This window comes from Mesoplodon bidens, assembly GCF_964165515.1.
Source record: "Mesoplodon bidens genome assembly, chromosome: 13".
In the NCBI taxonomy this organism is placed as follows: Eukaryota; Metazoa; Chordata; class Mammalia; order Artiodactyla; family Ziphiidae; genus Mesoplodon; species Mesoplodon bidens.
The window spans coordinates 20,745,973-21,009,379 of record NC_138169.1 but is presented as its reverse complement, the minus strand read 5'-3'; the positions used below and the strand labels follow the sequence as shown (position 1 = coordinate 21,009,379).

General features: G+C 49.7%; 7 protein-coding genes and 1 pseudogene across 16 annotated transcripts; 4 read left to right on the top strand and 4 right to left on the bottom strand.

Annotated features, from left to right (window-relative positions):
* Positions 1 to 13,455: 13,455 nt before the first annotated feature.
* Positions 13,456 to 14,107, bottom strand: LOC308627165 (lactoylglutathione lyase-like; annotated as a pseudogene). The gene has a single exon. The product of its transcript is annotated as a lactoylglutathione lyase-like (transcript).
* A 60,463-nt stretch (positions 14,108 to 74,570) lies between these two features.
* On the bottom strand, positions 74,571 to 87,622 carry CRYBA4 (crystallin beta A4). The gene is made up of 6 exons (XM_081252608.1): positions 87,553 to 87,622; positions 80,764 to 80,814; positions 79,990 to 80,108; positions 78,965 to 79,106; positions 76,755 to 76,897; positions 74,571 to 74,938 (listed from the first exon to the last, which is right to left on the bottom strand). Exons 1-6 carry the CDS (start codon positions 87,604 to 87,606, stop codon positions 74,791 to 74,793), a joined length of 657 nt encoding a protein of 218 aa, XP_081108734.1. The 5' UTR covers positions 87,607 to 87,622; the 3' UTR covers positions 74,571 to 74,790.
* CRYBB1 (crystallin beta B1) lies at positions 87,265 to 98,035 on the top strand (the record flags this gene model as incomplete). The annotated part of the gene is made up of 5 exons (XM_081252607.1): positions 87,265 to 87,414; positions 89,195 to 89,313; positions 93,043 to 93,175; positions 95,726 to 95,868; positions 97,805 to 98,035. 5 exons carry the CDS (start codon positions 87,265 to 87,267, stop codon positions 97,986 to 97,988), a joined length of 729 nt encoding a protein of 242 aa, XP_081108733.1. The 3' UTR covers positions 97,989 to 98,035.
* Positions 98,036 to 104,774: 6,739 nt separating this feature from the next.
* On the top strand, positions 104,775 to 162,582 carry TPST2 (tyrosylprotein sulfotransferase 2). Of its 6 annotated transcripts, none has more exons than XM_081252010.1 (7): positions 104,781 to 104,851; positions 141,571 to 141,642; positions 145,957 to 146,862; positions 150,838 to 151,036; positions 156,521 to 156,571; positions 160,459 to 160,507; positions 162,084 to 162,582. In XM_081252010.1, exons 3-6 carry the CDS (start codon positions 146,021 to 146,023, stop codon positions 160,498 to 160,500), a joined length of 1,134 nt encoding a protein of 377 aa, XP_081108136.1. In that variant the 5' UTR covers positions 104,781 to 104,851; positions 141,571 to 141,642; positions 145,957 to 146,020; the 3' UTR covers positions 160,501 to 160,507; positions 162,084 to 162,582. The 6 variants fall into 6 exon arrangements, with proteins under 6 accessions (XP_081108131.1, XP_081108136.1, XP_081108135.1 ...); XM_081252009.1 differs by lacking the exon at positions 104,781 to 104,851 and adding an exon at positions 111,878 to 111,982; XM_081252008.1 differs by lacking the exon at positions 104,781 to 104,851 and adding an exon at positions 139,699 to 139,727.
* Positions 162,583 to 167,396: 4,814 nt separating this feature from the next.
* On the top strand, positions 167,397 to 193,127 carry TFIP11 (tuftelin interacting protein 11). The gene is made up of 13 exons (XM_081252510.1): positions 167,397 to 167,480; positions 169,166 to 169,386; positions 184,141 to 184,294; positions 184,601 to 184,757; positions 185,903 to 186,030; positions 186,426 to 186,578; positions 188,124 to 188,651; positions 188,764 to 188,870; positions 189,604 to 189,772; positions 190,166 to 190,409; positions 190,679 to 190,821; positions 191,255 to 191,420; positions 192,715 to 193,127. Exons 2-13 carry the CDS (start codon positions 169,175 to 169,177, stop codon positions 193,068 to 193,070), a joined length of 2,517 nt encoding a protein of 838 aa, XP_081108636.1. The 5' UTR covers positions 167,397 to 167,480; positions 169,166 to 169,174; the 3' UTR covers positions 193,071 to 193,127.
* A 60-nt stretch (positions 193,128 to 193,187) lies between these two features.
* On the bottom strand, positions 193,188 to 216,241 carry SRRD (SRR1 domain containing). Its single transcript, XM_081252511.1, is given in 8 exon segments — positions 193,188 to 193,419; positions 193,846 to 193,891; positions 194,387 to 194,541; positions 196,232 to 196,330; positions 196,414 to 196,673; positions 198,234 to 198,274; positions 216,050 to 216,222; positions 216,224 to 216,241. Coding segments are annotated over 8 exon segments (1,011 nt in total). The 5' UTR covers positions 216,239 to 216,241; the 3' UTR covers positions 193,188 to 193,197.
* Positions 216,242 to 216,273: 32 nt separating this feature from the next.
* Positions 216,274 to 244,503, top strand: HPS4 (HPS4 biogenesis of lysosomal organelles complex 3 subunit 2). Of its 4 annotated transcripts, none has more exons than XM_081251802.1 (14): positions 216,274 to 216,319; positions 217,798 to 218,320; positions 220,430 to 220,520; positions 222,347 to 222,490; positions 227,776 to 227,883; positions 228,299 to 228,415; positions 229,909 to 230,003; positions 230,581 to 230,653; positions 232,555 to 232,591; positions 233,263 to 233,359; positions 233,988 to 234,900; positions 239,506 to 239,638; positions 240,093 to 240,201; positions 241,857 to 244,503. In XM_081251802.1, exons 2-14 carry the CDS (start codon positions 218,277 to 218,279, stop codon positions 242,026 to 242,028), a joined length of 2,133 nt encoding a protein of 710 aa, XP_081107928.1. In that variant the 5' UTR covers positions 216,274 to 216,319; positions 217,798 to 218,276; the 3' UTR covers positions 242,029 to 244,503. The 4 variants fall into 4 exon arrangements, with proteins under 4 accessions (XP_081107928.1, XP_081107931.1, XP_081107929.1 ...); XM_081251803.1 differs by lacking the exon at positions 216,274 to 216,319 and adding an exon at positions 217,021 to 217,073; XM_081251804.1 differs by lacking the exon at positions 216,274 to 216,319 and adding an exon at positions 217,288 to 217,305.
* Positions 244,504 to 249,611: 5,108 nt separating this feature from the next.
* Positions 249,612 to 262,315, bottom strand: ASPHD2 (aspartate beta-hydroxylase domain containing 2). The gene is made up of 4 exons (XM_081251806.1): positions 262,217 to 262,315; positions 257,576 to 258,673; positions 252,011 to 252,124; positions 249,612 to 251,422 (listed from the first exon to the last, which is right to left on the bottom strand). Exons 2-4 carry the CDS (start codon positions 258,456 to 258,458, stop codon positions 251,313 to 251,315), a joined length of 1,107 nt encoding a protein of 368 aa, XP_081107932.1. The 5' UTR covers positions 258,459 to 258,673; positions 262,217 to 262,315; the 3' UTR covers positions 249,612 to 251,312.
* Between the last annotated feature and the right edge of the window lie 1,092 nt (positions 262,316 to 263,407).

The window sequence follows — 263,407 nt, the reverse complement described above, 5'->3', positions numbered from 1 at the left end:
GTCGCCAACAGTCAGTTTCTCACGTAGATTAGGGGATCCTGTGCTGAGGGGAGATGGATGGAGTCAGATGGGAGCTCTTTGGGAGAGGACTGAGCAGTCGAGCTCTGGAACCTGGCTGCCTACAGTGGGTCCCACCTGTGCCCCTCCTCACCTGTGTAACCGCAGGCACGGGGCCTCACTTCTCTGAGCCTCAAGCTCCTCATCCGCTCCATGGGGCAGTAACAGACCCCGACTTAGAGGGATGTTGTGAGGACCAGGCGAGAGAATTAGCGTGGAGCCTGAACAGTATGAGAGCTTTATACCTGTTAGCATTATAGGAATGGAGGTGGGAGAGGTCATCACTCAGAGACCAGGCACCTAGGCCTAAGCCCCATGCACACCTGCTCCCCAAACCCTACGTATCCCTCCAACGTCACGCACTGGGGAGAGCAGAGGGACAGTTCTAAGTGGTGCTCCGGCAGTGCAAGGGTCTCCGGACCGAGATGTTTGGGCTCACCTGGGGCATCCCCTCCCTCTCCTCCTCCCTCCCCATCCCACCACCTTTGAGTCTCTTCAGGTAGGTCCCACTGGTACCCACCTTTGGGGTGCGCTATGGAGTCCTGAGCGCTGCAGGGAAATGGAATGAGTGGTGGTCAGAACCGTCCACTTGCCAACTTAACTGGTGCCTGCCATTGCCTTCGTTAGCAATTCTGATTTTCCTTCACAAACGATCCTAAAACCTTGCTGGGACTTCCCTGGTGACACAGTGGTTAAGAACCCACCTGCCAAGGCAGGGGACACGGGTTTGAGCCCTGGTCCGGGAAGATCCCACATGTCGTAGAGCAACTAAGCCCCTGCGCCACAGCTACTGAGCCTGCGCTCTAGAGCCCGCGAGCCACAACTACTGAAGCCCGCACACCTAGAGCCCGTGCTCCGCAACAAGAGAAGCCACTGCATTGAGAAGCCCGCACACCAAAATGAAGAGTAGCTCCTGCTCGCCGCAACTAGAGAAAGCCTGTGCGCAGCAACGAAGACCCAACGCAGCCAAAAATTAATTAATTAATTAATTTTAAAAAATGTTTTAAAAACCAAACAAACAAAACCTTGCTATCAGGTCTCCTCCGAGCATCCGCAGAGACCACCCCTCCCCCAAACGGAAACAACCCCAAAGGAAAACGTTCCCCCAAGAGCCTATATTTTCTTCCTCACTCAGCGTTAAACTTCTCTGGATTTCTGAAATTTCCCAGGCATGAAAGACCCTGCAGTTCATCTTCCCTTGATGCATCCACGACCCAGGTGATGAAACCAGCCAGGGCGGGCCATTCATAGCTGAGAACACTTCCCGAGCAGTCTCACCCTGTGCCATGTGCTGAGCTGGCCACTTAAGAGCATCATCTCATCTGAGCCTCATATGACCTGTGAAGCAGGGCTACTGCTGATCCCATGGTCCTGGACAAAATTTAGGCGCAGAGTGGTGGAGCCACTCCCACCTGTGGGGAAGCCCAGAGTTCCATGGCTGCTAGTGGAAGAGCCGAGATCAAGACCAGGCCTGGCTGGCTTCAAAACAGGTAGTGAGCTCCCTGTTGCTGGAGGTATCCAAGAGTCTTCATAATCACATAGCAAGAAGGTAGTAGAGGGAATTGAGGAAAAGGGAGACTCTCCAAGACCAAAGCCACATGAAGAGGCTCCCTCTACAAAAGAGCTTCTCCACTCCAGGACCACTGACATTTTGGACTGGATAATTCTTTGGGCGGGGCTGTCTTGTGCATTGAAGGAGGTTGAGCAGCATCTCTGGCCTTGACTCCCCAGATGCCAGTAGCAAACCCCTAGTTGTGGCAACCAAAAATGTCTCTAGATAGTGCCACGTGTCCCCCAGGAGAAGGGGACTGGCACAAAATCTCCCTTGTTTGAGAAACTCTGCTCTGCACGAATTTCTGGAAAAGTCAGTAGACAGCCATGAAGACCAACGCTGACAAGGAAGTGCAGTTTTACACCCAGCAGCGCCTTCGTGGGAGACAGCTGTGCACTGCAGCAGCCCTTATATCACGGCAGAAATGCTATATATCTGCTCCCACTATCAGCATCCCAGAGCAGCAGGAGGAATATCTGTTCATGTGTAGAAAATACAGAAAGAGAGAGAGAGATGGAAGGAAGAGAGAGGGAGGGAGGAGAGTGGGGAGGGAGGGAGGGAGGAAGGAAGGAAGGAAGGAGGAAAGGAAGGAAGGAAGGAGGAAGGAAAGAGGAAAAATCCCATGACCCAAAAACCTGACATCTGAATATAGGCATTATTTGACCTAATGTAACAAAATTGCACCATTAGTACCAGACCAGCCCCCTCCAACTCTGAGCTGCTACAATAGGACCTTGGTAAGGCTGGACATATTGAAGAGTCTGTGCATGACAGACCTGGAAGGACCCTTAGAAAGTGGCGATCTGGGAGCTAATCCTGGGTTGTGTTTTGCAGGGTCGGGGGTGTTGGCCGCGGGCATCTTCCTTTTTCACCACCCCCATCCCCTCGCTACCCTTCTCCCCAACTATCTGCCCCAGAGGCTGACACGTGTGGACTGCAATGGACTGTCTTGCCTTCTGCCTTCTGGTTGGGCTCTGCCAATGGGAGGTCCAGAAGGAAATGAGAAGTGGGTGGTGGAAGGGGGGAATGGAGGTCAGGGTACTTATCCCCTCTGTTCCTACATGCCAGGGTCTCTGAGAGGTGGCTGCATCCCTTCACTGAGAGTCTCAGCCCCCGCCTGGAGACCACGTAACCCTTATCCCTCCCTGGTCACATCTTCTGGTCTAGGAATGATGCTGGTACCCTCTGTAACTAGACCCCAGAGATTGTGCTATCTTGTGTGGTTTCCCTATACCCTGCCCACACCTTTGTAAGCAATCCCTTTATTAAACTCTCCTTGAATTATCTCGATTTGTGTGTGCTGTGTGTTTCCTGCTGGGGACTAACTGATGAACCTTGTGATTCTTTGTTCAAACAAAATCATATGCAAAAACCCAGTAAATAAAACAGACCAAGGCAGGGCTCCTCCATCCATGGAACATGAATTTGTCTGGTGTCCATCCTCTGCCAGACGCCGTGTGCTGGGGGCTAAAGAAGCACTGGGGAGGGAGAGAAACAGGGCTCCTGCCAGCTGGAGGGTAGAGTCTTACAGGTGGCAGAGGTGGGGCCAGTGGCCTGAGCTCCTCGGACCCATGTAAACACCTGCCATCTGGTTCCATCTGTCCCACCCCTATTTTTCAGATGCGGAAATTGAGGTCCAGAGAGGGAAAGGGACTTGCCCAATATTTAAGACAGTCCAACCTTCTGGAAGTCGATTCTACAATTGGAATCCTGCCTTCTTTGTCTCTAGGCATAGCTAATATTTAGTGAGCTGTTACTGGGTGCTGACCCTTGGCTACATACATCCCATCACTGAATCCCCTAACAGCTGTGAGGTGGGAACAATTGTTACCCCTACTTGATAAATAAGGCTTGGAGAGACGGAACATCCTGCCCAAAATCACACAGCAAGAGCCAGGGCTGGGACTGGAACCCGGGATGTGTAGCACTGAACCCAGCACCTCTCCTCCTCTCCCCTTCTCCCCCTCTCCCACTGCTTCAGAGAAGAGGGGGCCATGAAAAGTGTCACCCTTCAGAGAAGTGTCTTAGTGCATGGTTCTTCATCATCCTGTGACCATAAGGAAAATCCTCTGTGGCCAGCTCGTCCACCTGAGACAGACAAGGAGAGAAGTGCAGGGGGTGGGCACAAGCCTCTCGGATCTGCCAGCTTTGGGCCCCAATTTCAAAACATTTTTGGCTGGAATGAAAACAATGCAGAAGCCGAGGTCAGTCTAGTTCCTGAGAAGGGCTCAGAATTGACAGGAGAGTCTCTCAAAGGGGCCCCCCCACACACACCCCAGCCTGAAACCCCACCATTAGAATTGTTTTTGTACAAAGAATAACACACTCTCCTCAATGGAACACAGAGAATGGGTGTAAATTACCTGGATGTAGGGACACGTCAAGGGTAAGGAATAAAGGGACCAACATTTCTTGAGCATCTACTACGGGCCTTCAATTAGGAGGACTCAGTAAATATTAGTTTAATATCACATAAATCGTATCACTTATTCCTCACAACAGGGCCGTGAGGTGGGCATCGCTAACTTTATATTTACAAATAAGGGAACCAAGGCTCAGAGAGGGTAAATGACTTGCTCAAGGTCACACAGCCGATGGGTCGCAGGGCCAGGTTGGATCTCTGCCCTAATGCCTAACCTGTCCATTACACCTACTAACACACCTAAGGTTGGGGAACCGACTTTAAGCCTAGGGGGAAATGTCCAAAGAGATAGGGACAGAAAGTGGAGACGTTTGCAGGACAGCCCCAATTCTGAGAGGCTCTCTGACATGAATTAGCTGTGTGATCTTCCCCGAGCTGGGCCTCCGTTTCTTTTCAAGAAGAAAGTTTTGAACTTGACCACCATCCCCCTTAGTTTCCTCCTAGCTCTGACATTCTGCACGCCGCCAATTCACTGATGGAATCCAAGACTAGTTTATCCAAACCCACTTTGGTCGATCGGCAGGTTTCAACCTAACTGAATATTGTTGACAAGGAGCACTTTAAGAAGGAAAGGAGGGTATACGTAATGGGCAGAAAGAGGCGGCACCCTCTGCCCATCTCACCTGTCCTTCATCTGTGCCCCAGAGCAAGGCACTGGGGTTGGGGAGCGGTCTTTTCCCTCAGGATGAAGACATGGGAAAACGAGCAAGACAAATACCCCTCGCAGACTATGATTTGGACCAGCTGTTGCTGGGCTCCATTTCCAGTTACTTATTCCATGGAGGGTGGAAGAGGGGAACGAGCATCATCAGGGCTAAGCTGGGTCCCGGAGAGGGGGCTTGAAGTCCTCCTGTGGTGACCAGCCCCTACCCAAGTTGAGATCTCAGAACTCCCACCCTGCCCCTGCTCCTTGCACACGTGGCCAGCTCGCCCTGAGGCTGTTAGAAGCAGAGGCTTACCTCGCTGAACAGATCAATTCTATTTTTTTTTTTTTTTTTTTTTTTGCAGTACGCGGGCCTCTCACTGTTGTGGTCTCTCCCGTTGCGGAGCACAGGCTCCGGATGCGCAGGCTCAGCGGCCATGGCTCACGGGCCCAGCCGCTCCGCGGCATGTGGGATCCTCCCGGACCGGGGCACGAACCCGCATCCCCTGCATCGGCAGGTGGACTCTCAACCACTGCACCACCAGGGAAGCCCTCAGTTCTAGATAAGACCCCTTTGATGGTCTAATTATCCTTGGCTCACTGTTCTATGTTATGTAAGGAGACGGATTGGTATTTCTGAAGAGTTAACACATTCCTCCGGCCAGGTCTCCATGGTGAGTACAATGTTACCCCTCCTTCTACACTTGTAACCAAAACATCCTCACTATCCAAGCCCAAACGTGATCAGTGTAACTTGGACGTCTCCTATTCTGAGAGTGTCATCAAACAGTGGTTTGTGGGAAATTCCCCACATGCAGGCTGTTTGTGAGAGAATCACAAAAGGACATTTAAAGAAATTAACCTCCAGTATGGTATGAGCCTACAACATCCAGGAAAGGATCATCAGTGGGACAAAGCTATACAAAGAAAAAAGAAATTTGATGTGACCTTTAAACTGGAGGTAGGGTTTGGTAGATAAGCGAAAGAAGGGAGGACGTGCCCAGAGGGGAAACAGAGAGCAAAGGTGTGAAGTTAGGAGTGAGCTGGTGATATGACAGAATACTAAGAAGAGGGACCAGGCCCAGGGAGAACGGAGGTGGCCCCAGGAGTAAAGGGAAACATGTCTTAATGGATGGAATGGGGCTGGTTATTAAAACCCTTGAAAGGCAGGCAGGTGACGTTTCTATTTATTTGACATAGTAGATGGTAAGGAGCCTGAGCAGATGTTTAAGCAGGGGAGTAATACAAAATACCACCAACCCTTATTATTCATGGGTTCTGTATTTGCAAATTCGCCTACTTGCTAAAATGTACGCGTAACCCCCAAATCAATTTCCACAGTCATCTGTGGTCATGTGCAGAGCAGCAAAACATTTAAGTCACCCGTTGTGAACATACCCACCTTGGGCTGAGCAGGGTGGCACTCTGCCTTCCTGTTTCAGCTCTCATGCTGTGAACAGGTGTCCTTTTGTGGTCTAAAGGGTGCCACATTTTTTGCATTGGTATGCTTTTCGTTGGTGATTTTGCTGCTTTTGTTTGTCTCTTTGTTCATTTCATTTTGCTGTTTAGCTATCTAGTGTTCCCAAGCCTATGAAGGCTGTGATGTACCTTATGGAGAAAATACATGTGTCGGAGAACCTTTATTCAGGCAGGAGCTATAGTGCTATTGGCTGTGAGTTCAATGTAACGAATCAACAATATATATTAACTCAGGTGTCTTTAAACAGAAACACACATAAAACAAGTTTACGTATTGATCAGTTGATAAAAATGTCCTGACCAGAGGCTTTCAGGACCCTAACCCTGTATGTCCCCTAGGAGCAATGGTTCGATATTCACCAGTTCAGTGTTTGAGACTACTTTATAAAACTTAACTAGCTTGAATAACAAGAATCAACTGTAGCAGTGTTTGGGAACTGGATGGAGGCCACAAGACCATCAAGAGGAAACACCTCTTGAGAGCATGTGCGCTAGAGCCAGTGCCTGGGTTTGCATCCCTGCTCTGCCACTTGTTAGCTGTGTGGCCTTGGGCAAGTCGCTTAGCCTCTCTGTGCCATGGTTTCTCATCTGTAAAACTTTGTTATGGGGTGGCTAGGAGAATCTCAAGGTGTCAATATTTGTAAAGTATTTAGAACACTACTTGGGACATCATGAACACTCTTTGCAGGTTTCGTGTTTGTTAAAGAAATGAAGAAAGGAACAAAAGAAAGAGAAACCAACTTGTTTCACAGGCGAGGAAACTGAGTCGGGGATAGGAAGAACTTGCCACACCTGGATTATTAGCAGAGCTGCTGGGGTCTTTCCAGTGATGGCGTGGGATGAGGCTGTCACCAGAGAACCCGTTCCCAGTTTGTTGTGATGACACTCTGATGCAGAGACGCAAGGGGGAGGTGGCCGCAGCAGGCACAGGAGCAAACCCACAGTGTGACCCAGGGACCCACCAAGTCCCCATCATGGGAGCCACTCCCCATCAACCCTCTGCCCACAAACCCCCACGTGCCACTTCAAGCCACAGGCCAGATGGATTCTAGAGCGCTCTAAAGGTACACCTCTCCATCTCGCCCTTTAAGAATTACTAGGGATCTCCAGGCTGTGCCGCGGAGGAGCAAGAAATACTACCAAGCTCGGCCAGAAACCTAATGAGAAACCGAACATGGACAGACAGAAGCTTAACAAGAAATACTGGCCCGGGCACCTGAGAAGAACAGCGGGCCTCGGCGGCCGAGCAGGTGGCCTGCCATCTCCCCACCCCTGGCGAATCGATCGTGCGCAAGGCTACCTAGCGCGGGGAAGTAGATAAAGGCAAGATATACGACAGGAGGGGCCCAGGGCTGATGAAAGGGGAAGAGAAGGCAGCTTAAATCAAGGGGCAAGTGCTGCGAGAGAGGGGAGATAACAGGATTTGTGTTTATTGTTAACAAGGAGAATGGGCTGAGGTGCTGGGGCCGTGAGATGGGTGCGCACTCAAGAGAGGAGGGCGGGGAGGGGCCAGAGGGCGAGTGCCTGGTGCTCCCAGTGAATCATGGAAGCTCTGGGGCGCAGGCAGGGGACCTGAGTCAGAAACAAGTGCCTGAAAGGGCAAAATCCCTCCTGGTCCATTTGGTTATGTCCATAACTGCCTTTCACCTTCTGCCCTTTGTTTCCACACTCTCCTGCACATCACAGAGCACTCTAAAAGATACCCACACCTGCCACCTCCTCCCACCATGGGCTCCATCAGGATAGAATTCAAAGCCCACGTTGGAACCATACACACAACGGCAAATGCTTACTGGGAACTTCCTCTGTGCCTGTGGCTGAGCGAAGAGCCTCCTGTGTCATATTCCAGCCAACATTCACTCCAGGACTGAGGCCCTGGGGTTGTTCCCATTGTACAGAGGAGGAAACTGAGGCTCACAGAGGCTAAGGAACTGACCCAACGCCATAGAGTGGCACTGGAATTCCAGCCCAGGCAGTCTGGCTCCAGAGGCCACCTGGATTCTAGACTGACTTGGTTGCCATCCTTATTATCCACATCTAAAGGGAGATTGGGGGGCTGCATCACAACCTCTTGGTGTCTCTGTGGCAGACAGTTCCATGCACACTGGCCGCGTCCCATCTCAAAGACAAGCCAGGGAATGGCTCCACTGTTTTGCCAATGGGTCTTCCCCAAACAGCAGAAACAGCTCAGTTCTCCAGCAGGTGCAGCCAGGAAGTAGGGGGAGTTGCCCCTCCACTGGGGGGTGGAGTGGACGGGAGTTGGGGGATGAATGCTGCCCCAGTCCCTCAGAGGGACATTTCTGAGGCATTCTCAGCACAGCTCCTCAGAGGGTGTCTCACAGGGCGGAGCCCTGTTGCCCAGAGAAACACCAGCTCCCTACAGCCTGCCATGCTGGCTTCTCCTCTTCCCACTTCCCCGCCCCCTCGCTCCTGCTTCCTGCACCTCCTTCCAACTAGACCTCAGCATCCAAACCCTCATCTTGGGCTCTGCTTTGTGGGGGGAACCCAGACTGAGACAGGACTCCATCTACCTTCAATACATGACAATACAACAGCAGGACTGGCTAAGCCAAGACCTAGGTTGAGGAAGTATATAAGGAAGGGTATTCCCTTATTCTCTTATTCTTCCGCAGCCCAGAAGTTAAGAACTTTGGCCAATACCTTTTCCCCACCCAGAGAAGTGCTGGGGGAAATACTTCTGTCTTTCTTTTCACTCTTGACTTTTTGCCCAACCTGCTGGTGACAGCTTGGCTTCCGAGAGCCACAATGTCTAATGGGTGGCACTGCCCATCCTCCAAAGCAAGATACCACTCCCATGGTCAACGGGTCACTCTTGCTCACTTGGGCAACCTGGGCCACAGCTCCGGGGGCTCACCCTGACTTCCTGGTGTCCGTGTAGGAAGCCTCCTAAGGGGCATCTTCATGGGCAGAGGCCTGGCATCCCCAGCTTCTCAGCTGGGACACAGTGATAAATCCTGTGTAGGGGTGAGTGGTGGGAATGAACCCTCAGAAGTGTAAAGAAAGAACTTTGAAACAGGAAAGAGGGTTTTCCTAGCCTGGGAACTCCTGTGGAGTTTCCATCAAGGCCCCAGATGGCTACATCATAGATCCTGTGACTCATGGTGACAACGGTCAGCTCTCATGGTTGGGACAATAGACAGGGGTCTGAGCTGAGGCTGAATCCCCCTCCCCAGAGCCCTTCTGCCCCTTGGTCTCCCTCTGCCCAATGTCAATGCCTCCCTGCTCCCCCCATTCTGCCCAGGAAGGTGACCTCAGTCTGCACTTGGCCACTGTGGTGTCTGCACCAAGCGGGGAAGTACATGGAAGGGCAGGTTCTTGGTCCAATAGGAACACTTGCCCACACACCGCTGCAGGCCCCCTGTGCCCTTGGGCCTCCAACCAATTCATCAGACACTTCAGCTTAGCTTTCACCACTGTGCATCCATCCAGTTATTGCACGCACATGCATGTTCCTACTAAGTCCTCCCAGAAGGAGACGAAAGAAAAGGCTCTTCTCCCCTGCAATGACCAAGGCACAGATCTCTTCCTGCATTAGAAAACAAAGTTCAGAGAGCCAGATTTGAGAAGATGTGAAATTGAGAACCATCTTAGGAACACACGATCTCGTTATTCAGTGCCATGTGGAGGCTTATACAAGTTGTTAACATTTATAACTATTAACAACTTGTCTTGAAAGTACACAGAGAGCAAAAGGGTCTTGAACAATTCTTAAGACTTTAGAAATGGTGGCCACATCCTGTAAAAATAACTTCCCAAGAAAATCATGGCATTTGGATTGATGATCTTACCTGATGGTGGACTGCCCTTGGAATGATGTTGCAATGCACATCTCTATGTTCCCGACAGAAAAACAAACCAAAGGTGGGTCATTGGTGTTTTTCTCTTCTCCCTCCAGATTGTTGGAGGGGAAGGTCTGTGACTCCCATAGATTCTTCTTCTCCAACAAAAAGACGAGGAGTCTAGTTCTGTAAAGAAATGATTTTGATTTGGTGATTAGGGAAAGTAATCTCTTGAAAAGGTGGCAAAAATGCTGAAGAGCTGAGACCCAAGGTTAAGAAGTCCAGCCATTAAGAGCAGGAAGCAGAGCATTCTAGGCAGAGGAGATATCACATGCAAAGGCCCTGGGCAGGAGTTTGGCATATTTGAGACACCCAAGGGAGTCAGTAGAACTGGAACAGAGAGGAAGTAGGTGGAGAGTACTCTCCACCCAAGGGTTTGTGGAGTGTGTATTTTCGTCTTCTGGTGATGGGAGCCAGTAAAACTTTTCAAGCAGGGGAATGAGCTTTCAAAAAGCTGGAAGATCAGGGTTTAAGATCTGTCACTGTTGGTGCTAATATCTCCTTCGGCTGCTCAGTGGATGTGTAACTGCAAAGCTTTGACCCCATCACCAGATTGTAGCTTAGCACAGATGAATTTGCCTTTAAACTTCTCATAAAATCGCCTGTACTCTGTAAATAATCGGATTCCCTTGGTCCAACAGAATCAGAAAGAAAAAAATGTTTAAAGCCCCCCCAAAAATTTTGTTTTACTTGCTCACACCCAAGAGACAAAGTTCAGAACTAGACTTCCTGGTCTGAGCCTGAGAGGCATGCTGTCTGCTTCCAGCACAGTGGGAAAAAGAGAAAAGGTATTCAGAGTTGGCTCTCTACAGGGGGACTTCCCTGTTTGCTGAAATTGTCAAAGAAATCACCCATATTTGGCAACTGTCACGCTGTTTGGGTAATGCCTGACACTCTGGAGGCCTGTGTTCCCCCACTCTCCAAAGTCCAGTTTGCCCTTACATGCCCAGCTAAATGGATAACATGAAAAAGCCCAATGACATCAAGTGTTGGCAGGGATGTGGAGGAACTGGAGTGCTCATTTATTATGGGTGGGAATACAAAATGCTATAGTCACTTTGGAAACCATTTAGCAATTTCTTAAAAAGTTAAATATATACTTGTCATGTGACCAATTAATCCCACTCCAAGAAATTTATCTAAAAGAAATGAAAACATAGATTCTCAAAAAAGTCTTGTGCAAGAACGTTCATAGCAGCTTGTATTCATGATAGGCAAAACCTGGAAATACCTCAGGTACCTGTCCACCCAGGAGAATAAATAAACACACTATGATATATTCATACTCTACTGCAATAGAAAAGAAATGAGCTATTGACATATGCTACAGCATGGATACATCTCAGAAGCATTCTGCTGAGTGAGGGAAACCAAATGCAAAAGGGCACTTACTGTATGACTCCATTTACAAGTGCTAGAATAGAAAAAACTAACCTATAGTGGTAGAAATCAGAGAAGGGGGTGCTTCTGGGGATGGAGGGATTGCCTGAGAAAGGCACAAGGGAATTTTCTGGAGTGGTGGACATGCTCTCTCTCGATGGGTATGTGGGTTACACAAGTGTACACCTCTATCAAATTGATCTAACTATATGCTTAAAGATCAAGATTTCACTAAATGTAAAATACATCTCATTTTTAAAGACATAAAGATAAATAAAATTCACTTGCTTTTGGCAGTCTTCTCTACTCCTCCAGACTAGATTAGGGGCTCTTCTTGGCCTGGAAGCTCCCAGAAGCAGACCCAGAGATGAATATTTGCACGCAGGTGATTTATTTGGTAGGAGAGAAGAGAAGTGAGACGGGGAAGGGATATGTTATCAAGCAGGTTACCACCGCGGGCAACAGGGCTCAATCCTGTCACTCAAATGACACAGGTTGTCACCCAGAGGGGAGGGAGCTAGGGTATCTATACACCAGCTTCTATTAGTCATTGGTTGGGGTGTAATTCACCAGCTCTTTTAGCTGACCAGAGCATGGGTAGCGCAGGTCCAATGGCCAGAGAGAGCCTCTCCCCACCCCATGGAAAGAAATGCAGGGCAAGGGACTATGGGCAGGGCTCCAACAGCGTCTGCTGCATGCCTCGTCTTGTTTGCTCCCATAGCCTCCTGCATGCATATTTATACCACAGTAGTAGAAAGAATGATTAAAAGCTCAGGTGATGGAATGAGGCAGACTTGACCTCAAATTCCAGCTCTGTCACTTTCTACACGACAACTTGAACAAATGGTTGTTCTTCTATCAAATGGGGGTCTTGCATTGTTGAGGGGATTCAGTGAGTTCTTCCCTGTTCCGTGCTCACCACAGCACCAAGCACATCACAGGAACTCCAATAAACACTAACAGCAACGAGCAGTATTGTTACTGTCTCATTCATTCTGTTTGCCCCCAAAAGTCCGAATTAATGTTTTTCCAATTTCTCTCTTCAATTATTTTTAAGATTTAATTGTTGAAAGAGAATACATGTACATAGTTCAAAATCCAAAAGGTATTAAAGAATCAACTGTGAAAAGTCTCCCTCCTTTCACAGTAGCCACCCAAGGGCCCTCCTCACAAGGAACCAAGACGATCAGCATGTTTGGGTATATTTCCCAAAGATATTTTCATACAGCATTCTAACATACACTTTGGGCTTGCTTCTGTTTTTCTATGGCTGAATCCAGTACAGGATGGAGTTTGATTTAGCATAACTAATATATGTATTTTTAGCTTTCTATTTTGAAATAATTTTATTTATTTGTTTACTTATTTACTTACTTATTTATTTATTTTTGAAATATACATGAAGCTTCATTTTTGTTCGGGGTTCTTTACTTCCCATTCTGAAAAGTTACTTCTGAGGAACTGAAACCCCAGAAGGTAACCACAACAAAAACATATTAAGTGGTTTTTTGGGTTTTTTTTCGTGAAAATGATGATTCAAAGGCAGACTTGTAGACTTGTATCTCTTCAGGAGATAGAAGGCAAATGCAGCCCCTGAAGGGAATTGTTCTAATTATCGCCTTAAAAAGTAAAGTTATACAACTACATTCAAGGACATAAGACAAAGCACTACTTTAAAACTAGAATGGCTGAACAGTTAGGTGAAAAACATACCTGAAATAGGAAAGGGAAATGGACTTAAGAATAATTTGAATTGAGACAATAATCCATCAGTCCTAGATGCTTCTGTTAATTGAATATCTTTTTTTTTTTTTTTTTTGCGGTACGCTGGCCTCTCACTGCTGTGGCCTCTCCCTTTTTTTTTTTTGCGGTACGCTGGCCTCTCACTGCTGTGGCCTCTCCTGTTGCGGAGCACAGGCTCCAGACGCGCAGGCTCAGCGGCCATGGCTCACGGGCCCAGCCACTCCGTGACATGTGGGATCTTCCCGGACCAGGGCACGAACCCGCGTCCCCTGCATCGGCAGGCGGGCTCTCAACCACTGCGCCACCAGGGAAGCCCTTAATTGAATATCCTGAATCACATTGTTTCCTTTTTTACCTTCCACAATGTCTTCACTGAAATCTCAAAGCAGCATTCTCACAGAACTAAATAAAATTATCATTTTGTTAGGATTCAAAATTTCAATCCAGTAGCCATCAGGATCTTGATAAATGCCGGGCCTTTCATTTTACCGTCATCAGGTTTCTTCACAAATTTGACTCCCAGTTCTTCACATCTTACACAAGCACTGTGAACATCAGGCACAGCAATTCCAATGTGACCAAATCCCCGAGGGTCTGAATCGCCACTGTGGTAACTCTGCATCTCATCCTCTTCAGTGCCCCAGTTGTGTGTCAGTTCAAGCATAGCTTTTCTGGAGAATGCCCATGCTACTCTTTCATCTTTATCTTTTGGGATATCATTTTTATCCTCATAAGCCAAGAAATAGAGTGAAAATTTCATAGTGGGAAAATCTAATTTTTGGAGTAGTGTCATTCCAAGAATTCTAGGATAAAAATCCAGTGACTACTTAGGATCCTTAATTTGCAGCATGATCTGCTGCAAGAGAAAATCCTTGGTGCTGGGGTCCGGGTAGGAGCAGCAGCCAAGGGCAGCCTCGTCGGTGAGTCTGCTGGACGTGGGCTGCAGCTCTGCCATGGCTGCACTGCTGTATCGTGGACGACGGTTCCCGAGAACGCAGCAGCCACCCACACTCTGCAGGCCGCGAAGCTTCCTTTTCTGAAATCATTTTAGGTTTATAGAAGAGCTGCAAAGATAAAACAGAGCCTTCTGGTATATCCTTCACCCAGCACCCCCCAGTGTTAATATCGTACATGACCATGGTACACTGATCAAAACTAAGAACCTGACATTGGTGCCGTACTATTAATTATACTACAGATTTTATTTGGATTTCACCCATTTTTCCACTAAAGCAGATCCACCCCAAGAAAGCATGTTGCATTTAGTGGTCATGTCTCCTAACTCTCCTCCAGTCTGTGACAGTTTCTCACCTTCCCTTGTTTTCGTGATCTTAACACTTTTGAAGGATCCTATGCAGTTATTTTAAATTTAATGAATCTAGGGAGTTCCTTCGTGGCCTAGTGGTTAGGATTCAGCACTGTCGCTGCCGTAGCCCAGGTTCGACCCCTGGTCGGGGAACTGAGATCCTGCAAGCCACATGACGTGGCCCCCAAAAACAAAATTTAGTGAATCTACGTGTCTTGGTGTCCCTGAAGGTCACCAGGACACCTTGATGCTCCACATTTAGAACTGCTAGTGCAGGGAGAGGGCACTGAGCACTTACTTCATTGCTGTCACGGACACGGGAAGGCTAGAAATTCAGATCTCCACCATCGATGTGTGACACTGGACAAGTAGCACTCCCTCTCTGGGCTTCAGACTCCTCTTCATTACAATAAAGCAGTGAAACCATATTGGCATGTCTGAAATTGTGTAGTCAAAGCAGTCTACAGACTCTAAGACCTCTTAGAGATCCCAATGTATGTTAGCATACTAGAGGCACTGAAAAGTCCTGCAGTAAAGACAGCTGCTTTAACGTAGTTTCACCCAGAATTGGTGAAACTATGTATTTGACTGGAGGAGTAAAATTGTTCCCTTCCACCTATTCACCTGCAGAGAAGACCCTTTGGGACATATGGACTTGGTGATACAAAAGACCTGTGAATGGAGCTTCAGTTTGATGGGGATACAGGAGCAAGCACACTGCCCAGAAAAGGCTGACCATGAAGCCAGAGCTGGGGGAAAGTTTGGAAGGAGGGACACAAAGGGTAAGGCTGAGCAAAGAGGAGGAGGCAGACTTCCCCTTGGCTTCCCCTCCCTTCAGAACCAGCCCAGACCCTGGGCATTGAAGGATCCGCGGAGAGATGTATATGGCGCTTCCTAGGAACAAAACTTGGAAATATCCATCAAAATTGGCAATGCCCTTGGCATTGAACTCAGTGATGACACGTCCCAATCCATCCACACCTGAGAACAGAGGTGTTTGTGCAGGCTAATCTCTGCCTCATTGGTTGAGGCTGAAAAAGAAGGGAAAAGTGTAAGTGTGTATGTATGCATGTGTGTGTGTACACCACGTATTACACAGCCCAACTCAAGAAGGACAGTGTGACCCTGGGAATGGTGTTTGTTTCCAGATGGAGGAAGTGAGTAATCTGGAGACAGAAGTGGGAGAAACTGACTCTTCACTGGCTACCCCTCTGCACCTTGAGTTTTATACCTACGCTGCATCACTTATTTAGTGAATTAAAATAATAGGTTCTAAAAGAATGAACACATTTTGATTTATCCATACTGTGGAATGCTGTGCTATATGCAGTTGTTTAAAAAAAAAAAAGAAAGGAAAGAATGAAGAAACTGTTTATGTACTAAAATGGAAATATCTCTAAAATACACATATATAGTGTATCACTCTTGAGTAAAAAAGAGGGGTAGAGTAAGAATATAAATATACTCTGGATATATATATATATATGGGAAGATATAAAAAACTAAGAATCATAGTTATTCGTGGGGGAGGGATTGCATAGACGTGGGAGGGAGATTTTTCACTGTCTTCCTTGAAATATATTTATATATTTTACACATAAATACATTTAATATGTTTTATTATATATTTTAACAATGGATATATTACTTCCTTAAAATTAAATAAATAAATGTGAACACAGGACGTCTATATGGACTGAGGTATAACAATTTTCCAGATACATTGTTAAATGAAAAAGGAGTGGGAACTCTGCTCAATATTATGTAACAACCTAAATGAGAAAAGAATTTGAAAAAGAATAGATACATGTATATGCATAACGGAATCATTTTGCTGTACACCTGAAACTATCACATTATTAATCAACCATACTCCAATATAAAATAAAAAGTAGAAGAAAAAAAAAGAATTACTTGGCAGGCGGCTTGTTAGAAAGGCAGATTTTGAGCCCACCCCCTGAGATGCTGATTCAGAGGGGCCTGCATTTTTAATGAGCCCACCTAGCCTCAGAGATTGAGAGGCAGTGGGGGAACTTCATTTTAAGACACAATGGACTGGTTGAAAAAAAGATCCACACATGAGGAAACAAAAGTCAGAGCACTGGGTGCCGGGCTGGAAGCTGGTCCAGGGTCCAGCGGGACACGAGGTAAGCAAGAGTCTTCACGAAGCAGGTGACACTGGCACTGAGTAGGAATTTCCAAGGTGAGCCTGAAGAGCAGTTTGCCCCCATAAAGTGTTCCGTTTTCTCCACACCCCCTCCAGCATTTCACATACAAGTTTTAAGAGTGTCATAGCGACAGGGGCTGGTGGTACCCACACCACACTCTGCACTGGTTACCCTAGAATGTGGGATTCAAGTGGGGCAAAAAGAGCCTTCACTTTCTATTATTTGAAACCTCTTTTAAACAACAAGCATGGATTCTGTTATAATTAAGAGATAAAAAACAATAAAAATAGATAAGTTAGTTGGGGGACGAGGGTGGGGGAAGCTCCATATGGACTACAGTGGAAGAGAAAGGAGTTGCATGCACGTGACCGTGCTTTAGAACTCGTGCCCATAAAGCAAGAAGACAGGACCCAAAGCAGCTGCAGCACATCCCACTGCTAAATCTGTCCACCTTCCTCCCTCCTGCAAGACACAGGTGACCAGACTCAGGAATTACATCCAGGATGTTCAAATTTGTGACCACAAACCCCAATCACTCAGGGAACCAGGAAATTCGGCCAGTGCCACTGTTTATCAAGCATCTCAGACAGAGGAGGGTCAGGAAAGGGGCGAGACATGAGGACTGCAGCCCTGGCCTCCAGGGGCCCACCCAGAAGTGGGTTCACTCAGCAGTGTCTGAACCACTGATCTCCATGGAAGGATGTTGGGGGAAGTGGTATTTCTCCAAGTACATTTGCAAAGGACTTTGGTTAACAGAGAGCTTTGAAACCATCCTCCGTGAGATCCTTTCTGCAGCCCCCAATGAAGACCCTCAATAGACAGACCAAGAAATGGGTTCTTGGAAAAGAAGGAAAAGACTTGCCAAGGTCACAGCTGGAAAGTAGAAGAGGCTGCATTCAAATTCCGGTCTGTCCACCCCGAAGCCGTGCCATTGACATCACATAGAAGCAGAGATGGGATCCACCAGACCACAGAGAACCCATTCATTTATTCAGCACAAACGGAACCAGTTATTTTGCACCTGCGATGTGCCAGGCCCTGACTCCAAGAGCACAAAGATACCTTCGCTATTTAACATAATTTACTTAATGCCCAGTCTGCTCCAGGAACTGGGCAAGGCGCTGGGGCTACAAAGGAAGACAAACAGGCATGGTCCCTGCTCTCAGGACCTCTGCAAGGGGAGACAGTTGCTTATCCAATCATGAAAGCAATGACTAGTCTATGAAGGAGGGATCCTCAGAGCTGATAATGAGAATTTGACCTCATCCCTGAAGAAGTGAAGCTTGTGTTGAAATCTGAAGGATGAGTGGGCATGATTAAGGGAGGAGGGAAAGGAAGGGCAACCATTCAAAGAGAATGGCATGTGTCAAGGCCCTGTGGTAGGAAGCATAAAGGACCCGAAGGTGACTCTTGTGGCTGGAGCAGAGGGAAAGGGCCGTGCGAGGTCACACAGAAGAGCAGGACAATGCAAACCCATGCAGGGATCTGAGGTCAGAGTAAGGATTTGGTCTTCAAAGAGTTGGGAAGCGATGGGAAGTCTTCAAAGAGTTCTGAGCAGGAACTGACATGATCAGTTTGTACCCTCAAGGTGGTGGGACATGCCAATGAGAGTAAGAGACATGTAACAGGCAATCACAACCAAATAGAGATATGGATGGTAGGGTAATCCAGATAGCTGGGCAGTCGCCTGAAGTAATCTGAGGGGTCAGAGGCTACTGGAGGAGGTGATACCCTGAATGGGACATTTCTTAAATCTATCACAGAATCCGTTTTGAAAGTTTCAAACCAACTCCTTCTAACAGGGATACAGGCCCATTTCAGAGGTGAGGCCCAAGTACTCCAGGTAAGTTTGGCAAAGCCACAGAGCTCCATGGTGGCAGACCAGAGACCAAAAGCCCTAGGGGGCTCCCAGGCTCTCCTGGCTGGATTAACTTCCTAATTTGTCCGTAAGCCTCGGCAAAAGCCATGATGTCACTGAGACCTGATGCAGGCAGAATTCTGGGCTGACCCCAGGGTCTGAGTCTCTAACCCACAAGGTGGGAGGTGAGACAGGAGCTGTACACCCACACTCCTCCCCAGAGAACCCCTTCCTCTTAGCTGGAGAGTTCCCCACAAAGCTGGCTGAGCAGTGCCCCAGGGAGGCATTTAGGTGAGAGGACCCCAAGGAACCTTCACAGTAAATTTCCACGAAGGCTGAGGCTAATGGGAGAAGGGATTATTGGCTCTGCTCTCTGGAGGGAAGTTGATGGAGATTAGTGAGCGAGTGGGCAGCTCAAGGAAAGGGACATTTCTAGCCCCTTTCCTATTAAGCAGAGGACACTCCTGATGCCTGTGGATCCAGGCAGAGCCCTAGTGGGAGCAGTGATAATAGCTCCATAAAAATAAATCTATATAGGGCTTCCCTGGTGGTGCAGTGGTTGAGAATCCACCTGCCAATGCAGGGGACACGGTTTCGAGCCCTGGTCCGGGAAGATCCCACACGCCGCAGAGCAACTAAGCCTGTGTGCCACAACTACTGAGTCTGTGCTCTAGAGCCCTCGAGCCACAACTACTGAGCCCTCATGCCACAACTACTGAAGCCTGTGTGCCCTAGAGCCCTTGCTCCACTATGAGAAGCCACCGCAATGAGAAGTCCGTGCACTGCAACAAAGAGTAGCCCCTGCTCACCACAACTAGAGAAAGCCTGCATGCAGCAACGAAGACCCAATGCAGCCAAAAAAAAAACAAACAAAAAAAACCAATATAAAGAACTCTTACAATTCAACCACTAAAAGACAAACAACCCAATTTTTTAAAAATGAGCAAAGGAGCTGAACAGAGATTTCTCCAAAGAAGATACACAAATGACCAAAAGCACATGAAAAGATGCTCAGCATCAGTAGTCATCAGGGTAACGCAAATCAAAGGCACAGTAAGATCCCACTTTGCACCCACATGGATGGCTAGAATCAAAAATATGGATAATAATAAGTGTTGACAAGGATGTGGAGAAATTGGAACACTCATACATTGCTGGTGGGGATGTAAAATGGTGTAGCCACCATGGAAAGCAGTCTGGCACAAGTTAAATATACAGTAACCGTATGACCCAACAATTCAACTGCTATTTGTATAGATGTATACCCAAAAGAACTGAAATCAGGTGTTCCGAAAGACACTTGTAAACCAATGTTCATAACAGCATTATTCATTATTCACAAGGGCCAAAATAACCCAAATATTGAAATGACCCAAATATCCATCAATGGATGAATGGCTAAGCAAATGTGGTATGTCCATACAGGGGAATATTATTCAGCCGTAAAAAAAGGAATGAAGTCATGATGCATGCTAAAACGTGGATGAATATTATGCTGAATGAAAAAATCCAGATACATATTACATGATTCCATTTATATGAGATACCCAGAATAGGTAAATTCACAGAGACAGGAAGCTGATCAGTTGGTTGCCAATGGCTGGGAGGAGGAGAGAATGGGGAGTGTTTGCTAATGGGTAATGGGTAGTGGGTACAGGATTTCTTTTGGGGATGGTGAAAATGTTCTGGAACTAGATAATGGTGATGGTTTCACAACACTGAGAATGTACTAAATGCCACTGAATTGCACCCTTTAAAATGGTAAGTTTTATGTAATGTGTATTCTACTGCATTTTTTTAATTTAGGAAAAAATTAAGTTAATAAATCAGATCTTAGTATTCCCCTGACCAAAACTCTCCAGTGACTCCTTGTCACATTCAGAATAAAATCCAAAAGCCTTGCTCTGACCTGCAAGACCCATGTGATTTGACCCCCTCCCCACTACCCTTTCAACCTCTTTTCTCACCCTCCTTTCTTGCTGTTCTTTAAACCCACCAAGCAGGGTCCTGCCTCAGGGCCTTTGCTCTTGCTGTTTCCCTCTGGCAGACCAGATCTCCACTTGGCTGGCTCCATCCACTTCATATAAGCTGTGGCAGACAGATGCTAAGGTGACCCCCAATTATCCCCACCTCCCAGTGCTTACTCCCCCCATATAATCTCCTCCCCTTGCATGTGGTCAGAACTTGTGACTTCCTTCTAACCAATAGAATACAGTAAAGAGGATGGGAAATGTCCCCATCATGTTCATCATGACATTATATAAGACTGTAATGCCCATCTTTATAGCAGAGTCTCCTTGCTGGCTTCCATGAAGCAAGCAGCCATGCTAGGGAGGCCCATGGGACAAGGAATTGATGGTGGCCAACAGCCAACAACCAGCTAAGGCACTGGGGGCACCTTCCATCTGACAACCAGCAAGAAACTGAGGCCCTCTGTCCTACAGCCCACAAGGCACTGTATTCTGCCGACAACCATGTGTGCTTGGAAGTGGATCCTTCAGCTTCCACATTAGCTGACAGGAGTAAAACTTTCTGACTAGATTGTCTTCACTTTCAACTGTGATCATGTATTGCTTTTCCATGTGTACCTGTAAGATTTTTCTGTCATGTCTGAAAAGTAAAGGTTTTAAGGAAGAAAAAAAAAATGAGACCACAGTGAGACCTCAAATGAGACCACAGCCCCAGCGAAGCCCTTGACGGTAGCTTTCAGATGAGATCCTGAAGCAGAACACCCAGCAAAGCTGTGCCTGGACCCCTGACCAGCAGAAAGGGTGCAGTACTAAAGGTATGTTAGTTTAAGTTTGCAGTGATTGGTTACACAGCTTTGATAACTAATACTCAGGCTTCTGTTTAAAGGTCACCTCCTCAGAGAGGCCATCCTTGACTGTCCCTTCTGTGATGGTTAAGTTATGTGTCCACTTGAGTGGGCCACGGGGTTGCTCACTTATTTGATTAAACATTATTTATTTCTCTGTGTGTGTGTGTGTGTGTGTGTGTGTGTGAAGGTGTTTCCAGGTGAAATTAGTATTTGAATCAGTAGACTGAGTAATGCAGAGCCCCCTCCCCAATGCAGGTAGGCATCATCTAATTCATTGAGGGCCTGCGTAGAACAAAAAGGGCACGGGAAGGGAGAATTTTCTCCCACTGTACGACTGTTGAACTGGGACCCCAGTCTTCTCCTGCCCCCAGAAGACTTATACCATCTCCTGTAAGTCCTGGACTTACATCATCATTGCCCCTGGTTCTCAGATCTTCAGACTCAGACTGGAATTTATACCATGGGCTCTCCAGTTCTCAGGCCTTTGGACTTGGACTAGAACTTATAGCACCAGTTCTGGTTCTCAAGCTGGAACTACACCATCAACTTTCCTGGGTCTCCGACTTGCAGATGGCACATCATGGGACTTCCCAGCCTCCATCATCACGTGAGCCAATTCCTTATAATAAACGTATAGATCCTGTTGGTTCTATTTCTCCAGAGAACCCTGACCAATACACCTTCTAGAATAGAACCTGCCCCACCATTAATTTCCAGTCTGTTCCCCTGATTATTTTTCTTCTGTGATTTTATGTTTTTGTTTTGTGGCCACACTGCATGGCTTACAGGATCTAAGCTCCCCGATCAGGGACCAAACTTGGGCCCCAGCAGTGAAAGTGCTGAGTCCTAACCACTGGACCACCAGGGAATTCTCTGATTTTTTTTTTCTTTGTAGCCCTTACCACAACCTGACTCATTATTTGTTTATGAAAATACAATATACTCCATGGGAGCAAGGACCTAGTATGTCCTGGTCACCTCTGCATCCCCAGTGCCTCTCATGGAACTTGGCACATAACAGACATCCAATAAATAAGGAATGAGTGATTATCCATCTTTTTACAGTGTTTACTAAGTGCATTTGCCTTGGTTGCCCTCACAATGACTCAGCAAGCTGGTATCATTCCCATTTTGCAGATGAGGAAACTGAGGCTCAATCATAAAGAATGACATGTCCAAGATCACAGAATTGGTAAGTGGCAGAAATAAGACTTAAATTCAGGCAGCCCGACCCCAAAGCCATGTACTTAAGCACCATGCAAGGAGCCTAAGGGGATCAGTAGCAACCTTCCTCCCATTTTCTTCCTTCTGGAAAAGGGGATGCTCTTATCCATCCTAGAGCACTAAGATGAGGGACTCTCCTAGTCCCTTCCCCTGGCCCTGCTGTTTATGGGCAGGAGCAGGTACAGATCTTCAGAAGCCCTAAGCTCAGAAAAGATTATGGATCCCCATGTGATCCCCTATGTAAATCAAAATTAAAACAATGTAAACCATAAAACACAAAATGTGTGCACATGCGGAGGTTAAATGAACTCCTTTCTAGATTTCCTGGTTCCGTTGGTTGAAGTTATTTTTAATCCCTTTTGTGTCCTGATCTTTCTGACACCCTAAGCCTATGCTTAGGTCTCCATGGACCAGCTGTGTCCCTCAACTAAAGGTCCAGCTTCTGCTAGGTAGCCCTCCCCCACAGCCATCCCTGTCTCCCAGCTCTATAACCACCCCCTTTTCTCATCTATTCATGACTAGGGATGGTCAGCAATTCCCTCCATGACTATCCCCAGGGAACCCACAATGTCTGGTAGTTTCTGATCTCCTGCCTCTTGGTGGCAGAATACAAAGATGTCCCCCATGATTCCTGCTTCGTGGTGAACACACTCTATATAATCCCCTCCCCTTGAGTGGGGGCTGGACTTGTGAATAGGATGAGATTTCACACTGTAACTCAGTTACTAGTCCATTGACTTTGAGTTCATCAAAAGAAAGATTATCCCAGGTGGGCCTGGCCTAATCAGGTGATCCTTTAAAAAAATCAGAGAGGGCCTCCCTGGTGGCACAGTGGTTGAGAGTCCACCTGCCGATGCAGGGGATGTGGGTTCGTGCCCTGGTCTGGGAGGATCCCACATGCCGCAGAGCAGCTGGGCCCGTGAGCCATGGCTGCTGGGTCTGTGCGTCCAGAGCCTGTGCTCCGCAACGGGAGAGGCCACAACAGTGAGAGGCCCGTGTAACATGTACAGCAAAAAAAAAAAAAAAAAAAAAAAATCAAAGAGATTGGAAATGTGAGACAGTGTCTCCTGCTGGCCTCAAAGGAGCAAACATCCACGCCATGAGCTGCCTATGGAGAGAGACACATGACAAGGGTCTGAGAGTTGTCTCTAAGAGCCAAAAGTAGTCCCTTGGCAAGCAGCTAGCAAGAAAACAGGGACTTCAGTCCTACAACCACAAGGAACTGAATTCTGCTGACACCCTGAATGAACTTGAAAGAGAACCCTGAACCTCAGATGAGACCACAGCCCCAGCGACACCTTGATTTCAACTTTGGGAGACGCTGAGCAGAAAATCTAACTACACAATGTCTGAACTAGTGACTTACAGAACTGTGAGCTAACAGACAGATGCTATTTAAAGCCACGAAGTTTGGGGCTATTTTTTAATGCAGCGATAGAAAACGAATACACTACCCTGACCTCTGTAATTGGTACCTTTATTAAACTAGGCTAATTTGAATGTATCATCTGTTTCCTGTGGGACTTTTTTTTGTTTTAGTTTTTTGCGGTACACGGGCCTCTCACTGCTGTGGCCTCTCCCATTGCGGAGCACAGGCCCCGGACGCGCAGGCTCAGCGGCCATGGCTCACGGGCCCAGCCGCTCCGCAGCATGTGGGATCTTCCCGGACCGGGGCACGAACCCGTGTTCCCTGCATCGGCAGACGGACTCTCAACCACTGCGCCACCAGGGAAGCCCTCCTGTGGAGCTTTGAAAGGTGCATTATTTAACTTCTCTGTGCCTTGGTTTCCTCACCTGTAATAGGAGATAACGGTAACAAAGCTATGGCAAGGATGCAATGAAGCGGTGCATGTATGGCTGTTCTCTTGCCCTCTGTACGTCCCCTGCTGGACCAGCCCCTGCTTCACCTGCACCTGCTCACGTGACCGTGCCTGCCCCCCACCCCCCCCCACCCCAGGCCCCAGCTAGTGATTGTCCTAATCCTTAGCCCAGAGCGGCTCCACCTGCTAGTTTATTAAAGGGAAACACCTGGCCTTGTGGTGCTCATCAACCTGAGGGCCGTGAGGGGCGTGCCCAAGCTGCTGGTTTCCCTGGTAACTGATGAGCGCACGTGAAGTCAGTTCCCCGTATAAATGGCATCCTCCCTCCCCGCCACCCGGTGGTAAAGAGTGTCGCCATGTTCTGCTCGCTGTCTGCTGCGCGTGGCGGGGTGTCGCCCCAGGACCCTTTGCTTCGGACGTGTAAGGTCCCCTGTCCAGTGACCGTTGATGTATCAGGCTCAAGGCTGGGCAATTACAAGGCTCACAGACCCGCGGGTGCAGCCCAACAGTTGGCCCGCCAACCAGGAGGCCGAGGAAACTCCCGTGAGCGCCAAGCTGTCGGGAAGTAAGGACCAGGAAGGGAAAGTTGCGGGGGGTGATCCCGAGGTGGCCGTCCACTAGCACGCGGGGCCCTGTGGCGGCGGGCCACCACCAGAGTTCCCTTTCCCTTCCTTACATTGAGGATGCCCTGTTCAACTCACAGTCTCTTTCCAGTTTAGAAGTAGCAGCTCCACCCTCGGGGTTCCTCTGACTGCACAGGGATGGCTGGTGAATACGGAGGAAACACAAGGACCTGGATTATCCGTGAGATACTTGGGTGTTATCTGGACGGGTAAGACAAGCCTACCCCCGAAACAGCACCCCTACGCGATTACAGACACAGGCTTTAGGGATATTAACTCAGGGACAGGCTTGTGAATTGGACGTGGCCAGTTACCCAGAGGGGTTTGGTTTGGGTCTGTGGCAATGGCAAAATAATAAGAGAGCCCTTGGGTTTCTGGTCCCAGCCATGGGAGGGGGCAAAGCAACGATATAGGGGGATGGGACCACAGCTACGTGCCGTCTGCAACGCGTTACCACAGGTGGGAGCTGACCCAGGTCGTCAAGCATCACAACCACCATTCAGGGTCTAGAACAGCTGTGTGTGACCTAAAGGACCCCCGTGGACATGGATAGCCACCAAGGACCGTGAAGTCCAGGGATGGGCTGATACAAATGCCATACACTCGCTTTTCCACCTGCCTTGCTACCCCACCACTGCTGGGCTATGAAAAGACCATGTAAATGATTGAGAGGGGAGCTTGCTCTCAACACGTGGACCAGGAGGCTGACTTGAGCCCTGCGAAATATCACTGAGCATCCCAGGAGCATCGTCCCGACGCCTATGCCGTGTTAACCTAGAGGCAACTAGTCGACACCACCCAAGCTCAACTGTTGACACCCGAGGGACCAAAGGACCGTTGCCAACCACCTGTCAGGACAACAACTCACTTTTGGCCTTGACACAGGATCTACCCCCGGGGAACAGTCGTAAAGTGGCCTGGGACCAGCAGGTAAGTCCCGGTGGTTTGTGTTTGCCGCTTCGTGGAGAACAGCATTAGAGAGGGGCGTACAGGTTTCCCCTGTCTTCTCCCCTGCCCCACCTAAGGCCGTTAAGGTAATTAGCCTGGACCCCTACTGGAGAAAGGCACCATTATATTAACCCTGTGGCCTGTTGTTTAACCACCTCTTCAATATTCAGCGCCGGCTGTGGGGACCGAAGGTGGAGAGGTGGTGTGGTCTGCAGGCAGGACAGAAACCACAGGCAGGGTGGGTTGTCTCAGTGCTGTGACTGTTTGTATTTTGCTTGATGGTCATGATATTCCCTGTCTTGTGCCTGTTGAACAGCTTACGTTTTGACCCTAGTCTGAGTGGAGGGAATCTGTTCTCAGACTGGGGGACAATGGTGGCCTCACTGCGAGATGAGTCTGATTGCTGATTGCCGTTGTGGTCCTCTCCTGGACTTACATGAAAAATTGACCCGACAAGCACCTGGCTTACTTGTGATGCTCCTTAGCTGCTGGTGTCTAGATTGCATTTGTGGTGTTTGGTTGCAGTGCACCCCGGCCTGACCCCAGGGATATCGGGGAAGAGAGGTGGACCAGGATTGCAAGGGTCATGTGGGGTCTGTAGGGGTGGCGTGTATGGTCAGGCCTCTCAAGATGGATGTTCTCTTGCTCTCTGTCCAGCCCCTGCTCGACCAACCCCTGCTTCACTCACGTGACTACCCAGTCGTCTTCATTATAGGGCTTCCTTAAGTCCCTGTTAACTGACCTGACGTCAGTTCCCCCCTATAAATGGCAGCCTCCTTCTCCCCCAAGTAGCTGGAGAAGATGCCATGTCCTGCCTGCCGTTGGCTGCACGTGGTGAGGTGTTGCTCCAGGACCTTTTGTGGAAGATCCCCCGTCCAACAAGTCATTTGACGTCTCTCTCGCTGTCTTGGCTCTTTCTTTGGGTCTCCAGGCTGGGTAACTACAAGCCTCGCAGGCCTGCAGGTGCAACCCAATGGTGCATTTAAAGTGCCTTGCATATGCTAACCATCCCTAGTCAGAGGGAGAGATGGATGGGCTGAGTGGACTTGACGCTGACCAGGCCCCCTTTCCGCAACACCCAGCAGAATCCTCTGGCTCTCCGGTGTCCTGCCCTGTCATTGCACCCCTCAAAAGGCAAAGCCCCAAATGTGGGTGGTTCGGTCTCTCCCTAATTTCCAGATGCCCAAGTGCCTTTGGGATGAATATGCCACCTTTCATGGTCTAATTATTTTGATTGAAGATTAGTGGGATCTTAGTGCTCCTGGGGTGTAAAGTGCCATTGTGAATGGTTTATGCATGCTGAATTTTACCTGATTTCCAACACAAGAGCTCCCTCCACAGAGAAGCCCATTTCAATAGCCTTGGCACCGCTGTCTTCAATCCCCTGGTGGCTTGAAAGCACAGGAGATGGAGCAACGGGAAACTTCTTGTCTTGACCACTTCTCTCAGGAGGGCTCATACCTGGGAACCAGTGTGTTCAGAGGCAAATACCAGAGCAGTGGGAGAACACACCTTGGAGAATGAGGTGGGTGGCCAGCACCCAACACCCACAGCTGCCAGCCAACCAAAAGCAGTTTTATAGGCGTCCCAACTATGACCATCTGTAGGATGCAAATCAGATTCACATCTGGGAAAATCAAGGGGAAATCACCATCCCTACGCTCTAAATCTCTCCCCCAAAGATCAGTGTTGCCATTGGTAGGAAGAGAGGAAGAGGAGAAGGGGGTCATGTCTCTTGTTCAGAGCTGATTTTAAGAGACATTCATTTGCTCAGGCTCTGTTTGGGGGGGATATTTTTACCCGCCAGAGCTGGAACCCAACTCAGGTTCACCTGCTCGTTGCTCAAAAGTCAATGTTTAAGAGACAAGGATTGGTGGGAAAAGATGCATTATTCAGGAAGCCGGTGACCTTGGGAGATGCCAGACTAGCATCCCCCAAAACCAGCTCCCCATTGTCAATCAGGGGACAAGAGCTTTTAAAGGAAAGCTTCAAGGGTGCGCGGGCAGGGCTTACATGCAGAACAGCACACTTGGCTCCGTCGATCATCTTGAAATTGGTCACGTGGTGGTCTGGTCAGCGCCATCTTGATTGTCTTAAGAGCAGTTAATCTTCAGCTCCAGGGTTGGTTTGTTCCCATTTCCTTGAGACCAGTTCTTGGAATTGTGCAAGATGGAGCAGCTTATGTCATGGCTACAGTCTGGTCATCATGCAGTTAGCTTTTTCCCTCAGGAGGTGGTTTTAGTATCTGTAAAACAACTCAGGAGGGGGCTTCAGACACTGTTATCTGTGTCCTTCAGGGAAGAACTAAAGGTTCTGTGACTCTATTTCCCTAATTATTAACTGCCTGATCTTGCTCTTTTGGGACTCAGGTGAGGTCTGGGAGACTACAGCTTTTCTACAAATAAGAGAGGGGACTCAGAAGGGCTTTTGTACCTGGGAGGGCCCTGCAGGGTCCTTCTTGGTTTCATTGTAAGGCAGATACTATCCTTACCCTTAGGGAGAGAACAGCCCAGTGGATTCAGTAAAAGGGGGGGAAAGGGCTTCCTTGGTGGCGCAGTGGTTGAGAGTCCGCCTGTCGATGCAAGGGATGAGGGTTCGTGCCCCGGTCCGGGAGGATCCCACGTGCCGCAGAGCGGCTGGGCCTGTGAGCCATGGCCGCTGAGCCTGCGCGTCCTGAGCCTGTGCTCTGCGGCGGTAGAGGCCGCGACAGTGAGAGGCCTGCGTACAGCAAAAAAAAAAAAAAAAAAAAAGGGTGGGAAAGATATGAAAGAATCACTGGAGTAATGATATGCATGTAGAATTATTAAGGAAAAATGTTGGTAGACTCTGAACAGTGGACCTTGTACAAACAGGTGTTATGTATCCCTTTATATATTTTATTTATTTCACGTTAAGTAACTTTAATCAACCGGTGCAGTGAAATTAACAGGTGTATCTATTGAAGGACTTATCAGTGCCTTTAACGTAAGGATCTGCCCTGGGCTTCTCTAAATCTGGCTGATTGTCAGAGTCCCCTGGGAAGCATCTCAGAAGGACAAATGCACCACAGACCTATGGAATCAGAATCCCCCAGAAGTGAGGCTAAGGAAACCGCAGTGTTACAAGGCTTCCAGTTTGGTTGGTTGGTTGGTTTTTTTAATGGTCAGCCAAAATGATTTGGAGATTAGAATTTGGGACTGTTAGGGACTGGAATGTCTGTGGTCCCTACCCCCACGCCCACCAATTCATGTGTTGAAATCTAGTCCCCACTGGGATGGTACTGGGATATGAGAGTTTGGAGAGGTAATTAAGTCATGATAGTGGAGCCCTCATGAATGGAATTAATGCCTTTATAAGGGGGGTAAAAAAAAAAAAAAGCTAGCTCACTTTCTTCACGTGAAGATATGAGAAGTTGGCAATCTGCAACCCAGAATTTACCAGGATCCCACTATGCTAGCACCCTGATCTCTGACTTCTAGCCTCCAGAACTATGAGAAATTTCCATTTATATACCATCCAGTCTATGGTACCTTGTTATAGCAGTCCAAGTTCAGACAGGGACTACAGGAATTTCCCCATCTTCTCAGACTCCTGAATATATGTGCTGAAACACTTCAGTATACATTAGTCTGGATACCTGATCCTAGTTGTGTTTATTTCCCTATTGCCATCCATTCCCCATTAGGAAATCTGCTGTGGGAATCCCAGTCCAATCCAGATGTGCACATTAAAGACAGCCTGGTTCACACACAACCACAGCCCAGTGTCGGGAGACAAACATCACTGAGAGCATCAGAGCAGATCATACACCTTGGTCCTCTGGATTTCCCCTTTGCAGAGCCTCTTGGGGAAGATCTGGTTTTGCTTTTCCTAACACACAGGTGCAGATGCTGGCATGATCTCAATGGCCACACTGAGACAACAGTGGCCGATGAGACATCCAGAGGCTGGAGGTGGGGCTGCCTGGGTGGTCCCTGACGGGGTCCTGAAGCAATCACAGCAATGAGGGGGTCCTATAGGGGATGGTCTTTAAAGATAGGGGGCCTTGGGCATCCCTGGTGGCGCAGTGGTTGGGAATCCGCCTGCCAGTGCAGGGGACACGGGTTCGAGCCCTGGTCTGGGAAGATCCCACATGCCGCGGAGCAACTAAGCCCGTGAGCCACAGCTACTGAGCCTGCTCTCTAGAGCCTGTGTACCACAACTACTGAGCCTGCACGTCTGGAGCCTGTGCTCCGCAACAAGAGAGGCCGCGACAGTGAGAGGCCTGCGTACCGCGATGAAGAGTGGCCCCCACTCGCTGCAACTGGAGAAAGCCCTCACACAGAAATGAAGACCCAACGCAGCCAAAAATAAATATAAATAAGTACATAAATTTATATTAAAAAAAAAAAGATAGGGGGTCTTGGTCATGTCTGAACTCGTGGCCCCGTCTCTCCTCTGCAGGATTTCAAGGGGCTGACCTTGACTTTTGGCTGATTTCCTCCTGGAGTTCCCATGGGCAAACTGTCTCCCAACAAGCCTCACCCCGGTATTTACAGCAAGGCAGCACAGGGTGCTGGACAGTCACGGAACTTGTGAAAATCATTACCTCCCCAGTTCTTCTCTGGACTAGTTGTTCACTTGCAGATTCCTCACCTGCAAACAGATAGAATAAAATCTACCTCCCAGGATGGGAAAGATTAAGCAGATGTGTACAGAGTAGATCTCCAATCAATGGCAGTTATTCCTTACTCCCTTCTTCCCCCAAAGGGCTCTTCATTAGAGAGTCAGGGGAAAGAGGATGATTCTACCACCAGCCTGTGTGTGACATTGGACATCTCTCGGGCTCTGAATTTTGGGGAATACGTTTGTTGGAAAGGAACTGACATTCAAATTAACTCAAGAGGGGAGGTAGGGAGAAAGAATAATTTTTATTAAATGCAGGGGTGACTCATAGAACCTGAGCTGGAACACAACTAGGTCTCAGAAAAGGGCTGGAAATAGGGGTCAGGATGTGCTAGGAAACCTGTATCCCTTCTCTGTGCCTTCTCTCACCCTTTCTCCTCTCTTGGCATTGCTTTCGTTTATAACTACTTCCCAGCCCACAGGACAGATAATGGCAGTCAGCACTCTCCTGAATACCCATGCTGGGCCAAGGGACCACTTCCCTTAAACCTACTTCCAAATTCCCAAAGGCTTTCATTGGCCCACCTTGGGCTGGGCCTTACCCCTGATCCAATCAACAGCGTCCAGGGGTGGGGCCATGTTGCACAAACATGGCGATTCCTATCGTAACAAGGTGGATATAAAGAGGAAGGGACCATCTCCAGAGCAGGAGAACTGGATATGCCAAACAATAAGTGACTTGTTGGGATGAACGAGGCATGATACCTGGCCTCAGGGAGCTCAGTTTCAAGAGGGAGGCAGACCCAGGGACAAACTCCATTCCTACTTAGAAAAGGCCATCCAATGATAGGATTCAGAGGACCACATAACCAGCCTGTGACGGGAAAAGTTCTCAGAAGCTGCACCGACCACCGTCCCAAAGCCATCATAGGACGTGATGAGCTAATTAATCACAATTATTATTTATGGCAGTGCCAATCCACCTGCTCGTGTCTCAAGACATTAGTTATTGCCAGGAATGATGAATCCCAGGATGTAGAACATGCTAAAAATATTAATCTACAAGTGAAAATGATTTTAATTGGATTTCGCCCTCGGGGTCGTGTCAGGGTCCCGCTTTCAATCAGACTTGTCCAGTCAGCAAAGCGGACCCCAGCCTTTCAAATTGAAACTGTGATTGGCTGGCAGAGGTTAATAGAAATGTTGGGAAATAAATAGGTTATTGATTGATCATAACAATCAACTGGCTCCCAGCTTACCTTGCTGACCTCGCCCACCCAATTTTACGGGCAAACTCGGTTAGCATCTAATTATAGATCACTTTTACAATACTGTGTATTAATGAGCAGATTATACAGTGAGGGAGGTAGGGGAATTCTTACCGGAGAAGTTTCCCCCTGGCAGAAAAATATGATGAGACTGCCTGCTTACTTGGGGACTATGCATGAGAGAAGGGAGGGTCCTAAGAGGGATAGTTGCTCTCCCCACATGTCTGCGAGAACCTCATTCCTTCACTCAACACACATTTAGTGGGATGAGCTTAGTGCAGGGAGCCTGGGGACCGTATTCGATACAGCCCCTCTGCTCAGGACCTCATTCTGGGATGCGTTGCTTCTACACTGCTGTATTTAAAACGGATAACCAACAAGGACCTACTGTATAGCACAGGGAACTCTGTTCAACGTTATGTAACAACCTAAATGGGAAAAGAATTTGGAAAAGAATAGATACATATATATGTATAACTGAATCACTTTGCTGTACACCTGAAACTAACATAACATTGTTAATCAACTATACTCCAATATAAAATAAAAAGCTAAAAAAAAAAAAAGAATTACTTGGCAGGCAGCTTGTTAGAAAGGCAGATTCTTGAGCCCACTCCGAGATGCTGATTCAGAGGGGCCTGCATTTTTAACAAGCCCACCCAGCCTCAGAAATTCAGAGGCAGTGGGGGAACCTCATTTTAAGACACAATGACCTGGTTGGAAAAAAGGTCCACACGAGGAAACAAAAGTCAGAGCACTGGGTGCCGGGCTGGAAGCTGGTCCAGGGTCCAGCGGGACACGAGGCAAGCAAGGTCAGCTGAACCTGGGAGTCTTCACGGAGCAGGTGACACTGGCACTGAGTAGAAATTTCCAAGGTGAGCCTGAAGAGTAGTTTGCCCCCACAAAGTGTCACTTTTCACAGGCACCACCAGTAGTATGGCTGGCTGTCCCCACCAGGGAGACAATCAGCGTCTCTTTGCCCTCCGAGGGGCTAGTAACCTGGTTGGGAAAACAAGCGTATAAAATAACTTTGAATCACCTCCTCTATTCCACATGATTCCCTGCTTGCCCCCTACCCCACCCTCGTGACCTGAGCCCCAGCCTCTTGCACCCCAACCTTGTCACTTTCCCTCCAACACACCAACCCATCCCCACCTCGGGGCCTTTGCCCCTGCTTTTCCCCCTGCCTGACATTCTCTTCCTCCTGATGTCACATGGCTGACTCCTTCCCAGCAGCTCAGTGCCACCACCTGACCTTGTCCACCCCCTGGACACACTTCCCCATCGCTCTCCTCGACTTCTTCCATAGCAGTGAATGGCCAGAAGTACCTCACATGTTAGTTTCCATGTCTGTTTCCCCCACTGACCTCTGAGGGTGCTGTGCACAGACAGGACATGGTGGCCAGAGGGGCCTCCTCCTGGGCCTTGGGGAACAAAGAAGATGGGCCAGGAAAAGACAGATGAAGGTGGTAAGCTGAGACCCAGCACTCCAGGCAGATGAAGTTGTAAGCCTGTGATTTACCCACTCTGCCCATCATTTATATATCAGATTCCTGTTCTGTGTAAGAAAATGGGAGTCAGGAAAGGAAGTTGCCCCGGCTGCCCAAGATGGAAGTGCTGGAGGCGTGGGTGAGGGGAATGGCAGAGGGATGGAGGAAAACGGACAGAATCAAGAGCTATCCGTGACTTCTCCCAGATTTCGTCTTTGGGCAACCAGAGATGAGATGTGGGGCTCTTCACTGAGATGGGAGATGCTGGCAGAGGACCAGGATGAGGGAGGAAACATCCTGAGTTCAGGCAAGAGAGAAGCAAAGACATTTCTTAAAAGGAACTGTATCTATTGTCTGTTTCTGCATAAGGATCCACTCCAAGACCTAGTGGCTTAAAACTAGAATCATTTCTTTTGCTCCTGAACCTGCAACTTTGGAAAGGCTCAGTGGGGACCGTTTGTCTCTGCTCCATGCAGCATCAGCTGGGCCAGCCCAGCTAGAGCTAAAGGATCCGCCTTTGAGATGGCCCAGTTGATGGGTCTGGGGGCTCAGCCAGGGCTGTGGATGGGGAAAGGGGTTGGGGGCTTAGGTCCTCAACATGCCTCTTCACAGCTGCTTGGCTTCCTCACAGCATGGTGGCTAGGCTCCAAGTGAGCAGGACTCGGCCTTGGAAATCACATCCCATCACTTCTGCCATGGTCACAAACCCACTGAGCTTCAAGAGAATGGAAGGAGATGGGAGAGATTGGAAAATACAACGAACCACAGTGACAATAATAACGAACATTTGCTGCACACTTACTCTGCACCAGGACCTGCCTGTGCATGGGGTCCTTTCACCCTCATGATAATCCCAAGAAGGAGGTCCCATTATTAACCCCATCTTACACATGGGGACACACAGGCCTGGACAGGTGAAGTGACTTGTCCCACATGACACAGTATCTGAGTTCAGATTTGAAACTGGATCTTTCCCACCCGCAGCTGGCTCAGAGCAGAGCTCAGTCTGATTTTTCTGTACCCCTCAGTGCCCAGCACAGGACCCGGCCCCAGACCCCAGGGGGCTGGCACTGGATGAGAGGCTGAAGTCAAGACAGTGCAAGGCCAGCAGGAGCTCCGTCACTGCCAGACTGAGAACCTGGGAAAGCTTCGAGGCATTTGAGGCCTGACCCCAATGCCAAAAGGTGATGTCTGGTATGAGCTCCCCGGTGGCCCAGCGGCCCTGAGATAATTCCTGGGAAAGTGCCCCCACGGCCCTGTGCTTCCAAGGCGCTCCTGTCCTGGGGCCCAGGCTGGAGGCTCCAGAACATTCCTTACATTCCAGGGCTTTTCTCTGGGAGGAGGCCTCCTTCCCACAGGAGAGGACTGGGAAGCTTGTTGGGTTTTAGGCTAAACAGCACCAGCTCTCCACGGTGGCCTCTGTCTCCCCACCGACCCCAGCTGTGTGGCTTTGACCACTTGGCATTGGAGATTCTGTTTATCTGCCATGGGACCTGGTGAGAAATGCCCACAGGGAGTTGACCACCAGGACCGCGGCTCCTGGGGTGCCTGCATTCAGGCGGGCTCAGGAGCTGGGAGGACAAGGCGGCCTGAGCCCCAGCTGGGCTGCCTGTCAGTTTGCTCAGTGACTTGGCCCAGTTGCTCCCCCGTCAGATTCTCAGGCTGTTCTACCTTCTACCTGGATTCCGTTCGCAAACCTTACCTACCTGGCGCCAATAGAAACCACAGGTGTGGGAAAAAGGGATTGGGGACCCTTCACGTGCTGATACTTTGCATCTCCTCTTATCAAATCCTCACAACTTCTTAGAGGGACATGGTGTTATCCCCATTTTACAGATGAAGAAACTAAGGCTTAAAAAAGGGGAGATCACTAGCTGGAGGTCATGCAGCCAACGAGGGGTGGATCTGGCTGCTCCTGAGTCAGCTTGGGGCACCGCCCACTTTCAAGTTTCCAATGGCTCCCCATTTCATTCATTCAACAAAATCTTCTGGACCCTCAACTCTGTGCCAAGCACGATGCTGGGTGCAGCACAGGGTATAGCCATGAAGCAGGCAGGCATCATCCGTATCCTTATGGAATTCACAGACCAGAGGAGGCAGCACATGAGCAAAACAAATATGAAATCACAAACTATGTTCAGTTCTCCAAGGACAGGGAACACCTCGCAGGGAGAAGGAGTAACAGGAGAGAGAAGCCGGCGTAGAGACAGTGACTGGGCTCAGTCTTACTGGGAAGATGGACTCAGTATCTGGGGATGATGTACCCCTGTCACCATGGTAACCATCTTGGATTTAGGATTCCCCATCCTCCAGCTGTGCATCTCTGGGCAAGTCTCTTCACCTCTCTGAGCCTCAGTGCCCCCCTCCCATAAAAATGGGGGTAGGGAAGCCCACCTCTCAAATACTGTGAGTGCTCCAGGAGCCAACACGTAGAAACCATTTAGCACAGAGCGTGACACACAGTAAGCACATGGAAAATGGCAACGGCCATCTTATGTCAACCCGGGTGGGCTGAAGCATGGGGTTTGGAGGTGGGATGAGGAGAAATGGTCTTGCCTGCAGGCAGAGCCCACAGCATCAGCTTGGTTCTCGGAATACTCTAGGGAGAGAATATTAGGGGACCCTGAATTGTCAGAAACACTAGTGTCGTCAAAATAAAGTGACCCCTGCTAAGAGAACCATGGTGAAATGGAAGCCAAAATCATAGTTTGCCCATTTTGCAGAGAAGAAAACTGAGGCTTCAAGAGGAGAAGTCACTTGGCTTGGCTTCTATTAAGAACAGAAGCCCTCAGCAGAAATGAGCAAAGCTTTTCCAAAGCTTCTGTCCAAAACTGCATTCTCTCCCGCCTTTTCCCTTCCCCCACCCATACCAGGCCCACCCAATGCCCTGAAACTCTGGAATCCAAAGAGTATCCCCACAGAGCCTCCCCCAAAAACCCCAGAGAGGAACCAGGTTTCCAGTAGAGTGCGGTGGTCTTGGTGCAATGCCGTCACCTGCTGGCCCTGCCTGAGAACTGCAGCTCTGGTTCAGCCACTTTGAGCACCTCCAATGGGCTCTGGGACCCTGCCTTCTAGGAACGTACAATAAACAAGACCAGAGACAGACAGTAAACAAGGAATCAGAGGAGTAAGCAAGGTCATGTCAGATGGGCACAAGTTTTCTGCAAGAAATAAACAGGTTTCTGTGACAAAGCAGCAGTTCTCAAGGTGTAGTCCTGAGGTCTGGGGACCAGAGAGAAATTAATTTGTCCATTTCATCTCCTTCCCTCACAAGTGCACGGTGGAGTTTTGCAGGGGCTACATGGACATATGACATTGCAGCAGATTGAATGCAGAAGCGGATATCAGAATCCAACAGACTCTGTCTTCTATTAAGCCAGACATTAAAGAGATTTACCGAAAAACAATGTCTTCTCACTAACTTTGTTTTGGAAACAGTTGTTTTTCATAAAGTGTTATTTATGTTAGCATGCAGTGTTTATTTTTATTGTCTTTTTTTAGTGAATTAATAAACAAGTCTTCTAAAAGTCTCAGTTTTCATTTCTATTATGGTAATGAATGGATAAACCAGTCTGTCTAAAACATCTCAGTTCTAACTTATAATATGGTAGACTCTCTCTATGCCGATTTCTCTCTCCTCTTTTTCTCCCTGGGAGGTGTTCCCTGTCCTTGAAGAGCTGAGCGCAGCGGCCTCCCCTGGGCTGTGAGTTCCATAAAGGCGGGGGTGATACCTGGGCTGTGAGTTCCACAAAGGCGGGGGTGATACCTGGGCTGTGAGTTCCACAAAGGCGGGGGTGATACCTGTCTGCTTCTGTCTGTACCCTGGGTACCCAAGGTGGTGCTTCACACACAGTAGGGATAAGATCTTTTTAAAATTTTTTATTGGAGTATAGTTGATTGACAATGTTGTGTTAGTTTCTGCTGTACAGCAAAGTGAATCTGTTATACATATGCATATATCCACACTCTTTTTTAGATTCTTTTCCCATATAGGTCACTACAGAGTATTGAGTAGAGTTCCCTGTGCTATACAGTAGGTCCTTATTATCTATTCTATATATAGTGGTGTGTATATGTCAATCCCAACCTCCCAATTTATGTCTCCCCCCTTCCCCCTTGGTAACCATAGTTGGTTTTCTACATCCGGAACTCTATTTTTGTTTTGTAAATAAGTTCATTTGTACCACTTTTTTAGATTCCTCTTATAATATTCCTCATATGATATTTGTCTTTCTCTGTCTGACTTACTTCACTCAGTGAGACAATCTCTAGCTCCATCCATGCTGCTGCAAATGGCATTATTTCATTTTTTTATGGCTGAGTATTATTCCATTGTATATACATGCCACATCTTCTTTATCCATTCCTCTGTCAATAGACATTTAGGTTGCTTCTATGTCTTGGCAATTATAAATAGTGCCGCTATGAACATTGGGGTGCATGTATCTTTCTGAATTACAGTTTTCATTTTTTCCAGATATATGCCCAGGAGTGGGATTGCTGGGTCGTATGGTAGCTTTATTTTTAGTTTTTTAAGGAGCCTCCATACTGGTTTCCATAGTGGCTGCACCAACTATTACATTCCCACCAACAGTGCAAAAGGGTTCCCTTTCCTGCACACCCTCTCCAGCATTTATTGTTTGTAGATTTTGTTTGTTTGTTTGTTTGTTTGTGGTACGCGGGCCTCTCACTGCTGTGGCCTCTCCTGTTGCGGAGCACAGGCTCCGGACACGCAGGCCCAGCGGCCATGGCTCACGGGCCCAGCCGCTCCGCGGCATGTGGGATCTTCCCAGACCGGGGCACGAACCCGTGTCCCCTGCATTGGCAGGTGGACTCTTAACCACTGCGCCACCAGGGAAGCCCTGTTTGTAGATTTTTTGATGATGGCCATTCTGACTGGTGTGAGGTGATACCTCACTGTAGTTTTGATTTGCATTTCTCTAATAATTAGTAATGTTGAGCATCTTTTCATGTGCTTTTCGGCCATTAGAAGGTTTTGTTGAATGAATGAAATGGGAAACCAGTTGAGCCTTGTGAGTCGGCAGAGCCCAAGCGGACTCGGGGGTGACCACTTACTATATGGTAGGATATAAAGGGGTCCTAGGACCAAAATATTTGAGGACAAAAACGATAGATTCACTATGGATGGGGTGGTCAGGGGAGACGTCTATGAGGAGGTGACATTCGGCTGAGACCTCAGGGCCACAAAGAAGTCAGCCATGGGAAAAGGGAACAGCCAGTGCGAAGATCCTGGAGTGAAAAAAAGATAATTGCCTTAAAGAAACAGAAAGGCAGGCAGCCTGGCATCCCAGAGAGTAGGGCAGTGCCCAATATACAGGATGGACTCAGTGAATGGTTTCTAGGTGAATAAAGGGAGAGAAGGAAAGAGAGAGAAGGTGAGAAGAGATATGGATTTTCTCCGAGGCACTGTCCTAGGCACAAAGTAGTGCTATTTAAAAAATAAATTGATAGTGGTGATGGTTGCACAAGTGTTACCATTGTAACTTTGTAACTTTGTAATTCAGTACTACTGAATTGTGTACTTAAAAATGATTAAGGGGCTTCCCTGGTGGCGCAGTGGTTGAGAGTCCGCCTGCCGATGCAGGGGACACAGGTTCATGCCCCGGTCCGGGAAGATCCCACATGCCGTGGAGCAACTAAGCCCGTGCGCCACAACTACTGAGCCTGCGCTCTAGAGCCTGTGCTCCGCAACAAGAGAAGCCACCGCAATGAGAAGCCCGTGCACCACAACGAAGAGTAGCCCCCGCTCGCCGCCAACTAGAGAAAAGCCCGCGCACAGCAACAAAGACCCAACGCAGCCACAAATAAATAAAATTAAATAACCATTTTTAAAATAAATTTATTTAAGATGGTAACTTTTGTGTGTTTTCCCACAAATTACAAATGAAATCTGTACCCTATTTTGTTGACTTTTAAGGCCATGGTCTTGAGAAAAGGCTGGCAGAGCCCACTCCTATTCCTTGAAAATGCCACTGGCTCTCCCCTCCCCACCCACCCCACCTCCAAATTATGCACCCACCTGCCTCTTAAGCCACAGTCATCCTTTGGGTGTGAGGTAGTTTTAATATCAAAATGGTATTTTCAACAAAAGAAACTACATTCGTGGGTTAAAACAAAATGCCATGTTCAAACTCCATTGCTGGATCCACATAAAAATATTGTTTTTAATCAACAGCAGAATTTCTGTCCCCACATTCAGCATCCCCGGAGGCAATGACTTGGAAAATGTCGTCTCTGGTCTATTCAAGTAAAACAGTGGGTCCCTGGGTAGATTCTCAAGAGGTCCTTTGGGGTCTTTTGTAGGGATGGGACCAGCCCCATCCCCTGCAACATATCCCTCCAGCTCAATATGTACATATCAATATCTACACAAGCACAGCCCCCCGGCAGGGACCACAGTCGCCAGTCCCTCCACGCTGCCTATTAAAGGATTAAGCCTCCCCTTCCAGCTGGGAGGCCAGCTCCCGACGTCCTGCTCCTAACGAGCTGGGTGTTCAGTGGAGTCAAGGCCAGGGTGAGCATCAGCACCCCCAGGTCAGGGGGTGGAGGACAGAGCTGCCTTCTTGGGTTCAGCTTCCTCTAGTATTAAGTCGAGGACACACACACTCACACAGAATCCTAGAATCCCACCACCATCATCAGTCTCAAAGGTGGCCTAGTCCCAATACTTCTGCCTCCAGAAGGTTGGTTACCCACCAAGACACGTTTTTCCCTCCCTGGGACCAGCCTCTCGGAAGCTTCCTCCACACATGCCTGCCCCCGCTTTGCAGCCACCCAGGACTAACAGGGTCCCTCTCCAGTGAGATTCTCCCAGCCATTAACCACATGCCCTCGGATCTTCTGGAGTGGCATGACACCAGGGGCTGGGGGTGATGTGCTTTTAAGGCTGTTCTTCTTCCAAGCTGTCATTGCTCCCTCCACCAGGCCCCTGCCTGGCAGGAACACGGCCCACCTTATGTATCTTAAGGTGGATTTGAGGGTCCTCCTCCTTTCAAGAACTTTGAACCAGTTTTCTAAAATTTGGCGAGAACGTATTAGAAGCTCCCCAGAATTCCACCTGGGCTGAAACAGTCACACGGTCAGCCTAGAACTCAAATCTAACCTCTCACCTCCTCAGATCACATCCACAGCGCACCGCCACTGCCCCTGGGATAAACTCTCTGGCAGCACCATCTGGTATTTGTCCACTTCCCACCTGCCTCCTGCTGTGCTCTCCACGACCTTTCCAGAATTTCTTCGATCCTCTCTGATCCCCAGAACTTTGTGTCCGCCATTCCCGCTTCCTGGAACTCATCCCCACTACACTCTGCCCAGCCAGGGCTCGGCTTAGATGTCTTCCTCTTAGAAAATTTACCCTGACTGCCCACACCTCACCCTACCCCACCCCCACTAAATACGCTAGCATTAAAGTTCCTGAAGATTGTGTGATGTTTAATCACCAGTCATCCCCAACGCCTAGCACCGTGCCTGGCACGCAGTAGGTGCATCTCATCCTTGTCTGTCTCCTGGGTGCTTTCACAGCCCCACCATCCCTATCATGGCACCCATCTTACTGCATTACCTGTTTATTTTCTTCATCTCCCCCACTGAGTTAGATGAGCACTGTGGAAAAGCCCATGCATGGGTCGCAGACCCAGAGCAGTGCTGGGCACATAGTAGGTCCTCAGCAGCATCAAGTCTTTGTGGTTGAATAAAAAGGCCCCCAGAATGGGAGATGCTTCGAGTGAAATGGGGCAAGGCAGCCACTAGAGGGCAGCAGGCACGGGCTTTCCCCAGCGCAGGCTCCACCCCAGCCCCGGTTCTGCAGGCTCCTCTGGATGCATTCTCCTCTCCTTCCCTTTGCAGCTCAGGCCTCTGGATCGCCCTTCAGGCCTCACCACCAGCTCTGCTAAATTAGCTCTGAGTCCCTGCCTATCAGAGAAGCTTTCAACCCCAGAGCAGTATTCAGTGACCCAAGCAACTTGCCTGCAAGGCCTCCAGGCAGGCCTCTGACCCTGCCCCTGAGCTGATTCAGTCCTCCAGGCCCTGCCTTGAGCTGTCCTCTCCCACAGACCCCGACTACCAGACTGAGCCAGCAAAACTGCCCCCTCTTCCCATCCCCCCCCGACCTGGTGCCCCCTCTTACTCCCACCCAAGAACCCCTGGACTCATTGCTTCTCCTCTCTGCTCCCAGAGGACCCTCCCCCAGCACTGAAGAGATCCAAACTCCCTTCCAGCCAAACTCTCATCATCTCAGGGCAGCTAAATTGCACAGAAGTTAGAAGAGAAAGCTGAGCTAATTTACACCAAGGTGTAAATGAGTGATAGATTTACAAGCGGTCTGACTATTCCAATCTAAAGTTTTATGTCCTAGAGCTTCCAAAGCTCTAATAGCTCTAAAGTCCCCACATCAAGGACTCTAGGCCCTCACCTGATGACTGATAATTCCATACACAATGGCATATCCTCTGTACACACCAGACAGGCATTTTTAGGGCCACGAACACTGCATCCACTATTGCAACTATCAGGCTATTATTTAAAAGAATCAGAGCCCAAATGCAGGTTATAAGGTGTTGATAGCATATGTCCAGTGGCCAAAATCTTGGGAGGCTGACTTTGTTTCTGACCCCACCTCAGCAGACACCACTCCTCCATCAGGCCTGAGCCACAGCCCAGCCCCTCCTTTAGAGTACTAAGAGCTTTCCTGACTTCAGATGGCTCTTCACCAGAGCAGTGACCACGTCCAACGACTAGCTCCACCTCTCCCTGTGTTAGTCACCCAGTCCCAGCCATGCCGACATCCAAGCTGTTAATAGTAATAGTAACGAGGTGGGTTAGACCTGTTGTTAGTCAGAAAGAAATCCACAAGCCGTTAGTTTCTGCTGAAAGGAACAGATCAGGAGGGTAGGAGTTAGTCAGGTGAAGGAGAGGTTAAGAGCAGGTCAGAGCCAGGCCAGGAGGCTGGAGTCCCCAGATGGGTAGGGTTGGCTGTTAGTGGTCAGCCCTCTGGGGCAGCCAGGGCGAGACAGGGATTAGCTGGGTGAGAGCAAGAGTTAGTGCAAAGGAGCCAGAGATTAGCCCAAAGAGACCAAGGTGCCCACTGGAGGTGAGGCATAAAATCACCCCCAGGTGTGGCCCTGGCTTAGCGGCTGGCGGGCTCTGGGGAGGCAGGCTGGTGTAGGGACATGGGTGTGAACAGGACAGGGAGCCAGGGATGAATTTCTGGCTGGCCCGACGGTCTGCAGGGCTCCGTGGGCGCCTGGGGTTCGTTTGTTGCTTCCCACTTTCTCCTGCAAGCCCCGAACCCAAGATCTGCTTTTTTGCCTGGTTTCTCAAACTTCCCTCCTGTGGACTGCCCTTCTCAATGACTTCAGTAGGAAAAAAGGCCCACATCTACTTCCAGGGTGGGAAACCCGGGTCTCCCAGCTCCAGGGATGGGAAGGGCCCCTCTAGCCAACTTCTCGTTCTAGGAAAGGCCCCTCTTACTGATCTCTTGGCCATTCCTTCTCAGCACCTTGTGATAAGGCCAAAAGTCCCCTCTCACTGACTTCCGGTGTAAAAGATACCCCTCTTCCCATCCTTCAAATGTGGGAAATGCCCCCTCTGGCTGACTTTCCTGTACTAAATGTTCCACTCAGTGATTTTCAATGCGGTTAAGACCCTTTCAGCGACTTCCAATGTGGGGAAATCTTCACTTACTGACTTCCGGTGTGGGACACGCCCCTTTACTAAGTTCCTGTGCGAGACACACCCCTTTGCTGACTTCCTGTGCAGGACACGCCTTTCATTAATTGCACCGCGCCTCTACCGGCCACTTGCCAATAGAGAAGATTCTACCCTCGCTTCCCTCCAGAGAAGGACACACAGGCGCCTTCTCTCTGCTCCCTTGTCTGGCAGGAGCCCAGAGCTCCGCATTCTAGACCCACAGGCCTCCACACTCACACCCCAGAAGTTGCCCTGCTCCCGTCCACTCCCAGTGGCAACCAGCCTTGTGCACAGAGGAGGGATGCTGTGCTCAGAGGTCGGCCTCCCTCCCACACCCACAGGACCACCTCTTCCTCTGGGCCACTGGTATGGTTAGTAGAACCGGTCCAGTGGACTCTGAACTCACAGCCAATCGGGGCAGCAAAGTGGGGCATCTGTCTGCAAGGTCAGCCCCAGGACATCTGCTTGCCAAAAGGAGGGGGACCAGCCCCGAGGGGGGGCCCAGAGCTCGGCAGGGCTGGGGTTAGTAAGAAGAGAAAACAGAGTTAGTAGGGGCTGGGTTAGTAAGTCAGAGCACAGCACCAGCGGACAGGGGCACCTCAGCAGACACACACTGGGAGTCGCTAGGAGAAAAGGAAGAACACACGCAGGTCCATTAGTTTGTTAAGGGGTGGTCGGGGTGCAGTTGAGGCCCCCCGGGGTTAGACGGGTTAGTAATTGAACAAAAGAGCTGTCTACGGAAAGAAAGCTGAAGAGGAGGAAGAGTGTGGGGAAGAGACGGTTAGGGGTTCAAAGCAAGTGTCCAGCCCCAGGCAGAGGGGTCTGTGTGCAGACCACCCAGAGTGACCAGGGTCTGCCAGGGTACATGTTGGGTCGGGTTTTCTGGGTCTCCCACCCCTGCCCTCATATATATGTTTTAAGCATCTGCCATGTGTCAAGAGCTTTATATTCCTGGGAATTCTCACTGCCACCTGTGAGGTGAGGAACAGGCCTCCCATTCTACTGCCGAGGAAACTGGGGTTCAGAGAAGTGAGGTGACTCGCTCAGAGTCACCCAGCAGGAAGCAGCAGAGTTGGCGAGTCCTATTTGCGCGCCCTGTCCTGGAATGTGGGTCTGCACAGAGATCCCAGGCCCTGGGCAGGGGCTTCCGGAGCCTCGTCTGCCCCACATCCTAGCCCCTGGAAAGGCCCACGAGCTGCAGGGTTAGTAGGGTCTGGCTGCAGGGGGTTAGTAGGGCATGCTCGGGCCTGGTTAGTGGGTTAGTCGGTTGGCAGAAGGCCAGGCACCTCGTCACACGCCACAGCGTCCCGGCCGAGCCCTGGGTTAGTAGGTTAATCACACCATGCAACACTGCCCCAGCCCCTCCAGCTGCAGCTCCAGAGGCCTCCCGCCCCCACCAGCCAGGGAGCCGGGTCTGACCAGGGCAGGGGGTCTGCCTCCCAGCTCCTCAGCCCCACCAGAATCAAGGCTAGCCACGTAGACGCTGCCCAGAGGAATTTGGCTTCCCTACTTCTCAGCTCTGGGCCTCAGGGGCCCTCCCCCACACACTTCAGTTCCCCTGAAAATGGACCCTGCTGCTTCTGGCTGGAAACCCCCTGCCTGGTTCTGGTCATCCCCTTCCCAGAAGGCTGGATCCTGTCACACTCAGGCACGCGCACACACACCAGCATCTTCCCACAGAAGGTCTGTTGCCCTAGAGCCACCGGGTCCAGTGGACAGCTTCTCCGTCCCTTATTGCTAGGCCTCTGGCTACTCCAAACAATGGCCTGCCCTCCCCCAAATACTAAAACTGCATAGAGCTCACCTGGCTCCTGGAACCAAGTTCAGACTTCCCAGCCCCAGGGAAAGGGCTGCCTTTCCAGCCACTGCTGAGTGTGCCCTAGTTTTGTCATCTCTTTTCACAGTTGTAATTTTCCCACATAAACCCCCATGTAGACTCTCCACGGTTCTAAGTGATGCTCTGTAAGAAAAGGGTTCTGTTGCCAGTAAAGTTTGGGGGGAAACACTTAATCTTCTGTCTGTCCTTGAGTATTCACAATTCCCATCAGCACTTTCAAAGGCTCTGATAAGCCCCTGCACTACAGAAACCTACTGAATTTGAACTTTTTTTTTTTTTTTAAAGAGCAATGACGTCTCCTAGAACTTACTTTGGGCATCTCTGCTCTAATTTTCCCTTGGAAACTCTCAGCTAAACCACATCTTTCTCATCCTGCAAGGTCCTGATTAGTTCAGCCTCGCTGGGAAGCCTTTTCAGCCTACTCTGGGGTCTTACTCCCACCCACTCAAGCACCAAGAACCTGTGCCTCAGTAGACTGTTTTCTGCCCCATCCCCTAATTCTCTGTGTGAGCTGGTTTTCTCCCACTCGGCATGGCTGTGAAATCCTGCAGGCTTGAATCATGGCCATATCTACACTTATATTCCCCTCAAGCGAGTAGTACAGGGAAGGGCTCACGGTAGGTGCTCAATTCTGATGAGAGGGGTAGATATTAAATCCCCCAGGAAGCCTTTGGAGCTACTATGGAGGCCATGCAATGCAGCCAATTCCTCAATCTGATTAGAGAGGGATATTAAAAATACAAGAGGGGAAGCCCTAGTCAGAAATGCCTCTGGATCAAAGATGAGGAGTTTACAGTCCAGAGTGCCAAAAAGAGAGAAGCCCTAAATCTAAACTCCAAGATGGATGGGAGTGTTTATTGAGCACCTACTAAGAGTCAGGCACTGTGCCAGGTGCATGACCTCACTGACTTCTCCCTGTGCCTGCCCCCCCCCGCCCCACGCCCAGGTGAGCAGATGGCTCCAGTTTCAGAGGGGAAATTGGACTCACAGGGGTGAGGTGAGTTGCCAAGGTTGTACGGCAGACTGCGCACCCTCAGATTCCAAAGCCCAAGCTCTTCCCATAACAGCCCTCTGCTGGGGGCTCCTCCTTGCTGCACTGGGTCCAGTGTCTCCCCTAGGCCTCCAGGGCCACCCTAGCACAGAATCTCCCAATGTTTCTACTTCTCATGCCTCTATTCCTCCTCTTCCTCCCTACTGGAGGTGGGAATTCTAAAGGGGAGTTGTCTCCAGCTGTCCATGTTTGTGGTGACCACCTGCTGTGGACTGAATTGTGTCTCCCCCCAAATTCATAGGTTGAAGCTGTGACCCCCAATGTGACTATATTTGGAGATAGGACTTTTATGTAGGTAATTAAGGTTAAATGAGGTCATTAGGATGAGGCCCTAATCCCATAGGACTGGTGCCCTTATAAGAAGTGGAAGAGACACCAGATACCTATTTCTCTCTCTCTCTCTCTGTCTCTCTCTCTCTCTGTATGCACAGAGAAAAGGCCATGTGAGAACACAGCAATAAGTTTCTATCTGCAAGCCAAGGAGACAGGCCTCACCACAAACCACCCCTGCCACCATGATCTCGGACTTCCAGCCTCCAGAACTATAGGAAAATGCATTTCTGTGGTTTCAGCCATCCCAGTGTGGTACTCTGTTACGGCAGCCCAAGCTGACTAAAACAGGTCCCCTCCCCGCCCTGGGAAAAGGACGTTGGGGCTCTTAAACGTGCCTAAGGAAAGCCGAGGCAGCTCTTGTGCCAGCACTGGGACTGGCCTCGCTGCGGGGGCTGGAGGGAGTGGAGAATGAGGAGGGGGGCGTGCAAGTGAGTCTGCGCCGCGTGATGGGGAAGCTGCATGTGTGAGGAGCCTGCCCTGCCTGCCTTTGCTCCCCAGGGACAGGGGTGTGGCAAGGGGCAGGGTCTGAGATTGGGCTGGGGTGAGGCTGATTCCAGACCATTCCCTTTGGATGTCGGGAGCAAGGCCAGGTGTCTGTCTCTTTCTGGTGAGCGCCACCATGCACACCCCTCCCCACCTCCAGCCTGGGTCTCCTCATCTCTTGGAAACTCTCTCCTTTCAGGATAGCCCCTCCCAGAGCTCCATAACACTAGGGAAATGCCCAAGCTCCCCCCAGGCCCACCTGCCTCCTCCTGGTCACCATCAGGGAGAGAAGCAAGAAGCTTCACAACCCATCCAAGAAGCTCCCACAAAAACGAGAATCACTCACACAGCAAACGGCGCAAGACAGACTCCAGCCCATGGCGCCCCGGGAGCTGCATCCACCCTCCATCCCACTGGGAGCTCCTCCCCGACTCCCGTCCCAGGTTCCTGCCCCTGTCCTGTAGGGTCCTTGGAGACCCAGCCTTGGCGAGGGTGTGGTCAGCGGGGCCTTGGCCCAGGCCCAGCTCTGCCTGGTCGCTGGCAGGGATTCAAGGAGAAATTAAGTCCTCACGGGGTCAGGGAGGGCCTCCAGGCCTGGACTGTAGGGCCCAGCAGGCAGGTCCAGACAGAAGCGGAGGGGACGGTGGGCTGCCAGCCTCCCTCACAGCCCTCGCGCTGTCGTCCAGAGCCAGGTCCTGTACCCGGCTGAGCACCAACCAGGAGGGGCCTTTATCCCCAGGGGGCTCCAGCCCAGGAGTTGGGATGGATGAGGTCTCCAAGGAATTGTCCAGGGTTCCAGAAAACCACCAAAGGCTGCTCCCTGTGTCACCGTGGCCAGAGTCCAGGGTCACCCGGGAGTCCTGGAGAGGCAGCCGGAGCAGGCACAGCAAGTGAGGATGGGGGCCTAGCCTGCACCCTGGCTTCCCACAGCCGCACCTCTGAGGGGCCCCTTCAAAGACCCCCAGTCTCCCTCCTGTGCCACCAAGACTGAGACAGGGCGGCGTGAGGGCTTCGGATGCTCATAACGCATACAGAGGGTGCCCCATCTTGGCAGGGCTCGCATAAGGGGTGTAAAAGCAATAAAGGGGCCCCGGAGCCGGCCCACAGGCTTCACAAGGGTCCAGGTGGGCAGAAAGGGCCTTCAGAGTCCTCGGGAGGCTCGGCTTCCCTTTACAACATCCCCGCTGAGGGGACCTCGGTACGCCTCTCCCCCAACACACACATGTACACACACACGCGCGCGTGCGCGCACACACACACACACACACACACACACACACCCCTCCCAGGACGGGGAGCTCATTCCCTCACAGAGACTGTGATAAATCACGTTCTTACATGAAGACCTGAGAGGGCGGGACCGCATCTCGTGTTGACCTCCGAATCCTCAGCTTCTAGCCGGGAGAAGGCGCTTGGTCCGTGTTTGCGCTGGATGAAGGCATGTGCTGAAATCTCTGCCGTGGACCCACCCGCAGTGCTCTTGATTCAGTCCCATCACCTCCACAAGACCACGCACGACGGCAGAAGTGTTTGGGCCAGACCTGGGTACCTGGGCCTGGATGGGGGGAGAATCAGCCTCCAAGAAACGAAGCGCAGCGGAACCCCTCCCTGACACCTACCCGGGCTTACCTGGCAGCGTGCAACTCCCAGCTCCTACCCTACGCAGACCCTACAGGTCCATCCTGGAAGACAAAAGAGCCAACCACAACACAGGAGAAAACCGCACCCAGGCCCCCTCCCCAGCCCGGGCCGGGCCGCAAGTCTCTGCTAACAAGATGGCCCCGCCCCAGGAGCCAGGGAGGCCGGGCCCAGGCACCGCGACCCCACCTCCCTCCCTCCCAGCCCAGAACACCCCTGGCTCCCTTCAGCCGCCTCCCTGTTCAGAGCCGGGAATCTGGAGGTGTGGTCCCAGCTCTGTCATCCCGTGTAGCCGTGGGAAGTCTGCCCCTCTCTCTGAGTTGCGGAGCCCAGCCCGTCCGGACACTCACCCAAAGCGCACAGTAATAACCCGTAGTTTGAAGCAGTGGATGGGACGTAGGAAGCGCCCTTCTGCTCAGCCTCAGTTATCTTTATGCCCCCGCCCTCATCTCCCATTCTCTCTTCTGATGCCCCAGAAAAAGAAAAGCTTGGGGAGTCAGATGGTGGGCTGAGGGTCTTTGATAACTACCCCAGGTCTCCAGTCTGGAGAGGACCAGAGAATGCCCATGAATCGTGAGCCAGGACCATCTCCCAGGCTTTGCTTTCAGTGACAGCTTAGCTGTCTTCATCCACTAGCAGACCTGCGCCAGGAGAGTCAGGGGCCCTCCTGGCATATTTTCAGAGCTTGCTGTCAGCACCTGGACTTAGGGCATGGGTCCAGAGCTGGAGATGTACTCAGACCCTTACACGGCGAAGCATGTGCCATAGGGTCACAGTGCCAAGGTCCCCGCTTGACTGCCAGGCAAAGGAGTCCTAGCCAAGTTTTATAAACATGATGACAGAGGGTCAGAACTGAGAAGGGAAGGGCCAGCCCAAATCACCAGGAGTCCCCAGTCTCCTTCTGACACCAGATCTACAGGTGCTCAAGATGAAGTCATTAAACTCAGTTCCTCAGAAGTTCCCGATGGTGGAGTTTGTAAAATACTAGCCTTGATGCCAAAAGCGGGGTAGGAAAATTACTTTCTGGGGCCCCATAAAACGGGGACAAGCTCTTTCTTTGTGGCATAGAAGAGAATGAGCCGCAGCACTGATTTCTCCCCCGACTTGGGGATTCGGGGATGCTGTACTTTCAGGTACAGACCAGGAGAGGGCAGGCTGGTAGGCTGTGGGCTGGTAAGTTTGAATACTTATCTGCAAGGCTGCTTCCCAGTGTGGTCCCGAAGAAAATTCCTTTCTTTTTCCTCTATCCCAGGAACCTGCTGCACTCTGTAAATAGACCCTGCATTGCTCAGAGGAACATTGTTTAAACACAATAACCCTTTCCCCCGACCCTGTAGACCCAGAATCCCTGTTATGAATAAGGCAATAGAGGTTTCAAGGGGAACTTTAGCTCCTGCATCAAGCTGACAGCTGTCTAGGAGGGTATAAAGGGCTCTGAGGTCAAACAAAACATGGGTGAGATTATGGCTTCCAAACCCCACGTACCCGATGTATGACTCAAAGTTAATTATTCTCGAAGGCTTAGCCAGTGCCTGGCACACAGTGCATGTTCCAAAAATTATTTTCCCCAGTTAATGATTTAAACTTTGAGTAAATCTTTGTGTAACACTGATGTCCCAGAAATATGGGGCATATTTATCCTTCAGGATTATATGTCTCCAGGGGCAGAGGGTGTATACACCCCACTTAGGAGGCACGGATTAAATTTAAATCCCCTGTCTTGGTGAATGGATAAATAAGCTGTAGTACACTCATATAATGAAATCTACTCACCAATAAAGAGGAACAAACTATTGCTACACACTATGACAAGGATAAACTTTGAAAATATTATACAGGGTGAAGGAAGCCAGGCCCAAGAGACCACATGCTGTATGAGTCCATTTATATGAAATGTCCAGAAAAGGCAAACCTATACAGGCAGAAAGCAGATTACCAGCTGCCAGGGATTAGGAATGGGCTGGGTTTAACAGTAAATGGGGGTGAGGGATCTTACTGGGCCAGTGGAAATGTTCTAAAACTGATGTGTAGTGATGGGTACAGAACTTGGTAAATTTACGAAAAAGAAACATTGAATTGTGCACTTGAAATGGGTAAGTTATATGATAGGCCTCCATGAAGTTAGACAAAAAAGGGGTGAATTACTGACACAGGTGATAACAGTATGAACCTCAAAAACATTATGCTGAGCAAAAAAAGCGAAGAACAAAAGATTCCCTAACAATGAAACGTTAGGAAAAATGTCAAATCTATAGGTATAGAAAGCAGGCCAGTGGTTCCCTGGGGCAGGGGCTGGGAGGCGATTGGCAGGGGGACATTTTAGGGTGATGAAAATGTTCCATATCTTGATTGTCATGGTGGCTACACAGGTGTATACAGTTATCAAAACACATTGATGCTTTAAATGGGTGCTTTTTTTTTTTTTTTTTTTTTTTTTTGCGGTACGCGGGCTTCTCACTGATGCGGGCTCTCCCGTTGCGGAGCAAGGCTCCGGACGCACAGGCTCAGAGGCCATGGCTCACGGGCCCAGCCGCTCCGCGGCGTGTGGGATCCTCCCAGACCGGGGCACGAACCCGTGTCCCCTGCATCGGCAGGCGGACTCTCAACCACTGTGCCACCAGGGAAGCCCTAAATGGGTGCATTTTTACTGCATGTAAGTTATACCTCAATATAGTTCGCTTTTCAAAACTCACTTAGATGTGATGACAGAGGGCAAGAATCAGGAAGGGTCAGATCGAACGCCACACAGGGACCTGGTGGTGGGCTCCCAGGTCCCAGCATCTCAGCTCCCACTAGCCCACACAGACTCCACCCCACCCCTACTTCAAGCCAAGGTCGGGGGCCCCATCAGGAAAGCTTCGTTCCAGGGATTGGACACCAGAGAATCCTAGAGGTCCCTCCTATTGCTGAAATCCACAAGGTCTCCTGTGCATGTGGATTTCGTGGTGGACCTGACCACACAGCATGAGGCTGGTCTGCATCATCCCCAGGGGTGCACAGAAGGAGAGGAAGGGTCACCTTGGTTACTCCTTTGATGCTGTTAGGGTCCTGGTGGCCACGTGAATGTGTCTGGTACCACATGGGTGGGCAGGGCGATGCCTCCATCTGTCACTGAGAGAGAAAGAAAGAGGGATGGGGGGATAAAGATGTAGCCATGGACACATCGGACAATAGATGCCAGGGTCCTGTTTGGAAATCACAGCATTTGCCAAAACTGATCCCCTTGGGTGCAGATTAGAAGTGAAATGAGAAACCAAGAGGTATCTTGGTGGGGCCAATGCCAACCAAAACATCCAAATGCGTTGGGAAGGACTTAGGCTTTACGCTGTGGCTTCCCATCCCGCTCTGCCACCTCTAGCAAATCCGTTGCTTCCCTGGGCTGGTCTTCTTATCCACGCAATGGGGATAATGATGGTGCCCACCACACAGGGCTGTTGTGAGGATTACATGAGATGATAACTATTATTTATTAGCTTGCGTTCTCTTATGATCTTATATTATTATGACTACCGTTGTCCACAGTGCTCATTAATACCACCCATGGATACTCATTTTTTTCCCCTAAAATCTGCGCTGTTCCTGGTAACAGACGACCAGCTGCCAGGGAAACATGCATTTGGTTGCATTTTAGGATCCCTCTGGGTTTGGGGTTATTTTTTTTCCCTGACTCTGGAATAAAATAGCTGCTCAGAGAGCTGAGGCATAGGAAAGACGTTGGCCTAAATTGCTTTGGACGAGTGAGTGCTGAGACACAACAGAAGTTCCTGGGAATAAGCGGATGTGCAGGGTGCCTTGCAGGAGACTTGCACAGGAAGAGGTTTCTGCGCATGCGCAGAACACACTGTTTCACAAAGTATTCAAATACAACCTACACAAAAGAGGAGCTTCAGTATTCACCTCTTCCTCAAACAAGGGAACCCCCGAACTGCGGGTGGGGGATGCCTTTACCTGACAGAACAATGAATGGGGTTTTTATTCCCATTTTACAGATGAGGAAACTGAGGTTCAGAGTCCAGTGCCTTGCTCCATGATTACCCAGCTAGAAAATGATGCCTCTGGATTCTAACCAGACCTGTTGAACCGCTAAGGGGCAGAAGGCTCCTGTTCAGATATGGGGGTGGGGGTTAAAGGAGAAAAGACCTGAGGAAGGGATGTATCAAATGCAAACAATAGTCATTAGTGTTAGTGTTACTGTGAGGGAATCCCTGATGATTGCTAAACCATCTGGGTCAGTTTATTCCAGTGGCTTCTGTAGTCTTGAGGCAACTGATTATGTTCACTTTTAGGAGAGGAGGTGGCGTAGTGTAATAGATGCACAGACACATTTCACAGCCATACTAGTTCCAGGTTCAAATCCTGACTCTACAACTAACATGCTGTGTGACCCTGAGTTAGTCACTTCACCTCTCTGAGCCTCAGTTTCCCATCCGTAATGCCCAATTCCCAGCCTTATCGTGGGGTCTCCAAGAGGCAGCACCCAGCAAGAACCTTGATAAATGGTTAATAAATGGCAGCTGGAGTCAGTTACCATTAATCATCTACTCCACACCCCTGAGTACAGTATGGCTCAGCCCCTCCCTCCCCTCCATGACTCACCTGGTAGCTTCCAGAGGGGTCCACCTGGCACAACGAGGGAGCAAGGAACACCTGCCTCATCTGATCCAATCAGCCTGGAGAAGGATGAGGAGACATGTCACCCTCAGCCGGCCTTTGCCTCTGCCCCTGAGTATCGCTGGCCATTGTTCCACGGAGCTCCAGCTGACAGATGAGCCAGGCCTCAGACACATGGGGAAGGATCCTTTCCAAACAAAGGACTAGCCTTTAAGTTATTCACCAGCCCATTGAACCTGCACAATGGCCCCAGTGCCCCAGAAACACTGCTGCTCGAACAGCCTGAGTTTCACCCAGGAGAGGAACCGACAGCCCAGTACAAATAAAAGCAAATAACGAAGTTTTCTCTACAAGATTCAGGGGCGGTAGAAGTGACCTGAGCTGACGGTTGATGCACTAAAGCAGCAGCGTCTTTACTGGGTGTCGGGCACTTTATACACACTGGTTCAGAGCCTCACAACAGCCTTTTAAAGCAGGGATTATGATTCTCACTTGACAGATGAGGAGACTGAGGCTCAGAGAAAGGAAATTACTTCCTCCTGAAACTGACACAGTGCAGGTGGGGAGGAAGATTCACACAGAGATCTGTGTAACTCAGTGCCTTCTCTTTCTACCACACTGCAATGCATCCAGGAGGGATCAATTCAAAGAGCAGAATCCTGCCCTGGGTGGAAGCAGGGATCAGGTCCAGAGAAAGGATCTTAAACGCAGAGATGTTAAAAACAACTGGCAGGACCAATAATAAGGAAACACCAACCCGCTTACAATGATTTCTGCCAAGGGCATAAAAACACAGAGAAACACCTCTGATGTAACTTTTTTTTTTTTTTTTTTTTTTTGCGGTACTCGGGCCTCTCTCACTGCTGTGGCCTCTCCCCCCGCGGAGCACAGGCTCTGGACACGCAGGCTCAGCGGCCATGGCTCACGGGCCCAGCCGCTCCGCGGCACGTGGGATCGCCCCGGACCAGGGCACGAACCCGCATCCCCTGCATCGGCAGGTGGACTCTCAACCACTGCACCACCAGGGAAGCCCTCTGATGTAACTTTTTAAAAGCAGTATACATAGAGCACAATTTCAATTAGTATCTTCAGGAATAGAAAATATACTGCAGGGGAATATGTGAAAATAGTAAATATAGTAGTTATTCTTGGGTAACGAAATTATGGAGTTTTCATCTCTTTTTTTTTTCAGTCGTTTGCAAATCTTCTACAGTTACCATGCATTCTATTAAACTCACTATGGTCGTTTTAAAGATCACCAAAAAATTACATTTTTGAATTCATTTTGAATGCCAGCATAGAGAGTGTTTCTTCTAAAGCTCGTGGTACGAAGTTATGCTTCCTTGTGGGGGACTCCGAAGACTTCACCCCTCTCCTCCCTGAAGGAGTGGAGAGATGCGCCAAAAATGCAGCAAGAAGGATATAGGGTAGATTTCAGAAACTTACTCAATGGCAACGGTCATTAAATAATAAAATAGGTAGGCAAGGAAGGCATAGGAAATGTTACCCTTAAAATTCTTTCATCGTGAAATTAACCAAACTCAAAGCTAACCGCTGCCAAAGTGTCCCGGAGGATACCTTTTTGCCCAGAGTGCTACATGGTTCTGGGCTGGGGTGAGGGGAGAGGTCTGATCATCTGCATGACGAAGGGGAAGAGGGGATCTGAGTAAACATCCAGATGCCCAGCCCCACCCCAGTCCTGCTGACTCATCCCCCTGGCCACGTGGCCTGGACATCTGACTATGTGAAGCAACGCCCCTAAAGTCTGAGAACCACCGTCCTCAGGTTTCCCAGTCTGTCAAGAGGAATTACTCATCCCTACCCTCCCCCACCAGCCCAGGCAATCGCGAAGCTCCCAGGCGCTCCCAAATGGCACTGCGCTTTGGAAGGTAGAGCGCCGTAGCCTGAATGAGCGTTTGGCTCTGGGCCTCACTCAGACTGAGGCTGGCACCGAGAAAAACAAAGCCGTTCTCTCCCCACCTCTCCCCGCACTACCACCTTCCCCCTCCCCTCCCCCGCTTCCCACCGCGGCACTGCAGTGGGGTGTGCGCCCCAGCAATCCCGGAGCAGGGCAGCCACTGGTCTGGAGTCTGGGATGACGGTGAGGAATCTAGGCCCCTGGCTTCCCCTTTCACTGCAGAGAAGCAATTTCTCTCACCGAGCCTCCGGTGGGGGAGAGGTGAGATCTGGCCCCCTCACTCCTAAATTCCCAGCCTCTCTAGAGAGTGTGTTGGGGAGGAGTAGGTGGGCAGCTGTTGGGGTCTGAGGTCCCCCCAGACCGTTTTAAGGATGTAACATAGGCTTCAGAGTTGGACCTATCTGGATTCAAAAATCACTGTCTGTGTGACCTTGGACGTGTAGCTAACCTTCTCCGGAGCTCAATTTCCTCATCTTTAAAATGGGGATCTTACCATCTCCTGGGACTGTTGTGACAATGCATGCAAACCACTAAGCGTGTTGCTGGCACACAGAAAGCTCTCCATAAACTGATGTATTATTATTATCATTGTCAATATCATTATGCTTCTCAATGAAGAGGTTTTCTGACCCTCTCCATCCTTTTGGAAGCTGGACATCTGGAATTTGAGTCCCAGAAGTGGAGCATGGGCAGGTGCGGGGCGGGGGGCCGGGGGAGGGGCTTGGTGTGAAACAACAGGGACTCAAGAACCACGCTCCACCATCCCACCCCCATCTCCAGTTCTGAGACCATTGAGGGTCCCTCCAAGGCTTGGCCAGCTCCGGTGGGTGGAAAAGGTCCAGGGGGACCCCTCCTGTTCTATCTGGTAGCGGGGGGAGGGGAGGGTCTTTGTTCCCCCTCAGATCAAGACTGCAAGACCCCCATGGGCACTAGACTCCATTGCGAACCTCCCCGCCTCTTCCCCTATGCCCCACCCAGGCCGGAGTCCTGGCTTCATTTGACAACTGCGGGCTGGAGAGGCTCTTCGTCCAACAAATGAGGGGCACTTCACGCAGTGTTTGCCACCCCTGAACCCTGCCCGGGACCCTGCACCCTGCCCGGGACCCCGCGCTCGGGAAATTAGGCTGTTCCCAGCGTGCAGACAAGGATGCTTGGGAAGGGAGGGCTGTTAGGATGGGGCGGCGGCTTACCTCGGGTCCGTGGTCCTGCGGCGCCAGTGCAGAGGGCTCTTTGTGCCCCAGCTCACAGCGCAGAACTGGGGGAGCCCCTGCAAGCGCCTCCCATCGCAAACTCCTCCCCGCACTCGTCCGCAGCCTCCCTCCCTCTGGTCCCCTGAGCGCAGCCGGCGTCGTCTTTGTAGCTGCTGCAGCGCCCATGAAATTTTAATGCGGGAGCGGCTGGCGGGCGGAGGCGCCCCACCCCCGGCCCTCGCCTCTGCCCTCCTCTCGCCTCACCGCGCCCCTGCAACCCCACACCCTACCCTTTGCCTCCTCCCGGGGGTCGGAGCCGGGGAGGCGGGGTGCGGCCGGGCGTGGGGGGAGCGCACAGCCACCCCCGCGGCACAAAGGGGAGAGCCGGGCAGCGCGCTCTGCCTCCAGCGTCCCAGCCAGCAGCGGTGCCATGGCAACGCTTGCCAGGCTGGACTCGACAGCGGAGAGCGAGCGCGCAGGGATGGAGAGACGAGAGGCGAGAGGCGCATGACTGCGGACACGGGGAGCAAAAGCCTGGAGCCGCGCATAGGAGGACGAAGAGGCTGGTGCCGGAGTACCAGGTGCTTAACCAGCACGGCTTGGCTTGGGTGTATGCGTCTCAATTAACCCTGCACGTGGTTATGGTGGAGTCAAGATCCGAACCCATGTCTGAGACCTCATGGCCATGTTCGTGCCACTATACCGCTTGGCCTAACAACTCTTATAGGTGTGGCTTTTTTTTTTTTTTTTTCCCAAACTGCCCTCTCCTTTGTACCTACTATTTTTCTAGAGTAGCAATGTTAGAAAATGGTCCTAGAGCAGTCGTTCTAGACCGGATCCTAGACAGGCGCCATTACATCACTAGGAATGGAGATACTCAGGCCTCTCCGCAGAGCGACTGGATCAAAAACGCTGGCGTGGCGGGCCCAGAGATCTGTGTTTTAACAAGCCCTCCGGGGTATGCTGATGCTTGAGAACTACTGTGGCTAGACAATTCCAGTGGCCTCTGCAACCAGGCTATCCTGGGTTTAAATTTCAGTACTGTCCGTGCCCCTTAGAGGATGACCCTAGGCAAGCTTCACTCCCTTTCTGAGACTCAGTTTCCTAGTCCACAAAGTAGGGATAATAATGGAGTCCGCCTTATAGGGTTGTGTGGGTTAAATGCAGGAATACATGGGGGGAGGGGTGCTTAGCACAGTGCCTGGCACTTAGTAAGGGCTCAAAACATATTTTTATTCCTATAATACTATGACATCTCCTTTAATTTTCACCCCTCTGTGTATATTATTTATCATCTTCTCTGCTCCGAAAAGGACATTAAGGCTCAGAGAGGCAACCAGAGCTGCCCAGGTCCCTGGTAAGGGATTCAGGTGGGATTTGAACCCACCATTTCAGGTTCCAAGTTTACTAGCTATTCACTCTACTACACATCTCTTGCTGGGACCCCCAGCCTTGATCTTCAGAAAATCCAGACCCAATTCAACAAACCTGTAGCACATTTCCAATGTGCACAGCCCAAGGCCATTGCAGGAACCACGAAGATGCCAGGGAGGCCAGAGATACTGCCTCCACCCAGACAGACCTGGCAGTCCTGCCAGAGAAGTAAGACTCACGTGGAACAGTAAGAGAACAGGCATGATGGGGTCTGGTCACAGCATAGCCCAGAGTCCACAGCCAAACTGCTGTCATTACAGGTCTACAACTTTCCCCTCTATCACCAGACCACAAACATAAAAGGAAATGGGGTTCAGCGTGACAGGTTCTAAATTAACACAAGGGATGCACGGGGATCACTCCTTTCTTTGTTAAGTATTCCCAAACCACCTATTTCATAATCAGTTCCCATATCCTCCTGAGGATCCACCTGTCATTTCCAATATCCATTTGGGGAAAAAAAAAATCAAGGCACTTGCTGCTCCCAAATTTTCAATGCTTCTCCTGTTCTCTGGGGCTTCTCAAAGATGAACAATAATGATCCTGTGATCCTATTCCCAAGCGTCTTTGGTTCTAGGGATATCTTTTCAAGGAGAGCAGCGGGAGGAAGAGAGGGGCAAAAAAATCATCAGAAGCTACTGTGGATTTGCTGGGAAGACGCCGTGTCTAATACAGGTGGATTCAGCATGATCCATAAACTGGATAATGCAAGGAGAGGGCAGACCCCATGTCCAGCGGGTGCTGAAACCAGTGAGGTGTGGTCCTGCCTGCTGCCCTCTGTCCCTGGTTCTCTCATTTCTTTATCACGGGCAGCTCAAACTGGTTCTCCTGAGGGATTCAGTTGGTCCGTTGCCTTTCCTCTGTTCACCTGCTGAGTACTTTTGCAGTGAACAAAACCCTCCCTTGAATTCTTCATTATCTTGGGAAGGGGAGGGACCCACGGTGGTCTCCTTCATCTTTATGCTCCGGGCACCGCTGCCGCCTCCTCTGGGATCCACGCCTCGTCTGATATCGAGAGTTGGCATCCTTCTTGTCTCTAACCCTCACCTTATCCTGCGGGTAGACCCATGACATGGCAGAGTACATCCCCAAGATGGTAGATGTCATTCTCACCACAACTCACCGAGAACCCCATCCTCCAGGGGACATTTATGGGGCTAACCTGGGCCCCGGGCAACCCACAAGTGGATAAGAGCCTCAGATGGCGCCCCAAAGGGAAGTGTCAATGTCTTCTCTTCTGCCTCTCTTGAAAGTGGCTTGAGCTGCTTATAATGGAGTGCCGGTTGCCATGGCAACAGGAAGAGGCGCCATCATTCTGGAGATCCATTTCAAAATAAAGTTTCCTCCTGTAAGCTGGACCAGGTGGTTACCTCACCTAGTCACATGAGGCTCTGCAAGCCTAGGTAGTCTTGGACTCATTACACCTGCACCCCCCACCCCGCAGCCCAAGATTTCCAAGGGAATTCTGACGCTGGTAACATGTCCAGGAGAGGGGACTCGGATTTCTCTTTATCCCTAGAACAGCCCCTGGAGACATTCAGGTGGCCCAGGAGTCCAGGGTTCCAGTTACAACTCTGTCATCAGCCTGCCTTCTGCCTCTGAGTAGTCACTTACCCCACTGTGCCTCCTTTCAAAAAAGTTTTTAAATTTTTGATTTTATTGAAGTCTAGTTGATTTACAATGTTGTGTTAATTTTTGCTATACAGCAAAGTGACTCAGTTATAGATCTATATATTCTTTTTCATATTATTTTCCGTTATGGATCATCACAGGGTATTGAATATAGTTCCCTGTGCTATACAGCAGGACCTTGTTGTTTCTCCATCCTATATATACTATTTTGCATCTGCTAATCCCATACTCTCAATCCATCCCTCCCCCCACACCCACCTTGGCAACCACAAGTCTGTTCTCTACGTCTGTGAGTCTGTTTCTGTTTTGTAGATAGGTTCATTTGTGTCGTATTTTAGATTCCACACATAAGTGATATCATATGGTATTTGTCTTCCTCTTTCTGGCTTACTTCGCTTAGTATAATAATCTCTAGGTCCATCCATGTTGTTGCAAATGGCATTATTTCATTCATTTTAATGGCTGAGTAATATTCCACTGTATATATGTGCCACATCTTTATCCATTCATCTGTCGACGGCCATTTAGGTTGCTTCTGTGTCTTGGCTATTGTGAATAGTGCTGCTATGAACATAGGGGTGCATGTATCTTTTCGAATTATAGTTTTTTCTGGGTATATGCCCAGGAGTGGGATTGCTGTATCATATGGCAACTCTATTTTTAGTTTTTTGAGAAACCTCCGTACTGTTTTCCATAGTGGCTGCACCTAAAAAAAAATTTAGGTGAATTTCACATAATGTAAAACCAACCACTTTAAAACAAGCAGTTCAGTGGCATTTAGCACATTTCCAGTGTTGTGCAGCCACCACCTCTATCTAGTTCCAAAACACGTTCATCCCCTCCAAATACTACCCCACACCCACTAAGCAGTCATTCCCCATTCTCCCCTCCTGCCAGGCCCTGGCAACCCTGAATCTGCTTTCTGTCTCTTATGGATTTACCTATTCTGATTATTTCCTATAAATGGAATCATATAATATGTGTTCTTTTGATTCCGGCTTATTTCACCAAGCATAATGTTTTTGAGGTTTATCCACATGGTCACGCATACCAGCACTGTGTTCCTCGTTATGGATGAATCATATTCCATCATATAGATACAGGATATCTGTGTGTCCATCCATCCGTTGATGAACATGCGGGTTATTTCCACCTTTTGGCAATTGTGGATCATGCTGCTGTGAACATGTGTGGACAAGGATTTGTCTGAGTCCCTCTTTTCAAGTCTTTTGGGTACATGCCCCTCTGTGCTTCATTTCCTTTTATACCCCCCCTGACCCTGCACCTGGTCAGGGCATTCTGGAAAGGTGACAAGATGGGCTTCATCACCTTGTTACCTAAACTAATCACACAGACCCCCTCCGCCTCCCCAGCACCACCTCTCTTCCTGGCCACACCTGCCGTACCCGCTAAGGAAGGGCTCTGAGAAAAGCCAGATTTCATCTGCCCTCCAGCCAAGCTATTAACCAAGCCTGTGTGCATCCATCGGGGCCTCAGGGGAGCTTCTCTCTGAGGGCTGTTCCCGGAGCCAGCAGCTCCCAGCTCACTCAGATAGAAATTTCATTTTGACTCATCCTCGCTGGGGGGAGGGTGGAGCTCCTTAAATTCAGGGGAAGGTGCTTGTACAGCAGAGGAGAGGCGCCTTTGGTGTGGCCCCGAAAAGCATATGCTTTTCAACTGTTCCCCTGTGACCTCTGCCTTCCCTTGTCATCACCTTCAGAAGCAATGAACTTAACCCCTGGCCCACTTACTTGACACTATTCAGCGGGCTTTACCCACATCCCCTGCCCCAGGCATTGTCTGAGGAAATGTCAACATCATCTCCATCTGATAAGGAGAGAGAAGCTCAGAGAGGGGGAGGGATTTACCCAAGGTCAGCCAGCTAGAAAGCATTGAAGCTGAGATTCAAACTCAGCACTGTTTCCGAAAGCTGCGCTCAGATCTCTGAAAAAACCATCTGCATTCACGCTCACCCGATCCTTCCCCTAGGAAGGATGCAATGGCCCACAGTCAGCTCAGCCCCACTACCTTGCTGGGGTCCCTTCATTGTCCTGCCCTGGGCATGCACAGCAGCTGTTAATATCCATCCAAGAAGCACATCATTGGTTCAGGATCATTGCCATGGGCGAGTAGAGTTCAGGTTTTCCAGTTTTATCTCTGTCCTGCCCCCAGTGGCTGCCTTCCTGTGCAAAGGCCAGCAGTCCCGCTAGATAAGGCATGGACAGGAGCCTGGACTATGGTAGATACAGACTCCAAGACAAGGATTCAGGTGCATGTAGTTTATTTGGGAGGTGATCCCAGGAAACATTGAGAGTGGAGTAAAGTAGTGAGACAAGGAAGAGAAAAAAGCCAGACTAGGTGGATTAGTGAGTGCATCACTCTGCTAGGGCTGTAACAGAAGGCCACAGATTAGGGGGCTTCAGCCACAGCCACTATTTTCTCACAGTTCTGAAGGCTGGAAGTCCAAGATCAAGGTGCCAGCAGGGCTGGTTTCTCCTGAGGCCTCTCTGCTGGGCTTGCAGACAGCCAGCTTCTCCCTGTGTCCTCACCTGGCCGTTCCTCTGTGTGTACACCCCTGGTGTCTCTGCCTCATCTTCTAAGAACCCCATTCCTGATGGATTAGGGCCCCATTCTCGGACCTCATTTAATCTTCATGACCTCCATAAAGGCCCTGTCTCCAAATACAGTCACATTGGGGTCATGTTCAATTCATCCTATGAATTTAGGGAGACATAATTCAGTCCATAACAAGAACCAAGTTGTTGTGGCAACTAGGACGCAGTCCTGCTGGGGTCCCTCTAGGAGACTGGGTGGGACACGCCTGAGTTGTCCCACCTGAGGTCCAGGAAACCAGGGTACTTACTCACCGACTCTTACCTGTCATGGTTGAAGGATGCTCCCCATGCATCAACCCCTTGCCACCTCCAGGATGCCCTTGGTGCAGACCAAACACATGCCCTTGGCCAGAGAAAACCGTCAGCAGGGAGTCACAGGGGCCTGCAGTACGAAGCCACTGGTGTGCCTGGGCATAGTGAGTGTCCAAGGGGACATCCCATGGGGTCAATGGATCATGCATACTCCCATCACCCACCACAGCCCCATGCCACCCAGCAGAGCCCACCCTGGGCTCCATGAATCCAAGGTCTCCCCAGTTTGAGGAGCTTCCACCCTCTATGTGCCAACCTGGCATAGGATGGTGAGTAACACAGGGTCCTGCCCTCTAGAAGCTCCCAGCCTAGTCAAGGAGAGGGCAGAAGTCACTGTGAGCAGACCATCGTGGAAGTTCAGGGAGCTTATGGGAATATACATTAGTGACCCAACTTGTCTTTGAAGTCAAGAAAAGGCCTACTGAGTGCCAGATGCTGTACCAGGGACTGAGAATTAAAAGTCACAAGATGTATAACTATTCTTTTTCAGGACCTTTTCAGTTTCGAGTGGCAGAAATAAGTCCACCACTATAATGGTTTCAGGCACAGCTGTATCCAGGTGTCCAAACAACATTACCAGGCATCCATCTTTCTCCAGCAGTGGGGAGGCACTCACCAAAAACTGCCAGGCTTTCTGCCACCCGGGTCTTTGTCTTATTTCCTTTCTCTGACTTCCTCTCAGCTCGGTTGGCAGCTAAGACATTAGATGCGGGAGTCAGGCAGACTTGAGTTTGAATCTGCCCTTTATTCAGTATGTGACGTCCCTCTGGGTCTCAGTTTCCTCTTCTGTAAAATGGGCATAACACAACCTGTCTTGCAGGGCTTTCCAAAGAATAAGTGATTTGATTGCAGAAAACATATGGCATGGTTATGGGATTAGTAAACATCCTCTCTCTCTGTCTCTCTCTCTCTCTCTTTCTCTCCCTTTCTCAGTTGGAAGGACCATTACAGACTATCCAAGACTTGGAGTTCTTAGCCCTGGGAAATTATTATAAGTGGGTCTTACAAACACCACAGACACCAACCCTGTCTGCAGAGCGTATAAGTAGCAAGTCCTATCCACAAATCACTTGCTCTTTTACATGTGTGTGTCCAAGCTGTTGGTTTAACTAAATGCAGGTTCATGTGAACCCCACACCACATTCACGGTCACTTTCTTTATCATCACCATCCACAGGACCTGAAAGTGTACTCTCAAATTTATGGAGTCCACGATCAGTTTTCCTTTGAGGAAGAGACCATCGGATGGCGAGGTTCGGGGCCTACTGGTGTCCGGCAGCCTCTTTGTTTACGGTGCCCAGGGCAAGGCTCCGAGACCAGGCGGCCTTGCCCGAGGTCACGCGAGCCTTCCCCCCTCCCTCGCTCCTTGTTCTGCGCAGACCTGCCTCTGCCCTCCTCTCCTTTGTCCCCGGTGTGTGCGTGCCGTGTGGGCCTGCCTCCTTGCGGGGCTGTGCCCTGTGTCCCTGCTGCTTCTTTGTCTGGGCCTTTGTGTCCAGACAACAGAGAAGGCGGACAGCATGTGTGCCATTCTCATCCATCCCGTCTCGTGATCCATCTGCAAACAGAGCCCCTCCAGACGCCCCGCACCTGCTCCCCAGCCGCTCCAGCAGGGGCTGCAGCCAGCCTCTCCTGCTGCTGTGGAGAGCAAGGCGCCGCCTGCAGCCTGCAGCGTCCAGCACAGCCGCTGCCTCCCCATCCTCCCCACCCCTCCCACCTCGGCTCTTTTGCGGTAAGGGCAGACGCTGGCAGAGCCAGAGATGGGGCCCGGAAGGAACTGGAAAGGGGGAGATGAGCCCTGCAGAGCCTCGCTCCCAGATCCAGTGCGCCCGCAGCCCCATCAGTGCATCCTCTTGTCATTTCACCAAATCCTCCTCACCCCACCAATTGCCACCAGGGTCTCTCCCTCCATCGTCCCCAGCTGGGACCTCCAGCTTCCACGCCAGGGCCCTCCAATCTGTTCCCCCTGCTCCAGCCGGAAGATTCTCGAAATGCAAAGCTGACCTCATCACTCCCCCTGCCCACAGCCCTTCAGGGTCTCAGGATGAAGAGGAAGCTCTTTACCTTTCCCAGCAAGGCCCTGCCTTGGCTGATCCCTGATCATGGCTCCATGTCCATCCCTCACCAAGCTCCTCCTCCAGCCATGCGCCGCCCGGCACCCCCCCAGCCCTGCCCAAGCATCCTCGTCTCCGGTGAAACCTTCTCCAGCCTCCTGGTCAAAGTCAAGGCCATTAGTTATACACACTCCTTGATTGACCCATGTCCCGCTCCTTCAGGGCTGATTTCAGTTTGAGATTATATATTCATTTGCTTGTCTGTTGTGTACACGCACACGCACACAGACACACACACACAACACGCACACACCAGCTCGCAAGATCCTTCATGGAAGGAACCTGCTGTTTTTCCACCTTCGTATCACCAGAGCTTGGCCCAGGGTCTGACTCACAGGTGGCCCTCCATGTATGTTTGTCAGAAGTCCATCTGAACCTTGAAGTGTAAATGCTACAGTTCTGGAATGCTTCTCAGAAACCATTTTATAGATGGACAAACAGAGACCCAGAGAAGGAAAGTGACTTACCCAAGGCCTCTGTTCCAATGCAGCCATGCTAACGGTGTAATCTATGTCCCCAGGGTCCCCAGCTCCTTCTGTCTTGAAAGATCACACTCTCCTTTAGAAGCCAGTCAAGCAGTTCAAGCACCTACGCAGAAATGGCTGCAGAAATGCTGTCCCCTTTCTGGAACTGGTCTGGCTCTCGTGTGTTGGTGGTTGTGTCTTCATCTCTTGCTCCAAACACCTGCTGCTGTCGCCTTGAGCCTCTCTTCCTGTTTCCTACCCTTCCTGTAGCCTGTAATCCTCTCCCCACACTCAGATGCAGTGTGAACCCCATCCTCATTGCTCCCCAGAGCAGAAGTCTCTTGGGGAAGAGACTAAGGAAATTCGGGGCAAATATAACCGTTACTGAGCATTTACTGTGTTCCAGCTCGTGAGTTAAATGCTTTAAGCGTGATGGCTATAGCAGCCCAATGGCACTGGTACTGATATTATCCCCATTTTACAGATAAGGAAATTGAAGCTAAGGGGCACAGTTAGAAGGTGTCTGAACCAAGATTCAGCCTCAACAGCCTGCATCCAGCTCCTGCCCTCATGGAGCCTCTTCCCCATCCTGGCCCCATTACACCTTCCTAGGCTCTCAGCGTTCCCCCCCACCCTGAGCCGCCGCTGGTATGGGACCAGCAGCGCATACAGTCCTCCCCACCTCCCGTGGCTCCTTCTTACCCAGGCTTCCCACCCCCGTGCAGCCACGCTGCAGCCTTTCTGCAGGAACAGTACATACTTTATTTATGAGATGTACCTGGACTCTCTGCAAATCAGCTGGGAATGCCACAGCGTCTGCAGGCAGGAGGCAGAAGGTTCTGAAGGCCAAAAGTCTTCCAGGAGGTAGACAGGGACTGGGCTCAGGGCGCCAGGCTCAGGCAGGGGCACCCAGTAGGTCTACAGAGCACAGAGTGGGTCTGCAGGCAAAGTGATCTGTGCTTTGGATCCCCTTTGCATCCTGGCCTGCCCTAGGCAAGCAGCAGAGAGCCCAGGGCAGGGGGTTGGAGAGATGGGAAATAAGGCAGGCACTAATATTTACCCGGCATCTCCCCAAACCCACACAAAACCCTATAGGGCCGGGATTCTTGTGCCCACTTTATAGGGGAAAAAACTGAGGCTTGCAGAAGGTAGGAAGTGCTTTCTGAATTTTTAATCCTGCTTTGTCATCCCTCTTCCCCACAAAGAGGGGAATTAAGGTGGTTTATAAGGATGCCCTCAGCCCAAGCAGAAAACTAAATATAAAATAAGATAGAAAAATGAGGCTCAGAGAAAGGAATATGGAGTCAGGGATTAAGCTCCTCTTCCAAATGCCTGCCACATGGTAATTTAGTTGCCAGTAGTGGATTGTACGTTGGTCTGAGCATCCCGGCAGCCAAGGCAAAGAGGGAATGCAATTCGTTTCAAAGGTGCCCAAGGGGGCTTCCCTGGTGGCGCAGTGGTTGAGAGTCCGCCTGCCAATGCAGGGGACACGGGTTCGTGCCCCGGTCCGGGAAGATCCCACATGCCGCGGAGCGGCTGGGCCCGTGAGCCATGGCCGCTGAGCCTCCGCGACCGGAGTCTGTGCTCCTCAACGGGAGAGGCCCGCGTACCGCAAAAAAAAAAAAAAAAAAAAAAGGTGTCCAAGGACTACAAGGAGAAAAAAAGATGTATAGAGACCCAGGTGTGGCAGAGAAACAGAGAAGGAATCTCAGGCCCCTAGTCACATCTCAGATTCCAAAATTCCTAGAAACTGCCCCATCGATCCCTATCCCACGGACCCCTTTCCCTATCCCATCCGCCCTAGGCAGACAGCCCCTTGGAGCATGTGTTTTTATATGTGACCACCAGGTGGCGGTGCGGCGCAGGTCTTCGGTGGACGTTTGTTAGATCCGGAGGCAGCCTGGTGGGCTGAAGAAGCCGGGAGGTGCCTGAGGGACCTCCAGGAGTTGGTGCCCAGACTTTGGTTGAACCTCAACAAAGAAATCGGTCTCATACTCGGCAGAATTAGGCTGCACTGCTTCCCCACAGGGGGAAGGAGGAAGAGCCCTGGCCAGAGTGTCGGTCCCCAGTTCGAGTCCCAGCTCTCCTTCCGATTCTCTGTGCAAAGGAGCACATTAGCTTGCACGTCTCAGCCTCAGTCTTCTCACCGGAGCAAGGGTGTGAATAGTGCCTGTTGGGGGAAGAGGAGACTGAGACTGGGATGGAGAATGATCGTGGTCACTAAGGTCGAGAAAGGCCAGAGGGTGAAAGACTGAAAGCTTCTGAGCTACGGGCGAGAAAAAAAGGGGGCCCACGTTCCCCGAAAGAAAAGCCACCAGGGCCCCTTTTTAGGACAAGGAGGGGAAGTGGTCAACTCCTCTCTGTTTCCCCTCTGGTGGGTTTGGAAGAGCCAGGACTTTTTCAAGTGTAAATTACAGAAACCCATCTTAAAATGTCTTAAGAAAAAAAAAATAAAACAAAAAACGGGGAGAAGGTGTTTTTCGGTTCATGTGATGAGGAGCACAGGCAGCATTTGCGTAACAGGAGGGCTGGACTCATTCTCTCCGTTTCTGGCCTCTAGGACTTTCCCCACCTTCGTTTTGCTTTCAGGGCTGCGTTCGAAGGCAGGTCACAAGCTTACACCTGTAAACTTCACAAGCCCAGCACGTAGAAAGCGTCTCTTTCCGAACGGTTCCAACCAAAGTTCCAGAGCAAACTGTCATTGGCTCCCACTGGGTCACGTGCCCATCCCTTGGCCCAATCACGGTAACCGTTACCTGGGTCGCTGGTGTCTTCTTCACCTCTGGAATCAGGTGAGTCAACCTCATTGGATGCGTTGATTCAGAGAGGAGGATGGGCAATTCTCTAAACCGAAACTGGGGTGAAAAGGGCAGACTGCCACCTCAGGGAGGAAACGGTTGTGACCTGCTGGCCTGCCTCCCCCAGGTTTTGTGTCAAGAGAAGATTCAGGAGGCAGGAAAAGAGCCTCTGCACCTTGAGATATTTCACCTCCATTAGTCTTGTCATTAGGCGACAGGTAAACAGCCCCAGGAAGTAGGGATGGGGGGCGGTCATCACCCACTGAGTGGGCTTGTGCCAGACTCCGCCCCCCACCCCGGGTGCTGTGGCTGGGTGGCGGCTTCCCAAACTCAAGTCCCTCAGCTGGTGAGCTGGGGGCGATGGCCTGCTTTGGGGGGTGAGTGGGGGAGGAAATGGTTGAGTGCCTGGCCCTGTGCCCAGCTTGACGCAAACCTCAATAGATGCTGTTTCTTGACAAAGGGCTGCGGTGATGAGCTTTGTTACTGTAATCATCATTGCTTTGGTCCTTGTTAGTGATGAATAAGTGTTCCACCCAGACGCTTATGGCAGGATTTGCAGGAAAAAGCCCAATATCTCCCTCCCTCCCTCCCTCTGTCTCTGTCTCTGTCTCTCCCTCTCCCTCTCTCTCTCTCTCTCTCTCTCTCTCTCTCTCTCTCGATCTTCCACTTTTCACCTCCTTTCATTCTAGGTGGTTTCTTTACTTTCTATCTGACCGTTCCCACCATCATCTTTGTCACTTTGCTCGGTAAGACAGTAGTGTGAGGACCCTGTAGACCAGAGAAAGAACCGGAAGGGCGGGGGCGGGTGTGCAGAGCAAGTGAAGAATAAGAAAGAGAAACGTCACACAATGTCCCATCTCATTTTTTACAGCACTTTTTTTTTTTTGGTATTGTCACTGTTTTTTTTTAATTGAAGTATAGTTGATTTACAATGTTGTGTTAGTTTCAGGTGTACCGCAAAGTGATTTAGTTATACATATATACACATATATGCGTGTGTATATATATTCTTTTTTACATTCTTTTTCATTATAGGTTATTACAAGATATTGGATATAGTTACCTGTGCTATACAGTAGGTCCTCGTTGTTTATCTATTTTATGTAAGTAGAGTGTACCTGTTCCTCCCAAACTTCTAATTTATCCCTCCCCTTTCCCCTTTGGTAACCATAAGTTTGCTTTCTATGTCTCACAGCACTTTCTCAAGTATCAATTTCCCCTTTATGAGATAAGGAAATTGAGGCTCAGTGAGGCAAAGCACCTCCCCCCACCACACACACACCAAAGGTCATCCTGTCTGGAAAACTCAGGATCCAGGATTCAGACTCAGGTGTGTGCAGCCCCAAATGTGTTGCCATCCTCTGTGCCATGCCACCCACGTGGGGTGGGAGTATCTGGGTGATGAGGCTTAGGAGCAGCCACGTGGATAGTGCTTGCTGTGTGGTCTTAGACAAGTCCCTTTCCCTCTCTGGGCTAAGAGGACGCTGGTTTGAGATCCGCAGTCCCACACCCTTTGGTCGGTCATGTTCTCCAAGTGTGGAATTCTGGATGATGGGTGTTCTGTGCTTACCACTTACTTCTGAACAAAGAGCATCAATAATTCAAATTCCCCTTCCTTTAAAACCTAGGAGAATTTGTCTCCCAGCAAGATATGAAAAATAATTTCATGCTCTCTTTCCTTCCCTCCCAAGATCACCCCTGAAAAATTGTCTCTTTATTGCCTGTCTCTCCAGCCGTCATCTCACATCTGGGGTCCCATTTTTTGTAGTTGCCAGTCTCACTCTTGGCTCTGACTGGGTCTGACTCTTAATAGGGCCACCATCAAATGCCAATGAGGCTCCCCCTATTCATTCATTCATTAAGCAAATATGGCCTGCTTTGACCCCAGGAATTCACAGCTTTCCTATGGTAGATGAGAAGTTCCCTAGTTATTCATACTGAAGTGTGAGGGGCTACTTTCTTAACTATTTTAAAGGAGGACATGAACCTAGTAATTTACTGTTTATAAATCCCATTCGTGCCTAGTATGTCTTTAATACTCCGTGAAACCTTATACAACCCGTAGTGAGCTCAATGCTCGTACAGGCTGGGTGGCCTCAGGCAAGTTGCTTGACCTCTCTGAGCCTCAAGTTCTTGGTGAGGTTTTTTTTTTTTTTTTTTTTTTTTTTTTTTCTTTTTGCGGTATGCGGGCCTCTCACTGCTGTGGCCTCTCCCGTTGCGGAGCACAAGCTCCGGATGCGCAGGCCCAGCGGCCATGGCTCACGGGCCCAGCCGCTCCGCGGCATATGGGATCCTCCCAGACCGGGGCACGAACCCGTATCCCCTGCATCGGCAGGCGGACTCTCAACCACTGCGCCACCAGGGAGGCCCCTCTTGGTGAGTTTTATAGGGATAATAATAATGTCAAGGAGTTATTGTGAGGTTTAAATTATACCCCATGTGAAAGAAACCAATGCAATATGTATCGTCAATGTCATCATCATCGTCATTATTATGAGGAAGGCATACCCCAGGTAAGGGGGTTGAGGTGGAGATGGGGGGCTATGAAAGCAAAAAGACAGAGAAAAGTAGACTAATACTAATAACAATACTGAGAATGATACCAACAACTTCCACCAACTTTTCCTGAGAGCTTACCAAGTACCTTGTATATGTTCTGGGCACAGCCATGTGTAATATGTCATTTAACTTTTCACAAACAAAGAGGTGGGTATCGTGTTTCCCCCGGTAACAGATGAGGAAACTGAGGTGACAAGCTGGTAAGCCCAGGATGCAAATCCAGGGCTGTGATGGCCTCTGCCTCAGAGGGTGGTACCAACTCAGAGCTGTCAGGTTCAGACAGCTGCCCCTGTATGGTGGGTACAGCTTTAGGGGTACAACCTCCCTACATCCAGTGCCTTCTAGGGTCTCAGGGGCTCAGGGTGAAGACAGTTCTGTTTGGAAGATGGTGACCAGGCCCAGCCTCCATCCTAGGCCTCAGCAAAACCTCAGAATCCACAGAGGTTGACTTCAGGACCTTCTCTCTAAATTGTCCTCATCCCTATGTCTTTCTAATGCCCATTCCCCAGGACTAACCATGAAACCACTTCCTGGATAGTATCCCTGCTCCCATAGCAGCACTTATTATTTCCACAGTGCCTTTCCTAAAGCCCTGGTGAATGCCGGGACCTAAACACCCCCCGCCAAACTAATTCATACTAGGCTGTGAATGACTATCACAGCTAACTGCCGATTTTCCCACCTATATTTCTCAGGTCACTCATGATGCAAGATGCTCTGCCAAAAAAATAAAAGATAATAATAGTTGCGTGGTCAAATAAGTTTGGGAAACTCTGAACACTCTATTCTCCCTTCCAGAGAGTCATAATACACATTAAACTCTTGCAAGCTGTGAGAACTCCTGCAATGTTGACACCAATGGTACCCAAAGCTATAGGACATAATTTTGTTTCAAGGAACAAAGTAACGATATCCCCAAATGGCCATTGATAAATCCTAACTGAGGAACCCTGGAGTGTGGGGATAACATCAGTGTCCCTCCAGCTAGAATGTAAATCCTTCAAGGGAAGGGATTTGTATCTGATTTGTTCCCTTTTAGATCCTCAGTGCCTGTAATGGTGTTTGGTACATAGTAGACGTTTGATCAAAGTTTGTTGAATGAATAAATGAATGAATGAATGGAGGTGAGTTGGAGAATGTCAGGAGGTCTGTGTTCTAATCCCGACTTTGCCTCTAACTCACTGTATGTCCTTGGGCAAGTCCCCATCCCTCCCTGGTTTCCATTTCCCTACATGTAAGAAAGGGATGAGGCTACATTACACATTTACAGTGGGGGCAAGAGTGCCCCCAAAGAGGTGAAAATTGGTTCTTGAGGAGCAAACAAACCAAAGAAACCCCCCAAACCTTATTCTTTTTATGTATAAAGCACAGATATACATATTGGACATACACAGATATACATTATATCTGTGGTATTAAGATTCCACGGAGGAGAGGGGTGGCAGTTTGGAAAACAATGTCTAAAAAGACTCCGGAGGGTGGCAATAATGAAAAAAAGCTTGAGAAACACTAGACTTGACCTAGAAGGTTCCTTCTAGGTCTGACAGTCTATGAATCCCTGATTCTAAGTGAAAGGATTGGTGGGAAATGTCTGAGGAAACAGGGAACAGCAAGAATCAAAAACCTCAGGCAGGAATAAACTTGGTGTTATGGACTGAAGTGTTTCCTCCCAAAATTCACAAGTTGAAGTCCAACCCCCAATACCTCAGAATATAAGGGTATTTGGAGAAAAGGTCTTTTAAGAGGTAGTTAAGTTAGGCTTTTAGGGTGGGGCCCTAATCCAAGAGGACTGGGGTCCTTATAAGAAGAGAAAGAAGCACCAGGGGTTGACGCAGAGGCAAGGCCACGGGAGGACACAGGGAGAAGGTGGCCGTCTGCAAGCCAAGGAGAGAGCTCTTACCAGAAACCAACCCTGATGGCACGTTGATCTTGAACTTCTAGCCTCCAGAACTGTGAGAAAGTAAATTCCTGTTGTTGAAGCCATCCAGTCTGTGCTATTTGGTCTTGGCAAACATAGCGAACGAATACACCTTGGATGTTTAAGGAAGCATCGCTATAGGGACATGAGGTCAGAGAGACCACAGGGGAGGCAAATGATGGCCAGCCTTGTAGGACTAGGAAATGTTTTGTTTTGTTCTTGGAGTGGAATGGGAAGAGTGGGAGGGTTTTGAGCAGGGGAGCGAAGATCTGCCTTACATTTTTAACAGGACCACTCTGGCTGCTGGGCGGAGAACAGGTTATTCAGAGGCGAAGGTGGGACCAGGGAGACTGAGGAGAGAGGGGAGGATGGCTTGGACCAGGGTGGGAACAATGGGGATGGTGATAAGGGACTGGGTTCTGTTACATTTGGAAGGTGCAGACATCAGGATTTGCCAGTGGATTGGATTGTGGGTGTGAGAGTTTTTGGATTATTCCAAAGGTTTGGCCAAGACAGCTGGAAAAGTGTAGCTTTGGTTTTGGATGGATTCTGTTTCAGATGTGCATTAGACATCCACTCGGAGGTGTCAAGGAGGCAGCTGATATTCAGGGATGGAGTTCAGAGGAGAGGTCTGAGTAGAGACAAGCTCCAAGGAAGAACTGCCTCCCCATCCCCGTCCCATCATCTGCCCCAGGCCCATTCTTATCTACCCTACAAACCTGTGCTTCCCCATCACAGCACATATCACAGGATACTATAGTCCACTGTAGACTTGTCTGTCTTCCCCATCCAACTGGATGAGAGAAAGGACTTTGTGTATCTTGTTTACCGTTTCGCAGGGCCTGGTGCACAGTAGGTCCCAAGCAAATGATTGTTTGAATGGATGGGATGCCACAAAGAGGGGTTAAAAATTACTGAAGTGCAAATGTTCCCAAACACTTCCCTCCCCTTCCTGAGCCAGATAATGTTATCTTTTCCAACAGGCTGTTCAGAACCCCACCCCTTCCTGATTCTGTCAGACTTACTTATGACAGAGGAAGATTGTCTAGAAGAATAGCCAGATGGCCTATGATTGTTAAGACAATCTTTTTGTACAGAACCAGGAGAGAGGGTAAGGAAGGGTGGGGGTGGGGAATGTATGTGTAGATCTTGCCACTCAGGCTGCAAATGGAATAGGAGTTTATTTCTTTGTTTTAAAAACTTTTAAGGTGGAAGATGTTAAATGAGACTCCAGGGTAGTATGTGTGAGAAAGAACTGGGGAGAGAGAAAAGGAATGTGAGAAGCTTTAGGGGAGAGAACTGGCTCCCTCCATGCATGGCTTTAAAAAACACAAGCTTGGGACAATTTATCAGGAAGACAGCAATCATAAGTATATGTGCACCTAATAACAGAGCATCAAGATTCTTGAAGAAAAAAACAAATCAGGGGGGCTTCCCTGGTGGCGCAGTGGTTGAGAGTCCGCCTGCCGATGCAGGGGACGCGGGTTCGTGCCCCGGTCCGGGAAGATCCCATGTGCCGCGGAGCGGCTGGGCCTGTGAGCCATGGCCGCTGAGCCTGCGCGTCCGGAGCCTGTGCTCCGCAACGGGAGAGGCCACAACAGTGAGAGGCCCGCATACAGCAAAAAAAACAAAAAAAACAAATCAGGAAGCAAAACTGGACAAAACTAAAGGGAGAGGCAGATAAAGCCAAATCATAGTAGGAGATACTAACAGCCCTCTCTGAGTGATTGATGAAAAACTGATTTTTAAAAAATTTGGCAAAAAGATACAGAAAAATTTAACCAACATTGTGAACCAGCTCAACCTAATCAACATTTATAGAACACGATATAGTAAGCCCCCTACATACGAATGAGTTCAGTTCCGAGAGTGTGTTCGTAAGTCCAATTTGTTCGTAAGTCCAACAAGGTTAGCCTAGGTACCCAACTAATATAGTCAGCTATTTACTGCTGCTTTTACTCTTGCTTCTGGACATCCTAGACCTAAAATAGATACTGTACTACTGTACTCTATACAGTACTGTACAGTAAAGTATACAGAAGCACAACCACTTGTAGAGGATGCACGCATGTGACAATGTATGCCAGACACGTGAACTAACTGACGTGACTGGACATATGAACGCACGTTCGCATCTTTGAAAGTTTGCAACTTGAAGGTTGGTATGTAGAGGACTTACTGTAGCTAACAGCTGCAGGATTTAAACAGTTTTCAAGTCCATCAAAAATAGACCATAAGCTGGGCCATAAACTAAGTTTCCATTCATTAGAATATTGAAATCTTGAGTATGTTCTCTGACCACAATGGACTTGAATAACAAATCAATGACAGTAAAATATCTAGAAAATCCCAATAAAATATCTAGAAAATAAATATTTATATACCACACCTTTAACCCATGGGTCAAAGAAAAAAATCAAGGGAGACTAGAAAATATCAAACTGAATGATAATGGAAACACATCAAATCAAAATTTCTGGGAAGCAGCTATTGTAGTACTTGCAGGGAAATTTATAGCTCTCAACGACTATATTGGGGGGAGAGAAAAGAGGGGCCAAAATGAATGACCCAAGAGTCTACCTTTAAAAGCTGGACAAAAGAAGAATAAAGTAAACCCAAAGTAAATAGAAGAAAGGAGATGCTAAGGATGAGAGCAAAGCTCAGTAAAATAAAACACAAATGACAGAGAAGAATCAACAAAGCTAAAAGTTGGTTCTTTGAAGGGATTAATAAAATTGAAAACCACAGGCTAACCCTAGACTTTTTTTTTTTAATTACTTTTAGTTTTCCGTGCTGACTGTGCATGGACTGGCCCACATGGGTGCTGGGGTCGTACGGGTTACAGGGGGAGGCAGAGGAGAGAGCATGTAACAGCCTCCAAAGTTCCTCTGTTCCAGACAAGCACATGTTCACTGCTCAGCGCTGGCCCCCCTGCTCACTGCTGGATCCTTCGGATGCTCTGCACCTGGAAGGTCTGGGCATGAGAGCCCCACTCCCGGAAATGCTTGTAGTCGCCTGAGTGGTGGTCACACTCCAGCACATACTGAAAACCTCGGTAGCCAGGAAACTGGGAGCCAACCCAGCTGGAAAAGGGAAGAGGCAGACTGTTACCCTGAAGAGGCACCAGCATGGTGATCAAGACAGGCACAAGGGGACCCCATGCTGCAGACACACTCCAGCCATCCTGGACTTCCTTCCCTGGCATTCCTGCCCAGAATGTGCCCTGCTCTCCCCACCACTGGGTCCTTTCGATCACGCTGTTCCCTCTGCCAGTAACACCATTCCAACCCTTCTTTGCCTGGTTAAGTTGGATTTATCCTTCAGGTCTCAGCTCAGTCATCACTTCATCAGGGCGGTCTGACAGTCCCCTATTGTACCTTTGTAGCACTCATGTAATTAGGTAATTAACAGATGATTTGTAAAAATGTCAGGCTCCTCTGCCAACAGGAAGCTCCTGGGTGTAGGGGTGTGTGTGCCTGGTTCATCATTATCTAGTGCTTAACATGATGCCCAGCACAGAGGAGCTCAATAAATATTTGATGAAGAAAGGGAGGGAGGGAGGGAGGAAGGAAGGAAAGGACAGAGGGATGGATGGAGGGAGGAGGAAGTGAGGAGTCTTATTCTTTCCCCCTCCCGCCTTATTCAGGGGTACCTCCAAGGAAAGGCTATTCTTTTTTTTTTTTTTTTCCGCGGTACGCGGGCCTCTCACTGTTGTGGCCTCTCCCGTTGTGGAGCACAGGCTCCGGACGCCAGGCTCAGCGGCCATGGCTCACGGGCCCAGCCGCTCCACGGCATCTGGGTTCTTCCCGGACCGGGGCACGAACCCGTGTCCCCTGCATCGGCAGGCGGACTTTCAACCACTGCGCCACCAGGGAAGCCCGAAAAGGCTATTCTTTCAATTCATTGACCCCCGCATTGTTTAGGGCTAGATAAGGATTGGTGTCTCGTTTTCTGAGCTTCCCTTTCCCTTTCTGTAAGAGGGAAGTGGACTCAAGAATCACAAGAGGTCCATCCTACTCTGAAACAAGATCCTCTGGTGCTTCCCAAGAAAACTAAAAACATAAAGTAACCCTACCTCCCACCTTTGCCCCTGCCAGCCAGGAGCCAAGGGGTACCTCAGAAGGTGACTCTCATATCCTATATAACTGAGGATCTCACACCTCAGCCATCCCCTGGGTGAAAAGGGTGGGAAGGGTCAGTGAGTCCTGGGCTTGAAGCTGGACTCAGTTACCTACCTGCTGTTGGATGTGGAGCAAGTTGCTTAACCCACATCTGTTTGTTTACTGCTGGGCATCCATCCTCTCCTCTCCTGGTGATCACATCCACCTGCCTCAGTCAATGTGGGAAAATCCTCACTCTAGCAATGAGCATGTGACCAGGTCTAGCCAACCAGAGCACCCCATTCCTGTGGGCATGGTGATTGGTTTAGAGTTGAACCCGTGACCCAAGCTGGACCAATGAGAGCCTTTCCTGGAACCTTTTGTGGAATCACTGAGAAAAAGACACTCTCTTTCCCTGGTGCTGGCTGGAATATACGGATGAAGCTGCCATCTTATCTTCACATGAGAAGAGCTTGCCTAAAAATATAGCCACACTGGAGCAGGCAGAGCAAGAGGGGGAGAAAGATAGATCCCTACTGTCGCAGCTGGATCCAGCTGTGCCTGAAGCTAGTTACAGGGGCCAATAAATAACCTTTGAGCTTAATATCAGTGTGATCTGGGTGTCTACTACTTGCAATCCCAGAAATTTTGCCTGATAGCTCCCTGTGCCTCAGTATCCTCCTCTGGAATGTGGGCATCAGATCCCCAAAGTCCCCAGCATACTGTTTTCACAGGAGGTGTTCCCTTCCCTCTCAACATCTTCTCTGTCCCTGCCAAGCAGAGCCTTGCATCCACTTACGCCCCCGAGTTGACGTGGAAGGAGCCCACTTCATTGCCATCCCAGCCCATGGCCTGGAGGGAGGAGTAGTCATCGCTCAGCTCTCCTTTCTTGCCCAGGAAGTTCTCTTGCTCAAAGATGGTGAGCCTCGAGTCGCGGTGGTTCTGCAGGTACAGGGAACAGAGTCAGAGCATCAGGTCCTCAGTCGGAAACCCAGGAGCCTCTGCTGGTCCCTACACCCCTGTTCTTGTCTCCAAAATCAGCCTTCCTTGAAACTTTCTGGAAGGACAGTAAGGCAACAGGCACCAGAAACCTTACAAGAGGTGTACTGCTTGTCCTTCCAGAAATTCCTGTTTCAGAAATTTACACAAAGAAGATAATCAAGGAAAAAAGAAGCCCTGTTGATAACAGGAGGGGGCGGGGGAGGGAAGGGAAGGGGGAAGAGAAGGGAAAAAACAACCTGAATACCCGATAACAGAGGATCAGGTACACTGGGATATTGCACTACGGTTAAGAGAAGGGTGTGGAGGGGCTTCCCTGGTGGCGCAGTGGTTGAGAGTCCGCCTGCCGATGTAGGGGATGCGGGTTCGTGCCCCGGTCCGGGAAGATCCCACATGCCGCGGAGCGGCTGGGCCTGTGAGCCATGGCCGCTGGGCCTGCGTGTCCGGAGCCTGTGAGAGGCCCGCGTACCACAAAAAAAAAAAAAAAAAGAAAGAGAGAGAAGGGTGTGGAGATCTGGGTTCGAATCCTGACTCTCCACTTAGCAGCTGACTGAGCTTAATCATCTAAAGAAAAAATGTATGGGGACTTCCCCGGTGGTGCAGTGGTTAAGAATCCTCCTGCCAATGCAGGGCACACGGGTTCGAGCCCTGGTCCGGGAGGATCCCACATGCCGCGGAGCAACTAAGCCCGTGTGCCACAACTACTGAGCCCGCGTGCCACAACTACTGAAGCCGGCACGTCTAGAGCCCGTGCTCCGCAACAAGAGAAGCCACCGCAATGAGAAGCCCGCGCACCGCAACGAAGAGAAGCTCCCTTTCGCTGCAACTAGAGAAAGCCCGCGCGCAGCGACAAAGACCCAATGCAGCCAAAAATAAATAAATAAATTTATTTTAAAAAAAACAAAAACACGTCACACAGCATTTCTGAGCCTGTTTCCGCGTCTCTAAAATGAAACTAACCACATCTGCTTTTCAGGATTGTTTTGAGAACGAAATGAAACCAGAAGTTGTAAACTGGGTAAAGGCAGAGATTGCGTCTGTGAGAGTCCTTCTGAGTCCCCGTATTGGCGAAAGGCCTGGGCCGTTTGTAAAACAAATGAACATTCACCAAATGATATACTAGGGCGCTATGGAAAATGATGCCATAGGTGAGATTTAATCATCTGGGAGAGTGATTGTGATATACTTGCAGAGGGAGAAAAGCTGGTTTCCAAACTTCAGGTTCGTTATGATTCAATTTTTATAACCGAGTGATACGCATGTATAGATATATAGATATAGATGGATATACAGATCTAGACATAGATACTGATATCAACACTGCAGATATAATCTGTGGGTAGCATATAAGACCAAGGAAATCTCCAGCACTGATAACAGTGAGCTTTTGTCTCAGAGGTGTGGGTGTAAGTGACTTTTATTTTCTTATTCGGCCATATCAGGTTTTCCCCTGAACTTTAGGTGATAAATATGTGTGCCATGTGATTTAAAATCCATAAAAGTTGTTTTTGAAGGAAAAAAAGTATACCTTTCCAAGCCTCAGTTTTTTCATCTGTAAGATGGGAGTAATAATGCCCACCTCCACCCATACTCTGTAAACAGTAGCAAAAATATAAAATCAAGAACACTGATAATGAATTAGGAACAAGAAATAGAACGCTTCTTCCTCACTTGCCCTGCCATCTCTGGCACCCAGACTCTCCCACTGTCCCTCAGTCATGAAAAGAAGAACACAAAACACGGAGGAGCTCATATTATAACCAAAGTTGCAGTGGGCAGAACGTCTGTGGAGGGCTCTGTCCAGATGCTATACGTACACCCTTTTACCCCACAACATAGGTACTATGGCCCCATTTCAAGATGAAGAGACTGAGGCTCAGGGGAGGGACTGCCACCTCACACAGCTTGAAGCAGTGACATGAGGATTTGAACTCTAGGACATCTGGTTCCCAAACCCCCACTGGAGGGGATCAGGCACCCCCCCCAGGCCCAGGCAGTGGCAGGACTCACAGCGCAGGCCACGGGCCGGAAGGAGGTGAGCCTCTCGGCGGGGTAGGACGTGTTGCCACTCCAGGCATCCCAGGACGGGTACTCACCCCGCTCCAGCACATACTGCTGCCCTTGGAAGCCGGCGTGCTCAAAACCCACCCACCTGCGGACAGAGGGTAGAGAGGGCAAGAGGTTAAGAGGCCCCCCACCCTGAGTTCTAGACCAGTGGTTATCAGGCAGGGGTGACTTTGTCCCCCAAGGAAGCATTTAACAATGTCTGCAGGCATTTTTAGTCGTCATGCTGGGAGGAGGGGGCGGAGGGTTTTGCAGCTGGCATTTAGTGAGTAGAGGCCAGGGAGGCTGCTAAACATCCTCCAGTGCACAGGACAGCCCCCCAGCACAGAATTACCCGGCCCCAAACATCCAACCTGTTGACATGGAGAAGTCCAATCTAGACCTAGTAGCCCACTGCCTCGCTGTGCGTCCTGTAGGTAGGGGACCGGCTCCGTGCAGGTACTTGGCACTCCTGCACGTGTCCCTCTAGGCCATGTAGATGAGGCTTGACCACATGCTGACTTAAGCCTTGGCCATCTCATTACTCTCTCTCTCTTAACAAAACATATCTCATACTCAGAGCCTCAGTCAGGCAACAATGTTCAACTACGGAATGCTAGTATTATTATTATTTTTTTACTATATTTAGTTATAGTTACCTTCTACTTTTGGTGAGTGATATTGGCTTTTGATTTGTGCCTAACAGGGACATTTCAGACCCAACAGTGGGTTTTAAAGGTCTGCCCCCGCAGGGCTGCCTCATCCAGTGGGAAGGCTCTGTGTGAATGGCGCCCCTTACATTTGAGCAGTGCACAACCTGCACGACCTTACACTGCCATCCTGCACACTCCCCAGCATCTCAGACCCAAGGAAGGCACACCGGTACAGTTAGAGCCTGGGAAGATAACACCTAGAACATCTAAAAGTCCCAGCACCCCTCTCTAGATCACTTCGTGTCTCCCCCACCCCGATTCCAATCCCCCTGGACTCACGCTCCACTCAGCACTTTCAAAGATCGCACAGTCTCAAAACCAAGCTCCAACACACTGGGGCACTCAGCTGTGAACTCATGCCGCCGGCCTTGGAAGCCCTCCTCATCCCACACCACGATCTATGCGGGAGAGAAAAGGTGGAGACGCGCTTCAGAGTCCCGTGAGCGGTTAGGGCTTCACCCCAGGACTCAGGGTGGGGCAGATCAGGTAAATCAGGGATTGCAAACTCAGATGCCTCCAGGGGCCAGGAAAGGAGCGTGAGGGCTGAAAACCCAGGAGCACAGGCCCTGTGGAAGTGGGTGGCTTCTGTTCAGCGCCACCTACTGTTGCCACATGATAATGCGACCAACTGTTCAATTTCCCAAGACAACCCCTATATCTGGACTTTTCTGTGGACCTTCCATGTTTTCAAAGGCTGATGACAAACTCAAAGGTTGGTGGGTTTTTTTTTTCTCTTTTTTAACACAGAGGAAGTCAAAGAAATCATGCCCAGAGACTATGTGCAATTACCAGTTTGCCATCTCTGCCAGAGAGACCGTTGAATTTGGGACCATAAGACACAAGTTCAAATCAAGACCCCAGTGTGTGAACTTGGGCAAAACCCTCTCTCTGTTGGAGCCTTGAATGCATCGTCTGTGAAATGGGCCCTCATTACCGCCCACCAGGGGTGAGGTGGGGATTCAATGAAGGTGGGGGCGGTGGTCCCCAGGACCTGGGTTCGACCTGTGCCCTCCCACTTCCCAGGCATCGCCCCCTTCCCGTGCCTCTTCCTACCTTCCAGTGTCCCGCTGACTTGGTGCACTGCAGAGACATGTTGCTTGTTTCCTACACAAGAGAAGAACGTGATAAGCTTCTGCCCTGACTCTCTCCCCTCCTCGAGGCTGAAGTCTAGTTTGGGCTGATTGGGATCCAGATGGGGTCCAGATGTGCCTGAGGTTGGGGGCAAAGTGCGGCTTTGGGCTGTCCCTCTCCTACCCTTTCCATCTGTGACCAATACCATCTCCTTTTCTTCCATCCTACCGCTATCTCAAAATGTACCCATTCTGGGTCCCATTCCTCTAAGCCCTGCTCTGTATTGTTTTATCTGCCCACTATGGGAAATTTTCTGCGGCTGCTGGTGGGCGGATGTTTCACCCCAGGCAAGAACCAAGGTGCTCAGCTTAAGAGAGCCTCCTAAAGACAGCATCTGACCCAAAAAGGGAACTCTAATAGTGGAAGTTGAGGCAACAGGATTGCAGGAATAATTCTGGTTTTAAATGGGGGTTGCAGGTACTGGTCTTGATGTCGGGATCCTAGTTAGGATGCCTTGGTTAGGATGAGGATGGCATTCAGGATGGCACAGTGATGTCCCCAGGATTGGGGACCTGGGCTCCCCTCCCTCTGGATGCTCACCCAGAGCTCAGATCCCACTCCTCCGAGCCTGGGACTTACCGAGATGGACCCAGTGAACATGCCAGACCTGGCACCAGCGGAGGTCAGGCTCTTATAGGCAGGGAGGAGAGAGGGCCCCTGGGGGACAGAGCCCTGACTCAGCAAGCGAGCAACGGGAACAAAAGCCAGCCCCGGCTGGAACTCCAGTAGAGAGGTGTCAGCAGCATTGGCTTCGGCTGGGAGGGAAAGGTCAGGTTGCCCCCACTCAGGGATTACCCACGAAGAAGGCAAGAGGAGGAAGGTCTGCCTTAATCAGCTCCGTGGGACTCCTGACTGGAGAAGGATAACAAGCGGTAGACACAGAGTCTAAAAACCTCGTCCGTCCTAGCTGTGTGACCTGGGGCAGGTCATTTCCCCTATTTCTTCCTGGAAAATGGGACAAGAATAAACTATATCACAGGACTGGTGTGAGATTATGTAACATGCCTGGAACAGACATTCAACAAATGCCTATACGTTTCCCCCTCCCAGGTCCCTTCCTCTTCCGGTGGGGGCAATCAGGGTAGGCTTCATGGTGGAGGTGGCATTGAAACTAGGCTCTGAAGGGTGAGGAGGATTTGTACAAAGTGAGATGGAAGGAAATGCTTTTGCTAGGCAAAGCTGCAGAGGTAGGAATATGGGGCTGGTGGCCTGATGGTGCTGGAGTTCAGGGACCCTGAAGGAGAGCAGAGGGACACAGGCAGGAAAGGTGGCTGGGCCAGGGCCTCCAGGGCCCACAGAGCTCAGACAGGAGTCCAGAGGGCTCTGTGGGCAGAATGAAGGAGCTGGTGGGTGTGAACATGCTTTGCAAACTGTACCGCACCTGTTGAATATCCAGGGTTTGTAGAATTCGCTTTGTGCGCCCTCTCCCCACACTCCCACCCTCTGAGTTGGCCTAAGAGGGGGCTTTCGCAGCATGGGAAAGAGCATGGCTGGAAACCAGATCACTCTGGGTGACCTGGAGGATGTCCTATGTCAGCTCATGGCATTTAAAATGGCAATATTAGTTCCCTCCTGGGAGGGTTAAATGTAGCCCTATCAAATGCATAACTTTAATATTAGGTTGCCATGAAGATTAAAGGCTAAGAATGTAGGCTCTGTAGCCAGACTGCCCGGGGTTGTGTCCCACTCTTGTTGGCTGGGTAACCTTGAGTATGTTACTTAATCTCTCTGAGCCTCAGTTTCCTTATATGTAAAATGAGTATAACAAAGTAAATTGGGTTTAGCCTAAGAGATAGGGGTATTGTGAGGGTAAGTGTGAATTACACATGAACAGCATTTGCTGTTCCGGAACTTCGCCTGGAACATAACATTCATCACGTGTCTCCATCATCATTGTCATCATCATTGCTAATAAAAAAAAATTACTGTTGACACATCTGCACTCCCATGTTTGTTACAGCATTATTCACAATAGCCAAGAAGTGAAAATAACCTAATTATCCATCAATGGATGAGTGGATAAAGAAGAGGTGGTATATAGATATAATGGAATATTATTCAGCCTTGAAAAAGAAGGAAATCCTGCCATTTGCGACAGCATGGATAGACCTTGAGGGCATTATGCTAAGTGAAATAAATCAGAGAAAGACAAATACTGTATGATTTCACTTACATATGGCATCTGAAAAAGACAAAATCAGAGAAGTGGAGAGTAAAATGGTGGCTGCCAGGGCCTGGGAGGTGGGGGAAACAGGGAGATGGTGCTCAAAGGGTATAAACATCCAGTTATAAGAATAACAAGTTTGGGGACCTAATGTACAACATGGTGATTATAGCTAATACGTATCATATACTTGAATGTTGCTTAGAGAGCAGATCTTACATGTTTTCCCCACAACAAAATAAATGGTAACTATGTGATGGGATGGAGGTAGCAATCATTTTGCAATTTGTAAATGTATCAAATCAACATATGGCACACCTTACACTTACACTATGTTGTGTGTTATTTATATTTCACTAAAGCTGGGGAACATGATTACTCTTAAATACAGGAGGGCATCGTTTTTTTGTTTTTTGTTTTTGTTTGTTTGTTTGCGGTACGTGGGCCTCTCACTGTTGTGGCCTCTCCCGTTGCGGAGCACAGGCTCCGGACGCACAGGCTCAGAGGCCATGGCTCACGGGCCCAGCCGCTCTGCGGCATGTGGGATCTTCCCGGACCGGGGCACGAACCCGTGTCCCCCGCATCGGCAGGCAGACTCTCAACCACTGCGCCACCAGGGAAGCCCCAGGCATCGTTTTTAAGAGCTTGGGTTCAGGAGTTAAAAAGATGTGACTGGGACTTCCCTGGTGGTCCAGAGGTTCAGACTTCGCCTTCCAGTGCAGGGGGTGTGGGTTCGATCCCTGATTGGGGATCTAAGATCCCACAGCCTTCGTGGCCAAAAACCAAAATAAATAAATAAATAAATCAGAAGCAATATTGTAACAAATTCAATAAAGACTTTTAAAAAAATCACTTTGTTATAAAGCAGAAACTAATTAAAAAAAAAAAAAAGAAAAAAAAAATGGTCCACATCAAAAAAAAAACCTTAAAAAAAAAAAAGATGTGACTCCCAATTCCATTTTACAGATGAGGAAACAGGCTGAGAGAGGGGAAAGGGACTTGCCTCGGTTTCCTCGTCTGCAAAGAGGATTAATCTCAGATTCCCCACCATCATAATGAGGCTTATAGGAGCCAAGTCAATCAGATGCTCCCAGTGGAGCCATCCAGCATGGGGCCGTGCACCCCCTACCTCTGCCCTCACTGTTTGGCTGGCAGCCCATTACCACAGGGATCATGGAACTGCCCCAGACATCTTGACCTTGAAACCCAGACCTGTGGGTGGCCCCTACCACAGGCATCTTGGCCCCCATTACAGTGGCTGCCCCATGCTGCGGTCGCTGGCCCCCTTGCAGGCCTTGGCCCAGGATGAAAGGCTGAGGGGGAGGCCAGGAAGTGAGGCGGGGGTGGGAGGGCAGAAGGCAGAGCTGGCCCCAGGCCACGGTGACCTCCAGGCGCAGCCGGGGAATCTGGGTTCCTGGACCCCCATAGAAGAAGCAAAAACCTATGCAGAATCCCCTCTCCCCGCCCCACCACCACCTGGGGCCAGGGAGTCAGACTGCAGGCTGGCCTGGCCCAGCAGCGCCCCTGGGTCCCTCCAGCCCTGGCTCTACTATGAGTTCGCCCTGTGTGACCTTGTTGAAGTCCGTTGTTCTACCTGGGCCTCAGTTTCTCCATCTGTGATATGGGGGGATTCAATGATGTGACTTCTGGCATCTGTTCCATTGCTCTGACTCTTTATTGCTCTACCTGACATCCGTCTCCCTGTCTGTCTCTCTCCCCATCACCGTCCATCTGCCCCTCTGTATGTCCATCTCCATCATCCCTCTTTCTCTGTCGCTCTCCAATTCTCCCAATCTGTCTCCCTATTTCTCTCTCCCAACCTGGTTTCCCTAGCTCCCCTTTACCCGGGCCAGTTCCTGACTCTGACCTCTCTGTACCCTAGATTTGCTCATCTGCCAAATGGGTATAATGAAAGTGCCAAATAAGGTGGGTTGTCCTGGGAACTGACCAGAGGGCAGCGGTAATGCATTTAGCGCTACTCACAGTCCCCTTCTTTCCTGTGTGGCACCCCATAGGGATACCTGTGCAGCACCCCATAGGGATACCTGTGCCACTGATAACTGCAGACACAGAGGCCCCGAGGGATAGAGACTTGCCAAATGCCACACAGTGCAGAGTGGCTGAGCCTGGACTCAAACTCAGGTCCCCTACCTTCTGGGGTCTCCCCTTTTCCCTGCCCCAGGATTGGCAGCCAGCGGGGACCCTGTGGGCCCATCCCCGGCTGGGGTTTGTGAGAGCGGCATCCGGGCAGGGGCTGGGCAGAGGCGAGGCGATGTGGCTACTGGCCAGGGTTTCTGCTGTGCCTGCTGGGCTCACAATGGAAAGTGCTGCTCTTCGCAGGAACTCGGCAGGGTCAGGGCTCTGAGGCCCCTGACTCTCTGCCTGGGGCCTGCTGAGCCAGCTCCCCCTTTGTGCCACAGACAACAGGGTCTGGTGTCTGCCAGACTATAAAATGGGGGGTCGGCCCCTGTCACCCACTGCACCAGCCTGCCCTCCTGCCTGCCCTCCAGCAGGAAGTAGCAGGGCCCCAGGTAAGAGGGAACCCACCGCAGCTAAGGGCCCCAGGGGAGGGGAGGGGACAGGACAGAGGCAGAGAGAGGGGGAGGCAGAGAGAGCAGGAACAGAAGAGAGTCAGGGAGACGGGGTAATCAGGAGAAAGGCAGAGAGAGAGAGAGAGAGAAAAGATAAAAATAGAGACAGGCAGAGAGAGGAAGAGAGGGAGGGAGGAAAAGAAAGAGAAGAAAGACAAAGAACAGAGAGAGAGAGATGCAGAGGTATAAAGAGAGCAAGATACTGGGGAGAGAAACAGAAAGAGAGACAGAAGCATAGGCAGAGAGAGAAGTAAAAACAGAAATAAACAGGAAGGCAGCAAGAGGGAGGGGGAGGGGAAAGGGAGGAGGCGGGGGTGGGGGGTGGGGGTGGGGAGGAGAGAGAGAATATTGAAGGAATGAGCACATGTCCAGAAAGGAAGGAACCCAGCTACCATACGAGGGGAATGTTGATTCATAGACTGATTTGGCTGGGGTCAGGGTGGGGGTAAGCAAGCGCCTGGAAGCCACAGATGTGGCCCAGATGTGTGGCCTTGCCCATCGTGGGCAGAGCACCCCAGAGTCGCCGCAGTCTTTCTCGGGGGGAGACACAGGGAGGGACCTGCTTGCCCCAACCAGCTCTTTCTTACAGAAAGTGTTCAGGAATCCACTGCCAGAGGGTCTTGATGATCTGCGCCATCAGGGGGTCCTGGAGCCCCCTGGAAATTGTCTCCAAAATTAAAGGGGGCATTTTTTTCCCCTGGGGACAAGGACAAGGCGTTCTTCAAACACTCAAAGGCGTCCATGACCCCAAAGTAATGAGGAACTACTGGAATTGACCAAAGTCCTCTCCACCCAAAGCCTACACAGCCACAGCCTCCTTTTAGAACCCTGCCATGGGCTAAACACGACCTCCTGGAGCCTTCTTTCGCCCCAGTCCCAGGCCTGTGTCTGCACCCACACACCCGTTCCCAGGCAGTACCAGAGGCAGCAGTTTGACTGGGAAAGGAGAGAGGAACATGCATTCATGCAATCTCTGAGCAGATGTTAATTGAGCATCTCCTGTGTGCCAGGTGCTGAGCCAGCTGCTGGGGATGGAAGGATGAAGCAATCAGAATAAGTAAATGGCAAAGCCCAGTTGCTGGGTTTGTCTGCTTGCACTGAAATTGGAGTCCTACCACTTAGTAGCTATGTGGCCTTGGGCAGGTCATCCCCCCCCCCCCACAGCCTCAGATTGCTCAGAGGAGATAAGAGGTTAGGTGAGGGACGGAAGCGTTCATTCATGAATGTAACAGAGCCTGGCCTCCCTCAGGCTTTCCCTAAGGGGACTTCTTGTTATGAATCTGCTGAAGCAAGTTGAGGTTGCCCAAACCAAGAAGCATGATAAGTGGTGAGAAGCATGATAAGTGACTCTGGGGGTGGGGGCAGAGGAAGGACATAGCAGGGGGACAGCGAGGACACGGCCTGGTGGAGGCACCGGCAGGGTCTGAAGCCTGGAGAAAAGCATAACAGGGATGAGTGGTCCCCAGACAGGAAATCCTTGACGGCAAAGGGAGATGGGGACAGAAAACTTCCAGGCTTCTGTTTTAGAAGGAGAAAGACTAGATGAATTCAGAGAAGCCTGAGCACACAGGGTGATGGGGGATGAGAGCCGGGGAGGCAGCTTGGGGGCGCCATCCCTGACTGAACCCAGGCCGAAGGGTTCTTTACAGACTTTTGCAGCTGGGAACCATGTCTCAGCCAGCGGCCAAGGCCTCGGCAACAGCTGCGGTGAACCCAGGGTCTGATGGGAAGGGATCAGCCCCGGGCTCCGGCTCCGCCCAGGCCCCAGCCCAGCGGGTGCCCGCTGCCAAAGGGGACCTGCCTCCCGGGAGCTACAAGGTGAGGACCTGGGGGCGGGGTGGCTGGGCTCCACCCCGCGCTTCCTCTCCCTCCTCCCCTCACCCCTCCCCTCCCTCTTCCTCCCCCTTCTCCGCTCCCCTCCCCGCCAGTCTGCGCAACCGGCTTGCACCTGCTTACAGTTTGTCGCATGCAAGAAACAGATGGAGGAGAGAAAGCGGGCTGGCTTAGCATCAGGAAACGGCTGTCCCAGGAGGTCCTCCAGGGCAGAAGGCCAGCCTCAGACCCTCTTGAAAAGTGTTCCAAGCGGTCGGTCAGGCTGAAAGGGCTCCTGGAAAGCGAGGCATCCGGTCCCCTCGGATTGGGTTGGGTTGGGTTTCAACCTCGGGTGCACAGAACTGGGTCATTTCACCACCCTTGGTTCATGACAGGCTGTCATGCAGTCCACCCCTGGCCAGATTTGTAGTCGCTTATGTAATGGTTAATTTCAATTTAATTTTTAATAATACAACACGCACCTGCAAACCCACCACTTGTGTGAAAAGCCAGGACTTGGGTAAACATCCTCAATCTAACTTCAAAGTGTTCCCGCCCCACTCCGTTCCCACCTCTCCAGCCCCCTACCTGCCCCACACCGTCCTGTGAGCCCACCTCCTTCCTCCGCTACGCGAGGCAACTGCCATCCTCACCCCGTCCATCATCTATCTGCTTGCTTGCTTTTTTATGTACTTTGATGCATTGTTCTTTTAAAAGTATATAAGTGTATTTTATTTGTTTTTAACTTACTGAAATATACCGTATGTAATCTTTCTGGATTTTTTGTTTTTCTTTTTTCTTCCTATGAGATTTCTTTTTACTTCCTATGAGATTTCTAATAGTCACTGATACTGTTGTGCATTGCTGTGGGTCATTCGTTTTGGTTGCTGTGTGATGTTTCAGAGTGTGACCGTCACTCCTGGGTGATTGGTAACTTTGCTGTCGTGAACGGCTTGGTCAGGGTGTTCTTAGCCATGTCACCTGCAAGAGTTTCTTTTGGGCAGATAAGTGTAGGAGTGGAAGGGCTGGGTCAAGGGTATGTGAACGTCTCTCCCTTTTACAGCTGGAAACTGAGGCTCAAGAGAAGGCGTCCACTTGCCTCGGCTCAAGTGAATGGCAACGTTTTCCCAACTTGGGACAACAAACAGATAAAAACCAAAATTGGATGCTTAGTGAGAGGAGGGGATTAGCCCACATTTACACAGGGGCCCCTGCTTCTGGCCTCCCCTATGGTTTGGTGGGTAGACTGGTGATTGTTTCCTGAGCATCAGCTCTGTGGCAGGGGCTGGGGCTTGGAGATAAAGAAATGGATCCACCCCATTGGTCTTTGGAAGGGTTGAGTGAAAGGGGAGAGGGGTGCATAGAGATACCCAGAAGCAAAGCAGCAGTGACTGTGTAGTGTGTTACTTGTGCTGCCGATGGGATGAGCACAGTGGGGGGGAGCACTCAACCAAGCTCACCCAGGGAGAGGGTATCAGGGAGGGCTTCCTGGAGGAGGTGACATCTGCACCTAGGACAGGACAGGGGACATGAGCTCCAGGATGGGAATATGTGATGAAGAAGGCATTCCAGACAGGAGGAAGAGCACAGATAACGGCCTGGAAGGAAGATCCATCAGTTCCTAAAGATGGTACAGATATTAAGTTCACAGACCTTGGCTCATGGCAAGCTCTCGTGTGATCTGGGCACAGCCTGCTCTTATTTACATAGGTACTTAATGCATATTTGACCTGGAGCCTCTCCCTGCTCACTCTGCCCCCTTGGCATGGGGGCTTCTCTCCTGCAGCTGGTGGTCTTTGAGCAGGAGAACTTCCAGGGCCGGCGGGTGGAATTCTCCGGGGAGTGCTTGAACCTGGGAGACCGCGGCTTTGACCGAGTGCGCAGCCTCATTGTCATCTCAGGACCGTGAGTGTTGGGCAGTGGAAGGGCACTTCCACAGCCCTAGTAAAGTAATAAGAAATAACCGTAGCTGCCATTTACTGGCCACCCGCTCCACTCCATGCCTATCACCATGCTATTAGAGACACATACAGTCATCCCTCAGTATCCGAGGTGGATTGGTTTCAGGATACCCAGTAGATAACAAAATCCTCGGATGCTCAAGTCCCCGTAGTACAGCCGAACCTCCGTATCCGCAGATGTAGGATGCATGGATACTGGGGCCAACTGTATATTATTTCCAGTACTTCTTTCAAACCCAAGAGGGAGGAAAGAGCGGTATGATTCTCCTTCCCATTTTACAGGTGAGGAAACTGAGACTCTGAGAGGTGATTTGATTAGCATAAGGTCACACTGACAGTAAGTCATGATTCCAGGCTCCAGAGAGATGCTTTTTCTGCTATAGAAGGAACCCTGCCCATCACTGATAGCAGGAGGAGGCCAAAGAGCCAGGTGTCCATTAGCTGTCCCCTCTCCTGGGCATCAAGCAGCCTTAAAGGTAATAATAAGCATCTGTTGAGTACCCATTAGTGCCAGGCACTGCCTGAGGGTTTTACCTAGATGATCCTACAGTGCTGTATGAGGTAGGGGTGATTCTTATTCCCATTTGACAGATGAGGAAACCGAGGCTCAGAGAGGTTAAGTCCCTTGGCCAAAGTCACCTAGTGGTAAGTGGTAGAGCCTGGGTTCAACTCAGGTTGATCAGTTTCATCTCTAGTGCTTTAATCACCATGCTCCACAGCCTGCCCCTAACTCTCTGGGCTTCTCTGGGGCTTAGTGACCCACATATAAAACAAGAATAATTGTCCCTTGGACATAGTGGCTGCACCAACTTCAGCCCCTGTGCACTAAGCGCAGGGTGCGGGGCCAGCCCCCAGATAAGACCCACAGGGCCCCCTTGCCTCTTGTCTCTCCAGCAAAAAAGCCCTCAAGGAGTGTGATCAGCCTGTACACCCAGCATACAAAGAGCAGAGATAAGCTCTGAGGTCAGACAGGTCTGGGTTTGAGTCCCAGCTCCCCTGTTTGCCTTCTTCAGTGCCCAAGCCTCAGTTTCCTCATCTCTGAAATGGGCAGAGTAATGGTCCCCACTACCCTCCACTGGATTATTCTAAGGTCTGAAGGTGATAATGCAGCATGGGCCTGGCACTTTGGGGGCGCCCAAACATGGCAGGTGGCAGTGAGGACTATTTACCCTCCCTGTTGCCCTGTGAGTTTAGCCAAGTTACCCTGGGCCAGGGTAGGCTGGTAACCTCAGCTCCACCCTCAGACTGCCCAGCTGGGAGCAGAAGCTGCTGGATGTGGCCAGTTTGGGTTTTCAGGCTTTTTTCATTGTCTATAACTCAAACCCAGAGTATCTCTCCTCAAACAAAGATGCAGCTGGTATTTGGTGTGTGCTCTGGGACTGCACCTGATGGGAGAGAAAAGATCCTGTGTTCCAGGGCCCTGGCTCTGTGTCAGGACCAGCAGGGTCATGGGAAAAACAGTGGCGGAAAAAAAAAAAATGAGGGGATGAGGTGGGCAGGGGGAGGGGAGGAGAGGTGTGTCCTCACATAGATGGGGAGGGGAGGCATGCCTGCCTGAAACCTAGGAGGCCTCAACTGACACCTGACACCACCCTGTGACTTTAGACCAGTGACTTAGCCCCTCTGAGCCTCAGTTTCCATATCCGGGAATTCAGATTCCTGCCCTACCTCTCTCCTTGCTTGTAAGACTCAAATGAACCCTAGGAGATGAGAAAAGGCACTAAAATAAATATTGACAATTCCTCACTCATGTAACAGGTCCTCACTGGGCATTATGACTCCTGAATAAGACAGTTTTGGGGCAGGGTGGCAGGGTGGCAGGACCACATCAGCGTCTGTCTTTCCATAAGCTCAGATCTCCAGCAGCTTCCCTTCCTCTTTAGTCGTGAGAGATATTACTGATTACGCTTTCTCTTTTAAACTCTCACAAACTCCTGACAAGGTAGATGCAATCATTTCTTCTCCTTTTTGGAGGCTTAATGAGCTTAAGTGACTTGCCGAAAGTCATACAGAAAATAAATGATGAACTGGGATTAGAACTCAGGTCCATCTGTTTCCAAAGTCTATGTTCTTAACCCCTACAAGGCACCATCTTCCAAGGCTCCCTTCCCATCCACCCATTCATCCATCTGTAGATCAACCCATCCATCCATCCAACTGTCCATTCATTCTCCACCCATTTCTTTATCCCTCTATTTACCCCTCCCTCCATCCATCCATTCTCCATCATGCATGCATCCATCAGTACACTCATCCATAGATCCAAGCATCTGTCCTTCTATCCACCTACCCATCCACCTGTCCATCCACTTATCTACTCATCCATTCAACCTCCCTCCCTCCCTCCCTCCCTCTCTTCCTTCCTTCCATCCAGCTTCCTTCCTCCCTCCCTCCCTCCCTCTCTCTTCTCCTCTACTCTAGACTAGGGAGGACTCAGGCAGATTCACCTCTATTGTGGAAGAATAAATCTGCATCTTCAATTCTGTCACTCCAGTGTGGGTTGGCGCATTCCTCAGACAAGACTTGAGGCTCCTGGGACACATTCTGTTTCAGTCTGTGGTGGTAGCCCATCCCCCCTCCATCTGCCCCATCTCCTTCTGGGTAGAGGAAGGTCCCAGCAGCCCCCAGGGAGACAAGACTAATGTCAGTGACCCCTCAGCCCTCTCATGTTCCCTCAGAACTCCTGAACACATAGAGAGCAAAGTTCAAGGGGCTCCTTAGTCTCAGCCTTCTCATCTACGAAATGGGGATCATCTTATCTCCCCCAGAATCCCTGGTCCCTCTAACACAAGCTCACTGCCATCCTCAATCAGGCTGCACTGAGAAAGCCCCCATCTGACATCAAGCTTAGTTAGTCCTTTTAGAGAACTGAACACCTGCATATGCACAATCACATTTAATTCTCATAGGTATCTGAGAGGTGAATATTACTATCATTCCCCTCCCACTGCCCTCATACCAATTACTGCCTTCTGTATGCCAGGCCAGTCTTTACCAAAAATACAGGTGGTATCAATTTTTCCCAACCCCCATACCTCCAGGACTATTATTTATTTAATATGTTTCATTTTAAATGACCCTTTTTGACACAAGTAAATATATATCAAAAGAACCTTTGCATCACTTTTACAAATGGACAGCTAATATCATCTGCTATAAGTAAAAGATATCCATAAACAAATTTATACAATGAGCACAGTATAATAGCCTGCTCAAGGCTCTGGGTTGGTGGCCTGTTCTTCCTTTGCTACAAAGAGAGATTAATAAGTGTTAAAGACACATTAGTATCCAACAAAGGCTTTCTCCTAGCTGGAATCCGTTTTTTAAAAAATGTCTTCTTATGTGTTATTTCTCCCAAGTCCTTATAATACTTAAATTATGTGTAAATCCTACATCTGGGGAAACATTTTGCTCGTATAATTACACACATTGTCTCATTTAATCCTTCACCAACTTCAAGAAAATAGGCATATTAGATGAAGAAACCGAGGCTCAGAGAAGTGGAGCAACTTGCCTGTGGTCACACAGCCCGTCAGTGGCATAGCCTGGGATCAAACCCACCGGCCTTGGGGCTGCCTTGCAAGGGGAAGATCGGCTTCTGCTAACGGTTCCTCTCCTCTCTGCCTTTGCCCCTCCTGACTCTCCCTGCCCTCCCCATCTCTCTCATGTCCAGCTGGGTTGCCTTTGAGCAGTCCAACTTCCGGGGGGAGATGTTCATCCTGGAGAAGGGCGAGTACCCGCGATGGGACACGTGGTCCAGCAGCTACCGCAGCGACCGGCTCATGTCCTTCCGGCCCATCAGGATGGTGAGTGGCTCCTGTACCGGGCCTGGGGGATTAGTGCGGCAGGGCAGGAGCAAGCATGAGGTCTGATGGCCAGGAGAGCAAAGGAGTCAGGTGAGCAAGAAAAATAAAGAAGGAATGGTGGGCAGGGAGGTGCAGTGACCTCTGAGTTGTCCAAGGCCAATGGCTCTTGTGCTCAACAATTCATAAGGCATCCCTGATACACTCATCGTGTGTCCAGCTCCTACTAGGAGCCCAGGGCCAATGGAACCTAGTTTTTTCCTTCTCTGCTGCTGTCAAGAGTGGACTGAACCTCCCAGATGTTGTCTTCCTTAACTCTCTTTGTGGAATGTTTCTAATTGCTGACTGCACATTAGACACTCCTGGGGAGCTTCGAAAAATCCCAAGGTCCATCCAAATCATCAGACATGCAGGTTGAAGCTCGTGTGATAGCTGAAAAGAGGGATATTGTAGAAAGGCACCATGAAAGGCACCTTATCCTGATGATAAGACTATATACTGAATTAGCCCCTTTATAATGTTTAACTAAAGTAAGTAGCATAACTTCAAGAAGACTCAAAGCCAAATAGGTGGAGTTATCTCCAAGCCAATCACAGGTTTCTTCTAGAATTATGTTGATGATGATTCATGAACCAGCCACATCTTCACTCACCAATGTTAGTGTCTGATGGTAACCAACTTTTGCCTTCTGAGATGGGAATTTTCACGAAGAGTTTTCATGCATGTCCATTGGAGGCTATCACGTGCCCACAGCCAGCTGTTTTGGCATCACCAAACTTACCTTAATGGATTATCCACTCCGATCATTCCTCGTGTTTTTCTCAAATTGAGGCTGAATTATCAGCCTTAATAATGGACGCTTTGCAAGAATTCGTAGAAATCTCTCAGTCGATGGTCCTTATAAGGCAGTCTATGTCAACGGACCTTGTTTGGAAGAGCGATCAGCTAGGGCATTTCCAGTAGCTTCTAGAACCTTGCTGTCCAATATAATAGCCATATATGGCTATTAAACACTTGACTCTTGACTAGTCTGAATGGAGGTGTGTAACAGACATGCCAGGCGTTGAATACATAGTAAAAAAGAAGAATAAGAATGTAAAATACCTCATTAATATTGCCATGTTGGCTACATATTGAAATCATCATAATTTAGACACATTTGCTTAAATAAAATATATTATTAGAAAAAAATCCCCGAGAGGGAGGGAGAAATCCGGAGCTTGGGATGAACACACGCACACTACTATATATAAGATAGATGACTGACGGGGACCTACTTTATAGCACAGGGAACTCTACCCAATATTCTGTGATAACCTATATGAGAAAAGAATCTAAAAAAGAGGGAATATATGTATGTATAACTGAATACCTGAAATTAACACAACATTGTAAATCAGCTATACTCTAATAAAAGTAAAATATTAAAAAAGAAGAAAAAAGAAAAAATTCCCAATGCCTGGACCCCACCCCAGACCAATTAAATCCACATCTCTGGGGCTAAGTCGCAGGCACTGATATCTTTTCATGCCTCCTAGGTAGTCTCTGGGTAGCCAGGGCTGAGAGCCACTGGTCTAATTCCTTCTCTGTATCCCTGCCACCATCCTAATGTGGCCCTTCTTCTCTCACACCTGGGTGGCTCCAACTCCCTGCCAGCTGGTTCCCTGACTCCTTTCCAGCCCTCTCTCCTGGGAAGTTAGAGGGATCTCTATCTCAGCCATCTTCCACCTACAGTCATTCATTCAACCACAAACACATTGATGTGTTTCTGCCAGGCTGTGTCATAGGCTCTGGGTGTGCAGCTGTGCTTGTTGGGACAGGCAAGATTCCTGCCCTCGTGGGAGGCAGCTACTGAAAACCTAATCACAAAAATGAATCGGTAATGGCGAACAACTGTTGCACGTGCTGCACGGGGGCCATGCAGTGTGCTAGGAGAGGGGAAGAGGAAACCGGGGCTCTGATGTTGGGGAAGAGGGGGTGGGAGTGGTCAGGGGTGACCAGGAGAGACAGCTTGCAAAGGATGGGAACTGAGTCAGCCATGTGAACAGTCTCCTAGGGAACAGTTAGGGCAGAGTTCCTGGAATGAAGATGGAATGGGTGGGACCAAGGAACTAAAATAGGGCCACTGTGGCTGCAGCAGAGGGAGTGGAAGGGAACAGGGTGCAAGATGGGATGGGAGGAGTGAAATGCTTCTCTGGAAGGTTCTGCCCTTTGCTGGCTGTGTGACATTGATCAAGAGCCTTGACTTCTCTGAGCCTCTGCATCCCTGATCATCATAGTAAAAATAATAAATTTGCTTGGAGCACTTGGTGTATGTATGCCAGACATCATGCTAAGTGCTCTGTATGGATTAACTCCAGGAAGCAGAGGCTGACGCCCCCTTTTCCCAGATGAGGAGGGCGCTTTGAGGCTGGACAACTGCAATCCTGCGCGAGTCCCATGGTGGCCTGAGCAGACTCTGCTCTCTCTTTCCACACCCAGAAGGCCCTGCTAAGTCACTTCTTTTTGCCCCATTCATACTTCACAGCCCTGACCCAGTCTCTCCTTCCCCAGGACGCCCAGGAGCACAAGCTCTGCCTGTTTGAAGGTGCCAACTTCAAGGGCAACACCATGGAGATCCAGGAGGACGATGTGCCCAGTCTCTGGGTCTACGGCTTCTGTGACCGCGTGGGCAGCGTAAAGGTCGCCAGCGGAACGTAAGAATCCCTCCTGTGGGCCCTCATCCCCTGCTTCAAACTCAGACAGATTCGGATGCCGTTCCCCTTACAGGATGTGACATCAGACATACCGGAAAGGCCCCAGCTCCTCCTAAATTCTCTCTGTGCCAGTGGCTGGGATTCCACAAAGAGAGCTTCATCCCTCTGGGGAGTGGAGTCATTTGTTGACGAACTACATATCAATGTAAACAGACCTAGCAAGTCATTCTAAAAAGTGGGAAGATGGAGTGAATAGGGACTTCTAACCCTGTATTTGGGTTGGAGGAATAATTATGTACAAGGGGCAGAGTTGATGTGAGTGGATGAGTCTGGATGTGTCTAGGGAAAGGGAATATTCAGGGAAATTGTAGCCTCTAGGGACATGAGTAGAATGACATCTGAGAGGTGAGACTGTGTAATGAAAGGTCCTTAACCCCATCACTTAACCCCACCCCAGCGCTGTGGGACCTGGGTGAGCCACATGCCTTCTCTGTGACTCAGTGTTGCCATCTATACAGTGAGCTCAGCAGACTCCTTATTCCGAAGGACTCCTTCTGCTCTGAACTCTCAGGATTTGAAGCTTTCAAAACAGAGCCCCATGTCCCCATGTCCATGAGAACACAGGGGAGGGCCGGATACCCGAAGGAGGTCACTTCATCGATCCCCCTGCCTCCAAACAACCATGCCAGACACCCCTGGTCTCCTCTAGGCAAATGTAAGGTGTCTACCTCTCCACCCCAGACTCTTTCTGAGCTCCTGTAACACTGTCAGGGCTCTGACCTTTTTCTTGCTCTTTTCTCCTTCCCTGAAACCCAGTATCCCTGAATTCAAGCAATCTGAAATTTACTAAACATTGCCTGTGAGCCAGGCTCTGTGCTCAGCACACTGGGGGAGGCAGAGATGAAAAAGGGCCAGTTCCTGCCTTCAGGGGGCTTACTCAATCTAGCAGGGAGATGTCAATACACCTGTGAGATGATGTCCAACAATAATAGGTAAGAGATGGTCCCCACAGGAGGTCAGAGGAGGAAGGAAGGTTTCTGGGACCGGGGTATGTGTGCTGGAGTGGAGGGTGGGTCCGAGGCTTATCTGGCAAGGCTGGAACTTAAATCAGACTTTGAAAGATGGGCAAGGGGGTCTGGGAGAGGCCTGGAAAGACCCTCCTAGCAGAGGCAAGGACAGAATTAGAAATAAATCATGGATAATAACTGGTATTAATTACTTACTGTGGACCAAGCACTGCACTAACTACTTTCAATGAATAGTTATTGAGTCTTTACAACACACCAGTGAGGCAGGTATGTCATCATGCCCACTTCATAGATAGCAAGCTGGTGTTCTGATAAGTCATCTACCTAGTAAATGGCAGAGCTAGGATTTGAACCGATTATATCCGATACCAGAATGTGTGTTCCCAACCACTACACGCAAATTCACTTTCATACAAAGGAAACCATTTTTTGAAACAAAGCTCCCCCTTCTTATCTGCCTCATTGCTAACCAGTCCCCAAGCCCTATCTTCACTCCCTTTAATCCTGTTCTCTGAGCTCTGGGTCACCACCTTCAGTGGGATGTGTATTAATCTCCCTACCATGTACATGTAACACACTTAGTAAGTACTTTAGATGCATTTTCCCATTTGGCCCCCAAACACCCTAATAAACCAGCTCCCATGACCATCCCCACTTTCTAGAGGAGAAAACTGAGATCTTTCAGAGAGGTGAGATCACTGGCCAAAGCCAGCAGGAAGCCAGCAGGAAGGGGCAAAGCCAGGACAGAGGAGCCCCCGGTGAACCCAAGCCCAAACCCTCACCTGTGAGGGTTGGAGAGCAGACTGCAGGGATGGATGGATGGATGGAGAACTGACTGGTCAAGGTGGGGGTCCAAGTGCCAGGTAGTGAGGCTAGCCATCTCCGTGCTGTCCTTGCTTTCCTACCAGCTGGGTCGGCTATCAGTATCCTGGCTACCGCGGGTACCAGTACCTCCTGGAGCCTGGTGACTTCCAGCACTGGAATGAGTGGGGAGCCTTCCAGCCACAGATGCAGGCTGTGCGCCGCCTGCGTGACAGACAGTGGCACCGTGAAGGCTGCTTCCCCGTGCTGGCTGCTGAGCCCCCCAAGTGAGTCTACACACCACTTTTCTCTCGTGGCCCACCCTTCCGGAGGCTCATCTTCCCCATGCAAATAAAAGTTCCTGAAGCCAAAATGTCTCCTGGGTCTGTGAACAGATGGATGCCTCAAGGTCCCCTGTCATTGCTGGCATGTGATTTCCTCTGTCTTGATAATTATAATAATAATCAAAACAGTGAGCGCTGCTAAGTTCTTTACATTCTCTTAGTGTATCTTTTGGACTACTCTAGGAGGCCGGTATTATATAATTATTCCTATTTAACAAGTGAGGACATTGAGGCTCAGAGAGGGAAACTGACTTGCCCAAGGTCACACAGGTGTCAAGTCAAAATCTGAACCCAGGCAGTCTGGTTCCAGAGCCGCGCTCTTAAACAAATCTGTGTTTTCAAATTCTACTCCTTCAGGTACCACTCTCCTGATTTTTGCCTTCTCTGCTTACCACCTGTTTTGTTAGTTACTTAACATTTTTATTTAAATAAATAATATTATGTGCTTAAATGCACTGACTTGTAAATAAAATTTGATAACACTACAGGATGTGGAAACAGGCATCATATGGTATAGATAGAAAGCAGTCATATAAGTAAATACAATTTAAAGAAGGCCAAGTATTGAATTCTCAGCAGACACCACCGCTTGCTGAAGGTTTTAGCCTGCAACCTGCTTGCTCTTTGACAAAATGGGTGATTAGCAAGAGTCAGAGAGAGGTCTGAAAGACACGCTTGCCCAAACTGAGATGTTTCTCCCTGATTTAATCAAAGAAGAGTAAAAAGACGTTTATTTTCTTGTATCTGATTTAGTGTTATTTAATCCTGGGTCCAAGTTCCACCTAGAATCATCTCTCCTGCTACAAATGGCACATGCCCTGCTCTGGAAATCTACATCAGGCAGTATTGACTCCTGAATCAACAAGTAGCATTGATTGATGCTATTAACCATTAATCTATGCAGGAAGCCTAGGGGAGGTGTTGCCTGGAGGAGGAGATATTTGAAGAGGGCCTTGAAGGATGGAGCAGGAGCTTGCTTGGTGGTGAATGAGGGAGATGACATCCCAGGCAGAGCAAACAGTATGGTCCCTGCTACCCCATATGGCACCTTTGTGCAAATGACAAAGAGATGCTACTTCCTCAGGACATTTGACTGCCATCTGCCAGAAAGTATTGGAATAAATCTGTGATGTCTACCATGTCATTATGGTACCCTTGTGCAGTGCCCAACCTGCACAGCTGTACTTGGCAGCCATGGAGCAACATGTGCAAAGGCACAGAGGCTGAGAGAGCTTGTGGTGGGTCCAAGCTTATTAAGGTGGGAGGAGTAGTTTGGTGGTTGTGTGGATGGATGTCGGGGGTGGGAAGGGAATGCTAAGTGTGGCAGAAGAGGAAGCCGGAAAGAAAAGTGGGGCCTCGTGACACCCCGCTCCGTGGTTTTGCTGAACTTCAAAGTTGAAGCATCACCTCAGATCTTACCTTCTGAGACATGCATTTTCCATCTTCTTCCCACCCTAGTTCTCCCAACCTCCACCCTCCAATTTGACCAGCATCTTGTGTTAGAAGACAGGCTGTCTTGTCTTGGACCAGAAGATAGGATTCCTGGGTAGGAATCAGGAGATATGGGTGTCAACACTGCTCTACTGCTAGAAGCTACCAAGTGTTGGGCAAATCACTTCCATTCCCAGGAACTTATTCTTCTCATCTGTAAAATGACAGCTCCAATGTCCATCCAGCCTCAAGATTCTGATGCTGGGATTCTATGGTTCCAAAGTTCTGTGATTCTCCAAGATTCTTTAATTTATGTCTAAGTGTCCACTATTCTCTGATTCCGGTGTCAGGCTACATAGATTCCCATGCTCGGTTCCTAAGGTGTGTGAGCGCAGCTCTAAAATTCTACTGTGGTGGAATCACACAAAACCAACTTTCACATTTCTTCAATGCTAAGACTTCATCGATGGCAAGATGCCCCATGATCTGATGATTTGAGAAAGAAAAAGAGAATTACTATCCATTCAAATATAACACAGCTGCTTTCTGATCACTTAGAATTTTTATTTCATCTGTATTGAAAGAACTATTTTAAACTTACTTAGACATAACTTTTTCAGTGTATCAATCTTGTGAGTCCTATAAAAGAAAAACACAATAGGGGACTTCCCTGGTGGTCCAGTGGTTAAGAATCTGCCTTCCAAAGCAGGGGACGCGGGTTCGATCCCTGGCCTGGGAACTAAGATGCCACATGCCGCAACTACTGAGCCCGTGTGCCACAACTAGAGAGCCCATGTGTCACATACAAAGCCCACGCGCTCTGGAGCCCGTGTACCACAACAAAGAGCTCATGCGCCACAACTAAGACCCAATGCAGCCATAAATAAATAAATAAATATTTAAAAGAAAGAAAAACACAATAGACATCCATCAATGAAGTGAGTCCTTAAATTTCTTTGCATTCATAGTCTAGACCTTCCAGATTGCTTTCAACTCAAAGCTGTTGATGTCCTTATTTTCTCACAGGTGTTATATAAAAAATATGCATGTTAGCATTGCTGAAACAATATACACACTTGGCAAAACAAACCAACATAACTTGGAAGAAAATAACAAAGCAATTATTTTATATTTAATTTGTTTTATCCATACATTTATGTAACTTTTGCTACTGAATTTATGAATAAATAAAACATGGTAATAGAAAACAGAGAACAAATAAAAATTATAAGCAAAAATAAGTAACAAAGATAAAAAGAAACAAGTAAAATAAAAGAACATCTAAAAGGGCCAGGAGTGTGACATGAGAGTTATAAACCTATTGTTCCTTCTGTGGGTCCTAGTTCCAAAACGTCTCTTGATATGTGAGCATCTCACCACCTGGAACAGAATTTCAGAGCTTAAATATGTCACATATTTGCCTCAAAACAGAAACTTTCAGTTTCGACTTCATCAGGTGCTCAGCAGAAGTGATGATGAGTACAATGCTGGAGGATAGCAGTAGAGCTGGACTTGACTGAGTGGTCGTGGTGCCCACAGCCTTCTCGGGGGCTTCTCAGCGCTGTTTTGATTCTGCATGAGTTTTGCTGTAAACGCTGGCTTCAGGATGCAATGCCTGGGCAAGCTGGGACGTCACCATGTTTCCACGCTAGATCTCAGCTCATGAGTCTTTGAGTCTCAGGCCTTTGGGAAAATAAAGCACCTTGGTTATGGAACATCGTCTCGCACCCACAGTGACCGGAGGTAGCCCACAGCCTTTAGGGCATAGAGACATGGACACAAAGTCAGCGATATGTGTGCAAGAGCAGGCTGGGGACGGGAGGACCACCTGAGGCATGATCCCTTTTGTGCCAGCGCTAGATGGTGATGGATACACAGCAACTGAGTTTTGGAAAAAGAGCATGGTGCTAGAGGTTCTAGAGAGATGAGCATATTTTTAGGGCCACGTTGCCATGACAGCCAGTCATCTGGATCAAGAACCCAAGATCAGGGTACTTTGTGAAGCCTGGGTACCCAACTAGGAAGGATAACCCCACATCCTTCCAGCAAGAGGAGGGAACCTGCCCCTCTATCCTAGCTTCCTGCCTGCTGCTGGGCCACCTCCTTCCCCCACTGTCCTGAGTTTGCACCTCAGCTCTGACATTTACTAGCTCTTGCCCTTGGTCGAGCCCAGTTACCTGATGGAGCCTCTGTTTCCTCATGTGTAAAACGGGAGTAATGGTAATAAAATCTTAAGGGTTGTTGGAAGGAGTAAATGATTAGCTTCAATGTAATTCTTATAAGGTGCTTAGAGCATAGCAAGCATCTGAATCATCATCGGCATCATCTTCTTGAATGTCAGAGTTGGAAAGGGGTTTACAATCCACGTGATTGATTGATTGATTGATTTAGCCACACCGTGCAGCATGCAGGATCTTAGTTCCCTGACCAGGGGTCGAACCTGTGCCCCCTGCATTGAGAGCTCAGAGTCTTAACCACTGGACCACCAGGATGCTACATTTATTCTTCCTGCTTTCGATGAATATTGACTGAGGGGCTCCCATATGCCAGGCTTTGTCTAGAAGCTGGGGAGACAGGTTGGGGAAGAGAGAAGAGGCCCCTGACCCAGTTGTTCACAGGCTGGAGAAGCAAACAGTAATGAGCTCGTTCATCTGCCTTCAACGTCCCATCAATTCCCCGGCTGCCTGGTCCAGTGCCCGTCTCATCAGGACATTCGCCAGGGGTGGGGAGGTGGGGCTAGGCTTCCTCAAGGAGGGGACAGCCAGCTTGAGACCTGAAGGGGTTCGCTGAGTTGGGGTGCTGAGAGGAGAGGTCCAACCTAGAAACCAGGCGATCATTCTGGTCCCCTTCTTTAGCGCCACCGCTGAGATCTGGCAGTTTTGTCTTCCAGACATCTCTGGAACCCAAACACATCCCTATGCCCCAGTGACCAGCTTCCCCTGGAGAATTTTAACAGCCTCCAAACCAGTCTCCCTGCCTGTCCTCTTCTGCACAATAGCCGGATGATCTCTGCAGAAAGCAAAGCTGGCACGTCCTTCCCCCGCTGAACGCCTTCCATATCTCTCCACCTCTGCAAGATAAAGTCCTGACTCCTTCTAGCCCACAAAGCCCTGCAGCATCAGCCCCTGCAGACCCCCGCAACCTCCTCTCACCCGCCCCACATCCTGTCCACTCTGCACTTCATTCAGGGCCCCTTGACAAAGGTCCTTCCTGCCAGACCTTTGCATCTGCGGGGCCCTGTGATTAGCACAATCTCCTATGAACTCTCAGCCGTGCTTCAGGCCTCAGTGTAAATGCCCCCGGCCCTCCCTCCTTGGACCAGGTTGATCACCCTGTTCCCAACTCCACGATGCTTGTTGGAGGGTCCAGATTACCCCAACTGGATGCAGGACCCTAGACCTCCTGTTACCTGCTGACTCCCAACGCCCAGCACAGGGCGCTCAGGAAATGCATGTTGCTAGAATGTTCTTAAACACATGCCCCATTCAGACCTCTTCCTTTGATCTCCATTTCTCCACCCAGAAAGGGACATTATAAAACACCCAGCAGGCCTACCCCGTAGTGAGTCATACAAAGCCTGTGATATGTGCACAATAAACACTATATAACATTGTTCCGTTGTTTCCAGGCCAGTAACAGCTGGCTCCATGGAAGCAGGAGATTTCATTTTGTCAGTTCCAGCACTTTGTACATGGCAGGTACTATTTATTAGACATATAAATGAATGAATTAATGAGCTATGAATAAACACATGGTTGGCCATGGACAAAATACTTAATATCTGTATGTCATCTTTTCCTTATCTGTAAAATGGGGATGATAATAGACTTCTCACAAGGTTGTTAAAGGTTTAAGTGTGTAAATATAGAGTGCTTAGAGCAATGCCTAAATAGTATGTAATTATATAGATATACTATAAAGGTTATAGATTATATAGATATAGATTATATAGATATATTCTATATAGATTATATAGAATTATATAGATATTATATAGATATGCATTTGCTGTTATGGTGGTAACTACTATAGAAATTTATTTTATTTTTTGTTTTAATTTTTTAAAATTAATTTATTTTTGGCTGTGTTGGGTCTTCGTTGCTGCACATGGCATTTCTCTAGTTGCGGCGAGCAGAGGCTATTCTTTGTTGTGGTGCGCGGGCTTCTCATTGCGGTGGCTTCTCTTGTGGAGCACGGTGGCTTCTCTTGTTGCAGAGCACGGGCTCTAGGCACGTGGGCTCAGTAGTTTTGGCTCGCGGGCTCTAGAGCACAGCCTCAGTAGTTGTGACACACGGGCTTAGTTGCTCTGTGGCATGTGGGATCTTCCCGGACCAGGGCTCGAACCCGTTTCCCCTGCATTGGCAGGCGGATTCTTAACCACTGTGCCACCAGGGAAGTCCTAGAAATTTATTTTAAATAGGTAATATATACAAATGGTTAAAAAAATATATATATGTATATATATATTCAAACAGAACAAAGAACAAAGTTTCACAGTGAGAAGTAAGCCTGCATCCTTTCCTCCCCTTCCTTCAGGTATTCAATGCATATGCATATGATGCATAGATAGATCTATTATCTTCCCAGTTTTACAGATGGAGAAACAGAGGCACAGAGAGGTTAGACTGAGTTGAGCTCTACTAGCCTGGAGTTTTATTTTATTCTTATCTAACAGGGTTTCTCAACCCTGCACTACTGACATTTTAGGCTGGATGGCTCTTGGTTGGCAGGGTGGAGGGCTGTCCTGATCATTGTAGGATGTTTAGCAGCATCCCAGGCCTCTATCCACTAGATTCCGGTAGAAACATATCCCCTCCAACCCCCCAGTTGTGACAACCCAAAATGTCTTCAGACATTGCCAAATGTCTCCCTGGGAGGGTGGTGGCCCGTAGGGCGAAATCACACCCTCCTTGAGAACCAGTGATGTATATGAATTGTATGATAGCCCTTCCCAGTTTTCCCTTTGTTTTCTACAGACAGTAGCATTAAAACTCTCTGCTCAGGGTCTAGTTTTCTTCTTTTACATGACTTCTTGGCAATCATTCCACTCCCCTGCTTGTAGACAGAGGGAACTTCTCTTAAGCAGAGTAGTAGCAGTGGGTGGAGGAAGCGATGAGCTGCCCAACCTGTGGGTAAACCAGCCGGCAGACCAGAGTTTCCGGGGGGGGGGAGGTCAGCTGCCAGGGACGCCCCGCCCCACAGCGCGGTCTGGAGGCGGGACGGGGGTCGGGGGCGGCCGTGGGCGGACTTGGGGGCGGGGCCACGTCCTGGACCGCCCCGTGTGACGTCACGGCGCCATGGTCCCGCCTCCCCCGGCCGGGGCGGCTGGCAAGCGCTGAGTCGCTGGGCACGCGGGGCTGCCGCGGCGTGCCTCTCGTGGTAGGTGGCGCCGGGGCGGCGAGGGGGGACCTGGGCTGCAGCTGCCGGGGGCCGCCTGCGGGTCGGCCTCGGGCGGCGGGGAGCCCTCGGTCCTCGCGGCTTCTTCCCGGGCCCGACGCAGCTGCTCGGGTTCCGCGGCTGGGTGCTGGGAGGGAGGCGGCGCGGGCGGGCGGGAGGTTCGCGGATTCGCACCCGCCCGGCGCTGCGAGCACTTTCCCCCGGGTGCGGCGGACACCCGGCCCCCGTGACCGCGATTCTCGCTTCGGACCTTGCTCGGGGAAGACGCTCAGCGTGTGTGTGTTTCGGGGGGGAGGCGGCGTGTCTCCGCTGTCTGAGCCCCCGACCCCTCCCCGGCGCGCCCCACACGCGGGCGCCTGGACGCGCGGGGGGCGCGTTGAAGTTAACTTGCAGCCGCCGTGGAGTTACGAGGCGTACCTCAAGTGAAGGGGTTGGGGGGCGGAAATCGCTGCCTGGGGAGGGGGACGCCAAGAGCATGGGATAGGGGCAGCCCTGGTGAACTTGGGGGTCACCCGCAAGGAGGGGGGGCGGAGTTTGACCAGAGGATCCCACCGCCCAGTAACCTCCCCTTCTCAGTGTGAGCTGAACGGGAGGTGCCTCGTAAAGCTGGGACGTGAGTGGCAGCAAGGGAAAGGGGGCATGGTCACCAAGGTTGGGCACGCCTAACCTGGCAAAGCCTGTTATTATTATGTGGGACAGAGGTCGAGGTCTGGCTTTTCCACTCAAAGGCTGGTCCCCTCGGGAGGAAGGGTGGGAACCATCCGATTGAGTGCAGTAGTTAGAAGGGCTGATCACTTTGCTTCCCCTTTTACAGATGGGGAAACTGAGGCTTAGAGAGGTCTTGTGCCCACGGCCCTAAGTCCAACAGCTAGGATGTGGCAGAGCTGAAACTCACCCTTAGGCCCCCTGACTTCATGCGTCTTATAGAGGTGTTGGGGCGGGAGGGCTGGTAAACTCCTACTCATCCTTCAGAAGCCTGCTTGGGCAGCACCTCCTCCTGGAAGCCTTCCCTGGCACTCCCCAGGCATTGTTGGGTGCTTCGTGTTTTGAATCCCACAGAGGTATCTGGCCCTTTCCCTCACTTATTAACCTCTTTGCAGGTCTGGCCCCCATTCTGGGCTGTGGGCACCTCTCCCCATATCCCATCTCAAATCCCTTCGTTCAGCTGCGTGTCTAGATGGTTAGGCCAAGCTTCTGTGTTTGGACAAATTTTGGTGTGACTCACTCTGGTTTAGTAGTGATGTGGCCTGGGCGAGTCATTCCCCCTCACTCAGCCTCAGTTTCCATGACTGTGAAATTGGGTTTATTGTGTCATTTATAAATCAACCGTTTTAAAACTCATCGAATCCCAATTGTATAATATTGATACTATTATTTACTTAATATATATATCACCTTCTTTTTTAAAATCTCATGTAATTTTTTATAGTAGCCTTATTGAGACGTAACTCATATGCCATACAATTCACCCTTTTAAAGTATTTAATTTAGTGGTTTTTAGGATTTTCAGAGTTGTGCAACCATCACCACTGTCTAATTCTAGAACATTTTCATCACCCAAAAGGAAACCCTGGGCCCATCAGTGTCACTCCCAATCCCCCCCCACCCCACCCCAGCCCCTGGCAATCACTAATCTACTTTCCACCTCTGTGGATTTGCCTGTTCTGGACATTTCCTATAAATGGAATTATGCACTATGGCCGTTTGTGATTGGTGCTTTTCACTTAGAATGTTTCCAACGTTTGTCCATATGCTAGCATGCAGTACTTCATTACTTTTTTATTTCAGCATTTCATTCTTTTTAGTGGCTGAATAATATTCCACTGTATGGTTATACCACATTTTATTTATCCATTTATCAGTTGTTGGGCATTTGGGTTGTTGCCACTTATGGGGCTGTTACGAGTAGTGCTGCTGTGAGCATTCGTGTACAAGTCTTTGTGTGGCGTATATTTTCAGTTCTCTGGGGGTACAGCCCTAGAAGTGGAATTGTGGGGTCATACGGTAATTCTGTGTTCCACCTTTTGAGGAACTGCTAAAACATTTTCCACAGCAGCTTCACCATTTTATAATTCCACCAGCAGCAGATGAGGGTTGGGATATAATCTTAAACAAATTTAGTCTTCAGCAGTCCTAATCTTTGAAATCACTGGCTTTGATGTGCTAGTTAGAAATTAACACACGTGAAATTAACGTACATGAAACTAACACACGTGAAATTAAGCTCCTCCTTAGCAGAGTAACTGGGAATGCCTCTGGGACCATCAGTTAGGGAAACAGATCAAGCCTGTGGGCCTCTTAGCCGAGGTACGTGTGCACTGTGTCCCTTCTGTTCTTGAGCGGGACCAGAGGAGGCCATGAGGAACCCAGGGCTCGCAGTGCCCAACCCAAGACCCAGCACAGGATCTGGTGGTGCCTTTAGGGACCTCTGCATGGGATGAAGGTAAAGCGGGGGGGACAGCTCAGACCTTCCCACACCAGGCCAGCGGGGGTCCCTTGACAGCTGAGGCTCCATGTGGAGGCCAGGGAGACCCTTGGCGGGTTTCCTTCCTTAAGGGAAGGCCTGTCCCTTGGCTCGGAAGTGGGGTCTGGTCCTGCCTGTGTTCCACCCGCTACCACTATGCTCATTCTGAAGGTGACCTCCCCTGGTGGCCACGTGGTTCCCTTAGATATACCCTAAGTGAGCCACTGCTTATTTCCAGAGATGCCACCCCTAGGCCTGAGGCCAGCAGTCCTGAGCGACAGGTGCGTCACCCGTGACACGCTGGACACACAGACACCCCTGTCCCTCCTCTCGGGTGTCGTCCCCCTACCTGGGATGCCCACCTCTTCCCACATGCTCTTTGCCTTCCATGAGGCCAGGCTGCAGGGCAGATCCTAGGTCAGAGGGTGCCAGCATCGCAGGATAACAAAGGGGCTTGAAGGTCATCCGTTCTTCACGAGGGTCCGCCTGTAACCTGCTGGTTCGGGAACTTCAGCCAGCCTTGGGCTCTGCGTTCCCGGGTCCCAGCCACCGGCCTCCTCCTACCTGGGCAGCTGCTCTTTGGGAGGGCTGTGGAGACCAGGCCTTCTGGTGGCCGTGTCCAGCCCCTCCTGCTTTTATTCACTTGTGCATACTTTCGCTCTCTTGGCCTTTTAAAGTCCTGATGTCCTGTGCATGAAGAAGGCAGCCTGGGGAAACGGAAACAGGGTTGAGGAGGCTAGTCAAGGGGCTGCCCCTTGCTGGGCCTCAGTGTACCCTGCTGGGGAATGGGCATGGACTGAATGCAGTACCACCTTGGGAATCATAAAGTGTTCAGATGCTTTATCGACGTGACTTTGTGGATCAATTTGTAGCAGGAGTGGCAGGTCAGAAGTGGCTGGTATTGACGACTTGAAAGCCCGGGTGTGGCCTGCGTGGCTTTGATTTGCCATGTGGTGGCGTGGAAGCTTGTCTGGGTAGCTGGCTCCTGGCCTCCCCACTTACCACCCGTTCCTACTGGCTGCAAACCCCCTTGCTCTCTGCAGACACATCCACCCTGAATAGGGCTGCTCCAGAGAAGGTTCTGGGTTGCCTGCCCCTTCCCATGCCCCTGCTTGGGTCTCCTCCACCCTGGGCTGCCGCGGCCCGAGGAGGACTTGTGGGAATGATTCATTCAGAGCAGCCCGAGAGCTGGGCCTGAAATTGCAGGGAAGAACCGAAGAGGGCAGTGCCCACGTGCCCTGGGGAACGTCTGGGGCTGCCGCCCGGAGAAGCTGCTTGTTATCCTGCATGCTCAGAAGGTGGGCAGCAAGGGCAGGGCAGCTGCCCTGGCTGCCAAGTGAATTTTGCATCAACCAGACTTTTGACCCACGTGGCTGTAGCCAGAAGGTGGGCAGGTGGCCAGAAAGCGGGCTGGGTGATAGCATCCTCCAGGGCTCAGGCCTGTGTTAGAATCCAGCCAGTCCACTTAGGGGTGATGGGCCTGGGTTCCCTAGCTGCCTTCCTATGCCTCAGTTTTCTCATCTGCAGAATAGAAGCGCAAATGGGACCTACCTCCCGCAGTTGTTGGTGGGAGGGATCGGGGATAAAGTATTGGGGTTGGCCAAAATATTCGTTCGGGTTTTTCCGTAACATTTTTTTTTCTTAATTTTATTTTATTCATTTATTTATATTTTTGGCTGCATTGGGTCTTCGTTGCTGCGCACAGGCTTTCTCTAGTTGTGGCGAGCGGGGCCTACTCTTCGTTGCGGTGCGCAGGCTTCTCATTGCTGTGGCTTCTCTTGTTGCAGAGCTTGGGCTCTAGGCACACAGGCTTCAGTAGCTGTGGCACTCAGGCTCCGTAGTTGTGGCTCGCGGACTCTATAGCGCAGGCTCAGTAATTGTGGTGCACGGGCTTAGTTGCTCCGCGGCATGTGGGATCTTCCCGGACCAGGGCTTGAACCCATGTCCCCTGCACTGGCAGGCGGATTCTTAACCACTGCGCTACCAGGGAAGTCCCTTTCCGTAACATCTTATGGAAAAACCCAAACGAACTTTTTCGCCAACCTAATACCTACCCTTCTATCAGGCAAAATGCAAGGCCCCAAGGTCAGACAGGATCTTTGGAGACACTTGAACATGTCCCTTTGTGAGCCTTGGCTTCCCCATCTGTCCAGAGGCAATAATTATAAATAAAATGTCAACAGGGCTTACTGGATGCCAGGCAATGTTCTAGGTACTTTATGTACTTGAACTCATTTAATTCTCCCAGCAGCCCTCTGAGATGTACACCCTGAGGCACAGAGAGGTGAAGTAATTTGCATAAGGTCACCCAGCTAGGAAGTGGGAGAGACAGGGTTTGAATCCAGAGTCTACACTCTTAATTTTCATCTTACCCCCTTCTTTTTTTTTTTTTTTTTGCGGTACGCGGGCCTCTCACTGTTGTGGCCTCTCCCGTTGTGGAGCACAGGCTCTGGACGCACAGGCCCAGAGGCCATGGCTCACAGGCCCAGCCGCTCCGCGGCATGTGGGATCCTCCCGGACCGGGGCACGAACCCATGTCCCCTGCATCGGCAGGCGGACTCTCAACCGCTGCGCCACCAGGGAAGCCCTTACCCCCTTCTTGATACCCTGTCTTAATGCCTAGCACACAGAAAACGCTCAGAAAACGTCAGTTGCTATTATTACATTATTATAGAATTATTCTTACGTATTATATGATTGTAAAATTATGTTATTAATAATTGTTCGTCCCTTTTCCTGCCTCTTTGCCCACATTCTTTCCTGGACAGACAGAACAAGCAGGGCTCTTGGCTTGTGAAGACTATATTCCTACCCCCCTTCCCAGTGTCCCCCCACTCCCCCCACTCTCCTGAGGGGGCTGGACAAGAGCTTGGAGGCAACTGAGTCTCAGCTCTGATTCCACGTTGCTATGTGACATTGGGCAAGGTGCTTCCCCTCTCTGAGACTCAGTTTCCCCACCTGTGAAATGGGCAGGTAGGGCTGTAACAAGCTGCCAGTCAATGGCTTCGCCCTGCAGGTTGGTTTTTGTGTAGCTCCCACAGTGCTGTATTTTATTTTATTTTAATTAATTTTTATTGGACTGTAGTTGCTTTACAATGTTGTGTTAGCTTCTGCTGCACAGCAAAATGAATCAGCCGTACATATACATATATCCCCTCCATTTAGGACACTACCAGTGCATTAAGTAGAGTTCCCTGTGCTATACAGTATGTTCCCATCAGTTGTCTATTTTATACATAGTATCAATAGTGTATATGTGTCAATCCCAATCTAGTGCTGTATTTTAAAATGAGAAAACATTCAAATATTTTTAGAGAATAATTCCAGTGTCTCACTTCTTATGGAAACTCAAGAGCTTGGGCCAAACTAGAGTGGCCTGAAGCTGCCCCATCAATGGCCTGGGCTGTCCTGGTAGCTCCCCACGGTCCCCTGGCCCTGAGAGCCCCCTGGCCCAGTGCACGCCTTCAGGGCTCTGAGGACACCAGGGACCTGCCTGGGTGTCACTTGAACAAGCAGATCTGTTGCTTTAAAAAATAATATAGGGCTTCCCTGGTGGTGCAGTGGTTAAGAACCCGCCTGCCAATGCAGGGGACACAGGTTCGAGCCCTGGTCCGGGAAGATCCCACATGCCGCAGAGCATCTAAGCCCGTGCACCACAACTACTGAGCATGCACTCTAGAGCCTGTGAGCCACAATTACTGAAGCCCACGCATTACAGCTACTAAAGCCTGAGTGCCCTAGAGCCCATGCTCCGCAACAAGATAAGCCACCACAATGAGAAGCGCACACACCACAATGAAGGGTAGCCGCCGCTCACCACAACTAGAGAAAGCCCACGTGTAGCAACAAAGACCCAACACAGCCTAATTAATTAATTAATTAATTAATTATTTTAAAAGAAAGTTAAAAAAAAATGATACATCTTTTAAACCACTGGTTTTGATGTTCTCCAAGAGTCTTTCCAGCTCTGCTTTTCTAGGTCGTTGGAGGCTGTCTGAGGCCTCTGATACCTCTTCTGCCACTGTAAACCCTCAAGGCTTTTAACACACCCTTGTCCCCATCCCACACTCCCCGGGTGAGGAGCCCCTGTCTCTGGGCCCCAGGGTCCCGCCTCACCTGGCCCAGGTCCCTGCTTAACCCACAGAGTTATTTGGGGCCAGCCGAGGTCCCTCTGCCGTGAGCGCTGGCGGGTGTGTGTCTGTGTACCAGCGCATCCACGCCAGCTGCACAGCTGCTGGGACACCATCCAATACCCTCTCCCTGTCCTCACAGGGTACCAGGGAGACATTTTTGTTATTGACAACTCCATTTCCTGGAAACTGAGACTTGAGTCACTTTCCCGAGGTCACACAGGCCTGGAGTGACAACACTGGGATTCGAACCCAGATCTGCCCAACTCCAGTAGCTGCCCGAGCGAGTCATCCATCCATCCCATCACTGCACGGAGAGCCATGGAGTGATGTCTGCCGTAATTGGCGTGTCCCCTGCACCTGGCCCTGGGCCTGGGTCATACTGCGCACTCAGTAACTTGCTGAATAGGGACATGCTACAGGTTCTCAGCTAGAGGCTGGGTGCAGGATTCAGGAAGCCACCAGGTCCCACTTTTTCCGGAGTGCATCTTCTGGTGGAGGCAGCAAACAAGAAAAAGGGTAAATCACATCTCTGACCCGAGGTGCTGAGCTGGGAAATTGGGGACCACACCTCTCAAACACTTTCACGAATCCCCTAGAGCTCTTGCCAAAGTGTAGATTCTGATTGGGGACAGGGCCTGTGACTGCCTTTCTAGCCAGCTCCTAGCAGACTCCAGTGCTGCTTGTCTAAAGACCACACTTGGAGCAGTGACAGCCTATATCAGAGGTCAGGAAACTACAGCCCCTGGGCCAAATCCGGCCCATTTGCTTGTTTGTGTAAGTAAAGTTTTATTGGAACACAGCCACGCTTTTACTTACGTTTTGTCTATGGCTGCTTCCGTGCTACAACAGCGGAGTAGAGTAGTTCCAACAGAGACCCTGTGGTCCACAGGACTGAAAATACAACAATTATTGGGCCCTTTACAGAAAGTCTGGCAGTCTCAATCTACTCATCTCTTGGGTTCCTTCAAGTAATAATATTTTGTGATTTGGTGAGTGTAAGGTGGTAATAAAAAGAATGATTGCAGTTAACATTTGAGGGCCTCCAGGGTACTTAGCTCTTTACGGGTAGTTCACTGCTGTATCCATTTTATAGGTGAGAAAACTGAGGCTCATAGAGATTGGGTCACTGGCCCAGAGACTGGGGGGCCAGGAGCTGGGTGAGGCCAGTTGGAACCAGGTCAGCTCATTCTTTTTACATGAGAGCTTCTGCCTGGACATTTTTTATGGAGCACAGAGAGGCTTTTGTTTTGATTTCAACCCGTCCAAGGGTGCTCAGGTACCTTCATTTCTTTATTTGTCTGTTCTTCCATTGAGTCAACAAGTATCCTCGCAGCCCATGCTGGGAGTTGGGGGCCTTGCTGAGTCCTGAGAAGATGTGGGGGATGCCCAGCCCTTCGCCTTCCAGTGGAGGAGGCCATGCAGGCTGCTAAGCGTTTTGAGGGACATTGACACAAGGATGGGAGGCAGTCAGGGAAGGCTTCCTGGAGGAGGGGGTATAAATTATACCAATAGGAGTTAGCTGGGTAGAGGAAGGCAGGAAAGGTTTTCTAGGGGAAGGGAACCACAGCCACAAAACTGGGGGCTTTGTAGGTTAGAGTTCATGACACTGAGATTTAGTATGTTTGCATGTGTATGTTGGGGGTGGGAGGGTGTTAAAATTGGCCAGGTCAGAGAACCTGGATTTTACCCTGGAGAATGAAAAAGAGTTTTCCTCTCCAAGTCCCCTTCTACCCTCTGATGACTCCCTGGACAGAGTCTTCACTAGGTGCTACCTCAATGTTTCTCTCCAGAGTCCTGTGGATTAACAAAGAGCAGACCCCCACTGGGCCCCCCTGGGGTCCTTGGGCAGGCGGCAGTCTCCAGCTAGAAGGCAGAAGGATCGCTTCCTTTGCTTGTGTTTTTGCAGTTACTTTTTAATTAGGGTGTGTTTTTAATTTAAGCTGGGGGGGGGTCAGAGTTTCCTTTGAAAATGTTTTAACGATATTGAATCCATTTAACAAAAATATTAAGTAGGTGAGAGTAAAGGGGGTTCTGGCTGTAGCCAGCGTCATGAATGAATGAAGGTGGTCTTCAGCAGGTGGGAATTTGGGGAGCCCCGTGGCAGGAGGGGGCCAGACCAGCAGCAGCCTTCCTCTTAATATGCTGCTCTTTCTCTGAAGCCCCAGGGGCCTTGACCTGGGGTGGGGGTGGGGAAGGACTCCATTAGCCATGGTGGTGCCCGCGTGGGTCCTGGTTCTCGCTGGGCAGCTGAGGTTCCTGTTCCAGGCTGCTCCCTCTCCCCGTCTTGCTCCTCCCCCACGCCCTGTGTCTGTCTTCGTCTCTATTTTTGTTGCTCCCTGTCTCCGATCCCTGTCTCCCTCTTGTTTATGTCTCTCCCCTGACGCTGTCTCCCTTCATCTCTGTCTCTCCTTGTTTCTGTCTCCCCACATCTCTCTCCCACCTCTGTCTCTCCGCATCCCTGGTTCCCCCATCTCTATCCCTGTCTGTCTGTCTGTCTGTCGTCTCCCTCCCCCACCTGCACTGCTTCCCCTTCTCCTCCTCGCACGCACACACCCTAACACCGCTCTTCCTTGCTTTCCCTTCCTCCATCTCCGTCCCACTTCCTTTGGCCGTGAGTGATATCCTGCCTCAGAACCATCAGAGCCCTTGCAGAGCCCGGGGACCCGGCCAAGCATCCCCAGTGGACGTGTGGGAGACTTGGTGTGGGCCACTTCCCCGGTGAAGAGAGGGAGATTAGGAGGTCTGTGGAGGCCATGCCGTAGTCCAGGGTTTGGAATCCAGCCCTGGCCCCGGGCCCTTTGCCCGGCCCAGCTGGCCCCAGGGCTGTGGGGGCCCGGGGTGCGGAGAGGAAGCCTGGGTTGACAGCAAGAGGGCTGAACGCCGATTTGGGTTTGATGGAGGATTCTGGCTCCCAGGAGTAGGTGCAAGGCCCACGGGATGTCGCCTTCGCCCTTCCTCGGGCCACCGAGAGGCTGTGAGCTCCACAGGCAGGCACCACGCAGTGTGTCCTTGGCTCCCCTTGAGCACACAGTAGGACAGCAGTGCATGTTTAAGGGCTGAGAGTTTGGGGGAGCATAGCCAGATTAGAGATTGGGTCCAGCCCCTCCCTTTCGCCAACACGGAAACATGTCTAGAGAGTTGAGGTGATTTGCTGAGGATCGTGCAAACAGGTTTGGAGCACAGAGCAGAGTCTGGGTTCCCGACCCCCAGCAAGACAGGGAGAGCAGGTGGGTGCTCTAGTGGCCCTCTGTAGGTGTCCTGTGAAAACCACCTCTTAGGAGGCGGGAGACAGGTTTGAGGCCACCTTGCCTCCTGCTGGGGGACCCTGGGCAAGCTTTTCCTCCCTGGAGGTCCTCTCTGTCTCTACACACCCTCCAGGTGATGATGCACAGTCCTGAGGATTGCAGACAGGGTCGGGTCTCTGGGGTCGGAGGCTGCTGACTTCACGGGGTGGACAGCGTGCTTGTTCTCAGCAGGGTCTGTGGCTACCCTGGCCTTGGGAACCTCAGTCCTCTGGTTATATGTTGCGTTTGGGTCACACGGAGGATGCTGTTATAATCACAGGCCTATTGTGGGTTCGCTGGGGAAACCCAGAAGGAGAAGACGTAGCTCCCTGTTGCCTGCAGAGGACGGAGGGGTACTCCTCCTCCCCCGACTCCAGGCCCCGATATCGGCCCCCGCCCGCCTCTTGCCTCCCCACCCCTTGTGAGAGGGTTCCTGGTAGTGCAGTGCCTTTGAACAAGCAGCAGCACCCCCTGGAGGGCTTGTTTTACACAGCTTGCTGCACCCCATACCCAGAATCCCCCATCCAGCAGGTCTGCAAGGGGCCCGAGAATTTGCATTTCTTACCGGTTCCCAGGTGCTGCAGGATGCAGCTGTCTGGGAACCCAGTTTGAGAACCACCGTAGTAGTACATGCTCTAAAACCAGGCAGTGTAGGCTTAAGACCCTGCTCCACTATCTCCCTGCCTTGAGCTCTCAGGCGAGGACTTTACCTCTCTGTGCCTCGGCTTCCTCGTCTGTAAAATAGGATAATAACAGCACTGGTCTCGTAGATTAGCTGTGAGAATTAAATGAGCTAATACGTGTATACTGCCTAGAACAGTGCCTGGGCACGGAGTAAGCGCTATATCCACGTTTGCTGTTATTACAATTACTGTTGTTGTTATTTTTATTACCATTATAATTTCCCTTCTCCCCCACCCCCACCCCCACCCCCAGACTGTTCCGCTTACGGGGAATCCTTTGCCGGTCTCCTAATTTCCAGCGCAAATTCACACCTCCAGGCCTCTGTGATCAAGCTCTGCCCTCCCCCTGGGGTGCTTCCCCTCCCCTCTGCACCTGCTAAGACCGCAGCCCATCCTTTGAGACTCAGCACAGATTCCTGCTTGGGCCTCACCACGCCCCCGCCCTGCCCCAGCCAGAATCCACAGCCTTCTGACTTCCCTGATCACATGACTTGCTTCCCTAATCCAGCTCTCATTTCATTCAGCCCGTCATCCAGTTGCTTGGGCATCAGTCTCCCGTGGTGACCCACAAGTTCTTTCAGATCCAACTTCTCCAGGCTTTGATGGCACAGGAAGGTCCCCTTGGAAACGTTACCCCCAAAGTACAGCCTTGATGTGTTTCAAGGAGTCCGGCCCCATCGGCAGCCTCCCGGGTTGCGAGGTGGAGCCCTGTTTGGGATGTGGGATTTCCCTAATTCGTAAGAGCATGAGCTTGGCGTCTGAAGGCCCCAGTTCAAATCTGAGTTTTACCATTTAGTGCTGTGCCGCCTTGGGTAATTTTCTTAGTTATTTGTACCCTTCACATCTTCAGTTTAAAGTGACACTATCTATCATCATTGATGTCAGTAGGTTTTTGTGAGGATTCAGTGGGGTCTCATTTATGCAGCGAATATTGAGCACCTTCTGTATACCAGACTCCATGCTAGGCACTGGGGATCCAGCAGTGAGCGAGACACACCATCCCTGCCCTTGGGGCGCTGACGTTTTAGGGGGAAAGACGGACGCACAGGGAGATGTATTAGAGTTCGCCAGAGAAACAGAACCAATGGGACCTATATAGAGAGACAGATGTATTTCAAGAGGAAACTTATTGCAGGAATTAGCTCACCCAGTTATGGGGGCTGAGAAATCCCATGATCTGCCATCTGCAGGCTGGAGACCGAGGAATGCTGCTGGTGTCATTCAGTCCGAGTCTGAAGGCCTGAGAACCAGGAGCATCTGTGTGTGAGGGCAGGAGATGGATGTCAAGCATGCATCTCCAGCAGAAAAAGAGCAAATTCCTTCCTCCACGTTTTTGTTCTCAATGGATTGGACGATTCCCACCCACATTGCTGAGGGCGATCTTTACTCCGTCTAACAATTCAGACATTAATCCTTTCCAGAAACACCCTCACAGACACACCCAGAATGTTTGACCAGCTATGTGGGCATCCCTTAGGTTGCCCATACAATTAACAGGTTGACACATACAATTAACTATCACAGGAGAAGTACAGGAATCACAGTGGCATTGCTCCAGGAGGATGTGCTGGGAAGGAGGTGGTCCGTGTGAAGAACTCTGGGCACAGTCTGGCAAATAAGAGGCCCTCAGCAACTGGTAATTGTGATTATTACTATTGTTATTACCGTAATTATTAGAGGAGATGAGAAGGGAAGGGAGGTGTCATAGGAAGAAGGTATAGTGTCAGTGCCAGTATAGGGACAAGAAGGCACTTGGTGTCACAATCATGATATTCGTAGCCAGTGTTTACTGATGCCCCAGTGTGTGCCAGGTATTCCGCTGAGGGCCTCCTAGGGACAAAAGTCAGCTCACCCTCCAGGGAGGTGCATTTTTATCCCCATTTTCAGACGAGGGGAATTGGGCCTCTTATCTGGGGAAGTGGAGGGATGGGATTTGAACCCGGCCCGTCTTCGGGGGGCCTGCGGGCTCCGTAGGTGAGTGGTGGGAGGTGAAACTGGTGGGGCCGGGGCAGGTGGGGAAGGCTGGACTCTTGCCTTGAACCCCAGAGGTCATTTAGCATGTCTTCCTGCTGGAGACCCTGGGTGGTCCTGGGCTGCATGGGGCGGGGAGGTCCACAGCACATCATGTTCTCATCTTATGGTCCAGAAAAACCAGTGTGGGGTAAAGCCCCACACGGATGGGTGAGAAGGGATGGCTCTTCCCTGGCCCGCTTCTGGTGAGGTCGGCTGGTGGGTGGCAAGTTCCCCGTGGGGCCGGGGGTGTGGCAGGAAGTCATGGGCACAGCCAGACCCATGGCAGAAAGCCCACATTGTGGAGGGTGAGGACACCCAGGTGTGTGCACCTTTACTGAAAGGATGTGATTGCTTACTGTCACTGTCTCCCAGCTCTGCTGTCTGGGACCTTCTCCACTTAGAACTAGGGACAGCAGGAGCCCAGATGAAGTGGGTAATGAGGACTCAAGAGGTTTCTCTGTGTCTCCATCCATTCATTTCTCGAATACCTAACTCCCTACGACTTGCCAGTTTCTGAGCAAACAGCTGCATCTTTATCTTTTTGTGTGTGATGTCATTGACACCTCACAATGACCCATGAAGCAGGCATCAAAAGGAGCCCTTATTTGGTGGAAAGATGGGGCTTTTGGGTCAGATGCACTTGAGTTGGCTCGTGCACAAGCTGTGAAACCTTGGGCCAGCCCCTTCCCCTCTCTGGGCCTCAGCTTCCTCACCTGTAAAATGGGGATCATTTTAGTGACCGTCTGTTGAGTTCCTGGCACAATTATAGATAAGGTTATGTGGTGCCTGATGCATAGACGTGCTCAGTAATTCACAGCAATCAGGATTGTGTTGTTCACCCATTTTATAGATGAGGAAACTGAGACTCAGAGAAGTTCAGGGACCCTCTCCACAGCATCTTGCTCCCTGGCTCTGTTCCTATTGATGTCTGGGCAAGTCTGCAGATTCAGATACTCTCCAACAAGGTCCCAGGCCCCCTCAGAGCCCCAAACCATTTTCCTTTAAGGAAAGGCCATTCACTCACTCTGAATCTGGCTTCCAGAATTCAGTGAACTGTGAGGAGACAGTTCTCCTTATGGGTTCCTCCCTTTGAGTTTTGAAGTGTTCTTATTCTGAGCAGCTCTTGAAGCTCTTGGAAATTCTTTCTCTTCCACCTGCTCTCAGGAGCACATGAGAGGGAGGAGGGTCTCCCAGTCCTGGGCTGTGTTTGTCCAAGAGAGAAGCAGCAGGGCAGGTTGATGTCCCAGGAAACTAGATTCCCAGGGATGTGCTGCTTGCAAATTGTGCTCTTAAGACCCCCACCCAAGTCCCATCCCTGTCCCCCGCTCAGATGCCCTAAAGATCACCTGGACGAAAGACCTGTCTTATCTGGGAACATTACATCAGCAAGTATTTATTACCCGCTTGCTTTGTTCTTGGTCAAGCCTTTCTACCTTTTTGGCTGTCGGCCAGTGCAAAACCTCCAGAACAAAAAAGTGCAATCAGAAAAGCCATAAACTACAATTAAGGGGCAGGGGAAGGGGGAAGTTAATCAAAGACTTTCTAAGCATAAAGTATCAGAACAACCTTCTGACCTCTGTTAAGGGTATTCTCTGGTTAGTTTTCGCTTGAGGAAAACTCAGATCCACACCCTTGGGGCAGAAGTGAGAGTGGTTAGCTGACTCCAGCCATCACTGTGAGTCTTCAAATAAGACTTTGGAAATCAATGTTGCTTAGATTGTCAAAACAAATTTTTAAAAAAGTCATGCTGGGGCCTGGGAGAAGACCACTTGAGTGGTAAGTGTGCAAAGGTCAAAAAGAGTCTGTTACGTGTCTGTATCAGTTGGCTTTGAGTGGTAAAATCCGAATTTAAAATAGTTAAGGTGGAAAATAAGGGAATTTATTGAGTTAGGTAAATGGTTAAGTCCAAAGGTAGACTGCCTTCACGTACAGCTGTATCCAGGTGCTCCACTGTCTCAGAGCGCTCTCTCTTTTGCCCTCTGTCTCTCAGATGGGCTTTCTTCTGTGACGGCTTCTTTCTCAGGCATGTTCTCCCCAGTAACATCTCCAGTCATACATCCTGCTAATTTAGCTATCTCAGCTCTAAGAGAACTATTTCTCTAATAATTCTTGCAAATCCTGGGATTGATTCCTATTCATCCACCTGGAGTCTCTTACCCATCCATGAGCATCTGTACACTCTTACTGACCAGACCTCAGCTGCTGGTCTTGGGCATGGGGTCAGCCCTACCCCAGTCACAAGGACAGATCCCAGAAGACTGGAGAATGCATTCTCAGCAGGCAGGCTGACAGATGCCCACACCAGTGGTGGAGCAGCAATGAAAGGGAAAGGCAGGGTTTATGGGAAAGGCAGGGTTTATGTCCTGGGGGAGAAAGTGGAAGCAGGCACTGCCCTTAATGGAGTATTTAATCTGCTCCAATATGGTATTAAAGCCTTTATGTGTATTTAGTTGCTCTCCCCTTTCACAGGTAAGAAAATGAGGCTCAGGTTAAGTGACTCACCTAAGGTCACAAAGCTGACAGGTGGAGAATTCAAACTCACCTCCATCTTCCTACAAAACCCATTTTTTTTCCACAGCTCCCTGATACCTGGGGAAACTTAGTAACCTGCAAAGTGAGCTCAAAAAATAAAATATGAATGCCTTTGGGTGGGCCAAGCTCTGTGTTAAGTTTGGGAAGAGAAAAAAAAATTCTTTTTATGACTGCAGGACCCCTCAGTCCGTGAGCTCCCGACATTCAAGGAGGTGCAAACAGCAGTTTTCATAGAGAATGGTAAGGGGTAGACATAGGGGACCGGGAGACATAGTGGAGTGCTTACTACAGACTGGGTGTTCAGGGAAGATTTTCTGGAAAAGGTGACGCTTAAGCAAAGGCAATAACAAACAGGCCAAGGCAAGGATGAGGAGAGGGTATGTAGGTACCAGTTAGTTGGGGCTCTTGAGTAACAGAGACAGAAACCCAGTTTCCATGGAATTAAGCAAAAAAGTAAATTTATAGGCTCATGTAAAAAGTGGAGGGGTAGTGATGGCTTCAGGCATGGCTGGATCCAGGAGCCCAACTAATACCAGTGATTCATGTCTTTATCTCTCAGCTCCACCTTCTTGGGTTGGCTTCAGTCTCAGGAAGGCTCTGAAGTGGTGACTAGAAATGACCCTGTTCCCTACTTGTTTCGCCTCCCCAGAGGATCTTGCAGGAGTCTCTAGCCAACTGCCATTGACCTGGATTGAGTCATGTATCCATCCCTGAACCAGTACTGTGACCTGGGAGCAGAATGCTATCATTATCCAGGCCCGGGTCAGGTGTCCGCACCTGGAGTCTAAGGTAGACTGAGAATGTGGATAGGAAAATCGGGTGCGTGGCACCCTCCGGGCTGATAGTAGTTCTGTTTGGCCAGAGCTCGGGGTCAGATTGTGAGGCCCCCATAAACCATGTGAAGAATTACCTCCAGAAGGTAGTGGGGAGCCCTGGGGAGTCTCAGCAGTGTCGTACAAGCAGAAAGTGACAGGCCCGCTGTGTAGAGATGGGCAAGAGCAGGGGGCCAGGTCGGAGGTGATGGCAGTTCGGGGTGCTGGACAGGGCTGAGTGGTGAGCTGGATCAGGCTCATGGAAGGGAAGGGGTTCACAGGGACCTGGATTCTCTGGCTTGTTCGACAGGGAAGCCTGGAAGGGAACCAAGGTCAGGAGATAACGTGATGAGCTGAGGTCGCCCTGGGAAGTTGGGTATTTCATGATTGCTGTGCAGAGAGGGGCCCGGAGAGGGGCCCAGGGCGAGAATTCTGTTCAGTAAGTATTTTGTGCTAAGTATGCACTGTGCTCCACTCTGGCGAGCAAAGCACTCAAGGACCCCAGACAGTAAGTATGGGAAGTCAGTTACGGGCCGTGTTAGCTACTGGGAAGTGCTGGGGAGAAAAGATGAATGGTGCGGGTTAGGGGGGTCTGGGGTGCTGTGTCGGTGGGGGCAGGTTGCAGTGTGAAATGGGTGATGGGGAGGGGGCGTGAACGAGGACAGGAAGGCCAAGTGGATGTCTGGGGAAAGGGCATCGGGGCAGTGTGTGTGTGCGTGCGCGCACGCGCGTGTGTACGGAACAGCAAGGGGGCCGTGTGGCTGGAGGGGAGCGAGGCAAGGCAGGTGCGGAATGAGGACAGAAGGCAGTGGGCAGGGTCGAGCCTCTAGAGCCTGTGGGCTGTGTAGGGACTGGCTTCTCCCGAGTGAAGTGGGAGCCATGGGAAGATTCAGAGCAGAGGAGGGCCGAGACCTGATTTCCATCTTCATCCAGTCACTCTGGCTGCTCACTGACAATGGATGGAGGAGACTAGGGCGGAATCAGCGAGGCCAGTTAGGAATTAGGCAGGCAAGAGACCTGGGTACCTTGGTCCAGGGTGATGAGACATGGATACACAAAATACAAATGCCCAGCAAGTGTGAGTGATGTGGAGCAAGTGGGTTCTGGCTCTGGTTTGGTGGGGGTTTTTTTTTCTCTTTTTTTTTATTGTTAGAATACGCACAACGTAAGATTTATCATCTTAACCATCTTTAAATGTGCAGTTCAGTGGTATTAAATGTCTTCACATTGCTGTTCAACCATCACCACCATCCATCACCCCAGTAACTGTTTCATCCATCTTGTAAACTGAAGCTCTGTACTCATCAAACACTGGTTCCGCATCCTCCCTCCCCCAGCCCCTGGCAGCCACCATTCTGCTTTCTGTCTCTATGAATTTGGCTGCTCTAGGGACCTCATATAAGTGGAATCATCCAGTATTTGTCTTTTTGTGACTGGCTTATTTCATTTAGCATAATGTCCTCAAGGTTCATCCATGTTGTAACATGTATCAGGATTGCCTTCCATTTTAATGCTGAATAATATTCCACTGTATAACCTACCACATTTTGTTGATATATTCATCTATCGATGGACACTTGGGTTGCTTCCACATTTTAGCTATCGTGAGTAATGCTGTGAGTAAAAATATCTCTTTGAGACCCTGCTTTCAATTCTTTTGGGTAGATACCCAGACCTGGAATTGCTGGATCATATGGTAATTATATTTTTAATTTTTTGCGGACCCTCCATACTGTTTTTCACAGCGGCTGTACCATTTTACATCCCCACCAACAGTGCACAAGGGTTCCAGTTTTTCAACATCCTGACCAACTTGTTATTTTCTGTTTTTCTAGGTTTTGTTTGTTTTTAACACTAACCATCCTAATCCGTGTGAGGTGGCATCTCATTGTGGTTTTGATTTGCATTTCCCTGATGATTAGTGATGCTGGGCATCTTTTCATGTGCTTGTTGGCCATTTGTATATCTTCTTTGGAGAAATGTCCTTTCAAGTCCTTTAGCAATTTTTGAATCGGGTTGCTTGGTTTTGGTTGTTGAGTTTTAGGAGTTCTCTATAGATTCCGGATATGAATCCCTTATCAGTTCTATGATTTGCAAATATTATTTTCCCGTTCTGTGGTTTGCCTTATTACTCTGTGGATAGTGTCTTTTGAAGCACAGAGTGTTTTCATTTTCATGAAGTCCAGTTTCTTTATTTCATTTCTTTTATTACCTGTGCCTTTGGTGTCAGATCCAAGAAATCATTGCCTGGCTCTGTTTTGAAGGTGCAGTTGACAGGATTGGCTGCAAGGTTGGGTTGGGTTGGGTTGGAAGAGACAGAGAGGGGTCAGGGCTTCTTGCTGCCTCTGAGGCTTTTGGCCCGGGCATAATGAGCTGCCCACACCTGGAGTGGAGTGAGTTAGGGGGAGAAACGAGGACATTACCTTTGGATACGTTAAGTTTGAGGTCCCAGCTCAACGCCAAGTGGAGGTGACGCGGAGACAGCTGATGGCCAAGTCTGGTGTCGAGGAGAGAGATTTGGGCTGGAGATGACAACACAGGAGTCATCAGCCTGTGCGGAGCAGAGGAAAGCCTAGTGGGAGGGAGGGAAGACGGTGGCAGACAAGTAGCAGAGTACGAAACCTTTTCTACCTGTGCCAGAATGGCCGGGATTGGTCCAGCATAAGGAAAAAGCCTGAAAACTTTCTCGCACCAAGCGGGAGTGAGAGAGCAAAACAAGCAGACATCACCTCCTTGGCCCCTGATCAGAAGCCACCCCGGCCTGGTGGTTCATTTTTTGCGTGTGGGTTTGGGGAGTATGTGTGCCAGGCACTTGGGTGTGATTGGCAAAATCGGGGGCCGAGGCTCAATCCACTTTTCTGTCCCTGGCACCTGGCACCAAGCCGGGCCCCGGGAGAGTGTCTGGCAGCCAGAGGTCCTTGAATGAATGAATGGAGTCCTGTGTGTTCCTCTGGAACAGACAGGAAAGGTGTGTGGGTGGGAGGATGCCCAGCTGCATTTGGCAAAGTGTGATTCTTTAAGACTATTTTTATTGAAGTCAAGCAGACATACAGAAAGGTGCACACATCATAAGAGGACCGCTCGATGAATTTTCAAAAGATAAACATGCCCGTGTGTACCCAGATCAAGAAAAACACATGCCTAGTGCCCGCCCCCCAAGACACCTGTGCCCCCTCCAGGCTCCACGAAGGGTGACCACCATCCCAAAGTCTCCTACTAGAGATTAATTTTACCTGTCTTTGTACTTTATTTACATGCAAAGTGCTTTACATACATAAAAATGCTTTACGTACATAGAAACTTATGTTCTCTCTTTTGTACTGGCTTTTGGGGCTAATATCTCAGCATAATATCTGAGCGATTTACCCATATTTTGTGAAGTTCTGGCTTGTTTTCTCTCCTGGCTGTTCAGTATGGATGGATTGATTTGTATTTGCTTATTTATCCATCCTCTTGTTAGTGAGCATTTGAGTAGTTTCCAGTGGAGGGCGGTTGCAAATAATGCTGCCAGGAACATGACGTGCTCTGTGGTGAACAGTTAGATGCATTTCTGATGATATATATACTTAATGGTGGAATTGCTGGTCATAGGGAAGGTGCAAGGTCAGCTTTTGTCTCTTATGCCAAAGAGTATTTCCAAAGAGCTTGTGCCAGGTTACTCTCCCGCCCGTGGAACATGAAAGCTCTGATCGAATCACATCCTTGCTAACACTTGGTATTGTCCTCTTTTTTTTTCTTTTTTTAAACCATTCAGAGGTATAGTGGCCCCACACTGTACTTTTATTTTGCATTTATTTCCCTGCTGGATAATGAGATTGAGCACCTTTTCACACGCTTATTAACTATATAGATAACGTCTTGGATGACATGTCTCTTAAAATTTGCCCCTTTTCCTCATGGGTTGCCTGTCCTGTTCTTATTGATTTCCCAGAGTTCTTTATATATTCTGGATACAGATATCTTGTTTGCCATATATATTGCAAATATCTTCTTCCATGTGTAACTTCTTTTGATCAGTAAGAGGTAGAACTAGGAGTTTTGAGCCTCCAAGTCATTGATTTGAACACAGATCAAGCCCTCACCTGTCTGAGCCTCAGTTTCCCTCTCTCAACACTCTGCTAGACCAGAGTGTTTAGCCTAGTGCTTGGTGTGTAAACAGAGCTGGGACTGTTATTAGCACCTTTGCAGGGATGAAAGCCCTGAACTAAAACAGCCAAACTAGCCCCGTGGAGCTTTTCAGCATAAGTCATCCCTGTTTCTTGGGTCAGTTCTATAAATATCTATTAAGCATCTACTATATACCAGTCGCTGAGCTAGGGATTGAAAATATGGCAGTGAACAAGACCCAGTTCCTGCCCTTGGAGGAGGTTGCACCGGGGTGAGTGCAGGGGGCTGTGGGAGCCCAGAAGAACACTAACCGGGCTAGGGCATCATGGAAGGCTTCCAGAGTAGGCGAGCTTCATAGTAGAGTATACTTGGGTAAGCCTCTTCTGTTTAGGTGCACGCTTGGGTGCCTTCTGTGTTCCAGGCACTGGTTTCCAGTCAGGAATGATTGTGTCCCCAGGGGACACTTGGAGATAGTTTTGGCCGTCACCACTTGGGGAGGGGACGCTACTGGCATCTAGTAAGTAGAGGTCAGGGATGCTGCTATACAATGCACAGGACAGCCCCATAACAAGAATGATCTGGCCCAAATGTCGATAGTGGTGAGGTTGGAGAACCTCTAGATGGACAATGCCAATGCCACGTGAAATTATTATAAGGGGGATGAGCAGAGGGACCAGGAATGTGATCTTGTGCAGAGGATGTCAGAGAGGGCTTGAAGTGGGGGATGCCGAGGAAGGACGCGGATGAAGGAAGTGGAATGGCAGGAAATGGGGGCTGCTGAGGAAGGACACGGATGAATCACGGTGATGGGAGCTCAGGGCATGCTTGGAGATTCCACTCGTGTCTAGGCCAGGCCTAGAAAGGAGGTGTGAGAGGGCTGTGGGGACGGGACAGTGAAGGACTGAACCTGTGTGTCTGCTTTGGGAGCCACAAGCCACTTGTGGCTGTTGAGCCCTCGAAATGTGGCTAATGCAGCTGAGGCACTGAATTTTCTATTAATATAATTTAAATTTAGATTTCAAAACAGATACTCCATTCCATTCTTGGAAAACTTTTAAATATGTGTAGAACCGTTCGGGGATGTGGATGTACTTTTCCATCTGTGAATTTTATGAACTTTAGCTACAGACCGGGTATTTCTACTGACAGTTGATCATCCAAATTGAGATGCATTGATGATAGAAGATACAGCCCCAATTCCAAAGAATTAGTACTAAGAAAGCAAGTAAATTGTCTCATTAATCTTTTTTATATTGATTAATAATATTTTTGGATATACTGGGTGAAATAAAATCTATTATGAAGTTTTTAAGTTCACCTTTTTCTTCTTACCTTTTTAATGGGGCTGCTGGAAAATTGACTTTCACGTGTGGCTGACCTTGAACTTCTACTGGACGTTGCTGTTAGAAGCCGGGCGGAGGAGCTGCAGCGTCACGCCGAGGCTGAGGGCTCGTGGGAGGGTTTAGACAGGGGGAGACATGGTCAGGTTTCCGTGGCAGCTACACCCTCTGGCCACAGTGGCGAGAGAAGATTCCAGAGAACAGGTCAAGACCAGCCATAGGGAGACCGAATAGCCTGGAAGGCCTGAGCTCTGGCCGCAGAGAGAAGCTGTGATGTCCCAGACAGGTAGTGTCCACTGCCAATCCATGAACAGGTGGCCAGGCTGGGCCCCCAGGGAGGAGGGGCGTTTGGGGAGAAGTGGGCACATCCTGGGACTGACCAGTCCTTCAAAGGGGCCTCACTGCTAAGAGCCGGTAGGAGAGACCTCGGCCGGTACAGGTCCACATATTCCTGGTGGCCACTACTCCAGACACCCACCAGCCCCAGCCAGGCCTGCACCCCTATGCTGGCGGCTGCCTGCACCCCACTCAGGTTGGATACCCCGCCTCTTGCTGCCTGGCCCTGCTCTCCACTGCTTACCAGTTGTGCGACCCTGAGCAGGTGGCTCTCCCTCCCAGCGGGCCACCGGCTCTGCCTGGCCTCACCCATGTTGTACAGAGAGTACAGGCGAGATTATAGGTGCTGACAGGTGACGGGTCTTCCTGGGCTGGGTCTTTTGGGGATGACAGCATGGAGCCCGGGGGGAGGAACATCTGGTACGTTCTCCAGTTTGCAGGGCTTTCCCATCTCCGATCCCTGCACTACGTTCCCATTTCACAGCTTTGGAAGCTGAAGCTCAGAGAGGCAAAGCAGCTTGCCCAGTGTCACACGGCACAGCAGATGCAGGATTCTGATGAGGAGACTGACCCTATAAGGTCCAAGGCCACCGCTCTCATGGCCATAGCTCGGTGTGTGATGAAGGGCAGGGTGCGGCACCTCTCTGAGCCTCAGCTTCCTCATCTGTCAAGTGGGGAGGATGGCGATGCTGAGCATAGCCCATTGCCGTGCAGGGGTAGTAAGTTGAATGCAGCAGCGCAGTGCCAGCCCAAGGCAGGGCTCCAGATGGCGGCTACTGTTTGTTGACTGATCTGCACATAAGTCCTCACGGCAGCTCTCCAAAGTGAGTGGCATGAGCCCATTTTTCAGGAGAGGAAACTGATGTGCAGCTAGTGAGAGCAAAGCTGGGGTCCCCACCAGCTCCTTGGCTCCAGAGCCCTTTCCTTCCCCCATACTTGCCCTTATCCCAGAGTCCTGGCATCACCTCCTGTGCATTAAAGGGCAGGTGGGCACCAGGATCCAGCTGGTCCTTTGTCCTGGATGACTGGACATGAATGGGCACAGGGCAGCCTCCCCGGTGGTATTTACAGAAGCTCGCCTTCCCTCTACAGAGCTGCTCTCCCGCAGGACGTCTTCCTTTGCTAGGTAAGCAGCTTTGCTTTCTGAGAGCCAGAGTGCTTGGGAGGGAAGCTGGCATGGAACATGCCCAGGATGTGGCCAAATCCTAAAAGCCAGAGATGGCAGAGGCCTTAGAAGTCATCAGCCCCGGGTTTTGGTTGTCTAGCCTCAGTCTTCACATCTGGAAAATGGGAGGAATCGTCAGCTTGGCAAAAACAGTGACATCTGACAATACAGAGTTGGTGCAGATGGGGGAATTGCAGGCCGTTGGCAGGAGGGTCTTTGGAAGGCACTTCTGCTGAAATGTAGAGGATGCCTGGCTCCCAAGCCAGCCAACTGCTTTTAGGTGGCTACTTAGAGTGGAGCCATGCTTCTCAAGTTTTAATGTGCGTGGGGATGCCCGAGGGCTGGGTAAAATGCAGACTCTGATCCTGTACCTCTGGAGTGGGACTAGCAAGCTTCCAGGGAACCCTGCTGATGCATTATCAAGGCCGTGGGGTGCCTCTCACTCACGAGCACAAGGAGGCATGTCCCTTTGTGATGGGGCATGTTGCATCAAAGATGAAAGTAGCCTAAATGTCCATCAGGAAGGCTTTGGCCAAATGAATGGTCAGCCATCCCTGCCGGGGATGCTCTGGAGCAATTAAAAAGAGGGAGGGAGACCCATTGGGGTCCTGCACATTGATGTGTCTTGTCTCCTGAGAGGATGGCAGTACTCTCTGAGTGCCAGGGCTTTGCCTGTGTCATTAACTGATGTGGCCCCATGCTAGAACAGGGCCTGGCACACAGTAGGTGCTCAGGTGGTGTTTACTGAATGACAGAATCAGTATGCTGACATGGGAAAATCTCCCCAACCTGGTGTGGAGTGCACCGAGCCAGTTTCAGGTTATGTGTGATGCAGGACCTCTCAGCCCTAGCATTACCGACATTTGGGGCTGGATGATTTCTTTGTGGTGGGTGCTGGGCATTGTAGCATCCCTGGCCTCTACCCATCAGATGATCCCTAGTTGTGACAGCCCAGACTGTCTCCACACATTGCCAGTTTGCCCCAGAGGGGCAAAATCAGGCCCAGTTGAGATCTACTGTGTGATAGGACAGTATGTGGCTAGAAGGAGGAAGGGTGAATGGAAGGACGAAAGGATGGGTGTCAGGGAGGGTGGGAGAGAGGCCCTATGTGATTTCCATTCAGATATGATTTTGGCTGTAACTTCATGGAAAGCAGGTGTGGGGGGCTCCTCCCTAAGATGATTGACAGCGGTTACGTCTTAGAAATGAGGCAAGAGGACAAGACTGGAGAGTTTGCTCCAAGGAGACTTAAGCCTTTTCTATTATTTTTAAATCTGGAGATTATAACTGTGACTTGAGTAATTAAATAAATTAAAAAAACAGGGATGGCCCAGGGACCCACTTCTAGAGTGCAGGGATTTAGTGAGAGTACACACCTGAAGTGCTCAGCACAGCGCCTGGCACCTAGCAGGAGCGCAGTCAGAGGAAACCATTGTTGTTTCATTGTGTTGCATCCCTCTGGCAGGCCCTAAGCATATGAAGCAGTTAAGCTCTTCTTTCCATATGGGCAAACTTGAGCTCAGAGATGGGAAGGGACTTTCCCAAGGTCACACAGCAAAGTAGGAGCTAGGCTTGACTGAAAATCGGTCTTCATGGCTCTGATGTAGGGGCCACTTCTCCTCTGCCACCCTGTGTTCCCTGCCGGGCATCTGGACCTCCTGGTCATCACATGTGAGGCTGTGTGGGCTGCTTCAAGTCCCCCAGCTTGTTGATCACTTGATGTCCACCAGCCCAGCTGGCACCCAGGAAGCGGGCAAGGCTGGAGGTGGCAGGGCCGTAGCCTGTGGCAGTTGCACTGTGGTTTGGCCCAGCAGCTCTGGGAGGACTGCCAAGGATGTGGAGCCTGTGATGGAGGACCTTGGCGGAGACAGTCCCTGTAGGTGGGCACTGGCTGACAGCCCTGCACAGCTGCAGAGTCATACTGCTCCTCTCCTGCTCAAACACCTGCCATGGCTCCCTAGTACCCAAGTCGAAATTTCCTTCCTGTTGAGTTAGCATTCCATGCCCTACAAAAGATTCTCTATGACAGTGCTAGATTCCAAATACTAACACTGGTAGTAATAATAATAGTAACAATAATAATAATAGGGCCTAGAGTACCTACTGTTTGGTAAGCATGGTACAAAGTGCTTTTCATGCATTATCTTATTTAACTCTTACAAAAGCCCTATGGCACTGCTGCAAGTCTGATTCTCATTGTACAGAGGAGGAAACTGATGCCCACAGAAGTTAAGTGTCTTGCCCAGGGTCATGTAGCTCATGGCCCCGCCAGGATCTGCAGCCTGACTCCAGAGCCAGGCTCTTAACCAGGAGGCCAGCCTACCTCATCTTACTAGGAGAATGAACCAGCATGATGCCAGCAGGGAGGAGCCTGGGTCGGTGTGTCTGGAGAGCTGGGCCCAGGCCTGGCTGCACCATGACCTTGCTGTGTGACCTTGGCCAGACTCTCTGGGCTTTCACCAGGTTTCCTCCAAGGCCAGCTCTACATTCCGAGGCTTAAGGTCTCAATATTGTGCAAAAAACCTAGAAATCACCCAATTTCTTTTTTCCATTCTTTTATTTTATATCACACCATTGATAAATATCCACTGTAGAATAGTTAGAAAATTCAGAGAGAAAAAAGGAGAAATCAGTGAAGCTCCAGTTAGCAGTTTAGGGTATACCTTTCTGGAGTATTTTCCCAACATAAATATCTACCAGAGTGGAATCAGATAACCTTTTTATCACCTAACATCACATCCCAGATGACCCATTGGGTAATGAATCCTTCTTTTTTTACGGTCGTATCCGTAAAAAATAACAGGTCTGATATTGTTGTACTGTGGAATATTTAATTAGGGTGTCTAGTTAGAGATGATGATAAATTAAGAGCTGGCATTTACTGAAATCCTCCTCCTGCTGGGTCCTACCCTAAGCACTTGCCTCAGTGGTCATCACAGCAACCCTCTGAGGTGGGCAGCTCAGCCCCATTTTACAGATGAGGAAACTGAGGCTGTTGATGTTAACCAGGCCCAGGTCTCCTGGCCTGTCCTTGGCAGAGCCGGATGCGGCCCCAGCCCTTTCCGAGCCCTCCATGCAGGCCCTTAACCACTGGGCAACCCTGCCATGTGTCTCACCTCCCATGTTCTCAGATGCCATGTGTCTTTGAGGTGGGTACGCTGTGACTGTCCAAGGAAAGGGAATGAAGTGGCTGCCCACTGAGCCCAGTGTGTGGAGAGGTGACACATGATGTATACAGCCAGAGCTCAGTAAATGCTCATCTCAAAGCAGAAGTTGCAGTAAGATTTCTCAGGGCAGGTGGAGACAGAATCACTCCAGGAGGAGTGGGGCTTTGTGGGGACCCATTTCCACCACTCCACATGGATTTCCTCAAGGGACTCCCAGCAGCCTCTGCTGTCAAGGCCGGGGGTGTTTTGGGGGGTGTCCCAAGCTCGCCGGCTCCTGGGTACAGTGTGAACAGAACTGTGTTCTCAATTGAGGGTTTGCAGATACACGGGTTTAGTCTGGAGGGACCCCAAGACCCAGAGCTGAGATTAGGTATATGTGGCACTTGACTTGGGTACAGAATTTAAGGGAGTGCCCCAAAGCTCAGCAGTCAAGATAAATACTATTTTAATGCAAATTAAAAAAAAATCAAAACCATCGGGTGAACCTTGAAAACATTATGCTAAAGGAAAGAAGCGAAAGACCCTGTTTTATGTTATTCCGTTTATATGAAATGTTCAGAAGAGGCAAATCCATAGAGACAGAAAGTATTGGGTTGGCCATAAAGTTTGTTCGGGTTTTTCCCTAAAATGTTACGGAAAAACCAGAGCGAACTTTTTGGCCAACCCAGTAGATTAGTGGTTGCCAGGGGCTGGGGGGAGGAGGGGTAGGGGGTGTAGCTTGAGTGTGGTGCTTCTCCGTGGGGTGATGAAGATATTCTAAAATTGATCGTGGTGATTTTGCACAACTCTGTGAATGCACGAAAAACTGTTGAATTGTACACTTTAAATAGGTGAATTTACAATATATGAATTAGAGCTCAGTAAAGCCGTTAGCAAAAAAAATATCCATGATGAACAATATGTCCACATTTTAAACAAAGACAGGATCACTATTACTGATTTGTTTCCCTTTTGCCTCAGGCTCTAATACAGCTTAGCATAGCGCCATTATTTATCCTATTTAAAAATATGATGTTTTGTTCGTCATTGTTTTGGGGCATTCGTTTTTAAACGTTGCATTAAGATGTTATTGATCTTGATTACTGAGTTGGGGGCACCCCCTTAAATTTTCCGGTCACGGCCTCATCATCCCGACCCTGCCAGGCAAACCTCTTGCTCTCCGTTGGGTGGCCAGGCGCTCCCAGGCCACTTTCTCCCTTCCAGCTCCCATTGGGCAGATGAGGCCGGTGAGGCCCATGGCAAGAAGGGCTGTGAGTTTGCCTGGCCTGAGGCTAGAGTGGGGTCTCTGTGTCACCTCCTCTGGCCCAGAGCATTTGGCCTCTTGGCCACCTTCTTCCCTCTGTCCTCTGTCTCCTCTCCTTTGAGGTGGTCCCTGGATCCCCCAACGCCTCTCACCTGGCCTCGCCTGCTAAGCCATCCTACACTAGAAAAAGCCGTGTCCACCCCCCAGAGCCCCAACCTCACCAGCACTCGCCACTTCCCACTGCCCCCAGGATAACCCCAAGCTCCTTACTTACAGCCTGGGCCCCGCCAACCTCCTTTCCCCACCCTCTTGCCCCCCATTGCCGACTTCTGTCTCACAGGTTCGTGTGGAACCCATATTTATCCAAGAGCTACAGCATCAGCCTCAGCCCTCTGTGCTTTCTCACAGTTAAGCCTCCATCTCACTTAAATCCTCGCCGCAGCCTTGCTAGTAAGAGTTGGTGGACCCATTTTACAGATGAGGAAACTGAGGCACAGGGAGAGGAGAGGACACCGCTAGGGGCCTGGAGCAGAGGCAGATGTACACCCGGGCCGACTGACCACATACCTGGGACTCTGTCCTCTGCTGGCGGTGGAGATGCACACGCCTTGTTCTGCTTCCCCTCAGGGCCCTGTGTGTAGTGTCTGAGGCCAAGGTCACCCCCACTCCGGTCCCTGATGTCCTCCACCCACTTCTGACTGGAGTTACTCTCCAAGGTCACGTGCTGGCGTGTGAGGCCAGCATGGGTGGACGTCACATGCCTTTCATAATAGTTCTATTGTCTCTGATTTTTATTTATTTATTTAAAAAATGTATTTATTTAGTTTTTGCCCGTGCCACACGGCATGTAGGATCTTAGTTCCCTGACCAGGGATCGAACCTGGGCCCCCTGAAGTGGAAGCGCAGAGTCTTAACCACTGGACCACCAGGGAAGTCCCTTTTATTTTTTTTTTTTTTTTTTTTTTTTTTTTTTTTTTTGCGGTACGTGGGCCTCTCACTGCTGTGGCCTCTCCCATTGCGGAGCACAGGCTCCGGACGCGCAGGCTCAGCGGCCATGGCTCACGGGCCCAGCCGCTCCGCGGCATGTGGGATCTTCCCAGACCGGGGCACGAACCAGCGTCCCCTGCATCGGCAGGCGGACTCTCAACCACTGCGCCACCAGGGAAGCCCCCCTTTTATTTTTTAAATAAAATCAAAACGGCTAAACCACACCCCAGGATATGCCATTGAGCTTTTCCTGGTACACACCCTTCCCATGCTCTCGTTCGATGGTGGAGCGAGGGAATGGGCAGGGACGGGGAGGAATGGGACCCAGGGCCCTCCTGAGGCAGGGGTGCGGCTCCTGGCTCCCCGAGTCACAGTCTTTGGTTCCTGGGGGCCCAGGAATCTGGACAGGAAAAAAAAATGACATCTTTATTTATACTAATATCTCCAGACATCAGTGTAGGTGACAAATGGCAGTCATAGTAGTAGCAGCAGTAGTTGGGCCTTGGTCACCAATAGAAACCACATGTATCCTCATATCATATTCCTGTTGCCGCAGACACCTCTACCCATCACAACACGCAAATGACAGTCGCTATGAGACCCACCCCTCGATCTGCTTATTCATGGCTTTAATCAAGCAGCGTATAGGTGACGGTATCACAGCATCTTCATCAGTGTGTTCTTAGCCAGACTCGACTATAAATGCTTTCCTTTTACTCTTACGTAATTGATTCCATTTAAAAACACTCTTCTGGGAAGGAGTCCATAAATTTCACCAGATGGCTGATAGGGTCCATGGCAGCGGAAAGGTCAAAGACCCGATTGGGCGTGGGTTTAAGTCCTACCGCTGCCCAGCATTGCCCTGAGAGCATGGACAGCCGCTTCCCTAGTCTGCAATTCTTTTTTTTTTTTTTTTGCTGTACGCGGGCCTCTCACTGTTGTGGCCTCTCCCGTTGCGGAGCACAGGCTCCGTACGCGCAGGCTCAGTGGCCATGGCTCACGGGCCCAGCTGCTCCGCGGCATGTGGGATCTTCCTGGACCGGGGCACGAACCCTCGTCGCCTGCATCGGCAGGTGGACTCTCAACCACTGCGCCACCAGGGAAGTCCTGCATTTCTTATTTGTGCCCTGATCAGAGAGGTGCTTTCTCCCTCTGGGCTGTGGGAGAGTCAGTGATGGTGCTGGACGCTGCCCTGTGCGGGGTCCGTCCGGCTGACTGTTCGGTGTGGCCCTGGGAGCTCTAGCACCCGGATGTGCACGCCCCCTGTCCTGGGGTCCACCCCCCTCTGGGTGGCTTGTCTGTCTGTCCTGTGTCTGTTGCCCTGACACTCCTCACTGGCAGACCTGTGTCTCTCCTAAGAAACGATGTCACTAAGCTCATGCCGCGTGCCAGCCTCACGACAGCCCACCAGGCGGGTGCTCTTTGCACCCTTATTCTGGAGAGGAGGTAAGTAAGGCCCAGAGAGGAGAAGTCGCTGGCTCAGGGTCACACAGCTGGTGGGTGGGTGAGCCCAGATTGCACCTGGGCCTGTCCAGCTCTTGGCCTCCATGCTGGGACCACTACAGTCCCCGAGCCTGGCCAGTATATAGCCCTCAAATGCTGAATTCAGTGCCCCACGCAGTGTTTCATAGCTCAGGGGGAGGGGCAGTGCTCGGTAAGTGCAGATCCCTGGGCTCCGTCGGGGAACTTCCAAGTCAGAATATTTGGGGACAGGACCCAGGAATCTGTCTTTTAAGAATTTCAGGTGATTCTGACGCGCGCAGAGGTTTCGAACCACCTTAAAGGGGAGAAATAACAGTGATACAGTAACAAAGCTCTGAGCGTTGTCGGTTCACGTTAGCACCCACAGGTGAGAAAACTGAGGCACAGGGGAGTTAGGTAACATCGCTCTTTACCTCCCCTGCTCCAGCCAAGGCTGTGCTGCTAGTAACCACCAGAACCGGGACTCCAAGCCCAGAGTGTACAACTCCCACTGCAGTGCCCATCCCACCCCCCCACCCCTACTTCTGGAAACTTCTAGACAGGAATGGAGACAGGTTGTGTGTGTGTGTGTGTGTGTGCGTGTGTGTGTGTGTGTGTGTGCGTGTGTGTGTGTGTGTGGTGTGGCGTGGTTTGAAGGAAGCCCGGGCCTTGCAAGGTCACCCTGGCCCTTTCCTGTTTATACTCTTTATCAGGCAGGGGCCCGTGTGTTCCCGAACAGGAAGCCCAGAGGGAGGGCTGCACCAGGCGCTGGGGGCAAGGCTGGGACATGGGAGCCAAGAGGCTGAGCTGGTTACTGCCCTGGGCAGCTGCATGACCTTGGACATGCATCGCCCCCATCCGTGAGTTGGGCAGTGTAGAGGTCTGGGGGTGATGGTTAAAAGCTTGGCTTCTGGCATCAGACAGAGCCGGGTTCCACTTCAGGCTCAGACTGTTCCTATCTGTGTGACCTCGGGCTGCACACTTCACCTCTCTGAGCCTCAGCTTCCGCCTCTGAGGCTAATAAGCGTGCCTCCCCCTACTCCCTGGGTTGTTAGAGGCAAAATGCACAGCAAAGTGCAGGCACACACAGGTCTCTCTCCTTAAATCTTTACTTGGCAACAGGCCAGACACCGGATGATTTTGTGTGCACACGTGCATTTCTTTTTCTAAAAAATATCAAATATTTTCCTGAGTTGTCCATTTTTCTCACCAGAGGCCGGCTGCCTGAGTCCTCCCACTAGGCCTTCTGAGATTGGGCCCAGAACCCGAATATACACCGGCTTCCATGGTCACCCACGGCATTTGCGTTTTGTGGGTTTGTCCCGGTTCCCCTGGGAGCTCATACAGAGCAGGGGCCTGGCCCACGATGGCCTGAGGGATGCATCGAGGTTGCCGCCTGATTTCGTAAATAGTCTCGGCTGGAACCCAGCCCTGTGCGTTCCTGGATGTGTTGTTTCTGGCTGCTTTCACGGTGCAGAGGCAGAGTGGGTAGCTGTCACAGACCCTCTGACCCACGGGGCCAAAATCATTGGCTTCCTGGCCCTTCACAGAAGTTTGCCAACCCCGCCTCACTGGGCCACTGGCTTCTTCGTCTTCGTGTTCCTTCCAGTCTTCATCCGCGTGCTGTGGTGACAATGATCATAATATTCAGTGCTGACGTTTCTGCACGTCTGTGCTGGGCACAAGGAAGTTATGGAATTCCTCATGACTCTCTTTGTCCCAAATGTTACTCCCATTTCTCAGATGGTAACACTGAGGCCTGGAGAGCTGGATTGATGGAGGACACCCAGCCTCTTGAGTACAAGAGCCAAGAAGTAACCTCCGCCCTCATCACTCCCCACCCTGAGCTTGTGCCAACAGGGTGCTGAACTGGGCCTCTGAGAGGGAGGCAGGGTGGCACGTGGGGGTCCAGCTTTGATCATTTTAGGTTAAAAACACATGCAAAGCTCATCAAGAAAGAGAGGGATCTAGGAGCATGGGCTATGGAGAGAGAGGAAGATTTGGGTTTTCCTTTTACTCCCCTGCTTACCAGCTCTGTGGCCTTGGGCAGGTGAACCTACCTCTCTGAGCCCCAATAAAGAGTTGGTTAATAAGGGGGCTTCCCTGGTGGCGCAGTGGTTGAGAGTCCGCCTGCCGATGCAGGGGACACGGGTTCGTGCCCCGGTCCGGGAAGATCCCACATGCCGCGGAGCGGCTGGGCCCGTGAGCCATGGCCGCTGAGCCTGCGTGTCCGGAGCCTGTGCTGCGCAGTGGGAGAGACCCCAACAGTGAGAGGCCCGCGTACTGCAAAAAAAAAAAAGGTTAATAAGGGAGAGTCAGATGGGGTCATGGACAGGGTGGTGAGGACAAAATCCGTGATATATGTAAAACCCTTAGCTCAGTACCTGGTGCACAGAAGGTGCTTGGTAAGTCTGAGCTAATATTTCTAAGGCCACGCTGCAGCCTGGCTTTTCTTCTTTCCTCTTGAGCCACCCCATGGTGCTTCTTATGCTCAAGCCTCATCCAAAACCTCAGAATTATTCTTTTGCCTCTTCCTCTTGCCCTATTGGATTCTGGCAGGCCCTTTTTGGCTGGCTTCCCTCCCGGGTGGGTTGGAGGTCTCTGATCCCCAGGGATCCTGAAGGGGGAACTCCCGTCTCTGCTCTGGAGGCTTGGGGCAGTGAGGTCTCAGGGCCCAGCAGGGTAGGTGGTCGCCATGGTGATGGAATGTTTGGGAGCTCGTCCCCACTGAGAGGGCTTGCGAGGCTGATGGCTGAGCTTGGGCATGTGGCTACCAGGTACCCCTCCAAGGCTCCTCTGCAAGTGCCATGACCTGCCCCCTGAGCTGGCGTCCTGTGCTCCAGCCCCCCACTCCTGCCCCCCAACCTTGGGAACCTCTTGAGCTTGGAGAAATCATGCAGAATTGGAAAGTTCAAATGAGTCTGACCCCTTAGGGCAGGTCTTCCCCTCCCGCCGGGGGCATTACACAATCACAGTCGTGATTACCTGACATGCTGGTTTCCTGGATCCCCACTAGAACATCATCTCCGTAAGGGCTGAGGCCTTGGTGTGCCGCCCTTGACGTGTTCCAGCATCTACTTCCAAGCATAGTACGTGCTCAGTAAACATTTGGGGAATGAATGAATCCGGCCTAAGGGCATCTTGAAGACTGACCAGCCCCCCTCCCCTCCCCTTCCTTCCCGTGGTCATTCAGGGCAGCCCGTGGGTCAGTGGGAAGGGAGCGAAGTCCTCTCCCATCCTCTCCTGCTGCCCCCATTTTATGAGCCATGTGACACGAGACCAAGGATGTTATTGTTAAGACAGAACCAGATTTGGAAACTGGCTTTCCCTCTTAGTAAGGCACACCTGCTATGTGCCAGGTTCTGTTCTAACAAACATTTATGCTTCCCAATACTCGTATGAGGCTAGTTCCACATTTACACTAGCCACATTTCTAGTGCCCTGGTGCCATACATGAGCCTCCTAGGAGGTATTGTCATCTCCATTTTACAGAAGGAAACTGAGGCTCAGAGAGGTTAAGTGACTTGCCAAGATAACACAGCCAGTAACTGGGGGAGCCAGGATTTGAGCCCAAGCAGTCTGACCCCCTACTATGGCTGGCATACAATTCAAAAAATACTAGCCAGAGCTTCCCTGGTGGCGCAGTGGTTGAGAGTCCGCCTGCCGATGCAGGGGACACGGGTTCGTGCCCCGGTCTGGGAAGATCCCACATACCGCGGAGCGGCTGGGCCCGTGAGCCATGGCCGCTGAGCCTGCGCATCCAGAGCCTGTGCTCTGCAATGGGAGAGGCCACAACAGTGAGAGGCCCACATACCGCAAAAAAAAAAAAAAAAATCCTAGCCATTTTATTATTATATAGATCAAGGTAATATAACAACACCATGTGTTCTTTTTGTTTTTTTAAATAAATTTATTTATTTATTTATTTATTTAGGGCTGCGTTGGGTCTTTGTTGCTGTGCATGGGCTTTTCTCTAGTTGCTGCGAGCGGGGGCTACTCTTTGTTGTGGTGCGCGGGCTTCTCATTACAGCGGCTTCTCTTGTTGCGGAGCATGGGCTTTAGGCATGCAGGCTTCAGCAGTTGTGGCTCGTGGGCTCTAGAGCACAGGCTCAGTAGTGGTGGCGCACGGGCTTAGTTGCTCTGCCGCATGTGGGATCTTCCCAGACCAGGGCTTGAACCCAGGTCTCCTGCGTTGGCAGGTGGATTCTTAACCACTGTGCCACCAGGGAAGCCCAACACCATGTATTTTTAGGAGAAAAATATTGTCACCTACCACCCCTGTGGCATTTTGAGTCTGTTCCCTTCTCATTTTTCGTACATGGGGTTTGTGTTTGCTGGTTGGTTCGGTTGACTTGGTGGTTTCACTTTTTGGCATAGTCGTGCTTACCCTGCACCCCCATGGGCCTTTGTCATCCGTAAATTGGAGAACCAAGGCGCCCCCTCCCCACTCCGCCCTGCCACTGAGTTATTGTGAGGATAAAATGAGGTATTGGTGTGGAACACCCTTGGTCTCGTGTTAAATATACAGTGGTGCTTAATAAGTTGCTGATGTTCCTCCTACAAGAAAAGGAGGGCTCAGTGACCCCTCCCCATGCCTCTCATGTGTCTTCCAAGTCTGTGTTGTCCAATAGAACTTTGTGTGAATGATGGGAATATTCTAGATCAGGGGCCTGAAAACTTTTTCTATAGATGACCAGATAGTAAATATTTCAGGTTTTGCGGAACACGCAGAATTTTTCTTATTGCTGCTGCTTCCCCCTCCCCCTCCCCCCCAGCCCCGCCCCGCGTCCTCTTCCTCCTATTTCCCTTACAAAAAAAAAATATAAAAGTCATTCTTAGCTTGCAGGCCTTACAAAACAGGCTGAGGGGTGGATTTGGCCCAAGGGCCATCATGTGCTGACTCCATCCTAAATCTGCTCTGCCCAGTATGGTAGCCCTCGGGGGGCCACTGGGCTCTTGAATTGTGACCAGTGCCAATGAGGAGCTGGATTTTAAATTTTATTTAATTTTACTTTATTTATTTATTTTTAATTATTTTATTTTGTTTTATTTTATTTTGGCTGCATTGGGTCTTCGTTGCTGTGCACCAGCTTTCTCTAGTTGTGGCGAGCGCGGGCTACTCTTTGTTGAGGTGCGTGGGCTTCTCATTGCGGTGGCTTCTCTTGTTGCAGCGCGTGGGCTCTAGATGCGTGGGCTTCAGTAGTTATGGCACGTGGGCTCAGTAGTTGTGGCGCACAGGCTTAGTTGCTCCGTGGCATGTGGGATCTTCCTGGACCAGGGCTCGAACCCGTGTCCCCTGCATTGGCAGGTGGATTCTTAACCACTGCGCCGCCAGGGAGGTCCCCATTTTACTTAATTTACATTTAAATACTGACCTGTGGCTAAGGCGTCATGTCGGAGTCTTGGCGTCTGCAGCTCTGAGTGCCTGAAGGCTCTGACAGCCCCGTTTCACCGCCCTGAAAGGGGCCGTGGGAGCTGCCCGCCTGGCAGGCCTCTTGAACTCTCTGGCATTTCAAGGGCCGCCTGAGGAGGGCAGCTGGGCCTGAGCCATCTCGTCTCCGGAAAAGCTTCAAGGGCCCTGGTCCCTAATTGTGTTTGTTGTTGTTATTCCAAGAACCAGGCTTCTGTTCACTGGCCACCCATATGCCCTGGGAATGCCAGGCCTGTGTATTCTGTAGCTGGGAGGAGGGGCAGGGTCTGGGAACCCTTCTCCTCCTGGGGTTAGATATACTAATCCCTGGTATTTCAGGGAGAGGAAAAAAAACTGTATAGAGGCAAGGAGAGAGCGAATAGGAAGGGAAAGAGGACCCCAAAAATGGTCCTGCGCCCAATGTATTTGCATCATGGCACAAATAAAATAATTGCTGAGATTTTTGAGTATTTGCTATTGTCTTGTTTAAACCTCCCAATAGCCCATTTTACAGCATCGGAAAACCGAGGCTCAGAAGAACAACAATCTACCTAGTCAGGGAATCATCCAACTCCAGAGCTGCATCCTTAAACCCCCCCCACCCCACCTCTTGGGCTGGGACTAAGCAGAGGGAAGTTGAGCCTCAGACTCTGTGACTCTGTGAAGAGATTTTTGCTCCCAAGCCTCAATTTTCACATCTGTAAAATGGGAGAAGGCAAGAATTGGACTAAAAATCTGCCACCCACCCCCTCCCCCAGTAAATGGTAAGGACATAGTAGTGACATGTACACCAGGATCCCCTTGGTTCCCCATCAGCCAGGCTTCCTGCCAGACCCCATGAGTTCACGGCCCATTCCTTTAATGCAGTGGTTAAGAGCTGGGCGTCAGAGTCTCACAGATGTGGATGGCGATCCTGGTTCCCCAAGTCAGTTGCTCTTCCTCTTGGTGTCATTTCCTCACCTGTAAAATTGGGAGTACTGTACTTTCCTTGTTGGGGGATTAAATGGCACAAGGCACTCACAGCAGGCATTTGGTCAGTGTTAGGTGGCAGTGGCAGCACGGCATTGTCCAACTCCAGGGGGCGCCATATTTGTCATAGGCTGGGTACGCAGTGCCCTTTGGAGTTGAGCAGTGCACAGCCTGTTCAACCATACCCAGCAATTCCAGATGATGATTAGTGGTACAGTGGTGGTGGTTGTTGCTTCTTGTTATATTTACTTTTCGTGAAGTCCAAGGTCCCTGAGCCAAGAAGAAGGGAGAGCCCAGTTGTAAGAGACCCATGACTTGCTAAGGCAGCAGTGCCTTAGCTCAGGTTCTCAGCTGACACCCCTCTGCCTGAGAAGTGGGCCAGTTCACTCCCTGGCTGAATCAGTGAATTTAGACCCCAGCTTCAACATCTTGGGCTGAGGTGGCCTGTCCCTGCTTTGCCGCTCGTCCCCCAGAGTCACTGTCGGGCACCCTTGGGAAGCCCAGCATCCCCTTCTGCCCCTCGGAGGGGGCCCAGACCCTCTCCATAGCACCCACCCCTAATGCACCTAATGCAGCGTCTCTTCTGCCTCTGCAGGGCTCAACCCGTGGAGAGTCTTAGCAAGCAACCACGAGGGCTAGATCCCAGGGATGAGAGTGTCCAGGGGAGGTAAGTGCTTCCCGAAGGTCCCCCAGAGACCCAGCTCCTCCAGGGACAGCCCCCAGCCTCCTGATTGGGCAGCCGAGCAAACTCCCCCAGGCAGCTCTCTCCTCTGTTAGAAATCCAGTGCCAGACAAAGCTGGATCCCAGCAGCGTAGAGAGGGCAGGCCTCTGCTCTTCCTCACCCCTTAGGAAAATGATTCTCCTGGTGATGGGAGAAGGCTGAGTCCCAGAGCAGGCAGGACTTACCCGGCATTAGTGAGCAGATTCAAGGCACGGCCAGAAACAAACCCTCTGCGTGCCACCTTCCAGCATCAGTGTTCTTGGTGTGCTTGCTTTGCCCGTCACACAAAAGCTCCCTGAACCTCATAATAGCTCCCTGAGAAAAGCTTCTTATCATCCCCCCCCTTTTTGGAGGAGGAAACAGAAGCTCAGAGAGGCGAAGTCCCTTGTCCGGCTCTCCAGCTGGCAAGTGGCAGGGGCTGGATTTGAACCTGGGGCTGTAAGACTCCAAGTCTGAGGGTCTTAGCCACCATCCTCACTGCCAGGATGCCGGGACACCTCCCTCAACAGGGTCCAACAGGGTGGTGGGGATGGAGGGCCGGCCGGAGACCCTGGGCTGGGCCCTCTGGCCCATCCTGGAATGGGCGGAGTCTCTGATTCTGGGTGGTCAGGAAGCCACCTTCTGCTTCGCAGGCTCCCAGCTGCTTTCCCTCTGCCAAGTGGCCCTGCCTTTGCTTCTCAAGCCATCCTCCAGGTCTGTGCAGTCTCCTCCTCACGACTGACTTGCCCGCTTTGAGCTGTTTTCTTCTGGCGACTGAGATGAGCCCTTCGCTGGGTGCTGTCCAAGGACAGTGAACAGCTCAGCCTCAGCCTGATCTGACCCAGGCCTGCCACTCCAGCCACGCCATCCATCTCGGGCAAGTTGCCTCTTCTCTCTGAGCTGCTTGCTGGGCAGGAGGCATCCCTACCCCAGAGGTGGTGGAGAGGATCCTGCTACGTGAGGCATGGAATAAGCTTTAGCAGAGGACGTGCTCAGTAAATGTAAAAACACACAACTCAGTGCTTTGTTTTGAAGTGCTGTAGCCAGATGAATGCTCAGTATTAAGCAAAACTCACACACACACACACACACACACACACACGCACGCACGCACGCAGGCACACTCTGTCTATCCTTTTTGGAAACCACTTTCCCAAATTATCCCCTTTTCTCCCTTTCTCTGCATCCCCCATCGCCATCTGTTCCCAAAGCTTCAGTCTTTCACTCCCCACAAAGTGTCAGGAAGAAAGGGTGATTGTACTAATTCAAGCTAAAGTGTGATTGACAGTCCCCCAGGGTTTTGACACTGAAATAATAATCATTGGCAGAATTCTACTCTCAGGTCTAAGGGGAGAATTTCAGTGAGCATTTAAAGAAGCCGAGAGCTCCATAGAGGGATTTCTGAGGGACTTTATGTCCTGTCCAGCCTGCTTCCCCACTGAAAGTAGCCCTGGAATTAGATTTCCCCATGCCAGACGTGAATCCAGTGCACACATGAACTGCCTACAGTTTCAGCAGCATATGATAGGCTCAGGTTTCTGGGGAGAGGGTCCCCAGCTATTTTCTGATGCTCAGAGATGCCAGCAACCCCCGGATGAGACTCATCTTTGCTTTGTCAGTCGCTTCTAGAACCCTCACAGCAGCCTTTGAGGTCAGTGGACCCACCCGTCTTTGCAGCTGAGGAAACTGTGGCTTAGATGGAGGAAGTGACTCTCCCAAATACGCATGGCCAGGAAATGCCAGGGCCTCTTAGCAGTTTCGACCCCAGGCCCCGAGGCTGTGTGCTTCTTCAGCTTTGATGTTTATTTTCCACTTGCTGTGGCCTGAGGGGCCCCAGGCAGCCCAGGCCCTTGTGGCTGGATTGGTCCAGCTGCCAACCGGGTCCTTTAGTGGTTTCGGCTGAACCTCCCATCCAAAGAAGAAAGCCGCCTCCCACTGCTTTCCCTCCAGACCCTGTCCTATTCGCCAAGCCACCTGAAGCCCCCCGTCATGCTGGGCTCTTTCCTGCCTGTGACTTTGCACTGGCTGTTCCCTTTGCCAGGAACTCCCTTCTCTCTCTTCTCCACCTGGCTGTTCACAACTTCCCTGTCCACTGCTCAGAACTCGGCACAAGGGCTGCCTCCTACAGGAAGCCTTCCCTCACCTACACAGGTCGAACCTGTCACCCCCTCCCTAGTGTGGGTCCACAGTATGAGTAGACTCGGGGGGCTGAGGCTGTGTCTCTTAACTCCATAGCCCAACTCCCGCACACAGTAGGAACTCATGAAATGTTGGGGTAGATGAATAACCAGTCAGTGATCATGGCTAATATTCTATCAAATGCTCCCTATGTGCTGGGCACACTCTTAAGTTCTTAAAGGGGGTCATTTAATGTTCATAATAGCCCTTTGAGGTGGACACTCTTAGACCCATTTTACAGGTGAGGCTCAGAGAAGTAGAGTCTGTTGCCCAAGCTCACATAGCCACACAGGAAATGGCAGAGCTGGGATTTGAACCCAGGCCTGTCTGACTCCTTGAATGCCCAGAGACCTCAGGCCCTCATTTGGATTCTAGAAAGAGGTGAGAGAGGAAACGAAGGTTCTGAAACACAGCAGGGGTGAGGCAGAGAAGGGCTGGGGGGTCGGAGGTGGGCTGTCTGTCCAGCATCTGGGTCTGCACCTTTTGCGTTGGGCTGAGGTTGCATAATCAAAGGGCTTTGAGGGTGAATTGGGGAGGAGGACAGATCTGACATTTGAGTGACTAGAGAAGGGGTGGCTGGGCTGGGTGGACCCCTACTCTTTGAAACCAGCCCCTACCTAAAGAATTGTCATTGAGGTCTCATCATCTTTATTAGTGACATTTGGGAAGGGTGAGGAGCTAGGCTCAGGGTCATAATTCATGTCCTAAGTCATCCCCTCCCCCTGTTCGCACGTCACCCCCCCGGTCTGAGCATCCCCAAGTCTCCCCTGGACACGGGCAGGAGCCTCCTGACTGACCTCCCCGCCTCCATTCCCACCCCTGCAGGCCCTCTCCCCAGGGGCTGCCCTTAGAGTAAGTCCAGCTGCTTCCCCGTCCCCTGAGGACATGCCTGGCAGCTGCGCCCCATCTTCCCCATCCCTCCCCTCCAGCCCCAGAAGCCTCCTCTCGGGTTCTTGAACACGCCAAACCCTCTCCCATCTTGGGGTTTTGCACCCTCTGTTCCCTCTGCCTGGAGCACCCTTCCCACACGTTTTCACACCACCAGCTCCCTCTCCTCCAGGTCTCAGCTTGGACGTCACCTCCTCCAAGAAGTCCTCCTTAACCTCCCTCTTCCTTCCCCTTCTTGATCTCTCTCATGGTGTCCAGCTTATTTCTTTGCAAGCCGTTGTCACGGTCTGGCGGTAGCTTGTGTACCGTCCACATCCCCCACTCGGTTGTAAGCTCCTTGAGACCAGAGGCCTGGCTGTCTCGTCCACTGTCCTGTCTCCAGCCTCGAGCAGGTTTGCTTCTGAGTGAAGACTGAATGAACGGATGGCAATTCTGGAAGAAGCCCAGACCAGGATATTTAGCACCTTCTGAAAAGCCTCTCCTGCAGAGGCAGACTGTGGTCACTCAGAGCAGACACAGAGCCGGCTGATGAGCCTGCTGGCCTGGGTCAAAATCATGGACCCTGGCTTGGCCGCTTTCCAGCTGGACAACTGTGAACAGTCCCTCTGTACCTTGGTTTCCTCCTCGCTGTTCCATAATCATTTCCTAGCACTTCCTCTGTGCCAGGCCCCGCTCATTGGACCCAAGCACGTTCTGTAAATATTTGTTAAGCATCTACTAGGGGCCAGGCACCTGGCCTAGCACCAACGTGCTAGGAGCTGGGGAGACAGCCATGAACAGAACAGGCAAAACCCATGTCTTTATCAAACGAGTGTGCTGCTGAAATCTGGTGTTCTAGCGCTTTATTATTTTCACATTTTAAAGAATTTCACATAAATGTATTTCAAGAAAGTCCATTTTTGAAAGAATTATTACTCTTTCCATTTATCAGTTGGGGAAACTGAGGCATTGAGTGGTTAAGGAACTGGGCAAGATCTCACAGCTAGGAAGTAGCCAGGAGGGATTTGAACCCAGGCCATCGGGCCCCCTGAGGTACTAATAGCAGCTACGCTTAGGGTTGTTGGAGGGTCTCATGAGTTAGGATGGATGCAGTGCCCCACAGCGTTCTGCTCTGAACGTCAGCACCCTCATAGTTTCCGCTCTTGGGGTCTGGATGGTAAAGCGCCTGCAGCCCGCAGGCCTCCCTGACCACCCGTGTCCCTCTCTCTCCCCAGATGTGAGCCCGGCGGGGCTCCCGCCCACCTGTCGCTGAAGCACGCCCCCCGCCCCAGGCCCAGCATGCGCCTGTCGGTGCGGAGGGCACTGCTGGCAGCCGGCTTCACCCTGGCCCTGGTGCTGGCGGTCCAGCTGGGGCAGCAGGTGCTGGAGTGCCGGGTGGCCCTGGGGGGCCCCTGGGGCCCCCGGCGGGCCATGCGGCCGGAGCAGGAGGACCTGGTGATGGTGGGCACGGACCATGTGGAGTACCGCTACGGCAAGGCCATGCCGCTCATCTTCGTGGGGGGCGTGCCTCGGAGTGGCACCACACTCATGCGTGCGATGCTGGACGCCCACCCCGAGGTGCGCTGCGGGGAGGAGACCCGCATCATCCCCCGCGTGCTGGCCATGCGCCAGGCCTGGTCCAAGTCGGGCCGGGAGAAGCTGCGGCTGGACGAGGCGGGTGTGACAGACGAGGTGCTGGACGCCGCCATGCAGGCCTTCATCCTGGAGGTGATCGCCAAGCACGGAGAGCCGGCCCGCATCCTCTGCAACAAAGACCCCTTCACGCTCAAGTCCTCTGTCTACCTGTCGCGCCTGTTCCCCAACTCCAAGTTCCTGCTGATGGTGCGGGACGGCCGGGCCTCCGTGCACTCCATGATCACCCGCAAGGTCACCATTGCCGGCTTCGACCTCAGCAGCTACCGTGACTGCCTCGCCAAGTGGAACAAGGCCATTGAGGTGATGTACGCCCAGTGCATGGAGGTGGGCAAGGACAAGTGCCTGCCCGTGTACTACGAGCAGCTGGTGCTGCACCCCCGGCGCTCCCTCAAGCTCATCCTCGACTTCCTCGGCATCTCCTGGAGTGACGCCGTCCTGCACCATGAGGACCTCATCGGCAAGCCTGGCGGCGTCTCCCTGTCCAAGTGAGTGGAGCCCCCACCTTCCGCTCAGACCCCTGGTCCCGGAGTCAGAGACGCTCAGTGGGAAGGTGGGCTCTGCCCCTCCAAGCTTGGCCTTGGGCAAGTCACTGTGCCTCTCTGAGCCTCCTCTGTTGTACTGGAGAAGATCTGGGAAGAGAGTGGTTAAGAGCACAGCCTTGAACCAGATCTCCCACCTCATAGCTCTGTGGCATTGAATAAGTCACTGTACCTCTCTGAATTTCGGCTTTATTATCCAAAAAATGGGGCAGTCACTCCTCTCCAAACTGTGAATATGCTTTGTAGTGAGCTGTAGCAGGTAAAGGTTGAGAGTATAGTTTCTGGAACCAGGCTGTCTGGGTTTGAACCCCAGGTCTGCCACTTTTTAGCTGTGTGACCTTGAGCAAGTAATTCTCCCTCTCTGCTTTCATTTCCTCATCTGTAGCATAGGGATAGAATCAACCTATGTTCACGTGTGAACATCAAATGGGTGAATACACGTTAGGTGGTTTATTCCCGTTATCATCGTTTCAGTGTTAATCTTGCTTTTATTGGAATACTCATCAGGCTCACCTTCACTCTCATTTATTGAGTGTCTGCTGTGTGGCCGGCACTGAGTGAAGCCACAAACAATCATTATTCCTTTAATCCCCACAGCCACCTAGAACATAGGAACTGCTCTTATCCCCATTTTACAGACAGAGAAACTGAGTCTCAGGAAAGTTCCTGGCCTAAGGCCACACAGCTAGCAAAGGGTGGTGCCAGGATTTGAACGCAGGTCTGTGGGACTCCAGTGCCCGCGTTCTCAAGCTCTCTGTGGCTGGGACCCATCCTCCCTCCCTTTCTGTCCCTTGCTGTCTGCCTTCCTCCTTTGAGGAGGCTGTCCCTTTCCTGAGACAGTGCAGCACCAGAGTGTGCCATCCCCATGTCTCCATCCTGGTCAGTTGCAAGCATCTTTAACAGCCCAGTAGAAGGGCAGTCCTTCCTGGGACAACGCCTCCCATTTCTTTCATGGCTGGACCCTCCCAGGCTCTGCCCCCAAGAGCTCCTGATCCCTGAGCAGAGCAGGGGGCTCTCAGCAGCTCCTGGCAATGAAGTGCCCATGGGCTGGGTACCCCCACCAGTTGGTGCTGGAGCTGGGATTTTTGTAAATCATCATGACAAGACATCAGATGACCAAAGGAATACATCCTGATTGCAGGAAATTGGGAAAATACATAAAACAAGAAGGAAAAACCACCCATAATCCCAACACCCAGATTTTGATTTGTGGCTTGCTGGTCCTTGATCAGGGTATATTGGTAAAACTGGAGTCCTGCTGGTCATGTTCCTGTGTAACCTTTTTTCACCTTGTATTTGGGACGCTTGCCCATGGCCCCCAGCACTCTGCAGTGACATCATTTTGAATGGCTGCATGATATTCCACTACACGATCACCATATTCTATTTAACATCTATTTTTGGACACTTTGACTCGTATCAAGCCTGGCTCCTATCCAAGTTCTGGGATGTATCTATGTGATTTCTGTCCTGTGAAGTCCTGGAGACACAAGGGTTGTGGCAGAGGCCAGGCACATGTTTGATCATGTCTGGTATGTTCACTGTAAACATCTTTGCAGCAAGCATTTTGTTATAAAAGATGAAATAACTGGTTTATTGACAGTTCTGGTTTCTTTACTCTAGGAAATGATAACATATCAGTTTCTGCAAATACTTCAGTGAGCACAGTTATCCCTCCCACCTGTCAAAACCAAAAGGGTACTGAGCTGTGGTTCCGGAGCATTATTGATGACTCTTTAGCTAATTTAGATACACTTACTTTCTCTCTCCTGCCATCTTTACCAGATTTATCACACAGTATTAGATATTGGAGGCCATGTTCATAGCAGCACTACTCAAAATAGCCAAGACATGGAAGCAGCCTAAGTGTCCATCGACAGATGAATAGATAAAGAAGATGTGGTGTATATACAATAGAATAGTACTCAGCCATAAAAAAGAATGAAATAATGCCATTTGCAGCCACATGGATGGACCTAGAGATTATCATACTAAGTGAAGTAAGTCAGACAGAGAAAGGTAAATACCGTCTGATATCACTTATATGTGGAATCTAAAATATGACACAAATGAACTTAATTCATGAAAAAGAAACAAACTCACAGATGTAGAAAACAAACTTATGATTACCAAAGGGGAAAGGGTGTAGGGGAGGGATGGATTGGGAGTTTGGGATTAATAGATACACACTACTGTATATAAAATAGGTAAACAACAAGGACTACAGCATAGCACAGGTAACTATATTCAATATCCTTTAATAACCATAACGGAAAAGAATATGAGAAAGAATACACACACACACACACACACGTATGTATAACTGAATCACTTTGCTGTATACCAGAAACTAACACAACATTGTAAATCAACTATACTTCAATTTAAAAAAAAAAAGAGGCAAAAGAAGAATCAAGCTCCTCCTATCCCCTCAAAAAGCAATGGTTACTTGATTCCTGATGTGTCTTGAAAACGGCGAAAATTCTAACAGAATCTGGCTTAGATGAGCTCCCCGAAGGATTTGCAGAAACTATGTTATCATTTTCTCGTGTAATGTAGCTGTCAACCAGTGATTTTATCCTTTATGGCAGAATGGCCTTATGGCCAATTGTGGGGTGAAACTGCTTGCAGCGAAGATGTTTATGGTGAAAATACCTAGAACCGTATTTGTGATGTTTGACACACTGGCTAAAGTTGAGATTTAAATCCAGGTCTGCAGACTCCAGATCCGTGCCCTCCCGACCAGTCCACACCCTTTCCCCTCCCCAGTTCCCCTCACCCCCCCTTCCCATCTTCCTTTTGCTCTATCTGTTTGCTTCTGTTCTTCGTTCCCAAGTTATCGCTTAGCTGGGATGGAAGCATCTAGAAATAGGTCCTCGATCCTAGGAGTTCCCCACCCTCTATCCTATAAAGCCTCTGAACTATTATTGGTAAGATCGTCATGATTCACACAGCTTCGTAACCAACCCTGTTGTATGGGAGAGCAAGGAAGCACATATAAGATGATGACTGTTTCATCCTAACAGCAAAATGAAAACAACCTAAATCTCCATCTTTAGGGGAATGGAAAAAGAATGAGGTATTGAGAGAGTGGGGAAAAAAAAAACCCCGCCTACAAACCAGTACTATGTATAGTATATAATTTCTGTTTTTCAATCTGCAAGCAAAACCATAGATTTTCAGTGTGTATATGTGTGGGAGAGAGAGAGAAAGAGAGAGAGAGCTAACACTGAGACCTTAAAATGTACCAGATACTCTTTTATTATTAACTCGTTTACTCCCCAGAACAGCCCCGTGAGGTAAGTACTATTATGATTCCCATTTTACAGGTGAGGACACTGAGGCTCAGAGAGGTTCAGTCAGTCTCCCAAGGCCACACAGCCAGTGTTGGTAGAGCTGGCATCTGCACCCAGGCAGTCTGGCCCCTGAGTCTGTGCTTAGCCACTCTGTTTTTAAAAGCACAGAAAACAGATTGATAGGGTACGCTTCAGAATGCTACGGTCAGGTCCCTGTAGGGAGCTGAAGGACTCGGAGTGGTGATCCCAGGGGCTATTCACCTTACCATTTGTGTCTTAGAATTACTTCTCAAGAACAAAATGTCCATCTTAGTCATATAAATAAAAAGTAATTTTAAAAAAGTCAGAGAGGTCAAGGAAGCAGAATTTCAGCACCACTGAAGTGGTGTGCACTGTCTAGCCCTTTCTCCCAGCTTCCCACCACGTGCTTTTATCCCCATTGTACAGAGCAGGTATGTTGAGGCCGTGTGACTTGCCCACATTCTTATACTTGATAAGAGCCGAGTGGGCCCTGGGGACCAGTCCCCCCAACCTTTCCTGCTGCCCCAGAGTCCCTGAGCAGGGAGCCCGCCTGAGCACCACCTGGGTCTGCCTGTGCCCCGTCCAGCCCGTCCTCTCTCCCCAGGATCGAGCGATCCACAGACCAGGTCATCAAGCCCGTGAACCTGGAAGCTCTCTCCAAGTGGACTGGCCACATCCCTGGGGATGTGTTGAGGGACATGGCCCAGATCGCCCCCATGCTGGCTCGGCTTGGCTATGACCCCTATGCAAACCCGCCCAACTACGGCAACCCCGATCCCATCGTCATCAACAACACACACCGGGTGAGTGCACATGCACACAGGGAGATGCGTGCTCAGGCTGCAGTGGGGGTGGAGGTTCCAGCTACCCCAGAAAACACTTAGTTTCTTGATTCCTATGCAGCTGGTTTGTTTCTGTCTCAGGGACACGGTGATTCGTACGGCTGCTTGTATTTCCATTTTTGCTTGGGCCACAAGGAAGCTCGAAACCAACTGGTAGCCTGCCTCTCACACTGTTAGCATCTCATGGCAGGCCCATTTGTGCACTAATTCCATTTGATTTACCCTTTTCCCCCTGCTTCCCTGGCTGTTTGTTTGTTTGTAAAGCACTTCAAGTCTCTGTTGAGGCTGGGTGTGAATAAATCAACGATTGGTCCCTTTATTGCCCCCGTAAGGTTTAATTTTTAATTTTATTTATTTATTTTTGGCCCTGCCTCGAGGCATGTGGGATCTTAGTTCCCCCACCCGGGATCGAAACCATGCCCCCTGCAGTGGAAGCACAGAGTCTTAACCACTGGACCACCAGGGAAGTCCCTGCCCCCATAAGGTTTAATGTTTACTTCTCAGACAAATGTAAGTTTAGGGTGGTTTAAATTACTTTTTAAGTTCTCCTTGGGCTTCCCTGGTGGCGCAGTGGTTGAGAGTCCGCCTGCCGATGCAGGGGACACGGGTTCGTGCCCCGGTCCTGGAAGATCCCACGTGCCGCAGAGCGGCTGGGCCCGTGAGCCATGGCCGCTGAGCCTGCGGATCCGGAGCCTGTGCTCCGCAACGGGAGAGGCCACAACAGTGAGAGGCCCGCGTACGGCAAAAAAAAAAAAAAAGAAAAAAAAAAAAGTTCTCCTTAGTGTAGGTGGCCAAGGGGAAATGACTTTGAGAAGATGTTTTTGGAGCATAAAAGTAGGCTAATCCTGGGTGGAACAGTTAGCAAGTCGATATTATTTACATGTCACTGTCACAGCTTCTTTACTCTGGTTGCTGTGTTCTGACTTCCTCAGAGACACTAAGTTAATGAAAATATCTGAAAATGGGACCCAGGCCTGAGGAAGAGCCCTCCTACCCCTTATGTCATTGAGACCCAGAGTTTTAATTTAAGCTGAGTTTGGCATTTCTTTTTTTCTTTTTTCTTTTTTTTAAATTAATTCTAAAGTCCTCTGATTCTACTTTCAGAGAACTACTTGGTGTTTGGTCTGTTGAACTGGAAAAGAAAGGGCATGCATCTTAAATTTATTTATTTAATTTATTTATTTTTGGCTGCATTGGGTCTTCATTGCTGCGCGCGGGCTTTCTCTAGTTGCAGTGAGCAGGGGATACTCTTCTTCCGGTGCACGGGCTTCTCATTGCGGTGGCTTCTCTTGTTGCGTAGCATGGGCTGTAGGCTCACGGGCTTCAGTAGTTGTGGCTCACGGGCTCTAGAGCGCAGGCTCAGTAGTTGTTGCGCACAGGCTTGGTTGCTCCACGGCATGTGGGATCTTCCTGGACCAGGGCTCGAACCCGTGTCCCCTGCATTGGCAGGCGGATTCTTTACCACTGCGCCACCAGGGAAGCCCGAATTTGGCATTTCTGAGCACATGCTGATTTTAGAAAGTAAACAGTTCTTTTCTTCCTTTCTCTTTTTTAAAATTGCCTTATAACTGACTTTTTATATGATTGTAGTTTCAGGTGTACGACAGAACGATTTGATATTTGTGCACATGGCAAAACGATCACTACAATTTGAGTCTAGTTACCCACTGTCTGTCACTGTACAAATTTACAACATATGCAGTACAATATTACCGACTATAATCACCGTGCTGTACAGTACATCCCTGTGACTTGTTTATTTTATATTATCTTGTCCCCCCTTCACCCATTTCACCTCCTCACTCCCAACCCAACAGTTCTTGTATTGAATCAGAAAGGGAGAGAGGCATTACTCTTTATTCTCCTTTAATTCTTCAGTGGACTCAAGGAGAAAGACTCCATTTGATGCCAACAAGTCCTTAACACGTACAAGCTTTCTTTCTCTCTCTCTCTCTCTCTCTCTCTCTTTTTCTATTTTTTGGCCACGCCATGTGGGATCTTAGTTCCCTGATCAGGGCTCGAGCCCGTGTCCCCTGCATTGGAAGTGCAGAGTCTTAACCACTGGACCACCAGGGAATTCCTGCAAGCTTTCTTTTTAACGGAGAGAATTTACTAACACTGAGCGCAGGCGGCTCTGCCCTTGTCCTTGAAATGCAGGTCCATTACTTCCTCTTCCCCGACATCAGTTGATTTTGTAAACATCTACTTGTGGAAATACTCAGGGATCCAAGGTAGATACCCAGAGTGCATGGAGAGCGTGGGTGTTGGCAACCTGGATGTGGCTTATTTTTATGATTTTTATTATTTTTGTTTTAAATATTATTACTTTTAATGTTTACTATTTAATAATAGTTATTATTCTTTAAACTGTACTTAGGTACTTTATATACTTTCCTGTATATATGCTATATTTCATAATAAAAAATTCATTAACGGGATTAGGGACTTCCCTGATGGCACAGTGGTTAAGAATCCACCTGCCAATGCAGGGGACACAGGTTTGAGCCCTGGTCCAGGAAGATCCCACATGCCGTGGAGCAACTAAACCCATGCGCCACAACTACTGAGCCTGTGCTCTAGAGCCCGTGCGCCACAACTACTGAAGCCTGTGTGCCTAGAGCATGTGCTCCACGACAAGAGAAGCCACCGCAATGAGAAGCCTGCACACTGGAATGAAGAGAAGCCCCCCGCTCACCACAACTAGCGAAAGTCTGTGCACAGCAATGAAGACCCAACACAGCCAAAAATAAATTAATTAAAAAAAAATTTTTTTAAATTCATTAACGGGATTAAAAAGAAGCAGCAGCAACTGGTGATGACCTTGAAATCCAGCCCCCAAATGCTTCTCAGAAGGGGTGGCTGGGACAGGATGAGGGCATCAGAGAAAGCTGGCCTCTCCTTACCTGCTTTTTTAGCCTGGGGCCCAGCAGCAGCTCCTCTGAAGTCCCTCTAAAAGGCAGAGGCCCCTGGCAGGTCCTAGACTATGGGTCAGAAGCTCCCAGAGTAAGGCCTGACCTTGGGTGTTGTATAAAAAAAATTCTGATGAGCAGTGATGGGTAAGAACAGCTCTTTGGAGCTCTGTTGTTTATTTAAAACAGATGATGTCTCTGGGTTTCTTCCAAAGAGGTTTACTCCCCAAAGAAAAACTCTGTTTTCTACTAACTTATTTAATGACACAAGTGTTAAGAGAACCACAATTCCCTGATTCACTTATTCTCATCCCTAACTGAATTTTTGTGACAAATACACTTGTACTACTGAGAAGAAATATTTTGACACTTCATCTATCTATGCAAGTAGAGAATTGATAGGGTCACTTTCAAAAATGATTTTTTGTATTTCAAGTTTCTGGCTTAAATATCCAACGGTGCAGATTTTTACGTTTGTAAGAACTCAGTTTGGTTTAAAAAAAGCCAAAAACTTGCTCAAGTTTTGTGACCCTGTGTACTTTTAAAATAAAATCAAGAAAGCAAAAAAAGGAAAAACAAAAACAAAACAAAAGAGCTTTACTCCTTAGGGGTTCCACAAGTTTTAACAAGTGCCAGACACCTTGTTTAGTCTTTACAGTGATTTTGCTGTAACTACAAAGATAAGTCCCCTCGTTGAAAGCCACAAGGGTGTGTGTGTGTGTGTGTACGTGTGTGTACGTGTGTGTGTGTGTGTGTACGTGTGTACGGGTACTGAAGGCGCAGAATGTTCCTGTACTGGATCCTCGGCAGTACACTCAGTTCTGAAAGGATCCCAGTGCTAATGAAACTGTCTGTACCTGTGCTGTTCATTACAGCCACTAGGCTTGTGTGGCCCCTGAAATGTGACCAGTGAAATGTGATGAGTCCAAATTGAAAGGTGCCATGTAAGTGTGAAACACACACTGGATTTTGAGGTCCTCGTACCCCCAAAAAGCATGTAAAACTTCTCCTTAATCATTTTTATATTGATTACATAGGGAAGGAAAACTTTTCCCTTTTTCCCTTCTAGGTTCTTTGGCTGGTCTGATAATGAAATTGACATAAGACAGATTAATAGGAGAGAAAACAAATTTAATATCGTACATACAGGAGCTCATAAAAATAGGAGATTCATAAGAAGGGGCCAAAGCAGGCATCTTTCATACCTTTTAGACGAAGAAAGAATACATTTGTGAAGTACTGATAAGACAAAAAAGACATTTGGGCTTGGGGTAGTAAATTACTGAAGAAGTAACAAGGTTTGTGTACACAGCCCTCTTGGCCCTGATTTCTCCATCTCTGGAAGGATGTCTGTCTACCTCCTATTGCGGGGAGGGTACCTTTCACCTGGGAGATTTATTCCCTGCTCTCAAGGGCACCAAGGAGGGTCAGAGTGTCCTTCTGGCACCGGCTGTTTCTTAAATAACTTTAATTCAAAATAATGAATATGCCAAAGTGGTAGATTTGGGGGCGACCTGCCCTGAACCCCATCAATTACATGTTGAAGTATTAATATTTTAGCTATATCAGGTTAAATAAAAAATACCACTAGAGGGAATTCCCTGTAGGTCCAGTGGTTAGGACTCCACGGTCTCACTGCTGAGGGTCCGGGTTCAATCCCTGGTTGGGGAACTAAGATCCCACAAGCTGCGCGGTGTGGCCAAAAAAAAAACCCACTAGAATTAATTTCACCTGTTTCACTTTTTTTTTTTAATGTGGCTACTAGAAACTTTTAAATTACAGACTAGGTTCACATTATATTCTATTGGACAGTGCTGGTCTATCCAGTGCCTTGTATTTCGAGAGATAGTGGAAAGGCCTGGAATTTTCTGGTTCCCACCTCAGGGCCTTTGTCCTCCCTGTGCCCTCTGGCTGGAATGCTTCTTCAGAGCTTAGCCTGGCAGGATTGCCTTGTCACTCAGGTCTCAGCACAAAGGCCATGCGTTCCAAGGGGCCCTTTCTGACCACGCCTTCAGAAGAAGCCCCCTGGGCACTCCTAATCACATACTTCCCTTGTAGTACTTTCCATGGTTTGATATGTTCTTGTTTAATTGTGTTTGTTGTCACTTGTGGATTGTCTGGCCCTCCCCGCTCCAGAATGGAAGCTCCAGGAGGATGGGACTTCTAATTGTCTGGGCAATGTTGTAATGGCCCCCAACCCCCTCCCCACCCCCGAGCTTAGAATAATGCCTGGAATAAGAGGAGCTCATTAATACATGTTTGTTGGATGGATGCATGGATGAGCAGGTGGATAAGTGGATGGGTGGGTTGGGTGGATAGATGGATGGATGGGTGTGTAGATGGGTGGGTAGGTGGATGGGAGGGTAGATGGGGGGCGTGGATGGGAGGGTGGATGGGGGGGTGTGGGTGGATGGAGAGGTAGATGGATGGGAGGGTGGATGGGTGGGTACCCAGATGGATGGGTGGGTGTGCAAGTGATGGGCTTAATTTTATTTTTTGATCATTTCTACAATAGTGATAATTTTTTCTTTCCTAGGTCTTGAAAGGGGACTATAAAACACCAGCCAATCTGAAAGGCTATCTTCAGGTCAGAAACCCCAGGGGGATTTCTGCGGCACCACTAGCTTCCTCTGTGCCCTTGAACACTTCACTTCTCTCATATGGTTGATGGTTTGCCCATCAGAAAATTGGATGGGGGTGGGATTCCAGTCAGAGGCTCTCAAGTGTCTGATCCACCTGGGGCGACATCTCAGTAGCCCTTCAGCCTGAGCCCCTTCCTTGTCCCCTGGCTTGAAAGCAGTTGGAGGAACTTAGTGGGGACTTTCTGTCAAACTTTCTGCCTCTCGCCTTAAATTCAGCTTCATTTAAAATGGCAGTTCCTGGACTTCCCTGGTGGCCCAGTGGTTAAGATTCCGTGTTTTCACTGCAGGGGGCATGGGTTTGATCCCTGGTCAGGGAAGTTCCGCGTGCCGCACCGTGTGGACAAAATAAAAAAGTATAACGTGGCAGTTCCCAGCCCAGCACAAAAATTTCATCAGTCTACCAAAAAATGAGGGTCATGTGATGCAGGTATGTGTGCAAATGTAGACATAATACAGTCCTGTGTCCCCACACGCATCCCCACAGGCTGGCCTCCCATGCCTCCTGGGCGTGTCCATGGAGGCTGTCCCTGAATCCTGTCAAGAAGAACCGCTCCCAGGACTGACAGTTGCAGCATTCTCCTTTTGGTGCCAAAGTGCTCCTTTTTTTTTTTTTTGCGGTACGCGGGCCTCTCACTGTTGTGGCCTCTCCCGTTGCCAGGCTCCGGACGCGCAGGCTCAGCGGCCATGGCTCACGGGCCCGGCCGCTCCACGGCATGTGGGATCTTCCTGGACCGGGGCACGAACCCGTGTCCCTTGCATCGGCAGGCAGACTCTCAACCACTGCGCCACCAGGGAAGCCGGAAAGTGCTCCTTTTTAAATGAAGGGTGGTGATGCTACAATCAGTAGTTTCAGTTTGTGTGTGTGTTTTATTTAACTTGGCCAGGAAAGGGGGGGGTCACCCTATGCTAATCCCCAGTTTAATCATCAAACTCACAGACTCTCATGGGTCGGGCAGTGAGATTTTGGTCCTTTGGGGATGAGTCCACACTCCCTCTGTGGGAATCAGAAACCCTTCTCTTGCCACTGTGAAAAAATATTGCCAGAATTAATCAGCACTAATTTGTTATTTGTTTTAACCCAAAGAGGATGTAACAAGAACAACAAACAGAAGTGGGGTAAAGGGGAATTAGCCACCATCTGAAACCCTTTTCATTTTTACATACAGTCTTTTTTTTGCCCACCTGGATATCCATTTTTGTGTTCCTTGCAGTTCCATTGTATGAGCTCCTTTGTTTTACTTTCTTACTGTTTTTCCATCTTGGGGGTCTCACTGTGGCCATTTCGGATGGCTACATAGTTTTCTCTGGAATGCATTATGTTCCACCAATTACTTAACTGTTGCCCTATGTAATTTTTGCAACATTTTGCAATATTTCAAATGATATCATGCACCTATCATCCTGATTTTGCCTCTCTTCTGTGGGGCGAGGGCTGGGGGGGCCTCAATGGAATTGTTCCCTTCGAATACAATTGTTTTTATACGAATTTATTTATTTATTTTTGGTTGCATTGGGTTTTCATTGCTGCGCGTGGGCTTTCTCTAGTTGCGGCGCGCGGGCTTCTCATTGCGGTGGCTTCTCTTGTTGCAGAGCACAGGCTCTAGGCTCACAGGCTTCAGTAGTTGTGGCACTCGGGCTCCGTAGTTGTGGCTCACGGGCTTAGTTGCTTCGTGGCATGTGGGATCCTCCCGGACCAAGGCTCAAACCGGTGTCTCCTGCATTGGCAGGAGGATTCTTAACCACTGCACCGTCAGGGAAGTCCCCAGATACATTTTTAAGTAGTGGAATCAGAGGGTGGGAGGGTCTTTTTTTTTTTTGGCCGTGCGGCATGTGGGATCTTAGTTCCTCGACCAGGGATCATACCCATGCCCCTTGCAGTGGAATCGTGGATTCTTAACCACTGGACCGCCAGGGAATTCCCCATGGGAGGGTCTTTTTTGAGACTCTTGAACTACAAGGTTAAAATTGCTTTACAGAACAGTTGGACCAGTTTACACTCTCCTGCACTGTGTGGCGTATTCAAGCTGGCCTGGGACCGTTTTTGCTCTCTTAGGAGCAAAATGTAGAGGAATGGCATATGCTCTGTCATCGTGAGCAGTCCCACCCTCTGGAGAGCTGCCCCACAAATTACGTCAAACCCCTACTTTCTGCCCTTTTCTCCTCCACTGTCCCCCACTGTGCACATGATCTCCTGCAGGATATTGCAAAACTTGGAAACAATCTTAGGACAACAGTTGAGTAATGGTGGTGTGTACATTGTATAGAATACTATGTAGCCATCCAAAATGGTAATCGTGAAACCCCAAAAATAGGAAGATAGGAAGCAAGCAAAACAAAGCTGCTCACACATTAGAATGGCAAGTCATGCAAAAATGTATACTCAGGGCTTCCCTGGTGGCGCAGTGGTTGAGAGTCTGCCTGCCGATGCAGGGGACACGGGTTCGTGTCCCGGTCAGGGAAGATCCCACGTGCCGCAGAGCGGCTGGGCCTGTAAGCCATGGCCGCTGAGCCTGCGCGTCCGGAGCCTGTGCTCCGCAACGGGAGAGGCCACAGCAGTGAGAGGCCCGCGTACCGCAAAAAAAAAAAAAAAAAAAAAGTATACTCAATCCCTAAACTCCAAACGCCCTCTCCTTTCCAGGGCTTTGCTATTCCCTCTGCCGGGAATGCTTTTCTACCCACATCCGTGCACGGCCGGCTTCGTTTTCATCTTTTAGCTCTTTGCTTATGGGGTGTTTTCCAACACCAACAACTAATTCTCTGATTATCTGGACACCAACTAGGTGTTGCATAATTCAGTTCAATTCTGACACTGATTTCCGGAGATAGCCTCTGACCCCACAGGTTAAGGGCCCAGTCCCACAAAACTGTCCCCACTTCAGATGCCCAGGCTACCTACCTTTCTGCCCAGCCAACTACACATTTGCAGGGTCCCCATGCCCCCCCCCACACACACTCAGGTTTGGTAATTCACTAGAAGAACACACAGGACTCAGGAAAACACTTTACTTCCTAGATCACCAGTTTATCATAAAGGCTGTAACTCGGGAACAGCCCAGTGGAAGAGAGGTGTAGGGTGAGGTATGGGGGGAGGGGCGTGGAGCTCCCATGCCCTCTCTGGGTGCACCACCCTCCCGACACCTCTCTGTTCGCCCACCCCGACTCCCTGACCCTGTCATGTATGGATTTTTATGGAGGCTTCATTAAGTAGGCATGGTTGATTAAATCATTGGCTGTTGGTTATTAATCTCCAGCCTCCTCCCTTCCCCAGAGGTTGGGGTGGAGGGCGCTGAAATTTCCAACCCTTTAATCACGCGTTGGCCTTTTTGGTAACCAAGCCGCCATCCTGAAGCTAGGGGCCCCCAGCCACCAGTCATCTCATTTGCATACAAAAGATGCTTTTTATCACTAGGGAGGTTCCAAGGGTTCTAAGAGCTTGGTGCCAGGAACCCAAGGCAAAGATCACATGTAGGTTTCTCATTACACTCCACCTTAAATGTCATCCCCCTGTAGTGGCCTCTCCGAACCACTTTATCTGAAGGAGCCCCAACACCAGTCACTCATATCAGCCCACTGTATTGCCTGGACTTGATAGTATCTTGCGGATGTGTTTGTTGAGCAGCCTCTCCCCACTAGAATGTGAGTTGGGTGGGGATAGGATGGGGTCTATTGTGTTCACAGTAGCCCCAGCACCCGGCACACAGTAGGTGTGCGGTAACTACTCGGTGAGAGAGTGTGCCCAATTCAGTGATGCTGAGAGCTGAACCTCAGGGCAGTGAGGCCCTGGTACCACCACTTGGCTGTGACCCTTCCTCTGTGTGTTGTCTTCCTCCAGGTGAACCAGAATAGCACCTCTTCCCACCTAGGAAGCTCATGATTTCCAGGTAGGCCTGCAGACGTTGCCGGGATCTTCCGACACTTCTGAGCCCAGGAGTCACTTTTCTGAAAAGCTTGTCCTTCCTGAGCCTCCCTGGGGAGGAGTGGCCACCAAGGTGGGCTGACCCAGCCCCATCAGGAGGTTTCCCTGGCCCCAGCCTGGGGAGCTATTTATAGAATCAAGGCGTAGTCTCCTAGCTCTGGATCAGGGGTGTGGGCAGGGATCAGTGCTGAACCAACCAGAAAAAGGTTTATCTGGCATTGGGGAGGGGGTACAGAGGACAGGTGTGATGGGGGGATTCTAGAACCATTTTGCACAGAATACTGTCTGCCAACCCAGCTTCTATAAACAGCATCAGGTTGGCTCAAAGCAATTAATGTTGTAATAATAGTCACAAGCAGTTCTGGTCTAAGAATAACCCCTACTGCACTGGGCCGAGTGCTCTTCCTGTGTTACTCCTTTAACCCTCAGCATCCTTGGGAGGCAGGTGACGTGACTGTCCCATTTTATGGAGGAGAAAACCAAAGCCCAGAGAAGGGCGTTGACTTGCCTAAGGCCACAGAGCCACCAAAAGTCATCTCCCCCAGAGTTTGCTTTTAACAAATGATTTTAAGTGCCTATTTATCCCTCCATGTTTTGCCAAGGGGCAGGTAAACAGGTTCTGAACTTGGGAAGTCAAAGATTTAAGAACTCACTCGAGGTTCAACTCCTGTTGGCCTCTGTTTTCCCCATCTGGAGAATGGGGATTCATCACTGTCCGCCTCCAAGGGTGGTCGTGAGATGAAGTGAGCTGGCCTGGGTGGGAGCGCTGGGACCTTGTGGCGGATGTGGGCACTGGAGTTAAGGCTCCAGCGAGTGAGCTCACTTCCTTATGCTCCCCAGCCTCTCTGATCAGGCTCAGGGAAACCTGGGGGAGTCAGAGAGGCCAGGACCAACTTGCCTGGGTATTTGGCCTATTCTTTTAAACTGTAAAAGAGCTTCTAGCCTCGAGTCGATTTTTAGTTTCCTTATCTTATTTTTAAATAATCAGCATATTTTTTAGTTTTTCTTGAAATCCACTTTGCACCAGCCCACAAGGCTGGAGACACGAAGTCACCCTGACTATCAGTATTCCCATCTCGAGTTGTGCTAAGATCCAGGACTTCCGTTTAATTCCTAAGAAGTCTCACATTGAAAGCAGTCTTTTTCCAAGTTTTTCCCCAACTCGATTTCCCTCTCTCTTTCTGCAGGTTCATTAGTAGAATCCTGAACCTTCTCGTTGACGAAAGCCAGATCTATTTCTCGCATTACTCTTTAGATGAGGTCCCAGAGACAGGGTACTTTAGCTAATCATTGCCATCTGCTCTTCGTAAATCAGAAAAGTGATATCTTTGAGGTCAAGTGGCGACAGGTTGAGATGTGGGTAAGGACCCAAGAAACATTTTTAAAGGTAAATTCTCTCCAGCCATCTGGATGCTATAGAAAATCTCACATGCTTACATGAATGCATGAAGACCATCTGTCCTGCAATCACACATATAAATATACAAGATCTGTTTCAGAATTGCGACTCTGGGCCTAACACCTGTTTTCTCCCCTTTCAGATCTTTGCAAATGGCTTCGTTGCCAGAAGAGAAGAAACTTCGCATTTGAGTGGAAATCGGACCTCTAATCCAAGCATATTGCTTGCTATTAATCTCCAAAACAGGACTGCTCACAGAGGAATGTATTTGCATATGTTTGCAAAAGCTGAATCATTGAAAACTTAACCTTGAAACACTCTATCTTAGGGTAGTCTGGGGTAGAGAACCAAGAGTGTGGAGGTAGTCCGGCTTTTGAAACTTAGGTATTTTATATTTTTCCCCTCGAGAAGTTTTTTTTAAGAAATGGATTTGCCATCCTCCTTAATTTGCAGGACTGCTTTGGTGGCTTTGTTTGCTGGAACAAGGCCCATCACCCGTGCCTCTCTGTTGACCCTTACTTTTGAATTCAAAGAATCTATTTAAGAATTTAATATATGAGGCTTTCTTTGATTCCTCCTCGGTTCTACTCACAGAGAAAAAAATATATATATATTATTTGAATAAACTGAACAGGGACTCATTTGTCTGTGCCTTACTTTACAGAGTGAATAGATTTTTTTCTTCCATGTTGAGTTTTGTCAGGTGGATTGATGATGAACAAAGGCTGGAGAATAGGTCCACGCAAGGGCACAGCTGAACTCCTGTGTCAGGGAGCCCCAAGGCCACCCTTGGGTTTGGCGATTTGCTACAAGGACTCACGGAACTCAGAAAACCTGGTGGACTCACAGTTACGGTTTATTACAGCGAAAGGTTACGGATTAAAATCAGCAAGGGAAAAAGGCGCATAGGGCAGAGTCCAGGAGAGCCCAGGCACGAGCTCCCAGATGTCCTCTCCCACTGGAGTCTCACAGACACACTTGGTTCTCCCACCAACAATGTGTGACAACATGTGTGAAGTATTGCCAGCCAGGAAGGCTCACCTGAGCCTTAGCGTCCAGCATTTTTTACTTGGCATCAGTCACAAGGGTATGCAGCATCTGACTGTCGTTACTTGGTCTCCAGCCCTTCCAGAGGTCACATGATACAGTGTGATCCAAGACCCCCCGTAAATCACTTTGTTAACATAGACTATGGCCTGTTGTGGTCCAGGGTCCTAGGTATTCAAAGGCACTCCTTCTAGTGAGGACATCCCAAGGGCTCAGAGGGGAGCTCCTAGGAGCTGGTCCTTTCTTTGTCACGTGCAGGGTTTGTTGGAACTCTCCAAGCCTGCTGAGTTCATCCTTGGCTGCTCAAATGCTTAGGGATCAACCAGGCCCAGAACAGTTTGTTATCTTTTAAGGGTTAAATGTTTTACCCACACTGCCTTGCCTTAGCTCTCATGACAGTAGTGAGGCTTTGGGAAGGTAGTGACTCACAGTGGCGTGAGGTATGGATTTTGGAGTCAAGCCAAAGTACCAGCTGTGTGGTTTGCCCCCCTGTTTCTTCATCTGTAAAATGAGGAAGGTAGAACTTCCTGGGTTTATTGGGAGGGGCTGATGGGTGACGTGGGCAGTGGTGCCTGGTGTGTGAAGAGCCTGCAGTGTGAGGCAGCTCTTGCCTCTCCTTGTCTTGAGACAGAGGTGGGATGGGTAGTTGATGGAGTCACAGACACAGGGAGCTCATGATCACCCCTCAAGTGTTAGCAGAAGACATCCGGCCTCATTCACTGTTCCACCCATCTATTGCTGCATGACTCAACAGCCCCCAGCTTCGTGACTTAAAAGCATTTATTGTTGAATCTCTCAGTTCTAGGAGTTAACTAGAGTGAGCTCAGTGGTGCTCATAGTCAGATGCTGGCTGGGGCTTCTGTCCACTGAAGGCTCCTGCAGTCACATGTCTGGTGCCTGGGCTGGGATGGTTGGAGGATCTGGAGGCGTCATTATCATGTAGCCTCTCCACACAGCAAGCCTGGACTTCCTTGTAGCATAGTTAAGCAGACTCCTTATATGGCAGCTGGGCTCCCCGAGAATAGATGCCACGCAGTTAAGGTATATGCCTGGAGCTGGTGCAGTGTCACTTCCGCTCACCTCACCTGTGTCCTTTTGAGGACGCTTGCTTTACAGATAATGTCCCAGGCCTTCAGAACCTCATCCCAGCTTTCTATCTAAGGATAGTGTTCTCAAATTCTTGAAAGATAAGTAGGGTAGAAACCATCTGTAAGAAACACTTAAAAGGAAACCAAATTTGCTAATCTCAGCTGATCTGGATCTTCAATTCTGCCAAGTTCAGGACATGATATATGTTGTTTTGAACAAAACTCAAAATATTTTTAAGACTAAGCCATGTGCAACTGTAGAATGTCAATGTCCCAGAAAAGGTACTTGTGCTAGGCTTTAAATATATCATCTTTGAAATGCCACTTACAGATTGTTTCTATGGTACCAACCTATTTAAAGTTGTAACTGAGTGAGGATTCCCCCCCCCCCAAATCTTTTGAAGGCAATATGGAAACAGTGCTGTATGGTGTGAGCTGCCTAAGGGGTGATTAAGAGTGTGGACTCGGCTTAGAAATGACCTTGGAAGGTTGAAGAATTGAAGAGATGACATATGCAGAGGTCTTTGGACCCTGAACAGACAGTAGTCACTCTATAACTATTAGCTCAAGTAAGTGGACAGAAATGATGTGGATGGGTGCATGCACCGTGTAGCAGAGAAAGGACTGGTCTGACTGTGTCCTTCAATCCTCTGTGTGGCCCTGGTACCTCCCCTGTGGCGTGGCCTCCTCTGTTGCCTCTTCTGTGAGAAGGGAGGGATGGACCAATGATTGTCCGAGAGCCCTGCCAGGCTTCTGCTGAGGAACGTTATTGCCTGGCAACCCCCCCTCCTGGGAAGGCTACATGTCTGAGCACCTCACTGGGAATCTAGACATGGGCCTGGATGTCCCTGGGTCCCAAATCAAGGGTTTATCTGAGCAGTGCCAGGAGACCAGGCTGGCTATGAGATCCTGAAACTACAGCTCTGGCCACCTCTCTCCTTGCTTTTCCTGAGGCTGTGCATTTGGGTCCAAAAACCTGGAAAAACCACTGTCTTTGAGGCTAGAGACCATCTATGCAGAGATATGAGATTGGGTCTTTTAAATGAAAATAGCCACAACCATTTAAGAAGATCTTACTATGCCAGGGGCTTTACATGCATTAATTAGCCTTCCCCCTTTTTATTTTGGTCCTGGGAACAACCTTTTTAGAGCAGTGCTATCTTTATCTCCATTTTAGAGGTGGGAAAACTGAGGTGTAGAGAAGCAAAGCAACCTGCCCCAGGTCCCATATCTAGGAAGCAGCAAAGTGGAGATTTGGATCCCTAAAGTTTTACTCCAGAACCTTCACTTTTTAAAAATTCTAAGTACATAGAGAAAACATTATTTCTCTTAATCATTTGAGATTTAGTTGCCTATGTGATGCCCCTCCACCCTGCACCAAATACTTTAGTATTTCCAACAAACAATGACATTCTCCATCGTAACCACAGGACAACCATCAAAATCAGGAAATGAACAGGGACACATCACTACCATGGAAACCTCAGGCCCCATTTAAGTTTTGACAGCTGCCCCAATAACTTCCTTTATAGCAAAAAGATCCAGTTCAGAGTCATGTGTTGCATTTAGTTGTCATGTCTCTTTAGTCGACTTCAGTCTGGAACAGCTGTAGGGTCTTTCATTTTCATGACCTTGGCGCTTTTGAAGATGACAGACTGGTTGTTTTGTAGAAGTCCCTTTAATGGGGTTTGCTTTCTGTATCCTCATGATTCCATTCAGGTTATGCAGCTTGGCAGGAAATCACAGGAGTGATGCTTCGATCTTCCAGGACATCCTATCACGTGATTCCCATTTGCCCCATTCTAGGGGACACACACTTGATCAGAGCCTGTATTCTCAATGACCCCACAACCATCCAGAAGGTTTCCTTTTCCAGAAGCCACATGGTAGGGTCCATTTGGTGAAACAAATCCACTAGCATCAGTCCGTCAAGAGCAAAGTAACTCAGATCCATAAAATCTGCTGTAAAGCTATGGACATAGCTACTGAGAAGCCTGGCTTATTTTTATTTTTGACTTTGACTTATAAATAGAAGCATATACGTTTTCAGGCTCAGGCTCAACATATGGTTTATCTTGTCTCCGTGTTTCCCTCACTCTGCTCCGTAGTGGACTTTTCAGTCTGTAAGACTCTCTCCCCCGCCTTCTCCTCTACTAAAACCTCACTTTCCAGATTCTTTCCTGAGTACATACTATGTAGTGTGTGTCTGTGTAAGGCACATGGACTGGACATGTCACTGGGATACAGAGACTATTAAGTCACAGTCCCTGTTCCCAAGAGGCTGGCATGTAATTGCCTTCATGTAGGTTCTCGTTTAATTAATAACAACCATGGGAACTTAGACCCAAGTCTTTTGACTCCAAGTCCAGTGCTCTGTGTATACTCTAACAATGCCTCCTGGATCTTTTCATCTTAGAGAGAGAGTGAGAGAAAACAAAGCAAAAATTAGCAGCTAACACTCCCTAAGCACCTGTTACGTACCAGGTACAGTTTAATTGCTTACATATTTTATCTCAACCGTTTTGCAGAAGAGAAAACTGAGGCTTAACATGTAATTAATGCCTTGCCCGAGGTCCACAGTTGGTAAGTGGCAGAGCTGAGATCGTAACTCTGGAGTCTTGTGTACCCACATCGAGTCCAGAGCTGGTGAGGGATTCCCTGGGAGTGCCTGGTGCCTCTCTCTTTGTTCCCTGGATCCCTGGAGCCTAGCACAGTGTAGGCCCTCAGTACATTTTTATTAGATCATTGAATGGATTTATTTACCAACCTGTTGGAAAGGAAGAGAATGGAAAGGTTTTCTGGCGGGAATACTTGGGAATTCTAGAGTTTGCCCATTCATTCCTTCACTCCCTCAAACACCTGTATAAGGCAACAGTTGATCTGTGCCCACGACGGTGCTCATACTGAGAGACCCAAGGATCCAGGAGACAGTCCTGACCTTCATTATTCCTATTTGAATGCCATGTCCCGTCCCCGCCTCTAACTCGCCCCCCGCCCCCCGCCCCCCGCAAATGTCTCACACACAGCTATCCCATGAGCTAGTCCTATATCCCCGTTTTGCAGATTTAGAATCTCAGGCTGGCAAAGGAGTCTCCCTAGGCTAGGGTGGCTCGACGACGTCCACACCCGTCGTCACAGGCTGGGCGTCGCCACGAAGCGGGCGCAATAGGGAAATCAGCCCTCCGCCATTCCGGGCCCTGAAAACCCTCCCTAGTAGCTCAGCCACTCTAGATCCAAAGCCGCCCTAGCGTTCCCTTGCTGCCATGGCAACCGGCACGACATTTCCGCTGTCGAGAAATGCCATTTCCGGCGCGCCTGTCCCGGCACATCCGGGTTCCGGCCCCAAGCGGCGCGCTTCTATCCCGGAGCGGGCAGTTGTGTTTGATACGCTGAGTAGGAGAGAGGTGAGTGGGCCCCGGGAGTGGGCAGGGGACTCGGGGGATTCGGTGCCAGTGGGAGTGGGGGCTCCGGTTCAGGGGAGGTGGGCCTCGGCCTCGCCAGTTGCGCTTCCCTTTCGCAGACGGCTCTACCGAGGCGGGGAGAGGGGCGGGCCGCTCGGCGTCACCGGGCAGTCGGGGCCTGGGCCGAGTTAGGCACCGAGTCTCCGCCGCGGGGCCAGGACAGCATGGCAGGGAGACACCCGAGCCCTGGCTTCAGGCCCATCTGGTTTCGAGCCCCGCCAGCCGTGGAACCTAGGGCAAATTATTTAACTTAGTCTCATTTTACTTAATCTGAAGCTTGAGGACGCTAGTAGTACGTTCCTCGTAGAAGTGTCTTGATGCCTACATGAGATTATCGGCCTCAAGCGTCCAGCAAGTGCTTAGCACCCCCCCCCCCCGGGGGCTCTGTAACTCGTGACAACTATGTGGTTATCCCCATGCTCTGTGCCCAAGGAGGCAGCGGTGCTGGTGACTCCCACGTATCTGGGGCTCCCCGCCTCCTCTGAGAATGTTTCCCTCTTTTGCGCTCCTGGATGAGGCTGGGACCGGCAGCACCCAACCAGTGCGCCAGTGAGTAGAGTAAGCAGGGAAAACTTTCAAACAGAGCTGACCAGAGTTTAACACCGCCTGGGGAAGTAGCCAGCCCCCGTCCCTGAAGGCTGTTTGCAGCAACTGCTAGAGGCGAGTCACAGTGCTGTCTTATATTGAATGTATTGCTGTGTGGTGGCCCATGCGTGGCACTTCACCTGCATTTAATACTCATACACTGAGTACCTGGTAGAGTGGAGATTTGAACTCGGGCTGTGATTTTTAGCAGCTGGTTTCACAGTCACTTTGCTCGGCTCATTCCCGAATCCAATAATAGGAAGGGCTATGAACCTAATCATGGGATTACCATAACAAGCTCTTTCTTGAGCACTTATTGTGAGCTAAGTGATTTTAAGGCACCATGTCGTTGAATCTGCCTTACAAGCATGCTCTAAGGTTGGTACTGCAGTCAATCCACTTAAGAGACAGCTGAATCTCATCACCCAGCTACCCTGAGATGATGTCTGTATTCCACTTCACAGCTGTGTACTGTTAAGGTCATGTTCATAATTACTTCTGCCTTCTGGCGCCTCAGAAGAGGTTCATGTTTTGTGAAGAAAACTAAGGCTCATTTGATGAGGCTCTCATCAAATAATGTGTTTCAGAAAGCGTCTTCGAAAAAAACTCACTGTGCTGCGACTGTCAGAGGTCCAGATGAAACTCTTTACTCGACAATAGAAGAGACTAATAAAATCTCTGGGGTCCAGGAAGACGTCCACCTCATTTCTGAGGCAATAATACATAGAACAACATACTTCCTTAGTTGTTTTTATGTGGTTTGTGTGTATGTGAGTGTGTGTGATGTTTTACGACATTGACAAGGAAATACATGCTTAAGAATCACATGGACTGTTGGGACTGGTCTTTTGTTCCACGTGTTTTAGTACCTGTTGTTTTCTACAATATGTTTTTAGTGTCTGCTTTATTGAATTGTAACGATGTTAGTGAATTTTAGTCTGCAGGAAGTTCTGAAGGCAGCAAGGAGTAGGAACTCACAGGGAAGCCTGCTGCTGCTCCCAGGACTTGTCACACACTATACCTTTTTTTATCCCTTCCGTTAGTGACAGGGCATGTCATTGTCCCACTTGTACCGGGACGGGGAAGGCCAAGGCCACATGGATGATGAGGACGAGCGGGAGAACTTTGAGATCACTGACTGGGATCTCCAGAATGAATTCAACCCCAACCGGCAGCGCCACTGGCAGACCAAGGAAGAGGCCACCTACGGAGTGTGGGCAGAGCGAGACTCGGATGAAGAGAGGCCCAGCTTTGGAGGCAAACGGTACGGCTGGCACGGGCTGCTTCCCTAGGGGTCGGGGAGCTACCCCGCCAAGTAAATTTCCCTCCCAGCCTCACTGAGTCCCTTAGCTGCGGCATCCGCTCGGGAGCCCAGTTCCGCTTTAGGGTAGAGCGCTGCTCTCTGACTGGTTGGTCATCAGTTGGTGTTAAGTGAGCAGTTATGTATATTAAGCCTTGTGCTGTCGACCCAGTCCTTGCCTTCCAGGAGCCCAGACACTAGTGGATGGAGACCGGCTCACACAATGGAAGGGTGTAACTGATTCAGGACCTGAGGGGGAACACATTTTAGGGAGTATGACCTCTTCTGGGAGGTCAGGGAAGATTGGCCGGTAGGGGAGGCACAGGTAAGCAAAGGCCCTTGATGGGAGGCAGCCGGGCACCCACGAGGATACGAGAGGTTTTGTGGGCTGAAGCGGGGAGAGATGGGGAGTATAGATTGAGAGGAGGCCGTGGGTTTGTGTAGAGAGCGTATGACCTGCGGAGAAGGGGAGAAGACCCTTTTGCTCTTGTGCAAAGTTGGCGGGGAGCCACAGTGGAAGAGCGGGCTCTGTGAGGAGGCCTAGGCAGTGGTCCTGGCAGAGGTGCGGGAGACCTGGGCTAAGATGGCAGCACAGGGATGAGGATTCAGGCTGAAAGCCTCCTCCTTGGTGTGAAGTCGTGTGTGTGTTGGCTGCAACTCACTTGACCAGAGTGGGTAGTAGATGTGGGTTTGTCTCCCTGTCCCCACCTGAGGCTTGGAGGCCCATTGATATTGTACATTTTTCACAAAGGAAACTGGGGAGAAAGAGCAGAGATCAGTTCAACCTTTTTTCTTCTGGCAAGAAATCGAACAGTGGATGATGAATAGATCAGGGGTCAAGAATTGCAAGATCATAATAATAGCAGCCAAAATCTTTGGGTTCTTCACAGGCCTGGTCTCATTGACCTTATGAGAATGGTACCGTCATATTATTTATTTATTTATCTAAATGAAGTTATTTATTTATTTATTTTTGGCTGCATTGGGTCATCGTTGCTGCACGCGGGCTTTCTCTAGTTGCAGTGAGTGGGGGCTACTCTTTGTTGTGGTGCGCGGGCTTCTCATTGTGGTGGCTTCTCTTGTTGCAGAGCTCGGGCTTTAGGCCCGCGGGCTTCAGTAGTTGTGGCACATGGGCTCAGTAGTTGTGGTTCGTGAGGTCTAGAGCACAGGCTCAGTAGTTGTGCACAGACTTAGTTGCTCCGCAGCATGTGGTATCTTCCTGGACCAGGGCTTGAACCTGTATCCCCTGCATTTGGCAGGTGGATTCTTAGCCACTGCACCACCGGGGAAGTCCGAGAAAGGTACCATTATTATCATCCCATTTTACAGATTAAGAAACAGCAGCCAAAAGCCATGCAGCTAAGCTGTGAGAATCTGGGCCTGTCTGACTCTAGAGTTGGGCTCTTATATTGCATCTCTTAGGAAAAAATTCTCTGAATTTTATTGCTGCCATGGGGATGTTTATTTACTAGGTTAGTCATTTTGTAAAGCATCGCCTTATTTTGCTGTATTCCTGGGGCTTTTCTTTGGAATCTTTTCTCTCCCTTCAGCTACTCAGTAGAAAGCTATCAGCTCCAGTTCATACAAAAAGGAACTGTTGCTAATGATTTATTCTAACTACTGTTTTTGCGGCATTCAGGGTTAAAATCAATACTTTCCATCTCACGGAGTTAATTTCCTAGGTATTTAATTTATTTATTTATTTAATATTTTATTAGTTTTTATTTATTTATTTGGCTGCGCCAGGTCTTAGTTGTGGCACGCAGGATCTTTTTAGTTGCGGCATGCAGGATCTTTTTAATTGCGGCATGCGGGGTATTTTAGTTGTGGCATGTGGGATCTTTATTGCAGTGTGTGAACTCTTAGTTGCAGCATGTGGGATCTAGTTCCCTGACCAGGGATCCAACCTGGGCCCCATGCATTGGGAGCGCGGAGTCTTAGCCACTGGACCACCAGGGAAGTCCCTCTTAGGTACTTTAGTTTTCATAAACAAATTTAATGGACATGAGACTTTCTAAGAATCTGACTGATATAATTGCTAATATACTTTACATTTATATAATCTCTCAATATATTTTATTTATTTATGATTTTGATTTATGAGAATGTCTTTCTTGTTTGATTTTTCTACTTGAAATAGTGTCTGAAACAAATGCTTTTTCAGATTCTTTTCCCATATAGGTCATTACAGAATATTGAGTAGAGTTCTCTGTGCTACACAGTAGCTCCTTGTTAGTTATCTATTTTATATACAGTAGTGTGTATACGTTAATCCCAATCTCCTAATTTATCCCTTCCCCCCACGTTTCCCCTTTGGTAACCATAAGTTGGATTTCCAGATCTGTGTGTCTGTTTCTCTTTTGGAAATAAGTTCATTTGTGTCATTTTTTAAATTAGATTCCACATATAAGTGATATCATATGATATTTGTCTTTCTCTGACTTAGTTCACTTAGTATGATAATCTCTAGGTCCATCCATGTTGCTGCAAACGGCATTATTTCATTATTTTTTATGGCTGAGTAATATTCCATTGTATATAGGTACCACATCTTTTTTTTTTTTTAACATCTTTATTGGAGTATAATTACTTTACAATGGTGTGTTAGTTTCTGCTTTATAACAAAGTGAATCAGCTATACGTATACATATATCCCCATATCTCCTTCCTCTTGCGTGTCCCTCCCACCCCTCTAGGTGGTCACAAAGCACCGAGCTGATCTCCCTGTGCTATGCGGCTGCTTCCCATTAGCTATCTATTTTACATTTGGTAGTGTATATATGTCAGTGATACTCTCTCACTTTGTCCCAGCTTACCCTTCCCCTCCCCACGTCCTCAAGTCCATTCTCTATGTCTGCATCTTTATCCTGCCCCTAGGTTCTTCAGAGCGTTTTTTTTTTTTTTTTAAGATTCCATATATATGTGTTAGCATATGGTATTTGTTTTTCTCTTTCTGACTTCACTCTGTATGACAGTCTCTGGGTCCGCCCACCTCACTACAAATAACTCAGTTTCATTTCTTTTTATGGCTGAGTAATATTCCACTGTATATATGTGCCACGTCTTCTTTATCCATTCAGCTGTTGATGGACAGTTAGGTTGCTTCCATGTCCTGGCTGTTGTAAACAGAGCTGCAGTGAACATTGTGTGTACCACATCTTTATGCATTTATCTGTCAGTGGACATTTAGGTTGCTTCCATGTCTTGGCTATTGTAACTAGTGCTGCAGTGAACATTGGGGTACATGTATCTTTTTGAGTTACGGTTTTCCCCAGATATAGGCCCAGGAGTGGGATTGCTGGATCATATGATGGCTCTATTTTTAGTTTTTTTTTTTTTTACATCTTTATTGGAGTATAATTGCTTTACAATGGTGTGCTAGTTTCTGCTTTATAACAAAGTGAATCAGTTATACATATACATGTGTTCCCATATCTCTTCCCTCTTGCGTCTCCCTCCCTCCCACCCCTCTAGGTCGTCACAAAGCACCAAGCTGATCTCCCTGTGCTATGTGGCTGCTTCCCACTAGCTGTCTATTTTACGTTTGGTAGCGTATATATGTCCATGCCACTCTCTCACTTTGTCACAGCTTACCCTTCCCCCTCCCCATATCCTCAAGTCCATTCTCTAGTAGGTCTGTGTCTTTATTCCTGTCTTACCCCTAGGTTCTTCATGACATTTTTTTCCTTAAATTCCATATATGTGTTAGCATATGGTATTTGTCTTTTTCTTTCTGACTTACTTCACTCTATATGACAGACTCTAGGTCCATCCACCTCATTACAGATAGCTCAATTTCGTTTCTTTTTATGGCTGAGTAATATTCCATTGAATATATGTGCCACATCTTCTTCATCCATTCATCCGATGATGGACACTTTGGTTGTTTCCATCTCCTGGCTATTGTGAATAGAGCTGCAATGAACATTTTGGTACATGACTCTTTGTGAATTATGGTTTTCTCAGGGTATATGCCCAGTAGTGGGATTGCTGGGTCATGTGGTAGTTCTATTTGTAGTTTTTTAAGGAACCTCCATACTCTTCTCCATAGTGGCTGTACCAATTCACATTCCCACCAGCAGTGCAAGAGGGTTCCCTTTTCTCCACACCCTCTCCAGCATTTACTGTTTCTAGATTTTTTGATGATGGCCATTCTGACTGGTGTGAGATGATATCTCATTGTAGTTCTGATTTGCATTTCTCTAATGAGTAAAGATGTTGAGCATCCTTTCATGTGTTTGTTGGCAGTCTGTATATCTTCTTTGGAGAAATGTCTATTTAGGTCTTCTGCCCATTTTTGGATTGGGTTGTTTGTTTTTTTGTTATTGAGCTGCATGAGCTGCTTGTAAATTTTGGAGAGTAATCCTTTGTCAGTTGCTTCATTTGCAAATATTTTCTCCCATTCTGAGGGTTGGCTTTTGGTCTTGTTTATGGTTTCCTTTGCTGTGCAAAAGCTTTGAAGTTTCATTAGGTCCCATTTGTTTCTTTTTGTTTCTATTTCCATTTCTCTGGAAGGTGGGTCAAAAAGGATCTTGCTGTGATTTATGTCATAGAGTGTTCTGCCTATGTTTTTCTCTAAGAGTTTGATAGTGTCTGGCCTTACATTTAGGTCTTTAATCCATTTTCAGCTTATTTTTGTGTATGGTGTTAGGGAATGATCTAATCTTATACTTTTACATGTACCTGTCCAGTTTTCCCAGTACCACTTATTGAAGAGGCTGTCCTTTCTCCACTGTACATTCCTGCCTCCTTTATCAAAGATAAGGTGACCATATGTGCGTGGGTTTATCTCTGGGCTTTCTATCCTGTTCCATTGATCTATATTTCTGTTTTTGTGCCAGTACCATACTGTCTTGATTACTGTAGCTTTGTTGTATAGTCTGAAGTCAGGGAGCCTGATTCCTCCAGCTCCGTTTTTCATTCTCAAGATTGCTTTGGCTATTCGGGGTCTTTTGTGTTTCCATACAAATTGTGAAATTTTTTGTTCTAGTTCTGTGAAAAATGCCAGTGGTAGTTTGATAGGGATTGCATTGAATCTGTAGATTGCTTTGGGTAGTAGAGTCATTTTCACAATGTTGATTCTTCCAATCCAAGAACATGGTATATCTCTCCATCTATTTGTATCATCTTTAATTTCTTTCATCAGTGTCTTATAATTTTCTGCATACAGGTCTTTTGTCTCCTTAGGTAGGTTTATTCCTAGATATTTTATTCTTTTTGTTGCAATGGTAAATGGGAGTGTTTTCTTGATTTCACTTTCAGATTTTTCATCATTAGTTTATAGGAATGCCAGAGATTTCTGTGCATTAATTTTGTATCCTTCAACTTTACCAAATTCATTGATTAACTCTAGTAGTTTTCTGGTAGCATCTTTAGGATTCTCTATGTATAGTATCATGTCATCTGCAAACAGTGACAGCTTTACTTTATTTTTAGTTTTTTAAGGAACCTCCATACTCTTCTCCAAAGTGGCTGTACCAATTTACATTCCCACCAACAGTGTAGGAGGATTCCCTTTTCTCCACACCCTCTACAGTATTTGCTGTTTGTAGATTTTTTGTTAATGGCCATTCTGATTGGTGTGAGGTGATATCTCATTGTAGTTTTGATTTGCATTTCTCTAATAATTAGTGATGGTGGGCACCTTTTCAATTGCCTCTTGGCCACGTATATGTCTTCCTTGGAGAAGTGTCTGTTTAGGTCTTCTGCCCATTTTTTGATTTTTTTTTTTTTTTTTGATATTGAGCTGCATGAACTGTTTGTAGATTTTGGAGATTAATCTCTTGTCGGTCACATCGTTTGCAAATATTTTCTCCCATTCTGTGGGTTGTCTTTTTGTTTTGTTTATGGTTTCCTTTGCTGTGCAAAAGCTTTTGAGTTTAATTGGGTCCCATTTATTTATTTTATTTTTATTTCCATTACTCAAGGAGACAGATAGAAAAAGATACTGCTGCGTTTTATGTCAGAGAGCAGTGCCTATGTTTTCCTCTAAGAGTTTTATAGTATCAGGTCTTACATTTAGGCCTTTAATCCATTTTGAGTTTATTTTTGTGTATGATGTTAAAGAATGTTCTAATTTCATTCTTTTACATGTAGCTGTCCAGTTTTCCGAGCACCATTTATTGAAGAGACTGTCTTTTTTCCATTGTAGAGTCTTGCCTCCTTTGTTGTAGATTAATTGACCATAGGTGTGTGGGTTTATTTCTGGACTTTCTATCCTGTTCCACTGATAATGTATTTCTGGTTTTGTGCCAGTACCATACTCTTGATGGCTGTAGCTTTGTACTATAGTCTGAAGTCAGGGAGCCTGACTCCTCCAGCTCCATTTTTCTTTCTCAAGATTGCTTTGGCTATTTGGGGTCTTTTGTGTCTCCGTACAAATTTAAAAATTTTTTGTTCTAGTTCTGTGAAAAATGCCATTGGTAATTTGATAGAGATTGCATTGAATCTGTAGATTGCCTTGGGTAGAATATTCATTTTGACAATACTGATTCTTCCAATGCAGGATCATGGTATATCTTTCCATCTGTGTGTGTCATCTTCAGTTTCTTTCACCAGCATCTTAAAGTTTTCGGAGTACAGGTCTTTTGGTAGGTTTATTCCTAGGTATTTTATTCTTTTTGATGATGGTAAATGGGTTTGTTTCTTTAATTTCTCTTTCTGATCTTTTGTTAGTGTACAGGAATGCAACAGATTTCTGTGTATTAATTTTTGTATCCTGTAACTTTACCAGATTCATTGATGAGCTCTAGTAGTTTTCTAGGATTTTCTATGTATGGTGTCATGTCATCTGCAAACAGTGACAGTTTTACTTCTTCTTTTCCAATTTGTATTCCTTTTATTTCTTTTTTTTCTCTGATTGCCATGGCTAGGACTTCCAAACTATGTTGAATAAAAGTGGCAAGAGTGGGGCTTCCCTGGTAGTGCAGTAGTTGAGAGTCCGCCTGCCGATTCAGGGGACACGGGTTCGTGCCCCAGTCCAGGAAGATCCTACATGCCGCGGAGCGGCTGGGCCCGTGAGCCATGGCCACTGAGCCTGCATGTCCGGAGCCTGTGCTCCGCAACGAGAGAGGCCACAATAGTGAGAGGCCCGCGTACTGCAAAAAAAAAAAAAAAAAAAGTGGCAAGAGTGGACATCCTTGTCTTGTTCCTGATCTTAGAGGAAATGCTTTCAGCTTTTCACCGTTGAATATGATGTTAGCTGTAGGTTTGTCATATATGGCCTTTATTAGGTTGAGGTATGTTCCCTCTTTGCCCACTTTCTGGAGAGTTCTTTTTTCTTTTTTTTTTTTTGCGGTACGCAGGCCTCTCACTGTTGCGGCCTCTCCCGTTGCGGAGCACAGGCTCCTGACGCGCAGGCTCAGCGGCCATGGCTCACGAACCCAGCTGCTCCGCGGCATGTGGGATCTTCCCGGAGTGGGGCAGGAACCCGTGTCCCCTGCATCGGCAGGCGGACTCTCAACCACTGCGCCACCAGAGAAGCCCCTGTTTTTAATCATAAATGGGTGTTGAATTTTGTGAAAAGCTTTTTCTGCATCTGTTGAGATTATCATATGGTTTTTATTCTTCAGTTTGTTGATGTGTTTCACACTGATTGATTTGCAGATATTAAAGAATCCTTACATCCCTGGGATGAGTCCCTCTTGATCATAGTGTATGATCCTTTTAATGTATTGTTCGATTTGGTTTCCTAGTATTTTGTAGAGGATTTTGCGTCTATGTTCATCAGTGAAACTAGCCTGTAATTTTCTTTCTTTTCCTTTTTTTTGTGATATCTTTGTCTGGTTTTGATATCAGAGTTATGGTGGCCTCATAGAGTGAGTTTGGGAATGTTAACTTCCTCTGCAAGTTTGTGGAATAGTTTCAGAAGGATAGATGTTAACTCTTCTCTAAATGTTTGATAGAGTTTGCCTGTGAAGCCATCTGGTCCTGGATGGCTTTTGTTGGCACTTTTTTATTCAGTTTCAGTTTCAGTACTTGCAATTGGTCTGTTCATATTTTCTATTCCTGGTTCAGTGTTGGGAGATTGTACCTTTCTAAGAAGTTGTCCATTTCTTCTAGGTTGTCCATTTTATTGACATATAGTTGCTTGTAGTAGTCTCTTATCCTTTGTATTTATGTGGTGTCCATTGTAACTTCTCCTTTTTCATTTCTAATTTTATTGATTGGAGCCCTCTCCTTTTTTTTCTTGACAGTCTGGCTAAAGGTTTTTCAGTTTTATTTATCTTTTCAAACAACCAGCTTTTAGTTTCATGGATCTTTTCTGTTGTTTTCTTTGTCTCTATTTAATTTAGTTGTGCTCTGATCTTTATGATTTCTTTCCTTCTGCTAACTTTGGGTTTTGTTTGTTCTTCTTTCTCTCGTTGCTTTAGGTGTAAGGTTAGGTTGTTTATTTGAGATTTTTGTTGTTTCCTGAGGTAAGATTGTATTGCTATAAACTTTCCTCTTAGTACTGCTTTTGCTGGGTCCCATAGGTTTTGGATTGTCGTGTTTTTGTTGTCATTTGTCTCTAGGTGTTGTGTGATTTCCTCTCTGATTTCTTTAGTGATCCGTTGGTTGTTGAGTAGCATATTGTTCAGCCTCTATGTGTTTGTGTTTTTTACAGTTTTTTTTCTTGTAGTTGATTTCTAATCTCATAGCATTGTGGTCAGAAAAGTTGCTTGATACGATTTCAGTTTTCTTAAATTTACTAAGGCTCGCTTTGTGGCCCAGCATGTGATCAATCCTGGAGAATATTCCATGTGTACTTGAGAAGAATGTGTATTCTGCTGCTTTTGGATGGAATGCTCTATAGATATCAATTAAGTGCATCTTGTTTAATGTGTCATTTAAGGCCTGTGTTTCCTTATTGATTTTCTGTCTGGGTGATCTGTCCATTGATAAAAGTGGGCTGTAAAATCTATTTCTCCTTTTATGGCTGTTAGCATTTGCCTTATGTATTGAGGTGCTCCTATGTTGGGTGCATAAATATTTACAATTGTTATATCTTCTTCTTGGATTGATCCCTTGATCATTATGTAGTGTCCTTTCTTGTCTCTTGTAACAGTGTTTAAAGTCTCTTTTGTCTTATATGAGTATTGCTACCCCAGCTTTCTTTTGATTTCCATTTGCATGGAATACCTTTTTCCATCCCCTCACTTTCAGTCTCTATGTGTCCTTAGATCTGAAGTGGGTCTCTTGTAGACAGCATATTTACGGGTCTTGTTTTTGTATCCATTCAGCCAGTGTTTGTCTTTTGCTTGGAGTATTTAATCCATTTACAGTTAAGGTAATTATCAGTATGTATGTTCTTACTGCCATTTTCTTAATTGTTTCAGGTTTGTTTTTGTAGGTCTTTTTTCTTTCCTTTTGTTTTCTTCTCTTGTGCTTTGATGACTATTTTTAGTGTTGTGTTTGGATTGCTTTTCCTTTTTTGTGTGTGTATCTATTGTAGTTTTTTGGCTTGCAGTTCCTATGAGGTTTTGATATGGCAGCCTACACACACACACACAAGGTTATTTTAAGTTGCTGGTCTCTTAATTTAGATGCATTTCCCATTTCCTGCATTTGTACTACCCTCTTCTCATGGTTGCTGGTTTTGATATCATATTTGTGTGTGGATGATTTCTTTCCTTTACTGTATATTTTCCTTTACCGGTGAGCTTTCCCATTCATAATTTTCTTGTTTCTGTTTGTGGCCTTTTCTGCCTTGAGAAGTTCCTTTAGCATTTGTTGTAAAGCTGGTTTGGTGGTGCTGAATTCTCTTAGCTTTTGCTTATCTGTAAAGCTTTTGATTTCTCCATCAAATCTGAATGGGAGCCTTGCTGGGTAGAGTTTTTTTTTAATTAATTAATTTGTTTGTTTATTTGGTGGTGCTGGGTCTTAGTTGTGGCAGGCAGGCTCCTTAGTTGCAGCTTGAGGGCTCCCTAGTTGAGGCTTGCTGGCTCCTTAGTTGTGGCATGCGAAGTCTTAGTTCTGCCTGCATGTGGGATCTAGTTCCCTCACCAGGGATCAAACCCAGGCCCCTTGCATTGGGAGTGCAGAGTCTTAACCACTGCACTATCAGGGAAGTCCCGGGTAGAGTATTCTTGGTTGTAGGTTTTTTTCCCTTGTGTCACTTTAAATATATCGTGCCACTCCCTTCTGGCCTGCAGAGTTTCTGCTGAAAAATCAGCTGATAACCTTATGGGGATTCCCTTGTTATTTGTTGCTTTTCCCTTGTTGCTTTTAATATTTTTTCTTTGTATTTGTCAGTTTGATTGATATGTGTCTCAGTGGGTTCCTCCTTGGGTTTATCCTGTATGGGACTCTCTACACTTCCTGGAGTTGACTGAGTGTTTCCTTTCTCATGTTAGTGAAGGTTTTGGCTATAATCTCTTCAAATATTTTCTCAGGCCCTTTCACTCTCTCGTCTCCTTCTGGGACCCCTATAATGCAAATGTTGGTGTGTTTAATGTCATCCCAGAGGTCTCTGAGACTGTCCTCATTTCCTTTCATTCTTTTTCTTTATTCTGTTCTGTGGCAGTGATTTCCACCACTCTGTCTTCCAGCTCACTTATTTGTTCTTCTGCCTCAGTTATTCTGCTATTGATCCCTTCTAGTGTATCTTTTTTTTTTTTTTTTTTTGCGGTAGGCGGGCCTCTCACTGTTGTGGCCTCTCCCCTTGCAGAGCACAGGCTCCGGACGCGCAGGCTCAGCAGCCATGGCTCACGGGCCTAGCCGCTCTGCGGCATGTGGGATCTTCCCAGACCGGGGCACGAACCCGTGTCCCCTGCATCGGCAGGCGGACTCTCAACCACTGCGCCACCAGGGAAGCCCTAGTGTATCTTTTTTATATTCATTTATTTATTATTATTATTTTTGGCTGCATTGGGCCTTGGTTGCACGCAGGCTTTTCGTTGTGACATGTGGGCTTCTGTCTGCGTGGGCTTCTCTCTAGTTGTAGTGTGCGGGTTTTCTCTCTCTAGTTGTGGTGCATGGGCTCCAGAGTGCGTGGGCTCTGTAGTTTGCAGCCCGTGGGCTCTCTCATTGAGGCACGCAGGCTCAGTAGTTGGAGCGCACAGGCTTAGTTGCCCCGCGGCATGAGGGATCTTAGTTCCCTGACCAGGGATTGAACCCGTGTACCCTGCATTGGAAGGCAGATTCTTTTTTTTTTTTTTTTTCGGTACGCGGGCCTCTCACTGTTGTGGCCTCTCCCGTTGCGGGGCACAGGCTCTGGACACACAGGCTCAGCGGCCATGGCTCACGGGCCCAGCCGCTCTGCGGCATATGGGATCTTCCCGGACCGGGGCACGAACCCGCATCCCCTGCATCGGCAGGTGGACTCTCAACCACTGCGCCACAGAAGCCCCGGAAGGCGGATTCTTTACCACTGGACCATAGGGGAAGTCCTCCTTCTAGTGTCTTTTTCATTTAGTTGTATTCTTCATCTGTTCGTTCTTTAAATCTTCTAGCTCTTTGTTAAACATTTCTGTGTCTTCTCGGTCTGTGCCTCTGTTCTTTTCCTGAGATTTTGGATCATCTTTACTATCATTACTCTGAAGTCTCCTTCAGGTAGATTGCCTGTCTCTTCTTCATTTAGTTGTTCTTGTGGGTTTTATCTTGTTCCTTCATCTGAAACATATTCCTCTGTCATTTCATTTTGTCCTTCTGTGTTTGTGGTCTCCTTTCCATAGGCTGCAGGATTGTAGTTCCTCTTTATTCTGGTGTCTGCCCCCTGGTGGGTGAGGTTGGTCCAGGGACTTATGCAGGCTTCCTGGTGGGAGGGAGTGATGCCTGCCCTGTGGTGGGTGGAGCTGGGTGTTTTCCCTCTGGTGGGGAGGGCTGTGTCAAGAGGTGGCTTTAAGCTCAGTACGACTTTAGGCAGCCTCTCTGCTGATGGGTGAGGCTGTGTTCCTATCTGGCTGGTTGTTTGGACTGAGGCGTTCCAGCACTGGAGCCTGCAGGTTGTTGGGTGGGGGCAGGTCTTGGTGCCAAAATGGGGGCCTCCAGGAGAGCTCACACTGACCAGTGTTCCCTGGGACCTCTGCCACCAGTGTCCTTGCCCCCCCACCCAGTGAGCCATAGCTGACCCCTGCCTCCCCAGGAGACCCTCCAAGACCTGTAAGTAGGTCTAGCCCAGGTTCCTATGGAGGTGCTGCTTTGTGCTGGGTCCCAGTGCATGTGAGACCTTGTGTGTGCCCTTCAAAAGTGGAGTCTCTGTTTCCCCAGCCCTGCGCAACTCCTGAACTCAAGCCCCACTAGCCTTCAAAGCTAAATGCCCTGGGGGTTCCTCCTCCTGACGCTAGACCCTCAGACTGTCTTGGAAGGCAACTTTTCCCCCAAGATTTATTATTTATTTATTTGTTTATTTATTTATTTCATTTATTATTTATTTTTGGCTGCGTCGGGTCTTAGTTGCAGCACACGTGGGATCTTCATTGAGGCACCTTGGCTCTTTGTTGTGGTGTGTGGGCTTCCCTCTAGTTGTGGGTGTGGGTTTTCTCTCTTGTGGTGCACGGGTTCCAGAGGGCTGGGCTCTGTAGTTTGCAGCATGTGGGCTCTGGTTGAGGTGTGTGAGCTCAGTAGTTGCGGCGTGTGCGGGCTTAGTTGCCCCGTGGCACGTGGGATCTTAGATCCCTGACCAGGTATCAAACCCACATCCTTGGATTGTGAGAGGGAAGTCCCTGGAAGGATTTTTTTTTTTTTTTTGGCAGTACGCGGGCCTCTCACTGTTGTGGCCTCTCCCGCTGTGGAGTGCAGGCTCCAGACGCGCAGCTCAGCGGCCATGGCTCATGGGCCTAGCCACTCCGTGGCATGTGGGATCTTCCCAGACTGGGGCACGAACCCGTGTCCCCTGCATCGGCAGGCGGACTCTCAACCACTGTGCCACCAGGGAAGCCCTTGGAAGGCTATTTTTAAGTGGGAATGTCCCTGTGTAGCCTGCGTGGGTTTAATATTTTTTTAGTGCAAGTGCTGCCTTTCGTAAGGAGGTCTGCCACCTCTTTCCTCAGTGTATGCTGGCCGTTATCCCGTTGATAGGTGGTGTGACTGATGTGGTGGTGACCAGAGCCTACACTGGCTATCGAGTGAGGCCTCCTCTTTGCTCTGTGGTTGTCACTGCCGTGTCAGGGGCAGTGTCTGCTCCTTAGCTGCTGGAGTAGAAGCCCCCAGGTCTGTTTCTGAGCTGTGTTTCTGATCTGCGGTGCAAGGTAGGTGGGATTGGAGCACTCCCACTGGGAGAGAAGCCACTGAGTATTCCTCCTTTGGAGCTTTCACCTGTGAATGTGCTCTGTTGTGTCACTCCTCCCCCGCTGCGTGGGCTCACAAAGTACGCTGTTGTTGGCACTGGTCCCACCTTAACTGCGGTGAGCCGGCAGTCGGCCCCGGTGACTCTCAGGCATTGTTTTCACCAGGCCAGCAGTGCACACGCACTGAACTCAGGTCCCAGGACCGCAGCAGTGCTGCACCTGGACCTGCTGCGGGGGCAGCTTGGACTCCAGCCTGGCCCAGCCCCGCATGTATGTACCCACGGAGCCCTCGGCTGCCGAAGCCAGACCTGTTTCAGCTGAGGGGGCGCTCGTCCTCTTGGACGTTCAGCGGGAGCTGAATTTATAAAGCCGCCAGTGGAGGTGTAAATCCAGTTCACGCAGCCGGAAGGAGAGACTTCAGCTCTTCTTCCGTAGTTTCAGGGCCCCTGGTGCTCAGCTGTGGCTTCAGCCCCACCTCTGCGTGCGGGCCACCCGTGGGCATCTGCTCCCGAGGCTGCTGGAGCGCACGAGCCAGCTTGGGCGAGTGGGCTGCCTAGACGGGGGCCCCTCCCAGAGCCCGGGGAGGCAGGGGCCGCACGTGGGGGAAGAGGCTGTGGTGGTGGCCCTGCGCTTCGCGTGCCTCTTAAAAATGGCACTTCACTTCTGTGGCGGCCTGGGCTGCTTCCACCAGCATTCCTGGTTGCAGAGCTCCGCACTCCCACCCCTACAGCCTGTCTCTGCACAGCCAGCAGCAGGCCTCTCCCCGGGTCTGTTCTTCAAACCCCACTTTCGGGCACGCAGCCCCTGCCTATCCCAGCGGACACAGGCCTCAGGCTGGGGTGTGTAGGGCTGTGGCACAGACTGTCCGCCTAGTTCTCACTCTGTTGTGCCTGTCACGGACCGGTTGCTGCGTTCTCCTCTGAGCCTCAGAAGCTCCTTTTCTGTCCCGGCCGATCTCTCCGCCGGTGACGGGACCTCCCCTCCCAGGGGCGCAGGTCCTGTCCTGCTGCTTTTTTTTTTTGTCTTTCTTTTGTCCTACCTGGTTACGCGGAGCTCTTTCTTGTCCTTTCTGGTGTCCGAGGTCCTCTGCTGGTGTCCAGCAGGTGTTCTCTGAGAGCTGTTCCATTTGTACATGTGTTCTTGGCGTCTTGTGGGCGGAGCTGAGCTCCACACCCTCCTGCTCTGCCATCTCGACTCAGTGTCACAAATGCTTTTTAAAGTAAGTTCATTTTTTAAAAACGTAAAAGGAAGGCGGACAGTCGCATCATATTTACAATTTTTAGTCAACTCTGTTATTGTTAACTCTTAAGCCACGGAGTTGACTTGAACACATCAGGCAAAAATGTCAAACGTGATTACTGGGGCCCTTTTGATACGAGTCAATGGGTTGGTCTTTAAAATGGATCCCACGAGGTCCGCTCTAAGGAAGTTCTCTGGCCAGCAGAGCTGCTCCAAGCGATGCCTGCAGAGAGTTCTCATGGACCCCATGGGGCCTTGTGTTTGCCTGCAGGGCCCGCGACTACTCGGCGCCGGTCAACTTCATCAGCGCGGGTCTCAAGAAAGGGGCGGCAGAAGAGCCGGAGCTGGAAGGCTCCGACGACGAGGAGAAACCTGTTAAGCAGGATGAATTTCCTAAGGATTTCGGACCAAAGAAGTTAAAAACGGTAGCATTTTTATTGAAGGATTGTGACCTTAGTAATAGCCCTGGAAGATCACTTTGGCCCAAGCATCTGCTGGGGGAGGGGTTCAGCTGGAGGCCGCTCGTGTGGGTCTCCCCTGTGAGGTAGGTTTCCCTGAGGGGTGATATGTGCAGTGCAGTCTTGTCTCTTTCCTGAGACATGTCACAGATATGTTTGGTTTGTACAATAGGATACTTTTCACAACACTCTGTGACTGCCAGGCCATGTTCCCATCAGCCAAGCTTTCTTTCTTACGTTTTTCCTTCTTTTGATTTTTCTTCTTCTTTTCAGGGTGGCAATTTTAAACCCAGCCAGAAAGGTTTTGCAGGAGGAACCAAGTCTTTCATGGATTTTGGCAGCTGGGAAAGACACACAAAAGGAATTGGACAGAAGCTTCTTCAGAAGATGGGCTATGTCCCTGGAAGAGGCCTCGGGAAGAACGCACAAGGTGTGGTACCCCCACTCCGCTGTCTCACACGAGGGCGGCCAGGCAGAGGCCGGAAGAGCAGCTGGGGCGTGGTTTGCCTTTTCTCTGCTTTTTCGCTTTTCTGGCAGCACATGACAGTTGTGCTCCAAGCCACTGCACTTTATCAGAACTCAAGTTACATAAAATACACTTATTTTAGCAGGAGGGAGAGGTTAGGGTTCAAATAGGCTGCAGGCTGATAGGCTGAACACAGGCTTCTTTCTGGCCCGCCCAGTGTTTCTAAAAAAATCAAACTGGTTGCCAGTGTTTAAAAACCTGAATTCTAGATTTGCTTGGCAGTGACTGGTTTAGCTGAATCTTCTTGCCCCAGGTAGCAGCCACGGCCTTATTCTGGAAGCTTTCTCCACACCCCAACCCACTTTCCTTGTCCCTGTTAATGTTTCTGGGCCCTGAAGGCATATGAGTCTGTGGTCCCTGCTCACAAAGGGGCAGGACACGTAACTATTAGCTGTATGAAAAATCCATGGACTTGAGTGAAGATGGAAAAAGGTGACCTGGAATGAGTGAGGGACGTTCTAATGTGGCATTTCCACAGTACTAGCTGGAAGGGGTGTGGTGGGCAGTTCTTCACTGAAATGTTGTAGTCCTGTTTGTAAACTTTTTTTACAGGAAAAAGACACATTTATTTCCAAGGCTTAAATATGTTATAGAACAAGTTAAGCATGGGAGACATGAAGTACTAAGTAAAATAGATGGAGTTTCATATTAAATGGCAGCTTCACCTCACTTTAATCAGAATTAATATATTATCTGAATTACTGCCCTTTCTATATTAATAGGCTTCCAAATTAACAAAGTGTAGACTCTAGTATTGCCAGAGTTTCCAGTTATAAATGAATATTCCCATCCACTAAAAAAATGAATCCAAGTGGAAATGGAAATCTGTATTTAGGACATACATATGGTGATATCCGCACACTGCTCTGTGGCAGCATAAATGCACAGACACTTCCGGTCACCCGGGAGCGGAACAGTGTTGGGAGGGCAGAAGTGCACTCTCCTTCCTGGGTGGTGCGTCGTCTTGAGTAAGGACCCAGGAGTGTGGTCCCCACACACGTGGCAAATGCCATGACCTGAAGTCTCTGTCTTTTGCTGAAATTTGTCAGGTATCATCAACCCAATCGAAGCCAAGCAGAGAAAGGGGAAGGGCGCTGTGGGGGCATATGGCTCGGAGCGCACCACTCAGCTCCTGCAAGACTTCCCCATGGCTGACTCCGAAGAAGAAGCTGAGGAGGTGAGTCAGGAGACGGGCCGGGTGCTGTCTGTGCCCCTTTCAACTGGTGTTTGTTCATATGCTCGCTCACTCGCCCAGCTACCGCGCGCCATTCACTGTGCTGGAGGCTGGTGTCCCACGCTGAACGGGTGTGGAGCCTGGTGGACAGGGACGCGGTAAACAAGTAACCACACTGTGGTTGCAGGAAGTCCTGGGGAGAACATAAGGTTGGGTGTGTCGGGAAGGGGTCTCAGCATTGGTAAGGGCGGGGAGCGAGTGTCAAGCAGTGTCCTTGGCTGGGTTTAGTGTTACACAGCACGGTCCTCGGCACAGAACCTTGTGCAAGTCTCACCGACCCCACCTGTGGTAAAAAGTGGCCCTTCCTTCTTGTGATGGACTGTATCCCTCTGACTCAGGAATTTCAGAAGGAGCTGAGCCAGTGGAGGAAAGACCCCAGTGGAAGCAAGAAGAAGCCCAGATACTCTTACAAGACAGTGGAAGAATTGAAAGCCAAGGGCAGGATTAGCAAGAAGCTTGCTGCTCCCCAGAAGGAGCTTTCTCAGGTCAAGGTACGGGGCCCATGGATGCCTGGTCCAGGATGGGGGCTTGGAAGACACAAAGTTACCCCACACACCAGAGCAGTCACCGAACATTTGCTCGTAAGGTTCCTGCGGGCCTTCCATCCCGGCTCTGTGTGCGCTGCTTCTGTGGCGTGAAGCAGCCTGTGCCCACTCCCCGCACTCACACTCAGGCTCATTGCCGTCCCAACCCTGTGCCAAGCGCTCCTTGTGGTGTGAGAGTGCTAAATCGAACAATGTCCCCAGCTTTCTGGAGCTTGCTATCAGTGAATTTAATGATGCTCCTGTCATTCTGTTGCTACGATGTTCCTGTTATTCTGTTGCTAGACTTTTAACATTTCTGGTTTGGTTTGGGGCAGGTTAGTTTGTGTATAAAGGCTTGTCTTTGTTTTATAGCTGTTAAGGATAGATTCCTAGAAGTGCAGTCACAGGCTAAAGTCTTCAAGCCTCTTAAATCGTGGGAAGGTTGCACTAACTCACTTCTCGAGCAGGAGTGGGCCCTCAGGGCATCCCAGCGTTGCATTTAAGACGATTACCACTGTTCTGTATGGATAGTCTGAGGCTTTTCCATTACTGTCCCTAGTGGCCAGAGAACATTGGTGACAGATGTCTGTTGTAGGGGACATAGCGTAGAAGATACAGTGTGTGTGTATTACAGAAAGTCGAGTGGGGTTCTCAAAAGGCCAGGGTGTTGTGTATCAGGTTACTTGGGGACCTGGTGAGAAGTGCAGATGTCCAGGTCACAGCTGGAGATTTTGAGGCTGTAGATCTAGATGGGGCCTCATGCTCAGTTATTTTCCCCCAGGTATTTGTAATACAGGCGGTTCAGAGATTACACCGTCACCTCAGGTGACGGCGATGCTTCTGTTTCATCACAGCCACGTTCTCGTTTCCTCAGTCTCCTTCAGACATTGAAGTTAGCTCATTTCCTTGGTTGCCTTTGTGGCTTTTGTATGTTTCATGTTGTTTTTAAATTAAAAAAACAACTATTACTACAGAGCAGTATGCAGTACCTTTTAGACAATTAGGAAATAGAGGCAAAAGCATTAGAATTACTTTCCTTTCCCATAAATGACTGGTTTTCACACCCGTGATGTACATCCTTGCAGGTGTTTTTGTCTAAATATTCATTTTTTAACCAAAATATGATATTTTGATTGTGTATGTTGTCCCATTGCCTGCTCTGATCAGTACAGACTCTACTTTTCCATGAAAATAGATTTTCATCTCAACTAAATAGTCCACATTCATATTTCATCAGTTTTGCTAAAAAGTCTTCTCCATCCAGTTGGTCCAGGGGGACCGAGTCAAGAACCGGTTGGTTGTTTGTACCTGGTTGTTTTGTCCCTGGAGTCTCCTCCAATCTAGCGCGGCCCAGGCCCCACTTTGAGAAACACCGCCCTTCTCCAGCTCTGCTGGGCGGTGTGGTTTTGACACGTTCCCACCAGCGTCGTGCCTTCCCCGGGCTCAGGTGTGTGTCTAACAGGGCAGCAGTGGTGAGCATTAACCCGCGTGTCCTCTGCCACCTTCTCCAAGGTCATAGACATGACGGGCCGGGAGCAGAAGGTCTACTACAGCTACAGCCAGATCAGCCACAAGCACAGCGTCCCCGACGACGGGCTCCCGCTGCAGTCACAGCAGCCGCCCCAGCCCGGCAAGGAGGCCAAGGCCCCCGGCTTCGCACTGCCGGAGCTGGAGCACAACCTGCAGCTGCTCATCGACCTCACAGAGCAGGAGATCATCCAGAACGACCGGCAGTTGCAATACGAGCGAGACATGGTGATCAACCTTTCCCATGAGCTGGAAAAGGTGTCGGAGGTCCTGGAGCACGAGGAACGGGCCATCTCCAACCTGAGCAAGGTTCTGGGGCTCGTGGAGGAGTGCGAGCGGCGCCTGCAGCCCGGCTGCAGTGACCCCCTCACCCTGGACGAGTGCGCCCGCATCTTTGAGACCCTGCAGGACAAGTACTACGAGGAGTACAGGATGTCCGACCGCGTGGACCTGGCCGTGGCCATCGTCTACCCGCTCATGAAGGACTACTTCAAGGAGTGGGACCCCCTCAAGGTGAGTGGGCGGGGAGTCCGCCACGCTGCCTCTCCTCTGGGGCAGGCCTGGGTGCGAGATGGTCCAGGGGGCTGTCAGCCGGCTGCCTCTCAGCTGCTGTGTTTCTCCTCAGGACTGTACGTACGGCACCGAGATCATCTCCAAGTGGAAAAGCCTCCTGGAGAACGACCAGCTGTTGTCCCACGGGGGGCAGGACCTCTCGGCAGACGCCTTCCACAGGTGCTCCTCGGGCGGGGGACGGGGCTTACTGCCTGTGTGAACCCTCGGCCACGTGCCGGTGCTGCTCGGGGAATTTAAATTCATTCATTAGTTCACCCCACACCTGTCAAGTGGCCGTTGAGGATCTGCCTGTGTTCCGTGCTGCCTTACCCTGGGAGTGAAGAGACGGCCTGTCTCCAGTGAGGGGAAAAGGCAGGTGGTAACCAAGGAAGTGGACAGATAAACCCAGGCTGCCACCTGGGTCCAGCAGTAGAGAATGACACGGGTGCCCACCTGTGTACTGGGTCCAGCAGTAGAGAATGACAAGGGTGCCCACCTGTGTATGTACACCTGTTGGGGGGGGGCACAGGTCTCTCGGGGGAGGTGACGTCGAAGCTGTGACCCGAAGCATGAGGCTGTGCAGATAGAGCTCCAGCTGCGGAAGCGCACGACGCTTGCGGGGGTGGTGGGGGTGAGGGGGGTGGGGGTGGGGGCGGGACCCGACAGCAGCCCTGCCAGGGAGGCAGAAGAGGTGCTACTGAGGAGACAGGCCCTGAGGCCGAGTGGGCGGCCAGGAGAGCAGGTCAAGGCGGGCGCACGTCTGGCCAACACATGGGCCGGTCCGATGGGTGTCTGTGACTGGAGTGCCCCGCTGTTGCCATTTTCATGCTTAGCCGGCGGGTGGCGGAGTACTTTGCACACGTGGAAGCCAGTCAGTGCTGTTCACCAGCCGCCCTCTGCCTTCCTCGCACAGGCTGATATGGGAAGTCTGGATGCCCTTTGTTCGAAGTATCGTCACTCACTGGCAACCGAGGAACTGTGACCCGATGGTAGACTTCCTGGACAGCTGGGTGCACATCGTTCCCGTGTGGATCCTGGACAACATCCTGGACCAGCTCGTCTTCCCCAAGCTGCAGAAGGAGGTGGGCCGGGCGTGGGAAACGGTGGTCATCAGGAAACACGGGGACTGTTACGCATTTCTCTTCATCCTCTCAACTGCTGTTACAATGCCCAGAATTCATCAACACGGCCACTGTTCTGTAATGTTAACTCCAGCCCTTTGCTCAGCACTTTCCCCCAAAACCCTCCCTTAATAGGGAATCCATCTACTTGGCTTCTTTAGTAAAATCAGAATTGTGCCATTTCTGAGATTTAATACAGATTGCATGGGTCTGTTGGTGGGTCGGTGTCCCTGTTTGGGGGAAATGTAATGGAGACCGTGTCGCCCATACACGCGCCGAAGACGGGGACCTCCGCCTCGTGTGGCTGCCCCACAGGCCGCGTGAACTGCTGCCTTTCCCCCGTTCCTCCTGCAGGTGGACAACTGGAACCCGCTGACAGACACCGTCCCCATCCACTCGTGGATCCACCCGTGGCTGCCTCTCATGCAGGCGCGCCTGGAGCCACTCTACCCCCCTATCCGCAGCAAGCTGGCCAGCGCCCTGCAGAAGTGGCACCCCAGCGACTCCTCGGCCAAGCTCATCCTCCAGCCCTGGAAAGATGTCTTCACCCCCGGCTCCTGGGAAGCATTCATGGTCAAGAACATAGTGCCCAAACTGGGTAAGGAAATGGGGAGATGCATCCAAGTCGAGCAGTTTCAGTGCCTGGTTTCTGTGGTTGGTGGTAATGATGCTGCTGCTTAAAAACATGGCCTTTGAGCTCTGAGCACATGATAGTTCTCAGTATAAGAGGTGGCGTTTTGTGTATTGTCATACTGGATTCTAAAAATAGAGCTAAAGCTTGACCTTTAAAAGCAGATCGAAGGCCGACATTGTTTGGTGACGCTGCTGCTGTGTGGCTTTGCCTTAGAGGCTGGGTTTCTCTTCCAGGGATGTGCCTCGGGGAGTTGGTCATCAACCCCCACCAGCAGCACATGGATGCTTTTTATTGGGTCATCGACTGGGAAGGGATGATCTCTGTCTCCAGCCTGGTGGGGCTTCTTGAAAAGCACTTCTTCCCCAAGTGGCTTCAGGTACGCTTTGTTTCGCTTTGTTGGGGTGCGTTGGGAACAGGGAGGGAGTCACTGGAGCCTTGGGTGGCAGTGCCGTGGCCACACAATGAAGGTAAACTACGCGGCAAGGTAAGAATGAGGCAGGCAGGAACAGCGAGCACCACTTTATTGGACATTTGCCACGTGCCCAATGCTGTTCTAAGCACTTGGTCTGATTACCCCCCTCCTCACAACAGCCCTGTAAGGTGGGGACTGGTATCGCTTGTGTAGGTGGGAGGCCGAGGTGCAGTTTACATGCAGGGCACTTAGCTACCGAGCTGACCCCCTAAAACCCTTGCAGGTATCATCAGCTTGTAGGAGCAGGACCCAAACAAAACAAGTGGCCCCTTTGGAAGTTTTGCTCCCCTTTGTTGCCACTGTGGATGCAGGTTTCTTATTAGTTCCCTTTTGGCAGGTGCTGTGCTCCTGGCTCAGTAACAGCCCAAATTACGAGGAGATCACCAAGTGGTACCTGGGTTGGAAGTCCATGTTCTCGGACCAAGTGCTGGCGCACCCATCTGTCAAGGACAAATTTAATGAGGCACTTGATATCATGAACAGGGCGGTGTCCTCCAGTGTCGGTGAGTGAGGGTTCCATTTTGTGGAGGTCCTGGGCCTGAGCTCCACGTTTCTGAGCATGGAAATGACACAGAGTTTCCACGTACCAGTGGGCTCGCCTCCAGGGCACACAGACTCTTGCCCACGAGACCCATCACGTACTTATTTAGCTAGCAGCCACTCCCCCACCTCCTGGGGCTGGGAAGGGCGTTTTTCCTGAATGGGCACTCACTTAAGCTGGGTCTGGGCTCTTCGGCATGTCTGCCCGGCCGGCGTTCTGTGGCCACTCCAGTGTAACAGCTCATGGCATGGAGCTGGGTGACAGTCTAACACATAGTAGTTGCTTAACTTCTTTAGCCCATTTTCTTTACCTGTAAAGCAGTAGTAAGGACCCACTTCCAGGTTTTTATTAAGAACCTAGGGGGACCAAGGTACTGTTCGTGGATGGCACTCAGTAGGTGGTGTCTTTGGTGTGTCAGAAGTAGGCAGCTGACTGTTCGTTTACTATCTATTCCTGAACTACTCAGTTCTAGGCAAGTCCCTCTGCCTGCGAGCCACTCAGCCAGTCCCGTGTGAAGAGTGTGCTCATATCTCAAAGCAAAGGCCAATGGAGCACCTAATCTAGCCATGTTTCACAGAGAAGCTCAAGAAGGTCAAGAGCTCATTCAAGGTCACAGAACTACAGAGTGGCAGCTGGGACTGTAATTTCCATTTCCCGAGGCGAGGCTTTAATTCTTTCTACTTAGCCTATTACATGAAAATGGACTTAGAATTCATAGACACATACTGCATTTAATGAGGCAAATATGGTCCTGTATATCCCTTCATCTGTGAAGCTGAAACATGTGTGTTTCAGCTCCCCAGATATATTTAAAGTTCTTCCAGGGCTGGGGGCCTGTATGGGTAAGTTAAATATATAACTAGTATAGGCCATATGTCTTCAGGGTTCTAAAAGCTGCCCTGGGGGAAGTGTGGAGTGAAAACTCTAGCAAGAAGGGAATAGAACAGTGGCTAATGACTGTCAAGGTTTCTGGCCCATAAGAATAAATCCTTTGCTGATGCTTCTTTATTATGTGGAATATTTAATAATCTCTGGTTATTACGTATTAACCAGAGATTTTTATGTGACTGCAGCCAGCTGGCCACACTTCCCCCAAGGTGCTTGATCATCTGGTTTATTTTAAGCCAGCGCTCTGAGGCCCCAGGAGGCCTTAGGAGATGGGGCCTGTGGCATACCAAGCCCTAGGCCAAGTCGGTGTCTCCATTTCTGTCGTGTTGGGACCTGTCCCTCACCACCCCCCACTCTGTATCTGCCAGGTGCCTACATGCAGCCCGGAGCACGGGAGAACATCGCCTACCTCACCCACACGGAGCGGAGGAAGGATTTCCAGTACGAGGCCATGCAGGAGCGGCGGGAGGCTGAGAACATGGCCCAGAGAGGCATCGGCGTGGCTGCCAGCTCCGTGCCCATGAACTTTAAAGACCTCATTGAGACCAAGGCCGAGGAGCACAACATCGTCTTCATGCCCGTCATCGGGAAGCGACACGAGGGGAAGCAGCTGTACACCTTCGGCCGCATCGTCATCTACATCGATCGGGGCGTGGTGTTCGTGCAGGGGGAGAAGACCTGGGTGCCCACCTCCCTGCAGAGCCTGATTGACATGGCCAAGTAGCCTGCAGCGCCTGCCATGGACGGATTGGGGAATAAACAAACAGTAATTTAAATCACAGTTGATGCACTTCCTGCTCTGAGAGGGGACTCACTGCAGTCCCCCCATGGTGACCGCCTCTGCCGACACATCACAGCGGGTTCAAGTCAGTGGCTGAAGGATCTTCTGTCTTGTTCCTGATGATCTCGAGACCCTCACAGTCCTGGTAATCCGGTTCTTCCCGAAAGGCCCAGGTGTCTGTGGAGAGTTGTGTTAGCTTCTGTACAGGAAACCAGTGGACGGAGGTGTCATTAAATACGTCCATGTACTGTGAGGTCTGAGGGAGTGCCAGCTCCTGCCCTCCTTTCAAAATCTGAGCGGGAAAATTCAAAAGTAAAACAAACCCTTGAGAGTCCCAGTAAGGCCCACCCTCCTGGGTTAGATTCCCGTTTTACTCTTCACCCCCACCTCCCACGTTTTTTTTTTTTTTTTTTTAAATAAGGAGTAAGGTATTTTAAGTGCTTTGTGCAATGAGTTGGAAGCCCCAAGGGCAGTGCCTACAGGAGACCAGATACTAAGCATAGAGGAAATAATCAGGAAAAAATGAAGCGACGCACTAAAACGTCCTATAGCTTTCTGGAACGCAGACCCCTCGCGCGAGCTGACGGTGCTCTAACCTCGCTGTGCCCTCGGTTAGCCCCTCGGGAGCTCCCGCCGCTACAGGTGAAGGCAGAATTCTCCAGGGTAATGGAGATGTGTGTGTGGTGTCCCACCCCAGCCCCTTCACTCAGGCAGATACCTTTGCAACATACGGATAATGTTTCTGCAGAATCCTTGTCAACAACCTAGAAAAATTTTTTTAAAATCTGATTAGGCGGTTTGAGAGTGGTTTCATTCAACTTAAGACACAGAAGGGCAAGGTGACTGAAATAGATCAAAAAATCTTTTAAAAATGTGGGATGCAGAGTAGGTTAAATATTTAGTAGGAGGTGTGAATGCCCCAGTCACTGCCCATTTCATCAGAGGAGAATGACAGCAGACACCGAGGCATCGTGAAGCAGGAGGAGGATGTTACGCAGCCGTAAGAAGAGAAATCAAATGTTTTTTCCCCATTTTAAAAAGCTGTTTCTGCCTGTCCTAAGGGAAGGGAGGAATTATTGGCAGAGACTCCTTAACTTGCTTCCCAGCTTGACTCAGGGCTGACGTCTCCCAGCTCCAACCCTCTGTCCAGGTTCCCATGGAGAAGCCTTTCCAAGTGTGAAATGTTTCCTCCTTGCAGGTCAGTCCAAGGAATGGGTTCACCCCAGGGCCCGGTGGCGCCTCGGCGTTCCCAGGCTTACCTTTCCTCGAGTCCTCTGAAGCTGTTCCCAACGATGACCATCTTGGAAAGGGCGGCTATGGACCAGTTTCTCCACAGCAGGTTGTTGTAGAGCGCCGTCCCACAGTGGAGCATGTAAAAGACGGTGGGCTCGCCGCACACACTCCGTTTTCCTTCCTGGGGTACAACGTGCACAGGTGTAAACACACTTCTTACAACAAGGTGAGGGAGGGGCAGAGTGCTAATGAGCTGTGAGTTCTCACCACCAAAAACTGAATGTAATTCTGTGTGGTGCTGCAGGAGGTGTTAGCTCGCTTGCAGTCATCTTACAAAAAAAATGCATCAGATCAACTAGTGCACCTTCAACTTACACGTTACATGTCACCACAGGTCAATGTAGCTGGACAAATGATGAGCTGAGGGGAAGGCAAACTGATGCATCAAATGGAAAAAAACTCCTACTACATTCTCTTGTGAAATAGTTACACAAGTAGTGCATGTGAGATCTATAGGATTATACGGGACTACAAGTCAAGAAATCATGACGTCCAGAAAGAACTCGCGTTTACTTAACAAATGCATGTCCCATGAACACAGAAGGCTCTGGACTAATGAAGGGCCAGCTTGGGTCCGTGACAGCAAGGCAGGAGGGACAGCAGACGTCACCGTCCCTCAGGTACCTGTGTTTTCCTGAGTCACTCTCTGCAGATCCCTGTCGTAACTCAGTCCTTTTCAAACGTGCCCTGGGGGGGTCCAGTCACCGCCTCTTGAGAACCTCTGCTCTGTGCCATCTCTGCCACCTCTCCGGCGGGAACAAGCCCCCTGGCCCTTGCTGTCTGGCGCCAGCGACCCTAGGCCTCTCTTCTCTCCCTGCAGCTTCCCCGGCCCATGACACGCTGGCCGTGGTTCCTGAGCAGCGGCTCTGCCCAGGCTGCCTGCAGTCCTGGCTCTCAGCAAACTCCCGGGAGACCTTCAAGTCCCAGCTCAGACCCAGGAAGCCTTCCTGGACCCCCGGGACAGCACAGGTGTCCTCCGTCTCAGTTCCTAGACGTGGCTCTGCTCGCTGTCCGCTCATCATGCCCCTGTTCACAGCCACGTGCCCTGCAGTGGCGGCGAGCAGCGCCCACCGCCCTCAGGCTCCCCAGAGCTCCCTGCCTCGCACAGAGCAGGCACTCAGAGCTCAGTATGACCTGAGCTGAACGGCAGTGTTTTAGGACCCCGCCAACGTCAGAGACTGATTCTCCTCTCTGCTGGGCCTAATTTTCATGTTTCATAATAAGCAATGAGATGGCGGTTTCAGAACAGAGAGGAAGAAAATGATTCTATGATCCCCAAGACAATGCCTGACTAAATGTAGAGGTATCTGCCTGGAGTCGCTCCAGCCCTTGGCTTGTGCAATGATGTTTTTTCCAGAGGTCTCAGAAATCTTGAATGCCAACCTTTTTAGGGGGTGCAGGGTAGGCCAAGGACTTAGCTGTAACTCTCAGCCAGGTGCTATGCACGTGACTGGTCTACGGCTTCCCCTCACCAGGACACAGGGCACGTTCCAACTGGAAGGACCTCATTTGAGGTACAGAGACTGTGCCCTCTATTCTCCTGCAGCAACAGTAAATACCAACTCAGCATAACATTGGGACACAATTCTTAACGAGAATTTTGCAAACCTAACGTGTTTGTGCCATTGTGTGATTATTTTCTTCTGACAGGCACAACATAGGTCCAAACGGGGTAACAGACCAGCCACATACGGACGCCCTGGGGAGGAGGCACGGCTAGTCACAGAGCCTGGCGCCCAGGGACAGGGCCTGGGGTCAGCTTGGTGAGCAGCTGCCCAGCCCTCCCCGCTCCCCTCTCTTAAACCACGTACCTCGTTCTCACTGAGAACAACCACGCCAAGGGTGCTAAGAACCGCAATTTCCAGCTGGCTAAACAGAGGGTCATACACCCAGCAGTGACTTCTGGGGATCTGCAGAGGGCAAATGAGTGGCTTAGTCAACATCTGTGTGCACAAGACCAAGGAAGGAGACGACAAAGGATACCGACATTTACCTGGCACTTTTCCAGGAAGAGAAGCAAAAACGCGAGCTGGTTTCTAGCTATGACGCAGGTGGCGAAGTTCCCCACGCCGTAACACACGCACTTCAAGTGGCAGGCTCCTGTGACTGGGGTCTCCTCTGGAACCGAGCCAGGGGACACATCTGACTCACCTGGTGATGCGTCGAGATGCAGGTTTCCAAGGGCTTCTGACAGAGGCCCCACAGGGGCCTTTAGCTGTTCCAGATACTTCCTAAGACACCTGTTGATGGTTTCTGAAAGAGCAGGCCCAGTACAGTCAGAGGGCAGCTCTGACCCTGAGAACTGAATCCTCCACGGACCCAGCGAGAAGAGGAACAGGCTTGAAGAGGCTTCAGCTCCGCAGAGAAAAGGGCTGCTGGCCTCGCTCCCAAACATGCCTGGGACACGCTGCCACGTCCACCCAGAACTGATGGCTGTCCGGTCCCTGGCTACCCACAGCCTACAACCGAAGGGAATGTTTCAAGCAAAAATCAGGCTTCATTCATGGGCACGGTTTCCATCTAATGCTCATTGTCAACTCATTCTAATTTAATAAGCGGCAACCTGGTAAATCCAAGTGATGGTCTGAAATACCTACTTTTTTTAATAATAAAAAAGAATAGAGGGGCAGAGCTCTCAAAATGACACTATAAATAACTGGGAATAAGAATATTTAATGTGTAAAAAACTAAAAAAAAAGGTAGGCTGGGGCTTCTAGACAGTAATGAAAAATACTCTGTCTAAATCGTTTCACAGAGTGGTGAGTTCTCTTGTCTCTCCTTCTCTTATACTGGTACTGAATTTAGCAGAACAAATCTGTATGTAGAACAAAACAAAAAGCAAACAGCCCTATATTCCCATAATAAGATACCGGTTTTGACTTATCAGCAAAGATACCTTTAAGACCCAGGCTAGGAAAGGTTGCACGTAAAGCTGGCTTTTTTCATCCATGCTGGTCAAAGAATCAGTAAAAGCTTTTTTTTGGAAAACAACTTGACAGTGGATATCAAGTTGATCACTTCCACCTCTGGGAATATATACTTAAAAGATTACCCTAAATTTGGTAAAAGCTTTATGCATAAAGGTGCTCATTGAAAAATTATGTATATTGGGAATTCCCTGGAGGTCCAGTGGTTAAGACTGTGCTTCCACCGCAGGGGGCAGGGGTTTGATCCCTGGTTGGGGAACTGAGATCCCACATGCTGCATGGTGCGGCTAAAAAAATTCTTTTAATTAAAAACAAATTTTCAAGTTTTGATTATTACTGTTTTAAAAAAAGAAAAATTATGTACAATAAATTTTAAAAAAACAACAACAAAAAAGGAAACAAACTAAGTGTCCCTCAATAAAAATTACAACTATGGTATATTCACATTCTGTATTAATATTTATGTTGCCACAGATTAGGAAGAGATTATAATAGCAGGGGGTGGGGTCTACAATGTAACATCAAGGGGAAGAGCAGGATAAATATAAATTTCAACAACACTGATAATGACAACTAACACTTACTGCCTCCTGTGCAGCAGGCAAGCACTGTCGTAAGCACTTTACTGAATGCCTCATTTAATATTCAAAATTACACTACAGGATATGCACATTTTCATGTCCATTCCACAGATAAAGAAACTGAGGACCAGAGTTAAGTGCCAAAAGACACACAGTTGTAAGGGGGAAGTCAGAATTAGAACCCAGCATGCACACCACTCTGTGAAGCAAAACATCATCCAATGAGAGCTGGATTCCTTGCTTTGCCCACATCCAGGCCGTCCTCCCACCCTGACCGCCTCCAGCCTGAGCCAGATGGTACCCACCTAGTGCTAAACTCCAGAAATCAGAGATAAGCAGGTCCTCCCTGTTGAGAAAAAACGGCGTGGTCATCTCTCGTCCCTTTCAGGGCTGCCCTAACAGGGACCTTCCTCCTGGCTGGGATGTGGGGATAGTGGAGCACCCTCAGACACAGAGTCTACCTGTGAGACCGGACGAGGGTACCAGGTGAATATGGCCAGAGCAGAGCTGCTGGGGCCCAGAGAGGGCAGGAGAGAGGGCTTCCTGGAGGAGGCCCCCGACCCCTGGGGACATGTCGGTCTGGGTCTTGGCACACAGGTGCAGCTCCACAATTGGTGGTTAGATGCAGAGATTTAGCCTCTCTGAACTTTAGTTTCCTCATCTCTAAAATAGGGATAAGAACCGTACCCATCACAGAGGGTTATGGGAGGAGTGAAATGGGTTAACAACACAGTGCCTCATACAGAGCAGGTAATAAATGGCCTTTGTTATTACAAATAATTCCAAGGTGAAAGTAAAAGAAGGGACAAAACCAAGTGTCTAGGCTTTCTTTAAAGTCAACTGTTTTCCACAGACCAGAGCAAAACACAGTCAATAGTTAATTTAAATGAAATGAATGAATTCTCCAATCAAAAGACATAGAGTTGCTAAATGGATTAAAACACAGGACCCAACTATATGCTACCTACAAGAGAATCATTTTGGACGTAAGGACACACAGACTGAAAATGAAGGGCTAGGAAAAGATATTCCATGCAAATATAAACCAAAAGGAAGCAGGAGAGCTATACTTCTATTAGACAAGATAGACTTTAAACCAGAGACATACCAAAATTTATGGGATGCAGCAAAAGCTATTCTAAGAGGGATGTTCATAGTGATAAGTGGCTTCCTCAAGAAACAAGAAAAGTCTTGGGACTTTCCGGGTGGCGCAGTGGTTAAGAATCCGCCTGCCAATGCAGGGGACACAGGTTCGAGCCCTGGTCTGGGAAGATCCCACATGCCGCAGAGTAACTAAGGCTGTGTGCCACAACTACTGAGCCTGTGCTCTAGAGCCTGTGCTCTGCAACAAGAGAAGCCACCAAAATGAGAAGCCTGGCCCCGCAACAGAGAGTAGCCCCCGCTCACTGCAACTAGAGAAAGCCCGTGTGCAGCAACAAAGACCCAATGCAGCCAAAAATAAATAAATGAAATAAATTTATTAAAAAAACGATCAGAGCAGAAATGAAGGAAATAAAGACTAAAAAGACAATAGAGAAGATCAATAAAACTAAGAGCTGGTTCTTTTTTTTTTTTTTTTTTTTGTGGTATGCAGGCCTATCACTGTTGTGGCCTCTCCCATTGCAGAGCACAGGCTCTGGATGCGCAGGCTCAGTGGCCATGGCTTACGGGCCCAGCCGCTCCGCGGCATGTGGGATCTTCCCAGACCGGGGCACGAACCCGTGTTCCCTGCATCGGCAGGCGGACTCTCAACCACTGTTCCACCAGGGAAGCCCAAGAGCTGGTTCTTTGAAAAGATAAAAATTGACAAACTGTTAGCTAGACTCACCAAGAAAAAAAAACAGGGCTGGTCCAGGAAGATCATGAAAGAGGAGACATAACAACTGATACTGTAGAAATGAAAGAGGAGACATATAACAACTGATACCACAGAAATATAAAGGATCATAAAGACCACTCGGAACAATTACATGCCAACAAACTGGATGACCCAGAAGAAATGGATAAATTCCTAGAAATATATAACCTTCCAATACTGAATCATGAAGAACTAGAAAACCTGAACAGACTGATTACTAGTAAGGAGGTTGAATCAGTAATCAAAAAACTACTGGGCTTCCCTGGTGGCACAGTGGTTGAGAGTCCGCCTGCCAATGCAGGGGACACAGGTTCGTGCCCAGGTCTGGGAGGATCCCACATGCCACGGAGTGGCTGGGCCCGTGGGCCGTGGCCGCTGGGCCTGCGCGTCCGGAGCCTGTGCTCCGCAACGGGAGAGGCCACAACAGTGAGAGAGGCCTGCGTACCGCAAAAAAAAAAAAAAAAAAAAACAAAAAACGTCCCAACAAACAGAAGTCCAGGACCAAATAGCTTCACTGGTGAATTCTACCAAATATTCAAAGAAGAATTAATACTGATCTTTCTCACACTCTTCCAAAAATAGAGGAAGAGGGAACACTTCCAAACTCATTTTATGAGGCCAGCATAACCCTAGCAAAACCAGACAAAGATGCCAAAGGAAAGGAAATTACAGGCCAATACCCCTGATGAACATAGATACAAAAATGCTCATCAAAAATATTAGCAAACCAGGGACTTCCCTGGTGGTCCAGTGGTAGAGAATCCGCCTTACAATGCAGGGGACACATTCCCTGGTCAGGGAACTAAGATCCCACGTGCCGCGGTGCAACTGGGCCCGTGTGCCACAACTACTGAACTGGCGCACCTCAACTAGAGCCCGCGTGCTGCAAACTACAGAGCCCATGCACTTTGGAGCCTGCGAGTCACAACTAGAGAGACAAAACCCACACACAATGAAGGGCCTGCACGCCACAATGAAAGGTCCTGCATGCCTCAACGAAGATCCTGTGTGCCGCAACTAAGACCCAACGCAGCCAAAAATAAATTAAATAAATAAATCTTTAAAAAAAATTAGCGAACCGAATTCAAAAATACATTAAAAGGATCATACACCACGATTAAGTGGGATCTAATATTCCAGGGATGCAAGGTTGGCTCAATATCTGCATATCAGTCAACATAATACATCACATTAACAAAATGAAGGATAAAAATCACATGATCATCTCAATAGATGCAGAAAAAGCATTTGACAAAATTCAGCCTCCATTTATGATAAAAATTCTGAACAGAGCAGGTATAGAGGGAACATAACATAATAAAGGCTATATACATATGGCTTTTTCACTGGAGAGTAAGCCTTTATTATGAAGAGTGCTCTGGAGGTATTTTTTTTTTATTATTATTATTTTTTTTGCAGTACACGGGCCTCTCACTGTTGTGGCCTCTCCCGTTGCGGAGCACAGGCTCTGGACGCACAGGCTTAGCAGCCATGGCTCACGGGCCCAGCCGCTCCACGGCATGTGGGATCCTCCCGGACCGGGGCACGAACCCATGTCCCCTGCATCGGCAGGCGGACTCTCAACCACTGTGCCACAAGGGAAGCCCCTGGATGTATTTTAAATGGTTAGTTTTCCCCTCCCTCTGCCAGAGGCACCAGGTGATTTTTCTTGGCTCTTCACTGTAAGACCCTGGTTGGGTTCCTGGAAGTAAAGCCCAGGAAAGTTTGGGGGTGCCCCTAGGACTGCAGCCCCCAGAAGTCTCTCAGAGACTCTCACACTAGTCCTTACTCAGCTTCCAGGAATTCATCAAAATGATCATTTAAGTGTTCTCACCAGTTTCTGGCTCTAGTGGCTTCTGCTTCAGAAGTATGACACGGTGGGATAGCTTTCCCAATCAACAGGAGAACACTGATCGCTGTTCAGAATTTGTGAAGTCTGATGCTTGCTCAATGGCAGCTTTGCTTCCTCTGAATCCTAAAAATGGCCTTGCCCTTCAAGAGAAACTAAGTCTTTCAAAGCTGCATTGATTGCCCTTTATCTCCTTGTGTTTGCAGTTTTTGTAACTATCATCAGAATAGTGGCAGGAGATGAGTAAGTTAAAGGAGCATGTGTACAATGCATCAGCAGAAATTATGTCTCTGGGGGAAAAAAAGTGCATTTGGAACAGGAAATAAAAGGAGAAGTGAAACTACTGAATAACATCACTAATGACTTCAGGCTAAAAGATTGGGAACATTCTCAGACATTGAAAAATATCACTTTAATTCAAGGTCCTCCTGGACCCTCAGGTGAAAAAGGAGAGAGAGGTCCCACTAGAGGTGGTGGTCCACGAGGCATTCCAGGCCCAATAGGTCCACCACGTCCTAAAGGTGACTGGAGACCAACTGGCTTTCCTGGAAGTTGAGGATTCCCAGGACCAATGGGGAAGACAGGGAGGCCAGGGCCCTTTTAAGATCAGGTGGGTTGGCAACTACTGAGGCCCGCGTGCCTAGAGCCTGTGCTCCGCAACAAGAGAAGCCACTGCAATGAGAAGCCCGCGCACTGCAACGAAGAGTAGCCCCCGCTCGCCACAACTAGGGAAAGCCCGCACACAGCAAGGAAGACCAAACACAGCCCAAAATAAATAAAATAAAATAAATTTAAAAAAAAAAAAATCAGGTGGGTTGGGCGGGACACCCTGTGCTACCATCTCGTTAAAAGGCCCTTCACCTCTGCACAAGTCATCAGCACAACTGACTCCAAGATCCCTTTGTGTCTCCTCCAAACCACCCTTGGCTCCCGTTTGGTACCCAGCTTCCACGTGGCTTCCTCTCCTGGCTGTTGGTGCTGTTTGGGCCTCTGCTCCCACACTCACGTCTCCCCCAGCTCCATATCCCGCCGTCACCGCCCCCCCCAGCACTCTGAGCTGGGATGCTGCCCAGGCACTGCCTGGTGGACTGCTCCTACCGGTCCCCAGGGGTCCTCTGCCACCCACTCATCTGGTGTCTCACTGAACCTGATGTAACCCATTGGGTTCTAGGAGAAATCCCATGGATACTGACTGTATGTGGATTCTTTACATCGAAAACACTAGTCTCAACCGGAGATAGGGAGGCCAGAAAAGAAAATCCATTCATTCGTTCACTCATTCATTTGTTCATTCAGCATATGTTCATTTGTGTACCTTCTGGAGCTGGACTTAACAGCTAATAAGACAGTTATTGTCTCTGGCCTTACAGAGCTAACTGTCTCTGAAGGACACAGACATGTAAACAGACAATTATACAACACAGCAGAGCTATATGGGGGGAAGAACAGGGCTCTATAGGTGTTCAGAGGAGATCAAGATTTTTTAATTCCTTAGAATATTAACAAAGTAATATATGGTTAATATACCTTCTTGTCTTATTCTCCAAATTACAGCTTACCTTTTTCAAGTTTTATAGTGAAATAAAGTAGAGCTGGGGCAGTTCATTCAACACATCACCAAAACTTGTTTCCTTCAATTAACTGTCCATTTCAAGCAATAATATTTTGATCATAAAAAACAAAAATGTTGACATTTATTATTCTAAAAAGCTCTTTGCATTTTATGTCTTAAATATCCAGTATAGATCGTGGAGAAAAAGAAATATTTCAGTAGAGCTGAAGACATTTTGTGTAGATGAAGAAAGGGCTAAAAATGACAAAGGAGAAAAAGAAAAGGCAGACCAAAAAAAAAAAAAAAGGAAAAATGTGGGATTTCATATTTTTTTTGAATCTCTCTCTATTAATTAACAGATCACATTTTCACAACCATCCTTTTCTTCAAGGATAACACTCAGTCCCAGGATTCACAGCATTAAGGTTCTAGTAGAATTCTAAGCAGCATGCCTGTGTGTATCTCACCACTTCCATTCCCTCCCCTGTAAAATTGGCATTGTAACCCCCACCTCCAGAGTTATTGTTAGGATCACATAAGATACTGTGTGTATGAAGATGCTCTGTAAAATCATAAAGTACTTTAAACACAAACACACAAAAATAAAGTCCATATATGACAACCCCACAGCTAACATTATTCTCAACTATGTAAAGCTGAAAGCCTTTCCTCTACAATCAGGAACAAGACAAGAATGCCCACTATCAACACTTTTATTCAACAAGGTACTGGAAGTCCTAGCCAAAGCAGTTAGGCAAGAAAAAGAAAGAAAAAGAATCCAAGTTGGAAAGGAAAAAGTAAAATTGTCACTATTTGCAGATGACATGATACTATAGATAGAAAATCCTAAAGACTCTACCAAAAAACTGTCAGAATGAATAAACAAATTTAGTAATGTTGTAGCAGACAATCAATACACAAAAATCTGTTGCATTTCTATAGACTAATAATGAACTATCAAAAAAAGAAATTAGGAAAACAATCTCAGGGAGGATCACGATGGCATAGTAGGATGTGAAGCTCACCTTCTCCCACAAGTACATCAAAAATACATCTACATGAGGAGTGATTCTCACAGAATATCTACTGAACGCTGGCAGAAGACCTCAGACTGCTAAAACAGCAAGAAAATCTCCATGTAACCAGGTAGGATGAAAGGAAAAAAAAGAAAAAAAGAAAGTGAGAAAGGAATCGGGACAGAACCTGTGCCCCTGGGAAGGAGCCGTGAATGAGGAAAGGTTTCTACACCCTGGGAAGCCCCCTCACTGGTCGGGGGATCGGCCAGGACAGACAGAGAGCTTCAGAGCCTTGGGGAGAACACAGCAGCCGGTTTGTGGCAGACAGAGGACTTCACAGACAGTCGGTGCCGTTGCCCTGCACTCCCCAGCCTGAGATGTGCGTCTGCCGGCACAGGCAGGGGCTGGGTGCTGGAACTTAGGCTTCAGAGATCAGACCCTGAGAGAGGGCTGGGGGTGGCTGTGTGGAAAAAAGCTCAGGGTGGGGGAGTGAGGGGCTGGAATCTGTGTGACCACAACTGAGGGTGTATGCAGAGGAAGCCCAGACCACCTTAGAGGCCAGGTGACATTGTTTGGCGGGTGTGACAGGGGAGGGGCGGGACCCACCACTGTGACCTTTTTCCCTGTGTGCACGCTCGCAGAGGGCAGGACACTGCATGGGTTCCAGGGGCAGTCGTGAGCTGCCGCTGCCACCTACCCAGATGCCAGGAGCGGTTGAGAGCCGCCTCTGCTCCCACTGTGTGCTCGGGGGGTGTGCCTAAGCCAACACTGCCACCAAGAACCGCAGGACTGGGCATCAGCCACCACATCTGCACACCCCTATCAAGGGGACAATGCCTAGCACACACTGAAGAAAGAGGCAACAGGCATCCATACTAAAAACAACCCTTGCACCAAATATATTAACACCCCACAAGCTACACAGGGACACCTCCACATATAAATAGCCCTCTGAGACCACAGTAGACAACTGTCTCTCCTAAACTCACAGAGTAAGAGAAATGTAAGTAAACTGAAGAAGCAGAGGAACAACTCCCAGTTAAAAGACGAAGAGAATTCCCCTGAAAGAGCAATGAAACAGACCTCTTCAGTCTACCAGACACCTATTCCAAAAATGAGGTAATGAAAATACTGAAGGGGGCCTCCCTGGTGGCGCAGTGGTTGAGAGTCCGCCTGCCGATGCAGGGGATACGGGTTCGTGCCCCGGTCCGGGAGGATCCCATATGCCGCGGAGTGGCTGGGCCCGTGAGCCATGGCTACTGAGCCTGCGCATCCAGAGCCTGTGCTCCACAACGAGAGAGGCCACAACAGTGAGAGGCCCGCATACCGCAAAAAAAAAAAAAAAAAATACTGAAGGAAGTAAGAAAGGCGATTGACAGAAACGCAGAATACTGTAAAACTATAAAGAGGAACCAAGAAAAATTAGAAAACTCATTTACAGGTATGAAAGCTGACCGAAAGGCAATGAACAGCAGAATGAATGATGCAGAAGAACGAATAAGTGACCTTGAAGATAGAATAATGGAAATCACCCAATCAGGACAACAGACAGAAAGCCAAATGAAAAAAAAATGAAAGCAACATAAGAGACCTACAGGATAATATAAAGCACGCATAATAGGGATTCCAGAAGGGGAAGAAAGAGACAAGGGGATCGAAAATGAATTTGAAGAAATTATGGCTGAAAACTTCCCAAACCTAAAGAAGGAAACAGGGGCGTCCCTGGTGGTGCAGTGGTTAAGAATCCGCCTGCCAATGCAGGGGACACAGGTTCGAGCCCTGGTCCAGGAAGATCCCACATGCCGCGGAGCAGCTAAGCCCATGCACCACAACTACTGAGCCTGCACTCTAGACCCTGCAAGCCACAGCTGCTGAGCCCGCGGTCTAGAGCCTGCAAGCCACAGCTGCTGAGCCCACGTGCCACAACTACTGAAGCCTGTGCCTAGAGCCCGTGCTCTGCAACAAGAGAAGCCACGACAATGAGAAGCCCATGCACCACAACTAGAGAAAGCCCACATGCAGCAACGAAGACCCAACACAGCCAAAAATAAATAAATTAAATAAATAAATTTAAAAAAACAAAGAAGGAAACAGATATCCAGGTACAGGAAGCACAGAGGGTCCTAAACAAGATAAACCCAAACAGACCTACACCAAGACATATAATAAAAATGGAAAAAAGTTAAAGAGAAAGAGAGGATTCTAAAGGCAGCAAGAGAAAAACAAAGAGTTAATCACAAGGGAACACTACCATAAGGCTATCAGTCAATTTTTCTACATAAATGTTGCAGGCCAGAAGGAAGTGGCAAGATATATTCAAAGTCCTGAAAGGGAAAAATCTGCAACCTAGGATACTCCACCCAGCAAGATTATCATTTAGAACAGAAGGAGAGATACAGAATTTCTCAGACAAGCAAAAACTAAAAGAATACAGCAATACTAAACCTATCCTAAAGGAAATATTGAAAGGTCTTCCCTAAATAGAAAAGAAGTAAGAATATATAGGAAAGAAAAAATCACAATGGGAAAGTAAATCACTTAAATAAGCCAGTACACAGATTAAAAAAAAAATCAAAAAATTTCTGTGACAGTGATGATAACCACAGTGAAGAGCAAAAGGATGAACGTGAAGATGTAACAGAGGACGTCAAAATCATAAAGTGTGGGGGAGAAGAGTAAGAAAATGCAGATTTTTTTCCTTAGAAAGTGTTTGAGTCTATATGAGTACCAGTCTAAGACAAGTAGATATAGGAAGGGGGTAACATACATGAAAAACAGGGTAACCACAAATCAAAAACATACAATAGATTCACAAAAACCAAAAAGAAGAGAACATAAACATAATACAAAAGAAAATCACCAAGCCACAAAAGGAAAAATGAAAAGGACAAAGGAGGAACATAAAATCAATGGGAAAACAAGGTTTAAAATGGCAATAAATACATATCTATCAATAATTATCTTAAATGTCAATGGACTAAATGCTCTAATCAAAAGACAGAGTGGCAGACTGGATTTAAAAAAAAAAGAGGCTACAATACGCTGCCTACAAGAGAGACCCATTTCAGGGCAAAGGACACACATAGGTTGAAAAGCAGAGGTTGCAATACTCATATCAGACAAAATAGACTTTAAAACAAAGGCTATAAAGAAAGATAAAGAAGGACACTATATAATGATAAAAGGATCAATACAAGAAAAGGATTTTAAACTCATCAACATATATGCACCTAATATAGGTGCACCCAAATACATATAACAAATACTAACAGACATAAAGGGAGAAACTGACAGTAATACAATAATAGTAGGAGACTTTAACACCTCACTCACATCAATGGACAGATCTTCTATACAGAAAATCAACAAGGCAACAAAGATCCTAAACGATTCAATAGAAAATGTGAGGCTTAATTGATATTTTTAGGACATTAAATCCAAAAAAAACCCCAGAATACACATTCTTTTCAATTGCACGTGGAACATTCTCTAGGATTGACCACATACTAGGGCACAAAACAAGCCTCAACAAATTTAACAGTGCAGAAATTATGTCAAGCATCTTTTCTGACCACAAAAGCATGAAACTGGAAATTAACCACAGAAAAAGAAATGAGAATAAAATGATTACATGGAGACAAAACAACATGCTACTAAAAAACCAATGGGTCAATGATGAAATCAAAGAAGAAATTTAAAAATACCTTGAGACAAATGAAAATGAAAACACAACCATACAAAATCTATGTGATGCAGCAAAAGCAGTTCTTAGAGGAAGTTCATAGAGATACAGGCCTTCCTCAAAAAACAAGAAAAATCTCAAATAAACAACCTAACCTACCACCTAAAAGGATTATAAAAAGAACAAACAAAACCTAAAATCAGCAGAAGGAAGGAAATAATAAAGATCAGAGAGGAAATAAATAAAATAGAGATTAGAAAAACTCAGTAAAACCAAGAGCTGGTTCTTTGAAAGGATAAACAAGACTGACAAACCTCTGGCCAGGCTCAACAAGAAGAAAAGAGAGAGAACCCAAATCAACAAAATAAGAAATGAAAAACAAGAAATAAAACTGATATGGCAGAAATACAAAAAACCATAAGGGAACACTATGAGCAATTATATGCCGACAAATTCGACAACCTAGAAGAAATGGATAAGTTTCTAGAAACATAGAGCCCACCAGAACTGAATCAAGAAGAAATAGATAATTTGAACAGACTGATCACTAGATGTGAAATAGAATCTGTAATTTTAAAACTCCCTACAAACAAAATCCAGGACCACATGGCTTCACAGGTGAATTCTACCAAACATACAAAGAAGAACTTATACCAATCCTTCTCAAACTCTTCCAAAACAAATGAAGAGGAGGGAAAACTCCCAAAGACATTTGATGAAGCCACCATCACTCTGATACCAAAACCAGACAAAGATACCACCAAAAAAAGAAAATGACAGACCAATATCTTTGATGAATATAGATGCAAAAATTCTCAACAAAATATTAGCAAACTGAATCCAACAACACATAAAAGAGACAGGCTTCACTGGTGGCACAGTGGTTAAGAATCCGCCTGCCAAGGCAGGGGACACGGGTTCAAGCCCTGGGGCGGGAAGATCCCACATGCTGCAGAGCAACTAAGCCCATGTGCCACAACTACTGAGCCTGTGCTTTAGAGCCTGCAAGCCACAACTACTGATCTCATAAGCCACAACTACTGAAGCCCGTGTGCCGAGAGCCTGTGCTCTGCAACAAGAGAAGCCACCGCAATGAGAAGCCCACGCACTGCAACGAAGAGTAGCTTCTGCTCACCACAACTAAAGAAAGCCCGCGCACAGCAACAAAGACCCAACACAGCCAATAAATAAATAAATAAATAAATAAATAAAATTAATTAATTTTAAAAAAGATCATACACCACAACCAAGTGAGATTCATCCCAAGTTCACAAGGATGGTTCAACATATGCAAATCAATCAATGTGATACACCACATAAACAAAAGAAAAGATAAAAACCACATGATCATCTCAATAGACACAGAAAAAGCATTTGACAAAATTCAATATCCATTCATGAAAAAAACTCTTACTAAAGTGGGTATGCATAAAGGGAACACATCTCAATATAATAAAAGCTAGTTATGACAAACCCCCAGCCAATATAATATTAAATGGTGAAAAGCTGAAAGCCTTCCAGCTAAAATCTGGAAGACAAGGATGCCCACTCTCACCTTTTCTATTTAACACAGTATTGGCAGTCCTGGCCACAGGAATCAGACATGAAAAAGAAATAAAAGGTATCCAAATTGGAAAGGAAGAGGTAAAATTGTCATTATATGCAGATGATATGACATTATACATAGAAAACCCTAAAGACTCCATAGAAAAACTACAAGACCTGGTAAACGAATTCAGCGAGGTAGCAGTGATACGTGATTAACATACAGAAATTGGCTGCATCTCTTTACACCAACAATGAAATTCAGAAAGGGAATGAAAAAAACAACCTTTTAAAATCGCACCCCCAAAAATAAAATACTTAGGAATAAACCTGACCAAGGAGGTAAAAGACTTATACGCTAAAAACAATAAAAATTAATAAAGGAAACTGAAGATAACTCAAAGAAATGGAAAGATATCCCATGCTCTTGGATTAGAAGAATATTGTTAAAATGGCCATACTACCCAAAGCAATCTACAGATTTAATGCATCCTTATCAAATTACCCATGATATTTTTTCACAGAACTAGAACAAATAATCCTGAAATTCATATGGAACCATAAAAGACCCAGAATTGCCACAGCAATCCTGAAGAAAAAGAAAAAGCAGAAGGCATAACCTTCCCAGACTTCAGACAATACTGCAAAGTTACAGTAATCAAAACAGACCTATGGATCAATGGACCAGAATAGAGCACCCAGGAATAAACCCACATACCTACAGGCAACTAATATTTGACAAAGGAGGCAACAATATACAATGGGAAAAGGCAGTCTCTTCAGCAAGTGGTGTTGGGAAAGTTGGACAGCTGCATGTAAATCAATGTAGTTAGAACAAACCCTCTGACCATAAACAAAGATAAACTCAAAATGGCTTAAAGACTTAAATATAAGACATGACACCATAAAACTCCTAGAAAAGATCACAGGCAAAACATTCTCTGACATAAATTGTACCAATGTTTTCTTAGGTCAGTCTGCCAAGACAACAGAAACAAAAGCAAAAATAAACAAATGGCACCTAATCAAACTTATAAGCTTTTGCACAGCAAAGGAGATGATAAACAAAATGAAAATACAACCTACAGAATGGGAGAAAATATTTGCAAATGATGCAACCAACAAGATCTTAATTTCTAAAATATATAAGCAGCTCATACAACTCAACAACAAAAAACAAACAACCCAATCAAAAAATGGGCAGAAGACCTAAATAGACATTTCTCCAAAGAAGAAATACAGATGGCCAATAGGCACATGAAAAGATGCTCATCACTGCTAATTATCAGAGAAATGCAAATCAAAACTACAATGAGGTACCACCTCACAGCGGTCAGAATGGCCATCATTAAAAAGTCTACAAATAATAAACTCTGGAGAGGATGTGGAGAAAAGGCAACCCTCCTACACTGTGGGTGTGTTGGTGGTAAGTAAGTTGGTGCAGCCACTGTGGAAAACAGTATGGAGGCTCCTCAGAAAACTTAAAATATAATTACCATATGATCCAGCAATCCCACTCCTGGGCATATATCCGGACAAAACTCTAATTCAAAAAGATACATGTGGGGGCTTCCCCGGTGGCGCAGTGGTTAAGAATGTGCCTGCCAATGCAAGGGATACGGGTTCGAGCCCTGGTCCGGGAAGATCCCAGATGCCATGGAGCAACTAAGCCCATGCGCCACAACTACTGAGCCTGCGCACCACAACTACTGCAGCCTGCAAGCCTAGAGCCCGTGCTCTGCAACAAGAGAAGCCACCACAATGAGAAGCCCGTGAACTGCAACTAAGAGTGGCCCCTGCTCTCCACAACCAGAGAAAAGCCCGTGTGCAGCAATGAAGACCCAACACAGCCAAAAATAAAATACATAAATTTATAAAAAAAAAAAACCAAAAAGATACATGCACCCCTATGTTCATAGCAGCATTATGTACAACAGCCAAGACATGGAAACAACCTAAATGTCCATTGACAGATGAATGGATAAAGAAGATGTGGTGCGTATATACAATGGAATACTCCTCAGCCATAAAAAAGAATGAAATAATGCCATTTGCAGCAACATGGATGCAACTAGAGATTATCATACTAAGTGAAGCAAGTCAGAAAGAGAAAGACAAATACCATATGATATCACTTATATGTGGAATCTAAAATATGACACAAATGAACCTACCTATAAAACAGAATCAGACTCATGGACATACAGAACAGACTGGTGGTTGCCAAGGGGAAGAGGGTTGGGAGAGGGCTGGAGTGGGAGGTTGGGATTAACAGATGTAAGCTTTTGTATATAGAACGGATAAACACCAAGTTCCTACTGTATAGCACAGGGAACTATATTCAATATCTTATGATAAACCATAATGGAAAAGAATATTAAAAAAAAAAGAATGTGGGGCTTCCCTGGTGGCGCAGTGGTTGAGAGTCCACCTGCCAATGCAGGGGACACGGGTTCGTGCCCCGGTCCGGGAAGATCCCACATGCCGCGGAGTGGCTGGGCCCGTGAGCCACAGCCGCTGAGCCTGCGCGTCCAGAGCCTGTGCTCCGCAACGGGAGAGGCCACAACAGTGAGAGGCCTGCGTACCGCAAAAAAAATAAAAATAAAAAAATTAAAAAGGATGTGTATATATGTATAACTGAATCACTTTGCTGTACAGCAGAAACTAATACAACATTGTAAATCAACTATACTTCAATAAAAAATATTTATCAGAAAAAAAGAAAACAATCTCATGTACAATTGCATCAAAAAGAATAAAGTACCTAAGAATAAATTTAGCTAAGGAGGTGAAAAACCTGTATACTGAAAATTACAAGACATTAAGAAACTGAAGAAGACAGAAATAAATGGAAAGCTATCCCTGCTCAGGGATTGGAATTAATATTGTTAAAATGTCCATACTACCCAAAGCAATTTACAGATTCAATGCAATCCCTATCAAAATTCCAATGGCATTTTTAACGAAATTGGACAAACAATCCTAAAATTTGTATAGAACCACAAAAGACCTCAAATAGCCAAAGTAATCCTGAGAAAGAAGAACAAAGCTGGAGGCATCATATTCTCTAATTTCAAACTCTATTACAAAGCTATATTAATTAAAACAGTATGATTCTGGCTTAAAAACAGACACACAGATCAATGGAACAGAATGGAGAGCAGAGGAAAAAACCATGCATCTATGGTCAATTAATTTATGACAAAGAAGCCAAGAATATACAAAGGAAAAGACAGTCTCTTTAATGAATAGTGTTTGGAAAAATCAACGGCCACATACAAAAAGTGAGTAAAATTAGACCACTATCTTACACCATACACAAAACTTAACTCAAAATGGATTTAAGACTTAAATATAAGACCTGAAACCATAAAACTCTTAGAAGAAAACACAGGCAGTAAACTCCTTGACATGGGTATTGGCGATGATTTTTAAAAATCTGACACCAAAAGTAAAAGCAACAAAAGCAAAAATAAACAAGTGGAACCACATCAAACTAAAAAGCTTCTGCACAGCAAATGTAATCATTGACAAAATGAAAAGGTAACGTACTGAATGGGAGAAAATATTTGCAAATCATATATCTGATAAGGGGTTAATATCCAAAACAAAGAATTCACACAACTTAATACCTAAAACCCCCAAACAATCCAATTAAAATATGGGCAGAAGATCTGAATACACATTTTTCTAAAGACATACAGATTGCCAACAGGTTCATGAAAAGATGCTCAACATAATTAATCAGTAGGGAAGTGCAAATCAAAACCACCATGAGTTATCACCTCATACCTGTTAGAATGGCTATATCAAAAAGACAAGAAATAGGGCTTCCCTGGTGGCGCAGTGGTTGAGAGTCCGCCTGCCGATGCAGGGGACACGGGTTCGTGCCCCTATCCCGGAAGATCCCACATGCCGCGCAGCGGCTGGGCCCGCGAGCCATGGCCGTGGAGCCTGTGTGTCCGGAGCCTGTGCTCCGCAACGGGAGAGGCCACAGCAGTGAGAGGCCCGCGTACAGCAAAAAAAAAAAAAAAAAAAAAAAGACAAGAAATAGTTAAGTGTTGGTGAGGATGTGGAGGAAAGGGGAACCCTGGTGTACCACTAGTGGAAATGTCAATTGGTGCAGCTACTATGGAAAACAGTATGAGGTTCCTCACAAAGTTAAAAACAGAACTACCATTTGAGCCAGCAATTCCACTTCTGGGTATTTATCCAAAGAAAATGAAAACACTGACTTGAAAATATACATGCACCCCCATGTTCACTGCAGCACTATTTATAATAGCCAAGATGTGGAAACAACCTTTGTGTTCATCATGGATGAATGGATAAAGAAACCGTGAGATATGTGTGTGTGTGTGTGTATCACACACATACTATGCGTGTATATATGTAGTGGAATATTATTCATCCATAAAAGAATGAAATCTTGCCATTTGTGACAACATGGATGGACCTTGAGGGCATTATGCTAAGTGAAATAAGTCAGAGAAAGGCAAATACTCTATCCCACTTATATGAGGAATATAACAAACACACATGAAGCTCACAGATACAGAGAATAGACTGGTGGTTGCTAAGGGTGGGCGGAGGGGGGTGGCGCTGTGAAACAGGTGAAGGAGATCCCAAAGGTACAAACTTCTAGTTATAAAATAAATCAGTCATGGGGATGTAATGTACAGCACCGCGACTTCAGTTAAAAATACTGTATGGTGTACTTGAAAGTTGCTAAGACAGATCTTAAGCTCTCATCACAAAAAAAAACAAAAAAAAAAAGTTGAAAGGAAAAAAAAACTGAACTTGTTGGATTTGAACCGACAAGCCAGAAGCCAGTGCTCAGGGGACTCAGAGAGGAGACAGAATTGAAGAGGCTGCCCTCAGGTTCTGCCCAGAGGGTAAAGGAGGGCTGTAATGTACAGGGGGTGCTTTGTAAACTGGTGAGTGTGTGCACAGGAGAACAGCGTGTAAAGTGCTGGGCTCTTCTCTACTCGGGGCAATGGGGACTGCACCACACCTGGGGCTACAGGGAGAAGCAGGGAGTTCCCGGGGATACTGAAGAAGCTGAGGAGGAACAGTGTCAGGACACCTCTTAAGAGATCTCCAAGCTCCGAGGCACACTCATTCTCAGTGGCATCACCTGAGATCCTAGAAAAAGTCACTGATGCTTTTTTTTTTTAGGCTCAGTCACCACTGACTCTAGGCCCTAATTCTGGGGGAGGGGAATACATAAAATTAGTCTCATTTCTCTCAGTTGTGAAGGTCCTTCAGCTGCTAATCCGAAGAAGCACTAACAAAAGCTGTTATTTATTGAGCCCTTAAAGGACTGAAAATAAAGGCACAATGCTGAATAACAAAAGTAGGTAACATTTATTGAGTGCTTCCTGGGTGTCAGGCACTGTCCTAAGTGCTACTGATGGGGTTCAGGGCGGGCTGCCCCCCAGTATGCCACTGTGGCATATTGATTATTTGGAATTATACTTACTTGAGAAACATTCACTGCAAGAACACTTTGACCCTACTTTGTTCCCCTGAAGGCAGGAAATAAATCTTCCATATAAAAGGATCCTCGTATACCAGAACAGAAGGCATCTTTATCGCCAGAGATAGATGAGTCAAGGCTAAAAACGCTTTATAAACACACTTTGTTACTTCATGAACTTGCTACCCTAAGTCCAAGCCCCTTTGTTTTCTAACAAATAATTGTTTCCTTGTCTGAAAGATATAAAAGGTGCCTCATTTGGCCACTTTTTTGGGTGCCATGTTACTATGGGACTCCTGCACATTCCTGATTAAATTTGTTTTTCCCTCCTGTTAACCTGTCTTGTGTCAATTTTCTTATTAGACCAGCCAAAAGAACCTAGAAGGGTAGAGGAAAAACTTTTCCTCCCCAACACTATATGTAAGGTACACAGCAAGGCACGGAGCAATGATGGGGGGAGGGGGTGGGATAAACCAGAATAACGGAGAGCTTTTAAGCACAGGTTTTGAAGTTACCGAAGACATGGGTTTGAAACCTGGTTCCACACATTACCTATGTTTCTCTGAGACTGGGCGCCCTGCCAGGATCCTAGCGTGGCTGAGATGTTCATTCTGACAAAGTGTGTAGAGAACTCAAGCCAGCGCCAGGCACGCAGCAGCTCCTCAATTAACGCGTGATGATAATCATGAAGATGACAATCACGTGTGCTGGTTGCGGCCATGGTGTGAGCAAAACCGCTAATAACCAACATTAACATAATATTAATACCAAACACTGGTACTGCGCTTACCACACGCCAGACACTGTTGGGGATGGTAAACCATTGACTAATTCACTGAATCCTCAAAACAAGCCTATATAGGTACTATTTCCACGTCCATCTCACAGACGAGAAAACTGAGGCACAAAGATTACATACCTTGCCCAGGGTCACGCAGCTACAACTGCAATAAGAGGAATGACAAACTTTATTGAGCGCTTACTATGCTCCAGTCTGTAATGAGTTCTTTACCTCCGTTAAATCCTACCATAAACCTTAAAGGGTTTGCAGTTACTCCCACTTTACAGATGGCGAGACTGGGGCTTGGGGAGGTTCCCACGGGCGTGAAGATTCGGACCCAGGACCGAGTCCGTACTCACTTGGCTTCCTGGATGCGACGAAGCACGACTCCGCCGTCCACCTCGGGCTGGGCTCCCGGGGCCCGGTCCGCCGCCGCCGCCGCCGCCTCCCTACGCCGCGGACGCATCGCCGCCGAGCGCCTTCTCCGACGAGACGCCGCCTGCCAGGCTTCCAGCTCCGCCGCCGCCGCCATTGGTCTCTGACGTCATCGGCGCGCGCCAGCTCTGCGGGAACTTTAGGGGGCGGTAAGCGCAGGTGGCACGTGACCCTGGGGCCTCTCCGCCGCGCGCGCGTAGGTATCGGGCGGGAGTCGCTGGGACCTCTGGGTCCCGAGTCCCGAACCTTGATCCCGGATCCCCGGGCTGCCTGGCTACTCCGGCGGGTGGGCGGCGCCCGGGGCGCGGGGACACCAAAGGGCGGGACCCCGGCCGAGAGCGCCTTTTGGCGGCCCCTCCGCGCTGTGACCCGGCCCCGATTGATCCCTGCACCTTTGCCCACCAGTCCCAGCCCCCTGGAGCTGAGGCCAGACACTTCCCACTGCTGCCGGCGGTTACCGATCGCTTCCTGGCCCATCGCAATCATTAGCGCCCCTTTTCCTGCTCTGCTGACACACTGGGCCACTTCCTACACCATCACCACCACCCCCAGGCCTTTGCCGGCCACGTCTCAACTCCCCCTGCCACTTCCCAGGCCAGAGCCTTCTCTGGCCACATCCGAACACCTGCCCTGTCCCCGCCGGACCATTACCGACTTCTTCTGGACCTTTCAGAGATAAGCGAGTGGACCTTGGCAGTGTAGGGCCCAGTCCTATGGGAACAAGGGATGGGGGGTTTCAGATTGCAGTCCTTGGTTCCACGGGCTCAGATGCCGCCTCCACAGGCATCCGAATATGAGTATGACCCTAGGGAGGCCCACCCCAAGATATCCAGAGCTGAGAAAACACAGGTTTTACAGGCCATCAAAGATTCGGTGGTGTCCTCTCTAGGGATTTCCCTGTACCAGAGGAGCTTAAACTCTCTTGTGTTCCCAGGAGGATGGCAGATGGTGAGCAAGCTTTTGAAACCATGTCGCTGGGGACATTAAGCTTGGAGAAAGTGACAGTAGGGATACAGTTTTGAAATGACCATAGGGTTGACTTGTGGAAGGATGAGACCTTGTTTTGTTTTCCTGGAGAGTGTGTGGAGGTTACTGCGAGGCCAATTTCAGCTTGGTGGAAGGATAAATTGAACACTGAGAACTGCCCATCTCTGGAGGGAGTAAGCAAGAGCCAGTCAAGGTAGTTTTTGAAGGAGAGTAAGGATTAGAGTGTGTGATGCCAGCGTCCCTTCTGAGCCTGAAATTTCTTGATACTCTGAGTTCTCTTTCCTCTTGTGGGAGTTTGAAAGCCACTTGTTAAATTCTCTTTTTGTCTTTTGAAACTTGCCCAGCTCTGGGATGCTACATGTTAAGATTAATTTTGGGCTGTCAAGGTGACAGTTCCTTAATTTGAGTTCCATTATTGCTACACCAACCGCCTTATTTGTATAGCTGTCCTTGACACCCAGAGCTTTTTCACACCGGTTATTTAATTCTATCTTCTGTGTGATATATCTCTTCACGTTAACTATAGGACTTACTCTGAAGTTTTGCTCCCCTCTCTTTTGGATTTTGAAACACACTTTTCAGTTTTCTGGAAAACTCTTTTGAAGCATACCATTTGCTTAACCCTGCTGGGTCACATGCTCACTCATGGGATTCTGAAATAATCTATTCCTTGTGTTTATTTTAGGGTCAAGGGACTGATGTTTGAACGGAAAGCTTCAAAACTTTTTAAAGAAACCTTCAGAATGGCTTTGAACCCGACAAGCTAGACATTGCTTCAGAGCACCGCCTTCAGCATGCATCTGCCCTGTCAGGCTTCCCTGGCAAAGGGGTCGTTCTTTGAAGGGGTCGTTCTGCAGAGGGCCAGGGAAACGATGCTCATGGAACCAGATTGGTGGATTTGACTTTCTGGTAGAATTCTCTTGCTTTATTGATTTTTTCCCAGAGCTCTGAGAGGCTGGAGGTATTGATGGGACCGAAGGGCCTGGGAGGAAGAGAAGCAGCACTTTCGTGCTGAATGAAAACTAGACAAGGGACTGCTGGAGACTGAAAACACCTAAACGTCCCACATCCGGATTCAGCGCAGGAACTGTCACTGCTGGGCAGAAAGAAGCCAGACTGGAAAAGAAAACCCAAATAAAGAGAATGAGGGCCACCGAAGAGTAAATGGCCACCTCCACCTCCTCGACAGAGACCAAGTCAGCCTCCTGGTGAGTAGCAGGGCCTGCAGGGGTTTAGTTCCTGCAGGCTGCTGCATGGATGTTTTGGGTGAACTGAGAATCCCCAGCCAGATTGTCTTGATTTTATTAAGAAAAAAAAAAATACCATTTTCCTCAGAGCAGCGAATCAAGGGCCATTTCTCTCCAAAGCTGATGTGTTGTAACCACACGAGCCTCTTGCAGGGTTTGACGAGTCCAGCATTGCTGGTAGAAGGTAGAAAAGAGAGCCGTGGCTGGATCCCGCAGCCAGCCTTGATAATACCGTGGGCACTGAAGTCTTCACTTTTGAGAGACAAGAAGCTGTGGCGGTGCAGAATTACACCACGAGGAGAGGTCTGGCCAGACTGGCTCTTCAAGGGTATTACACAATGTCTGCCCGAAACTCAGTTCCCTTCTCAACCACAAATGGGTTAAGCCTCTCTTAATTTGGTTCAGCAAACATTTATCAAGGAGAGGAAAGTGAGAGGCATGGTTTCAATAGAATGAGCAGGATTTATAACTGATTATATGTGTGCAGTTCAAAAGGACACTCAGGTTTTCTTTTGTGTGCCTGTAAGAGTGGGGTCACTTTCACCCAGGGAACATAAGGAAACAGTAGAATGGGGCCCAGCTGTGGGGTTTCATTCATTCATTCAATAATTCATCTAGCTAGCTAGCTTCCAGTTTTAGTGACATATAGTTGACATACAGCACTGTAACTCACATAATCATGAAAAGATCACCACAAGTTTAGTGAACATCTATCATATAGATATAAAATAAAAGGAAAAAAAATTTTTTTCCTTGTAATGAGAACTCAGGATTTACTCCTAAAAACTTTCATATATAACACACAGCAGTGTTAATTACATTTATCATGTTGTACATTACATCCCTAGTACTTATTTATTTCATAACTGGAAGATTGTACCTTTTGACTACCTTTATCCAATCCCCCTTCCCCCACCTCCCGCCTCTGATGACTGCAGATCTGAACGCTTTTTCTACGAGTTTGTTTCAAGTATAATTGACCTATAACACTGTGCCCAACATAGTGATTTGCTATTTCTGTACATTACGGTATGCTCACCACCTGGCAGTGGGGTTTCCGAGCTGGGCTTGAAACATTTTTGAGGCTCTTTGATTTGTCCGTGCCCTGCAGCCAGCTGCACGTTGGGACCTAGAACTCGGGAAAGCGGATTGTGCTAGAAACAGAGTTAATGCTTGACATCAGGAAGATGAGGTGGGAGCCGGGGAGGGCGTAGATCAGGGGAGAAGAGTGCAGGTGACAGCGGAGTCACTGTTCTGGCCTGATGGATGTGCTTTCGGAGATGGAGAGGTTAAAACCCAGGTCCAGCCTGGGGAGTCTGCTCTGCGGTCTTAAAGAAGTAATTGTAGTTACACCAGAGAGGAGACCCCGAGTCTTTAGGGAGGAGCGGAGGGTTATGGGTATTGAGGAGAGAGCTTCCTCTGCAGGGAGGGAATCAGAAGCTTGATGAGGGATCGTGTTAAAGGAGGGGTGTGGTGCCTCTCTGAGCTCTCAGATGTGCCCGCTTTTCCCGTTATAGACTCACTGCCCCGTGGGCAAAGTGCATGTTTCCTGTTCCCCTTTCCTCGCGATGGCCCCCCGGGGCTGGCAAATGCAGCGCACACCGCAGGCCCTCAGCAAATGTGTGTTAAATGAATTCCTGGTAGTAAGGGCAATTTCCAGAGACCTCGTGCCCAGCAGTTACGAAGACAACTAAGACATCCCTAACTTACTTCATTATCAGAGCCTTAAAAGACAGCTGACCAAACCACATGGTTACAGAGTTAAGGCTCAGTGTCTCAAATACGAGGCATCACTGTGGGTGCCCTGCCTTTCCTTAGCTGCTCTTCTGTCTTTTGGGGAAGATGGTCTGACGGCTGGATAGAGGCGTATTTTTAGTTTGACTTGGCTGCACTTATGAAATGGTTTTATCTCTTTGTAGCTCTTGGGTCCCTTCTCCTCTGGGGCCACCAGAGGGCTTTTCAAATGCCGAATCATGAGCCCCTCTCCGGCTGGGCAAAAGGAAGCTGTGTTTTACAAGGCCCTGCTCACCAGATGGAAGGAAACACAGCTCCCTTCTGTTCTCTTGACAGGTGGAATTATTTTTTCCTTTATGATGGTTCCAAGGTGAAGGGAGAAGGAGATCCAACCAGAGCTGGCATCTGTTACTTTTTTCCCCCTCAGGTAAGCCACACAGCATTTTCTTGTTTGGGGATCCCACTGCCTCAGAGTGGTGACTTTAAGGTCTAGGGAGGGTTACATATGGACAGTTTTCTTGGCGTAGTCCAGGCATTCACCACTTCTACTCTCTTATTCTTAGTTGTATTATTTGTTGTTGTTCTGGTGTTGAAGTGCCCAGGCAGCCCAGTACTTCTGCCTTCTCTAGCTCTCTGTTACCGCCATGATTTTCTGTCTGCCCCGCTGGATTAAAAACTTTTCTCCAAACATATACCAAAGTAAAGAGGAGAGAATCATCGGCCCTCACGTGCCCATCACCAGCTTCAACAATAATCAACACTTGACCAATGTGATATGAACTATCCTAACTCCTCCCCACTCTTTGTTTCCTGGAGTATTTTTTTTTAAATAAATGTATTTATTTATTTTTGGCTGCGTTGGGTCTTCGTTGCTGCACGTGGGCTTTCTCTAGTTGACGCGAGCGGGGGCCACTCTTCTTTGTGGTGCACGGGCTGCTCATTGCAGTGGCTTCTCTTGTTGCGGAGCACGGGCCCTAGGCGCGGGGGCTTCAGTAGCTGTGGCAGGCTGGCTCAGTAGTTGTGGCTCGTAGGCTTTAGAGCACGGGCTCAGTAGTTGTGGCGCACGGGCTTAGTTGCTCCGTGGTGTGTGAGATCTTCCTAAACCAGGGCTCAAACCCGTGTCCCCTGCATTGGCAGGCGGATTCTTAAGCACTGCGCCACCAGGGAAGTCCGTTCCTGAAGTATTTTGAAGCAAATCCTAGACATGGTGTCATCTCACCAGTACCAAGTAACATCTCTAACTGAAAAGGGTGTATTTTGCTAACATTCCACTCAGCAAAAGTTACAATAATTAGTAACAATAATATCATCCGATACAGTCTGTATTCAAATTTTGCCTTTATTATCTTAGATGTTACTTAGTCCTTCCTTCCTTCCCCCTGCCTCTCTCTCCCTCCCTCCCTCTCCTAATCAGCATCCAAGCAAGGTCCACATACCCCATTTGGTTATCTTGTGTTTCAAGTCCCTTTTATCATATAACACTCCTCCCTCCTCCCCCCACCCTTTTTTCCCCCTGTGCCACTGAATTATTGAAGAAACCAGGTCTCTTATGCAGTAGAATGTCAGCACGTCCCCCACTCTGGATTGGGCTGATTACTTCCTCACGATGGTATCATTTAATGCTTTCTACCCAGTGCATGTCCTTTAAACTAGTAGTAAGATCTAGAGCCTTGATTAGGTTCAAGTTCAGCTCTTTTAGTCAAGAGTTCTCCGTTTTCCGTTGCATCACATGATGTCTGTCTGCCCCACAGTTTAGTTAACATGAAGATCGATTAGGAGGCCTGTGCATTCACTCATGTGATCACACTTGACTTGGAGAGTGGGGATTAGTCTAGGCTGCTCTGGCCACTCCGCAGGGGGTTTGAATGGGGATAAAGGCTCACTCTTCTACCCACGCACAGGCCTATAATCCTAGGAACAAAAACGTAGTTCTGGGCAATCATCTTACGCATTCACTGTGGGTGTTTTGTGACAATTCAGGCAGGGTTCGGCAAACTTTGTCTCAAAAGGGCCAATGTGGGAATGTTTTGGTCTCTGCGAGACGTGTAAGGTCTCTATCACGTATTCTTCTTTGTTGTTGTTTTGACAACCCTTAAAAAAATGTAAAAACCATCATTAGCTCCCGGATTATATAAAAACAGGCAGCAGAGTCGGTCTGGCCTCCAGGCTATAGTTTGCCAACCCCTGCTCGAACGAATGACACAGGAGTTCGGGAACTTCAACTTAATGTCTGGAATTGGCTCTTTTCCCTAGACCCTGCTCGACCAACAGGAGCTGCTCTGTGGACAGATCGCCGGGGTTGTCCACTGCATTTCTGACATCTCCGGCTCTCCTCCCACCGTCATCCGTCTGCGGAAACTTAAGTTCGCCGTAAAGGTTGAGGGCGATTACCTTTGGGTAAGTTTACCAGGCTGGACCCGCGCCTGCAGGGTGGCCTCTACCCAGAGTCTTTTGTCTTGGTGAGAAGTACTGCGATGCTAGGGTTTAGGCATAATGCTTGCCGTGGATCTCGGGCCTAGCACCTCCTCCTCTCCCCGCGTGTGCTGCCCCGCCGTGTCATCCGCGATCCCCGTGTCGCTCTCTGCAGGTGCCCATCAGAACTGAGTGCTCCCTCCAAGACGCTGCTCACACATCCTGCACTGCACACGCCTGCTTCCTCCTCTCTTTTGAAAGACTTAGGTCATCCTCTGGAAAGGCTCTTTGCTCTGTGATGCAAATTGAGTTTTTAATCTCCATCTTTCCTTGTTTCTACTCTCTGTACTCCCCTGTACTGTCCACGCTTACTGGGGAAGGGAGCCAGAAACTCGAAGACACTGGTGCATATATGTTAGGTTTCAAAGAACCATTAAGGAAAAAAAAGAACAATTTACAGCTAGTAGTACCAGACTCGAAAGTACTTTTGTCTCATGGCTCCTCTTATTTTAAATTTATTCCTGAGGGGATGGGACGCTTAAGTGTGAGGAACTATCTTCACCTTCGTAGGTATTATTTCCGGAACATTCTGTTATGAAAATTTTCTAACATACTGAACAGTTGAGAGAATTTTACAGTGAATACTCACATACCTCCTAGATTCTACAGAACACTTCATTATAGTTGCTTTATCACACACTTGTATATTCATCCCTTTATCCTCTATTTTAACACTTGTGGGATTCATCCACATTGTTGCATGTACTGGCGGTTCATTCCTATTTATTGCTGAGCAGTATTCCATAGTCTGAATGTATCAGTCTACTTATTCATTCTCCTTTTTGTGGACACATGAACTGTGTCCAGTTTGGGGCACTTAAGAATAAGGCTCTAGAGGGACTTCCCTGGTTGTCCAGCAGTTAAGACTCCCTGCTCCCAGTGCAGGGGGTCCGGGTTCAATCCCTGGTCAGGGAACTAGATCCCGCACGCCACAGCAAAGATCCTGCACGCCGCAACTAAGACCTGGCGCAGCCAAACACACAAACAAACAAATAAATAAATATTTTTTTTAAAAAAAGAATGAGGCTCTAGAGAAATACAAATCAAAACTACAATGAGGTACTACCTCACACCAGTGAGAATGGCCATCATCAAAAAGTCTACCAATAATGGGACTTTCTTGGTGGCACAGTGGTTAAGAATCCACCTGCCAATGCAGGGGACACGGGTTCGAGCCCTGGTCGGGGAAGATCCCACATGCCACGGAGCAACTAAGCCTGTGCACCACAACTACTGAGCCTGTGCTCTAGAGCCCTTGAGCCACAGCTACTGAGCCCGTATGCCACAACTACTGAAGCCTGTGCTCTAGAGCCCTTGAGCCACAGCTGCTGAGCCCACGAGCCACAACTACTGAAGACTGTGTGCCTAGAGACCATGCTCCGCAACAAGAGAAGCCACCACAGTGAGGAGCCTGTGTACCACAAGGAAAGAGTAGCCCCTGCTCGCCGCAACTACAGAAAGCCCATACGCAGCAACAAAGACCCAATGCAGCCAGAAACTAAATAAATAAATAAAAATTAAAAAAAAAGTCTACCAATAATAAGTGCTGGAGAGGGTGTGGAGAAAAGGGAACCCGCCTACATTGTTGGTGCAGCCACTATGGAGAACAGTATGGAGGTTCCTTAAAAAACTAAAAGTAGAATTATCATATGACCCAGCAATCCCACTCCTGGGCATATATCTGGACAAAACTCTAATTCAAAAAGATATGGGCTGGGCCTCCCTGGTGGCGCAGTGGTTGGGAGTCCGCCTGCCGATGCAGGGGATACGGGTTCGTGCCCTGGTCTGGGAGGATCCCATGTGCCGCGGAGCGGCTGGGCCCGTGAGCCGTGGCCGCTGAGCCTGCGTGTCCGGGGCCTGTGCTCCGCAGCGGGAGAGGCCGCAGCAGTGAGAGGCCCGCATACCGCAAAAAAAAAAAAAAAAAAAAAAAAGATATGGGCTTCCCTGGTGGCGCAGTGGTGGAGAGTCTGCCTGCCGATGCAGGGGAAACGGGTTCGTGCCCCGGTCTGGGAAGATCCCACACGCCGCGGAGCAGCTGGGCCCGTGAGCCATGGCCGCTGGGCCTGTGCGTCCGGAGCCTGTGCTCCGCAACGGGAGAGGCCACAACAATGAGAGGCCCACATACCGCAAAAAAAAAAAAAAAAAAAGATACACGCACCCCTATGTTCATAGCAGCACTATTTACAATAACCAAGACGTGGAAACAACCTATATGCCCATCGACAGATGAATGGATAAAGAAGGTGTGGTACATATGTACAATGGAATACTACTCGGCCATAAAAGAATGAAATAATGCCATCTGCAGCAACATGGATCGAACTAGAGGTTATCATACTGAGTAAGTCAGAAAGAGAAAGACAAATACCATATGATATCACTTATATGTGGAATCTAAAATATGACACAAATGAACATCTATGAAACAGAAACAGACTCACAGACATAGAGAACGGACTTTTAGATGCCAAGGGGGAGGGGGATAGAGGAAGGGAAGGATTGAGAGTTTGGGATTAACAGATGCAAACTGTTATACAGAGAATGGATAAACAACAAGGTCCTACTGTATAGCACAGGGAACTATATTCAATATCCTATGACAAACCATAATGGAAAAGAAGCTGAAAAAGAATGTATATATATGTATAACTGAATCACTTTGCTGTACAGCAGAAATTAACACAACATTGTAAATCAACAGTACTTCAAGAAAATAAAATTTTAAAAAGGAATAAGGCTCTAGAAACATTCCTATACAAGTCTTTTTGTGGACATATGTTTTCATTTCTCATAGGTAAATATCTAGGCATGGAATTGCTGGGTCACAGGGTAGGTGTGTGTTGATTTTACGAGAAACTGCCAGACTCTTGCCCAGAGCGGTTGTACCATTTTACAGTCCCACCAACAGTGTACGAGAATTCCAGACACTGCCACATCTTTACCAGCAGTGATGTGGTCCGTTCGTTTAATTTTAGCCATTTTGCTGGATGTGAAGTGGTATCTCATTGTGGTTTCAATTTGCATTTCCCCAATGACTAGTGATATTAAGCCTTTTTCGTGTGCTTCATGGCCATTTGTATATCTTCCTTCGCAAAGTATTTGTCCAAAGCTCTTGCCCATTTTTTAAACTGGGTTTTCTTTTTTACTTGAGTTGTAGGCTTCTTCATACATCCTGGATACCAGTTCTTTGTCAGATATACATTTTAAAAATATTTTCTCCCAGTTTGTGGTGTGCCTACTTTCTTTTTTTTTTTTTTTTTTTGCGGTACGCGGGCCTCTCACTGCTGTGGCCTCTCCCATTGCGGAGCACAGGCTCCGGACGCGCAGGCTCAGCGGCCATGGCCCACGGGCCCAGCCGCTCCGCGGCACGTGGGATCCTCCCGGACCGGGACACGAACCCACGCACCCTGCATCGGCAGGCGGACTCTCAACCACTGCGCCACCAGGGAAGCCCCCTACTTTCTTAATAATGTCTTTTGATGGGAAGTTTTTAGTTTAGTTTTTTTTTAAATATAAATTTATTTTATTTATTTTTGGCTGTGTTGGGTCTTCATCGCTGCACGCGGGCTTTCTCTAGTTGCGGTGAGCGGGGGGCTACTCTTTGTTGCGGTGTGCGGGCTTCTCACTGCGGTGGCTTCTCTTGTTGCGGAGCATGGGCTCCAGGTGGGCGGGCTTCAGTAGTTGTGGCACGTGGGCTCAGTAGTTGTGGCTCGTGGGCTCTAGAGCTCAGGCTCAGTAGTTGTGACACACGGGCTTAGTTGCTCTGCGGCATGTGGGATCTTCCAGGACCAGGGCTCAAACCCATGTCTCCTGCATTGGCATGCGGATTCTTAACCCCTGCACTGCCAGGGAAGCCCTAGTTTTAAGGAAGTCTAATTTATCAGTGTTATCTTTTATGGTTATTGCTTTCTGTATTCTGTCTAAAACCACTGCCTACCCCATTGGAGAAGACATTCTCCAATTTTTTGTTTTGTAAGTTTCACAATTTTAGCTTTTAAATTTAGGTCTATAATCCACCTTGGATATATCTTTGTGTATGGTGTGAAGCAGAGGTCAAGGGTCCTTTTCTCCTTATGGATGTCCAGTTAATGCAGCACCATTGATGAAAACTTTCCTTTTCCTATTAGATTCCTGTGGCTCCTTTGTTGAAGATCAAATGACCATTTAAGTGTGGCTCTACTTCTGGGCTCACTATTCTTTCCTATTGATCTTTCTGAAGATTCTATACAAGTACTACTCTTTCTTGATGTCTGTAGCTTTATAATAAGTCTTAAAATCAGATGGTGGAAGTCCTCCAAACTTATTCTTCTCCAAGACAGCTTTGGATATTTTAGGTCCTTTGTATTTCCGTCATAGAATCAGTTTGTCAGTTTCTAAAGAAAAGCTGGTGGGATTATTAGGATTTCATTCCCTCTATAGATTAATTAGGGGAGACATAAGCACCTACTGGGTGCCAGACTGTTGTCAGCGCTTGGATTACATCACTGAACAAAATGCAGATCCTTGCCTCAGTGGAGCTTACATTCAGAGAGCATTTTTGTTTGTTTGTTTATTTGTTTTCTTTCAGGGTTGGTTTGTTTGTTTAAGTTTCTGATGAGTCCCCTTAGGAAAGATTCCTACAGGTAGAATTACTGAGTCAAAGAATACGAAGTTTTTTCAGGCTCTTTAAACACAGGCCCAGATTATTTCGTAACTGAGCAAGTGTTTATCTTTTGTGGCTGGCGCGATTATGCAATCAGTCCCCATTCTGGAAGTACTCCATCCAGCTGGAGAGACAGGATGGCCATTCATGAAACGGTCTGGGTCCAGTGTTTGCTGTGAAACCCAAATGAAACATCCAGTGTGCAAATAACAGTGCTAACAATACAAGGGATCAGGAAACAGGTCGGCATTGTCTGGAGTGATGAAAACAGGCATCCTGCGGGGGCTGGCATCTGTCGGGGGGCACGGGGTGGGGGGGAAGGCAGGGGTGGGGAGTCCCAGGCAAATGAACAAGAATGGGAGGGGGGTGGATTTCAGCTTGGGCAACATGAGTAGGTACAAAAAGTATTTGTTTCCTGTGGAGACCAGCGAGGCTGGTGGAGGGTGTGGGGTCACACAGCAGAAGATGGATTTTGATGGGCCAGTGGAGTCCAGCTTTAGTGAGCCCTGGATGCCAGGATTCTGAGCTTGGCCCCAGAGAAAAGGAAGATGCCTGTCCTCCTTTACAGGTGCTGGGCTGTGCTGTTGAGCTCCCTGATGTCAGCTGCAAGCAGCTTCTGGATCAGCTCATCGGCTTCTTTAATTTTTACAACGGGCCTGTTTCTCTGGCCTACAAGGTATGGTGTAGCGGAGTCTTACGTGGAACCTCCTTAGCAACATTGGTATCGGCAGAACACAGCGCTCACCCAGGGGTCTGGTACACTTGACAGAGACACATCGTGTCAGCGACAAGGTCATGGGCCCTCGGAGCCCCTCTCAGATGCCTTTCTTCCCTGGTGGCCTGAGTCCCATTCACCCAAATGTTTATGCGTTCCCTCCTTCCTAGGATGGCTGGGAAGAGCAGGGCCTGGTCTGTGGGGGGCAGGTTATCAGGGGCAGGAGGTGAGGCCTCGCCTGGATGGGAGGTTCAGAACAGGCCCTCCCTTCTGGCCATTTTTTCGTGTAGGAACAATTTTGTTGGTGGTTGGAGTCCTTGCCGAAGAGTGTGTCTCTTGGAATCTTGGGTGTTGACTTCCAGCTGTTCTGTTTCAGAGCTGCTCTCGGGAAGAACTGAGCGGGGAGTGGGACACCTTCATTGACCAGATCCTGAGAAACACCGGTGACCTGCATAAGATATTCAACTCCCTCTGGAACCTGGACCAAACGAAAGTAACAGGCTCAGCCCCCTGCTCGTTGCATGGATAGGAATAGGGCTTCTGGACACATGTTTTCCCCCTTGAATGAGGTGTATCTCAGTGCGCATAGTTGTTAAGACCTGTACTCAGATTCCATGCAGCCCTCACGAGCCGTGTGGGCTTGGACAAGTCAGGTCACCTCCCAGAGCCTCATTCTTCCTGCCCGTAAAATGGCCACAGCATATGACTTGCCTCCCAGAGCTGTTCTGACGATGAAATGGGACAGTGCATAAATGACAGAAAGCGGATACTCAGTAAAGGGTGTTACTGTTCTGCTAATGCCTAGGAGTGTTGAACTCAGTAACCTGAAGGTCCCCTTCTCGATAGTACCATTATGTGATTTAATTATTCTCGACATCCAAAAAGGCCCAGGGCTGACATTTTAGAACCAGGGTTGCCATATCTGGGACTGCGGGGCTGGGAGGTGTTTTGTTCCTGAGCTGTCGCTTTTGCCGTTGGCACGTGGTGACAGGAGGCCACCTGCGTGGCTGGCCTGGCTGCCTGCACTGCCTCTTGCTCAGTGGCCTTGATCTTGGTGAGCATCGCATCCTCACAGTCAGGTAGCCAAAGGGAGATGCAAGGCACTGCACCTTGAGAACCGCCCGCCCGTGCCCTGAGCATCTTGGGGGACGGGAGCCTTCCACTATGTGTGGGCTGGCTGTCACTGCTGTCGTTGACTGTGTCCCTTTAACAGGGATGTGGCACTGGGATGCTGCTAGAAACAGGGACGGGTTTCCCGCTCCTGTTTGGAGGGCTTCTTGGAGTTGGCCCAGAGCTTTCCAGACTGGCTGGCTGGGCCTGGGCGTGTCTTGAGGGCGTGAAAGAATTAACTGCATGGTTGGCTCCTTGGCACTCGGTTCTAACCAGCAGGAAGCAGGAAGAGGCTTTTGGTTATTGCTGGCCATTCTTGACCAGGCTCAGATCCTTTTCTGGTCTTTTTCGGGACTTTTTACAAGGACCGTGGACTGAGGCATATACCCCTGAGTGAAAGGCCATGATGTTATCATTTTCCGTTATGCAACAGAGTTACGGGACCTGGTCAGACATCAAGCCAGCTGCGTCACAGGGGTGCCTGGGCTTCAGGGGGACGGTGGAGGATGGGTGGGTGGGTTCACCGGCACCATGACCTGAATTTGAGAGGTAGGTCCTCCTCTCCTGCTGCCTTCTGGTCTCAGCGTTGATCGTCAGGGTCTCCTTGGCCATCTGCACTGTCGCCTGTGAAGAGCCATATGCCATATCTGCTCTACCTTCCAGCTTCCAGAGAGGCCTCCTTGTCCCCAGAATTTGGCATTTGTGGTGGCAGCCATTCTGGGTGTCAGAGGCGTGACATAGCTGTCACCATGCGGCACACTCTCCCTCCAGGCTTGGGCTCTGAGCTGTCCATCTGCTCTCCAGAGCCCCCTTCCTGTTCCTCCTTCGCTGATGGTAAGCGTGTTGACTTCGTGGCATGCTTCTTGCCCGGCACAGGTGGAGCCCCTGCTGTTGCTGAAGGCGGCCCTCATTCTGCAGACCTGCCAGCGCTCGCCCCATGTTCTAGCCGGCTGCATCCTCTATAAGGGACTGTGAGTAATGCCGGGTCCTGCCCCTCCAGCCTGGCCCCTGCTGCAGAACTGACCACCCCGATCGGGGGCGGGGAGCTCTGTGTGTGGCCAGTTCCAGGTGGTCTTGTTTGGCAACTAGCGGGTAGTTTAGATTTGATATAGGGTCCCTGCCTGTCTTTGGGCAGAGCTGGGAAATTGCAAACTGTTGTGTCCAGAAAAGAGTTGGGAATATAAAAGGCAGCTTTGAAGAGATCTGTGAAATTCTCAGACGGGGCATGGAGGAGGCCCACAGCACCTTCCCCTGCTGCCCAGGGCCCTGGTGTGCTGGCCATAGCTTCAGCTCAGGCTCCTGCAGCCTCTTGGCTGGGTCTGTCTCCAGTTGGCCTCTGAGGTCTCACTGTAGCTCTTCACACAGCTGGAGGGCCTCTTAGTGAGCTTGACCACCCAGGAGCCCTCCACGGGGGCTTTCCCAGTTGAAACTCCCACCAGCTGTGTCCCCAAGGTCCTCGCCACCATAGGGTGTAAGGAATGTTTCCAATTCAGAGTCGTGAGTGTGCTTCTTCTCACGGTGTCCTTGTTCCTGTGTCTGACCCCCCAGGATCGTTAGCACCCAGCTCCCACCCTCTGTCACAGCCAAGGTCCTGCTTCATCGAGCTGCACGTCGGGACCAGGTATCGCAAAGCCCACCCCGCTGGCTGGGATGCTGCATCCGGCGAGTCTGTCTTTATATCGGGCAAGGCTGATCCCCAGTGCTAGATGGATGGGGGCAGCTGCTGCTGCCTTGTCCTTCTCAGGACCCCAAGTCCATCCGTGTGGTTTCCTTCGAGTGAGGTCACTGGCAAAGCTGAAAGAAAATGTTGTCTTCTGCATGGTAGACTTGGTTTTTCTTCGATCCAAGTGGAGCTATGAGAATTTGGCTTCCCTCAAGGATGGGCTTTATGTCAAAGAGATGTTGGATTTTTCAGAGAGAGAGAGACTGTAAAAGATGGCTTAGGACAACAGAAACTTTAAAAATACTTCCGTATTTACTTAACTGTTTTTATAATAAAGCAAAAGTCCTATGTGCTCATGGGAAATAAAATTGCCCATAACCGGACTGCACAGAGATAATCACTGCTAGCATCTGGCATATTTCCTTTGAGTTCTTTTTTCTTTTGTTTTACTAGCTGATTCTTACTGTGCGAGACTCTGGTTTTAAATGTCATCAGGCTAGCTTTTTACACTTATTAAATCAGTAGACATTTAAAACACGTGTGTGGCTCTAGCCGGCTCCTTCCCACCGTGATGCAGGGGTCGTTAGAACAGCCTTCCTGATGAACTATTTGATAATGAGAGGTTTGAGGATGCCCTTTCCTTTTTCCTCACTGTTCAGCACTACGAATCAATACTAAGGAAATCATGTGACTGCTGAAGGAGGTTTATACTCAAAATTTATCGCAACAGGATTTACAAAAGTGAAAAATCAGATATAACTTAAATGTCTACGATAGGAGCTGGCAGACCGTGGGCTGTGGGCCAGTCGTCTACAGCCAGAATTTTCTTGGCCTGCTTTTGAGCCACATCTGCAGGTTAAGTAGTTGGACAGAGACTGTATGGCCGCAAAGCCGAAAATATTCACTAGCTCACCATTTACAGACTGGTTGCCAGTTGCTGGTCTCAAGTAGGGAAACGATGAATTCTCCTGCACCACTGTAAACTTCATAAAATTTTAGTCAGCCATTGAAAATGGCCAAAGATGCTTTAATGACAGAAACTGTGTGTCACTCTTCCAAGCAGAAAAAAAAAGTTTTACGTAATGTGGCCTCAGAGTATTTAAAAAATGCATAGACTTAAAGGAAAATGTGCCCAGTGTTAACAGGATTAGCTTGCGGGTGAGGGAATTATATGTGATTTTTTGGAAAAGAATTTTTGTCTAGAGTTAGTTTATGTAAAGAAAAGAAGAAAGCCACAACACTTCTTAGGAGTGAAAGTGCTTTTGGTGAAAAGAGCAGTTTTTGTTTTGTTTTGGTGGGTCCTTTTGGAACCTTTAGGTGGAGATGGCTGGAAAGCTCTTTTGAGGAGATTCCTGGGTTTCTCACCTTGACTGTAAATCAAACAAGAGATCTGACCTCACATCTGGTTTAGGTTGAATCCTTCCCTTGTGAGGGTCACAGGCCCTTCACACTTGTTATCATGGGATCTGTGTGAGCTCTAGGCCAGGGCTGTGGCAGATGTGGCTTTATTCCAGGAGATGACTTCCCTGAAGGTCTGAGAGGTAACATGAATGAATGCTTGCTGTTATTCCCAGAGAGGAGAAACTGAGAAATCAGAACGGGAAGAAGCCTGGTGTGAGCCTGGGTGGTGTGGCCGCCCCAGCCAGCGTGGGCCCGGCTCTTGGCTGACCCCAGCCACGGCGGGGGGGCAGGCAGCTTGGGGGAGCTTCTGTTCCATCTGCTTTGCTGTTGGCGTGCGTCTGGAACCAGCATCCTGGGCCTGGCTACATTTCACGAACAGATGGCACCGTGCGGTCCTGATGGCTAGGTAGGGGGGAGAACGCGGTGCCCAGCACCAACTTCTCTGTGTTTATTTTCAGAGAAAACCTATAGGAGGGGATGCCCTGCAGGAACATGGTAAGTAATCAGGTGCCTTGTTACATCTTGGGAATGGTCTTTAAGCTGCCTGGCCCTACCCAAGTCACGCGAAAGGCCGAGTAGTCCTATATGGTTATTCCATCGGCTCGTGAGATTAGGAAAATATATAGAGCTTCAAGGACAAAGTTACCCATCAAAATCCCAGTTGTAGAGCTCCTGATTTTAGGCACACCTCTTACATCCCCGTTTTCAGATCCTCAACTCCCCATTATGAGACTACTCAGACGAGTTCCAGAAGGTCACGATTAGGAGAGGGTGCCATCGGCGGCCACTGCCAGGAAGACCTTTTGCAGCAGTGCAGGTGCCCCCAAGAGGGGGATTTGTTTTATTTTGCATCATAAGTCAGGGCAGACCCGTTTGGTCAGGTGGAAGTGCTTTTTCCAGCTTCTGTCTTTTTTTTTTAAGTGCCACTAAATTTTCTTCCACCAAACGTCACCCTGGGTGCAGAGTTGCCCACACGGGCTTTTCCCTGCCGATGGCTGAAGTTGTAGCTGCAGTTTTGTGGCTTTTGTTCTGGGTTGAGGAACGTAGCCCAGAGCCGCTCTCTGAGCCGGCCTGTGGGTGGGATGCGTCACCCCAAGAACAGTCCCTGCCCCTCTGTCTTCTCTGGCCCAGGGGAGGGCCCTGGCCACTTCGCTTTGCAATTCCAGGAGCAGCACTCCCTCCAAACGTCCAGATTGTGCCTGTTTTCCTGACCGAAGAGGAAGCCGTCAGTCTCCGTGAGTTCCCCCGGGAGCCCACGACCAGGTAAGGGAGCTCACAGGGGTTCCTCTCAACCCATGCATCGGGCCTACCTCCCACGGATTTACCCAGGTGAGCCCCTGGCATTTGATAACTGATTCCGTCTTCTGCGCGCTCTGCCTTGGCAGGGGCATCTGGAGCGTCAGCATAGAGACCAGAGGCATCTGCCAGAGTGAGATGAGCGTGGGTTTCAAATCCCAGGTCTGCTGCTTATCAGTTGTGTGACCTTGGGCAAGTCCATTCCCTGCCTGAGCCTCAGTTTTTTCAACCGTAAAATGGACCCAGTAATGTCTACTTCACGGGTTCCTTGCAAAGGTTGGGAACAGTATGTGTGTAGCACCCAGTATAGGGCCTGACTCACAGTCGGCCTCCAAACGTGGGTGTCCCTGATTCAGTGGGCTCTGCCGTTTCCTGTAGGTGATCCCGGTGTCACTGTGTGAAGCCCCGAGGGCTAGGCGTTGCCCTAGGTTTCCTCCTGTGCTTTGACCATGACCTCTTAGGCTCTGTGGCCTCAGCACCCACTTGTCACCCATGCCCGTGCTTTTCAGGGAAGCACTGCTTTAGCCTCCCCCAGGGCAGGGCCCTTGCCCACGCTCAGTCGCCTGCCCATCCTCATGCCCGCCTTGTTTGCCAGCACTCTAGCATCTCCAGCCAGACACCCGGAGCCCCCAGCCCAGCGCCCTCCAAAGGGTTTGAACACATCTGCCCTGAAAGAAAACGCCCCCAGACACGTGGAATCCACGGCTCGGATCTCAGCGACCACCCTTCAGCCCACGTCTCCTGACGTCACCTGGCCAAATAGCAGCAGGGAGAACGGACACTGGTCTGGCTGTGATCTGAAGAGCATTAAGCCCCCAACACCGCACCACACCACCAGGGGCCAGGGGCCTGGGCTCGGCCTCTCCCTGGTGAAGGAAACCGGTTTGTCCAGGGGGGAAGAGGAACTGGACTTGTCTGAGATCCACGTTCCAGAAGCTCAGGACACGGGAGCATCCTTGGGTAATTCTGCCTCCGACGGCGGGCCTCCTGGCTGCAGGGCATCTGTCACTGACTCTGGCAGCCCTGGAAGCAAGCCACCCGAGGCCCTGCCTGTGGGCACAGCCGTGGGCGGCCCCCTCCCTCCCTCCACTGCTGAGATGCTCACCCAGAATGGAGCCCTAGAACAGCCCAGAGACCTTCCTGGCAACAGCAGCCAAGCCCCCGTCCCCAGGGACCACCTCCTCAGCCCGACGAGCGGGCCGTTGCCGTCGCCTTGCTTGGATTCAAGGCAGACGGGGACTGAGCTGCCCGTCGGGGAACAAGGCGAGGGGCGGCACGGCGATGGGGTTCCTGAGGGCCGCTCAGCCTCCGGCCCGGAACGCGCCTCGGGCTCGGCAGACCCCCCAGGCGACGGCCCCTCCGTAGACAGAACCGGATCCAGGGCGACCCCCGTGTCCCACGCGCGGCTCGTGCGGATGAACCTCTACACTCACAGCGTCAGAGGCCTGGTGCTGTTGCTGCTGGCCGAGGAGCCGCTGCTGGGAGATGGCGCGGCCGTCGAGGACGTGGTGAGTGTGCAGACGCCCTGGCCCCTGGCAGCCCGCCCCCGCCTCCTCGGAGTGGGGACAGGCAGGGGCGCTCAGCCAGCAGCTGTGTGACCTCGTGCCAAACATCCTTGTCCACACAGCGGGGTGCCGGTGGTGCCCACCTCCACAGCTGTTTGTGGGGGGTGAGTGAGCATCCAGTGCTGAGCACAGAGCCAAGTGCAAAGGCACCCACAAGTGTTGCCCTTTCCAGCTTCTTCCATTTTCTCAGTGCCTCTGGTTCGTCATCAGCAGTGTGGGGTGCAGTGCAGCCATGCAGGCCATGACCACACACAGCCTCACTCCCTAGCCCGGCAGCTCTAGGCTCTGTGTGGCCGGAGTCTGCGTGTCACCGCCTGGATTGGGAGTTTTCCACCAGCCCTGACGTTCCCTCCGTCTGGAGCTCCTTCCTAGAAGGCCCAGGACGTCTGAAATGCTAACTGGATCCAGAAGGCTCCTCTCGACCCCTTGTAGCCCCTTCCCCACTTCGAGTGGTAAGCTGACCTTGTCTGGGGCCTGGGCCCACGCTGGATCCAGTTGCCATAGTAACAGCCTTGCTTTAGTTGGCCGGGCAACGGCAGCAATAAAAACAGCAGGTTGAAATTGCTGCAGGGTGAATGGTGTCCTGGGGCTTGCCTTGTTTCTGTTCTTAAATCTGTATTATTCTAAGCCCATCGTATTAGCAGGCAGGCCCGTGGCCCTCCGTAATGAGCGGGTCCCCTGGAATGCAGTGGAGGAGGGCGGCGGGTCCTCTGCGCGGAGCCTGGAGACAGAGCCTGTGCCTCTCGCACCTGCCTGGCTCCTCTCCCCTTCCACAGGCCCCGCAGCACCCTCCCCAAGTGGGGGCTTCCCGCCACTTCCTTCCCCAAGGCTCTGAGCGACGTCTCCACCTCCTCCTCCTTATAACAGCTCAGGGGTCCAGGGCTGCAGTTCTGTGCATCCACCTCCCGGCCAATGCCTTGGTTTCATGCTCTGCCCTGCTTAGCGCTGAGCTTAGACGCGGCATTTTGCAGGCCCAGTGTTGGCATGCAGTAAATGGATACCACCCCTCTTTTTTCACTTTCCCCCCAAAAAGAAAAAGAAAAAATAGTGCAGGCTGCTCTGGGAGGAGAAGGTAAATTAAGATGTATTCTGCATTCGCTGTATGTAAATACTTCACATCTGCTACTTTAGCCAAGCCTTGGAACAGCTAGCTCTGGGGGCAGGCACGGTAACTCCCATTTTGCCCTTAAGAAAACTGCCTCTTTGAGATCAAGACCTAGCGCACATGGTGGGGTCCAGGATTCCTGCCTGTTTCTTGTCTGCCCCCCTCAACCCTCTGTCCCCCGCGGATCTGATAGGTGCGTGGGATGGTAGGTGGGAAGGTGAAGGAGTAAAGGCCCTGCCTTCTGTGGCCCTTGATACTCGGACGTGGGACTTGGTGTGTCACAGCCCATCCTTGTTGTCAGGGCAACGACCTCGCTGGGCTTTCATGGAAAGCAGGGTTTGGTGTTGGGCAGGAAAGAGAACGCAATTTTATGGAAAAAGAAAACTAGTCTTTGCTAAGAAGAGTAGGGCATTAACGAACTCTGATCAGCTTTTGCTGGTTTGCGAGCGGAGTCGGTTGATCAGACCCAAAGGCCGTCTATTTTATAATCAGCAGAGAGCTTTCATTGCCTTTTTGTCCCGGTTCTGCACACAAAACCGTCGACCTGATTTCCCTCCAGACCTTCTGCTGCTGTCTAGAAAAAGCCAACCCCTGCAGCATGGTAAACGACAGCTCAGAAGTGACCGTGAGCACAGCCCCCCTTGGGAAGGACACATCACCACGGCTCCCTGGGTCGTTTCGCCATCACGTCTTTCTTTCAGTGGCTCAACTGCCACCTTTTCTGTTTGCTGAGGGTGCGGGCGGGAGCTGGGTGAAGTGGGTGATGGAGGGAGCAGCCAGGAGAGGGCGGCACTGGTTCAGAGGAACAGAGTAGGCTCACGCCAGGGGGCAGCAGAGAGCCGCTGATAGTTTCCTGCTCAAACCCCAAGATAATCCTCTCACTGACCTTCAATTATTCATCACTACAGTAGGACACGGAGCTATGGGTACAGTAGACAAAGCCTGGGTTTAGTGTGTTAGCATAAAATACAAAAAAGCACCCCTCTCCCGTGAAACTGGTGCTTCTGAGTAAATGTGTGTTCCTGCATCGTTTCTTCTGCGTGTTTGGGGACACACTGACATTGAGCCACTTGCTTTGCTGTGGACTAGAAGGCAGAGGATCCAGGAACAGCCCCGGCTCCGTGTCTCCCAGGGCTGCTGTGAGGCTCTCGTATGTGGTAGTGTGTCTTGGGTTGGCAAACTTTAATGTAAAGGAACACACAGCAGGTGTTTTCTGCTTTGTACAACTCTTAGAATCTGCTGTTGTAGTACAAAAACAACCATAAACAATATGTAAATAAACGGCGTGGCTGTGTTCCAGTACATTGTTTATGGACACAAAAATTGAAGCTTGATATAATTTTCACATAATATTATTCTTTTGAGGTTTTTTTCCCTAGCCATACAAAAATATAAAAACCATTCTCAGCTCTCAGGCTATCAAAAACAGTCAGTAGGCTGGATTTGGTCTACGGGCCATGGTTTGCTGACCCCTCGTATATATGAAAGCACTTGGTTACCAGTAGAAAATTGCCCACGTGTTATCTGGTATAGCATCTTGTGATTAACTGCGTTGATGGTTAAGTGATTTTATCCTGAGTACAAGTTAGGCAGAAGATTCCAGAAGTGGCTCGGTGCCTACAGAGAAAGCTCAGGGTTTGGCATGGCTCATTCTGTCCCCATTTTCCCTTCCCCTGGGCACCTGCTGGGGATGGAGGGATGACTGTTGCAGATTCCTGAGGTCCAGAAACTTTCAGCGAGGCTGTGGTTTGACTTCATGGTAAATCCTGTACATACACACACACACACACACACACACACACACACACACACAGCCTCATCTGCCTCTGTTAATTGCGTTGGTGAGGCTGTTCCAGGGATCTGAGCAGGGGACAGTGTGCTTGTCCTCTTGTTCCATTACTATGGACCCTCGACTCAGCCCGCAGAGCTCGTGGTGGACGGTGCCTGGTGTCGGTCACACTCGCTGTCCAGTCACCCAGTGGCTGTTGACCGGCGCCTCCTGGGAGCCAGGCCCGCTGCTGGGCCCTGGGGACGCAGAGATGAGGGTGTCACGTAAACCCTGGTGCCAAACCTAATGCCTTTAAGTACCATTTCTACGACATGGGATAGAAATGCTAATTTAAGTCCAGGACACTCCCCAAAATGACACTTGAGTTTCATGACATTCACCTCAGAACATTCTCTTTGCATCTCTGGTCCTTTTATGTGAGCTTATTTTTTTACACAGCTCTTGTGAAATAAGTCAACCCACAGACAAGTCGTATTAGTCCGGGGACGAGTGCTCATGGAAGAGGTCCCGCTTCTTTAATAACGACTGTTTTCATATCCTTGACTTTAAGAAAATGCCTTCGCTCCCGGCACTTCAGAGCAGACAGAATGGATTCATGCTATTTGACCTCAGCCACTCAGCAGCCCTGTAGTATCCCTATTTCGCAGATGAAAAAAAGCGAGACGCAGAAAAGCCAGTAACTTGCCCCGGGTCATCTGGCCAAGAAGAGGCTGAGCCAGGAGGTCCTTCACCTGGGCGCCAGCTGCTGCCCAGGGCCCGCGGCCTCCTTGTGGCTTTAGCAGCCCAGGGCAGCCCCAGGAGGCCCTGTTTCAGGCTGAGTCCATCTGGACGTGACGGACGTACTTGGCGGGGCCCAAGATGGAGTTCAGCCGTTCGAAAATGACGTTGCGGGAAAATAGTTCAAGGATGAAGGACGAAGCTCATGCCGTATTGTTAGGTCACAGGACTAGCGTCAGTCGTTATTTATGGTCTGACTCTACCTTAGGTCACAGAACTAGCATCAGTCGTTATTTATGGTCTGACTCTATCGTTAGGTCACAGGACTAGCATCAGTCGTTATTTATGGTCTGGCTCCATCTTTAGTTTATAAACAACAAATCGTACAAAATGGGACAGTCCAGTGTTCCCAACTGCACCTGCAGGTGACATCCCCTGGGAGGTGTTTTAAAATACAGGTGTTTGGGCCTCACCTCCCGGACCGCCTTCCTCAGCTGGGCTCCTCCTCTGAGCCAGAGAGCACAGAAAGCCATCTCACCCGCACTCCCCAGTCCTTCGAGAACAGTGGCTGGTACCATTCTAGGTACACGGGAGGGAGGTGGCCTCGCGGCAGGCAGTCAAGGAGCACGGGGTGGGGGAGGAGCGGGGCACAAACGCCAGCCCTGGTTATAGGAGATGCACCAGGGCGCCACCAGTGGCTCTGCCTGGATGGTGAGATCCTGGGCCAGTTTTCCTTGCTTTTATTTTATTTTTCTGCTCCCCATTTTCTGATTTTTCTACAAGTTTGAAATGCATTAGGACATAAGGGCAGAAGTCAGGACTTCTCTAACAACAGGTCAAAGCACTGGTCAGAGCCCTTCTTGCTAAGTCAGGCAGCCACGCAGATATCCCTTGGGTGGCTTGCTCAGTGGCGGCCTGTCCCCTCCCTGCCCCGCAGTACCACAGCAGCCTGGCGTCCCTCAATGGGCTGGAGGTGCACCTGAACGAGACGCTGCCCCGGGACCAGGCGGCCCCCGCGGCCAGAGCCTATGGCTTCGCACACTACGACCGCGTCCAGAACGTGCTGGCGGGTAAGGGGCGCCTCCGGTGGGTGGGAGTGGGAACCGGGGCCCAGTGCACGGGGTGAGTGCCCTGCAGTCAGGATGCTGCTTTCTCACTTGGAGCCCAGCTCCCACGGGGTTTAAATTCTCTTGGCAAACACTTCTTTTCTCGTTTATCTTATTTTGGCCGTTTCTCCAACACTTTGAGAGAAGCACACACGCGTTCAAATATCTGTGATGAGGTCGCCTCCCGATTTGGACGTTCGTGTGCAGAGACCGGTGTTGCCCACCATGGGGAGCGGCGTGTGCTCCGTGGCGGGGCGCAGCTGGAGGGCCCAGCACCCCGGCCTCTGTCCCGCTGCCCCTGGGCACCCGTATCCCAGGCCGGGGCCTCACCCCGTCCCAGTTCATTGTTCTGGGTTTGGGGGACGTTGGTGGAGGGGGGCGGTCTGCCACTCACGACTTCTGTGTCCTCTTCTGGAAGCCAACCTGCCACAGGTGGCCACAGCCCAGGACCGCCGCTTCCTCCAGGCCGTCAGCCTGATGCATTCCGACTTCGCCCGGCTGCCCGCGCTGTACGAAGTGACCGTCAGGTGAGCGTCCCCGGCTCACTGACAGCCCTGCTCCAGGAGCCGCCTTCCTGGGGTCCCCAGCAGAGCCTCATTCATAACCAAATGAAGGACAGTCCGGGAACCAGGCAGGGCTTTCTTTGATCTGCTCTGGTGGCTGCTGTCATCTGCCCCGTGCTTCCCATGTCATGTATTTGCTGGGTCCCATCCTGGGGTTCGGACTGCTTTACACACTGGGGTACAGCAGGGAGGAGACCTAAGGCCCTCACCACCTCAGTGCTTCCATCCGTCACTGGGGAGGGAGGAGGGACCTGGGTCTCTGCCATAAACGATGCTGAAGTGCCGTCTTCCATCTTCTAACTTAACAAGTCCCACCCACGTGCTCATGACCTAGTCTCCCAAGTCAAATGCTGTCCTCCCCTCGCCGGCAATATGGCCCAAAGATACCCACAGTTAATAGTTTGGTGTACGTTACTCCAGGTTTCGTTGGTTTTCGTTTTTATTTTTTGCATATAAAAGACAGACGATTAGAATTTTTGATTATTTAATGGTCTTTCCTCTAGAAAACTGGAGCATAGTAATGTGCTGTTTTACAAGTTTCTTTTTTTCACCTCGTTGCACGTCCTGACACCGTTGTGCCAGCAGATCTAGATCTATTATTATTATTGTCATTTACAATCTTTAACCAACCGGATTTCTACTTTTTCTCTCTACACGCTTCTCTTATGAAACCGGTAGCAGAAAAGAAGGCAAGTTAGAGGGTCAGAAGGGGGGTGCCTGCTCTGTGTGTATCATCCAGTTAAGTCCTTGGAATGATTTGGTCAAGCGCATTCTTTTGAACCTCATTTTATGGACGAGGAAATTGAAGCACAAACAGAAGGAACGACTCGCCCCAGGGTCGCATTCTTACTCAGAGGCTGAGTCAGGATTTGAGCCCAGGTATCTCAGCTCTAAGCACATGCCCCCGCCGCACACGTTTCCAGTTATGGGGACAGTGTGGCTGAGAAGGAGGCGTGTGGGCTCTGGGCTCGGCTCTGGTGCTGACCAGGTTCTAATGCCTGTCACCGGCCACACAGGAATGCGGGCACCTCTGCTGCCCAGCGCCATCTCCAGCCAGTATTTCTGTATATCTTTCTGTAATAAATGTGTCTCCTCTGGCTTTAAGTCACAGCTGCCGCACGCTGGCAACCTAGATCCATCACCCACCTTGTGGCCCTGTAGTATTTCATCTTCCTTGGAGCTGAGAGGGTTTTAGCGTTGGGATATGTAGCTCATTTGAATAATAGAAACAGAAAAAACAGGCTCCATTTCTTAACCACTCACCATGGGCTAAGCAATTTGTATATATTCCTACTCATTTACTCTCTTTATAAAATCTCAGTGAGGGAATTTACTATTGTCATATTCATTTTACTGATGAGAAAGCTGAGACTCAGAAAGCTGGAGCAACTTAGCCAAGGGCACACAGCCAGGAAGTCGCAGGGGTGGGATGAGCACCTAGGTCCGTGTGACTCCAGATCCGTGCTCGTTACCTGCAGGCCAAGGTGCCCCCTCTCCATGGCCACAGTGACTGGTCCATGACTCGTCCTGCCGGGTCACTGACAGCGCCTCTGGGGGTCTCCGGGCTCTGAGGGCTCACAGGCAGCGTCGGACTGTGGTCTCCTTTCTTCCTCCAACAGGAATGCCTCCACGGCCGTGTACGCCTGCTGCAGCCCCGTCCAGGAAACCTATTTCCAGCAGCTGGCGTCGGCGGGGCGGAGCTCTGGCTTCCCGAGTCCGCAGGACAGCGCCTTCAGCCTCCCGGGCAAAGCCAAGCAGAAGCTGCTGAAGCACGGGGTGAACTTACTTTGAACCGTGGGTTCATGACCCCAGCAGATGACTCTCACATCGAATCCCAGCAAAGGAAGCTCTGCCTTGTTAAATGCAAAAGTCCCTCTATTTTGTTTTCCTTGGAATAGTCCCTTGTTTTTAGGAATGTAATGATATTTGAGGGTTTGTTGCCCCTTCTTCAGATTGGCGTTGCAGGAGATAGCTCTCCGGATCAGCAGATCTAGAGCACGTGGTAAAGAACCTGATGGTGTGGGCAGCACTGCGGCCAGACTGGGCGCCTTGGCTCCTTACACCCAAGGGGCCCAGGGCCAGTGAGTCCCCCTGTCACACTGAGCCCCGGGCACCTAACATTTCTTGCTGCTGTTCCACCCAGCCTTAACTAGGACCACAAAAACCCAGGTTGGCATTTTTTCTAGAACCGGGTTGGCCCTGTCTAGAGTACTTGTCCAGCCCTGTCTCCAGGGGGCCGGTCTGAGGTGTGAGGCGGACTTGTCAGCAGGCAGACCGGAGCTCCCACTTCTCAGGTTACCTTCAGAGCAGTCCTTCTGGGAGGGCGGGACGCCTCGTGCAGTGAAGCAGTCAGGGATGCTGAAACCACCTTGTTTGGATCTTCTGGAACTATATTCAAAACGAGGAGCCTGTTCTTTGGCTTTACCCGCAGTGGGGGCAGATCTCAATGACGTGGAAGGGAGTCTGGGGTGCCGGGACCGAGAGCTGGGTGACGACGGGCCAGGCTGGGCCCCTTGGTTGGAAGTGGGCTGGTTCCTCCCAAGTGAGTGTCCGAAACGGGAGTTTCTAAAAGGTTTTGGTGCAAAAGCAGAACTGCGCTTTTCAGCGGTGGCTGCGTGAAAGGGAACAGCATTCGCTGGTGTGTTTCTGGGCTGGAGTAGTACTAGGACATCAGTTCTGTTACGTTATAGCCTGACATTTTATGATGATATGATGCAGGTCACAGGATGAAAATATTTCACAAAATCCTAACCAGATGTTTACTGGAAGTACCTGAGATTCCATCTGAAAATTGTGATGTTAATAACTTCATGTCAGTAAACCATTAGCTCATGTTTCTGACATGGTGTCTTTTTCTTGAAGCAAGTTTCTAAGGGGCTAAAAATAAAATAGCCAGAAACACTAATGAGCTCTGAGTAACAGGAACATCTCTAGTGACAAAGTAAAGATGAAGGTGTGTATGTATGTACGTACATATGCGTATATCTCAGGTGGGCACATTTCTCTTTGCCCTGCCTGATCCAGCCTGGCCAGGTGAGGAAGAGCGCATGTCACAACGGTCCGTGCGAGGGTGGCGGGCTGTTCCAGGGAGCACCAGCTTCAGCGTGGCTGGACCGCACACCAGACCCGTGTCACCCTTTCTGTCACCTCTGGGGTCCCTCCTGCCACTGGCTGGCCTAAGAGGTGAGCTTCCCAGATGGAGGAGGACCACACCTCAAGCTAGGAGAAATGTACAGTGTCCTACTTCTCTGCCTGATTCTCCAAGGAAAAGTCCCTTACAAATCCCGGGGCCAAGCTCTCAAGGAACATTCCCATGACTGGCTTACACAGAACATGTTCCCTTTCTGTCCTGGGGTATTTTCAAGCATCCACACTTTGTTCCTCTTGCCACTGATGCTCCAGAACTGTGAGGTCTCCAAGTCCTGAGTTTGGTGAAATTCTGACCTGTTACGTGTTGACACAGGGACAGAACTTGGAGCCCCTGAGCCCATTGTCATCCGCCCCCTGGCACCTCAGCTAACTACCTGGGCTCAAGGACTCTTCCAAACAAGATCTGCTTCACAAGGAAATCTCCTGCCTGTCTCTGAGCCCTTTCCTGGCTGACAGGCCATTGCAGAGCTTAATCTCTGTTTTGCTTTCAGAAACCTCTCTTCCCATCTAATTTCCCAGGGCTGCTGTTGAGCCTAAAATGTGTGTGACACAAAATGCTTGTTTCTGAGAATCAGTGCTCGAGGCAGCCCGGTGCTTCCCTCTGAGCTGAGTCTCAGCGATCACAGGTATGAGGTCCTGTGATCTCAGGTCCGCACAGCAGAATGTGAGACCTGCATGCGACAGCCATTTTAAAATAAGTCCACAATTTCTTTGCTACAAATTAGGGACCTGATTCTCCCCCTTGAGTGTGGGCTGTACTTAGTGATTCGTTTTTAATGACTAGAATGTGGCAAAAATGACAGTGTGGCTTCTGAGAGTAGGTTATGAAACATCACAGCTGCCGCCTCTCTCTCAGTTCACCTATTTTGGGGAGAAGCTGACATCCGGGCAGCCCTATGGAGAAGCCCTCGCGGTGAGGGTCTCCTGCCCACGGCCACGTGCGTGAGCCTTCTTGGAAGCAGGTCCCCCAGCCGGGTTGCCTTCAGAGGACTGCAGCCCCTGCCGCCATGTGACTCAACCTCGTAAGAAACAGCCAGAGCCATCAAGCCGAACCACTTCTGAACCCCTAGCCCTCAGGAAGTGTGGGCGATAATAAATGTGTGTTGTTTTAAGCCACTCTTGGGGTGATTTGTCACAGCAATAGACAGTAGACTCGCAAGCCCACAACTTATTCCCCGACCAGGTTCCCTACAGCTTTGGCCCAGGGACCCTTCAGCCAAATGGTGGACAAAGCCTCGGTCCGTATCCCAGCCACCAGCTCACCCACCGGGCCACACCACTTAGGAAGAAACTGAGCGCTCCCTCCCCTTTCTTCCTGCCAGTTCCAAAGTCCGATCCTTCCCGCGTGGGCGAGCCCCACTCCTCCACACCGGTGGCCCCCAGGGACGGCGGTGTCTGCACGACGCCTTGGCTTACGGCACACCCCAGAGTGCCCCCATCATCCAGGACAACTGCCTCCCGCCAGTGATCAGGGAACACGGGAGGAGGGAGAGAAGTGAGAGGCTCTGTTTGGGCTCAGTCCCTGCGGCTGCCACCTGCGAACCTCAGGGAAAAAGGTCCTATGGCGTGATTAACAGTGGCAATCAATCAGACTCCTGCCGGGAAAGGCTCTCTGGTCCCCGGAGGGATGTTGGGCCTAATCAAACTGCCTCCCGCTGGAGGGAAGCATCTAGGCTTATGGCTCTTGTCACCTTGACAGTACAGCCAGTGGAGACTGGCTCTTGGTTGCAGTCACCCTCTCCTGCGCGCTGAAGCCCCATGGGGGGCCTTTCTCATGTGGCCGAGACGCTCTGCACACTCCCCCAGTTACTGCGTTCCTCACACCCATCCTGCGGGAAGTGGGGTGCGGCTGCTCCCCGCTGAGTGCGCATCCTCACACCGGACCACAGGCCTGTGTCATGGGCCCAGCAGCGGCCCCCAAAGATACCAACCAGGTCCTGTGAGCGTTACGTCGTGTGATCAGGGTCGCGCAGGTGTGATTAAGGATCTTGAGATGCAGGTCATCCGAGTGCCCTCACAAGTGTGCTTGTCAGAGAAGCAGAAGCACGTGACTCACGGAAGAGAAGTGAGGACGGAGGCAGAGGCTGAGTGATGTGGCCACAAGACGCAGAAGGGGCAAAGGATGGACTCCACCCCACAGAGCAGGACTCTGTCAATGCACTGACTTAGGCCCAGCAAAACCAATTCTGGACTTTGGCCTCCAGAAGCACGAGCGAACGAGTTCGGTTGTTTTAAGCCACCAGATTCGTAGCAGTTTGTTAGAGCAGCCACGGGAAACTAACGCGCCCACCCTGCAAACTGGATGTGCCTGTCCTTCTGGCCATTCCAAGCCTCTGTCTTTCAACAGTGCGGTGCCACGGAGCGCAGGCGGGGAGTGAGGGCTCGCACCGTGAAGGCCCTTGCAAGGTGGCCGAGACACTGGGCGAAGGGGAGCCTTTAAGCAGAGCAGTGACTCAATTTGGTTCCCGTTGGAAACGTCCCTGGCTCTCAGATGGGCGAGAAGCAGGGCAGGCGTGGAACCACCAGGAGGCTGTGGCTGTCCAGGTGGGAAGGGTTAGTGGCGCGGAGCAGGGAGGTGTCACGACTGAGAGAGATGGGCAGGTTTGAGGACTACTTGGGAGATTGGAAGCGCCTCACTTGGGGCAGATAGAGGGATGTGCCTGCTTTATGATGGGCACTGTCTCCAGACGGAGGAAGCCACGAGGGAGAGAGGGAGACCCCTACTAATAAGGGGTCCACGGGGGTGAGCAGGGAACCGACGGCTGACGCTCTCGAACTGCGTGTAACACTAGCATCTGTTGACGGCCTCCCGCCTTACACACACACACACACCTTCACTGTGGATTGTCCTGGGAAAAGAGCAGCAGGAGGGGAAGTACCCTGTCCCCTCCCCCTGGGGAGGGCGGGGTGTAAGATCCACACTCGTCATCCTAGCTCAGGAAAAAAAGACACTCTGGATCTTTTCTCAGTACATTCATTGAATTTGGGAAGCTTAAGGTGAAGATTCTAAGGGCTTCAAGGCTGAAAAAGGACACTTCCTCTCTGTTTATTTTCAACGTCTGAACTTGAAACCAGCTGTGTTTCTCTGGGGAACAAAACCCAGAGTGCCTTTTGAATCCTGTCAAGCGCCAAGAAGAGGCCACGTCATGAGAGGCTGAGTGCGCGCGGGTCCAAGCTGAGTGCTAGCCCTTCTCTGCCCTGCCCTCCTACTCAGCGGGGCTGAGTGATCCCTGGGAAGGGCGTGGGGCACGGGGAGGGTGAGACGAGCCCTCTCCCCACTCCATCTCCCGTGTGCTCAGAGGGTGCGTCCTTGCTCTCCAACCAGCCCCAACTGGTTCCTGGGGCAGTAGGAACACGCGGCTTTGGTGTGAGACCAGGGTTCAGATCGCAGCTCTACCACTTAGTGCTTTGGAAACTCTCAGTATCTTCTTTAAAATGCAGAGGAAAGGCGATGTACATAAAAGTGCGGCATGTCGTGGACCCACAGAAAGTGGGGCTCCGTGTGTGTGTCCTGAGGAGGCAAACGGCCTCCCCAGGGGGGAGAGAGAGGCCTGAACACACGACCGGAGTTCAAAAGCCTGGGAATGCTGAGCCATGAGCTAGGACACCTGGCTTCTGTTTCTGGCTTGCCCTCCAGCCGGCACCAGAGCCTTGTGCTCGCCCACTGCCCCGAGCCTACATTTTCTCGTGTTAAGTGTGCATAACTGGGTGGGTGTCCCAGCACCCACCCCCGCGGGGCCACAAGTATTATGGGATAATAATGTATACAATAGAATCTTCCAGAGGGAACAGTGCTGTCTGTACTCGAGGACGAAACGCACTCACCTTGAATCTGGGGTGGCTAACGTGGTGGAAGTGGGAAACATGGGGAAGGGTAGGTGATCCAAAGTTAGGACCAACGTGTGTGCCTGGGAAGGAGGCGGAAAGTCAATCAGTCTCTGTGTGTGTTGCCTCCTGCCACCCAGTGCTACAGTCTGCTTGGGTATTTTCACTGCCATCTGTCAGCAGCTCCAAAATATACAGCCCTATTCTGTCCTGTTCCCTGTGTTTACATCTGGTTAGCAAGATTCAGCCGGGGACATACATGCCAGCAGGGCAGGAGGGTCCTTAAAAACAGCATTTTGTACTTAGCCTCCGCTTCTCATATTTACATTTTAAAAACATGTAAGAAACACTTCCCACCCACCCACAACTTGCCATAAGCTTATCTTATTCAGACCTCACTTTAAGCCTATGAGAGGAAGCATTAGGCACATTTTCGAGATGAAGTTCAGAGTGGATTTGGACATGTGGTAGCAACAGACAGAAACCACAACTCAGACTTAAGAGTTAAAAGGGAGTTTATTGGCTCATGTAACGGAAAAGTCCAGAGGTAGGGCTGGTTCCAGGCAAAGCTATATTAGGACTCAGATGATCTCCACAAGATGAGAGACCTGCTCTCCTCTGTGGGTTTCACTCTCAGATTTTCTTTACACTGGATCCCCCACTCCCATCCCTCGAAAAGTAGCCTCTCTTTCTCAATGGTCCCAGGAAAGAACTTGGATCATGTGCCCAGCCCTGACCCAATCCCTTAGTACCCGGGAGTTTGGAAAGCTCTGATTGGTCAGGTGCGGGTCATGTGCCCAGCCTTGACCCACTCCCTAAGTACCCAGGAGTTTGGAAGGCTCTGATTGGTCAGGTGTGGGTCATGTGCCCAGCCCTGACCCAATCTCTTAGTACCCAGGAGTTTGGAAGGCTCTGATTGGTCAGGTGTGGGTCATGTGCCTAGCCCTGCAGCTGGGGTTGGGTCAGGTCCTGGAAATCCACGAACTGAGAAAGGGGAATGTTACGGTCTTGCAAGAGGCTCGTCAGAGTACTGCTGGAGGAGAGTGTTAACACAGTGACCATCCCCTAGATGCCAAGGTTAGGTGGCTTATCCCAGTACCACACAGGGGCACAGCTGAGCCTTGAACCTCCAGCTGGCTGATTTCAAAGGCCTTGCCATTTTTGCTACTCAGGGCATCGACCCTCAGCTCCAGCTACACATTAGAGTCAGCCCAGGAAATGAGCTGAAACAAATACCGAGACCTGGCCAAAGAACTGAGACGCCTTGGGGGCAGGGCGTGGGCATCAGTATTTCTCAAAAGCTCCCTGGGTGATTGTACTGTGCAGCCAAAGTCCAGAGCCAGTGGGTGAGGACTACCCTTCTCCTCCAGCACACGCTGCAGGGCACTACTCAGTGCTACCAGTGTGGCCGCTGCCAGCAAAGGAGGGCTCAGAACCCAGATGATGAGCAGGTGCCTGGGAGACCTGGGAGGTGACCCTGTCAAACTGAGTCACCGATCCGGCCTTGCAGCTGAGGCAGGCTGTCTCCGGGTGGAAGGCAGGGCCTCCCATTGGAAGCTGGGCAGGCATGCTGCCTCCCTTCTCTCACCTTGGGCGTCTCCGGCTGCAACATGTAAATTACTTTAGCAATTGTCTAGTTGGCAACGCGCACTTCAGGAGAGTGAGAAATACCGTGGCCCAGAGCGCATGGTGCTCTTCCCTCCCACTTGCCGTGGCAGCCTGGCCAGCTTTGCTATGAAAACACCTGGCAGCCAGGCATCTCCCGGGGCTCCAGGCCACCAGAGCTTCCTGTCCTTCTTCTAAGACAAGGGGAAAAATTCAAAACAGAGCCACCAAGGGCCCTGCTTCTCCCCGAGGTTAGACACAGACAACAGAAAGAAGCCGCAGCTCCCCTGGCCACCTCTACCACTGATCCGGTGGGTTCGTCCATCTCTTCCTCACCCATCCTTCCTCCTCACCTGTTTCTCTGTAACTGCTTAGAACCACTGCTATGTCAGGAAGGGAACCAACCCGCTGCTTCATGTGCCAGGCACTGTCTCTACAGTGAAGGAAGCTGAGGCTCCCAGAGGCTCCGTGACTTGCCCAAGGTGACATGGGAGCAAGTTCCTGGCACCGAGTCCCGAATCCTCAGCGTTCCTGAAGCACGGTCCTTGTTCTTTGTCCAGAGTGACACCTGCAGTTCCTGAACATTCCATGGATCTGCTCCTTTCCCCCTCTCCGCGCCCATTACTTAGAACTACATCTTGCTTCATCCCCTGTACATGATCACCGTTAGGGCCCGCCTGTCTCTGTGACACGATCCAGAAACCAAGAGCCTGCAACGAGTGGCCCTCTCGGAGCCTCTGCCCAAGTCCCACGTCACCTTTCCAACAGACCGCTTTACCACTTCACTCTGGTTTTCAGCAAGATCTTTTATTTACCCCCTGCTCCCCAACCGCATCACGTGAGCACAGGTAGCCAGGGACCTGTGTGGGCTGCTGGCTTTGTAAACGTAGAGCAGTCAATACGTATAGAAATCATGCACCTCAGTGATTCTTTAACAAGAGACTTAACAAGTAAAAAGACTTCAGGTGTGTTTGACATTTCTGCCCTTTCCTGCATTCTAATCGCTGAAAAATATCTGTGTAGAAATTGTACTCAAGTGTAGACACGGTTTCTTTGCACACTTGCTAGTAACTACCTAGTGCGTTTCAGACCGCGTTTACTTCTGACGGTTGCTCCTCCCAGAAGCTGCTGGTTTCCGTTCGGATAGAAACACTGGACCCAGACATGGGACGAGCAGTATGTTCCATACCGCTCCAAGGCTTTATAAACCTGACTCTGCCGTAATACGCTATTCAAAAAAGGCATCTCTAGTGTGGCTGGAGGAGACTCCTTAACACATCAGCTAATGGGGGGCTGTTTCTAGACTTCGTGCCTCAAACTGGCCACGTCCTTCACAGGAGACCCAGCGCCACGACCGTGGGTCCTTTGGGTGTGTAGGTCCCCCCCGTGTCCTCACGTGCACACACTGGCTTAGGTGGCCCTCAGTGCACCCTTGTGCACTGACAGAGAAAGAGGGCCGACTCTGCCATGATCTCTGAGCCCAGCGTTTGAACACTTATGTACAGACAAATAAATGGAAAATCATAGGCAACAGAACTCCAAAGCAAAACAGACACCTTGGGCGGATCTACGATTCCAGTTTGGCAGAGAAAGGCTTTTCCAGAACGTCACTGGATGAGTGAGGTCTTATCCCACCTCGGCGCCCATCAGCCAGCCTGGTGGTCTGAACGCTCATTACCGTGGACACCAAACAGCTCAAACGGGGAATTCTCCAGGCCCGGTTTGGCAGCAGGGCTTCTGTAGGCAGTGAGGTAATCGAATCACATGTTCAGCTGCTGACCCGAGGGAGCCCCAGCTTGGCTCTCGAAGACACCAGCCTCAGCTCTGTTGGAAAGCAGCGTCTACAGAGAAGCCTCCAGTGCCATCAGGGGCCTGACTGGGTTCAGGGCGAGGTGAGCAGTGGTGAGTCTGCCCCGCCCTGACTGGGCCACCCTGCCGAGGAAGCCAGCCAGGGACGGCTGCGGACGCGGACCGCGGGCTCCCCCGACCCGGGCGGCTGAGGCCCAGGGTGACCGTGACAGCAGCAGAGGCCACGCCCTCCAGCTCTCTGATCTGCAGTGTTTTGGGTTTTTTTTTTTGTTTTTTTCTCTTAAGATGACAAGAAAATTTATGTTATTACATCCAGACAAGTAACCATTTGGCGACCCTATTTCAGAGCACTGATGAAACCAAGTAGCAGCGTGACACAGACGACAGGGACACCGAGCCTCTGGTCACAGAGCAAAGTAATGCGCTTTTAGGCAGAAAGGAACCGCAGAAGCAAATGATTGGAAGGGAAAAAAAATCTAAGGAAATACAAGCTGAAAATTTCCCATTTTCAATAACCGAAGGAAAGAGGGACCCAACACGATCTAAAAAACAAAACCCAAATGAGAGCATTCTGTCGAGGCAGGTTTCTGAGCATGGAATTGGAACAGGGGCAGGGGCCGGGCCGCACCCCTGTCTGCCCAGGCGGACCGCGGCCACTCTCGGCGACTGCAGCACGACCAATGTTCTCATCGTCCCGGGGCAAAGATGAAATCCAGGGCCTGCCGTTCGGCCGCTGCGACGTTGGGATGCCACAGATCCACCATGAAAACCACCCGTGGGCCGTCCTCCGCCGAACCTGGGGGAGGGCGGCGAGAGAGGAGAGGTTCAAACCGCCCGGAGCCAGGACCCGGGCAGAGCCAGACCCACGCGGTCGGCTTTCAGGCAGGGACCCCTGCTGACCCCGGCACAGACCGCAAGCTCTCCTCCTCTCTGACCAACAACATTATCAGAAGGCCCCAGAAGGTTCTGAGCAGAGTGCACGGAAGGAAACGGGCAGAGGGAGGGAAGGGGGAAAACGTGGTGGGTGGAACGCGCAGGGTTTTTAGGGCGGGGAGGTTATTCCCTGCGATCCTGTCCTGGTGGACACATGACATCACACGTTCATCCAGACCCACAGAGTGTACAACAGCAAGAGTGAACCTTCATGTCAACTACGGACCTGAGTTAAAACTGGCGCGTCCATTGTAACCAACGTACCCCACTATTACAAGCTGCTAACAGAAGGGGAAATTTATGGGGGGGGGTCACATCAGGGAGCACACTCTGTACTTCCTGCTCAGTTTTTCTGGAAACCAAAAACTGCTCTAAAAAGAAAGTTTAAATATACACGTAAATATATGTATTTATATTTTTAAAGGCGGCCACGGGGCACGCAGACACTCACCCTCATGGAATGCAGCGTGCAGGAAAGAATCGTCAAAGAGGAGGCAGCGGCCTTCTGCCCAGCACTGGGGCTCCCCGCCCACCACCAGCTCACAGCCACTCGGAGTCTTCAGACCTGGGGGCAAAGCAGAGAAAAGAAAATGAAGGCAGGCAGGGCCAGGGACGCCGGAAGTCGGAAGTCGGGAGTGGCAAGCTGTGGAGGGAGCTCTCAACCTCCGAAGCCCCGACCCTGCGCCCCACCCCTCGGGAGCCCCGCCTGGTGGGTGGGTGGAGGCAGTCCGTCAGGACAGATGCAGGCCGGGCACCTGCATCCTCACTGTGCTCCCTGGAGAAACTCATTCCTCTGGTGGCTTAATCTGTTCTGGGCCAGGGACTACTCTGATTAAAGCACGGACCAAGGTTTGCGCTACACGTGTGAGACTCCTGAAGCCCAGTCGTGGGACCCTGGAAACCGAGGGAGGCCAGGCTCAGAACCCTGCCTGCCCAATAGGCAAAGGCTGCTTCAATCGAGATTAAAGACTCGGAGACTCACACAGTGCCCTCCTCTTTAGGGTCCAACGTTTAAATCCACTGTGAGGCCTGAGGATGGCATGTTCACAGTCCAAGTTTCCCCAGCCGCATTCTGGGAAAATGGTGACACCCTTAAAGAAACGCCTGAGCTTTCAGAGGAAACGGACTGCCACCCTCATAGGGAGCCATATGTTTAAAATGCAGCTTGGGGGGCTTCCCTGGTGGCGCAGTGGTTGAGAGTCCGCCTGCTGATGCAGGGGACACGGGTTCGTGCCCCGGTCTGGGAGGATCCCACATGCCGCGGAGCAGCTGGGCCCGTGAGCCATGGCCGCTGAGCCTGTGCGTCCGGAGCCTGTGCTCAGCAACGGGAGAGGCCACAACAGCGAGAGGCCCGCATACCGCAAAAAAACAAAACAAAACAAAATAAAATGCAGGTGGGGGACCTGAGCTCGGGTATATAACCCCGGAAAGGGGGGTCTTCTTCAAACGCTGCCGTGCACGCACTTTCACACCCCCATTTCCAACTCAAGGGTCTGAAGGAATGCTTGGCCCCTGGCACTACCTGGTCTGTGAATGAAGGCACCGGCACAGCCATCTAACTGACTCAGAGGAGGCTGGGTAGGCCCTGACCCGGGGGGAAGTGGGCCCTGCAAGAGGGCCTGGGATCATGGTGTTGTCTGTCTGTCTTCAGTGACCCACCCTGACAATCACGACCCTGGGCCAGTCAGCATCCCCGCTCTGATTTAATGTCCCTATGACACACATGAAACAGCGTACTCTCTAACAGCCTGAGGATTTAACACACCCTCTGAACCAGAAATAGATGGCTCCAGGAAGCACATATGGAGTAAGAATTCAAACAAAGAGGCCACGTGGAGTAATGGGCAGGAGAGAGGACTTCAGGTCAGACGACCACCCTTACGTGCTGGGTGACTCTGAGCAAGTCACTCAACCTCTCTGAGCTACAGCCTCCTCATCTGTAAAGAGAGGCCATGAGCACACTTGCCTTCCAGGCTGTGTGACCGCTGTCCTTGCTACCAATCACTGAAGACTTACTGTGAGCAGGTTTGTGTTAAATAATCACTTTACAGACATCACTTCACACACTTTCCAGATGGAGCAACTGAGCTTTAGAGAAGTTAAGTGACCTGCTGGAAGTCGCTATTTAGTCCTGTGGGAACTGAGATTTGAACCCAAATCTGTCTGGCTCCATGGAACAGGCTCTTACAACACTGGACAGTAGGATATAAATGCTAGTTGTTACATGGGGTAGCAGTGAGGCTAAGTGGTTGTCAACTTCCCTGTAGTTAATGTTTCAACTATCAATAGTACATTTCACTGAATCAGCTGGCACCGTCCATTCTGCCTCTGGAACCAGGATCTCCCACTACTGTTAACAACTGCTGGGGGAGGTTACGGCTGTAGAGGAGCTCCGCCTGCTGCTCACTGGCCTGGATGGAGAGAGCCCCACACGCCACATCTTTCCATGCATGCCCTCACCGCTTGGTTCAGTGGAGAAGGCCTTTAGGGATAGGTGGTTCTCTGCAGCGACAGAACACCCCAGGATTCCAGAAAGAAGCTCCCCTTTGTCTGGGCCATGAAATGATTCATCACCACCCCCCATGGTACAACACAAAAATGGCCTGCCTTGCCGGCTTCCCAGCCCCTGCTCACTCGCCTCCGCCTCCCTTCACCGCGCCCCAGCCTTCCAGCGGCCCACCATCCCCGCCTACTGCCATAAACCAGCCTGGCTGGCAGATATGATCAACACTCGCCCAAACAGAGCATTCGGACGGCTCCTGGGGACAGACAGGCCCCACGCATGGCCTCAGCCAGTCCCATATCCCCAGGCCCCCTCTGGCTTAGGGCTCACTGCTTTGTCCCCAATGCCCATGGACAGAGGCGCAAGACGGGTGGAGAAAGGGTTCTGTCCCCCGCTTCAGGAGGCTGGCAGCTGGCACTCAGGGTGGGCAAGGCAGACAGGAGCTGACCAGCTTGCATCACCCAGCCGGACGGCCGAGAAATCCAACAATATACTCACGAAAGGAAAATGAGAGCCTAATGGGCTTTTGTAGCGAGAATCTGGATCCGCTCACACATTTTCCTCTACCCTTCCCTGAGGGTCTGCCACTGGACCGCCATCTGCCTCCTGGCTAACAGCTGCCTGATTAGTTTCAGAGGTTGTTCCCTGGAGGTTTGTGACAGTGGGTGGGGACCTTGCAGCCCCGTACATGATGCTGGGTGACGGCTGGGCCGCATGGAGTGGGTGCTGCGCGATGCCACCTCTAGCGGAAGCTCGGAGCAGGCTCGGCAAACGTGTGCCATCCGGAGGCGCTGACGGCTGAAGAGCGGTGGCTGGGACGACGTCCCCAGTCCCCACTCAAGACAGAATGTGGAAAGGGAGGCTGCGGGGCACTTCAAGGACACAGTTCTGGAACCGCAGGTGCCTCCCCACGCCTGCCAGGTAACCGGCGGAGGTGTGGCCGTTGGCACGTACCAGGCCCTTCCTGCCTCTGACCTCATTCTCCGGACACCGCCTGTGTCAACACACGAGGTCACGTGAGTCTCACACCCCTCTCTTTCCTTCCTGGGTGGAAGGACAGAGGAGAGGAGGAAACGGAGCAAACCCAGGCCTGGCACTCACCCTTGCCATGGGGACAGCCCACGGTAGTGGGATGCCTTCCAACACAGCCTGCTGTCCAGGGTGACACGGATGACCCAGTTTTTCTGGTGGCAAGTGACTCTCTGGGCCGGGAGGGGAATGACGGGTCATAAAGAGGCCCACGTGGGCACATGTTACACACACACACACACACGTACACTGCACACATACACAACAGGCATGAACACCCAGGAAGCAGGTCCACCAGCGCTTCCTACTCAACACAGCTGCCAGGAATTCTACCACATCCACTTCAAATGCCCCTCCTTACACGTCCTTCTGAAGCTTGTAAAAAACTTACAAGGGAAAGCTTTAAAAAGAACAGCATGGCTCCCCGACGCCCACAGCCTGGCAGGGAGGCCCCCTGCGGTTTGCTCCCACTGAGCTGGTCAAGCTCAGCCCCACCAGCGGGCGCCCCAGCCCCAGGGGAAGGCTCCTGCTTTGCTCCACCCCGGCGATCCCAGCGGTCCTGCAGGGTCAGACCCCCTTCCCGGAGCAGCCCACAGGCAGCCCGTGTCCCCTGAGCTCAGCGTGCACCCTGGTGCCTCACACAGAGATTTTATTACAATAATCATCACTAAGACGATCATCTCGCTTCTTAGATCAACCAGAGCCCCCTTTAACTGACTGCCCTCTACCTGCCAAGCACTTCACACACAGGACATACTTCTAATCTTCTAAACAGTCCTCCAGGTAGGTGTTACGCCCATTTCAGAGAGGAGAAATTGGAGGCTCAGTTTCAGAGCCTGCCCAGGGTCACCCGGCAAATGGGGCTAAGCCGGGATCTGAGTCCAGGTATGTTTGCTTCCAGAGTCTGTGCATTTTCCACTGTTTCCTGGGGGCAGGGACTATGTCTTATGGGTCATTTTTCACACTGCCCAACACAGTGTTTGATCATAAAAGCTACTAGCTACCCTTTATCGAATGCCGTCACATGCCAGGCGCCGTGTCAAGTAGCCATGGCAGATATGACTTTACTGAAACCTCTCAACATTTCTGTAAGTACTATCTCCTCATTTTACAGATGTGGAAACTGAGGCCCAGAGAGACGAGGTTATTTCCCAAAGTCTCACAGCCAGCCACGAAGCCAGGCCACTCCCTCCAGAGCCCCTACCCTGTCCTGCTTTTACTCTTGAAATACTCAAAACGATGTCAATTGCCCGAATCTAGTTCCTTTTGTTTTTTTAAAGCAGTGAAGCCCTCTGTCCAGTCCCCACAGAGAGAGCGGGAGAAGCAGAGGGCTCTGGGCGAAGAGGGGCTGGAGGGACTGGAGGGCCCGGGGCGGCGGGCTCAGGTCCCCCAGGCAGCCCCGAGGCTCCCCTGGGGACCACGGTTATGAACCCCCTTCTCCAGTCTACACTGGGGCTCCTCCGTGCGCCTCTCCTCCCTCCAACACAAAGCCGGGCGGGCACACTGTGAGCTTCCAAAGCGGGACCTTGCTCAGGCTCTCGGCAGCTCCTCTAGTCTGGGATGCTAACCAGAGGTGCCACTGCCCTGGTAACCAATATGTTATCATGACTCACTAGGAAGCAGGCATTGTGGAGAACTAACATCCCGCCTCACCGAGTGGTTTTTGAGCCTGCTTTTATCAAGTACTCACCACCAGGCTCTGCTTGAACAAATGCTTCACGACGTGCGTTACCACACCAGAGCCTCAACATAACTCTGTAAAAGATGATCTTTTTATAATACCTGCACTTCCCAAATGAGGAAACTGAGGCCCAGAGAGGTGGACTGACTTGCCCAAAGTAACACAGCCGGCTCATGGTGGGGTGAGGACGCAAACACAGGCAATCTGATTCCAGACCCTGTTCTCAAAACCACTGCTACACACACTACGCGTATTACCAACCTCCCTCGAAGCCAAATAAAATCAACTTCACACAAAGCGTCCCTTCGTCCTTGGTGATTTGGAAGGCACTTGGGTATCTTTCAGCCTCCTGAATCACCCCAATAGCCTTTGGCTCTAGAACTACTCTGTCCGATACAGTAGCCAACTGTCATATTTTAAAATTTCGATTCAAGTAAAAATTGAGCCCCTTAGTTGCACTGGCCACATTTCAGGCACTCAAGTTACATGCAGCTGATGGTTCCTGCACTGGACGGCGTAGATGGAGACCATTCCCATCTCGGCAGACAATTCCTCTGGACGGAGTTGCCGTCACAAATTAGGTTTATACTGACCACGCGTTTCTTTTTTGACTCAATTCTCTGCTGCCAACACTGTTTACATGTGACCCATCAATTTCTGATCAGAGTACAGTGAAGCATGTGAAAAAGCACAATCCTGGCTACTGACTACAATTCGTGGTGTCTGGACTCCCGTCCGGCAGACGGGCTGGGATGTATTTATTAGAACAGCACATGCCAGGATGCCCTGTCCCCACCACGTACCTAAATGGCATCGGATGCGGATGTTGGTGGGTCCGTAGTGCTCCGTTATCACGGTGCCGGGGCTCAGCACGGAGATGCACGCATTCCCAAAAACATTGTTCCCAATACAGGTCCGAAGGCTTCCAAGCAAGCGGTACGTCCGTGGGCACTTCCTACAGTTCCGGGGGACGCAGACCCCCTGATTGACCAAGTAAAAGGTGACCCACTCCCCACTGGGCGTGCTGTTCATTTTCCAGCCCTGTGGGAGGCTGCAGTTCGAAAAAGCTTTGTACAGGGCCTCAAACTCGCACAGGATGGTCTGGAAGTTGCGCTCCAGCAGCTCCACGTCATGCTTCTGTGCGTCCCGGGCGAAGTAGGGCGAGGTGGGGAGGTCGGGCAGGAAGAAGACCTCGGGCTTCTGGATGGAGGGCCGGCTGTTGAGGTAGCGGCCCTGCTCGCGGATGCCCTTGTGGATGCGGCCCATGCCAGACCAGGAGTAGCGCTTGGCATACTCCTGCAGGTTGTGGTAGAGCTTCTGGTTGAGACCCTCACTGTGACTGCAGCGCACGCACTCGGGGGACTGGCAGTACACGAACCCGTTCTGCAGCCCCGTGGCGTCAGGGCCCTGCATCAGGGCGTTGACCGAGACGTAGGGCCGGGGCTGCTCCCTGCCCACGTGGTAACAGTACCACACGAACAGGACCAGCAGGCAGGCCACGGTGACCGCGGCCGTGGTGTCGCAGTCCCGCACAGACTGGATGCCGGTGGCAATGCAGTCCCTCAGGCCGTCCAGCGACCAGCTCCAGGCCACCAGCCACTCAAGCGACATTTTGGGGGAGCTGTTGGGGATCCAAAGTGAGGTCAGCTGGTCAGTCCTCGGGGGTCCCGAGGGCATGCATACCATGCAGGTCAGCGTAGGGGGTGAGGGGCGGCTGGGGCAGGCGGAGGCATGGCTGCCACGGTTCCTCGGGTCCTGCCAAGGGTGGCATGGACAGGCATCTGTGCCCAGCCCCCCGCTCCCGGCAAAAGTCACTGCGGGTGGGGGCAAAGGAGCGGCTTTAGGTCACGTTGGCAAGTGGGGCTGGTCACCGTGAAATGACTTTTTTAGGCAGTCCAAACCTGAGATGAAAAAAAAAAAAATAAACCGCATAAATTTTTACACCTGGAAAAGTCCTCAAGTGAAACGCAAAGCCCCAGCTCGTTTTGTCAGGTCTCTGTTGGAAGGGGACACGCTTCTCAATCCTGTACCTTCTCCCTCCATTTTATCACCACCCCCTTTCCCAAAAGGCCAATAGTGTTTAATCTGCATCAGGTACTGTTTGATCATTACAGTAGTTCCATCTGTTCTGTGTCATCCTTAGGACGTGCTGTGATCCCCATTTTATGGATGAGGAAACTGAGGCTCAGAGAGGTCCTATAACTCACCCCAGTTCATGCAGCCGGGGCAGGGACACAGAGCCCATCTCACTTCAAAGCAATATCTATCCATTTTGCTATGCTCTTGCATGGTAGGTATGTAATAAATGCTTATTCTCCTTAAATCTCTGTACTTTTTATTAAAGAGAAATCTGGATTCAAAAGCATCTTACAAATGGTAAAGTAATTTGGAACTGCATATTCTCCATTTTACTTTCTCTTTTCACAGCACTTCATCATTCTCATTTAATCTCTCTTGCCCTTCTGATATAGGTTGGGCTTAAATCAAGCTGGAAAAGGAAGTGGGCTCCCCGGGGTCACATCTGTGGTGGACACCAGGCATTTTCTGTCTACTCGCTTGGGAGGCTATCTACTGGCCTCACCCATGAGATTATGAAAGTGAAATGATGGATAGAATGAAAATAGAAGCCCTTTCCGGTCTGTCTCCAAAACACACAGAAGTGCTGCGCTTTGCCACGTGTCCTGCCGATGGTTTGGACCAGCGTCTAGCTGATTATCCTAACAACCTAAACGATGATCGGAGCCCAGCTGTCTCATTGCCCGTGTCTATAAAACCCCGGCCGTGTTTCCCAGGTGAAACTCCCTGTCCATCCTGCTCTAATTGGACGAAAACAGCCAGGTCTATGTTCTACTACATGTGTAATACATTCCCTCACCTCGAGGAGCAGAATAATTCAGAAATTTCGCTTGGTACCACGCTCTCCCTTGTCTCACAGGAATGTGAGAAGGCAACTAACAAAAACAGGAAAGCTGTACCCTCCCCCTTCTCCGGGGACAAAATTTGGCCCCAACATTCTTGCACCGTAGCAGAGAGGTTAAGAACCCAAACTGGGCAGGTCACTCCCCTGTCTCAGTCTGCTCATCTGTTAAGATGGGGTAATGCTCCTCTCATTGGATCAAGGGGAATGATGGGTTGAAAGCACTGATGATTACATCATGGTGACAGTTCAGAATGCGCTAGTGACCGCTGTGACACGTGGATCCCCATCTCTATTAGCCAGCAAACCACAGGTGGGCCATCAGGGAAAGGATCTCAGGTCTGAGAATTCCAACAGCCAAAGGTAAACCCTTGTTGCCACACATCTCAAGGAATTTTTTGGGGGGAGGGGTCCCCAGACGTGCAAAGCTATTAAAATTAAAGGGAAACCTTAGATTGTCTTTAACTCCCTACTTATATCTTCCCAGCTTAGGCTGAATAAAGAATCGCTTGACTATAATATTCAGTCAGAAACGCATATGCTGAATATTCATGGACATTTTTATGTTTCTAGGAAAAATACAAGAGTCGGGAGGTTAGAAGCTAAATTTTTTCCTCATACGTCCTCCATTTCTTCACAGATTTGGGAGAAGAGGGAAAGGCTGGGCCCCCTGGATGGAAACAGACTCCCTCCCCCACTCACCCCGGGGCCATGGTTCTTGACTAGTCCTCCCATAACTGGCAGCTGTTTCCTCTTGAGGAAAAGGGAAGGAAAATCATGATGAAAGGTGTTTTGTTTGCAAGCCATCTCCCAAACAGAACCCCAGGATTCTTGAAATTCAGTGTGAAACTAACATCTGTAGGATAACAAGCACTTTTACTAAAAGGATTTCCCCCATCACTGAGCTGAAGCCCTAATTGGAACTTTGAAAACCCAGTCTCTCAGGAAGAGAGGTTTTTCTTAAATGTTCCAAGAGTGACATGATGATCATTTAACAAACACCTGTTAAGTTTCAGTTCCCATCAGCCCTGCTTGAAGTTTAAGTCAATCAAAATGAAGACGTGGAGTACCCGGTAGACAACGAGGGAATCTCTCCATTGGACAGTCACACCACTTACCCTCTCCCCAGGGAAGCCTCATTCTGTACAACACCAGCCATGAACGCTCCCTAAGCTGAGCGATAAACAAAACGCAGAAGATCCTCATGCCCTGGACCCCAGCTTCAGACCCTGCTCACAAGATCACAAACAGCACTGAGCGCTCAAGTAAGGACTTTTCACATCTGCCACTTACTTTTACCCAAACTACGCTGGCAGGACCCTGAGCCCGGAGGTGGATTAACAAGCTCACAGCTGAAACGTGACACTTAAACCTTTACCTTTGCAGGGTGATTGGCAGTTTATTAAGTACTGGTTCAAACATCTGACCCTCATAGACCCCAGCCCTGCAGCTGGGAGGGCATGAATTCCACCCCCCCACTCCCACCCCCCAGCTCTTGTCTCTGTGACCACAGCAACTTCCAGCTTCCTTTACACATCTGTTCCCATTTCTTGTCCTCATCAGGGATGGGGACACCTCATTGCAGTTCTGCACTTCAATAATACGCAACTCCAGATCTTCAAAGTCAGCCAGCTCTGGGCAATAGGGTCCGAATTCATGGCCACTTTTTGGTGAGCAAGTCCAATCAAATATAACTTCTGATACAATGAACACCGAGGGAGAGAGACACTCGCCTCAAACCTGGTTAATCCAGTTCACATTACCAGTCCAAGAGGCTGCCCAGTGCCAGAGAGCTTCTGCTCACTCTCAGGGTACCCTAGAAGCCCCCCAAGGAGCAGGGCAAGGAGTGTGATGCAGGCACCCAGGAGCTTGAGAGCTGCCCTGGGGCCAGCCCTCTGCTGCGGGGAACCGGAGACCTCTCCTCCTCACTTTCTTGTCCAGCTTTTTCAGTATCCACCCACTCAGGAGAGTGGGGGAAAGGGGAGTGCACAGGTTAATACAGATGGTGACCACCAGGAGGTCGGGGCGGGAGGGGGGTGGGGTGGGGGGAATGGGACGATGGAAAGGTACTGACAGGAAAAGTGGGCGATTAGGGAAGGAGGCTCATGGGACAGGGGAGGAGGGTCACCACGGGAAATAAGGGAAATGGGTGATGCACAGGGATGGGGGGGAGGGGGAGAGCAACAAGAGAAGGGACCAGGGAAGGTGGTGACCGAGGAGGTGATGGTGATGGGGCATGTTAACACGGTGCACAGAGTCGCGAGGGAGCAAGGGGACAAGGAGGGTGATGCCCGGCCCGGGCCGCGTACACTGCCAAGGCGGCGGCGCTCAGCACGTAGCGAGCGCTGGGCGGCGGGGGTCCCTCGTACGGGCCGAGATGCGGGGCGCTGAGCACCCTCAGCGGCCGCGCCGCCGGGCGTGCGGGCCGCGGGCCTGCAGCCACCCGGCCCCCGCCTCCTCCCCCTCTCGTAGGGTCGGTCCCGTTGCGCCGCCGTCCTGCCCCGCAGCCCCCGGAGAAGCCGCTTACCTGCGCCCGAGCTCTCGGGCGGCGGGGGCGGTCGCTGGGGCCGGGGCGACGCCGCCGCCCGAGGGCGCGGACGCTCGGACGCCCCCTGCCCACGCCGCGGAGCCACCGCCCCGCTGCTGCCCGGCCCACGCCGCCGGAGCCCGAGCCAGAGCCGAGCTGGTTCCCAGCCGGTGCCGACGCCGCGCTGCGCTCCGCGGGGCCGCGGGAACCACAACTCCCACAATGCCGCGCGCGGCCGGGCGGCTCGAGGAAGGGGGGCGGGCACGGGCGGGGCGGGGCCGAGACCCCCAGCGGCCAGCGGCGCTAGTCAGTCGCACGTGGGGTGACCCGGGGCCGGGATCGCGTCGCCCGCTCGCGTGGCTCTTGCGGGCGCGGCCGTGGGCCCGAGCGGGGAGACGCACTGCCCGCCCAGTCCCAGGGCGCGCGCAGGCGGGCGGGCGTTGGGTAATTCATGAAGTCCGGCGGGCGTTAATTCACCTGCTCCTGGTTCTTCCTCTGTGCCTTCTCTGTTCTCCCTCCCTTGGTCTCTCTCCTTTCTCTGGTTCTCCCTCCTACATTTCCTCCTTTCCTTCTCTTTCACTCTCCCTCCCTCTTCTTTCCTCCCTCACTTCCTCTTGCCCTGACACCCTGTTTCTTTATTAATTCATATACTTAAGAGGCCTCGCAGGCACTTGGAATGAAATCGCAAATCAAACAGGATCCTTAAGTTTCATGGAAAAAAAACTCATTCGCTTGATACAAATGATTATTGGGCAACCTCTCTGGGGCTGGCCCTGCGCTCTCTGGCGAGCAGTCCAGATGCGGCCCCTGCCCGCAGGGAGTCACCGACTAGCCAGGAGTAGGCGGTGCCCAAGTAATCACAGGTACACATCTACAGTCACCTACCAGGCAGAGTGGTTACCAAGAGAAAGGACAGGACAGGATGAGAATGTGTAACAGGGGGACCTAATGCGGGGTTGGAGTCCCCAGGGAGGACTCTCTGAGCAAGTAGTGTTCGAGCGAAGGCTTGTGGGAGACAAATAACAGGGGCCATGGGTCGTGTTGTGGGCTCCGGGGGAACTATGCATGAGTGGGTTTGGGGAACACGGAGTGGGAGGGCCAGCCCACAGTCCATCCGTTCTGTCCCAAAATCCACCTTGCCCCTTCACAGACCCCACCTCCCACCACCCCCACACCCACAACCCACCTCTA

What these genes read in the sequence shown, in the direction of transcription:
- CRYBA4 (XM_081252608.1), bottom strand. Translation starts at nt 87,606, where the DNA reads ATGCTAAGCCAGCCCGCTTTCTCTCCTCCATCTGTTTCTTGCATGCGA. An exon ending in TTTCTTGCATGCGACAAACT is followed by an intron (nt 80,815 to 87,552) that starts GTAAGCAGGTGC and finishes TCTCTTGTGTAG; the next exon opens with GAAACAAGCAACATGTCTCT. An exon ending in TCCGGCCCGTGGCCTGCGCT is followed by an intron (nt 76,898 to 78,964) that starts GTGAGTCCTGCC and finishes CTGTACCTGCAG; the next exon opens with AACCACCGCGACTCGAGGCT.
- TPST2 (XM_081252005.1), top strand. Translation starts at nt 146,021, where the DNA reads ATGCGCCTGTCGGTGCGGAGGGCACTGCTGGCAGCCGGCTTCACCCTG. An exon ending in TCATCAACAACACACACCGG is followed by an intron (nt 151,037 to 156,520) that starts GTGAGTGCACAT and finishes TTTCTTTCCTAG; the next exon opens with GTCTTGAAAGGGGACTATAA. An exon ending in ATCTGAAAGGCTATCTTCAG is followed by an intron (nt 156,572 to 160,458) that starts GTCAGAAACCCC and finishes GTCTTCCTCCAG; the next exon opens with GTGAACCAGAATAGCACCTC.
- TFIP11 (XM_081252510.1), top strand. Translation starts at nt 169,175, where the DNA reads ATGTCATTGTCCCACTTGTACCGGGACGGGGAAGGCCAAGGCCACATG. An exon ending in TCGGCAGACGCCTTCCACAG is followed by an intron (nt 188,871 to 189,603) that starts GTGCTCCTCGGG and finishes TTCCTCGCACAG; the next exon opens with GCTGATATGGGAAGTCTGGA. An exon ending in GGCGGTGTCCTCCAGTGTCG is followed by an intron (nt 191,421 to 192,714) that starts GTGAGTGAGGGT and finishes TGTATCTGCCAG; the next exon opens with GTGCCTACATGCAGCCCGGA.
- HPS4 (XM_081251802.1), top strand. Translation starts at nt 218,277, where the DNA reads ATGGCCACCTCCACCTCCTCGACAGAGACCAAGTCAGCCTCCTG. An exon ending in GTTACTTTTTTCCCCCTCAG is followed by an intron (nt 220,521 to 222,346) that starts GTAAGCCACACA and finishes TCTTTTCCCTAG; the next exon opens with ACCCTGCTCGACCAACAGGA. An exon ending in TTGAGGGCGATTACCTTTGG is followed by an intron (nt 222,491 to 227,775) that starts GTAAGTTTACCA and finishes CCTCCTTTACAG; the next exon opens with GTGCTGGGCTGTGCTGTTGA.
- ASPHD2 (XM_081251806.1), bottom strand. Translation starts at nt 258,458, where the DNA reads ATGGTATGCATGCCCTCGGGACCCCCGAGGACTGACCAGCTGACCTCA. An exon ending in CCGCATCCGATGCCATTTAG is followed by an intron (nt 252,125 to 257,575) that starts GTACGTGGTGGG and finishes CTTTGCCCCCAG; the next exon opens with GTCTGAAGACTCCGAGTGGC. An exon ending in GCACGCTGCATTCCATGAGG is followed by an intron (nt 251,423 to 252,010) that starts GTGAGTGTCTGC and finishes GCCCTCCCCCAG; the next exon opens with GTTCGGCGGAGGACGGCCCA.